The 288,358-nt window shown below is 40.2% G+C and overlaps 1 protein-coding gene across 1 annotated transcript; it reads right to left on the bottom strand.

The window, feature by feature from the left end:
• Nucleotides 1-164,490: 164,490 nt before the first annotated feature.
• On the bottom strand, nt 164,491-283,652 carry LOC124777270 (RAD50-interacting protein 1). The gene is given in 14 exon segments (XM_047252602.1): nt 164,491-164,847; nt 170,767-170,900; nt 170,992-171,157; nt 186,871-187,064; nt 195,289-195,457; nt 204,020-204,185; nt 210,349-210,574; nt 221,220-221,315; nt 221,317-221,388; nt 221,390-221,483; nt 227,490-227,621; nt 229,444-229,617; nt 243,827-244,068; nt 283,281-283,652. Coding segments are annotated over 14 exon segments (2,223 nt in total). The 5' UTR covers nt 283,428-283,652; the 3' UTR covers nt 164,491-164,636.
• Between the last annotated feature and the right edge of the window lie 4,706 nt (nt 283,653-288,358).

Genomic DNA, 288,358 nt, shown 5'->3' with positions numbered 1-288,358 from the left:
CACCAGGCAACGCCGGTCAACTGCTGTTTGTGTATGAGAAATCGGTTGGAAACTTTCCTCGTGTCAGCACGTTGTAGGTGTCGCCACCGGCGCCAACCTTGTGTGAATGGTCTGAAAAGCTAATCATTTGCATATCACAGCATCTTCTTCCTATCGGTTAAATTTCGCGTCTGTAGCACGTCATCTTCGTGGTGTAGCAATTTTAATGGCCACTAGTGTACTAAACACAATAGCATGTAATTATATTTCAGTGGACATAGAACGTACGTTTAGCTATCGAAAGTAGAACACAGATCACACTGTGCTGTGAGTCTTGCTTCTGTTTGTGACGGTCAGATCGATGCCAATGTGTCTGCAGACGACCCTGCGGAGGGTCACAGGAAACTGCGATACTCGAGATACATACGTCTCCAACTGCTGGAACCCTGATGTAAGCAGCTGTTGAATATGACAATACGACTGATCTGATAATTGTTGAAGAGAAGGTGATTTTGCTCTCCTCTATAGGACAAGAATGCTAAACCCTGTTGTTGTATTCTTCATGCCCGGGTACTAAATGGCATATTCCGACAGGATAATGCCAGACCCCATACGGCAGTTCACATCGCAGACACTTTGAGGTGTGTCAGTATCTTTGTCTAGCCTAACGGTCCCCTGATTTCTCTCCCACAGAGGATGGCAGCGATGTGATGAGAAGACTTGTACTTTCAGACAGCTTATAGCCAGCGATCTGCATGAACTGACAGAGCTCGTGTTTCTAGCATGGCATGAAATTCTTGCACGCCACAACTAATACAAGACTCATTAGTGCCCCTGGGGTCACACGTCATACCATTCCAGGTCTGTGGTGAAGTTGTGTTTGGGCGCAGTCAGTGATCAGTGGAAAGGCCCATATCTGCTCCATCTCCACTTAGCTGCAGCATTGAACATTGTGTTTCTGACAGACGTATGCCTCTCACTGTTGAAAGCTATCCTAGCAGGTGTTCGTGGACGAATATGGTTCCATCATTAGGGAACACCGGCTCATTTTGATCATCTTTCTAACAGACAATTATTCTACCGGGCGAAGGGGACCTACAGCTTAAAGTGCGAACTGAGCCACGTATCATTCGTGGTGAATCTTCATATCATTGAGAAGTATTGGTTAGATTAAAGGAAGACTGAATATTCCACGACCCGACTGCAATTCGATCCCGGGATTTTACAGTTTCCAGGTACGCGCTTTAGCACTCCACCGCCACGTCAACATAAGGGGGATGAACAAAAATATCGAAACATCACAAATACAACACATTATCACGCTTAATATGGTGTAGGAAACCCGCTGGCATTCAAACCACCGAGCGAGGTGGCGCAGTGGTTAGACACTGGACTCGCATTCGGGAGGACGACGGTTCAATCCCGCGTCCGGCCATCCTGATTTAGGTTTTCCGTGATTTCCCTAAATCACTCCAGGCAAATGGTGGGATGGTTCCTTTGAAAGGGCACGGCCGACTTCCTTCCCCATCCTTCCCTAATCCGTTGAGACCGATGACCTCGCTGTCTGGTCTCCTTTCCCAGACAACCCCAACCCCATTCAAACCAGCTTCCAGTCGTCTCGGAATGGAGAAATAAATGTCCTGTATCCTTTTGAAGGGAATTTTCTACCATTCTTCTTCTTCTTTTGCTTGTGCCTTTGTCCCACAGGTTCGGCAGCGTTACAATCGGATTTGGCATGGTTAATTTGAACTTTCTACCATTCTTCCTGCAAACTGGTGGTAACTTCAGTTGACGATGATAGAAGTGGATAGCGATCGCGCGACCTTCTTTCCGAAGTGGACCACAAAGGCTCGGTAATGTTGAGATCTTCTGACTTTGGTGCCCAGGAGAGATATAAAAATTTGCCCTTGTGCTCACAAAACCAGACCTGAACGGTGCGATCTGTGCGAAGTGAGCCCCTGGCGTCTTGGAACACAGCATCATTGCTCATGAACAGACTTTGTCCCATGTGAAGGACCTGATTAGACAAAAGGGTCACATAATTCTGGGGTCCATGGAATACCACGACATGGCTGCCCAAATCACCACCGAACCCCCGCCATGTTTCACTCCTGGGACGTAAACTCGTCCAGAAGCTGGAATAAGTGTGGAACAATACTTATCCGACCAAATGACTTTCTTCCGTTGCTCCTTCGTCCAGGTTGTATGGCTTCGGCAGCACGTTATCCTGTTAAGGGGATTTGCGTCACTGATGATTGATTCTGGAATTCCAGCTCGCTCTACTTTTCCCTGTTTATGAAGTTCCCTTCGTATTGTTTGGCTGCTGACAGGGTTCGCGAGTGCGACATCAAGTTCTGTAGTGACTGTATCAGTTATCGTACTCTTATTTTTCGTCACAATCCCATTCAGTTACCGTCTGTCCGTTCGCGTTGTCGCTTAGCGGATGATGTTTTCCCTCTTTCCCTGCAGACTATGCCGTAAAAATCTTCACTACTGTGTCTCTTGAAACACCAGACACTTTGCCCACCTTAGTTATATAAACACCCAAAGCACCAACAATTATCCGACGTTCGTATTCACTTAGCTCCGACATCGCGCACTAACGACCACACAGAACACTGTCCAGACCACAACAGACACAACGTACTGAGGACATTTCATAGGCCCGTGGTCAAACAAAACAGCGCAACCTGCAGGCTTGTCTCGCATGTGCATTTATGTTCAAGCATGCAACTGTCGCGGTGTTTCCATTTTTTTTCTTTTTTTCCAGTCGCTGTAGATACAGTGTGAAAAGCACGCAGTTAATATAGGAAATTCGTTAATCTATTTCTTTCGCTTTTTAATTTTTTAGAACTTGTTCTCATTCCTCATTTCACATAATCACTTCCATAGGCTGTCACCTACCCCGGGCCGTGGATTTCTTTAAAAATACTTTTCAGTCCATTATGTGATTGTCCTTTGATTGTTACGCCTACATCTTCCTTTTGTTGAGGTGAAAATTGTACGTTATTTTTCCGGAAGTATATTCCAGGGTTACAATTTAACACTTATACGAATGCCGCATAGAACTACCGTGATTTTTTTTTTTGCTTCGTTCTTTTTTTAAATTCAAAGTAAGTAAATATCTAAATTACTTACATAAAAAAAGTAAAAAATATGCTTAAGAGTGGAGACCGATTACAAATCTTAGCCAAGGGCTATAAAAACATCCTTGAAATAAATAAAATAATAAATTAATTCTATACGAAAATGTTACAGCTGCGAGTACATTCATACACCATCGACGGTGGGCAGCGTCAACCGGCCTACGAAAACAGATTTAATTTTTAAATTTTATTTTAAAATGTGTCCTGAATAATATTGTTCAGACAATTTTGATCTAAATGTCATTAATCTCACATGATTTTTGTATAAATAATCAGGAAAAATGAAGCTATAATTCGTTTTTAACATTAAAAAATGGCTCAGAAGGGATGTATTTCCAACTTTGTGGGTCACTGTTTCATTCGCTAGTAGTTTTTTCAACGAGTTGCCAGAATTTCTGCTCGAACTCGTTGTGCTGTTGTTCATGTAATCAGTAGCAGCGTGATTAGCTTCTGATTTTCCTAGCTGTCGGCAGTTCTCCATTAAATGCGAGGAAGCGCCGTATCTCCACAGAAGATCACTTTCGGACACTGAGCAAAAGGAAAGGACCCTTGTCCACAACGGCAGCGTATCCGTTTCCACTTCTCGAACGGTTGTACAGGGGACCCACATGTTTTGTGTGTCCGACTGTGACAGCTGAACAGTCGCAGGTAGGAGTTGGTACACAACGTTTCAGACTCGATCGAAATCACGCTAAGTTGTTCCAGCAGTCGTTCGGGCTTCAGTGTTGATGTCTGGCTATCCGTTTTTATTTCCTAAGACTTATGTGCAGTAGCTTTTAAATGTGTCGCTTCCAGCTTGGTTTGAACAGGACGGTTTCTTACTGTTGGTCCCAATGATCCAGGAGAGAACATGGTGCTTAATGTGAACGACGAGGTCTTCCACATACTAGCATTACCGCGCGTGATATCTACGCCAAAGTCCCTAAAATAAAAAACAACAGAAAAACAAAAACAAATAAACTCTAAAACAAATCAAGGCTGGCAATCTGACTGCGACAAATTTACACTTTAGATAATTATAAAAAATTTCATCATCAAATTTCAGGCACCATTTTTTTCGGAGCTTTCTCATACCGCAGAGAATTCTGGATATGAATTTTAGATCTCTTCTCTACATCGCTAAGGAATTTCTAATTTGATTAACTACTGAAAAAGAAATTCTGTACGTTTAAGTACAAAATAATGTATTACGGTAACGATATATATGGAATGGATACGTTACGAAAAAATGAAAAAAAGCAGCGTCGCTAAAACACACACACAAATATATATTTGCAACCAACTCATAAAATTTTCCAATAACGTGAAATTGTTCTAAGTTTCATCTCCTGGGAATTTTTATGTTTTAAAAGTATCATCAATATTTGAGGAGAACACGAGACAGATCAAGTAATTTTAAACTTCCTACAGTTAATGAGATTTTGATACATCGCTATGTAAGTAATTACATTATTTTTTTCGAGCAGCAGGGCACTTTGAGCTACGTTCAGCATTTTGTAAAAAAGCGAAAGTGCACAAAAATCATTTTTAGATAGAAAATGTATGCTAACTGTACAGCACGTGAATACATATTCATATGCAAGACATTTTCGCAAGCAGTTAAGTCAAGAGTAAAATGGCCCCAGAAAGGAAGAGATACGGTATTTAAAGAAACGTCACATTGTTACAGAAACAACTGAATCAAGCTGAACTTCGTAAAACTATTTCTTTTACTGACTATTTAGCGAATAATTTAAATAGTTCTGTCCAGATTATAGACATTTAGATCATAGCTTTTTGGCGTAATTGGTAGCATAATTACTCAAATAATCTCGTATTCTACGTAATACAACTCTATATACTTCAAATCGAAAATGAGAATTGTTGGGAAATTGTAGTGTTTCGTACCGACTTGAGATTGGAATGCTCATGAAAAACCCTTGGTTATACACTCTGAAAAACTAAATTTCCTAAAGCTGTACGAACCCTCTTTCATTGCTTAAGAAGCCTTATTCATGTTAAATAAGCACGTAGGTCGTTGTGATGAAATTTCAGCGAGATGTCGGATGTCAGATAGGCTCGTCTAGCTCGTTTTGCAGAGAAATTACGCGTAATCATCCAACATTGGTAACGGAATTGTCTTTCCTCACGCACTTTCTGGATAATCACCTAAAATATACTGTGGGATATAAAAATAAAAAAAAACATTTACCGATGACAGTGGACACAAGTTTTATTTTCTGAACGTTCTTTTTATATTTCTTTTTCAGAACGTCATCTCGGAAGTTGTCAACTGCTTCAGTCGCGACAAAACTTTGGTGAAGCTGAGATAGTTTTTTATTTTGTTGTAAATTAATGTGACGTTAATCGGAACCTTTTCTTTTTTGCAACAAGCACACGAATAAAAACTATAATCAGCTTCGAATAGCTGGCGAGCCAACTTTTCTCATTGGAGGTGCTGGACCCACCTGTTCACTATATACGTCAAGAGCACATGCCACATATAGGGCCCTCGTTTGACAGAACGGGAACTTTAGATGCCACAAAATACATTCAGATGGTCAAAACAACAACAAGCACGATTAAGAAATCAAACTAGATTGATTGGCATGTTGTGCTTCACATAACATACAAAATACGCTTAAAGCAAAAAAGATATTTTACGATGACAGGGCAGTTACTCACGTGGGTATGGAATAGTCTACGTAAACCAAATAAAGCGAAGCAACGTCTACTAGAACGTAAAAAACTTCTATGAAAATTTAAAATTGCGTGTACAGGTTATACTCGCGCAGCACAATATTACAGCCAGTGACACTCGGTGCAACGCATTCTAAGAGGAGGAAAGGACTTTTTCCGTACTCACCCCTGCGGCGCCACGCTCACATATGAGTGACCTGGCTGGAAAGGGGCAGGTGAATCATCGACAACGCGTCCTCCGACGACAGAATCTGTCCTCCATGCTTGCAAGATGGCGCCCCGGCGTTCTGGAGAGTGAATGGCGCAATCGATGCGCACATGTTTCCCACGCAGCCCGGCGGGGTGCACGCATGCGCACTGCTATCGACCGCACAGGTGCATGAACAATGGAAATGAGGGAGAGAATAATAAAGTAACACCTCGGCGCCCCGCTCTGACCGCCGGCCGCTGCGGCACACTTTGTCGGGCAGGCTGGCGGGCGCTCCCCTGGGGCACATAACGGCCACGTCTAATGGCGCCGCGCGACGCCGGCAAAAAGGGTTCGTTTTCGTCCAATCGAACTCGGACTGCGTCCCACCGAACAATGCGTATTACTGGAGGGCATACGTAATTTCCACCGCTACCGAGAACTGCTTATTTGGTCAGTGACACGAAGGCACGAATGTTTTTCATGGCACGCAGACCGTAGACGAATATACAGGGTGTTTCACTACTTCTATTACAGGTTTCAAGGATTTGTAGAGGTAACTTAGGAGGAAAAGGATCCACGTCCGGAAGCGTAACATTTGGGTATAACATAATGACACGGATAGTGTTTCGAGCACTCGTGGTCGGGTTCTCTTACTCGTGACGAAGAACGTCCTCTTCAAAGTCGAGAGCTCGGTGGGTCCGTGTACCACCACAGTTAGTGCTCCTAGCTCGATAACTGAAGCGAGTTAATTGGTTGACACTTGGACGACAGCGATACGACACCGACACTTATTACAGCAGTACAAAGGAGAAAAGATGAGAGTAGTGGAAGAACAAAACTGAGATGTTGGACGATGAGATTGATATAAGGAGTTGCATGGATTTCTCGCGAATCAAATGTTAACTGAGCTAAGTATCGAATGTGACGATGATAGTCCGTTTCCAAATCAACACTCGTTCCCCACATTAATTCCTCCTTTGCTTCCCCTCCTCTGTGTTTCCCCGAATGACGTGTAACTACTTCCATTTGTTCTGGAAACGCAGAACTTGCGAGGGGCCTAGTTGTGTTCTGCCATTTCAAGGTAAAACACTGAGATTCTGTATTACTTCACTAACGTGGTATCCACTATAGATGTTGTCCCAGCGCAGATGTAGTGCTCAGGTACGAGTTTGTTGTTCTTGAAGTGAGACTGTAACTGTTGAGATGACTAAGGTTCTCGATTCTATTAAATGGTCTGATGAGTTCAAAATTAGGAATGCCAATTGCTTTTTATTCACAACACGCGAAGTAGATAAAGCTATAGACTGCTAGTAAGACGTTATGGCAATGTGCATCTACAAATTCGTACTATTCGCAGTTCTTATTAGAATTAATCGTAATAAGCCTTGACAGTCTCTCATTAAGTCTTGTATAAAACATATTCACAAAAATGACACACTCAGTTACTCTGTTCTTCTCTGCTTTGCACGCTGAGTCACGATATTTCAATACAATTTTTAGATGGCGCACGTCCGATATCTTGATCGTGCGGCGTATGGCGCGAACCATACCGTTCATCCCCTCGCTGCAGATTAAACAAATGTTAGAAAAATGAGGTCGGAAAAAAGTGGATTAAAGTTTGAACTGAGAACGTCTTCAATATGATGGACAGTTAAGTGTGAATTACACATTATCAAATATTAATAAAGGACTCTAAGAAATATGGGGTTCTGGCTCCTGTGTCATCAACCAACCAGATCATCCTCTTACTAAAGTGACACAATGTCTCATAGTATAGGTGCTCACTGTACCATCTGCCCTGTCGGCCTCTCACCCCCATATTCTTTTGCGCCTTGCGTCAGTTGCTGCCATCCCAACAACCACAGAGTGAATGTTAGGGCGGAATCTTACGGCTCGAAAGCCAGAAATACCACTCAGTATTTGTGTCGTATCGCCCGGCGCAATGTGGGGTGCTGGTCTCTCCGTGCAGCCTGTGTCATACGACACGCAGCGAGATAGATTTCAATTCGTTCGATATGCCTAAAAAGAATGTTTTAAGAGTTCAAGATGTAAGAGACAGGCGAAATACCCTCAGATTTCAAGAAGAATGTAGTAATTACAATTCCAAAGAAAACAGCTGGCTGACAGGTGTGAATATTACGGAACCGTCAATTTAATAAGTCAGGGTTGCAAAATACTAACACCAATTCTTTATACAAGAATTGAATAACTGGTAGAAGCCAACCTCGGGGAAGATCATCTTAGATTCCGGAGAAATGTAGGAACACCCGAGGCAATACTGACCCTACGACGTATCTTAGAAGATAAGTTAAGGAGAAACAAACTTACATTTATAGCATTTTTAGACTTTGAGAAAGCTTTCGAAAATGTTGACTGAAATACTCTCTTTCAAATTCTGAAGGTAACAGGGGTAAAATACAGGGAGTGAAATGCTGTTTACAATTTGTACAGAAACCAGATGGCAGTTATAGGAGTCGAGGGACATGAAAGGGAAGCAGTGGTTGGGAAGGGAGTGAGACAGGGTTGTAGCCTCTCCCCGATGTTATTCAATCTGCATATTGAGCAAGCTGTAAAGAGAACAAAAGAAAAATTCGGAGTAGGGATTAAAATCCATGGAGAAGAAACAAAAACTTTGAGGTTCGCCGATGACATTGTAATTCTGTCAGAGACAGCAAAGGACTTGGAAGAGCAGTTGAACGGAATGGGTAGTGTCTTGAAAGGAGGATATAAGATGAACATCAACAAAAGCAAAACAAGGATAATGGAATGTAGTCGAATTAAGTCGGGTGATGCTGAGGGAATTAGATTAGGAAATGAGACACTTAAAGTAGTAAAGGAGTTTTGCTATTTGGGCAGCAAAATAACTGATGAGAGCCGAAGAAGAGAAGATATAAAACGTAGACTGCCAATGGCAAGAAAAGGATTTCTGAAGAAGGTAAATTTGTTAACATTGAATATAGATTTAAGTGTTATTAAGCATTTTCTGAAGGTATTTGTCTGGATTGTAGCTACATATGGAAGTTAAACATCGACGATAAACAGTTTAGACAAAAAGAGAATAGAAGCTTGCGAAATGTAGTGCTACAGAATAATGCTGAAGATTAGATGGGTCGACCACTTAACTAATGAGGAAGTACTGAAAAGAATTGGGGAGACTAGGAATTTGAGGCACAACTTGACCAAAAGAAGAGATCGGTTGACAGGACACATTCTTAGACATCAAGGGATCACCAATTTAGTACTGGAGGAAAGTGTGGACGGTAAAGCAGATTCAGAAAGCTGTAGCTTGCAATAGTTATTCGGAGATGAAGAGGTTCGCAGAGGATAGAGTTGCTTGGAGAGCTGCTGCTGAAGACCATAGCAACGACAACAGTAACAACAGATGAAGCAAAGCTACATCCGCCTCTGTAGTTGGTTTCTGAGCAAAACTTTCAATTTTCGCGTAAAAAATTGAAAAAAACACTGATTCGTGCGTGTTCTTCGCTGTACAGCTTTTCTCACTCGAGTTTTGGGAAACTATTCGACAAAAAAAAAAAAAAAAAGAAGATTTTTTCTTATCTTGCAGTCAGACATCACAACTTGGTAAAGAACTAGTTTTCTTTTCGTTATTGGTCATAGGTACTGTGATATTTCGCAAGTAAGCAGACCCCCGGCATATTCTGAAAAGTTTGCAGTGAAGAATGTAGTTGCTGGCCAGTTTACGTTTGGTGGGTTGTAGGTCACAGATTGCTGCATACATATTGAAATTGTTTTTGACAGTAGGAGAAGAGTGATACCTCTCTCGACTCTCGAGAAAATATGTGAGGTACATTGGAGGTCGTCCGCGACGGGGTTGGCAGTTAACGTTCCAAATGCGACGCTGCTGCCGCCTGCTGAGCGGAGCTGCCTCGTGTTTCTCTTTTTCGTATGCTGCCGATACAAGCCGAAGCTGGAATTGAAAAACTTACTGAAATAAAAAGAAACCAGCAGTCATCAGCTGATGATACTAATTAGACTCTTTTTCAGTGTGCACTCTCTGATTTCAGAAACTATGTGACTAGCAAATTCTTGTTACCTCTGAATGAGCAGCAGGACGAAGCCGACAAGGCCCCGTCGGGATATTCCATATTTCCATGAGTTTCCTCCATTTCTTCAAATATGTTTTCTGTTCTTACTCACAAGGGAACCTCCCCATCGCACCCCCCTCAGATTTAGTTATAAGTTGGCACAGTGGACAGGCCTTGAAAAACTGAACCTAGATCAATCGAGCAAATAGGAAGAAGTTGTGTGGAACTATGAAAAAAATAAGCAAAGTATACAAACTGAGTAGTCCATGTGCAAGATAGGCAACATCAAGGATAATGTGCGCTCAGGATCGCCGTGGTCCCGTGGATAGCGTAAGCATCTGTGGAACGAGAGATCCTTCGTTCAAGTCTTTCCTCGAGTGAAAAGTTTAATTTTTTATTTTCAGACAATTATTATCTGTCCGTCCGTCCGTCCGGATAGAATATATCAGACGCGTTTTCCTGTGGAGGAATCGGTTGACCTATGACCTTGCGATGAAATGTTTTCGGTTCCCATTGGAGACGCACGTCCTTTCGTCTACTAATCGCACGGTTTTGCGGTGCGGTCGCAAAGCACAGACACTAAACTTATTACAGTGAACAGAGTCGTCAATGAACGAACGGACAGATCATAACTTTGCGAAAATAAAGAAAGTAAACTTTTCACTTTTTTTTTCTTTTCATTTTGTTCGTTGTAGATCGTTGTGTTTGGTCGTTGCAGACGTCACAATGACATCCGTTCAAGTTCCTTTGTGGATCATTCCACTCAGTTTTTTTTTATGACAAAGGCCAACCGTCTCTCTGACCGAACACGCTGAGCTACCGTGCCGGCATTCACTCGAGAGAAGACTTGAACCAAAGACCTCTCGTTCCGCAGCTGCTCACGCTAACCACGGGAACACGGCGCTCCTAAGCCCATATTATCCTTGACGTTGCCTATCTTGCGCATGGACTACTCAGTTTGTATATTTTGCTTATTTTTTTCATAATTCCACACAACTTCTTCCTGTTTTCTCGATTGATTTGTGTTCAGTTTTTCAAGGCCTATCCACTCTGCCAACTTATAACTAAAGCTGAGGGGGGTGCGATGGGGATGTTCCCTTGTCAGAGCTCACCACACACTGCTACATAATCGATGGCGACTCGATCTCACTTCGAATCCAGCAACGTTTCTTCTGAATGCTCCACAAGAAAAATCATATACTATTTTTTGAACTGAACAGTTATGGCAATATTATCCTATATTTATTAATTTATACACAAGGTGCCCATTAATAAAATCCACAAACCGCAGGGACGGATTCGTGATTGGAAATGGAGGAAAAAAGGTATTATGAACATGTATCCGGAAATGCATCGTTGCCACGGTAGATGGCGCTGACGAATGACAGTCCCTCTGACCACGTGCCGTGTGTTCCTTGTGTGTTGCAGGCTGTCTGATTGACGCAGCGTACTGTAGGCACCAGAATGGTCCGGATTTCACGTCGGGAATAGCCCAAAATGGTGTATGTGTACGGCCAAGCAGATGGAAACGGTCGAGAGGCAGCATTACTACACCAAATCAAGTACCCTCACAGACGCTAACCGTATCATACAACCTTTCAGGCCCGTTTTGGGCGTTCGTGTGATCATGGGTCATTTCAGACAGACGAACGTGCAAGGAGGTGACGGACTGTGCTTGTACCAGGTTTCCATCCGCTTGGCCGTACACAAACACCATCTCGGCTTGTTCCCAGCATGAATAACGGACCATTCTGCTGGGACCGTTCTGCTGCTTACAGTACACTGCTTCAAGCACACAGCCTGCAACATACAAGGAACACCACGGCACGTGGTCAGAGTATATGTAGCACATTGAATAAATTACCATACTAGGTGGTCTTACAAAAAAATAAAAATAAAAATAAAAAAACTTAATAAACTTTCATTAGTGGAATTTTTAGCGTCATTCGCGCACTTTCACTAACTTGCCATATTGTAATAAATAGCTCCTCAGCAGAAGCAGTAGCAGGTTAAAGCACCATTCGAGCGTAGGAACCTCTCTTACTCTCAGGAATAAGAACTGCCGGGCCTGCTCTCAGGGTTTACATTCCGATAGGGAATAGTTTCCAATTTTTTTCGTCTTCGTCGTCCCCTTCTCTGCCAGGTCTCGCTACCTGTCATCGCCTTCGTCGACAACGCTCGTTACCTGTCATCGCTTTCACTGCATCTTCGCATCGACATCTCGCCCTCGCCACTGATCATCGACAGCGCACATCTTCACTGCCAGTCTTCGTCTCCATGAGCGTCATCGCCGTTTTATCGCCTTTTTGTCATTGTCGCCGCCTCCATCTGTTGATCGCCGGCACCGCATTACGCCTGACATAGCTACTTCCATCCCTGTCACATCAGAGACATTCTCATTGTTGCACAACTTCATCAGAGCTCGTCGCCGTTGTCCCAGCGCCTCTTCGGCGGCCGATCGCCACAATCAATGCCATTCATCACTCTCCTCCACCATAGACCAATCTACTAAGTTCATCATCTACACTTATGCATCTCTTGCTCCCTCTGTCACCACATAGAGCACGTCCTCTAACTCATCCCCCTTCATCTATACCCCTTACCTGTCCTGCTGCAGCAGTTACACATGCCGCTATCTCTGTTCGCAGCTCCCCCTATCTTTTCTCTTTCATCCACGACTCACCTCCACCACTGCCGCACGTGTCACCGCCCGTCGAGTTACAGTTGCAACAGTTGACATCACCAGTATCACCTCAGGGAGCCTCCCTACGTCGACCAACGTAATCCATGCTGATGGACCTGCACAACTCCCAGGTAATCATCAACAACCTCATATCCCGCCACCCTACATCCCACAATCACTTTCCTTCCAACAGCCATTAAGGAATGTATGAAACGTCAAACCAGTCAATCTCTCCCACTCCCACACCTAAAAAACCACTCACGCTCGAAATAAAAAATACCTAAGAAGCCTCCATATTCAACAAAAGACTCTGCACAACTAAAGTCTCTAAACCTCAACTTCCATGCTGTCCTCCTCTCCAAGATTTCTCGTATTACCTCTGTTCCCAGAGCTTCCTTAACACTTCTCACCACCACACCCAGATCCAAACAACCTCAACCTCCCCATCGTCCTCCTAACCATACTGCAGTGATCACAAAGGTCGATCTTGAGATCAAGGATGAGGAAGTAGCACCTGAACTGAACAACCATCTGGATTTAGAAGACCAACAAGCCCTTCAGATCAATAATGACCTCAGCTTCACTCGCCTCACTTTAGCATTAAAGAGGAAGCCCCGATCTACCACCACCACCACAATTCCAAACCTTTAAAACCTCATCATCAGTCCTACCACTGCCAAAAATGTCTGTGTTACAAAGACCATCTTACTGCAGATTGTAAAAATCCAAATACCAGCCCACACTTAAAGCCTCCCATTTTCTTAAACATAATCAAGCATCTCCTCCTACCTGCAACACCAACAATGACCCCCCTGCAACTACACTGAGAAATGCGAAGCTAAGCCACAATATACCAAACCTGAGCCCACTGTCCCAATCTGTCCCATAGATACCCCCTCTCACCCCAACAATTCCCTCCATCCAACGCCCTCTGCAGAAGATATTATTAAATTCTTTAAAATCGTCCTCCAAAACATCCATCCATTCTGTCGTCCACACACCCTCCAACAAATCCGCCTTCCTGCTGGATCCATCTTTCATCTCAACACCCAAGCTACCTACTCACACAACCAGGTCCACTTTATCTTTACCCACTTCAACATCCATGTCTGAACCTCCTCAGACCTCGTCCATACAAACTAATGTTATTCCTTACAATGGCGTGACAGCACTACAAACTCCTGAACCACAACATCCTCTCCCTCCTCACTGATAAACGTCTTTTAATGCATACCATATCCCAGCACAAAGTCCGCACTTTTATCCTTAATGAAACATTCTTCCAACCCTATCACATCATCCAAACCTCTCCCTACGTCCTCCACCACACAGATAACCCCCTTCCCCTGGTCAGAGATGGCGTTGCAGTTGGCCTCAAGCAGAACATCCCTTTTCGGCCACAACCCTTATATGACACTCACACTGTACACCTTATCCTTAACCTCTTTTTCCAAACCCATTAGCTATGTGCTATCTACATGTGATCTAATCACCCCGCTCCCTACTACTTCCTCACCCACAAAGAATGTGTTTTTTCGCCTATATTGTTGCCATAGACCATCCACAGTAGGTCCCCCGCAAGATGACATTGTTCCTACCCCACACTTCATCCATCCTGAAAGCAACACCTACCCCGATGTCGTCCTAGCATCGCCCAAACTCCTTAGATGTGTCACTGCAGAAATCCTCAGTCTGATTCGAAGTGACTATCTACCTGGACTCCTCACCATCCCCTACACCCAACCTCATCCCCATACACCCCATCCCAATCTCTATCCAAGATTTATCCAAGACTACTCGTGCGCCAACTGGAATGCCTACTGCGAATCTATAGACACCCAGATTGGAAGCCACCATTGTCAACACAGCGACCTGATGATATCCCTCACGCCACAGGCTTCCCGCAGCAGACTTTGTCTGTCGCTATATCCAAGACTATATATCCTTATCCCCACACTCTCCCCCCACAAGCCTTGTTCCTCCTCTTCTTCTTACAGACTCGTAATCGGGATGCACTCACATGCCACTGGCAAATACAGAGACATATGAGGAATTTATTGACTGCAAAAAAACGCTGGGTCTGGCGCCAGACATGCAACAAATTCAATGCGTCAATCCCCATTGACTCTTCCAAGTACTAGAAAGCATTCTATTGACTCACTGTCAATAACCTCACATCTTACTGCCCGCTTCGCCATGACAACCACCCCTTACCTGAAAACTTGAGTCTAATTAACCATTTTGCATCCTATCTGTCTGACACCTTCTCCATCCCTGTTGATCCACATTTTGATTATTCACTTTTCCCTACCATCCACGAACGTACAAATACCGCTGTCCCCACTGGCTCCCAGCTTCCAGTACTTGGCTAACATACTACAAACAGAATGAAATACACTAATTACAGCAAGCGTCATAAAACAAGTACTCCACAAAAACGCAACACTTTCTCCAGTCGCCAGCCGGAGTGGCCGTGCGGTTCTAGGCGCTACAGTCTGGAACCAAGCAACCGCTACGGTCGCAGGTTCGAGTCCTGACTCGGGCATGGATGTGTGTGATGTCCTTAGGTTAGTTAGGTTTATTTAGTTCTAAGTTCTAGGCGACTGATGACCTCAGAAGTTAAGTCGCATAGTGCTCAGAGCCATTTTTTTTCTCCAGTCACGTCTGCATTACTTATCAACATCTCAAAGAATGCCCCCTCTCGTTTCTCATTACCCTTGCAACTCTCTGCACCAGTATCCTCTCCACAGGTTACTATCCCCAACAATGGAAAACTTCCGAAATCCTATTTTTCCTCAAGCCCCACAAACCTCCTACTGATACTTCCTCCTACTGCCCCATCTATTTAGCAAGGACTTCAAATCCATCCTCTCCCGACGTATCCACCTTAACTTGAATCAACACTACCTCCTTTCCATTAACCATTGTGGCTTCCATCCCAAATTCTCCTATGATGATCAACTCGTACACCTCTCCCACCTCCTATTCCATCAACTAAACTCCCACAGATTCCCTATTTTTGTCTCCCTCGATCTAGAAAAGGCCTACGACCATGTATGGCATTCCAGTTTCCTTTTCAAGCTCCAGACATGCAGACTTCCAATTAACTATGTCTGCCTTCTTGCATCCTTCCTATCTAATCGCCTCTCCTTTGTCACTATTAACAATACCAATTCCCAAACCTCCCATCCCACTGCAGGAGTGCCCCAAGGCTCTGTCCTCTCTCATCTCCTTTGCCTCCAAACCACTCCCACCACTCCATCTCCTTCAGTATGCTGATGGCACAGTTTTCCCGCCCTATAATCTGCAGAAATCCCAACGATCGCTCCAAATCCAATCAGTTTACCTCCTGGTGTAACCATTGGCTCCTCAAGATCAACTCCTCCGAAACCTAAACAATAATTATAGAATGAACCACCTTCAACTTCCATCTCCGTGACTTCTACTTACCATTTACAACTGTATAATCCAGCTAACTAACATACTAAAATATCTTGGGCTAAAACCTCGACTGGCGACTAACATGGAAACCTCACCTACTAATCATCCAACAGAAAATCCACAACAGACTAAAACCACTAACAGGTCAAACTTGATGATTACACCACTCCACCTGTGGTGTCACAGCCAGACACCACACTTGCTAGGTGGTAGCTTAAATCGGCCGCGGTCCATTTAGTACATGTCGGACCCGCGTGTCGCCACTGTGTAATCGCAGACCTAGCGCCACCACCAAGGCAGGTCTCGTGATACGAGAGAGCACTCGCCCCAGTTGTACGAGAACCTAGCTACCGCCCAGTTGTACGAGAACCTAGCTACCGACCAGATGTACGAAGCCTTTCTCTCTCATTAGCCGAGAGACAGAATAGCCATCAGCTAAGTTAATGGCTACGAACTAGCAAGGCGCCATTAGCCATACAGTGATTGAACTTAAAGTCTACTGTGTATCGTCAAGATCGATGTACTACCATGATATTAAAGATAAGTACTAATCCTGCTCCGTACTTTTCTTCCTAACATTAATTACGTATCCTGTTCCAGTACTTCACGCCCGTCTGCGTTAGTCTAGCGTGCATTTTCAGCCATCTCCACTTCACGGTGTCGGCCCAGATACCCGACACAACACCACCATTCTCAACACCTACAAAACCCTGATACAGCCCATCCTATGCTATGCAAATCTTGCATTGATTTTCGCCCCACCAAAATTCTGCAAGTCTCTCCAAATCCTTGAACGCCATGCACTCCGTCTTGCTTTCTGCATCCGTTTACCTTTTCCCACACAGATCCTCTACCATATCATCAGATTCGCACCCCCCCGCCCCCCCCCCCTCACTCACATCGAACATCACCACATCTCCTATACTGTCCACAAATTAGATTCCAATCATCCCATAGCCTCCCGTCTGATCACCAACCCTGATGTACTGCTGTGCATTCACAACACATTCCTCCAACCCGACACCTCCACACACTCCATATCCTATCCAACGCAACTTCAATCAACTCCCTGTCCTGACAATGAGATCTGCCCTTATATTTATCCCTCTTACCAACTTTAACCCTTCCCTGCCTATCCCACTCCATATCAGGACTCATGTTTCTTTCCCTCTCCATCCATCCTCATCGCTTTCCTCTTGCAACCACATTCTTACCCACATGACACACTACCCCTCATCCTCTGTCTTTCTCACAGACAGTGCTTCCCACTATCCTCCTCAGCTCTTGCCTTTCCTCTCCATAGTTTTTCATATCTACAGACCCCTACCTTTCTACCCACTTTTTCCTCCAACAGTACCTCTCGCCCTTCTGCAGGTCCTTCAGTTTCAAAGTAAAACTGCAGTGCTTTGGTGTTTTTATCAGAATTTCACCTTCCTGCCTGCAATGTGTTTTTAAAATGTATATATTTCCGTTTTCTAACTGTCCGTCTCTAATTTTTAATTTAAAATGAAAAAAAAACCAAGTTTTGTTTATATTTTCTCACTGAAAAATTTTTTAATTCGCTTGGTTGAAGAGGGGAATACTGTATTGCCCAACCCCTGACCCTATAGGGCAAGGGGGATTAAATAACAATTAAGAAAACAAAGAGAACACAGAAATGGCAAGTCGAAAATTTGTGTTCTGCCTTGTGAGAGAAGTTGACAATAGTTGCTCCACTAAGTTGAAACTGTCTGGACTGATTCTGTAAAATTCGCCGAATTTTTCTTTTTAGAGACCTCACGAGAAAACACAGCCGAACTATGTTTGACGTTTATAGGGTGCGCCCAGTACTTCCTTTTCGATTTCAGTTTTTGAGGTTTAAATGATGATAAGCCACAGAAACGTCTTCTTCAGACGACGTCATGATTGCAACTGAAACTGAAAGAGAAACGGGATTCGTGCTGCCTTGTTGCTTGTGGTATGGCGATTCGCACCGATGAGCCTCGTGTCGCGTGACCTTTATTGCAACGTGTCGTATCGGATATTGTGTCGTCTCCATGTGAACCACACCATGTGTGATGTCATGATTATGGCATGGACACAACGATGGCGCACTCTTTTCAGTTTTGTGTGCATAGCGTGAAGCGGGAGATTTGAAAGTGATCCTATCTTCAAAGTTACTTTATATCCAAATGGCACATTTTCAGAAATGGATTCCTATCAAAACTTTATCTGCAAAGTCAAATTACAACCCCCGGAACCATATAATAGGAATTGTGAAACACTACAGAACAATATGTCACTGACCATCATATCACTTTCATAATTACTGAAACAATACGAGACTGGAATAGAAGGGAGAACCGATAGAGGTACTCAAGGTACCCTTCGCCACACACTGTCAGGTAGCCGGCCGGAGTGGCCGAGCGGTTCTAGGCGCTACAGTCTGGAACCGCGCGACCGCTACGGTCGCAGGTTCGAATCCTACCTCGGGAATGGGTGTGTGTGATGTCCTTAGGTTAGTTAGGTTTAATTAGTTCTAAGTTCTAGGGGACTGATGACCTCAGAAGTTAAGTCCCATAGTGCTCAGAGCCATTTTTGAACACTGTCAGGTGGCTTGCTGAGTATGGATGTAGATGTAGATGAACGGGCTGACAAATCGACACCGAGTGACCACGGAAAGCGGAAGACGCAGTTTCTAGGCGCGACTCGGACATCTGTCTGTATTTTTAAAGTAACGTTACAAAACGTGTCCTTCACAGAAAAAATACCGACAGAAAAGGTCACACAAGCTCGAATCTAGGTTCGCTTCGGAGAGGGAGTGAGGCAGGGGAGATGTACAATTTGTTATTGCCTCTCACCCCCATATACAACGCACCCACAAATAACTTGTCGTCACTTTCACCACAAATGCCTCCCAGTATAAGAATAAGAACAATAAAATATGTATCATATCCTAATATAATAATAATAATAACAATAATAGTGATTTGTTTTGTAAGATGGCAAGAACTATGCCCCTTACATGAAGTCATTAAAGATTACCTAACTCACGTTGAGCAAACAGTAGAGCTGAACAAAATGACTGACAAGGCACAATGCATCTTGTAGAGGGTACAGTATGGACGTAGTGGAATAATTAATGTCGGGTGATGGTTTTAAAGTAATTCACATGGCATGAAAACTTTGTGGAAACGAGTCGCTTTACTGGACGCTAGTTTACCCCAGGGAAGTATTTGACCATGGCCAGCCGGGGGAGTGGCTAAGGGAAGCGCCAATAGGCAGCTTAGGGCGGCTCAAGCTCTGAGAAAGAGGTAATGGTGAGCGGCCTCCAGCCGCCTTAAGATGAGTGACAGTGAGTGGGTTGTTGACCCCAACTCCATGCTGGTGTACCGGGAAACAGATGGAGAACTCGTACGCCTGTTGATAAATGTCCGTCGTCCCGTTTTCTGTGAAACATGCAACAAAGTCGCGCAAGCTACGGTGGAGCGATGAACAGAGGTCAAAATATGCGTGTTCGTGACTATAGCAACTTCACGCTGAATTCACAGTCCGCAGAGACTGAAGTAAATCAGGTGAAGAGTGACAGCATGAAATACGCCGGCCTCCGATGGGAACGTAGGACCAAGGAATTTGAAGTACTCTCCTGAGAGTCAGTATTTCGGAAAACTTGGTGTTTGTGCAGACGATAACCCTGATGAGTGGCCAGGGGGGAGCTAAATAGAAGAAGTTGAGAGGAAGGGAAATTTTGTGGGAATTTGTTCACTTCCTAGAGCAGGCATTGGTCAGCGCTGGGAAGCGATGCATAATTAACGCGACTTGCGCTACATTTGGCGTAAGTGATTTTGCTGGAGGGGAAACCGAGGCGAAGAGCGGACTGGCAGAAGTCTCAGTAGAGGTCTTCCGTTCCCAGCTTGCCTAGAGTGTGGACGTGGCGTTCTTGACTCAGCTTGCCTGAGAAAGAGTGAGCATCTCTGCAGTTTAGGACTTAGCAAAGGGAACGATTGAGCTTGGAGATAGGAAGTTTTGGTTCAGCTATGTACTGAGCAAGATAGCTAGGAGTGAATAGACGAGCGCAGCCCTGCAGCACCACGAGGTCAGCCGACGTCCACACAACGACGCCGCTCCGCCACGCTGAATTCAGTGATATTGCGCCCGCTCCGGCCACTGAACAATTTGTTGGATCAGGTCGGCAAAGTTTCCATGAGGGTTTCATGGGCCGTGTATTGTAGAATTCTTCTCGCACTTCGCATTACGCCTGGGTCAGTCAAAAGGAATTACTTTTGATTTATCGCGCTTTACTCCTCGCAAACGCAATTTATTGCCACTGCCTGTTAGGAGAGTAATGTATTGTGATGATTGAAGGTCGTGAGTTAAAATAAATCTGTGCTAATCGACTGCATCTGTTTTCAATCAAGTAGTTGAAACCCCTAGTCACTTTCTTAATTAATTTTATGTTCAACAGTTGCATCTGGTGTTCAATAGCTGAATATAACATCAATGTGCACCCCTTTTTAATTAAATGGGATCAATTCTGAATCAATTAATGTCCACACTGCCACTGCAGTTCAATCAGGAGTCACAGGGACTTATTACTTTTTTGCGTTATCCGATATTGCAGCAGTTTTGCACTCTCTGTTGATCTGTTAGTCAATTACCCGCGGTGAACACACACCAAAACCAGATAAGTGACGGGTGGGGTATTACAATTTATATTAGCGCCAGCCGGAGTGGCCGTGCGGTTCTAGGCGCTACAGTCTGGAGCCGAGCGACCGCTATGGTCGCAGGTTCGAATCCTGCCTCGGGCATGGATGTGTGTGATGTCCTTAGGTTAGTTAGGTTTAAGTTGTTCTAAGTTCTATGTGACTGATGACCTCAGAAGTTAAGTAGCATTGTGCTCAGAGCCATTTGAACAATTTACATCAGCACTTGGTACATCACTTAAGCATGATGTCCAAGAAATTGCAATCTGAGAAACCTAGAATTTGAAATGTAGTCTTCCTGAACTTAGTGAAGTTCACTTGTCATCCAGTTCATATAGCAGCTAGACACTGAGGTGGCAAAAGTCATGGGATAGCGATGTTCATATATACAGATGGCGGTAGTAATGCGTACAAAAATTAAAAAAGGGCAGCGCGTTGGGGGCTGTCACTTGTGCTCAGGTGATTCATATGAAAATTTTCCCCACGTGATTTTGGACGCACGACGGGAATTAACAGACTTTGAACATGAAATGCCGCGCGGGATTAACCGTGCGGTCTAGGGTGCTGCGGTCATGGACTGTGCGGCTAGTCCCGGCGGAGGTTCGAGTCCTCCTTCGGGCATGGGTGTGTGTGTTTGTCCTTAGTTTAATTTAGGTTAAGTAGTGTGTAAGCTTAGGGACTGATGACCTTAGCAGTTAAGTCCCATAAGATTTCACACACATTTGAACATCTTTGAACATGGAATGGTAGATGGAGCCAGACGCATGGGACATTTCATTTCGGAAATCGTGACTGAATTCAGAATTCCACGATCTACAGTGTCAAGAGTGTGCCAAGAATACAAAATTTCAGGCATTACCCCTCACCACCGACAACGCAGTGGCTGATGGGCTGCACTTAACGACCGAGAGCAGCGCTGTTCACTTAAGGTGGTCAGTGCTAATACACAAGCAACACTGCGTGGAATAATCGCAGAAATCAATTTAGGATGTACGCCGATATTGATAACGATACGTTAGGACAGTGCGGCGAAATGTGGCGTTAATAGGCTGTTGCAATAGACGACCGACGCTAACAGCACATCGCCTGCGACGCCTTTGCTGGCCTCGTGACCATATCAGTTGGACCCTAGACTACTGGAAAAGCGTGGCCTGGTCAGATGAGTCCCAGTTTCAGTTGGTAAGAGTTGATGGTAGGTTTCGAGTGTTTCGCAGACCACACAGTGCCATGGATCCAAGTTGAAAACAAAGCACTGTGCAAGTTGGTGGTTCCTTAGTAATGGTGTGGGCTGTGTCTACATAGAGTACACCCAGTCGTCTGGTCCAACGGCACCGATCATTGACTGGAAATGTTAGTGTTCGGGTAGACAATTGCAGCCATTCATGGATTTCAATGTTCTGGAACAACGATGAAGTTTTTGTGGATAGTAATGAGCCACATTACTGGGCTACTAATGTCCCCTATTGGTTTGAAGAACATTGTGGTATGGGGTATAATAGGGGTCAGTTCGTGCACAACGTCCTGCACCGGCAACACTTTCTCAATTATGGACGGCTGTAGAGGCAGCACTGCCCAATATTTGTGCAGGGGACTTCCAGCGACTTGTTGAGTCCATTCCACGTCAAGTTGATACACTTTTTTTTGAGTTATCAATTTGATGGTTGATGCGGTTCGACACGAATTCCTCCTTCTGCCAGCCTGTTCGTCTCAGAGTAGCACTTGCAACCTACGTGCTCAGTTATTTGTTGAATGTACTCCAATCTCTGTCTTTCTCTACAGTTTTTGCACTCTACAGCTCTCTCTGTACCCATGGAACTCATTCCCTGATGTCTTAACAGATGTCCTATCATCCTGTCCCTTCTTCTTGTCTGTGTTTCCCACATATCCTTCCCCCCCCCCCCCCCAACCTGTTTCTGCGAAGAACCTCGTCATGCCTTACCGTAACAGTCCACCTAATTTTCAACATTCGTCTGCAGCACCACATTTCAATTCCTTCGATTCTCTTCTGTTCCGGTTTTCCCATAGTCAGTGTTTCACTTCCATACAATGCTATGCTCCAAACGTACATTCACAGAAATTTCTTCCCCCAATTTAAGGCCCAAGATTGATACTAGTAGACTTCACTTGGCCAGGAATGCTCTTTTTCCAGTGATAGTCTGCTTTTGAGGTCCTCCTTGGTCCTCCGCCAGTCACAGGTTATTTTGTTGCCTGAGTAGTAGAATTCCTTAACTTCGTCTGTTTCGTGACTATCAGTCATGATGTTAAGTTTCTCGTTGTTCTCATTTATGCTACTTCTCATTACTTTCATCTTTCTTCGATTTACTCTCAGTCCATACTCTGTACTCATTAGACTGTTGGTCCATTCAGGAGATCCTGTAATTTCTTTTCACTTTCACTCATTATAGCAATGTCATCACCGAATCGTACCATTGATATCCTTTGACCTTGAATTTTAATTCCACTCCTCAACCTTTCTTTTATTTCCCTCATTGCTTCTTTAATGCAAAAATTAAACAGTGGGGGCGAAGGACTACATCCTTGTCTTACACCCTTTTTAATTGGAGCGCTTCGTTCTTGGTCGTCCACTCTTATAATTACCTCTTGGCTCTTACACATATTATATATTTCCCGTCTCTCCCTATAGCTTACACCTACTTTTCTCAGGATTTCGAATATCTTGCACCATTTTACCTTGTCGAACGTTTCTTCCAGGTCAACAAATCCTATGAACATGTCTGGATTTTTCGTAAGTCTTGCTTTCATTGTCAATCGCAGCGTCAGAATTGCCTGTGTGGTGCCTTTACCTTTCCCGAAGCCAAACTGATTGTCATCCAATATATCATCGATTTTCTTTTCCATCCTTCTATATATTATGCTTCATGCACTAAGCTGGACAAAAGAAGGCCCTACACGATGTCTTTTGTCACCTCAGTTTAATTGCAACAAACTCTCACAACTTTCACATTGCTTGCGCCTTTGTATCGAGATCGGTCGTTCTGTTATTTTTGTATTTCGTTTTTGTCTACACTTACTCGACTTCCTGCGGCTTGTTGTTGACTGCAGTTGCATGTGAATGTGCAATTCATGGTATGCAGTTCATGGCATGTTACCAGTGGATACTCACGCAAACGAGTGAATAGTATCCCGTGTTAACCCTCACCCACGGTCGCTATTTTGATTGTCGTTACTTTTTGCCCCTAAAGACAAAAACCATCTGAAACTTACTTATTCTTTGTTTCTCTAAACCGGAATGCATTCTGCACACGTACTTTTGACATTTAGAACATATTTTGGTTGTTTTTGTGTCTTTAAGACGTGGACATATGTGCCATCGTGACAGCTTCGACTATATTTGGCTGACTCGATCGCGCTTAGACTTGCACTGTAGATTCGTCGACCTTGCTATCATTTTCAAAATTTTTGTAAATAACTTCGTTCATTTCAGTAAGAAAGCCCTTAGAAAATTTTCTGGAATTCATTTTCCTCTCTTTGATATTAGGTTTGATCACTGCCATGTTGAGTTGTTTTGCAAAATCTCGATGCACCATCTTGCTATTCTTATTTGTAACGGTTTTTTCCATAAAAATAGCCAGATTGTCTTACTGTTTCTTAGTTTTCATCGCGACTATTCTCCTCTTTTCATCGTCGTCGATTTCACTGTCAGTTTCACGATTAGATATTTCTGTTTCATTGTCACTAAACTCCGCTGCATCTTCAAGAGAATCTGGTGTATCCAATAAGTCAGCAGTCTCTATTAACTAACAATAACTCCAAAATTTTTTCACCACACAAACATTGCTGCATTATGTCTAAAAAAATTAAAAACATTTCGTGATGACAGATAAGAAAAGTGACGTTTATAACATCGCGGGGTAGATTTCGAAACCAACTGTAGCATACCTACGGAAATAATGGTAATTGGCTAACACGCGTCTTGGAATGCTACCTGTTTTCATTTTTTATTAATATTTTTGGGATCGGTATTACATCTCCTGTGTGGGAGATTTAAACCTCTTCTACTTGACATCAGTAGCTTTATTTCATAAGATTTCCTTTGATCGCCTTTTCTTGGTGTTTGCTGAGGTGGACGTGCTAGTCAGTTCCATCCCAATCGTGCTCCTGGAATCTTCACAGAACTTTGTCTCTTTGTGCGTGGGTGGATGCTGAAAGCAAGCGTTAATTGACCTCCAAGCTACTTTAATGACGTAAACAACTGAAACTTTCCGTATTCTCACTTTCTTTTACAGCAACACAATTTCGTATACTAAGCGGGTAGACACATCGTCTTAAACGTGTGTACGAGGGTAATCCCAAAAGTAAGGTATCCTATTTTTTTATATGTACGTAGACCTGTTTATTTCTACAATGGTTTACATCAGTTTACAGCTTGAACATTTAGCTACTTTTCGACATAACCACCATTTCTGTCGATGCAGTTTTGTAGACGCTGTGGCTCTGAATTGCCCGTTTGAGTTTTTTCAGAGTCTCACAGTACCTGTCAGCGATAATTGTGGTCCCAGCTATTCAGCTCCGACGACGAGGTGAAAGAAGAGGTTCATAACTTTCTAAACAGCATGGCGGCAAGCTGATATGACATGGGCGTACAAAAACTGCCACTGCGTCTATAAAAATGCATCTACAGAAACGGTGATAATGTCGAAAAATAGCTAAGTGTTCAAGCTGTAAGCTGATATAAACCATTGTAGAAATAAACAGGTCTATGTACTTATAAAAAAAAGGAGACCTTACTTTTGGGACAACCCTCGTAGTTTGTGCAAAAGCAAGACAAGACGCGTATCTTAACATAAGCCAATCCGGCTGTCACTTGTCACGGCGCTCATTGTAGCCATGACCTTTTCTCTTGTTCTCCTTCTCTTCTAAATACTTCCAAATCATGACGCAAAGAAATAAGCGACCCCATACAGCTCACTAACCGTCTCTCGTAGAAGTGATGGTTTCAAGTCGTTCTCCCATTTGCACATATCGTAACGACATCTCCCACAGTGGGATGTTCTGACACTTACTCATTACTTACTAAAAATGTCAAGTCACAATTCAACCTGCACAATGCAAAAGCACAGCCGCTACAAAGAGTAAACAAAAGCGGAGTGGCAACGATGCAATAGGAACGGAATTTTAAAAAAAAGAGTCACGCGTGGGGTAATAAATTACCCCGTGAATGTACACTGACGAAAAAAAATCCCAACACCAATAAATAATTAATGTAGAGTACTGATATTTTGGGGATACATTTGTCTGGTAGCGTATTTAAATGCTGTTCGTGAATGGCAACCTGGTAAGTCGAATCATCAGACTGACAGTTAGGGTGCATGGGATAACTAGGACAGTGCTCCGGCTGCGATACGAAATCGCACCGCCGTCCATAACTGTAGGTGTAGGTCCGGTGTGTCTAAGGTGCTGGCAGGTTGGTTGCAGGCCCTCCACTGGCCTCCTTCTAACCAACACACAGAAATCACTAGCTCCGACATAGAAACAGCTTTCACCAGAAAACACAACAGACCTTCATCTGCCCTCCAATGAGTTCTTGCCTGAAACCAATGAAGTTGCAAACGACGGTGTTTTGGTGTCAGTGGAATGTACGCTCGAGGGCGTCTGGCCCTGAGCCTATAACATTACCGGCTTCTATTGAAATAATAATATGCTGATAATGATACCCATATGAAAATATTTTTATTTTGTAACCATGACGGTGTGTAGTGGTAAGGTATCGGACTCATTTTGTTTCCCTAAAGGTTTCTATTGAAAGAAAGCAGTAGCAAGGTGAACGAGAATCGAAACAAGGTTCTATTAGTAAACTAGTCAACTATAATTATGTGAAAAGAAACGCTCGCCAGGCCAATTACGCAAAGTTGTACCCGGTACTTCCATGACTCTTAAAGAAAGTTAATTACTTTGGTTTGACTTAAACTTCTGTTTTGGTGATAAGATACAAGACAGTAGCACACTTTAACAAGTAATGCACCAGTGAGTTGACTAGAACTACACAGGAAGAATATTAATGCGTTTAGGCAACAAGTGGATCTCAATAATCGTTACTATTTGTATATTACAGCAGCAAGATAATGATAGGTAAATGATCACTAATGGTGGAGCACTACTGACATGGACAAGAAGTTCTTTTGTCAGTTTAATTATAGGGAATTACTACTATTGAAATAGTTATGAAGTAATTGTATCTTTTGTACTGATTATTTTTGCATTGTCAAGGAGCATTCACTTCATTATATTATTTCTCTCAAGTTGAACATATGATACATAGATCTAGTGTAGTTTGAGTATTTGTAGCTCGTTGTTTATTGTTGATTACTGTTACTGTAATATGACATTTAAATGTGGCTCAACTATTAGCATAGGGACCCAGAAACTAAGCTAAGCTATCGATAGACTCAGGTCGAGGCAAAATGGGAAACACTGCCAACGATATAACAAATGAAATTGTAAACACTATTATTTTAATAAAGATATCTTTGAACTAAATGCTTCAAATCTTCTCTTAGTAATTGCACTTTGATGAAACTTTAACTGTTTATTAATGCAAACTACGTGGAGTATTTCGACACTTATGCTCACTAAATAATTATGTACTTCGCAACTCCACAAAGTTTATTAGCTTTTGTTAAAGAAGATAATTACGTTTCTGTTCAGTAAAAGAGGGTACCCGGATTTATTGTAACATCTCCTGATTCAAAGTACATGGCATGCGTGAACTGTCTTACACTGCCGAGTGAGCAATATGTCTATGCCCTCGGGCGTTAGACGTAAAGGTCACAAATGGCGTTGAGTATGGCCCTTCTGAACCCAATCGATTTCACACTCGTATGACGGTCGTGGCATACCGGCCAGCGCGAACAGCTATATCAGAGACTGATAGTCGCGTCTGGATAGGTTACGATCCTGTCACTGTCAATTTTCGACTAGTGCGGTAGACATTTCTTCTCCTTACATGAGGCATGACATGATCTTCTCGCAAACAACATTCAAACGCTACTTCTGAACGAGAATCCCACTGCACAATCCGTTTTATGTTGTGGTCTTCATCCGAAGAATGGTCTGATGCAGCTCTCCACGCTATGCAAGCCTCTTCTTCTCTGAATATCTACTGCAACCCACATCCAACTGACTCTGCTTACTGTATTCAAACCTTTCTCTCTCTATATATATATTTTTACCCACACACTTGCCTCCATTACCAAACATAGAAATCTTTGACGCCTCAGGATGTGTTCTACCAACCGGTCCCTTCTTTTAGTCAAGTTGTACCATAAATTTCTTTCCTCCCCAATTAAATTCAACAGCGTCTCATTAGTAACGCTATCTACCCATTCAGCATTTTTCTGTAGCTTCTGTTCTCTTCTTGTCTGTGCTGCTTTTCATTCACATTCTACTTCCACACAAGGCTACAGTCTAGGCAAATATCTTATGAAAACCAAATGAAACTGTGTGGTTACAGAGACCTTTTCAAGTCTCAAACATTTATGATGTACACATCATGCTGACTGAAGCGACGAATGAAAATTTGTAGCAATGCCATGATTCGAACCCGGGACGCATACTGCGGTACATAGCCACTGTGCTAGGGTGGCGTAGTGGTTACCGCATCTGCCTGATGAGCAGGCGCTTCAGTCTGCATATTTACAATTTATGAAAAGATTTTCTAACGCTTAAATTTATGTTAGGTATTAACAAATATTTCCTAACCCTTAAATTTATGTTAGATATGAACAAACATTTCCTAACACTTAAGTTTATATTAGATTATTAACAAATCCCCCCCCCCCCCCCTCCTCGCCAAGAACCATGGACCTTGACATTGGTGGGGCGGCATTCGTGACTCAGCGATACAGATCGTCGTCGTCGTACCGTACGTGCAACAACAGCTGGGGGGTATCAGTTAAGAGGCCAAACAAACGCGTGATTCCTGAAAAGGGGCTGCAGCCTTTTCAGTAGGGCAACAGTCTGGATGATTGACTGAACTGGAGTTGCAACATCACCCAAAACAGCACTGCTGTGCTGGTGCTGCGAATAGCTGAAAGTAAGGGGAAACTACAGCTGTAATTTTTCCTGAGGGCATGCAGCTTCACTCTATGGTTAAATGATGATGGTGTCCTCTTTGGTAAAATATTCCGGAGGTAAAATAGTCCCCCATTCGGATCTCCGAGAGGGGACTATTCAAGATGACGTCGTTATCAAGAGAAAGAAAACTGGCGTTCTACGGATCGGAACGTGGAATGTCAGATACCTTAATCGGGCAGGTAGGTTAGAAAATTTAAAAAGGGAACTGGATAGGTTGAAGTTAGATGTAGTGGCAATTAGCGAAGTTCGGTGGCAGGAGGAACAAGACTTATGGTCAGGTGAATACAGGGTTATAAATACAAAATCAAGTATGGATAATGCAGGAATATGTTTAATAACGAATAAAAAACAGGAACACGGATAAGCTACTACGAACAGCATAGTGAACGCGTTATTGTAACCAAGACAAATACGAAGCCCTCGCCTGCCACAGTAGTACTGGTTTATATGCCAACTAGCTCCGCAGATAATGGAGAGGTTGAAGAAATGTATGATGCGATAAAAGAAATTATTCAGATAATTATGGGAAACGAAAATTTAAGAGTCTTGGGGGACTGGAATTCGATAGTAGAAAAATGAAGGGAAGAAGAAGTATTAGGTGAATATGGACTGGCGTAAGGAATGAAAGAGGGAGCCGCCTGGAAGAATTTTACGCAGAGCTAACTTAATCATAGCTAATACTTGGTTTAGTGATCATGAAAGAAGGCTGTATACGTGGAAGAGGCCTGGAGACACCGGAAGATTTCAGATAGATTATAGAATGGTAAGACAGAGATTTAGAAACCAGGTCTTGAATTATAAGACATTTTTAGGGGCAGATGTGGACTCTGATCACAATCAGGTGGAAATTTAAAGAGATGGGATGTGGATAAATTGGAAGAACCAGGGGTTATAGAGAGTTTCAGAGGGAGCATTAGGAAACGATTGACAAGAATATGGAAAAGGAATACAGTCGAAGAAGAGTGGGTAGCTTTGAGAGACGAAATAGTGAAGGCAGCAGACGATCAAGTAGGTAAAAAAACGAGGGCTACTAAGATAATACAAAAGATTTTGAATTTAACTGATGAAAGGAGAAAATATACAAATGCAGTAAATGAAGCAGACGAAAAGGAATACAAACGACTCGAAAGTGAGATCGGGAGGAAGAGCAAAATGGCAAGTAGGAATGGCTAAAGAACAAATGTAAGGATGTAGAAGTATATATCACTAGGGGTAAGATAAATGCTGGCTACAGGAAAATTAAAGAGACCTTTGGAGAAAAGGGAACTACTGTATGAATATCATGACATCAGATAGAAAACCAGTCCTAAGCAAAGAAGGGAAAGCGGAAAGGTGGAAGGAGTATGTAGAGGGTCTATACAAGGGCGATGTACTTGAGAGCAATTTTATGGAAACGGAAGAGCACATACATGAATATGAGATGGGAGATATGATACTGCGTGAATAATTCGACAGAGCACTGAAAGACCGAAGTCGAAACAAGGTCGCGGGAGCGAAAACTTTCCGCTAGAACTACTGATAGCCTTGGAAGAGCCAGCCGTGACAGAGCTCTTACATGTGGTGAGCAAGATGTATGAAACTGGCGAAATGCCCTCAGACTTCAAGAAGAACATAATAATTTAAATCCCGAAGATAGTAGGCGTTTACAGGTGTGAAAGTTACCAAACTATCAGTTTGGTAAGTCACGGTTGCAAAATACTAACACAAATTCTTTACAGACGAATGGAAAAACTGGTAGAAGCCGACCTCGGGGTAGCTCAGTTTGGATTCCGTAAAAATGTAGGAACACGTGAGGCAATACTGACGCTATGAGATATCTTAGAAAATAGGTTAAGGAATGGCAAGTCTACGTTTATAACATCGGTAGACTTTGAGAAAGCGTGTGACAATGCTAACTGGAATACTCTCTTTCAAATTCTGAAGGTGGCAAGGGTAAAATACAGGAGTGAAAGGCTATTTACAATTTGTACAGAAATCAGATGGCAGTTATAAGAGTCGAGGGACATGAAAGGGAAGCAGTGGTTGAGAAGGGAGTGAGACAGGGATGTAGCCTATCCCCGATGTTATTCAATTCGTATATTGAACAAGCAGTAGAGGAAAAAAAAGAAAAAGTGGGAGTAGAAACTAAAATCAGGGAGAAGAAATAAAAACCTTGAGGTTTTCTGATGGCTTTGTAATTCTGTCAGAGACATCAAAGGACTTGGAAGAGCAGTTGAACGGAATGGACAGTGTCTTGAAAGTAGGTAATTAGATGAACATCAACTAAAGCAAAACGATAATAATGGAACGTAGTCGAATTAAATCAGATGATGCTGAGGGGGTTTGATTAGGAAATGAGACACTTAAAGCAGTAGATGAGTTTTGTTATTTCGGCAGCAAATTAACTGATGAGGGTCGAAGTAGAGAGCATATAAAATGTAGACTAGCAACGGCAAGGTAAGCGTTTCTGAAGAAGAGAAATTTGTTAACATCGAGTATCCAATTAAGGGTCAGGAAGTCTTTTCTGAAAGTATTTGTATTTAGTGTAGCCATGTATGAAAGTGAAATATGGACCATAAACATTTTGTAACAACAACAACAACTGTACATATAATAATTTTTTCTTCTGTCTTTCGATAAATTAGTGTAATCAATGTTCTGATTTCATTTCTTTTTCTTTTCATGTCATTATGTTAAAGAAACTGTAAACAATTTTCGACGTGAATATTAATGTTTATGTCAAATTGCAAGCAATATTATAACAAAATGGAAATGTAAGAAATGTTGAAACTGTTGTAAGATGTTAAAGTTGTAATTGTGCGCCTGGTCCATACGTAGGCAATGTATTAAGATATGTAGAATGCAAAACCTTTGGTGAATACCCTGTCTGTTGGGAGCGGTAAAAGGTGGATGGCAGGCGAGCGCGGGAAAATGCACACGGGCGCTGCACGGCATAACGGGCTCAGCAGTAGTAGTCGGAGTTGGGCTTTGATCTGAGCAACACGTTCTGGATCGGGGAGGCTCTCCTGGAAAACGTGATTTCATTGAGCCTCGGATGTGCCGTTTCCGACGACTATACAGCATGGCTATATTCCATAGACACTAAATGGAAAAGTATTGCGACGCTAAGAAGAAGCAAAGTGCCGATACATCAAGAGCCAACCGCCGCATCGACACGAACAGGTTGAAACTTTTAGTACTGTATTCGTGTGGACCAGTGTTACTTTTGTTCCTGACTGTTCAATAACAACTTAACTTTTACCAGAACTGTCCTATCATTTAATTATCCTCATCACTAACCTAGACAGGGTCCTGTCCACATGTTGTGCAATCCGAGTGTCCCGAAATGAAGATTTAAAGTTTATGTTAATAATACTTACCTGCAGACCTATCTATGTTAGAATGATGTTTAAAGAACTTTGTTGTTAATGAATATATAGGTCTGGCAAAGTTGGAAGATAATGTTGAAATTGGTTTAGTAATGAAGGCTAATTAATTTGAGATAAAAATAATGGTAGTTAAATGAGCAGGAAATAAGATAAAAAGAGTAGTAACTCACCTATTGGAAATCTTGAGTGCTTAATGAATCCTTTAATCAATATTTTCAATACAGTGATCATAACAGTTTCAGGGTCTCCCACCCCCCCCCCCCCCCCTTTTTTCTTTTCTATTCATTTGAATTCTGAAGTGAACTGAACTGATTTGACCAGCAAAGTTAAAGTCAATATAAAACCAAAATTTATTAGTGTTTTACCTTTTTCAAAATTGACATTGTATGTGTGTTTCGAAAGTGTTATTGCTAGGGTAACCTATGCCCGAATTTAATCAGATCAATAGACAGTACGAAGTGTGTAGTAAACATTATAGTGTATTGTTGTGTATTTATGGCCCGTCCATATTAGTACAGAAAGTGAAATTATTAGTTCAGTAGATTTTCTGGTTCTAAAATCTACCATATTATGCAGTGTTATTACGTGTTGTTTTGTATGAAAGTACAGCAACTTGTACAGGGAAGAAACTCAGTTAATGCCTAATTAGGCTGGCGACCGTATTATTAACAATTTGGTAGCATCTGCTGTGTTGTTTCTTGTCCGTCCTAACGTGTGGTTGCACTCCGGAATTGCTTGACGTATCATTGTTATTACTGAGTGGGTGTAAGTCTGATTTGCCTCCATTCAGGTACACGCGGTCAAAATCTATACAAAAATCCTTTCTCTTAAGGTGAAGCCCGTCAACGTACCATAGTACAGGCTTTAATAAGTATCGTGCGCAGTAGCGTAGTGTTACAAGTTTAGACAAACAGTGAATACTTTCTTATGTAGTACTGCAGTACAATTCTGAAAATTAGATGTGTAGACCACGTAACTAATGAGGAAGTACTGAGTAGAATTGGGGTGAAGAGAATTTTTTTGCACAACTTGACTAGAAGAAGGGATCGGTTGGTAGGAGACGTTCTCAGGCATCAAGGGATCACCAATTTAGTATTGGAGCAAAGCGTGGAGGGTAAAAATTGTAGAGGGAGACCAAGAGATGACTACATTAAGCAGTTTCAGAAGGATGTAGGTTGCAGTAGTTACTTGGAGTTGAAGAGGCTTGCACAGGGTAAGTCTTTGGACTGAAGACTACAACAATAACATTAACAAATTCGTGTTTTTGAGAAATGCTTTTCGTGCTATAGCCAGTCTGCATTTTATACCCTCTCAGCTTCAGTCATCATCAGTTATTTTGCTGCTCAGATATTAAAACTGATCTACTATTTATAGCGCCAAAATTTCGTAATCTAAATCCTTCAGCATCGCTTATTTCGACTACATTCCGTTATCGTTGTTTTTGTTGACGAACAACTTGTAACCTCTTTTAGAGACAGTATTTTCTGTTCAGCTTCGCTTCCTAGTTTTGCTGTTTCTAACACAGTTACAATGTTTTCGGCAAACCCCAAAGTTTTTATTACTTTCTTTGACCTTTAACCTCTTTTCTAAATTTTTCTTTGGTTTCGTTTACTGATCGCTCAGTGTATTTTATCCCTGTACAAAATTTCAAAATATTTGTTCCACTCAACATTGTTTAAAAGTTTTCTCTTAATTCTACAATTGCTGTAAACATAGGTTTGCCTCTCGTTAACCTATCTTCTAAGATAAGAGATAAGGTCAGCATTGCCCCAGGTGTTCCTAAATTTCCCTGGAACCTAAATTGATCTTTCCCATGGTCAGTTCCTACGTTTTTCCATTCTTCGGTAAATAATTCGTGTTATTATTTTGGGACCATGGCTTATTAAGCTATTAGTTAAGTAATATTCACACCAGCCTGTCCCTACATTCTTTGGAATGAGAATTATTATGTTATGTTTTGAAGTATGAGGGTATTTCACCTGCTTGATATATCTTGCACTTCAAGTGGTATAGTTTTTTCATGGTAGGCTCTCCAAAGGGGATCTCAGTAATTTTGAAGGAACATCGTCTGCCCCATGGGCTTTGATCCTTCGCAGCTCTGTCAGTTCGTTCTCGCAGTATTATATCTCGTATTTCATATTCATTTTCCTCTTCTCTTTCAATAGCATTCTCTTCAAGTTCATTTCGCATGTATAGCCCCTGTTATACACTCCTTCCACCTTTCAGCTTTCCCTTCTTTGCTTAGTACTAGCTTGCCAACTGAGCTCTTGATACCATATAGCTGTTTCTCTTTTCCTCGAAAGGTACCAATATTTCTCCTAATTATGCAAAGTCCAGTCATATTAATGTGATCACCGCCTACGTTCGACGTCAAAATGCAATAACTACTCACAGACACCAAGTGGAATGCAGAAGCGGAGCGATTTATTTGACGCTAAGGGTGGAAGCATTTCCGAAACAGCTAAGTTTGTAACATGTTCGCGTATCACCATGGTTAAAGCATACCGTGCAACTGAAAATGGCACTATTTAAAATCGGCGCCGAGGCAACTGTGGTGCGACACGGACCACAGGTGATAGGAGTGAGCAACGTCTGTGGTTATGTGTAGGAGCGAATAGATGCCCAATTGTGGAGCAACTGACCGCCCAGATGAACTAAGAGGCTATTAACAGTGTCTCTTCAACGACAGTAAGCGATCGTTGGTGCGTATGGCCCTCCATCGGAGAGATGGTCGTTGGCGTGTACGTCGTGAAACGTCTGAATGCAGACAATGCACCTATCCTTGGGCACCATGTCCACCCTATATGCAGTTTGCTTTCCTCGGCACGATAGCATCTACCGGTAGGACACTGCAACGTGTCACACAGCTCGCATTGTAGTGAGTGGTTCGAAGAACACCAGGATGAGTTTACCGTACTCCCCTCGCCACCAAACTCCCAGCGTTTAATCCCAGTCGAGAAACTGTGGGACCAACCGAGAAACGTATCGCGGCTGTCTCGGCACTGGAGTTTGCTTGGTCCACATCCCTGTTGATACTTTCCATAATCTCATTGACTCTCTTCCCGCACATCCCGCAACGGCCCGCGGTGTGAAAGGTGATTTTTCAGGCTTTGGACAGGTGGTCACATCACTGTGACTGGACAATATAAATGTTTCTATAGGTTTGCATTTGTCCTCTAACCATTCCTGCTTACAGATTTGCACATTCTGCTAACATTATTTGTTATTCGTCTGTATTTCTTTCTGGTTGTTTCATTTGCTACATTTTTATATTTCCTCCTTTCTTTAATTAAATTCAACATCTCTTCTTTCGTCGAAGAAATTTTACTAGACGTTCTATTTTTAGTTATTTGATCTTATGCGTTCACTGTTTCATCTTGCAGAGCTATTCGTTCCTTTTGTACTATAATCCCTTGTCCTGTTTCAGTCAAATATTGACTAATGCTCTCTCTGAACTCTCAGTAATCTTTCGTTCTTATCCTTTTCCAGGTCCCATCTCCTTCCCGTTTGCAGTTTCTTAAGTTTTAAGGTTCACTACATAACCAATAATCTGCCCCTGGAAACGTCTTACAGTTTAAAATCCAGTTTCGAAATCTCTGTTTTAACATTCCGTAAACAATCAGAAAACGTCCAGTGTTTCCAGGTCTCTTCCGTGTGTACATCCTTCTTACACGATTCTTAAATCAAGTGTTAGTAATAATAACATTATGCTCAGTGCAAAACTCTACCGAGAGCGTTCCTCTTTCATTCCTATTCCGCAGTCCATTTCTCCTACTATTTTTCCTTCTCTTCCTTTTCCTACTGTCAAATTCCACTCCCCCCATCAAAATTACATTTTCCTCTTTCATTACATCAAGTATTCTTTCAATTTCTTCATCATCTGCGGAGCTAGTTAGCATTCTCGTACACGTTTACGCCATTGTCGTGGGTGTTCGCTTCGTGTCTGTCTTGGCTACGGTAATACGTTTGCTATGCTGTTCATAGTAGCTTATTCCAACTCCTGTTTTCTAAGTGATCATTAGATCTATAGATTCGTTAATGGTGTGTCTCACACAGTCACGTTGATTAAACATCTAGGCATAATGTCCAAAGTGATATGAAACGGAACGCGCACGTAAGGATGGCAGTAGAGAAGGCCAATGGTCGACTTCGATTTATTGGGAGGATTTTAGGAAACTGTAAATCATCTATAAAGAAGACCACGTATAGAACACTTGCGTGACACATTCTTCAGTGTTATTCGAGTGTTAGGGTTCCCAAAAGGATCAGATTAAAGGAAGACATCGAATCAATTTAGAGGCGTGCTGCTATAATTGTTAGTGGTAGGTTCAATCAGCCACCGAGTTTTACAGAGATGGCTCGTGAAGTCAAATGAAAATCCCTGGAGGGAAGATGACGTTGTTTTCGCGAAAAACTTGAGAAAATTGGAGAACCGGTATTACGGTTGACTGCAAAATGATTCCACTGCCGTCAACGTACGTTGCGTGCAAAGACGAGATAGAGAAATTAGGGCTTGTACGGAGGTATATAAACAGTCATTTTTCCCCTCGCTCCATTTGCGAGTGAAACACGAAAGGAACAGGAAAGGTAGCTTGCGGAGTATGTATGTTGATGTAAAGCACTCCTTTTTGATTTTGTATTTATAATCCTGTACTGACCTGTCTTGTTCCTCCTGCCACCGAAATTCACTAATTCCTAGTATATCTAACATCGATCTATGCATTTTCTTTTTTTTTTAATTTTTTAACCTACCTACCCAACTAAGGGATCTAACGTTCCACGCTCCGACACAAAACACCAGTTTCGTTTCTCCTGATGACGACATCCTTCTGTGTAGTCCTCGGCCAGAGATCCGAATAGGGGACTATTTTACCGCCGGAATATTTTATCCGAGAGGATGCCATCATCGTTTAACCATACAACAAAGCTGCATACTCTCGGGAAAAAATTATGGCTGTAGTTTCCCTTTGCTTTCATTCGTTTGCACTACCAGCACAACAATGTCGTTTTGGTTGATGTTACAAGGCCAGATCAGTCAATTATCCAAACAGCTGCTTGTGCAACTACTGAAATGGTTGCTGCCTCTGTTTGGAAACCAAATGTTTGTCTGGCCTCTCAACAGACATCACTCCGCTGTGGTTGCACATATGGAGCAGCTATCTACACTGACGTGACAAAAGTTATGGGGTACCTCCTAATATCGTATCGGGCCTTATTTTGCTCGGCGTAGTGCAGCAACTCGACCTGGCACGGGATCAACTAGTCACTGAAAGTCCCCTGCACAAATATTGAGCCATGCTGCCTTTACAGCCGTCCCAAATTGTGAAAATGCTGCCGGTGCAGGATTTTGTGCACGAAATAAGCTCTCGGTTATGCCCCATAAACGTTCGATGGGATTCATGTAGGGCGATCTGAGTGGTCGAATCACTTGCTCGCATTGTGTAGAATGTTCTTCAAACGAATTGCGAATAACTGTGGCACACTTGCATCCATAAAATTTCCATCGTTGTTTGGAAACATGAAGTCCATCAATGGCTGCAATTGTTCTCCAATCAGCCGAAAATAACCATTTCCCGTGAATGATTGTTTCAATTGGACCAGAGTACCCAGTCCATTCCATGTAAACGCAGCCCACACCATTATAAAGCCACCATCAGCTTGCACAGTGCCTTGTTGACAACTTGGGTCCATGGCTTCGTGGGGTCTGCGCCACACACGAACCCTACCGTCAGCTCTGACCAATTGAAATCGGGGCTCATCTGACCAGGCCACGGTATTCTAGTCGTCTAGGGTCCAATCGACGTAGTTACGGACCAAGGAGAGGCGCAGCGGACGATGTTGTGCTGAAACCATTTCAGATGAATCACCTCAGTAAAAATGACAGCTCCGCCAGTGAACTGCAATTTATACCTTGTGCACGCGATACTGCCACCATCTGCATACGTACATATCGCTATCCCATAACTTCTGTCGCCTCCATGTATATCACTGAGGCACTCAGACCACCTCACCTCGGCAAGGTCCATGGTTAATGGGGATGACTACTTTGTGTAGGTGCTCTAAAATGTTGACAGTTTGCTTATCCAAGCATGTACAACACTTTACGCTAATTTAGTATTTTTTGTATCAAGCCTTCATGGGGCTGCATTTTTAATGGCCAGCGGTGTAGCACTGTACTCTATTTCTTGAGCTGTCGGATGTGATTACAAGTGAGTATCGTTAGTTTCAAAGAGTACAGACTTCCTTTAATACCTCAGTAGATAAACTAAGCTACAAGTGCTACACACCATGCCGGCCGGAGTGGCCGTGCGGTTCTAGGCGCTACAGTCTGGAACCGCGCCACCGCTATGGTCGCAGGTTCGAATCCTGCCTCGGGCATGGATGTGTGTGATGTCCTTAGGTTCGTTAGGTTTAAGTAGTTACAAGTTGGAGGGACTGATGACCAAAGAAGTAAAAAAATAAATAAAATAAATAAATAAATAAAAATAAAAAAAATCCGGCCATCCAGATTTCGGTTTTCCGTATTTCTGTAAATCGCTCCAAGTAAATGCCGGGATGGTTCCTTTGAAGGGACACGGCCGGTTTCCTTCGCCGTCCTTGGAACAATCCGAGCGTGCTCCGTCTCTAACGACGTCGTTGTCGGCGGGATGTTGACCCCTAATCTATCTTCCTTGTTTTAGAGAGAAGGCGCTATCTGTGCAGACCAACTCAACTGATCGCTGCTGTATCTTGGGTGTCCAGTGGGTAGGATCCTCTTGAGGTCCTGCAGGCACCTGAACTTTCCATTTGTCACAATATCGAGGGGAGCGTGGTGAATGCACGTTCATCGATACGGTAAAAACATCCACCGCCAATGTGTTGATTGCAGGCGTCGCCGTCATCTATCACTGATTGTAATAACAAACCAGTTGACGGGTCATTATCCAGTTAATCAGTCGTCAGGTCAGTTCTGGACGCCATTAAATTGTGAGTGGCTATACGATATGGAACCACTGCCTCATTACCTATGCATCATGTATTCCTATCTATCTTCTATATCCATACATACACTGAGGTGACAAAAGTCATGGGATAGCGATATGCACATGTACAGATGGCGGTAGTATGCCATACATATGGCATGAAAGGGCAGTGCGTTGAAGGAGTTGTCATTTGTACTCTGGTGATTTATGTGTAAAGTTTCCGACATGATTCTGGTCGCATGACTGGAGTTAATAGAATCTGAATGCAGAAATGTAGTTGGAGGTAGACGCATGGGACAATTCATTTAGGACGTCGTTACAGATTTCAGTATTCCGAGATCCACAACGTCAAGACTGTGCCGAGAATACCAAGTTTCAGGCATTACCTCTCAGCACGGACAACGCAGTGGCCGACAGCCTTCACTTAATCACCGAGAGCAGCGGCAAAATTTGGCATTAATCGGCTATGGCCTCAGACGAAGAGAACGATGCGAGTGCCTTTGCTAACAGCACGACATCTCCTGCAGCGCCTCTCCTGGGCTCGTGACCATATCGTTTGGACCCTAGATGACTGGAAAACCGTAGTATGGTCATATGAGTCGAGATTTCAGTTGATAAGAGCTGACAGTGGTAAGAGCTGAGGGTGAGATTAGAGTGTGGCGCAGATCAAAATGGTTCAAATGGCTCTGAGCACTATGGGACTTAACTGCTGTGGTCATCAGTCCCCTAGAACTTAGAACTACTTAAACCTAACTAACCTAAGGACATCACACACATCCATGCCCGAGGCAGGATTCGAACCTGCGACCGTAGCAGTCGTGCGGTTCCGGACTGAGCGCCTAGAACCGCTAGATCTGCGCAGATCCAACGAAGCCATGTACCCATGTTGTCAACAAGGCAATATGTAACCTGGTTGTGGCTCAATAATGGTGTGGGCTATGTTTACATGGAAATGGACTGCGTCCTCTGGTTCTATTGGAGAGATAATTGACTGAAATGGTTATATTCAGATACTTGAAGACCGTTTGCAGCCATTCGTGGACTTCATGTTCCGTAACAACGGTGGAATTTTTTGTGGATGACAATGCGCGCTGTCTCGGTGCCACAATCGTTCGCTATTGGTTTTGGAGAACATCCTGGACAATTCAAGCTAATGATTTGGCCACCAAGATCGCCCGATATGAATCCCTTTGAACATTTGTGGCACCTAATCGAGAGGTCAGTTCGTGCACAAAATCCTGCACTGGCAACACATTCGCAGTTATGGGCGACTTAGAGGGAACAAGGCTCACTATTTCTGCACGGGACTTCCGATTTGTTGAGTCCATGCTACGTTGAGCTGCTGCACTATGCCGGGGAAAAGAAGATTCGACACGATATTAGGAGCGATCTCTTGACTCTTGTACCTCATTTTATTACAAATATGTATGTATGTATTGTTTTTAAATGAACACACCGCCATTTGACGGTATTGTTGTTTATTTCATTACGACCCTGGTTTCGGATTTTATGCCATTTTCGAGCAATTGAGTTTTTGTCATTAACATATATTACAGGACACCAAGCTCAAAATTGGCCATAAATTAAGAAAAATATTGGCTCCCTGCGAAATGCCAGATGTAAAATACCTAATATAAGTTATAGCCAATTTTGAGCTTGATACCCTGCAATATATGTTAATGACATACATTCAGTCATATGTAAAACATTCTCGGTTTTCTTGCCTCGTCAATTCGGGATAAAATCTCAAGCTTTCGACGATATCTTCCATCGTCATCGTGCCGTCGCAAAAGACTTCGTTCTCATAAATTCAGTCACTCGAAAATGGCCTAAAAGACCGAAACCTGGGTCGTAATTAAATAAACAACAATACAGTCAAACGGTGGTGTGTTCATTTACAGATTATTGTATGACTGTCACTCAGCAACATCAAAAACTGTATATATGTATGTTTGTATGCATATTCCACATTTCCCACTAAACCATTGGAGTGATTTCAACCAAACGTAATAAGTATTCGCTGTGTGCATAAGAACCACTTGCCCATCCAATGTGAGGACGTGAGGGTGAAAAAGACGCGCGAGAACCCAGACTTAAGCCATTCAGGCTTTGAGAATCAGAGCCCTTAACAACTTGCAACAAACTTTAAATTACACTTAATTTCAGACCTTCAATTTTCACTGTTCATGCAGTAAAACTGCAGCATTAGGCATGATGTTTAGATATATTACTTCATTACTACTAACTTTATTAGCGATATACTTAGCAAGCCATTAGTCACATATACCACTGAATGCACCGGCTAAGTTATATCATTATACGACAAGTCGTTCAGGAGATATGCCGTAATAAACACAGAGACGCAAGAAAAATTACCGCATAATGCACGGCGTTTAATTTTTTCTTTGCTGCTAATTCTACTCGTAACACATTCAGCAAACAGTATCAACATATGCCGCTGAATGTACCTACAAAATTATGTCATTGTACGACACATGGTTCAGGAGATATGAAGTCATAAACACTGAACTGCGTGAAAATGAAACTGCAGGGTGAGTTTCGCTAGAAATACCAGTAAAATATCGTACAAAAATGTGTGAAATATGGTAAATATACACTCCTGGAAATTGAAATAAGAACACCGTGAATTCATTGTCCCAGGAAGGGGAAACTTTATTGACACATTCCTGGGGTCAGATACATCACATGATCACACTGACAGAACCACAGGCACATAGACACAGGCAACAGAGCATGCACAATGTCGGCACTAGTACAGTGTATATCCACCTTTCGCAGCAATGCAGGCTGCTATTCTCCCATGGAGACGATCGTAGAGATGCTGGATGTAGTCCTGTGGAACGGCTTGCCATGCAATTTCCACCTGGCGCCTCAGTTGGACCAGCGTTCGTGCTGGACGTGCAGACCGCGTGAGACGACGCTTCATCTAGTCCCAAACATGCTCAATGGGGGACAGATCCGGAGATCTTGCTGGCCAGGGTAGTTGACTTACACCTTCTAGAGCACGTTGGGTGGCACGGGATACATGCGGACGTGCATTGTCCTGTTGGAACAGCAAGTTCCCTTGCCGGTCTAGAAATGGTAGAACGATGGGTTCGATGACGGTTTGGATGTACCGTGCACTATTCAGTGTCCCCTCGACGATCACCAGTGGTGTACGGCCAGTGTAGGAGATCGCTCCCCACACCATGATGCCGGGTGTTGGCCCTGTGTGCCTCGGTCGTATGCAGTCCTGATTGTGGCGCTCACCTGCACGGCGCCAAACACGCATACGACCAACATTGGCACCAAGGCAGAAGCGACTCTCATCGCTGAAGACGACACGTCTCCATTCGTCCCTCCATTCACGCCTGTCGCGACACCACTGGAGGCGGGCTGCACGATGTTGGGGCGTGAGCGGAAGACGGCCTAACGGTGTGCGGGACCGTAGCCCAGCTTCATGGAGACGGTTGCGAATGGTCCTCGCCGATACCCCGGGAGCAACAGTGTCCCTAATTTGCTGGGAAGTGGCGGTGCGGTCCCCTACGGCACTGCGTAGGATCCTACGGTCTTGGCGTGCATCCGTGCGTCGCTGCGGTCCGGTCCCAGGTCGACGGGCACGTGCACCTTCCGCCGACCACTGGCGACAACATCGATGTACTGTGGAGACCTCAGGCCCCACGTGTTGAGCAATTCGGCGGTACGTCCACCCGGCCTCCCGCATGCCCACTATACGCCCTCGCTCAAAGTCCGTCAACTGCACATACGGTTCACGTCCACGCTGTCGCGGCATGCTACCAGTGTTAGAGACTGCGATGGAGCTCCGTATGCCACGGCAAACTGGCTGACACTGACGGCGGCGGTGCACAAATGCTGCGCAGCTAGCGCCATTCGACGGCCAACACCGCGGTTCCTGGTGTGTCCGCTGTGCCGTGCGTGTGATCATTGCTTGTACAGCCCTCTCGCAGTGTCCGGAGCAAGTATGGTGGGTCTGACACACCGGTGTCAATGTGTTCTTTTTTCCATTTCCAGGAGTGTATGTGACATGTGACTATACAGCAAAGCCGCCGTTAATAAATTCCTCCTAAACCCCTGGATCGATTTTACTCAAACTTGGTACACATATTACTTATTATCTGGAAAAAATAGTGTGGAGGTAAGAACAAACAGTCTCCTGTTGGTGTGAAGGCGAAGACGTCGAGTGAGAACGCGGGGAGAAAGAAATGGGCCGACAGAGAGAGTGAGGAGGATATAAACACAGGTAGGGTGGAGGAGGAGATTGACAGGGTGGTGATGAGGGGGGGGGGGAAGGACAGAGAAAGGGGATATGGACGGGGAGCGAGAGGAGGAGGGGGAAATGGACTCAGAGGGACAGGAGGAAATGGATTGAGAGAGGGGGAAGAGGAGACAGACAGAAGAGGAAGGAGCAAGTGGACAGACGGGGGCATCATTGGCCTGTGAGTATTGGGAATGTTGTGGTAAATTCCATCAACTTCCCATGCAAGTTTTTCGACATCAGAGAACAACCATCACTCAGGATAATCCCTGGTGTATGATTTGAATTTTTTATGGCTGGATTCATACAAGCGTACAATCTAATACACTGCCGCATACAGTACACTCCATTCCGAGAACGTAGTATGAATGGCAGTGGGATCGCCTTCGCAATGCGTTACAACAGTTAGGAGGCACTGAAAATCTGCGCATATGCCTGTGGCAAAGGACAGCTCATTTGTGTCAAGTCTAGTGACCAAGCTGTCCATGGACCACCACGTCCAGTCTATTGTTGTCCAAAGTGTGTGTCAACGTGGTTCGAAAATCGAGTGCAAAGACTCCTGGAGCCCTGTCTTGTTGAGACTACTTGGGTTTAAAATTCCCACCAGCACATCTTCTAGGCGGTATGGGAAGACATGTTGAAGACACGGTTTGCACACTACTCCTTTCAGTTTTTTGGGAAGTATGTAAGGTCTAATCGTGTACCAATTGACAATACAACCCTTTAACGCCCCTTCCATTAAAAAGCGTTTATACAGTTTCAGACTCTTAAAATGTGAAAGCATTATGTTCCTTATCTCAGTGACTTCACTTTATTAAACTGATAATGAACTTTTAAATGATTATTTGTGTGACAAGTTTTACTTCGAGCACTGACGTTCCCGAGTCTCTCTTGGAAGAATAACTCTGTCAGAAAAGCATAAAATCTAGTCTGGGTTATATTTAAGATGATGGTAAGCCCAGCTTGAGTGTGTCATTCTTTCCTTGAAGTAATTTCGTACGTGGGTGATTAAACGAAATAACAGACCTTCAATTCTCTCTTCCGATTTATTACTTATTATTTCCAATTTGTTGTTTTTGGCACAAACTGTTAACATAAACCCTTACAATTGATTACACCACATTATTTCGATCTGTTCGTACTGTGTAAGAATCAAACCTGTTCGACAATTTTCCTAGTCAGCTGTAACTCATATATCTTATACTCTCATTATTCTGTGCAAAACTGCTCATTGTCTGTATATTTCTACAGCGCTCCCATATTATTCGCTTTCTCTCCCATGTTCGCCACTCTTGACGTTCCAAAACGCTCTTTGTTATGTTACGACGCATCCAACGCCGCTGCGCCGTCTCTTCCGCTGCGATTTATCTCCCGTACGTCGCACCTTCAGCTGTCTGTCGACCGAACCACGTAGCTTCATAATTCAGAAATTAATAAAATGTGACATGACATCGAGGTTTCCAAAGATAGTCGCCTTGTAACCCCATAAATTCAAAGTGAAATTTTGTTGATAGGGAAGTGCATGAGGTTTTTCGTCATTTCGTACATGGCTAGTCCTACCGTTGAAAATGGCTTCCATTGTAGACGTGACCTCGTCTGTAAAAAAGAATGGATACAGGACGATTGTGCCTTACTGCACATTGCTGTAGAAACCAGTTTGCGAACTCCACTTAACAGGAGAAGTTCTGTGACTGCAAAGATTGCATCTTCTGTGCATGCATGTCCGAAGGAACATTGCATCGTACGTATGAACAACATAAGCACTGCAGTACCATAATTATCCTCCGACACTGCGCAAGCGACTTTCAATTAAAATGTCTCCCCTGTATAGGAACATACATAATCAAAGTACGAGTGCAAGTTGTAGATACATAGTTGACGGTCATATGGAAGTTTGCATCTGGCCGTGAGTCGTGCTCGGATAGCCTAATGGTAAGGTGATCACTCGCCATAAGCGAGAAATCCGAGTTCAAATCCCGGTCCGACACAGACTTGCATTACTGTCATCCCATTATACTGCTGATGGCTGACAGTATTCGCAACTGCTTGGCTGTAGTCCATCGATGTTTGGAAGCATGAAATCCATGAATGGCTGCAAATGACCTCCAGGTAGCCGGACGTAGCTATTTACAGTCAACGAACGGTTCAGTTGGACCAGAGTACCCAGTCCATTCCCATTATAGAATCAACATCAGCTTGCACAATGCCTTGTCGACAACCTGGGTCCATGGCTTCGTGGAGTGTGCGCCACACACGAACCTTACCATGAGCTCTTACCAACAGAAATCGCGACTCATTTGACCAGGCCACGGTATTCCACTCGTCTAGGGTCAACCGATACGGTAACGGGCCCAGGAGAGACGCTGCAGAGGATGTTGTGCTATTAGCAAAAGCACTCGAGTTGGTCCTCTGCTGCCATAGCCCATTAACGCCAAGTTTAGCCGCACTGCGCTAACGGATACGTTCGTCGTACATCCCACATAGGTCTCCGCGGTTATTTCACGCAGTGTTACTTGTCTCATAGTACTGACAACTCTACACAGACGCCGCTGCTCGCAGTCGTTATGTGAAGTTCTTCGGCCACTGCGTTCAAGTGATGAGATGTAACACCTGAAATTTGGTGTTCTCGACACGTTCTTGACACTGTGGATCGCGGAATATTGAATTCCCTAACGATTTCCGAAACGGAAAATCCCATGCGTCTAGCTACAACTACGGTTCCGCGTTCAGAGATTGTTAATTCGCGTCGTGTGGCTGTAATTACGCCGTAAATATTTTCTCATGAATCAACTGAGTACAAATGACAGCTCCGCCAGTGAAGTGCTCGTTTATATCTCCTCCTCTCCTCTCGCCGTCTGTCATCTCCTCTCTCCTGCTCTTCCCTTTCTGTGCATTTTCCCAACGCCCTATCTCCGCTCATTTCCTCCTACCCAATATCTGTGGCCAGGCCGGCCGAAGTGGCCGTGCGGTTAAAGGCGCTGTAGTCTGGAACCGCAAGACCGCTACGGTCGCAGGTTCGAATCCTGCCTCGGGCATGGATGTTTGTGATGTCCTTAGATTAGTTAGGTTTAACTAGTTCTAGGGGACTAATGACCTCAGCAGTTGAGTCCCATAGTGCTCAGAGCCATTTTAGCCATCTGTGGCCACCTCCTTCCCTCTCCCTGTTTGCCTATCTCCTCCACCATCTCTTCCTCTCTATTCTCTCTCCACATTATCATCCCCACCTCAATAGCAGGTTGCTGGTTCTCACCCCCACAGTGTTTCTGTCCAGAAATAAGCAATATGTATACAAAGGTTGGCTGAAATAGGTCCAGAAGTTTAGGAAGAGCTTTTTATCATGGCTTTGCTGGAGTATGCACATTTCACATATATTTAAGATATCTCACACATATTTTTATACGTATTTCATCTGCATTTCTAGTGAACTTCGCCCTGCAGTTTCGTTTTCGCACTACTCAATGTTTGTGCTGTAAAATGATATAATTGTGCAAGTACATCCAGTGATATATGTGGATTCTGTCTGCGAAATGCGTTCGAATAGATATAACAGCAAAGAAGTAATGAATTAAAAAGTCATATCTCATTGGCAGTTACAGTGCAAGACCAGCGAAAATTTACTAAGCTTAAAACCTTTTTACCTTTCATCAGTGCGCTGGGGCGGGATGGAGGGGGGGGCGGGGGGGGGGGGGGGAGGTTGTCCAGCTAGAATAAAGTGTCAGCGAGAGTAACTCTCGTAAAGGTTTGAAGGTTGCAAGTAAATGCTCTCATTCTCGAACACTCCTTCTCCTTCCGACCTTTCTGTACATAAACTGAAGTCCTCTGCCACGGGTCTGTCACGTTCGGGCTAATCACAGGAACTATTACAGGGATTTTGATACAGCTTTCAATAATAGATAGACTGTTTTATGAGGAAGGTTTCTGGACGTGATTTATAAATATTTCGTGCAAGCTGTCTTGACCGTAATGAATTAAAGCCACATACCAGTGTGTAAACGATGCCATTGCGATCTAGTGGTGTGTGGCGGAACTCTTTGCGAATGTGGTAGGTCGTACGGTCTAAGGATGCAGTCGGGAGTCAGGGGCAGCTGAGTGGCAGAGGGTGCTTCGTACAGATGTTGCATGGCAGAGGTTGCTGTATGCCAATGATACGTAGCAGAGGGTGCTTCGTACTAATGTTGCGTGGTAGAGGGTGCATCCTACTGATGTTGTGTTGCAGAGGGTGCTTTGTAGTGTCAGAAAACTTGGGGAAAGACCTCACAGAAAATGCAGCTGGCGCTGGACTGGTGATGGAGTCGGGCCGCTGGCAAGTGGCCGTAGTTTCTGACGAACTCTGCTTCGGTTGGGCAGATCATGCTGCAGTCAGGGGGCCAAAAGTGCCCATCGTTTGCGCCGAAATAACACTGCCGTCGGGCGGACTGGGACTTGCGGTAGCTCGCAGCTCCCATTATTGGCACGAGTTGTCACTCAAAATGCCAATTAAATATGGAGCAGACAATGTTCGTACCTTCTGATATCTTTCTTTGTGTGTGCTGCTTAAATTGTTTCACTTACATGACAGTGACGATATTGAGTTATGTAATATTGTTTATCTGAATTTTAATCGTAACACTATGCAGTGGCCTGTAAACAAAGTTAACACTATGTCATACACGTCGTCTGCCCGCTAGTTAATGTATGAAACGTCCTGGCTGATTAGAGCTGTGTGCGAGGCCAGGGCTGGAATTCGGAAACTTGCCTTACTGGCAGATGTAGAGCTGTGAGGGCAGATCACAAGTCGTGCCTGGATAGCTCAGTCGTTAACAGCATTGCCCGCGGAAGCTAAGGTTCTGGTTCGAAAAGTCGATGGTACGTTGCTATACAGCCGCTTTTTATGGTCTTTGAATTGTTTGCGAGAGGCAGCAAGGCGTGCGGTTGAAGCCGCGTCATGTGCAACATTGTGGACGGTAGTGCATATAGCCGGCCGGGGTGGCCGAGCGGTTCTAGGCGCTACAGTCTGGAACCGCGCGACCGCTACGGTCGCAGGTTCGAATCGTGTCTCGGGCATCGATGTGTGTGATGTCCTTAGGTTAGTTAGGTTTAAGTAGTTGTAAGTTCTAGGGGCCTGATGACCTCAGAAGTTAAGTCCCGTAGTGCTCAGAGTCATTTGGTAGTGCATATAGGACCTCTATAAATAGAGTAAAATAGATGAAAAATGGAAACTCTGATTGCTCGTATAGTATTCTCTCAGTCTTCTTCATCTTACATCTTATACCTACATATACACTTCGCAAGCTATAATACGGTGTGTTGTGGAAGGTTATATGTGTACCATTATCACTTCCCCCTTTTCCTGTTCCAGTCGCGAATAGTTCGCGGGAAGAACGATTGTTGGAAGCCTCCGTTTGACCTTGAATCTCCCTCAGTTTACGCTCAGGGTCTTCTGACAAGAAATACGTAGGAGGGAATAATACATATGTTGACTCTTAGACGTACGCACGTTCTATGAATTTTAACAACAAACTTCACTGTGATATAGAACACATCTGTTGCAGTGTCTGCCACTAGAGTTGGCTGAGCATCTCCGTCACGCTTTCGTGCTTACTAGATGAACCTGTAACGAAAGTGCTGCTCTTCTCTGTTTCCTCTAGCAAACCTTTCTGGTACGTATCCCAGACTGACCTGCAGTATTCAATTCTTGGCGAATTGATACTTGTCTAAGCTACTCCCTTTGCGGGACGGCTACAGGTCCAGAAGAGACGGGCTTGGTGGTCTATCGATAAAGCGCGTGCCTGCAAAACCGAGACGTCACGGAATCGAATGCGGATCTAACCTCGGAAATATTCAGTCCGCCTTTAATCTAGCTTTCACCTCACAACGATGTGGGTAGTCATCAGGAACAACACACTGTTCGGATTCCCCTTTCCCCGTTCGGATAACTGGTGTAGATTAGGGACACCATCAAAAAGTAGAAAACAGGCACAAGAAGTGAGGTTTCTAAGAAGAGTGGAAGGATGTACAACCGAAGATCATAAAAGAAATGACCACATAAGGAAAAATTTAGGAATGTACACCCTAAAAGAAAACAGCAGAAAATTAAGGGAACCTGTTGACCATATAGGTGGAGAAAGACCCACGGCATAGGCTCTCAGTCATAAATCCACTGTACAAAGAAATGAAGTATTGTAACAGGCAATTTGCCTTGTACATGAAGTTAAGAAGAAGATTAGGGACATAGAAATCATCGAAGTGACGTCGAACTGAAGGACTTGCACCCTGCCTTTGAGCCATACGAATTTTATATTATTTCCAGAGGATTCTACCAACGAATCTTAGTCTGGCATTATCCTTACCTGCGATTAGTTTTATGTAGTTGGTCCATATTAAATCGCTCTGTACACATACTCCTAGATCCTTTATGGATGTGACTGCTTCCAGTGATTGTTCTGCGCTCGTGTACTCGTAAAATAATGGCTCTTACTGCCAATTCGCGCGTAATACGTTACATCTGTTTACGTTGAGGGTCAATTGCAAATGTCTACTCTTAGCATCGATCCTCTGCTGGTCTTTCCGCATTTGGCTACAGTTTCCTCGCGTTGTGACCTCTCTGTATACAACAGCATCACCTGCGAAAAGCCTCATGGAACTTCCGATATTATCCACTAGGTTAGTCTCATGTAATTAATGGTCCTGCAACACTCCCTTGGGATACGCTTAAAGTTATTGTTACGTCTGAAGATTTCTTTGTGTTGAGAATGACATGCCATTTTCTTGTTACATAAATTGAATGAGGAGGTGGGGGGGGGGGGGGATAGAAAGGAAAGGAATGGGAAGGAACTAATGATATATGCTGCATCGGGGCATCGGGACTTTGTGCGGAATCAGCGGCAACGAGTGAAAATGTGTGCCGGTCCGGGACTCAAACCCAGGATCTCCTGCTTACTAGGCACTTCGCCACCCGGACATAGTGTTTGTCGCCTTTACGCGGACTACCTGAACATGCTGCCCGGCTGACCGACATTCCTACCTAGTGCCATTTGCCCGGAGTCCCCATCCATATTCTCCATGCTCGCTAATTTTAGATTCCCGCCGGAGGTCGAACATAACTGTGCATCCATGCTGAAGGTTGTGGATTCATTGCCTATCAAGGCATATCAATCATATGAACACATAGTGTCTGTTCTTTCTGACAGGTACTCTTCAGTACAACCACACAGCTGGTCTGATATTACGTACACTTGTATTATGTTCATTAGGTGGCGGTGTGAAATAGCATCGAAGCCTTGCAGAGGTCCAAAAACCCAGGCATCATTGTAGGCAAAACCACCCCCTCCTTCCACCTCCTTGATTTTTATGTCACCATCTATGGCCGTCCTATTCACCTCACCCCCACCCTCAATTACCTTGTTGTCATCCTTGACCGTGCCTTTCCTGGAACCCCCATCTCTGGACGATCCAAGCCAAGGCATGTTCCCGACTCCGCCTCCTCAAACTCCTTTCTGGCTGCACATGGGGTCTGGACACCTCCACCATCCTCCACACTTATAAATCCCTCATTCGCCCCATCCTCTGCTATGCCCATCCTGCCTCAATCTCCGCCCCTCCCACCTACTATAAGTCCCTCCAAATCCTTGAAACCCACGAGCTCCGCTTCACCTATCGCATGCATCTCCCATCCCCCATGCGGATCCTATATGACTTGATGCCCTTTCCGCACCTTCTCCTTTTCCTCAAACGGATATGGATCTTTTACACCTCCCATAAGCTTGATCCCCCACACCTGCTTGTCTCTCCCATCCCCACCCACTGCTGCACCTGTATTCTTGCATCCCACCTGCTCTCCATCTTCACACCCTCCATACCCTTTCCCAAGGTGGCTTCCGCCAACTCCCCCTCTCTGGTGATGTCCTTGTCCCGCCCTTCTACCCCTCTACCAGCTCTGACTCTCCCCTCCTGTTCCCCCCTTTTTCCCCCAGGGCTCCCTCTCTCCCTCCTCACCTTCCTTTTCCCCCTTCCTCTCTCCACATCTCCCACTTCCACCCCTCTCCCTGGGCTTCCAACCCCCCTTCTGTCTCCTCCCCCTTTCTCTCCATTCTTTCTCCCACTGACTCCACCCCCCTCCTTCCCACCCTCCTACCTCTCCCTTTGACCTGGAGGCAGCCCCCCCCCCCCTTTGTCAGTGAGAGTGCTTCGCTGATGGTCGTCGCCAGTGTTTCTATGCATCAGTGTCTCTCCCCTTTGTGTACAGTGTCTTCGTCAGTGTTTTCTACTACATCCGTGTCTCCACCTGGACGTCTTCATCTGTTTTCAACTGGTGCCACCCTTCATTACAGTGGCTTCCGTCGAACGACTACTGATTTCTTGTGCAGTGTTCATCATGTGTTTACCATGTTTTTATGTTTTCTATGCCTTCCATGTATTTACGTTGTGTCTTTTGGCCGAAGAGCGGCGTATGTAGGCCGCTGCCGGCCTGCCTCAGGAGAGGCATGAAATCACAATAAAGGAAAAAAAAAGAAAAAAATTGCAGAGGTCAAGGTGGCAGTACTAACCAGGGCGCCGCTCTCTACTGCTTTTTGCGTCTCGTGAACGAAAGCAGCGAGCTGCGTTTTACACAATCTTTGTTTTCGGAACCCATGTTGATTCCTATAAAGCCGATTTCCCGTCTCTAGAAATCCCAATACGCAAACACGGATGTTCAAAAATTCTGCAACAGACACCGACAGAGATTTAGGCCTAGAGTTTTGAGCCTATGTTCGACGATCGTTCTTGAAAATGGGAATGAACTGCGCGTTTTAGGGTTCCATGCCTCAGTCTGTAAAGACGGAAGCCCTATATGATGTCTGTGTTGTCCGTCCGTCCGTCTGTCTCTCTGTACGACTGTTAAGAATCCTTTTTCTAAGAAACTAGTAGACGTATTAAGTTCAAATTTATGTGACATATTAAGGTCTATAGTTCCTAGGCCATGTAAAGATTTTAAGTCAATTCAGTCAGAAGATACCGCCATTTGTTATTTTGATGCTCGAAAACTCATTCATCAAAAACTATCGAGTACTTCCTGTAGACCTAGAATTATGAATCTTGGCAAAAATCAAGATTTCACAGTACTTGTAGAGGAAAAAACGCGAAAACTGTTAATTTGTAATTACATAACACGAAAAAATATTTTTTGTCAGTTTTTTATCCCCCTCTTTGTTTGTCTGTCCGTCTGTTAAGACCCTTTTTCTCTGGAACAAGTTGGCATATCTAGTTCAAATGTGTCACGTAGTAAGGTCTATGGTCCCTTGTGGTGTAAAATTTTTAAGCCTCTAATTCAATCAAAAGATACGACGACTTATGCCAAATATTTTGATAATCAAAAACTCACTCATTAAAACCTAGAGAGTACTTCCTGTTGACACTGAATCATGAAATTTTGGAAGAAGCAAGGTGTGACAGTACAAGCAAAGGGAAAAATCAGAAAATGTTAATTTCTAATTTTAAAACACCAAAAATATTTCTTTTGTCATTTGTAATCCGAATTCAAACTTGAAAGTAAAACATACTCGAAAGTCTTGGAACCCCTGGAACCGATAAGTTGCCAGTACCAGTATCGACAACAGGTAAAAATCGTCGAGATTCTCGATTCCTGGGATGGATGAACTGTTTATATACGTGATTAAGTTTTTACAGAACCTTCAGTGCAGCTGGTCAATTTTTCCAAACGCTAGGGACGCTTCGCTCCTTCAGCGACCTACGGGCATGCTGCTGCTAGAAGAGGAGCATATTCTACGTCTAACCATATTGGTATCCCTTCAAGTCCAGTGGGCTTTCCTCTGTCGAGAGATTTCAGCTGTTTTTTTTATCCCAGGGTTATTTATCCCGTATTCCGTCATCAGTCATTTTGACGTTCGTCTGACGATTTAAAGGAAGAAACTATTTTATAGAAGAGCTTTGTCTTTCTCACGCTCCAATTACTTTTATTAAGCTCCATCTCTTCCTGTTACCTAAGTCTAACCCTTCAGCAGTTAAATGCTATTGTAACTGCGTTTTCATTCATGTAAGTTTGACCAAACGCTGTTCTGTCATTTTTGGCTGATATGTTTCTTGCATCGTATCACAAAGCTACGACCTCTTTGTTCCAGTAAAACTACTCACATATTCGTCAAATATCATCATTATTTTATTCTAGACCCTGACTGAATACATAAAAACGGAGCACTAATCTTGCATTTTGTAATCCTGGGACGCTCTAGATCAAAGAATAAATACACTCCCGGAAATGGAAAAAAGAACACATTGACACCGGTGTGTCAAACCCACCATACTTGCTCCGGACACTGCGAGAGGGCTGTACAAGCAATGATCACACGCACGGCACAGCAGACACACCAGGAACCGCGGTGTTGGCCGTCGAATGGCGCTAGCTGCGCAGCATTTGTACACCGCCGCCGTCAGTGTCAGCCAGTTTGCCGTGGCATACGGAGCTCCATCGCAGTCTTTAACACTGGTAGCATGCCGCGACAGCGTGGACGTGAACCGTATGTGCAGTTGACGCACTTTGAGCGAGGGCGTATGGTGGGCATGCGGGAGGCCGGGTGGACGTACCGCCGAATTGCTCAACACGTGGGGCGTGAGGTCTCCACAGTACATCGATGTTGTCGCCAGTGGTCGGCGGAAGGTGCACGTGCCCGTCGACCTGGGACCGGACCGCAGCGACGCACGGATGCACGCCAAGACTGTAGGATCCTACGCAGTGCCGTAGGGGACCGCACCGCCACTTCCCAGCAAATTAGGGACACTGTTGCTTCTGGGGTATCGGCGAGGACCATTCGCAACCGTCTTCATGAAGCTGGGCTACGGTCCCGCACACCGTTAGGCCGTCTTCCGCTCACGCCCCAACATCGTGCAGCCCGCCTCCAGTGGTGTCGCGACAGGCGTGAATGGAGGGACGAATGGAGATGTGTCGTCTTTAGCGATGAGAGTCGCTTCTGCCTTGGTGCCAATGATGGTCGTATGCGTGTTTGGCGCCGTGCAGGTGAGCGCCACAATCAGGACTGCATACGACCGAGGCACACAGGGCCAACACCCGGCATCATGGTGTGGGGAGCGACCTCCTACACTGGCCGTACACCACTGGTGATCGTCGAGGGGACACTGAATAGTGCACGGTACATCCAAACCGTCATCGAACCCATCGTTCTACCATTCCTAGACCGGCAAGGGAACTTGCTGTTCCAACAGGACAATGCACGTCCGCATGTATCCCGTGCCACCCAACGTGCTCTAGAAGGTGTAAGTCAACTACCCTGGCCAGCAAGATCTCCGGATCTGTCCCCCATTGAGCATGTTTGGGACTGGATGAAGCGTCGTCTCACGCGGTCTGCACGTCCAGCACGAACGCTGGTCCAACTGAGGCGCCAGGTGGAAATGGCATGGCAAGCCGTTCCACAGGACTACATCCAGCATCTCTACGATCGTCTCCATGGGAGAATAGCAGCCTGCATTGCTGCGAAAGGTGGATATACACTGTACTAGTGCCGACATTGTGCATGCTCTGTTGCATGTGTCTATGTGCCTGTGGTTCTGTCAGTGTGATCATGTGATGTATCTGACCCCAGGAATGTGTCAATAAAGTTTCCCCTTCCTGGGACAATGAATTCACGGTGTTCTTATTTCAATTTCCAGGAGTGTATTTAATAAAGAATAAAAATTTCTATAGCTTGGGCCTCATCTAAAACGTGATTGAAACCTTACTCGTGATGAAAAAAGTGCGATTAAAGTAGTCTGGATGGGATGGCCGGACCTCACTCGTTCTGCGTAAGAAATAAAAGCTGATATTTCTAATGCCGAGATAAATGGTTCAAATGGCTTTGAGCACTATGGGACTTAACTTCTGAGGTCATCAGTCCCTTATAACTTAGAACTACTTAAACCTAACTAACCTAGGGGCATCACACACATCCATGCCCGAGGCAGGATTCGAACCTGCGACCGTAGTGGTCGCGCGGTTCCAGACTGTAGCGCCTAGAACCGCTCGGCCACCCCGGCCGGCAATGCCGAGATATACAGGTCGGTTATTCTCCTTGTAGCGCCATATAACACCTAGTGCTGGTCCATAAAAGTGACCAGTGAAAGGTATTTCAGTGGTAAGGAAATGCATAAGATCTGACGATACTACCTGGCAGAAATTTGCATATCTCCTTTAACAAGGAAAACAAGGAGAGACAAGCTTCTGTGAGTTCGTGTTGAGAGGAACGTCTTCTACACTTGCCAGGAATTCAGATAACTACCGAACCAATAGCAGGCAATCATGTGGACCACGTAAGCAGAGATGCCCCGGTGCCACAGAAAACCGCATGAAATTCGTTGATTTCCGCCGAGAAAACGCAAGAGCTTGAGAAAAATACAGGGTATTTATGAAATCCATGTACCATTTTAAAAAAATGTCGAGCCTGGTCGAGGCCGGTTTTGTAACTGCTACCGTGACGGGTGAGAGGTACGCCGATATGTTACAGAATCGCATCATTCCCAGCCTGGCTGATAAACACCTGCTGGAATGTACGATGTTTATGCAGGATGGCGCTCCACCCCATATTGCTAGACGCGTGAAAGATCTCTTGTGCGCGTCATTTGGTGATGATCGTGTGCTCAGCCGCCACTTTCGTCATGCTTGGCCTCCCAGGTTCCCAGACCCCAGTCCATGCGATTATTGGCTTTGGGGTTACGTGAAGTCGCAAGTGTATCATGATCGACCGACATCTCTAGGGATGCTGAAAGACAACATCCGACACCAATGCCTCACCATAACTCCGGACATGCTTTACAGTGCTGTTCACAACATTATTCCTTGACTACAGCTATTGTTGAGGGATGATGGTGGACATATTGAACATTTCCAGTAAAGAACATCATCTTTGCTTTCTGTTACTTTTTTATGCTAATTATTGCTATTCTGATCAGATGAAGCGCCATCTGTCGGACATTTTTTGAACTGTTGAATTTTTTTGGTTCTAATAAAACCCCATGTCATTCCAAGCATGTGTGTCAATTTGTACCTCTCTATCTACATTATTCCGTGATTTATTCGGTTTTCAAATTTATACTGACTTTTTGATCAACCGGTACTTTCTGTTCCGAAACTATTTGAACAAGTTGTAAACAGTTTTTCTGCTCTTAGCGTCTATTCTGTGCACTTACGATAAATTTCATGTATTTCTATGGCCATTTTTAGCAATCTGTAACAAAACATGATGTTACACATGGTTCAGTTTATGCTATGATAGTCGCCTTCACAGTCACTGTTCACTTCGTTTCACAGGCAGCAGAAAAGTTCGAGTAAGCTTAGTGTGTTGCGACGCTTTGTGCCACTTCTCTCCATCCATATGCACGCATTTTTTTTTTTACGCACGTTACCAGATGTCCTCGTTTATGGCGCGTGGACAACTCCTGGGAACAGCATCAGTTTCATTTCGAATCGTCTAGTATCTTATGACATAGCCAGACTGATAGATATAACCTGTCACGGCCTGTGGGCTTGGATTCTTATTTTTGTTTTGAATACCATGACTTACGTTTCTATTCCTCGACTTTTTAGTAAAACTGTCGTATTCTTTTTTGTACTCTGGTGGAAATCGACTTGGCAAAGATAGATTAGGAACTATTTCACACAGAGCACTATGACTTTGTTTCAGTTTATGAATAAATCAGAGTACTTGCCAAGTCAGTGTCGAATACTTTTTATCTTCTTCGTCTATCTTGCTATGTTCGTTTGCACCATAGAATTTTTCTGACTCTTTGTACAGTACTTTTACTAAATTGAATCGTAAATGCAGTGTTCATAGTATGTTCTACAGTTCCTGCGCTTACTTCATCCAGTTTTTTACAATATGGATTATAAATACAGGAAATAATGTTGTTTCTTTTCCGTACCTTGTCGTTTGTCTTTTGTTATCAATAGATTTATCCTGTACGTGTAAGCCTACTGACTGTCCCGCTTCTGCCTCATAGGTATCTAATCCACAAACGACACTAAGCAAACAGTTTCACGTCCAGAAGGAAACGCGTCAGTATCATTTGAGGGGACTGTGTGTTTTCTAATCTTTGACAGACAATGTAGCCATCAATAGCTGGCTCACCTGCCAGGCATATACTCGATAAAGCAGTCGTACGTCATTTCCCACATTTTCCTACACGTCACGTAATTCAAAAGCTGTTGCACTTTTTGAGTACGCAAACGTGAAGTCTTCACTGTCGTTTCTAGTTAAAATTTTCTGTAAATATCTTTTCAGCTTGATTACAGCCATAAATCAGTTGCACAAAAACGGAAAGAAAATTACGACACGTTTAAGAGACGATAATCTAAATTTCATAGCACACGATTATGTCAGCTGATCACGTGTAAACTTGAGCCACACCCCTTTTTCACAGTACTTATGTCGGTCTCTGTCAGTCGGCGCGACTCAGTGTAACCATGAGCGCCTCTAAGATATCCATTGGAGCTCTGGACGAAACATTAGCAACGGAAAAGTTTCGTGGACCGCGACCGTATAACCCAGAAGAGTGGTCTGGTTCGGTAATAGTCCCTTGATGTAGGCTAAGCCAGATGTCGCTTTTAAGTCTTTCTACTAGTCCAATCGCACACTCTTCTGATATTCTTTGCGCTCTCATTACGTTCACAAGGAGGCAGTGCGGAACTGTATCAAACCTCCTCCGGACGTCAGGGCCACGGAATCAACCCGGGTAGCGATGTCTACGGCTTTGTGGGCCTCGTCGACGAACGGAGAGAGCTCGGTTATACACGATCAGTGTTTTCGGACCCATATTGATTTCTACAGAGGAGTTCTTCGGTGTCCAGGCGCTTCTCGAGAACGGGATTGACCTGCGCTTTTTGCCAATCACTCGGAACGCCTCGTTCCTCCAGTGACCTACCGTAACTGCTGCTAGATTCTTTCTTGTACTCTGTACTCTATACTGGTTTCCCATAATGTCCAATTACCTTTCCTCTGTTCAGTGATCTGACAAGGAACCCATTGAGTGCGAAGTCGCAAAAGGCCAGTGATGTTTATGTCATTGGAGGTCCCGTATATTGTCTGTCATGCAACCACAGTACTGGCTACTAACGGCAATAGGGGACGGCACTGGAGGTATCCAATGGTGATCACAACGTCTGGCTACGGAGTACAGACGAATTGCTCAGTCGGCGAGTAAATCACAACAATGTTATAGTGCTAGTGGTGTTGATACAAAGCAGACCAATGGCAACGATAAACAAAACAAACGTTGCATTATGTCTATAACAACGTCTGCCGAAGTTGACATTTCATCAGAAAGGAATTTCGCAGAGTGAGAGAAAGTGGCAGATGAAATATTGGCATTTCTGCAAGGTGAGTCAGTGGGATGTGTGGTGTCACATACGCTCGCTTGAGGAGAACAACGATGACGATAGGTGCTTAACAAGTGAAAGTGATGTTGAAAAGGTGTCAAGCCATGTAGTTCATCATCCTTGTGGAACAGGGAGCCATAAATCCCGTCGCCAGTGAGACGTAGTAAAGAACAATCGTTGTCCAAGGAGCGAGTACAAAACGTAATTACGTACATAGAAGGTCATCCGCAGCATAGAAAAAAAAAGAATTATGAATGATTTCGAATAAGTCTGCAGCAACATAGCCGTGTAGCGCTGCAACATAACTGTATAATGCATAAGAAAACTACTGATATTCACGGGAAGACAAGGCGCACTTGTTAGAAAGACGTGTTTGCGCCTTTCAGGGATTATCGATACAACTTACAGGATGTGCATGACCGCGTTGTGCACATTAAATTTTTAGCGACATAGATAACAGTGATTTCCAGGGAAGCAGTGGATGGTTGCATAATTTCAAACAGTGCTGGAGAATTGTAAGACATAATATAACGAAACTTCAAACAAAGCGTTAACTTGACGACAATCAGTGGAGGAGATAAAGAGACTTATCCCAAGCTAATTTGTGGATGAGACATTCAGAAGAATTTCAAATGATTCCCTGTGCCTATTACCCGTCTTAGTCATCTGAGTCTCCAAATTAATATCTGACAAGATGAAATCTCCATCTAATATTGGGAGGTCGCCTCGAGGCGTGGCAGGCGGCGAAAGACTTCCCAGGAGGCCTCACGTAAGGCCTCCCTGGTTAGTCCGACAAACAGGTTCCATAGGCTGCCTGTGGCTGACACTGTCCCTCAGCCAGATGCAGTTGCTCGTCCCGTTTCAGAGGAAACCTCTCAGCCTGCAAGATCCGGGCAATCAGAGGGTGGGATTACTGATAGTTGGGAGCTCCGGTGTTAGGCGCGTTATGGGGCCCCTTAGGGATACGGCTGCCAAGGAGGGGAAGAAAGTCAATCTGCTCTCCGTGTGCGTACTGGGTGGAATGATCCCAGACGTGGAACGGGTCCCTCCGGATGCCAAGAAGAGCACAGGGTGCAGCCAAATGCAGATGGTGGCTCATGTTGATACCAATGATGTGATTATTTTCAGCCATAATGGCTATGTTTGTGGACCGTGACTGTGTGGCATGAAATTGCTGTAATATACATAGTCAACAACAAAGAAGAAAACCAGCAGAAGACATCACTGATTTCGATTTCTAGATATACACTGCCCCCCTCCTTCCCCCCAAATGCCACACCAGCAGCTACATTACAAAATTAAAAAACAATGGACAAAGTGTTCTAGTTTAAGACTGTTTATTTTTAAGTAACATTTCTCTATGTATGTATTAACGCTTGAAAATGAACAGAACATGTTCGAAACGCGTTGCATTATGTTAGCTTAAGCATAAAATAAAATAAAAGTGACTGGTAGCAGAAACCTGAAATAAATAATAACCAATGATCAGAAGAGATTATCTCTGGTTTCGAGCAGCTAACAGTCGTGACTCGACTAACGCTGAATAGGTCAGCAGTTCACTACACGCAGTAGGCGGCTACACGGGTAGCTGGGGTTGTGTGACGTGGACTGGGTGGTTTTTTAGGTTAGAGTGTCTCGAGGAAACAAAAAAGGCCTTCAGTCTCAAAGGGTGTAAGTCGAACACACAAAGAACGTAGATACAGGAATCATCAGTATAACAGTTGTAAATTATCGTAGCTGTGTTGGGAAAGTAACAGAGCTCCAAGCGCTAATAGAAAGCACTGATGCTCAAATCGTTTAGGCACTGAAAGCTGGCTAAAGCTGGAGATAAGTTCAGCCGTAATTTTTACGAAGCACCTAGCGGTGTTCCGAAAGGATAGGCTAAACACAGTTTGCGGTGGCGTGTTGGTTGCTGTTAGAAGTAGTTTCATCTTGTAGCGAAATTGAAGCAAATAGTTCCTGTGAGTTAGTATGAGCAAAGGTCGTTCTTGGCAACTGGAATAAAATAATAGTTGGATCCTTTTACCGGCCTTCCAACTCAGATGATACAATTACTGAAAGATTTAAAGATACCTTGAATTTAATTTCAAACACGTACTCGATTCATACAATTATAGTCGGTGGTGACTTTAATTAACCCTAGATATGTCGGCGAAAACACATGTTTAAATTTGGAGGTACGCAATAAACATCATCCGAAACTGTGCTAAACGCATTCTCTGAAAATTATTTCGAGCAGTTAGTTCATTTGACTGGAATATCTCTTTCAAATTCTGAAGGTGGCGGAGGTAAAATACAGGGAGCGAAAGGCTATTTACAATTTGTACAGAAACCAGATGGCAGTTATAAGAGTCGAGGTGCATGAAAGAGAAGCAGTGGTTGGGAAGGGAGTGAGACAGGGTTGTAGCCTCTCCCAGATGTTATTCAATCTGTATATTGATCAAGCAGTGAAGGAAACAAAAGAAAAATTCGGAGTGGGTATTAAAATCCATGAAGAAGAAATAAAAACTTTGAGGTTCGCCGATGACATTGTAATTCTGTCAGAGGCAGCAAAGGACTTGGAAGAGCAGTTGAACGGAGTGGACAGTGTCATGAAAGGAGGGTATAAGATGAACATCAACAAAAGCAAAACGAGGATAATGGAATGTAGTCGAATTAAGTCGGGTGATGCTGAGGGAATTAGATTAGGAAATGAGACACTTAAAGTAGTAAAGGAGTTTTGCTATTTGGGAAGCAAAATAACTGACGATGGTCGAAGTAGAGAGGATATCAAATGTACACTGGCAATGGCAAGGAAAGCGTTTCTGAAGAAGAGAAATTTGTTAACATCGAGTATAGATTTAAGTGTCAGGATGTCGTTTTTGAAAGTATTTGTATGGAGCGTAGCCATGTATGGAAGTGAAACATGGACGATAACTAGTTTGGACAAGAAGAGAATAGAAGCTTTCGAAATGTGGTGCTACAGAAAAATGCTGAAGATTAGATGGGTAGATCACATAACTAATGAGGAGGTATTGAATAGGATTGGGGAGAAGAGAAGTTTGTGGCACAACTTGACTAGAAGAAGGGATCAGTTGGTAGGGCATGTTCTGAGGCATCAAGGGATCACCAATCTAGTATTGGAGGGCAGCGTGGAGGGTAAAAATCGTAGAGGGAGACCAAGAGATGAATACACATAGGCAGATTCACAAGGATGTAGGTTGCAGTAGGTACTGGGAGATGAAGAAGCTTGCACAGGATAGAGTAGCATGGAGAGCTGCATCAAACCAGTCTCAGGACTGAAGACCACAACAACAATTATTGCAAGTCATCTTTTTGCATGGTTCCCGCAACGCAAAAGAAATTCAGAATGTATTCCATGTACCCAAACTTTCTGGTCTGTGTTGGAGGAATAATATCAGATATATACCTTATAAATTAAACAAGAGAGGAGCAAGGACCGATCCTTGTGGTAAGCCATTATGTAATATTTAACCTGCAGTTACAGTAAATATCCTTCCAGGTAAAATTTTGTTAATAAATTTTGTAGTCCGTCTGCATGGAAAAAGTTGTAACAATTTATAAAGCAACTCATACTTCCAAACCATATCATATACTGCACTGATATCAACGAAAGCAATTGATGTTTTCTCTTTCATTTGGTACTGTGCTTTAACACATATTGTTAATGACGTGAAAGTCTCTTCGGATTTGCTGCTGGATCTTAAAATCTACTTCACTCGATATTTCGCTGATCCAACTGGTCGCCATCTTCAGGAAAATGCTGCTTCTGCTGATGAGTCCCGCTGAGAGCTGACGCCAGGTTGCAAATCGACGTCCTATATAGGCCACCGTTCAGTACACGGCGCATGCGCCGCCGATCACGGTTTCTGCCTTCCAAAACAGGGAGGTAGCGCCGCCCTTAGTGAAACACTGCTGGCAACGATATATCGCAATCAAGGCCGCACCGAAGAACGTTCAGTTTTGATGCAAGATAATACAGGATTCCACGTTTTGCTAAGAGGAAACCCATTGTCTCTGTTGATTGAATTATCAGCCAACCTAATTTCAATCGCCTCTTTATAGACACTGTTCCAAAAACCGGAAATGTTGGCAACCACAACAGTTTCCTCAAATTTCATTTTGTGTCCCTCATTTAGGCAGTGTTCTGCTACCGCCGATTTTTCCAGCTGTTGTAGCCTCGTATGACGGCGATGTTCCACACACCTGTCATGCACTGTGCGAATAGAACGACCAACGTAAGCTTTCCCTCATTGACACGGAATTTTATACATCCCGGATTTCCTAAGCCCCAAATCATCCTTCACAGAGCCGAGCAGAGCCCTAATCTTAGAAGGTGGACGGAACACACTCTTAATGTTAAAATTCTTTAAAATTCGTCCAATCGTAAACGATAAGCCTTCAGCATAAGGAAGAAAGGCCACAGATCTATGTTCCTCTTCGTACACCTCCGGAGATGGTCCAAACTCCATAGCCCGACGAATCTGCTTCTCGGTGTATCCATTTTCCTTAACAACAGTCATCAAATGCTCAAGTTCTTGGGTTAAGCTGTCTGCGTCGGAAATGGCATATGCTCTCCGTACCAAAGTCCTAAGATCGCCACTACGTTGGTGTGGTGGATGACAACTCTTAGGATGCAGTTGTTGGCAAATCTGTGTGTGTCGGCTTTCGGTGAACACTGTGTCCCAAAGTTCCATCTGGTTTTTTATAAACCATTACGTCTAAAAAAGGAAGCATCCCATCATTTTCAACCTCTATAGTAAATTTGATACGGGGATGAAGATGGAACTTTGGGACACAGTGTTCACCGAAAGCCAACACACACAGATTGGTATCTGCATCCTAAGAGTTGTCATCCACCACACCAACGTAGTGGCGTTCTTAGGACTTTGGTACGGAGAGCATATGCCATTTCCGATGCAGACAGCTTAACCCAAGAACTTGAGCATTTGATGACTGTTTTTAAGGAAAATGGATACACCGAGAAGCAGATTCGTCGGGCTATGGAGTTTGGACCATCTCTGGAGACGTACGAAGAGGAACATAGACCTGTGGCCTTTCTTCCTTATGCTGGAAGCTTATCGTTTAAGATTGGACGAATTTTAAAGAATTTTAACATTAAGAGTGTGTTCCGTCCACCTTCTAAGATTAGGGCTCTGCTCGGCACTGTGAAGGATGATTTGGGGCTTCGGAAACCTGGGGCGTATAAAATTCCGTGTCAATGTGAGAAAGTTTACGTTGGCCGTTCTGTTCGCACAGTGCATGACAGGTGTGTGGAACATCGCCGTCATACGAGGCTACAACAGCTGGAAAAATCGGCGGTAGCAGAACACTGCCTAAATGAGGGACACAAAATGAAATTTGAGGAAACTGTTGTGGTTGCCAACATTCCCGGTTTTTGGAACAGTGTCTATAAATAGGCGATTGAAATTAGGTTGGCTGATAATTTAATCAACAGAGACAATGGGTTTCCTCTTAGCAAAACGTGGAATCCTGTATTATCTTGCATCAAAACTGAACGTTCTTCGGTGCGGCCTTGATTGCGATATATCGTTGCCAGCAGTGTTTCACTAAGGGCGGCGCCACCTCCCTGTGTTGGAAGGCAGAAACCGTGATCGGCGGCGCATGCGCCGTGTACTGAACGGTGGCCTATATAGGGCGTCGATTTGCAACCTGGCGTCAGTTCTCAGTTGGACTCATCAGCAGAAACAGCATTTTACTGAAGATGGCGACCAGTTGGATCGGCGAAATATCGAGTCAAGTTGATTTTAGGATCCGGCAGCAAACCCGAAGAGACTTTCATGAGTTATTACGCCGGGAAAGCCTACGTAATCACATTGTTAATGACGACTTGCCTAGTGCAGCTCTGTCCTTGTGAGAATCCAGCTGTCTCAATAGGAAGGTTCTGAAAGATTATTGGACTAATTCTATAGTACAAAATTCTTTCAAGGAACTTATAAATTGTCCTTATTAGTGTTATTTAGCGATAGTTCTTCGGCTGGTCTGATGATTTGCCAGGTTTAAGTATTGCTATGGTTTATTATTACTTCATTTTTTTCTGTGGGATTGAACCATATATCATAACGTCAGTTCCCAAGATGTAAAAAAAAAATTCAGAATGGATTCGATCACTTCCCAGTGCATTTCCAGGTTATTCTCAGCAACTGCAGTTAGCCTAAGAGGCCACACTGTTCTAGTCATATTATATTATACCGTTATTACTAGTAGACGCGCAATGAGAGAACTAGATAATCTTTAAGAAACCTTTGGTGTCATACTACAGCTTTGACTGTCGTATTGAAGATCACTCTCGGCATTTGGTACAGTCAATCAAGGCTGGGGTTGGAAGGGGTGGGGGGAGGTCAATATGAATCGAGCTCCCTCCCGTCCCTCATTTTGTTCTCATCCAATAGGAATAATTTGAGTTCTGTAATGTCGTGAAAGAATCCACTGATACGGTTGTAACATCGCTCGTAAAAACATCGATGTTGAGACATGTATGTTTACACAGAAAAGCATCGATGTTAAAAGAACATCGTCCTTAAAAACTGTGTGGCATTGCAACTAGTGCGTGATCGCCCATTTGTCTATTAAAAGCTTTACTTCAGAATGTATGTGGGCTGCAATGTAAGCCAGTAGAGTATTATACGGTCAGTAACGGACAAGTTGTCTTGCAGACTGACGTTATGAGCATCTGCTGCAGCTGCGCGTGTGAAAGCAGTGGAGTAGCGCTGCCAGGCCACTTACATTATACGAAACTAAAAATATTAATAACTAATAAAGGAATGGCCTGAGGAACATCATATTTGATGTACATCCTTCTGTTGTGAAAACAAACAATATGTCAAAGTCTTAGATCAAAAATAGTTGTATTTTGGAAGTTGGTAAAATTCCAAAAAAAAACTTAATTTTCCGACAGTCAAGAATTTAAATAAATACAGTGATGTAATAGTTCACCCTCAGTGACTATGTACGATGATCTGATAACACTTTCAGTGTTCATACATAAATTTGGAAAGTTTTTAGTTCCAGTAAACGTCTGTAACTTTTCTATAATAATAATTTCAAGAATTCCAAGTAAATATGTGTATTGTGGGTTAGGGTGCGTGTGAATGAGAATGCGTGCGTGAGACTATGTGGGACGTTCGGCATTATTAAAAAACATTCATGTAATTCTCTACAGGAACTGGCAAGTGTTCCAACTCTGTAACGTGGGAACGAATCCACCAGTGGTTCCCCTACTAGTGAATGTCGGCTGTCCAAGTATGTATGCTTACGTATAAGACAGCCAGAACATTCGTGACTACATAATAAATTTCCAGATGTAGAGTAAAGCTTATAATTCATTTTGTTTTGTTTATTTAACTAGAGAGTTTTGTGTTACTTAATTTGATGACGTCAATGAGCCTAGAGAAGTGGTTGGTGCTTGCTAGATTTTGGCGCGAGCCGCGCCCTAGAAGTGAGATCTCATTGGTCGTAAGTGCTGACAGCCAATGAGAAGTGAGACGGTTGGCCACCTAGCGAGGAGATTTAGTTTTGAGTGTGGGAGAGTGAGAGGGGAGTCGCGAGCTAGCTTTGATTGGAGGCGGTTATGCTGGATGTGACTTTTCACATGAGCTTAAAACCTGCGAAGATCCCGACACATAGTCCCCGCCCACCCCACTTAAGTTCCACCCTGATCAGCAAGATGCTCCGCCCAACCAGAGCAAAACGATACACATCGTCGCAGATATGTTACTCCTAGAACGAGAACTAGAAAATGAACAATTTCCAAGGTATAATGCAAAGACTTTAAGTTTCAGGTATTGATGTAAACGTTTACAGACACGACTACGATTATAACTGTGTGTTATTGATGAAGTAGAAGTGTCTATAACTTAAAATGGATTTCCATTACCTAATGGTATTTACAACAAGCGGAGCAAAAAATCACGAATGATTTAAAGTAATAAATGAAAGCGAAGTACAAACGTGCTGTCTGTTAATTATAATGTGAGCCAATTATCATCAAATTAATCGCTTAATATAACGTGATCTTTCGGGAAAACTACACTTCGCAAATAATGTGGTTGGAAATGTTACGTATGTCGGTAATAAAAGCTTACGATGTCGCAGATGGCAACAGAGTTTATTTCTTGTATTCGTCCAAAAAAATCTTTCCAGATTATAAGACACAGAACAAACACAAACCAAAACAGCACAGTAAAAATACTATATTATGTCAGTAGAGACGTAAATGTAAGCTTTATCCACCAAACAGCTTGCACTATTTGCATTAGCTTCACTATCTTGTTTCTAGTCTCTGTATCTCAAACATCCAAAATTTTCTGCTACAGAATAGAAGCAATAATCTAATAAGAATAGACAGGCCTACTTGTTTACAATGTCCTCACTTGACTCAATATTTTTATGTTTATAAAATGTAGCTTGACTCATTAGACCTAAAGAAATGAAGAATATAAAAATCATACTGATAACAAAAACGTTATGAAGACAGTCGTATTTTCCATACATGACACACGAGGTATTTCATTAATATAATATTTGCGTCTGTATGTAAAGTTAGAAGTAGGTATATTGCAACCTATGAATTATTGTTATAATTACCAAATACTCCAATGGAACGACTAATTCGTTTCAAAATTGCGTACTATTTATTGATCTACTTTCAGTTTATCTGTAGTGACTTAAATGTTGTGTGGGTGCAGGAGTGCCTTAAGAAGTAGGAGCTCTTATTTTGTATACTTGCTGTAGTGTCCGTTCTTGTTACGAAAATGAATATTTAGCGTTTTCAGTAATACTTTTTCTTAAAAGCAATTCGTTTAATAGAAATCCCAATACTTACGACGTAGGCCGAAATTTTGTGTTACATAAACATTAAAATATCTGCTTAAGTTTTCTTAATAATTTAAATTTCGATAAAACAAGGCAGCAGTTAGTTCCAGTAGTGTCTATTCTGTGTGTTCTTACCAGAAAAGAGTAATTAAACGTTTTAATTCATTTTTTCAACACAGTTCGTATTTGTTACTGGCAATTTCTGAGTTGCTAACTTTTAGAAACATATCTAAACATTCTTTATAACGTGATTCTCCAAAACCAAAGCAATTAGTAATTAATTCTTCTGCCACTGTACCTCTAAAACAGAACGTAAACAGCGGCAACAACACAAAACAATTTATCATCGTGTGTGTGTGTGTGTGTGTGTGTGTGTGTGTGTGTGTGTGTGTGTGTGTGTACACTTACAGCCAATCTCACGTCCTTGACAAATTTGAACTTAATTCTTCTATGGAATTCAATCATGAGTGAGAAATACAGGAGCTGTTATAGAATAGTGAGTAGGGTGATTTGTTGCCAGTCTTGTAGAAAATATTCTCACTTTGGTTGGGGGGGGGAGATGCTGTGGGTAGAACACTGGGAAAACAAAAGAGGCTCACTCCTTGAAATGCAGAGTATGCAGTAGGAACATTTTGTCTGAAGAACAGAAACGGAAGCAAGTAGGAATTGATCAGGATCAAGAGAGATAAAGGGGAGAACAGTGGTTAAGAACTGGCAGTGGGCAGGAAGAAAGAGAATGTGATTTGATAGCTTTATTATCAACGCCAAAAACAGGTATTTACTTCTGCCAGAGTTCAGTGGAGAAGAACCTCAGGTAGGACTAGCAACAGGAAATGTACAATACATTTCAACCAATGTCAGGAAACCTAGGAGTATACAACGAGTTGGGAAGAAAAAATGTGGTGCTGCTAGGTAGTAGTCATGGGCAAGATGTAGGCCTCAGTTACAGAAAAAATTAGGGTAGCATACAAGGTCACGAGTATATTCAAAGTAAATTCAGGGCTTTGTCAAATGATGGAGGACTTAAGGTCTTTAGTTACGGATTTCACAAAAGATGACCATGTGGTGATGGTGGGTAGGGGTCGGAAACAGTTTGGACAGGAATGGGGCATAAGACATAGGTGGTGACCTGGAGAGGACAGTTTCCCTGACACATGGCACAATTGCACACTTTGATGAGTTGCCCCAGTGTCATGATCAGCCACACCTATATGGAACTTTGAGGCAGATTTATTGTGGGGTTACAGAAGGCAGTGATGGCAGCCAGGTTCACACATGTTGCTGTCATGCCAGTCAATACCATCATGGTGTCTCACTAGACATGGCCTAGTCCTAAGCAAGAAGAGGAAGAGAAGATTGGTACAGTAGATTCACCATAGTATATGGGGTGTACCTCGGGCCAAGAATGATGAAATATTTGCTGTCATACACAGGAGAAGCAGATCCTTTTATAATAAATCCAGATTACAGATTTCCCCAGCTAAAGAGTATCTGCAGCAGATAAAAAAAATCTGATACAATAGTTTACAATATGGATATTTTTACATGTCATAAGAAAACAAGAACCCATTGGAAGAAGTATCATGGGACATTCCAGAGACTTAACAACTCTTCATCAAATCATATAATCAATAAAACATAAAATACAACAGTCTGAAGGTGAGAACCAGTCCTTGTACTGCACAGTAGTTTCTGTCACTGAGCACTGGTGTAAAGACACAGAAATCAAACATGTATTATTAGCATTGTATGTAAGGACAGACCCTTACCGCAGGGCTACTTCGAAAGGGTTGAGGATTGTGAATTTATACAAGAAAAGAAATGTGGCTCAAATCAAGGTGTGTCCTTACTACAATAAGTGAAGACAAACACTTTGAAATATCAGCTACTGAATTAACAGGGCTTGATACAACCAGAAAATTAATCATATTGTGTGTGTATCAAATTCCTAGTAGCAGGGTGGGAACTTTTTTCAATAAATTAACAGAAGTTCTAAAATCCTCAGACACTAAAGTAAACAAACCTCTCCGTGGACACATAAACACAAATATCAAAACAAAAAAAGTAGAACCCTCATCAATATTCTTCAGAGTTTTCGCATGTCCCTGTTGGTAAATGGTGTAATAAATATTACTGCAGTGACTTCATTGGTGATTGACACTGTGGCCACAAACATGGACAGGGAGAAGTGTGATGTAGCTGAAAAATATCTTTGGCTGTCAGACCATTTCTGGCAAATAACAACAGTAAAATCTGGCATCGGAAAATCCCTGAAACTGCAAGTTTGTGAAAGACATCTATCAGAAATAAAAATAGACGATATTTCAAAATAACAAGCAAACCAAAGTTGAGATGAATTATATGGAGAAACTGATGTAAATGTGAAAATCTCTAAATTCTCAACATTTTTAAATTGAATTTTGGAAAGACATTTCCAGAGGTACCTACATCATATCAATGTCTCACAAAACAAGTGGATAACGGCAGATATTAAAAAGTCCTCGTGAGCCATTAAATACCTCAGTTCCATGAAAAACAGTTATAATGATTCAGAGTTCTTAAATGATTATTTGAAAGCTATGATAAAACTATCAGGGCTCCAGTATCTAGGGATATGGTTTTGATGATGGGAGAAGGGAGGGATCTTCTGAGAAGGTTTCCCCAACTCCCCTATTTTGGCTGAGCTGCTGTAGGTGGCAGTCATGTGTGCATGAGATGTGCTTGCTTGTGTGAATGAATGATGTGTTTCTCTTTATCTGATGAAGGCTGTGGCCTAAAGCTTGTGTTTAAGTGTGTTTTAATTGTGTCTGTCTGCAACTTAACATATAAACTTTATGGTAAGCAGCAATTTCTTTTTCTACACTGTTGATATCCTTCCCTGGAGTTTCTGTTGTTTGAATTTTGACAATATACTTTAATAACGGGCCTGTTTAATGGCATACTACTTATAGAAAAGGAAACAGTGAGGATTGCTTCTATGCTCCAAATAGTAGAAATGATAATATGTAGAGACCTCATGGACATGATTTTAAAATATGAAGCAGCTTATCAATGGATCATGGATGCAGCACAAGTCACTAGTAGGAACAATAAAGACCTGGAAAAACTGTTACATTTATTATGATTTAGCATTCCTACTTACCACACTATGTAAACACAGGTAGTAATGTGTGCAGTAGTTAGGGCATTATTCATCATCAGCACCATGTGATGTTTTAAATTTCACTAGTTGGGTCTTATGGTAATGACCTACAAGGGTAAGACATCTTACAGCAAATATGTTGAGGCACACATGAAGCAGGCAGCATGTACCTCATTGGTGCACATTGACTACTTCAGATACCTCTCAGATTTGAGAAGTGATTACCCTATTTTCCAAGCAGAGAAAGATTGTAATAAGTAAAAATAATGAAAGGAATCACATTCAGTGGACTCTGAGATTAATTGTAGGTCACCAAATCACAGCAGTTCTGGCCTATGCTGTTACAGTGGTAAGACAGTGTGGGGATGTCAAACCGCTAGCTCTAACCCCCAATAATATTGCTGCCCTATACGGCAGCAAGAAGAACTGTCTCTTTGCCAGATCAATTCTCTTTAGCTCTCTGCTACATCCATTGTGTATATGTTGCAAGAATAAAAGTATTTGTAGCAAGTGCTGAGTGATTATTTATCATCATAATTACCAGCTCCTCACTGCCTGCAACATCAACAGAAACATATGCGTGAGCCAACTCACAAAAAACAATCAAAATCCTCCACCTTCAGGTGATCTTCTCATAAGGAAATAAGAGTAGTGGTCATGGCAACTGGAAGATTATGGAAGAAAATGTTTCAATGTCAAACTCTAGTGGTAGGCTTGCTACCCAAAAGCCAAATGCTCCCCAACCCACACAACACCGATGCTTCCACATTCGCGTTTGTAAGTCCTGCTTTTCCTACCCCACAGATCAGCTGCCCACTGTCAAAATAAAAAAAGGTTCAAATGTGTGTGAAATTAATGTCACAGTTTCTTCCACCACATAATCCTTGACAGTGAGACCCTCTAAGAGGTTATTGCTCAGTTATCACTGATAATTCTCCTGCATACAGTGTAGTATGAGGGGAGTGGCACCTGGTTGAGGGTTTGAGAAACTGAGGGTCTCACACAGACTGAAGATATCATTCTATGCTATGCAATGCATGCTACCTGCTTCAGCACTGCTACAGGGTCACCTACTACCATAGATCTATTCTCACCCTGCTTGCACATCTTGACAGAAACTGCACATTGGGACGTGGCTGTCAACCTTTGTATATGTGACTTCTTCCCCATCTGAACCCACACACCAGATAAAGTAGACCTGACAGAGGGAGTGTCCAAAATGGCTAACTGGGCAGTAGCCAGCCAGTTGGCTGTCTTTAAGCATTATGAAAGCATTTCATTACTTCCATGTTCCACCAAGCTACTCACACATTCATCCTCACGAACTTTGCTTAGCTGACTTGAAGGAAAATAATTAGAGATTAAGTAGAATTTTTGAGTTCCTTCAACAGGTCAACTTTTGCAAATATTTGTTACTAAATTTTGATTGTTATTTGAAAATGATTAACAGAATTGTTTTTCTAAAGATGATGGATAATTCACATCAGTCTGGTGATTACTCAGTGACACTACTCTTGTTTGTTTCTGGTTATCTCATTAAGTTTATCTCAAAGACGCTCTGTCGTTTTGTTTTTCATGGGAGATTTTAGTGTGTTCAGAGGGTGGCTGGGGTTGGCCAAATATGTTCCACACTTACTAAGCAGCAAAATTATTCTGTTATATTTTTAATTATTTTCCCCTTCTTGACAAGAGTTTATCTAATGACTCAATGTTGTTGTTTAAATTTTGTTTCTCTGAACTTTTTTTTTAATCCAAATCCCCCAACCACATATTGGGGTGGGTGAAAACTAACCATACATAAGTATTACATATTACTGTTTTATTTTGTATAATAGTATTATTGTACCATCTCTATTATACATACATACATAAATACTTGTTCCATAGATTATGAATACGATATTTCGTAATGATGTGGAACATGTCACTTTAACGTAAGTTTCCTTTATACATAATTATTTTTTATTGAGTATTATTTTGAAAACCCTCACTCTAAAGTTAAAATGTCTGATTTCATTTCTGATTTATATTACTACTCATAATATAGTTGTACATCAGATACAACACACACTGAAAACATAACAATGCATAACACTGTAAATCAGAATGTTATTTATATCAGTTCATAATATATATAGCTGCAGTATATTTGTGTAAGTGTTATGCATCCTACATTTCATCAAACATCATTTCACAACAAAATCCTACAAAGACAACTACCAACTCAGATCATAATAAGATTAGGCCGACATAGAAATTCTGGAGGTAGTTAAAGTGATTATATAATTGAATTTGCTGTGAAATTGACATTTGTCACAGTAATGCAAATTTCCTCCTTTGAAAAAAATTCATCAGTCTCATTATAACACTAGATCCAGTATATTTCATGACTCTTGACAATTAATTTCTCAGTAGTTAGCTTACATTTCTTTCTTGAGATCATTCTTGGTATGAAGTTACTGATCACAACTGAAAATGTAGCTATTCTATTATCCTCTGAAAAGTTTTGTATATCACCACAAGACTTCAAATATTATCAATTATCTATAGTGTGAGACCTAATATTTTTATTTTAAAAGTGTTCTGCACAGAAGCACAAGTTTCATTAATTGCATCTTTATGCAGTCACCATCTTGGCTATTGGATGCATAACAAGAAGCCCAGAGATTATGTGTAAACACACAGAACATGGAAAAGATTCTTCCACAGGTGATATACCCTGGCGAGAAAAAAGGGACCAGACTCCATTCTGGCTCAATGTCCCGTGTTATTAAAATATCCTGACTAATTGTTCAATACATCATGTTTATTGTCATGATATAGGTGTTACCAGTTCTCAACTCAAGCAAGCGTCAGTACTGTGGCGCATGGTGGCAGCACTTGGATTTCATTAAAACAAAAAAAAAAAAAAAAAAAAAAAACAAAAAAAACAAGGAACTGGTCAGAAATATTTTTCAAGGAACTGCAAGATAATGAGATTAATTGTGACTTGATTCCTTCATTTGTTTGTCACATCCCAGTTTTTCCACTATTAGACATGAACAATAACCTAGCTTCATGGGAAGTGATGTACCAATTAGAACCATTTGTGATGTATACACCGCAAAAATGAAATCTTTTACAGTGCAGTGGAGTTTACCGTTTTTGAAAGATTAATGAAACATGAAATTTGTGATCCAGCCTGAATCTGAATCCAGATACCACACTGGTTTTTGTAGAGTAGCTCTTGCCAATTGAGCCAGTCATCAAACTTTGATAATCTACTACCTCTTTCCATATCTTTCCAAACAAACCAGTAGCTCCCTCCAAGACCTTCCAGGAAGACCTTTATTGGCTGAAATGATAGAGAAGAATTCTTACTCCCAGCCTAGGGGCTGATTTTCTGTTAAATGTAGAAAGATATGGAGGGAGGTGCTGGGGATAAAATCATGAACCACCTATGAGATTTGCTTCAGAGCCTCAATTTGTTTATGCCTTCAGTACATTCATGTTACATAACACATTTAGGATGACTGTTTTCTTGACACCACAGCACAGAGAATGGCATGTAATTATGTGGGACAGGCAATGCAATAATGAAAATTCTTCAGTGATATAATTTTATTGAATCATTAACTTTCTATAAATTACTAACACAACAGAGTAAACCAAATGTGGGGAACAAGGTGCATTTAGCCTGGGACTCAATATCTGATGTTCCAAGAGGATACCATTATCTTTGGGAGTGTAGTAACAGTTGATCATTAAAAAAATCGCAAAGGTCACAAATGAAATCCTTTCACTTTGCAAACTACAGTCTCAATCATAGATGGTTAAATTCTCTCACTGGTCATACAAATGATTTAGCAAACTATATTTGATTATTCAGATAACTATATTTGAAAACACAATGTGTGTTACACTACATGCCACAATTTCAATTGTTTCTTAGGATAGTACACCACATTAACATTTAAAAGTTGTACAATTTAGAACATTACGAAATAATTCCATACATACAGTACCAACAGTACAATGAAATTACATGATACATACATTGACCCTTGTACAAAATAAAAGTTTACTGAGTACTCTGACAATATACAACCAATCATTTAATTGCAGATACATTAGTACAAAAAGAAGTGTCATGAATAATAAAGTATTACAGTAACAGATTACAAGTAGACATACAAAAAACAATTTCATTGGGCACTTAAGGAGAAATACTGCTTGTACCATGATGACAGTGAACAATCAATCTTACATTACTATAAATGACAGACATAAATCTTAAGAGTTGAAAGTACCTATTTGTCTTTACCTCCAGCAATTTTGATGTTTTCAAACCTATAAAAACATGCTTGTGTAGATCACAAGTGCAGTAGTAAGGACATGGAAAACATCACGAGTATCACCAGTGTCCAATTGGGACATTCTTATGTTTATGCCAATCGTCATGCATTAGAACACAACTTCTGCAGTAATATGGGAAATACCCAACTGTTTCAAAAAGCTAAAATTAATAACATTTCCAGCTGTGTTATATTACATCATAATGTTTCAGAGGACACATACATTGTGTGAATTATGCTACAAGAAATCTTGTGCAATTATGATGTATCTATCATTTGTATTAAAATTGTCAGAAAGACAGACACAAATTCCCGTCTGTTCATCTCAGAGTAGCACTTACACCCATGTCTTCAAAAATGTTTCAAATGGCTCTGAGCATTATGGGACTTAACATCTGAGATCATCAGTCCCCTAGAACGTAGAACTACTTAAACCTAACTAACCTAAGGACATCACACACATCCATGCCCGAGGCAGGATTCGAATCTGCGACCATAGCTGTCGCACAGTTCCAGACTGAAGCACCTACAACCGCTGGGGCACTCTGGCCAGCCCCCATGTCTTCAAATTTGCTCCATGTATTTGAATTAAACCAGCAATTAATGGTAGTAAGTCAAATGAGCGCTTTTAAATGCGAAGTGTGTGGGCAAGTGTATAATTACAGAAAGAATCTCAGTCAGCATGTTTGCAAAAATCAACAAGAGCTGCCTGTTGCCACTAAAACTACTGTAGCTTCTTATCAGTGCTATGTGTGTGACAAAATTTTTTCTCTTAAAAATAATTTGTACCGCCACCAACGAAATATTCATGGTTTGCAGGAAAGGGGGTTGATCTTCAAGTGTTCATTGTGCCCATTTCAAAGTAGTTCAAAACGGGGTTGGATAGATCATTTACAAACTGCTCATCAAATTCAACTTAATTCCGAAGATCTGCAGTTCTCAAATGGAGACGAGTTTTTACAGTGGAAAGAAGACACTGAACGCACGACACATTCAAAGTTTATTAAAACGCATGGGTCTACTAGTTCTACACATTATTATGGCTGCCATCGGTCAGGTAACTTTATCTCCAAAGGTAAAGGCACAAGACATCTTAAGTTGACAGGCAGCAACAAAATGAATGGAAAGTGCCCTGCAGAGATGAAAGTAACTGTACACGAAGGTGGAACATACCAAGTACATTTTGTGTCGACCCACATTGGTCACAAACAAGATTTAACGCACCTGCCCCTGAGTCAAAAAGACCGGGAAACCATAGCAACAGATATTGCAATGGGACTTCCGTATGACAAAGTTCTAGATAACGTACGGACAAGTTTGCAGGATTCGGACTTGCAGAGAATCCATTTGCCTACCAAGCAAGACTTATGCAACACTGCAGCAAGCTATAACCTCTCCTCCAAGTCGGTCAGACATAAAAATGATGCAATCAATGTCGAAGCTTAGGTAAAAGAAATGAACGAAAGTGAGAATCCGTCTGTGTTATTCTATAAACCACAAGACTCGACTAGTGAACATCAAGAACTGAGGAGTGAGGATTTTGTATTAGTGATAATGAACAGAGCACAGCGCGAAATGTTATCAAAATATGGAGAAGACTGTATGTGTATTGATGGAACCCATGGGCTTAACGGGTATGATTTCGAAGTGACCACTCTCTTAGTACTGGATGATCTCAGGCAAGAATTCCCATGTGCTTTTCTAATTTCGAACAGGAAGGATGCCGATGTTTGAAGTATATTTTTGCAGTACGTAAAATCACAGGTTGGACCAATTTGTCCCAATGTATTCATGTCTGATTTGGCAAAGTCATACAGTATTGCATGGAACAGGACAATGGGTGCTCCTAAGATGAGACTCTATTGTACCTGGCATGTGGACAGAGCATGGAAAACTAATATCAAGCGGAAAATTTCAGATCTGGATAAAAGAAATGAGGTGTATCGGCTCATTAAATCAGTGTCAATGCTGAGAAATGTAAGTATGTTTCAGGAATCACTGCAAAAAGCACTGCAGAAGCTCAGTAGTGACCCTGACACTTTTGCTTCATACTTCAAGACACACTATGAGGGAAATGTGGAGTGTTGGGCCTACTGTCACAGAATGTATGCCGGTCTCAATACCTACATGCATGTGGAGAGTATGCATAGGACGTTAAAGGAAATACATGGTAATGCAAGACAGATAAAATGACTGGACAAAGGCATATCTACACTAATGTCCCTAGTTACAGCCAAGATGTTTGACTGGCTTATAGCAAATATAAAAGGGAAGGTTACAAGCAAAGTTCAAGACATTCGTAATAAACACAAAACTAGTTTGTTAATGGACAAGGACCTCATCACTGAGGTAGATGGTGGTTGGGAAGTGCCATCCACATCATCTTCAGAGGTGTACATTGTTAAAGATAATAGTCAACTGTGAGCGCAAATTAAAATGTAGTGATTGCAATGTGTGCATACATAGGTATTACTCTACATGTATGGATTACAATATTAGATTCAATATGTGTAAGCACGTTCACACTGTTTTCCGAGATGACAGTGTCGGTGAAAATCCCCTGCAAAGTCCAGAGGTACTGGGTACTGATGTTGATGCCACCAGTGAGAAAGCAGCAATATTAGCTGAAGTAAGCACAAAATATATTTCAAAAACACCAAAATCATTGTTAGAAGGGAGACAGAAGCTTATTTCAGTGTTTTCCAATATTGTCAGTGGAATGACAGACTGAACTGCAGTTGGCCAAAAGAACTGTGTTATCCTTAAAGGCAAATGTAGGAGCTGTTTGAGCCCGAAACAGTTATTTCAAACAAACAGATAAGGGCCAGAAAAGAAAGCTAATGACACAGAGGAGGCTGTTTTCTACCAAGAAGAAAACAGCACGTAATATTTCTCTGGCTGTTCCAAATGCTGAAGAAAGATGTGAAGTAGTAAAATCACTTCTGAATGAGGGTATGTATCAGTTTTCAAGTTATTGAGTAGATACGTTTATGTGTTGAACCTTGGCAGAGTAAAATGTAATTCATGGTTAATATACGAATTTGTGTTCAGTACCTGTCAACTTTGTGTGAATTATAATTTGAAATTTATATGCAGAGCTCGACATGAATCATGATGTTCCTGCGGAGCATAGTCGTGCCGTGCCAGATGTACAGCACAGCAAAACAGGTAAAACTTGATGGGATCCGTCATTCCAAATATGTGTGGTACTACTATAATGTCCTCACACCAAATAAACATGTCACATTAAGTAAAATTTAGAATTTCCCGTTCGTGAGCGAGGTATGGGGGTGGGGTGAGGACCCATCGTGGGCGAGCTGAGTGCGGGGTGAGTGTCGCAGGCAGGTAGAGTGGGGGGGATCCTCGCTGGGATCTTCGCAGGTTTTAACGTTTGCTTGACTTTTCGCATTATGTGTAAGATGAAGTCTTGGGATGACTTCCGCGTTATGGCCCAGTTTTAATGGTATCTCGTAGTGACCAGAAACTGTTTATGAAAACTTTAGAGTGTTGTGATAATTCGTTCGGACGAGAACCGCGAGTGAACTTTGAATTGTATAGCGTGGCGGTACTGAGTATATTCTTACTGAGTATTTTATGGCGAGCATAAACTTTAACTAAAGACAACCACTGAATATCGTGTGCAGAAGTAATTGGCCGATCATTGACTGTGTTACAAGTAATTGGTTTCGGAATTTGGGAAGGTAAAAGTTCTGGCTGTTTTAGGTATGGTGATAACTGTGAGCAGAAACTTTAGTAATTTTCATAAATGTGGGCTGATGATCTTGCTTAACTGCAATAAAGATCTATTGAAGGTTTAAATTTGAACTTCAAATGCATCTTGCAACGAAAATTCCTTTTTATATTTAAAACAATTTATTTCTTCGAATTTCATAATTTAACACAGAATTTAGGAAATAAACTTGGCTAATACAGGGTGTCCCACTCAAACCTCCCTGATTTCAAAGACCCAGGGGAAAAAAAGCCACAGTAGATACGACAATGAAAAATGCACCACATTGTAGAGTATCTCAAAAAATTTATTTATCATCAATACACTTCTACATGTGAACCGCTTGTAGCACAAAGAATATGGAGTTTATATTCAATTTATTGCCAAGTTCTTTATAACATTTCCTCTGTTATTGTTGCAATCGCATTAGTGATACGACGTCGCAACGTAGGAATATCGTCCATTTTGATCGCATACACGCGGTCCTTCACGAATCCCCATATGAAGAAATCAAGCGGCGTAATGTCGGATGAACGTTGCGGCCGGGCAATTGGGTCCTCTGCATCCGTTCCAACGATTGGGAAGTTTCCTATCCAGGAACTTGCGTACTGCCATTGACCAATGCGGTGGAGCTCCATCTTGTTGAAATATGATGTTGGGTTGCAAGTCTTGTATCTGCGGGTACATAAACTACTCCAACATGCTCAGATACACTGACCCATTCACTGTTTGTTTCGCAAAGAAGAACGGTCCAACAACCTTGTCGTGCGTAGCCCGTCCCAGACATTTAGTTTAGGGCTATCACGAACATGTTCAATGACAATGTGCGGATTTTGCGAACCCCAAGTCCGAACATTATGTCTATTAACCCTTCCTGATAGATGAAAGGTTTCCTCATCTTCCCAGGAGGCTGCATCCATATCAATACGCTGCAGCATATCCGCAGCAAATTGCTGTCGACATGGTTTGTCGTTTGACGTCAGATGTTGCAGAATTTGCACTTTTTAAGCACATATACGAAGGTGCTGTTGAATTACATGATGCAATGTTTATCGAGGTACATAAAGTTGCCTAGATGCTTGACGAATTGACTTATGTAGGCTTCATTGTCATATCTACTATGGTTTTTCTCTCCTGGGTCCTTGAAATCAGGGAAGTTTGAGGACACCCTGTATGGTTCCTAGAAATCTGTTTCTCTCCTGGGTGATGGTTGCCCCAGCCTCCAAGAACAGGAACTTGCTTGGCACACACTTGGCGATGTCGGAATATACACCTTTCCAATTTTTGTAAACTTTGGGAAAAGTGACTTCTTGCCCTCCAAGATTTCAATGTGGTCTCTTTTTATTGTTGTAACAGTAAGCGACATGTGCATCTGATTCTAATGTACAGTAATGTTTCCAACAGGTGTTGATTGCTTATTTGTCATTTTCTTGTATGCAACTGCTTGTGGTATTTCCAGATGTTGGACTCTTCTTTATCTAACACATCGGATGTGCCGTTCTTGATTGTAGGTACATTAAATTCCTGTACTCATTTATCTAAGTAACTAATTACGTTTGATTTAGTGACAGCATCTTTAAAGTGGATGAACTTGAATCTTGGTTCAAGAATTGTTGAAATTGCCAGAATGGTGAAATGTTCTAATTCGTCGAACTTTCTTGGCAGTTGTTTATTTATTTGGTTTTTAAATTTTGTTTATGGGTATCATATTTCCGACTTGTGCTGAACACAACTGGCTAGCGCAATCACCTGAAATATCCCCTGAAGTTTCATTTGTTAATGTCTCAAATAGTCGTATTAATTCCGCCATTTCTTTGTTACAGACTAACTCGCTGCTAGAAGCCATTGGGGGAGCCTCAGGTCTAATTAAAAGATTTGCTCCGCAACGGACACTGACTCTAGGAATCGTTCTAGCATATAAAAGACCAAATTCCATCATGTGCGTACTTCAAGTATATATATATATATATATATATATATATATTAATTTGGCGTTCTCTATGTGTCTTTTCCGTAACTCGTCACTGTAATTGACGCTCCCTTTAATATATATGACATTATCTCGGACATAAGTTATGAGTTCAGTGAAGTGTTTTGCATAACTAATGAGTTTAGTTGCAAGGTACTTTAATCTTTTTTTCGCCGAACATGTCCCACCGACCTTCATAACAGTGCTGACATTATCTGTAATGGTAGCTGAAACCTTTTCTACTGAAACATTCCAGTCGGAGAAAATATCTGTCAGTTCATCAGTGATTTCCAGCGATGTGTGGTATTCTGTTAGCTAGGAAGCATCTAATGATCCGCTGAGGAGTTGACTGGTATCTAGAAAGTGAATAGCAATGCCCACAAATGATTCATTTTGCATTGTTTCCAAATATCATAGGTAATGCAATAATTTTCAGTATTCTTTATGTATATTTTAAGAATATCACTCATTACCTCATATTTATCGTCGGTCCTGGCTTTTATTGTTTCTCGATTTGGCACCTTGTACAATGGACACTAGGACAATTAGAAGCATTTATACACAGTGATCACAGCACATAATTCAATTGAGCCTATTGGAAGTAAATGATAATCTTGTGAACTTTATATTTACTTAACTATTAGTTCAAAATTAAACGTAGCACTGCACGAATTACGAGACCCAACGGGTCGAAGGATGAGCATCCATGAACGGAATGAATAATCCATTGTTCAACAATGTCGACGTTTTTGGACTTTTTTCGTCGATGCATCATCATTCAAAACACCGATGCTTCCCTCGATATTTATGGACGAAACCTGGAGGTCACTGAGAATGCAAATCGAACGGGGAACTGCAGATTAGATTAGATCAGATTAATACTTGTTCCATAGATCATGAATACGACACTTCGTAATGATGTGGAACGTGTCACGTTAATAAAAGATGTCTGTACAAGATATGACATTACACAAAATATTGCATGACACTACTGTTTAAGTTCTTTTTCCCCTTAATTTATATCTAAAAATTCAGCCAATGAGTAGAAGCAGTTGTCATCTAGAAATTCTTTTAATTTATTTTTAAATGTTAGTTGGCTATCTGTCAGGCTTTTGATGCTGTTTGGTAGGTGACCAAAGACTTTTGTGGCAGCATAATTTACCCCTTTCTGTACCGAAGTCTGATTTAACCGTGCATAGTGAAGATCATCCTTTATCCTGGTGTTATAGCTAAGCACACTGCTATTACTTTTGAACTGGGTTGGATTATTAACAACAAATTTCATAAGTGAATATATATACTGTGAGGTTACTGTGAGGATCCCTAGATCCTTAAATAGATGTCTGCAGGATGACCATGGGTGGGCTCCAGCAATTATTCTGGTTACACGTTTTTAAGCAATGAATACTTTTCTACTCAATGATGAATTACCACAGAATATGATCCCATACGAAAGCAGTGAATGAAAGTAGGCATAGTAAGCTAATTTACTGAGATTCTTATCACCAAAATTTGCAATAACCCTAATAGCATACGTAGCTGAACTCAGACGTTTCAGGAGACCATCAATGTGTTGCTTCCAGTTTAACCTCTCATCAATGGACACACCTAAAAATTTTGAAAATTCTACCTTAGCTACAGACTTCTGTTCAAAGTCTATTATTTATTACTGGAGTTGTGCCATTTACTGTACAGAACTGTATATACTGTGTTTTATCAAAATTTAAAGAGAGTCCATTTGCTGAGAACCACTTAATAATTTTGTGAAAAACATCATTTACAATTACATCACTTAGTTCTTGGTTTTTGGATGTTATTACTATACTTGTATCATCAGCAAAAAGAACTAACTTTGCATCTTCATCAGTGTGGAATGGTAAGTCATGAATGTATATCAAGAACAGTAAAGGACCTAAGACCGAACCCTGTGGGACCCCATACTTGATAGCCCCCCAGTTTGAGGAATCAGCTGTAGTTTTAACATTACATGAACCACTTATTTCAACTTTCTGCATTCTTCCAGTTAAGAATGAATTAAACCATTTGTGCACTGCCCCACTCAAACCATAATGATTTAGCTTATCTAAAACAATTCCATGCAGTCCTTCGAAATCAAATGGTATATCGATGGGAATGCGTGGAATGACACATCTTCTCCATTCAATTTCCATTAAGAATTGTTGCCTCGGTGACATTCGGCATCTGTTTCTTCAAAGCGGGTCTTATTGCATTACGCAATCGGGGTGGAATAATGTTCCGCAAGAGAAATATTAGCAACCGACTCTGAGCGACAATTTGTGCTGTGACACATCGGGAACATGGAATGATTTTAAAAACTCTATTGGATAATTAACAACTTCGTCCGCATTCATTACGCTGTCGATCGATTTTTGGATAACAGAATCGCCCGCAGTTTGTTCTTGAATTGCATGGTTGACTGCACTGACGACGGTGTTTTTTTGCAATCAAAATAGTATGTTCGCAAGTCCATTTATGATTTTTATAACTGGTGACAATTTGCAGAAAAAAGTTCTGAATGAGTTATTCGATGAGTGGCGCAATAACGCAAAAGAACAATGGAAATGAAATACATTTTGTGTTAGCACCAACTGGTACTTTTCCTTCGCCAATCTTCAATACATGTTTGGAAAAATGTGGCTGCCGACACATAGCGCTGCAAATGGACTCCCATATTGGTCTTTAATGTGAGTTTTCGCACATGTCTCCAAGATGCGATGCTTTGAGGCAAGCACTGAGCTCATTAGCTGGTGTTGATGCAGGTATCACAGGAAGAGTGTGTCTAATGTCTTCAGATAATAAAATGAGAGCGCCACGGAATGGTTGTGCATTTCGTCTAAACGTTTAAGAGCTCAATCAAGTGCTTCAAGCGATTTCTTATGAGACGTTGTGCGTCACCGCGGACAGTGACCTTGCAAAGTTCCATAACTTTAGCCGTGCCAGATTCTTTTGAAATGTTATATGTTTGAGTTTCGAGAAATGCATAGCCAATGCCAATTTGAGAGCCGAATGCACTGTTCGTCCACCATCTAATAATGTAGCCACAATATCTGATGAAGCAAGAACAAAAACAATTCTATTTAGAGCAAAAGTTGTTCGTTTGCTTCAACAAATGCATGAAAATCATTAGAACTGTGCTGTTGTTTCATAGTTGTGCCAAGATGAAAGTGTTCTTTGTTGTTGATAGATAAGCATATGTCCTCGATTTTGATCAGAGGTTAATTGAAAATACTGTCCGAAAAATCGATGGAATTGTCATTGCAAACGGTACGAACGTGTAGCAAAATGTCTTCACTCAAATTTTCTCTGAATTTTTCCCACAAATCTTTCGGGTTGGATGGTGAAAGTTTGTTCAAAATGACGGCGAATAATGTTCGAACATGTCGCGGATGACACTGGCACATGCGTCCGTCAATGTTTTTCCCAATGTTGGCCATTTTCGAGCAAATGATTTCGGCAAGCTTCTCTGTACGTCTGGCACTCTACGTCATCAACCGTTCTTAGATTGCAAATGAAGTAGGACCTGGACATTAACAGTATTCTCAAATAGCCACACTCATCATTATTTGGATGTACTGTGTAAATACGGGACAATGCGTCGGACAAATATAAATTTTGATAGCCTCCAACACGCATGCTTTGCTTACGTCGTTCCAATTTCTTGGATGTAGCATTCTATTTATAGTACTGTGGAACTTCTGCGTACAGTGATGTCTTGGAAAATACATCTTCTTCTCACAATGCAAAAACGCTGTAAGTGTTGTGTGCGCTATTTCAGCAACATTTCGTGCAGTGTCTGCCGTGAAATAGACTTTTTTTCCACTTTCAAGATGAGCACTAAGGTGAACAACATTGGGATGGCGACTCAGAATTGGGAAATTCAAAATACGCCAAACAGCCTCGTTTCTGCTGACACATCGACTTGCTTCAAATTGACTCACTTCATGGTTGCATGCATCAGGTCTGTCAATTCTGACTACTGCCATATTGCTGCTTTTGTTGATTTATTTGCATATATATTTGATCGATTTAACGGAATGACGATATTCAGAGTTGATATGAGTTTTAAATATTTTCGATAACTAAGCAGAATATGACAGAATCCGTATGTTGTCAATTTCTCCATCGACATTTCTCATTCTGATTGTAGTCATACGATCTCTGTCTACTGTTTTTCGTGTCTGTATTGTACATATACGTCGCCAACAGTGTGTGTTCCACGAAATAAGTCTCTAGCATATTTTTCCATGCATTTGTTGTCTATCATGCAAGCAGATTGTGGATTCATTGCTCCGCATGGTCCATGCACCATGTTTTTCGTCATAATATCGAACGGCAGCGGATCTTCTTTAAGATTAGCAATTACTGTAAAAATGACGTCATCTGTCTGAATTACGTGTATTTTCGTTTTGAGCCTTATGAGAATATGAGCATGTGGAAGTCCTCTTTTCTGCCATTCAATCGCATACACCCAGAAGCGAATTTCATCATAAATGTGATGCATCACAGCCAAGTCCATCAGTTTAGTGAGTTTTTGCTTAAATACGTGTGCACTCAAATCGCGTCGATCAGATACACCCTGATCAGGTAATCTCTTTTATCTCGTCCCATTCTAGCTTGCAAGTAAATGTGATGATGAAATAGTCGGGGCGACCATATGAACGCACATATGTCATGGCATTTTGTGCAGATTCATACATACTGTATGCTGTGGGCTGCCATTGAACGTTGCTGTAACTATGACCATTTTGCCAATGACGGAGACATTTCCATTGCTTGTAACTGCATCTGGTAAATGAATGTATTTTTCTGAAATCACAATGATTTAAGTGAATGGATAACAAAGGTTCGGATTCAGCTTTGGCATAAATGTCTACCACGTATAGATGAAATAGTTAATGGCGTTGCAGAACATGATTTGTTCCCATACATATGAGTTGTTCACCTATAAGAATAAAGAAATGGAAAGACATAGAAAATGTAACTTATACTTACGAATGTTTGAAAGTTATAAAGAAAATAATATTTTCATTTGATAGAATGAAGTAAAGATATCTATATTTACTTGGATTAGTTTGCATAATATAGAAGTGATATTCGTCCTGCCCCTCCCAAAAATTATGAGATACTGCAGCACATCGTATGGTCGATGTGTTCCTGCAACACGCTGAACTGTATTACTCCGTTGCTAAAGTACATCACATGTATCACGTTGTTCACCAGCTACGACAATCGCAAACTCATAAATGGCAGGATCACTGTAGTTTCCGGGATGCGTCCGAGTGATATTCTGTCTGCTCATATTTGGATTGCATGATTATCTACCAATAAGTTGTCAATTGAATTTTTAATAGTATTATCAACGCATTGTGATGGTGGAAAAATGTTTGCAAATAGGATATAATGCGGCATTTGCATCACAGCATTGATCAGCTCGTGCATCATCAAATGGCTCTGAGCACTGTGGGACTTAACTTCTGAGGTCATCAGTCTGTGCATCATCATGAGCAGTAAAGTAGATTTGTAGAAATTTATGTTTAGTGTCGAAAACAGGTAAAAATGAACCAACAAGCTGATATATCTGACTCTGAATTTTGAAAGTAGGCATGTACTGATCTTGGAAATCTTTGTCAGCTCCAAAAATGTCATTTGAAAGCTGAACTATATTTGCCAATGCTCTGCAAAAAGTGTTTGGAATCAAGTAAGTCGCCTAAAAATAATTACAACAGTGGTTCACGTAGTGGATGCAATATCGGCAATTTAACGTTGCCATTCGCGCTGATGGCCTCGCGCCTCGCAAAAAAAGTTGTTGAAGCTGTTAAAATTTTAGTTACTTAGCTGTCGTCTCTATTTCCGTACGAATGTAGTAGCATTTATCTAGGGTCGTCTGGTAACATTATGACAGTGAAGCCCCATTACAGGAGGTACCTAAGGTGTAGAGCTATGCGGCAGCGCGCCAAGCGCACAATTTCTGGACTGCAGACTGGTTCTGGTAGGCCTATTACATTACGCTATTCGTGCGGGATATACTGTCGTGAATCAGTGCATGCGCACTAGATGGCAGTAAAGCACAGAACCCGAAAAAGACTTTTGTTGTAAAGTCGTTCATACAGACTAAAAAATTTTGTAAAATAAATTAATATATTATGTAGTTAGAGTGGAAGCTGGCCGCCATATTAAAGAAAGATGCATTTTAAACGGGAAATACACTTACTTTTCTTCATACCGAATTCACAGCCCGCCTGGCAAGCACAGTTTTTCCGAACTGACACTTCGATCCAACAACAAGCAAATGCAACAATGCTCTGCGGAAGAGACAATACGGGCAGGAGCATTGTCATATCCAGTAATGCCAGCTCTTTGAAACCAATCCTACCAAGTGACACTTCATAAAGTTATTGAACTGGTACAAGTGAACAAGTCTTTTATTTGTGAAGCTGTGGTTGTACCAGTTTCACACAGGCATACTAAAGGAACCCCATCCTGTGGTAAATAATTATACAAATACATTTTTGGCGTATTTATTTGGCTGCTATCATACATAGCACAATTAAAAAAAAATTCTCACATGTATGATAATCGCACAGCCTATTCGCTCTATACCATGACACTGAGTACTTTAAGTACCCTACTGTGCTTTATCAACGTACTTAGCACAAAATGTTTTTTAGATAGTCATGTCTGGAGGACCCTCAAGAGACAGAGACATAGAGAGAAAGTGGGAATCTGGTGCACCAAAAAGAGAAAGAAAGGCTGAGGCGATTATATCTAACTAAGCTGCGAGTTCGAGTATGATGAAATTTCTTAAGAAAATCTGAGGTGTAACTGCTTCAAATGTCTTTAGTTTCTGAAACAGAACCAGCTTCAGGGTCAAATGAATCTGTTACCCTTTCTGATACAGCATCAGAGTTGGGTGAAACTGCTGTGATCCGAGAGCGTGAGTCGAATAAAGACTTCAAAAGTGATAATCAAGAGCAAACCATTCATGTAAGAGAGTCATTTATTGAATTAGATCCAGGAAAGTGGGTATTTCCGGTAACAGATTCGCAGCATCGTGATTTAATTCAAACCTAGAGAAATCTGATGAAAGTAACCCAAAGATGCAAATAAAAGACGTTTCACTAAATTTCATTTTACTAGAAAATTGGGTAACGGCGAAAAGCAACATCGCAGATGGTTAGCTTACTCCACATCTCAAGACAAAGTTTATTGCTTTTCATGTCGACTTTTTCCACATTTGCAGACACAGATGGTAAAAGAAGGATGTTATGACTGGAAAGATCTGAGTAGGATATCGCAAAGGCATGAACAAAGCCAAGGACACGTGGAGTGCATGATTAGATTGATGGAATTCTGTAAAGGAAACAAATTCGGAAAAACAATAGATAAGAAAACGAGAGATTGATTAGGAAATCACAAAAGTATTGGTATAACTTGTTTGAAAGATTGGTCGATATTATAAAATACTCAGCTTCACACAATCTGGCGTTTAGGGGGCACCGAAAATCCCTTCACCTGAACGATAGCAGAAACAATGGAAATTTTATAGACCTATTTAAATTGTTATCCAAATATGATTTAACACTAAAACAGCACTTTTAAAGTATTAACGTAAAGCAGCTTTGTCAGCATTATCTGAGTCTCGACATACAAAATGAATTAATTACATTAATGTCAAAATCTGTTGTCAACGAATTTATAAACAGAGTCAAAGAAGCAAAATATTATACCTTAATGTTTGAATGTATCAGGGATTCGAGCCGTGTGTAGCAAATGCCAATATTATTAAGATTTTGTAATCCTTAAAAGGAGAGATAGAGGAACATTTCTTTGGGTTTGTTGCTGTCGCAGAAACAATGGGAGATTATTTTATAAATGCCATTTTAAAGGAACTAGAAAATATTGGCCTAGACATCCAAAACTATCGAGTACAGAGATATGATAATGGCGCCAATATGGTTGGCATTAATAAAGGTGGTAGAACAAGAATACTCAATATTATTCCACGAGCTTTGTTCACGCCGTGTGGATGCCATTGTTGGAATTTGCTTTTGCTAGTTGCCGCTAATACTTCTACAACAGCTAAAACGTTTTTTGGCTTCATCAATAAAGTTTATGTGCTTTTTACAAAATCAAGCAAGCGTTGGGATATTATGAAAACTGAATTGAAATTGACATTGAAACCTCTGTCGAAACACGATGGGAAAGTAGAATCGGAGCTGTAAAAGCGATATTTTTTGCAATTTGATGATGTCCTCGAAAGTGTGAGTGATCTGAAAAACAGAACTGATGATTCCGACTCTTAGCGACCGTGAAGCAATCTTGAAGGAAACGTTAGCTTTTGAGTTTATTGTTGCGGTAAGAGATTTTACAACGTGTGAACAATATAAGTAAACTATGGCAATCAGTTAAAGTGAACTTGACAGTCGTAACTGATAATTTACGTTCATTTCGTACCTGGATTCAAGAATTCCGTAACAGGATTTGAATCCAGCGCTGCAGAAGTTCGATTGTTTGTAGAAAAAAAACAGTTACGAAATTGAGTCTCAGTTTTAAAAAAAGAATAGCACAGGAAAAACGTACGTTCGATTACAATAAATTGATGAACCTATACAATCTGCTGAATGCAGTACAGAGTTAGCTTTTTTAACACAATGATAAGACGCTATAATAGTCGACACTGAATGTCGATTCAAAGCGCTCAACGAATGTTTTGAACGATACGAATTATTCGAAATCGTTATCTAAGGACGACCTTCGCAAACGTTGTAATGATTTAGGTACAATACTTCGAGAAGGCGAAAATAGCGACATACAGCCTTTCGAACTTACGAGGAACTCCAAATCCAGCCTACAGGGCTTATTCAGTACATATTAGAAAATAAGTTGGAAGAAGTATATCCAAATCTTTACAACAATCAGAATAATGCTCTCAGTTGCGATCAGTACAGCTTCTGCCGAGAGACGTTTCTCAAATTTACATTTGATTAAGACATACTTTAAGAAGTACGATGTGCCAAGAAAGACTACCTGCGTTGTTAGTACTATCAATAGAAGCGGAAACAGCGGGCGGCTGGTATTAACTACGACGTAATCTTTAAAAAAATTCAGTGAGGCGAAAAGCCGCAAGTTTCGTTTATTTTAATGTGTGCTTGTTTAATGTGTGCTTGTTTAATGTAATTTTTGTCATTGTAATAATCCTTTTATATTCTAATTATAAAATTTGTATATAATCATTATTAGTGTGTAATGTAACTCATTTAATTTAACATTTCTTTCTGACTGGGAAGTGAAAGGGGTCTCGTAAAGCTGATTCGTCGCCGACGTTAAGTTTTCGTCCAGTGCCGTCATTGTCGCTGCATGTTGGTCTTCCGATTCTGATGCGCGCGATTAGGTGGCAAGTAAACGTTTTCTTTCGATTCTTGTCGCATGTTGATCTTGAGATTCTGGTTGTCGTGAATGTGCAATTCGTAAACGATCTCCTTCATTGATCGCTTGTCGCTCCTCTTTGCTCTGACAAGCTTGAATTCGCTTATTTCTACGTGCTGCGCTGGTAGATCTACTAACGTAAGTGACGGACGTTTGGGAAACATATTAGCTGTTAACACGATATACGTTTGTATAACCAAAATATCTTTCGTCGATTCAGTATTTCCTCAGGAAGCTTTAATGCACTTTCAAATCTTTAAGCTCACTACCTTTTATGTAATGTGGTATTCTCACGATGTATGGCTGCCACTACATCGGCCCTCATGTAATTTTCTCTTATTCTAAAACCTTGGCTCCCTGAGAATGTATATTAACTGGATTGTTGACCAGGTTTCGTAATTTATGTCTTAAGAGCCATTACTGATTATTCTTAAAGTTTTGATTTATATACAATCCATGTGCTTCACTAATATGATAATATAACTTTTATATTCTGGCTGTATATGCCACTGCATGTAACTTATGGCGTAAGCGCCACCTGCCTTTTTGATGTATGTATCTATGTTATTGTTCCTAAGGCTCCCACAATGTCATAACGGGAGTGTTAAATGCTTTCCTTTTATTTATTGTCACTCTATCTAAGGACACAATTAATATGGATATTTTACATGTTGCTTCAGTACGCCAATTGGCACATAGTTCACGACCTGAGCGCCACCTGCCCTGGCTGCAGTGCTACTACGCTGGCCGATTTTACCCAGTCGCTTATGCGCTCTCCAACTTCCATGTACTTATTTTTATTTGTCTGACAAACCCTATTCTCAGGGCTATATTTTATTTGGACTAATGCAGATGTTTGTAAAAACGACAATGACATATCACTCCATGTTAATGTAATACTGTAAGTACCAGCAATCCTTCTCATATTTTGTAATACAAGATTCTCCTAATATATATTAAACTCTATTCTTTACTTATGTTTCATACCTTTTAATATAAATTACGATGTTCATTGTCCTCAGGCCGCCTTCTGAAGAAGATAGATTTAAATCTATCGAAACCTAGGTAAAGATTACTTTATCCTTTGCAACTGGTCGGCTGTTTTTAATCCTATTTCGTCGATTCACTGAAAAAATAGAAAAATTACTGTTTGCACTGGAAAATTTCGATTAGATATAACTCACGTTTATCGGCATCGGAACGAGTAAGGCACAATAAAACGCTGATATTATTTTCTGTCACATTCAGCGTCTCAGTACTTCAATATTCTTTCAGTTTACCAGTACGACACGCGCGCAACCTACTGTAAGTTAATTGTACTACGTCTATAACCTTCGCGCAGGAGCAGGCAATAAGTCGACAGAGTTTTATCGCAGTAGCATGTACAGTATGGAAGCGCATAAAATACGAAAAAACAAATATTAACTTTAATATATTAGATTATCCGATCAGAGGAAGGGAGGCATTGCACCGGCAAGATGCCAGCGCCGACGTGGATATCGACGCCGTACTTGAACTTGCCGCTGCTGGCGCGCGAGTTTGCTGCTGTTTCTGTGGGGTCGCACATGAATTAAACTCGTACATATTTTTAATTACATTGCCAGGAACCTATCTGCATTATTAGCCAGTCCAACCATTCCCTGAGGTAGAACTCGCGTAGTTTGTATATATGTATATTAGAACCTACTCCAGTTTCCTGATATCCACAACTGACAAGTGAGATGTATTGTGAATGACAGCCCTGGCACGAGATGGTGACAGGATCACAGCGCCTAAGTGAGGAGGAACGAAATTATAGTTGTGGTAAAACCGTAATTTCCGACTAAAATATATGTTATTAACAGATATCGATAAATCACCCACCCAGTCACGTGAGTACTTCATGCCATCGCAAATGATGCTGTTTACAACTTAAACAAGAACACCTGTGAACGCAGTGCGCGTCTCACCCAGTGATTGTATTCGAAAATCTACGATACAGAGACGTTTAAGTAATATTTTCCCTCGATGAATGGTATCGTCTACGTGCTGTCTCAAAGGACATTGCTGCTTTATTCCATGGAAACTCTCTCTCCCCCTCCTGATGCTAAGCCATGCTCACCTTGCCAGACTCACTTTGACTGTGTGGATGTGGTTTGACTGTACCAAATGATAAACAATCTGAATATCATCCCTATCAAGTCTGATGCTCATATGGTGAAATTGGTCATCCGTCTACACTAGATCAAGTCTCGAAAGTGTAATTATAACCACTTTATAGGCCCACTATTTACCATTATCAGCAGAAGAAGACTGAAAGTAAGGATCTGTATTATAGGATTATTCTGCGATTTACTGCCATCACCCAATCATCAGATCCTACTAGACTACCCGAAAACATTTAAGATATATAGCTATTGGAATACTAAGAAGTCCACTAACATCCACAAAACAAAACCTAGTGTGTGTGTGTGTGTGTGTGTGTGTGTGTGTGTGTGTATATCACCACTACCTGCGGTAGAACTCTATTGAAGTAAAGTAATTATATTCCCATAACAGAGCAGTTATCAGGTCACTGAAGCCATAATCGTCATCAGTATTTATTTTACAACAAAGGGAAAAAAAATCAGAAAGTATCCGCAGCTCGTGGTCGTGCGGTAGCGTTCTCGCTTCCCGCGCCCGAGTTCCCGGGTTCGATTCCCGGCGGGGTCAGGGATTTTCTCTGCCTCGTGACGACTGGGTGTTGTGTGATGTCCTTAGGTTAGTTAGGTTTAAGTAGTTCTAGGGGACTGATGACCACAGATGTTAAGTCCCATAGTGCTCAGAGCCATTTGAACCATTTGAGATCAGAAATTCGTGTGAGATCAAATAGCATTGCAATCACTATCACTGTACCACTTTTGCATAGACAACCCAGGAGGAACTATAAACTCAATGTCGATAGTAGATATGTTGCATTACCACACACGCACTGTACTAATCGAGAGTTACGAGTCGTATCACAATAATAATTTTCTAATTTAGTTTTCATGTACATAAACAAATTATTTGTCGTGGAGTATGATTCTAAAGGTACTTTCAAGTCGCAGAGTATCCTCTAAGTAGGTTTGGAGAGAGGTGATTGGTTGCCAATAGCAGCTGGGATGGGCATGCGGAGGACGGGACTACGTGTACCTGTTTAAACCCACCAGCTCACCTAGTCATTAGTTCGATGCTACTGTTCACGAGAACATTTTATTTTACTGACTGTGGCTCGCAGCACGTCAATGTCGGCATCTAACCTGACATTGAGTTGTGGCGGACTGCAAATTGGGGGTTAATTAAATGACAAGTTCAGACCAGATAGCATTGAAATCAACATTGTTATGTTCACCAATAGTGTTTTTAGCGTCACACCGCTTATCTAATAGGATCGTGTGACGATGTACACCGTATTATCAAAACGACAATGTTGCCAGTATGCGATGCAATATGTCTTGCTGCCGACCAGATATCTACATCCATTTAATGGTGATGTGTAGGACATGTTCAGTGGCATTGTGGGAGGTGTTCTACAACATCGTCTGAACATAAGCATCAAGTTGGAATATTTTATAGCATCCCGTGGGCGGGGTTACTTACATGATGAATATGTTGTTGTTGTTGTGGTCTTCAGTCCAGAGACTGGTCTGATGCAGCTCTCCATGCTACTCTATCCTGTACAAGCTTCTTCATCTCCCAGTACCGACTGCAACCTACATCCTTCTGAATCTGCTTAGTGTATTCATCTCTTGGTTTCCCTCTACGATTTTTAACCTCCACGCTGCCCTTCAATACTAAACTGGTGATCCCTTGATGCCTCAGAACATGTCCTACCAACCGATGCCTTCTTCTAGTCAAGCTGTGCCACAAATTACTCTTCTCCCCAATTCTATTCAGTACCTCTTCATTAGTTACGTGATCTACGCATCTAATCTTCAGCATTCTTCTGTAGCACCACGTTTCGAAAGCTTCTATTCTCTTCTTGTCTAAACTGTTTATCACCCATGTTTCACTTCCATACATGGCTACATTCCATACAAATACTTTCAGAAAAGACTTCCTGACACTTAAATCTATACTAGATGTTAACAAACTCCTCTTCTTCAGAAACGCTTTCCTTGCCATCGCCAGTATACATTTTATATCCTCGCTACTTCGACCATCATCAGTTATTTTGCTCCCCAAATAGCAAAATTCATCTACTACTTTAAGTGTCTCATTCCCTAATATGATTCCCTCAGCATTACCCGATTTAATTTGACCACATTCCATTATCCTCATTTTAACTTTGTTGATGTTCATCTTACATCCTTCTTTCAAGACACTGTCCATTCCATTCAACTGCTCTTCCAGGTTCTTTGCTGTCTTTGACAGAATTACAATAGATGGCGCTGTAATCGTCGTAATGTAAATGGGGTCGGCTACAAATGACGGATGAACTGCAAAACGATGCCCGTGGTTTGAGTTGGAGATTGCACTCTCTGAACTGTGCAGTGTGTATGGCTACACAAGTTTGACAGTCAACAGTTATGGCAGTCTTAGTGTGGTAAGCCCAACCAGCCACGGCAAGGTCGTACCATATGAGATGAGGAACATCGGTTTTTAGTTGCCCTGAGGCTAAAAGCCGCATACAAAGCAACGTGACATCGGTTTTAAATTGCCCTTGTACCATAAACAGCATAAAAAAAAGACACTGCTTTTTATTTGTTGTGAGAAATGCCCAGTATGCAGTCCACCGTTTCCTGCCATAAGTTGAAATCGAGAAACAGCAAGGTCCACAACATATCGGAGTATCTCGGGAGTCATATTTAAAATGTGTTGTTGCAATGCGTGTCTTCAATTCAACAACGTTCGTAATTGGAGCATTGAGTACAATATTTTCCATATAATTCCACAGCTAGAAGGCACGTGGATTAAAATCAGGTGATCTGGACGACCAGGCCGTAGGGAAATTACGGCTGATCAGTGGCGGATTTAAAAATTTTGCGCCCCTAGGCACAGCATACTATATGCGCCCCCCCCAAAAAACAAACATGTTTTAAATAATAACTAAATAATAAATGTTTCGACTCTAAATTTTTCCCTTCCAGTCAGAAAAACTTCTTCACAGTCCGCTTTTTCGTCATCATGAAGTTTGCGTTTTTGCGTTCTTTTATAGGTGCATTTATAGTTTATATCAGTCACAATCTCCATGGATTTATTTTCATAATAGTCGAACATGTCACCAATAGATTCAATAAATACTACAAGTCTTTCATATAATTCATGCACTATTTTAGTATCAATATTTACACTTTGCAATTTCAGATTTACACTATTAAATCTCTGAAGTATGTCCTTCCAAACTTCATCATGAATACTGTTTCTAGTCTGCTGAGTCGATTCAATAAAGCTGAAGCCTCATTTTGCACAAGTGGTTTTTCAAATGTATTGTTGGTAATATGTGTGAGAGCATTGATAACGCCCTCCCAGTTAAGTATAGACTTACACAAGCTTCCTCTCTTGCCGACCAACGTGTTTTTGATAAACTTTTTACCGTTTTGCTTCCTGTTTTCAAGAAAGAAAGAAGTTTATCCCAGCGCTGTGTAGAAGCAGAGAAAAAATTATGAAGGTTTTGCACTACTTTGAAAAATAAATATGTTTCCCGGCAACAGCTTGCGGCACTAGAGTCGACTAAATTCAAAGAATGTGCTCCACAAAGCACATAATGTGCTTTCGGATTCGTTTGTTAATGCGTGCCTGCATACCAGTGTAGATTCCTGACATATTGGTTGCGTTGTCATATGACTGGCCTCTACAGTCAGTAATATCAATGGAATTTGTGGGCAGTACTTTTAGTACGGCCCCAGCCAAGTTTTCGGACTTGTGTCCTGGGTTTGGTAAAAACAGAAGGAAACGTTCAACAGGTTCACCATTCTCGTTCACATGTCTTAATATATATCAATAATTGATCAATATGTGAAATGTCTGCAGTAGAATCTACTATTATAGAGAAATATTTGGCCTGTTTTATTTCACTTATGATAGTTCTTTTTATTCGTTGAAGAAAGATAACTTGTATGTCCCTGCCCTAGATTTCCATATCGTTCAGTGTGCTATGCGAGAAAAGGATCAAACTCAGCTGTGAGTTCAAGAGACATCATAAATTGGCCATTATGCAATGAATGGAATCTTTGAACGTGTCCACGTAGGGGAAGTACACGACCTGTTAGCTTCTTCACTACTGCAAACACCCTGCAAACACACTGCGCCAGTACATTTTTTCTGTCTCACTATACGACTCGTAATAGTTATCTATTGTTCCAAGTGATTTTTTTCTTGTTAAGAGGGATAACTCAGATTTTTGTGTTCAAGTCAAATCTCATGATGAGATAAAATATAGATATATTTTTTCCAATCTGCAATACCATTAGTAGCATTCGCGACCTTATCTCCGAACAATTTACATAGTGCACAAAAAACAGCACCAGTACTACAGGACTATACTAGAAAGTCACGCAAAGTTGAGTCATCATTTAAAAGTTTACGGTAAAATACATTTTTGTTCAAATATCTGGTTTTATCGCCTATTGATCTTCTCGAATTAGAAAAATCACCGTTACAATTTTGGTTAATGCCACATTGTAAGAGAATGTCGATTGTTGATTAATTGACACACCATTCTGCAGGGTCATCACTAACGAGGTTATTTCTTTTTGTAATGACTGACTACACACTTAGTTTTTCGTGAAACTCCAAATCAGGAACAATTTGCTTTTCTTCATTTTTAACTTTTGTTTCGTCTGTATTTACTTATTTTATAACAGCTGCAGTGTTAGAAATATCATCCGTACTACTTGAACTCGAAGTCGAACAAGCAACATTTTTTGCGAAAAATTTATCTACTCTGCCAAGCGTTTTTAGAACATTGGCTTCTCGTTCTCCACTTAATTTTGCACATTTGCTTTTTTCATTGTTATTCATGTAAGGCACTTACAAAATTGTCAACAAAAGTCAAAACAAAACAAAAAAATTGTAAAAGGAAAGAAAGAAAGACTGTATCCAGTTCCAATCGTACTACACCGCACATGAGCACAAAGCTTTTTACTTTAAACACGGCACACGAGCACAAACTTTTTCCTTTAAACCCGGAGCGATGAACTGACCAACTCGGATTCATCGACGTTAACTGTGCTATGAAAGAACGACAATGCAGAATAATTTAATTTCGTTGTCGCCTGTTTCTTTGTTGATAGTGAACAGTAGAAACACGCTTGCCAGCTGGAATTCGTCTCGTAAAGAAAACGGTACAGTCCCTTTTTGGCTTCTGTGTTCGGTGTCGCCGAAGTTTTAGCAGGGAAGCAAATATGTTCTCAATATTCTTGACACTGTCTTTCTAATTTGAAAAGCAAATAACGTTTGCGATTTCTTGCAGTGAGGTGTGCTGGATCGACTCTTATTCCACTTATTCTTATAACATTTTAGCGGTTTCTATGGGCAGAGGAGACCGACTACAAAGTTTAAGTGGTCTTGTTGGCAGTTGGTGTGGTGTGTTGTCATTTGTGTGAAAACTGCTGTTATGTCTACACGCAAATGCACCTTTTGTTCCAACATAAAATAAAAATAACCTTTCCTCGAAGAAAAAAGCTTAGTTAAGAAGTTTAATGTAAAATTTGCAATGCCACGTATTATTCAATTGCACTGAGTGGGAGCTTTGATATCGAGCAAGCTGCAGCACAATAAATGAGACAAACGAAAGTTGGTTTCTTCTTCTTTTTTTTCCCAAAAAAGTGACTAAATAAATAAATAAATAAAATTTTTAAAATGTTGTGAAGTGTATTTCACACATTATTAGATATTCTGCTTATGTTCTCTTCATATAAACATGTATTTAAAATTGTAAAACATTCCCAGTATCAACATGTTCTTTTAAACGAGTGTCTTTGAATCAAAGCACAGACATTGAAGACCACAGAGCTTTCACACTAATTATAATAATGGAGTGTTGATACTTCCCCATAATTTCTACAAGAAATTTAAGTAGAGTCGGGTTTTACATACTGAGGCCCACACATGTTACGGTATTTAAGAAACTGCTGACTAGTTGATCACAGCTTTTCGGGGGTACAGGTATTTTCATGGGGAAAATATGGTAGGGTTAAGTAGAAGACGACCACATTCTTGGAATAATAACGTTTCAAACATTGTATTGTATATCGCCGTCTTGGCAGCTTACTTCAAAATATTTTGAACAGTCATGAAGATGATACCAGACAGAAACCCAAAGTTTAAATTTCCATTCAGTCACCAAGTAAACTATGTATTCGTTCTTAAGGCTTAGTTAAACTAGCAAGTTGTTTAACAATATTAAAAATTTTTGTCGTTTGTAAGCGCAGTTATTTGAAAACGTAAAAGGTTAAAATGAGTATAGAGGAAAAAATGCAGGCCCCCTTAAGGTGCCGCCCCTAGGCTCGTGCCTTTTGGGCCTATGTGTAAATACGAATTGCTGATAATTCTAGTATTTCCGAAACGCCCCTGCAGCAGCCACTTCACTGGCTGTGCAACATGCGGAGGAGCGCCATCTTGCATAACAATGATTCTAGCCGCACATTCACGCTGTTGAAGGGTTGGTTTGTAAAAAACGTAAAGCGTTTAAGGTGACGGTGCAGGTAACAGAACCTGCAGGATTCATTTTCTCGAAAAATGCGGCCCTATGATAACTGGTGCCGTCAACCTGCACCACACATTCACCTTTGCAAAATGAAACGGTTTTGGTTGGTGCACATGCGAATTTTCCGTTGCCCATATTCCACATATGCCCTTGGTATAAACGTCTTCATCTGTCCAAAAAATGTTGCATGACCATTCATTGTCCACTTGAGAATAACAATGCAGGTTGTTTCATAGGATTTTATACACTGTGCTCGCAGGCATGTTCAGTGTTCAGGCAATTCCCCATGTACTGCATGTTTGCACACCACCACTTGAACCCTGCTGCAATGCTGTGGCCACATCTTTGACACCGAGCGAGGTGGTGCAGTGGTTAGCACACTGGACTTGCATTCGGGAGGACGACGGTTCAATCCCGCGTCCGGCCATCCTGATTTAGGTTTTCCGTGATTTCCCTAAAATCGCTCCAGGCAATGTCGGGATGGTTCCTTTGAAAGGGTATGGCCGACTTCCTTTCCCGTCCTTTCCTAATCCAATGAGACCGATGACCTTGCTGTTTGGTCTCGTCCCCCAAACAACCCAACCCCAACCAACATCTTTCACAGACGTCGGATCAACAGCATTCCTCGTTCTGCCACAATGCACTTCAAAGAATCTGTTTTCTCGAATTTTGTATTCATTTTCTCCATAACCTTGAGTGTCCGAAACTTCTTCAGGGTTACTGGCACATAGTTAGTGTTCTTGTAAAACAGCTTTACCAATAGCACGCAATCCTTGAATGGAGACAGTCATGTTGGGCATCTTCGACGCAAACTAAGGAACAGCCGTCTGCCGAGCAAATGTTGCTGTGCATATTCTGAGACTAACAGCGCCATCTATAGGTCAAATTTACGTTCCTCTTTCTTGCTTTTTCTTTGTTCTGTATTTATATTAACGCATTTAAAAAATCTCTTTACATGTTGTAGGATATGGATATGGTACTAGTTACTTCTGAGACACTCATTCAGATGGACAAACTAAATAAAAATTAATTCATCTTGGTCCTAGCCACACTAAATAAATATCGTAAATAAAACTCATCCATCTTCTTGTATGTGTGAATACATGTGGAAAAAGGTAAAAAACATTAGGAGACTTTGTTCTATAGCCGTGACATGATTTGAAAGTCCTCGGCTATGTGGTATACAAATACAGTAATTTGCAATTTTATGAAGAATTTAGGGTGAGAAGTTACGAATCGCTTGCGAAAAGCATATATACTCTACTCCGTATCCTCTTTCTTGTCAATTTCCATTAATAGAACATTCACGTCAATCTCAACATGCTCTGTTTCCGTATATTTTAGGGGAGGGTGTCAAATCCACCCTCCTCAGCTACCTCCATTATCTCATCCATATGTATATCCACAAATTTGAACACACCATTGGCTCAAATGCTAGTAGTTATACATCAGTCCCCCCACCCCCAATATACACATATGTCTTCTAGCATTTTTTATTGTTTGAGTAAGAGAAGTAGGTAGTGCAGAAGGCTATAGAACAAAAAAGGAGTAAGCTGTAGGGTATACAATGGGAGAATGCAAAAGGTTAGACGAGTAGATCTAGTAACAAATGAGGGAGTACTGAATCAAATTGGAGAGAGAGGAAGGGGGAAGGATTTGTGGAATAGATGAATAAAGAGATCACCAGTTTAGCATTGGATGGTAAAAAATTGTGGACTCAAAGTGGTAAGTGGTTTCCAAATGGAGACCTGCATAGGATGGATTAGCGAGGAGAGCGTCTTCAGAATGAAGACCAGAAAAATATTGTTGTATTTTAGGAACGCCTACTGAGATTTCTTCACTATTACTTGACATTGAATTCTAAACAAAGTATATGAATTATAAAGTAAAGCTGTTGTTAGGAGGACTGCCCATGCATACCAAGCAATAAATGATTTTTGTCTTCGAATCTTCATAACATGTGAAGGATATCAATGATAAAATTCACTGATGCATATGGATTGAAAGTAAATCAGAAGCATAGAGGAACTTCTATGAATGCACATTTTGAGCACTGCATTGCATGATGAAACAATTGAACTGCTCTCCAGCATTGATTGCCAGAGGCTCGTCATCTGATATGATGATGCAATCTAGTCCATAACTTGGTGCCATCTGTGAATGAAGTGACTGCACTTCCTTACTGTCATTGTTGGAAGTCGTCTGACATGTACTCACCATCTCGGTGCCGATAAGACATCCGACGGTGATTGTCATACTTCAAAGAGCACCAACTGCCTTCTTAAGTGAGAAGCACAGCATCAGGTGATATGAACACCAAGTGTGAACGTTCTTATCAAGAAACAGAGAAATATTCTAGCTATATATGAGGTTGTAACTGGAAAATGAAAATCAACATTTATATAAAATGCAACATGCTGAAGGAAACATCCAAATCTGGTGAAACTTGCAGCATGCATTTGTGACAATGAGAGATGCACATGATTAGGATTTCAGTGCAGACACACATCATGGCCGTCAGTAGCAGCACCTGCAAGCACTGTATAAAAGGGGACCAGGTGGCTGTATGGATGTAACAGAATTGTCCTTTCGTGCAGTTGTTTTACATAAGCAGCTTCAGTATGCCTCGTAGAAGACAGCAAGCATCTTTCAAGCATGTTTCAGAGTTCGATTAGAGGAGAATAGTTGCCTATAAGGATTACAGATTATCCTTCAGAGAAATCATTGACTATGTCAGACAGAACCAAGCAACTGTGATGCACTCTGTTGTCGCTAATGCAGGAGGGAATGACAGATTGATAGCATCAATTGCACCCAACTCCTTGCACCACTATGCTTGATGACAGACATATTGTGCGCATGGCAGTGATGGATTGCTCTGCCCCATCACGAACCAGATCACAACAAATTTGGTCTGTTGCACAACAAGCAATGTCCACACATACCATTTGGGATCATTTGCAGCAGAATGGACTGTATGCAAGTCTTACATTGCTGTGTTTGCCACTGACTCAACACCACAAGCGTTTGTGCCATCAATGGTGCAATGAACACTGGACATAGACAACTGAATAGAATGACATGGTTTTTACCGATGAATCCTGATTCTGCCTGCACCACCACAACGGTTGGATTAGTTTTGGGGACACCATGGTGAGAGACTGTTGAACTGTTGCCTTATCCATCACCATACTGGTCCTTCATCCGGTATTATGGTTTAGGGTGGTACTGGAGTCCACTCCTGCACTCCCCCAACAGTACACTAACCAGCTAGTGTTACATCTCTGAAGTGTTGGAGCCCGTTGTCCTCCCATACCTTCAGAACTTGCTCACAGCCACATCACAGCAGAATAATGCACGACCACACAAAATACACAATGTTCAAGACTGCTTCATCACCCTTCAGACAGTATTGCTGCCTTGGCATGCCTGTTCTCCTGATCTCTTACCTATCTAAAATGTTGATGCCTGTGGAATAACTGGCCCTGGATACACCATTCTCTGCTAAGCCAGATCAACTCTGGCAGTATGTGGAAGAAACATAGACTGCTATACCCCAACAATACATCCAGACCCTCTTTGATTCAATGCCTAGGCATGTAGCACCAGTTATAGCCAGCAATCACAGCAAAACTCAATACTGACTTCATCATCTTCTTCACTTCACATAGGGCTGTATTTTCAATCATGTGACATTTGTACAATGTGGTATCTCTCAAATCAGTTTGCCTGCGATACCTCTGGTCCTTCTTTATGTTGCATTTTGGATGACCAGCAACATATACACATCAGTATGACATGCAGTGATAATGCGAGAACTCATAGCCAAGAATTAACTTGTAAGTATTTTTTTCCTCAATGCAGAATCTAGCCTGTTGGAATGGGTTCTTACCTTCCCCTTTTTACAGTTGATTTGTATATGGATAATGACGAATTCTGTCAACTAGCTTTTGCAGAAGCATTTGCAAATGGGCTACCAATGCAGTTGTGGGACTCATTTACAATACAATAGATTTACAATAGATGGCAATAGGCCTCTGCCCGCCCACCCCCCTCCCCTCCCCACCCCCACCCCCACCCACTGCCCTTCAATCTAGAATGTGATCTTTTTAATTATTTAGGAATCTAATTTCTTTTTTTTTTTCAGTGTTACACTTATAACCATTGAAGATGACAATGATGATGTCCCCGCCCACCATCCGTAGCACCCAAGAAGGTGAGTGTCATTGATGCATTTCTCTCCCTCCAACCAACTCATATGCACATCATTTAATGCATTATTTCATACAGGTTACGGGTGAAATGCCAGATTGGGATGGTGGCATATCACAGCAACATGAAGCTAGTTAAGACGATAACAGCCTTCATTCATCCATGCTAGATACTGAAGAGTGTGAGTGTCATTGATTCATGTATAGAGTACCGATGCAGTGCGACCAGTCACTGATGTAATGACCTGTTCCCCCTTACTGATAAACTGTTATTTCCTATATGTATATCACATAGATTAGCACTTGCAAATCATATCAAGGCTGTGGAATACTGTGTCTTAATGTTCTTTTATCATTTTCCTTTTTTCTAGATACATTCACCATACAAGAGGATGGATGAGTTTTTTTTTACAAATCTTGTTTTTTTAATGTAGCTCCAACGAAGATGAATCAAACAGCTTTTTGTTTCTTCATATCAATGAATGTTTGTTATTTTTACACTTCCAGTTCAGGAGTAATTTTTTTTCAGTGTAATCTTTCTGACTGATTCCTCAAAGAGAAAAAAATTTAATGGATTTCCTAAAATCTTACAACCTAGTACAAGCAATAGACATTTTGACTAATGCAGCACCATAGTAATAGGTAATATCTCTTTGCGTATGGATTGTACTCTAGCTGGTAGGTAGCATCTGTGAAAATTCTTTATTGGTTCATTATATTACTGAAAATGAATTAAGTTGCACTCATGTACTGAAGGACAGACATGGTAGGAAGTCCAAATAATACAGCCCAACCAACCTTTACCACTTTCTTTGATAGATCAAACAAACTAAATACACGTAGGTACTTTTATAGTACTAATAATCACCTAGCGCAATGCAACTGGATTACATCTACAAGAAACATATGATTTGATGATCATGTGACTAGTTGTGTCATCATCCTGGATCTTTAAAGTGTGTAATGGAAATGAGTGTTTGGCATCGTTGGTCGGGAGGCCCCTTACAGGGCAGGTCCAGCCCTCATGGTGCAGGTCTTATTACATTTGACACCACATTTGGCGACCTGTGTGCCGGATGGGGATGAAATGATGATGAAGACAACATAACACCCAGTCCCTGAGTGGAGAAAAATCTCCAACCCAGCTGGGAATCGAACCCAGGCCCCTTAGGATGGCAGTCTATCACACTGACCATTCAGCTATCGGGGCGGACAAACTGTGTAATAATGTAGCAGAGTTCAACATGTGCTGTGCAGCAGATATCAGTTTTTGTTTTGCAAGAATTACTGTTAGTTTATTATACATATTGCAGAGGAAAAGATACACTAGTTCCCAGGGAAACATGATAATATTTATAATGGAGTCAAACACATATTATGGATTGTGTAGAAAAAATTAATTTATTGCAGCTACATCTCATACATACATATATTCATCACATACTCATTTTCCCTCCATCAAAACCACATGCCACACAGCAGTATTACCAGATAATTTTTTATGCACTCTAAATTCATCAGGTATGTAACCTCACCCATGGGATGTTATAAAATCACTCAACTCGATGCCTATACACACAAGATGTTGTAGGACACCTTGCACACTGTCACTGAACACATTCTTCACACTTAATGGAAGTATCTAGTTGGCAGAAATATGTACTGTGTCGCAACGCACTCAGATGTTGGAAACATTAATAATACTGTGTCTGTCATCACCCTAGCAACCATGTCATTGTGGCTTCTACATCAGTAAAAGTTGCAAAAAAACCAAAGCAACAACATAGAGTTTTCTTGTTTGAGAAAGCAAAGAAAAGTGTCATTAATAAATATCTTCATAGTCAGCTCCAGGCATTCACTGTGGGACACAAAGATATTGAGCATCTTTGGTCAGAATTTAAAGGTATTGTCCACCACGTGCTAGAGAAATATGTGCCTAGCAAAAATATAGAGGAGGGAAAGGATCCACCTTGGTTCAGCAAACATATTAGGAAGTTGCTGAGAAAGCAGAGAATTTTGCACAGTCGTTTTAAACATAGTCACTGCCCCACTGACAAACAGAAACTATGAAAAATGAAAGCAGCTGTCAAAAGGTCAATGAGAGATTCTTTTAACGAATTTGAAAGCAATATTTTATTTGCAGATTCTAAAAATAACCCCAAAAAATGTTGTTCATAAGTAAAATCTGTGAACACTACAAATAATTCAATACCTTTTCCTGCTGACAGTATAGATAATGTAACAGATGATGATAAACAGAAGGCCAAAATTCTAAACCTAGCTCTCAAAAACTCATTTACGGAAGAGGACTGCAGCACCATTCCCCTTTCAATTATCGAACAAATGCATAGATGTCCGATATAGTATTTAGTGTATCTGGGATTGTAAAACAATTAAGATCCTTCGATGCCAGGAAGACATCTGGCCCAGACGGTATCCTCGTACGATTTTATGTTGACTATGCTACAAATACAGCACCATTCTTATCCATCATCTATCAGAGATCATTGGAACAGCTGAAAGTTCCATGGGACTGGAAGAAGGCCTAATTTGTAGCAATCTACACTCCTGGAAATTGAAATAAGAACACCGTGAATTCATTGTCCCAGGAAGGGGAAACTTTATTGACACATTCCTGGGGTCAGATACATCACATGATCACACTGACAGAACCACAGGCACATTGACACAGGCAACAGAGCATGCACAATGTCGGCACTAGTACAGTGTATATCCACCTTTCGCAGCAATGCAGGCTGCTATTCTCCCATGGAGACGATCGTAGAGATGCTGGATGTAGTCCTGTGGAACGGCTTGCCATGCCATTTCCACCTGGCGCCTCAGTAGGACCAGCGTTCGTGCTGGACGTGCAGACCGCGTGAGACGACGCTTCATCCAGTCCCAAACATGCTCAATGGGGGACAGATCCGGAGATCTTGCTGGCCAGGGTAGTTGACTTACACCTTCTAGAGCACGTTGGGTGGCACGGGATACATGCGGACGTGCATTGTCCTGTTGGAACAGCAAGTTCCCTTGCCGGTCTAGGAATGGTAGAACGATGGGTTCGATGACGGTTTGGATGTACCGTGCACTATTCAGTGTCCCCTCGACGATCACCAGTGGTGTACGGCCAGTGTAGGAGGTCGCTCCCCACACCATGATGCCGGGTGTTGGCCCTGTGTGCCTCGGTCGTATGCAGTCCTGATTGTGGCGCTCACCTGCACGGCCCCAAACACGCATACGACCATCATTGGCACCAAGGCAGAAGCGACTCTCATCGCTGAAGACGACACATCTCCATTCGTCCCTCCATTCACGCCTGTCGCGACAGCACTGGAGGCGGGCTGCACGATGCTGGGGCGTGAGCGGAAGACGGCCTAACGGTGTGCGGGACCGTAACCCAGCTTCATGGAGACGGTTGCGAATGGTCCTCGCTGATACCCCAGGAGCAACAGTGTCCCTAATTTGCTGGGAAGTGGCGGTGCGGTCCCCTACGGCACTGCGTATGATCCTCCCGCATGCCCACTATATGCCCTCGCTCAAAGTCCGTCAACTGCACATACGGTTCACGTCCACGCTGTCGCGGCATGCTACCAGTGTTAAAGACTGCGATGGAGCTCCGTATGCCACGGCAAACTGGCTGACACTGACGGCGGCGGTGCACAAATGCTGCGCAGGTAGCGCCATTCGACGGCCAACACCGCAGTTCCTGGTGTGTCCGCTGTGCCGTGCGTGTGATCATTGCTTGTATAGCCCTCTCGCAGTGTCCGGAGCAAGTATGGTGGGTCTGACACACCGGTGTCAATGTGTTCTTTTTTCCATTTCCAGGAGTGTATAAAAAGGGTAGAAAATTGGATGCACATAATCACTGGCCAATTTCACTGACATCGATTTGTTGTAGAATCATGGAACATATTTTGTGTTCTGACATAATGGCCTTTTGAACTTTCTAGACTTTGAGAATCTCATCTGCAGAAACCAGCATGGTTTTAGGAAACAGCGGTCATATGAGACACAGCTGGCCCTTTTTGTGCATGATATACAACAGGCTCTAGATACCGGCTCCCATATTGATGCCATATTCTTTGAGTTTTGAAAGGTGTTCGACTCAGTTCTGCGCTGTTGCTTGCTCCAAAAAGACTTACTGTCTATCCAATGACATATGCAGTTGGATAGAAAATTTTCTAACAGACAGAGAGCAGTATGTCGTCCTGAATGGGGAGACTTCAACAGAAACAGGCATAACGTCAAGTGTGCCCCAGGGCAGCGTAATAGATATGCTGCTTTTAATGATTTACATAAATGGTCTGGTTGATGGTGTTGACAGTGACATTAGACTGTTTGCCAATAATGCTGTAGTCTGCAGGAAAGTAGTATCACATGAAAGTTGTGAACAGATCAATGAGGATTTGCAGAAAATAAATGTGTGGTGTAATGACTGGCAGTTATCTCTCAATATTAGTAAATGTAACCTACTGTGTATAATAAAGCAAAAATCCTCATTAATGTACAAGTACAAAATAAATGCCCAGTCTTTGGAAGCAGTAACATCCGTCAAGTATCTGGGTGTGACTATTCGAAATGAATCAAATGTAATGATCAGATTACACAAGTAACGGGTAAGGCAAACTGTAGGTTGCGGTTTACTGGTAGAATCCTGAAGCGATGCAGTTCTTCAACAAAGGAAATTGCTTACAATAGTTTAGTTTGTCCAGACTTAGAGTATTGTTCGTCTGTATGGGACACTTACCATTTGGGTCTGTCCAAAGAAGAGCGGCAAGCCACCGTGAGAGCGTGACAAATCTCATAGACAGTTTGAAGTGGACACATGTGCAGACAGACGACATGCTAAACAGAAGGAGCTGCTCACTAAATTCCAAAATCCGATCTTCGCTGAGGATGTAGAGCATATATTATTACCACCAACTTTCATATCCCGGAATGATCACCATTCAAAGATAAGAGAAATTAGAGCTCATATTGAGGCATTCAGACAGTCGTTTTCCCTCAAGTGATCCGCGAGTGAACGGGGGGTACGACTTTGGCGCGAATAGTGCCCTCTGCCACACACTGTTTGGTGGCTAGTGGAGTATTTATGTAGATGTAGACATGCAATCCAATACTTTCAGTGCTACACTGCTAAAAACATTTACTATCAAGGTGTTTTAGTACAGCTACATCTCATATATACACACATGGTGGCCATAAATAAAGTTCCAGTTCTAAAACACTGTAGAAAGGGAACCAATGCTCAGAATGACATAAAATTTGAACAGCATATAATTGATGCAGGGTGAAACGTCACTGAACAAGAAAAGAAAGAGAGAGCAATGTAAATTTGACCAATAGACAGCACTGTTGGCCTCAGAATATTCACACCAAAGGACACACAGTAGATGGCTGTTCCTCAGTTTGTGTCTAAGAAGCCCTAAATGTCTGTCTCAATGAAGGATCTTGCACTGCTGGTAAAGCTCTTTTACAAGCATGGTGACTGTATAATTGATATCTGCACAAAATGAGCGATGTTCAAGAGTTGCTTCCTGCTGACTTTCCAGCAAGACAAACATTAGTTTTGGAATTTCCTGCTCACATTGAAGTGGACTATGATTGACCACAGAACATTCTGTGGTGAGACAAAACTCATTTCCATACCAAGAAAAGCGTATTGAACATATCTCACAATAAATAAAAATGGATGTCATTTTGCTTTTTATGTGGATTTGGCCCCAGGACAATTATAAACTGATGTCATTTTGCTCTTTGTGTGTTTTTTTTAGCCTTAGGCAATTAAAAACCAATTTTCCCATATGATGTGGTACAACGTTGCTGTGGTGGATGGGCTTACCTAACTAAGAGTGCCATAACTTTTGACTGTCAAACTTGTGCAGTCATGCACACTGAAGAGTGTGGGTGGTGTAATGTGCAACTCAAACCATTGGCATTTATTGCAATTACCATTTACTGGTAAAATTGTCACCGATCCTTTTTTTCATAACGTTTCCCGTAACACAGTATATATTGTTATACAAACCAATAGGTTCAGTGCTGTACCACTAGAAACATTTGCTACTGAGGCATTAAGATGCTCATTGTTGGTGAACATAATGTTATTGATTTCAATGTTCTCTGGTCTGGACTTGTCAGTTAATTAACCCCCAATGTGCAGTCTGTATATCTCAATATCAGGTGAGTTACTCACATTGACATACTGCAGGTACAGTCAGTATAATAAAACATTCTCATGAACAATAGCATTGAACTAATGACTAGGTGACCTGCTGGGTTTAGAAGTATACACGTAGTTCCTTCCTTCTCATCTCCATTCCAGCTGCTGTTGACTATCAATCACCTCTCTCCACACTTACTTAACAGATACTTTGCCATATGAAAACAGTCCTAGGATCATACTCTACAACAAATAATTTGTTTATGCATATGGAAACTAGATAAAAAAATTAGTGTTGTAATACAAGTCATAACTCACAATTAGTACAGTGTGTGTGTGGCAGTGCACTCCACCAACTTTGGGTTCATAGGTCCTCAATTGCCTGTGCAAAGGAAGTATAGTGGCTTATGAGGTTTATATTTTTATTTTTTATTTTAGAAACAATGACTGCAGTGATCTTCTCCCTCATACAAACTTTCTAATTTATTCTTCCCTTTGTTACAAAAAAAAAGTATTGATTGGTGAGCATGGTTTCAGTGACTAAAAAACTGCTCTATTATGGGAATATAATTACTTTACTTCAATTCAGTGCTACCTCGGGTAGCACTGCTACACACACTCTCTCTCTCTCTCTCTCTCTCTCTCTCTCTCTCTCTCTCTCTCACACACACACACACACACACACACACACACACACACACACACACACACAGCCTGTTGTCTATTTTTGACACAGTCTTTTTGCTGTGCCTATCTGTGACCCAGCATCTCCATTATTTGGTGAGTAGCAACTGTCATTTTCATAACAGGTAAGCAGTGTGAGCCATCCAGGCTTTTCTCCTATTAATACTCCTTCAGAGATTGTACCCTTTTGGTGCTCATGTTGTGGAGGTGGGGTGGCGTGCTTGAGAGAGGATTGGCCAATTGAATGTGCAGAGTGAGAATGGGTTAGTACCGACATGTAGTTGATAGTGGACACAAGAGGCAACCTTGGCAGCAAATACTGTCAATATGAAAATATCCAATTGGGTATGTCCTGCCTATATTGAGTGCATTTTGGGTAGCTAAGTTATCTGGTGGTCATTAGCCGAATATATGTTATTGCAGATCCTGACTCATAACCTACCTTTACAATGTCGTTGGGCATGGACTTCAACTGACATAATAAGGTGATATCATTGTATTTATGCCATTTGTTGAAGACACATTTTCTGCACTCGGTGTTGGAAGTGTGAGGAACCTGAGACAGATTACTGATTGATTCACAGTCACAAAACTCTGTGCATAATTTATATTGTCACTTGCCCCTACGAACCTTGTTGTGCCATTCTGACTGTAGTAAATTCGTGTTGGCATCTGATTGCATTGATATTCCATTTTAACATTTAAAACTTTATGTGTATTATATTTCTTAATCTTAGTGTTTAGTCTGTTTCAGAAAGCACTGTGTATCATTGAAGAGATCGATGCACCAATGTATGATCATTCAGCAAGACCTTTCTGCAGAATCATGAATGTTTGGGCCCACCAGTGACATGTAATTATAGTAAGGCTAATTTATCATTTTATGCCTTTCCTTGAGTTAATCTTATGTTAGCGTGATTTGAATTGCTTGTTTAAAATATCTCAGGTTTGAGTGTGATTTGGTTACTGCTTGGAGGCAGTGACAATTTGTTTGATGTGTTTGGTACTCGAGTAAGACTTGAAGCAACTGCAATTAACTGAGAAACAGATTGGAGTGGTGGACCATTTCATTAATTGGGTCAAAAAGTGGCTGTGACTATTTTCATGTTAGATCAGAATGAGAGAAACATTGAAGTACTGGTCAAAGCTGTTAGTTAACACATGGTGTCAGTTCTATAGCGGGAAAGGGAAAGAGTTGCAAGCTAGTTGAACACATTGCCAGATTTCCTAACCCCATTGCTCATTTATTGCAAGGAATTACAGTGCTTTCTATTGAAAACATTGCTCAAGTTGAAATTTTCCTATGGTCCACAGTTCATTTTCAACATCATCCTGACGCCTTACGTGTTTCACAACAGGTTATTATTCATTTATTGTAGCCTTTAACTCAGGGATGATTCAGTAGAATTTTTCTGAAATGTTACAAAACCATGGTTCTCAGTAGGATCCGAGGAACCAAGTGATCCAGCTTAAATTGCCACCACATATTAAAAGTGAGCTAGAACAGAAGCACTTTGCCATGTGTGATCATCCCAGGAAAATTTACTGATTACACTGAAAGAGTCAGTGAAGCAGTCAGTACCTTGGAACTTCAGGTTACTGAAAATTATATCATGCAGAATATCGAAGAGGGTACAAAACCAGAGGACTGTTCTCAGGTGATGTTTTCTAGTAGACCCACATTCTTTGTGAAAGTAGATGATTTGGTGGCTGCTATTGAGGGGTTGCAGTTCGTGGACGAAAGTCAGAGTAAACTTGATGAGCGGGGCTCTTGTGCTAGTGTAGGCTCCAAGGGATGTGGTAACCTTTAGTACATTCAGTTCAAAACCAGATCACGTTACCAATGCAGTGATGGTGGGCATTTAGTGTTGGACCACCCAGTTAAGTAGGGGCCTCGTCCAGATGGCTGACACAAGGCGAAGCTGGTGGTAGCCAGCCAGCCAAGACCGCGTAAGCATTGTGGCCATATTAGGTCAGTTATAGAACAGACACTACCTTTTGTTTGTGTGCAACTTAATCAGGATGCTTGTATGTGCCTTGCTCAACTCTGGAAATGGTGTTTTGTTATTAGACTATCAATGGTACCTTGAATTTAGAGCAATTTGTCAAATGCCTCTTTTGTATGCATCATCTCAGAGATGTTGTTGTTGTGGACATAAGTCCAGAGACTGGTTTGATGCAGCTCTCCATGCTACTCTATCCTGTGCAAGCTTCTTCATCTCCAAGTACCTACTGCAACCTACATCCTTCTGAATCTACTTAGTGTATTCATTGCTTGGTCTCCCTCTATGATTTTTACCCTCCACACTGCCCTCCAATGCTAAATTGGTGATCCCTTGATATCTCAGAACATGTCCTACCAACCGATCACTTCTCCTAGTCAAGTTGTGCCACCAATTCTTCTTCTCCCTAATTCTGTTTAGTACCTCCTAATTAGTTACGTGATCTACCCATCTAACCTTCAGCATTCTTCTTTAGCACCACATTTTGAAAGCTTCTATTCTCTTCTTGTCTAAACTATTTATCATTCATATTTCACTTCCAAACATGGATACACTCCATACAAATCTATACCCAATGGTAACAAACTTCTCTTCTTCAGAAACGCTTTCCTTGCCATTGCCAGTCTACGTTTTATATCCTCTCTACTTTGACCATCATCAGTTATTTTGCTCCCCAAATAGTAAAATTCATCTACTACTTTAAGTGTCTCATTTGCCAATCTAATTCCCCCGGCATCACCTGATTTAATTTGACTACATTCCATTATCCTCATTTTAATTTTGTTGACGTTCACCTTATATCCTGCTTTCAAGACACTGTCTATTCCGTTCAACTGCTCTTCCAGGTCCTTTGCTGTCTTTGACAGAATTAATATGTCACTGGCAAACCTCAAAGTTTTTATTTCTTCTCCATGGATTTTAATTCCTACTCCAAATTTTTCTTTTGTTTCCTTTACTGCTTGCTCAATATATAGACTGAATAACATTGGGGCCCTCAACTCTTATAACTGCCATCTGGTTTCTGTACAAATTGTAACCTGAAAGAGAGTATTCCAGTGAATATTGTCAAAAGCTTTCTAAAAGTCTATAAATGCTAGAAACATAGGTTTGCATTTCTTTAATCTATCTTCTAAGATAAGTTGTAGATTCAGTATTGCCTTGCACGTTCCAACATTTCTACGGAATCAAAACTGATCTTACCGAGGTCATCTTCACCAGTTTCTCCATTCATCTGTAAAGAATTCGTGTTAGTACTTTGCAGCCATGAGTTATTAAACTGATAGTTTTGTAATTTTCACACCTGTCAACACCTGATTTCTTTGGGATTTGAATTATTATATTCTTCTTTAAGTCTGAGAGTATCTTGCCTGTCTCTACATCTTGCTCACCAGTTGGTAGAGTTTTGTCAGGACTGGCTCTCCCGAGGCTGTCAGTAGTACTGATGGAATGTTGTCTACTCCCGGGGCCTTGTTTCGACTTAGGTCTTTCAGTGCTCTATCAAACTCTGCATGCAGTATCATATCTCCCATTTCATCTTCATCTACATCCTCTTCCATTTCCATAATACTGTCCTCAAGTACATCGCCCTTGTATAGGCCCTCTATATAGTCCTTCCACCTTTCTGCTTTCCCTTCTTTGCTTAGTATTGGTTTTCCATCTTAGCTCTCGATATTCATACAAGTGGTTCTCTTTTCTCCAAAGGTCTCTTTAATTTTCCTGTAGGCTGTACCTTTCTTGCCCCCCTAGTGATATATGCCTCTACTGCTTAGCAATTTTGCACTTCCTGTCAGTCTCATTTTTGAGAGGTTTATATTACTTTTTGACTGCTTCATTTGCTGCATTTTTATATTTGCTCTTTTCATCAATTAAATTCAATAACTCTTCTGTTTCCCAAGGATTTCTACTAGCCCTCATCTTTTTACCTACTTGATATTCTGCTGCCTTCACTATTTCATCTCTCAAAGCTACCCATTCTTCTTCTATCGTATTTCTTTCCCCCATTCCTGCCAGTCATTCACTAATGCTCTCTCTTGAACGCAGTTTATCCATGTCCCATCTCCCTAAACTCCCGCCTTTTTGCAGTTTCTTCAGTATTAATCTACAGTTCATAACCAACAGATTGTGGTCAGATTCCACATATGCACGTGGAAATGTCTTACAATTTAAAACCTAGTTCCTAAATCTCTTTCTTACAATTATATAATCTATCTGAAAATTTTCAGTGTCTCCAGGCTTCTTCCACATGTACAACATTCTTTCATGATTCTTAAACCAAGTGTTAGCTATCATTAAGTTATGCTCTGTGCAAAATTCTACCAGTCGGCTTCCTCTTTCATTCCTTACCTCTGTTCCAAATTCACCTACTACTTTTCCTTCTCTTCCTTTTCCTACTATCAAATTCCAGTCCCCCATGACTATTAAATTTTCATCTCCCTTCACTATCTGAATAATTTCTTTTATGTCATCACACATTTCTTCAATCTCTTCATCAGCTGCAGAGCTAGTTGGCATATATATGTGGACTACTGTGGTAGGCATTGGCTTCGTGCCTGTCTTGGCTAAAATAATGCGTTCACTATGCTGTTCATAGTAGCTTACTCATGCTCCTATTTTTTTTATTCATCATTAAATCTACTCCTGCATTATTGTTATTTGATTTTGTATTTATAACCCTGTATTCACCTGACAAGAAGTCTTGTTCCTCCTACCACCGAAATTCACTAATTGCCACTATATTTAGCTTTAACCTATCCATTTCCCTTTTTAAATTTTCTAACCTACCTACCCGATTAAGGGATCTGACACTCCACTCTCCGATCCGCAGAACGCCAGTTTTGTTTCTCCTGATGATGATGTCCTCCTTGAGTAGTCCCCACCTGGAGATCCAAATGTGGAACTATTTTACCTCCAGAATGTTTTACCAAGATTCAGCTGTTCACAGTACCAGCTCAGCAGGGCCGTTTTGGTTAATGTTACAAGGCCAGATCAGTCACTCATCCAGACTATTGCCTCTGCGACTACTGAAGAGGCCGCTACCCTTCTTCAGGAACCACACTTTTGTCTGGCCTCTCAACAGATACCCCTCCGTAGTAGTCGCACCTACGGTATATCTGTCTGTATCGTTAATGCACGCAAGCCTCCCTACCAATGACAAGGTGCATGGTTCATGGGTGGGAGGATACTGGGCTGTTAATGGACAGAAGTGAAATACAGGGGAAATTATGCATTCTGGGGTTCTTGTGGCCCATTAATCTTTTGGTGGTTAGGAATCTATTGGTTAATTTATTGTTAGGTTGTGATTTCATACTAAAAACAGGGCTTGTTTTGGCTTACACTGGTAACATTGTTTTCTTTGAGGTTAGTCCTAGTGTCAGGACAGCTTTATGTTCTTGCCAAAGGTTTACCAGAGTTAATGTCATGCAGACCCAAGCACCAGATTGTGAGATCCATCATCTATGGATAACAGAGTGCAGAAAATTGTTGGGTCTTCTTGAGTGTTTTCCTGATGTCTTAACTAGTAAAATGGGTGACACCAACAAAATAAAGTATAAAATCTGTTTGGTAGGTGATGTACCTGTAAGACCATCACCGTATAGGCTCTCGCCTCCCAAAATGTAAATCTTAAGGGGGTTGGGCCATCTACATTTCTGCCCTTCAGTTTACAGCTAAGTACATCAGGAGTATGGAGAATCAAATTGTCAACACCCTAAGTCACAGGTTTGAAGAGGATGGTTGTGATCTCTCAGCTGTTTTGAAACTCAGCCTGTAGGTTGCATTGGGACCATTCTGAATTAGGTACTCTATGTCTGTATGCGTCTCCTGTTTTCCTGATTCCTGAGAAGCAAGGGGAGATTACCGTCCTGTTGCTGATTATAGAGTATTGAAAGTGAAGGTTATTTTACAGTCCGTCCCTTTGAGAGACCTTCACAATTTTTTTACCTGATTTTCCAGTGCTCGTTTCATTACAGTTTTGGACTTAAATCAAGCATATTACCAGATCCCCTTATCTGAAGATTCCAAGCATGTCACAGGTTTCTGTACTGACTGCTATTTATACAAATTTAATAGAGTCCCTTTCGAGGTTTCGACCGGAGCCGCTGTGTTATCTCACGATGTGAGAAATGTTGTGGGTGACCTCAAGTTCTAATGTGTTTATAATTATTTGGACGATGTGGTTGTTTATAATGCGACCTTTGATGAACACTTGGAACACTTTCAACAAGTCTTGTGTCATATGCTGGAAGCTATGCTCACAGCAAAGCCATCCAAAATTGGTTTAGCCCATTCTCAGATTTTCTTCTTGGGGCATTTACTTTCCTCTCAGGGTGTCAGGATTGGTCAAAAGCATACAAGTGATTTGCATTGGTTTCCTCCTCCCAGGAACAAAAAAGGGGTAGCCCATTTCATCAGCACAGCTGATTTCTTTCCGGAGTTTGTACCAAATTTCGCTCAATTGGTGGCCCCTCTTAATAACTTATGAATAAAGGGAGAAGCTTTTGTCTGGGGTGAAAATGAACAAGCCACATTTGAAGCGACTAAAGAAGCCTTGAGTAATCCACCCATCCTACCTATTCCTAACTTTTAGTTGCCCTTTATTGTGCAGACATAAACCTGTAATTCTGGCGCTGCGACTGTACTTTTACAAGAATTTGAGGGGCAGCGATGCCTGATAGTCTGCCTCTAAAAGATTATAGCTGGTTGAACTCAAATAATCTCTTTATAGGTCAGAGGTTCTTGCAGTTCTTTTCGCCTAGGAGAAATTTGAATTTTAACTTGAGCATAGAGAGTTTCAACTTGAGATGAACAACCAGGCCTTGAGCTGGGTTTTGAGGTGTACCTGCAAGACAGGGAGGACCGCTTATTGGGTCATCCGCATTTATGCCTTTCGGTTTACAGTTAAGCACATCAGGGGTATGGGGAATCAAATTTCCAACACCAAAGTCACAGGTTTGAAGAGGATGGTTGTGATCACAGCCGTTTTGAAACTCAGCCTGTAGGTTGCATTGGGACCATCTGAATGATGTACTGCCTCTAATTGCAGATCTGAAGCAGAAACAAGAGGGTGATCCTGTTATTAATCTGATAAAATGCAAACTGCTTGTATGAGAGCAGGTTGAGGGATATGCACTGCAAAATGGACTGGTGTACCTTTAGGAAAACAGAGGTAAAAGTGTTGAGATTTGTTTATCAAAGGAGCTGACACCTGCTGTCTTTTACTATTTTCATGATTCCGTGATAGGAGGGCATTTAGGTGTGTATAAAACCATTGCCCAGATTAACCAACATGTCCCATGTCCCTCCATGTTCAGGGGTGTTAGGCATTTGGTGGGAGAGTGCCGACAATGTAAGATGGCAAAACTCAATCCGAATTTGCAAGAAGGGCTCTTGCATTCCACCCATGTGGAGCATCCTATGTGTAAGTTGCACATTGATTGTATCAGCCTCCTGCCTTCGACCAAAAATGGGAATCGTTATATTCTGGTGGAAATCGATACCTTCTCACATTTTCCCTGGTTGGTTCTAACTTTTCCATTAAAATCTGAATGGGATAAATTTCGATATTTGGACCTCCTCAGTCCTTGGTGAATGACAAAACCCCGGCATTTAGTTCCAGAGAATTTAAGAAGTTTCGCTTTGAAAATGTGATGCACCAAATAACCACCACTCAATGTTATCCCCAGCCCTCTGTTGGTGAAAGAGTTATCCAGAATCTCAAGTCCACCTTGATTATCTATCATGTGAAAGACCAGAAAAGGTGGGATACTTCAGTTGCCTAGGTAAATTTTGCCTTTAACTCCATTCAGCAAGAAGCCATCAAGATGACACCAGCATCTTTAATGTTTGCATATCCCCACAACTCACCATTGGCTAACTTGTGGTCATTGGACGAAATTCTGCCCAAGGAGATCAGTCCTGAAATTATGGAAAAGGGCTAAGTACAAAATCAAGTTAGTGCATAGGAGGCAGATTCATCCGTATAATCAGGGCAGGCACCCTTTTTTAACAGTAAAGTTGAGAATTGCGGAGTTTTGGTATTGGATCAAAGGGAGAGGACAGACCATCTGGGAAACTGAGTCCCTATTTTCTGGGGCTCTGTCAGGACACAGGTTCTTGAGCCCTGTTAGTCTTCTGGTTCACAATGTGGCCATGGGGGAAACCTCCAGGGTTCATATCAGCCAGGTTAAGGAAAATGGTAAAGCTTTGCTTTCCTGTCTCGGAGGTGTGGGCTACATGCTTAGTTGGGGGAGGATGAGCATTGCTGGCTTTTGTCCTATGAGTTCTCCTCCAGAGATCATACACTTTTGGTGTACATGTTGTGGTCACGAGGTGGCATGCATAAGAGAGGATCAGCCAAGTGAACGTGCAAAGTGAGAAGGGGTTAGTAACGGCTTGTGGTTGGGAGTGGACATGAGAGGCAACCTTGGCAGCAAATACTGTCACTATGAAAACAGCCAATCAGGTCAGCACTGGCTGTATTGGGCACATTTTGGGATGGATTGCATAGCAAATAAGTTTGGTGGTTGTTAGCCAATTATATGTTGTTACAGGTCCTGACTCGTGACCTATCTTTCTGATGCTGTTGGACACGGGCTTCAACTGACATAATAAGGTGTATTGTTATATTTACATCATTCATTGGAGACACATTTTCTGCCCTCCATGTTGCAAGTGCAATGAGCCTGAGACACATTACTGGTTGATTCTCAACCACAAAACTCTGTGCACAATTTATCTTGTGGTTCACACCTACGAAACTTGTTGTGCCATTCTGACTAGTAGATTTGTGGTGGCATCTCATGCGTCAATGTTCTGGTTTACCTTTTAAAACTTGGAGTTTTCTGTGTATTATTTCTTAAACTTGGTGTTTAGCCTGTTTCAGAAAGCACTGTGTATCACCGAAGAGATCAATGCAACCACACATCCATGCCCGAGGCAGGATTCGAACCTGCAACCGTAGCGGTCGCGCGGTTCCAGACTATAGCGCCTGGAACCGCTCGGCCACTCCGGCTGGCGCCGAGCAAGAGAACTGGTCATTGTCAACACTGCCTGTTGTGTATGGCGTTTGTGTCTGTACCTGGTTGGTTGCCTGGTGCTCAGATATATTTATGAGATATGTGTTGTTGACTGGACCAAGATACACAAACTTAAAAAATATATCTGTATATGAAATTATGGCCTGTTCTTTTTAGGTGGTAGCTAAGTTGTGTTTCAGATGAAAGACTTGCATATTTAAAGTTGTTTATTCTAATTATTCTGTTACAAATGCATTTGCAAAGTGTGTCATTTATTGTCTGTTAGTCAATTTTGTCACTATTCTGTTTGTCTTCAGTCTAGTCCTCGAGATACTTTATATCAAAAGCATTTTATTGTAATCACATTATTATACATCATGACGTTATTAATATGTTTACAACCAATGTAAATATTGTACACAAATCATTGGTATATATGTATGTGTGTGATTTGGTATACATTGAAGGCTGACTGACATGGCACAAATAAAAAAGAAACCAGAAAAAAAACATGCATAATCAAATATTTAGCTGATGTTACAGCACTCCTCTTGTGAAGCTTAGTATGCACTATGTCTCCCATCACAGCCTTATGAAGAAGTGGCTTTACTAATCATGTTTATTATGATACCTCAGAGTTGAGTAACTCACTGCCCAGTATTCAAAGAATTTACAGTAAATTATGAGCATGAATGTGACTGGTAATCTGAGGGAATCGGAAACTGGCAGTCTGAAACTGTCGTCATATTTTGAACTGCGCCCCTCAACTACCTGTAGAAGTATTTTGAAATCTTAGGTATTCATCCCATAGAAATTTATGAATTCTATTAACGAAGATCACGCCCATGTCTCTATGATGTTTAAAAGGTCTAAATGTCTTTCCCACTAGTGGAGATTCATCTACCAGTCGTCTGTATAATTTGAAAGTGTCTAAACAGATAATATTTTTTGCACTACCAGACAGAGATTCTGTTTGCATCTACACTAACAGGAAGAAAAATTGCAACACCATGCAAAATCTGTGAGATGTAAACAAAAGTTCGCAGGCATATTTAAGCACCTGAAAGAAGTTGCCAATTCCAATTTCATGCCAGTCGTGTAAGAGTGGCGATAGTAGTGCTACTGGGAGAATGCAAATCAGGTTTTCTTTAAATACACACTATAATGGTCATGAGCATTAGCTACCTTTGAGCTTGGATGTGGTGAATTGATGATAGAAAAGATTGTCTATAAGGTGACAAAGGCACAATAATCAGCACCTCACTAAGTTTTGATGATAATGTGTAATTGGGCTATGAGACACTGGAAATTCTTTCTGTGATATCACAGAGAGACTTGGCAGGAACACAACCACTGTACATGATTACTGGTAACAGTAGTCACAAGAATGTACAATCGCAAGAAGACTAGGTTCCAGATGGCCACGTGGCACTATGAAGAGGGAAGACCATCTTGTTTGGCATATGACTCTGGTGCATCATGCATCTGCAGCAGCAATGTAAGCAGCAGTTGGTACCACAGTGACACATCAAATGATAAGCCTTATCTGTTTTGATGACAGAGAAATTCATCAGCACTATAGTAATTTTTACCTAACAATAATTTGTTTAACTCTTTTTTCAATTTATGTACGTTTTGGAGTTTTTTGATTTCCTTAGGCAAGGAACTGAACATTATTTTTGGAAGATGTGTCACATTATTTTGTTACGGGGCTTTTGAACGAATGTCTCTGTGAAATAATGCCTGTTTCTGGTTTCATAGTTATGTACTTCATTGTTTAGAGTAGAGAATTCTGGGTTTGACTAAACAAAATATACATATTTATAAATGAATAAACCAGGTAGAGTCAAAATTTTTAATTCCTTTAAGAATTCTCTACATGGCTGCCTGTGGGGAAGACTCCTGAGAATTCGATGGCTCTCTTTTGGTGCTTAAAACAGTTTTCTGTAAATGCTGTATTCTCCCAGAATATAATACCATACCTTATAAGGCTATGTATATAAGAGCAGTAGGCACACAATTCTGTTTCAAAATTGCAGTATTCTTTAAATTTTTTAATATATAGCAGCATTTACTAAGCTTTTTATTCAATAATGCAACATGTTTTTCTCATCTTAAACTGCCATCCGACCATACACCAAAAACTTTGTGGAAGATGTTTGTTCTATTATACAGTTCTCTTTCTCTGCTCATATTTATTTTTTACTTTATTCCTTATATTCCTAAAATTAATCCATGTGTTTTTTTTATTATTTATAACCAAACAGTTTTTCCTGAACCATTCTGCTGCCTCACTTGCTGTTGCAATTATTTTTTCTTGTATGTCAGCTTCGCTCTGTTCTTTGATAAAAAGGATTGTATCATCTGCATTGAATACTGGTTCAGGTCTTGTTAGATGGTTTGGAAAGTCATTAAAAAAAAAGAAAAAAAAAAAAAAAAAAACAAGAAGAAAAGGGGGCCTAAAACAGAACCTTGGAGTACACCACAGTTAACTTTCTTGTACTTTGAATGAAATTTTCTGCCATTATTTCAAAACTTGGTACCTTTCACACAGATATAATTTAAACTAACTGTATGCTTTTCCATGACACCATCGCAGTACACATTCTCTATCAATATGTTATGGTTAATGAGGTCAAATGCATTGGACAGACCTAAAAATATTCCACAGTTTAATTCATCATTATCTACTGCAATTAAAACCTGTTATAGGAAGTGAAAAATGGCTGTATTAGTAGACCTGATTTTGCTGAAACCATTCTGTGCATTGGTAAGAATTTTACATTTTTTCAGGAAACTCAACAGTCTCTCATACGTTATCCTCTCTGTAAATTTAGCAAAACCTGATAGTTGTGACAACTATCAAGTAATTATCAAACAATGGAAAATCCATATAGCGGAGATGCTGAGTCGCAGATAGGTACAATAAAAAGACTGTCACAAATATTGCTTTCGGCCAGTAAGGCCTTTGTCAAAATTAGATGACAGACACACACATACGCACTCACGCAAATGCAACTCACAACTGAGGCCTCAGTTGTTTGAGACTGCAGTCATGTGTGTGTAAGTTGCATTTATGTTAGTGTATATGTGTGTGTCTGTTGTCTAATTTTAATGAAGGCCTTACTGGCCAAAAATATATTTGTGACAGTCTTTTTATTGTGCCTATCTGTGACTCATCATCTCCGCTACATGGTGAGTAGCAACTTTTCTTTTCGTAATATTGTGTGTGTCTAATTTTGTTTGTTATATGTACAGCCTTTTTTTATAAAGTGACTTTATTACTGATTTTTTAAAGTGCAGAACGGAATTCACCAGTTTTAAAGGATATATTAATAATATCAGTTAGTTCAGTTATTTTTTTATATGAACTATGATTTGTGACCCTATTGGGAACGCTATCATGTCCACAAAACATTTTATTTTTCAACTTATTAATTGCATTTCTTACTTCTGAACATGTAACTGGGAGCAAAATGGTTGGTCTTTCATTTATGGAAAGTTTTATGTTTGTAACTTTCAAATTTCCCAAGTTCTTGGTGAGATTTTGAGTAATGTTAATATAAGAGTCATGAAAAATATTAGCAACATTTTGAGAGTCTTCAGGAACTTTTCCTTCCTTTTTTATAATGGGATATTTGTTTGTCACTTTGGATTTACCCATGTTATAGTTTATGATCTTCCAAATGGATTTGGTTTTATTGCTGCCTTTTCTGATAATTTTATCATTATTCAGATTTTTTGCTGCATGTATAACCTTTCCGTAGACTTTTCTGTAGCACCTAAGATGTGACTTTAGTGCTGCATTATGGATTGTAAGCCTGCTGAGATTTCTTAATTCCTGCAGTTAGTCATGAATTTGAGTTGATTTTTATTTTTCTAAGGGCAAGGCAATGTCAAAGCAGTATTTATATTCTGTGAAAAATCAATCATATTAAGTATTTACAGTTTTGTTTCAGTCTGTGCCCCATTTAACACTTTACAACAGGTTCTGAAAAATCATACAGTTACTTTCTTTAGTACATCTTGTTTTTATGTATTTTACATTGGCACATTTTTTCTAATTATGTTTTTCATTTAAAGCTTAATTGCCATGTGGTCTGAGAAGCCAGTATCTGTTGCTTCAGCATCATAACTATAGGTATGTTTGTTAATAAACACCTGAGCAATAGTTGTCTCACACCCGTCTCCATACCTAGTGATACTGGCTACTGTAGCTTCAAGATTATATGAGGTAAAGAGATTTAGCGCAGTGGAGCAGTTTCAAGTTGATTCACAGAGGAGGATCAATACCCTAACAAAGCAAGACTTCCAGAATACATTTTAAAAGTGGCAGAATTATTGGAATTGATGTTTCCAGGACTACTTTGAAGGTGATGATAAAGAATAAACTCTAGGTAAGATACAATGATTTTAACGAATATACTCAGAAATCATTTGGCTACCCTCACATTCATCAGTCATTTTTGTCAATATGTGTAATTTTGGCATTTGTGCAATGATTTAAGGTGAGAACAGTATTCAGTCTTCCACAGCGAAACAATTTTGGATGATGGTAGTAAGTATTTCAACTATTCCTTTGTCATAGGCAATATATCAAAGTCATACGTGGGACTAACAATGTTTATTATTCTAAGGGCACCACTAAAAATGACTGACAAACACAGCTGATGAGAATTTATGCTGCTCTCAAAAGCAACAGCTGGAAGTGTTAATACTAAAAATTTGTACTCTTCCTTCTATATGCTTATTATATTACATTGTAAGAACATTTGTTCAGTCACATGATCCCATCATATCCACCCCTTCTGGACAAGACTGCCAGTTAACATCTGCCCTTCACCTATCAAGTGGGTTGCTGCTACTGTCTGACAGCCAGTATCACAGAAAGCCAAAAGACATTTTTGTCTTCAATATTGTGATGTGAACAGCATTATCCAAAGGTTAAACATAATCACCACATGAACCATCAAGATTTCTGTCCTAAGTGTGTGTGAATCAAGCATTCATTGTTTGGAATAGGAAAAGATAATTGAAATTATTCCATTAGCTACAAAATGTCTCAATTGTGTTTGAACTAAAGTTGTGCACAGAATGTAGTGTCTTGGTGAAGTTTACTGTGTAGTCACAAGACAGAATTCTCAGAGCAGTCAATCAAATTAGTCACAGATTGCCATAATGACAGAACTATATATTCCACAAAGTTTAATTTTAATGCTTTAGTGACAGTTTTTATAGTCCAGTACAAGGCCTAACAGAAGTAAGTGCCCATGCCATGACTGATGTCTAGCTTTAATTGCATGACAAAACCTAACAATGTCTGCAAAATAGGATTTGCAGCTATGTCAGAAGATATAGTTTTCCAACAAATTGTTTGTTAGAGGCTCTGAGCATTGGTGTGTGCATGAGGTGTGCTTTCTTGTGTGACTGAATGTGTGTGTGTGTGTGTTTCCTTTGCTGACAAAGTCTGTGGCCAAAAGCTAATGTGTAAGTGACTTTTAATTATGCCTGTCTGCAACTTAACATACCATCTTTTATCCCCTACAGTGTGTTCTCCCCTATCTATATACTGCTACATATGGGCTTCCATTATTCAAAGCAATGCTGTAGCTCATCAGCTGGAACAACACAGCAGTTTTTGTTTTTGCTTTTACCTTTTCTACAGACAAACAATGTGTTCCCTTTAAAGTATTCTTCATTTTTTGGGAAAGTTATAAGATACTTGGAGCAAGCTCTGGTAAATATGGAGGATGTTGGAGTGTGATAATGCACTTGCCCACTATAAACTTTGTCACATATAGGGCACTGTGAGTGGATGTGTTGTCCTGGTGGAGCATCCAAACAATTTTGCCATATATACGGTCAAATCTTCCTTATTTTTTCCCTCTGCTTGATGAGAACTTCTTTGTAGTATTTTAGTATTTCTGATTAATAGTTTGAACCATCAATACCCATTCAAGAAAAGACTCTTGGGGATTAGGGGAAGGATGTAATTAGCATTGCCTTCAGTTTTCAATTGCTCATTTGCACTCTTTTCATTCTTGGTGATACGGATGTTTTCCAAGGCATCAATGGATATTTGTTTTCAGTGCCATATTGTATAATCAACTGTGATGACAATTGTTTTTAAGTTTTGTTGATCTGTGAGTGTTTGGTTATGTCAGAGAAAATGTTCTTCCAGTCATCCTTCTGTTGCAAGTGATGATTTTTTTTGGGACCATTTCTTTTGTATCCACCTGGATGGCGGCGCGTGGGTCTGCTCCTGTGATCTGCAAAATAGGCCGAATGAAGGAAGCGAGTAGGAGCAGGTGAGGTAAACCACTTCAGTACTGCATGTAAAGTAAAAGCACATTTAATATAGGCAAAAACAAGTTATTAAGTAGTTACATAACTTTGTGATGATGAGCACGAAGGTGCGAAGCCGTATTCCCATTGTACGTAGTACAAAGTCTCAATAGCGAGCCAACACCCTCTAAAGTTGAAGTGATGTATCCAGGCTGTCTGCTCTTGATGAAATGGGCAGAAAGCAGAGTGGTGCTCATTGATCTCCCCAGCATCAGCTGTCGTTAGCGTAGTTCGGCCAATCTTGTAGTGAGTGTGCACCTACGCTGTGGCATCGGAACTATTGATACCACAATTTCTTCCACAAACTTTTGTCATGTTTAATTCATCATGTAAAACTTGACCTACTGGCTCTTTGGTAGTGTTGATTTTGTGGTTACTATCTGAATTTTCAGACATGAATCTTTTTGTTCAGTTTCACTAATTTTCTGAATGCTTCCTTCAGTACTTGCAGTCAAACTTCAACCAAGATGTTTAGAATCTTTTACCTCTTCCCAAGAATCACAAAGCTGTTTATGCCCTTGAAAAACTTATTCATGTGATACAGCTTTATGATCAACCACCTTCTTTAACATTTAACCCATTCCATTGGCAATATTTTCCGTTTCACAAGGGATTTGAGTTTAATGTGCATCTACACTTTTAAGTCAACCAAGATTGTGGTACTACCATGCAACAATATCCTTCTCAATCAAGACACAAAGGCAAGCTAAAGCAGACAAAAAGATGAAACGAAAGTTGGTAGTTCTGGAAGTACTAAGTGCCATTACATTCCACTACTAACTGGTCCTATTTGGTTGCACAGTAGAAGGTACATAGTCTGCTTATTAAACTGCTACTCTCTATATGTATACAGGTAGAACTTCATAAATGGATATTAAATGGCTGCTGATAATTCTAGCATTTCTGAAACTGTGCTTCAGCATCTGCTTAACTGGATTTACAATATGTGGAGGTCCATCATCTTGTATAAAAATGATCCCATCCACACTGTTGGAGAGCTGGAATGACGTTGTTGCACAAAAGACACTCATAGTACTTACCGGTGATGGTAAGCACCTGTCTATTCGAAAAAATATGGCCCTATGATAAATGATGCCGTAAACATGCACCACACAATGACCTTTTTAGGATGAAATGGAATTGGTTGATTTGCGTGTGGATTTTCCATTGCCCACATTTGACAATTCTGTGTATTGACATATCCTGTCAGATGGCAGCTTCATCTGTCCACAAAAATCTTCCAAGGCCAATAACTGTCCACTTCCATGTGAGCAAGAAATTCTAAAGCAAAGGTTTCTCTTGCTGGCAGGTCAACGGGAAGCAGCTCATGCACATGGGTAATTTTGAATGGTTAGTAAAGAAGGATGTTTCGTAGGATTTTAAGCACCATGCTCACGGGTGTGTCTAATGTTTGGGCAATTCTCTGTGCACTACACATTTACACACCACTACTCATCTCCTCCTGCATTGCTGTGGCCACTGCTTCCACTGACGTCGAATCAATTTGTTTCCTCCCGCTACCACGTTGCACACCAAAAGAAACCGTCTTTTCAAATTTCTGAATCATTTTCTCCAGGCCTACGGCAGTCATCGGATCAACACCTTTTTTCAGACCCTTCAGTGTCTGGAACTTCTACAGAGCAACGTGTGCCCAGTCATCATTCTTGTAATACAGCTTTACAAGCAGAGTGCGATCCTGCATTGAGGCAGTCATGGTGAACAATGCAGACGTGAAAGGAGGAAAAGCCGTGTACCCAGCGTGTTTATAGCGACTTCAATGGGTCATGCACATGACAGGTATTTTTGTTTACATATTCTGAGACGTACAGTGCCATCTATTGATCAATTGTCACTATTTTTTTTTCTTATGCCATGTGCTTCCCCCTTTCTCCGATAATTTTCTGTTGCAATTTTACATCTTTTTGACCAATGGTGTTATTTCTACAGCATTTTGAAAGTTTAACTTTAATTATAACCACCCTGTATATAAAGCTCTTGCTTTATGCTTCCATTTCCTTACCTATCCAGCAAAGTGTATCCTTTCACTTTCTTCTAGGACTTCTTTAGCAGCTCGCATATGTGGCTTTTTCTTTTGGGGGTCCAGTTTGAACTGTACTGGCTCCCTTTCCTTTTACAAATTGTGCACCTCATCTGGATGAGGTCACAGCCACAGTATAGAGTGCACTGTTCATTTAGGGATTGTAGTGGTGGAGCTGGGACCGGTAGTGGTTGGGCAGCGACATCTCCTCTCTCTCCATGTCAAGGGGTGGGGGGGGGGGGGGGTGTCATGTGGATCGAATTTATGGCGAGGCATACTGACTTTGGGTGTTGGTAAGTTTGTATGTTTGTACAACAGCTTTCTGGGGTCAGGCCATTTCCTAGTGTAGAGGTCATTCAAGTCTTCCTGAACTGATTAATTTGCTGTGTGGCAAACTATTTGCGCATGATAGCTGATTCATTGCCACAGAAATCAAATTCCCTCGTTGCTTGTTTGCCTAGTGTGAATTTTGGCTCTGAGAAACCCACTTCTTATTTGAAAGTGTAGATGAAATTTTTGCAAGTGAACGTGATTGTTCTGGCCTTATAAGAGTCTCAGTGCCCCACCTGTCTCATTCCTAGTACCTTTGTAAATTGGAAAGGAGCTAACTTGAGTTGCAAATTTCTATCTGTTTAGGTTTCTTAGTCAATGCTTGGCAGACTTCTGGAATTATGTTTTATTCTACCATCTTGTTTTGTGATATACACAGTGCATATGTACTATAACATGTTTACTCAGCTTTAGCCATCTCGCTGAGCAGTGTAACTATAGCAGTGTTGCGCATGCAGTGATGGTGGCCCAAACTTCGATGTGCCTTTAGTCTGTTCCAGCATCACAGACAGTGTGGTATGCCAGCTTATAGGACTCTTGGATCACAGTGCCTTTGCAGCTGTGCTTCTACACGCCCTGCTAGCCAGCACCATCTTCACCGAGGAGGTTGCCGCTCGCGAAGTTACGTAATTGTAATCTATTAACTGTTTCATGTAACTACTGTTTCTGTCATCCTAAGGGCCTAAGTGGCCAGTTATTCTATGACAGTTTAGTACCCCTTGTTTTAACAGTGTAATATGTTTTTAAACTTGGCCAAGTTTTTTAATTAGTATGGGAAGCCACTCTCACTGTAAACTGCTCATTTTCTTGCTTTAGTAGTTTGTTTAATGTATCAATCCCCCCTCCCCTGCATTTTAATGCTGAGTGCTGTAATAGCACTGGCCATGGGCACCTTGTGCTTGGTTTTGCCACAGTTGACGGTAGTTTGTTGGTACAGTGCCCAGATGCAAACAGATTGTTCTTAGTTATTCCTTATTTTGTCAGGTCATCGCCCTGTTAGGTTCTGTTTGCTGTGTTTGGTGTTAACAATTAAATCTTGTAAGAGGAAAAGCATATAATTTGCATTGCATGCCATAAATCTTTTGCTTAAGGGATTTATGTCTGCCGAACATTCTGGCTGTTGTTGTTGTTCTGGTCTTCAGTCCTGAGACTGGTTTGATGCAGCTCTCCATCCCACTCTATCCTGTGCAAGCTTCATCATCTCCCAGTACCTACTGTAACCTACATCCTTCTGAATTTGCTTAGTGTATTCATCTCTTGGTCTCCCTCTACAATTTTTACCCTCCACACTGCCCTCCAATACTAAAAGGGTGATCCCTTGATGCCTCAGAACATGTCCTACCAACCGATCCCTTCTTCCATTCAAGTCGTGCCACAAACTCCTCCCCAATCCTATTCAATACCTCCTCATTAGTTATGTGATCTACCCATCTAATCTTCAGCATTCTTCTGAAGCACCACATTTCAAAAGCTTCTATTCTCTTCTTGTCCAAACTATTTATCGTCTATGTTTCACTTCCATACATGGCTATGCTCCATACAAATACTTTCAGAAACGACTTCCTGACACTTAAATCTATACCTCTATGTTAACAAATTCCTCTTCTTCAGAAACGCTTTCCTTGCCATTGCCAGTCTACATTTTATATCCTCTCTACTTTGACCATCATCACTTATTTTGCTCCCCAAATAGCAAAACTCCTTTACTACTTTCAGTGTCTCATTTCCTAATCTAATTCCCTCAGCATCACCCGACTTAATTCGACTACATTCCATTATCCTCATTTTGCTTTTGTTGATGTTCATCTTATATCCTCATTTCAGGACACTGTCCATTCTGTTCAACTGCTCTTCCAAGTCCTTTGCTGTCTCTGACAGAATTACAATGTCATCGGTGAACCTCAAAGTTTTTATTTCTTCTCCATGGATTTTAATATCTACACCAAATTTTTCTTTTGTTTCCTTTACTGCTTGCTCAACATACGGATTGAATAACATCGGGGAGAGGCTGAAACCCTGTCTCACTCCCTTGCCAACCACTGCTTCCCTTTCATGTCCCTCAACTCTTATAACTGCCATCTGGTTTCTGTACAAATCGTAAATAGCCCTTTGCTCCCTGTATTTTACCCCTGCCACCTTTAGAATTTGAAAGAGAATATTCCAGTCAACATTGTCCAAAGCTTTCTCTAAGTCTACAAATGCTAGAAACTCCTTAAATTCCCACCTTTTTGCAGTGTCTTCAGTTTTAATCTACAGTTCATAACCACTAGATTGTGGTGAGAGTCCACATCTGCCCCTGGAATGTCTTACAATTTAAAACCTGGTTCCTAAATCTCTGTCTTACCATTATGTAATCTATCTGATACCTTCTAGTATCTCCAGGATTCTTCCATGTACACAAACTTCTTTCATGATTCTTGAACCACGTGTTAGCTATGATTAAGTTATGCTCTGTGCAAAATTCTATCAGACGGCTTCCTCTTTCATTTCTTACGCCCAATCCATATTCACCTACTATGTTTCCTTCTCTCCCTTTTCCTACTCTCGAATTCCAGTCACCCATGACTATTATATTTTCGTCTCCCTTCCCTACCTGAATAATTTCTTTTATCTCATCATACATTTCATCAATTTCTTCGTCATCTGCAGAGCTAGTTGGCATATAAACTTGTACTACTGTAGTAGGTGTGGGCTTCGTATCTATCTTGGCCACAATAATGCGTTCACTATGCTGTTTGTAGTAGCTTACCCGTACACCTATTTTTTCTTATTCATTATTAAACCTACTCCTGCATTACCCCTATTTGATTTTGTATTTATAACCCTGTACTCACCTGACCAGAAGTCCTGTTCCTCCTGCCACGGAACTTCACTAATTCCCACTATATCTAACTTTAACCTATGCATTTCCCTTTTTAAATTTTCTAACCTACCTGCCCAATTAAGGGATCTGACATTCCACGCTCTGATCCGTAGAACGCCAGTTTTCTTTCTCCTGATAACAACATCCTCCTGAGTTGTCCCCGCCCGGAGATCCAAATGGGAGACTATTTTACCTCCAGAATATTTTACCCAAGAGGATGCCATCATAATTTAACCATACAGTAAAGCTGCATGCCCTCAGGAAAAATTACGGCTGGAGTTTCCCCTGGCTTTCGGCCATTGGCAGTACCAGCACAGCAAGGCCGTTTTGGTTAGTGTTACAAGGCCAGATCAGTCAATCATCCAGACTGTTGCCCCTGCAACTACTGAAAAAGCTGCTGCCCCTCTTCAGGAACCATACGTTTGTCTGCCCACTCAACAGATACCCCTCCGTTGTGGTTGCACCTATGGTCCGGCCATCTGTATCACTGAGGCACGCAAGCCTCCCCAACGGCAAGGTCCGTGGTTCATGGGGGGGGGGGGGGGGGAGGACATTCTGGCCATGCATTGTTAATTGTTACTAGTCTTGTATGGGGTAGAATTCCTTGATACTGAACTTTATTGATTCTAAAATTCAGGCCATTCTGCCTTAGTTTTATGATTGTTTAAATGTTGAGTCTCACTGCCCCACTTGTCTTGTTCCTGGTACCTTCATAAATTGGAGAACAGCCCAGTTGAGTTGCAAATTTCTGCCTGTTCGGGTTTCTTAGTCCATGCTTGGGAGTACTTCTGGAATTTTTTTTCTGTTCTACCACCTTGCTTTGTGATACCTGCATGTGTACAATAACACATTTACTCAGCTTCAGCCATCTTGCTTAGCAGTGTAACTGCAGCATTGTTGAACATGCTGTAAAGGTCTTGTCTTGGCACACCTTTAATCTGGGTCTGCACCATCTTCACCAAAGAAGTCACTGCTCACTAAGTTATGTAATTTTAATATAGTAACTGTTTCATGTAACTGCTGTTTTCCTCATTCTAAAGGCCTAAGTGGTCAGTGGAGGTCGCCATTTGCTAACCTACATAATTGTAATCTAGTAACTCTTTCACTTAACTGCTGTTTATCTCATTTTAAAGGCCTAAGTCACCAGTTATTCTACACCAGTTTGGTATGTTTTTAAACTTGGGCCTTTTTTTTTTTTTTTTTTTTAAAAATTAGCACGGGAAGCTACTCTTGTTGTAAACCACTCATTGCTTGGGTGTAGTAGTTTATTTAATGTGGCAGTTCCCTCTTTTCTTTTAAGGTCGGGGGCTGTAATGGCATTGGCTTTGGGCTCTTCATGCTTGGTTCAGCCACAGTTGACTGTATTTCATAGGTGCCTGGATGCAAACAGGTTGTCTTTAGTTATTCCTTATTTTGTCAGGTCATTGCCCTGTTGGGTTCTATTTATTGTGTTTGATGTTACCCGTCAAATCTTGTAAGAGGAAAAGCATATAATCTGCATCACATGGCCTGAACTTGTGCTTCAGGGATTTACCTGTGCCGAACATTCTGGCCACACATTGTCAGCTGTGACCAGTCTTTTGTGTGGGGCAGAATTCCTTGATAATTGAACTTCTTTGATTCTAAAATTCAGACCATTATGCATTTGTTTCATGGTTATTTAAACGTTGAGTCAGTCTTGTGGGGCAAGTTTGTAACATTATTGTCAAAAGTTATGGAAAACTGTATTTGACTTACTCACATTCATTACTGTTCTCTCATGCTGTGCCATTTGTTAAACTAGATAAAGTCTGTGGTTTAAATGATAATAACATTTGGTTGTAATTTTACATTGGAGATTTCATTTTATGGACTTGTCTATAAAGAGTTATAATTTGATAAAAGGCTCTGTTTCTGTTGCTGTTGCTGGTATTCAAACTGATGTTTCCTCCCTTATTTTTACTTGCTGCTTAATGTATTTGTTGCTGATCTCAGAAATTGTTTCTCTTAGTACATATAGTGTTTTTTTTAATGCTTATAAAGTTTGTCAAATGGAAATTGAGGGTAGATTGAAGTTTCCACCAATTATAACAGTATGAGTGAGGTACTTATTTGTAATGAGATTCAAGTTTTCTTTGAACCATTCAGCTATTATATCATCTGAGTCAGGGGTTGGTAGAAGGAGCCAATTATTATTTTGGTACGGCTGTTGAGTACAACCTCTATCCACAGTAATTTGCAGGAACTATCTATTTCAACTTCACTACAAGATAAACTACTACCAGCAGATACAAACACACCACCACCTACTTTATTTAATCTATCCTACTTTATTTAATGCACCTCTGTAGAAATTTTGGCAGAATTTATCTCCGGCTTTAGCCAGCTTTCTGTTCCTATAACTATTTCAGCTTCAGTGCTTTCTATCAGCGGTTGAAGCTCTGGTACTTTTCCAACACAGCTACGACAATTTAAAATTACGATACTGACTGTTGCTTGGTCGATTCTTGTCGTTTCTTTGCCCTGTACCCTTTGAGACTGGAGCCCTATTTGATCTTTCCCGAGATTGTCTAACCTAAAAAACTGCCCCGTCCATGCCACACAGCCCCTGCTACCCATGTAGCAGCCTCCTGTGTGTAGTGGACACCTGACCTATTTAGCAGAACCCAAAACACCACCACCCTATGGCGCAAGTCAAGGAATCTGCAGCCTACACGGTTGCAGAACCATCTGAGCCTCTGATTCAGACCCACCACTCTGTACCAAAGGTCCACAATCGGTCCTGTTAACGATGCTGCAGATGGTGAGCTCTGCCTTCAGCTTGCTAGCAACACTGGCAGTCTTCACCAACTCAGATAGCCGCCAGAAACCAGAGAGAATCTCCTCCGATCCATAGGGACACATGTCATTAGTGCCAACATGAGCCACCGCCTGCAGTTGGCTGTGCACTGTACCCTCCATGGCATCCGGAAGGACCCTTTCCACATCTTGGATGACTCCCCCCAGTTTGCACATGGAGTGCACATTGGCTTTCTTCCCGTCCTTAGCTTCAATATCCCTCAGGGGCTCCATTACCATCCTAACATTAGAGCTCCCAATGACAAGCAATCCCACCCTTTGCGCTCTCTGGACCTCTCAGGAAGAGTGGCCACTTCCGCAACAGGCAAGGCCGCCCTTGCTGTCTCAGACGTTCTTTCAACAGTGGGCAGTACCACAAACCTGTTACGGAGGCATAAGCCTTGCGGGCAGCACCAACTTTCGCCTTCCACCCAGGGATTTGCGTACCCGCCACAGTTCGCCAATCACCGTCAAGCAAGTTTTGACCAGCAGGGATGTCGGAATCCGAGGGTGCAGTGGCATCAGAGATCCCAGGCAATGCTACAGGTTCCAGAGGCACAAAAGCACTCGCCTCAGGTGTGCCAATGTCACTGCGGTCCCGGGCAACAGCCTGGAGCCTATTGACCACTGCCAACACAGCTTCCAGCTGTTTACGGATGGTGGCCAATTCCCCTGAATCCATACACAACAGGCGCAGTCCCTGTCTGTCCCTAACAATTTTTTTTCTCTCTTCTTATCTCACATGCCGTTCAAAACAAACGGATGACTGATGACTATGCGAATTTACACTATATGCGTAGTAAAATGTGATGCTATGACTCTCAAATACTATAATACGCACAAAATTTGTGAATTAAACTATTCAAGTACCCAAAAACACGCAAAGAAATTAAGAATTACATATATTAGTGTTGGTACTGTAAACCTTAGTCAAAGTTGTGGGTAAGGGGAGCACATATTTTATTTCTAATGGTGCCAGTTTGAGTTTTTTATAAGTATGTGAATGCTTTTCAGTTGCAGTTTTATCTCTGCACTTACCAACACAACAAATGCCTATTATTCCACAAGAGAAATGCCATACATCATCTTCTGTTATGGCGAGGCAAATGGGAGCAACTGTCAGGCCCGTGTCCTGTATGCTGGAAAGCTTAGGACCTCTGCTGTCTCATATTTACAAAATAATGTGTTCTTTTCTGTTTACTGCATTCTGTAGTCTATTTGTAATAGCAAAGAGCTTGCAGTAGAAGAGATGTTTTTCACATTAGTGAAGATGAACAAGTGCTCTTAGCTCTTAGGATATAAATTTTTAGAGCCCATTTTTAATGGACCTTTTTTGTTGCTTTTTGTCCATACTACGACCTCTCAAAACATGGAATACTTTTCTTAACATCATGTACATCATTACCATCTGCCATTGTACATCCATTGCAGTACAACAGGCTTTCAGATATGGTTGTGTGTGTGGATGGCAGTTCTCTGCCAAAAATGGATGCTGAAGCAGCAGGAGAAGGTAGTTCATAGTAGGTACAAGTACATCTTTATTACTGTTTCTTTACAATCACTGAACTATGAAGTCACTAGTGTTGATGATGAGGGAGGCTAATACATGCCACAACTTCATCAACCCTGTGTCAGTGTCAAGGGAAGGATCAGATTTCCTGGGCATGATGTACTGGCTCAGTGTAACTGCTCCACTGCCAATAAGTCTGGTCTACTGTGCCCAGGGTTGCAGGGCATTGAAGTCCTCAGTTGATATCTTGGGAAGGGTGGGGATGGCTGGAACCTTGTGTCATAGTTCTGTGAAGGTGGCGAATTGCTGAGCTGTCCGTTCACCTTGATGCTCTGACATCGGACAGAGGTTTGAAACTGGTGATGGCAGAGATTGCCACATCATCGATACAGCTTTGAACAACATGGGCTAGACATCACATAGCTGCCCAGCTGTTTGATGATGACTTTGTGGAAGTATCTGCATTTGTACGTTATGTGTAAATGTTCTGGAACAGAGACAAAAGACTGAGATGGCTGTCATCACATGGAATTCGGTCAAGCTGGAGTGGCTTACATGATGCTAGCCCCAGGAAACCTGTCATGTGGAAGTCTGACAACATGGGACTGGTAACTTCTGCTGGGATACCTTGGTGAATAGATGTCTTCAATGTCTGTTTCCTGGTGTGCTGTTCTTGGCTTCAAACTCTACTACAGTCCATTGTGTTACAAATCCTGTCTCCAGATTCCCACTGAAAAACAACTGTAACATAAGCACTGATTTATTTACCAGTATTTACACTTTATGTTCTCTAATTCAATATTACACTTCTTTTCCGACCTCACAAGCAACTAGTTCACATATGGAGTTTTTGTTGACAACTGAGCCTATACTTTGCCAACTATTTCTTGTTGGTGCTGTTACTATTACTTTCAATCAAGGGGTTGAAGATAAGCAGGGATGGATTTTGGGAAATTTTCAACTTGAACTGGTAGTAACAATGCAACTTGAACTGGTAGTAAGCAATGACTGCTGTGGGCAAAATTATGCAGGCAGCACTGGTTGAGGTGCCTAGAATTATGAGCTGACACTGATGTTTGGAACGATATGTTTTTATGTGGTCTAAAAGGTGCTCAACTGATATGTGGCCATTTTGCACAATTAACATCTGATCTTGGGAGGTGAGCAGGATCAGGTCTAGTGTGTTGTTAAAGTAAGCCATGTTTTCAGCAGGTAGGACTTCTATGGGCAAGTCAGCCAGACTAACATGTGGGTGGTATTTAGGGTGGTAATTCCTATGACGATGATGGGAAATCAAGAAGTTGGTTTGGAAAAATCACATTGGGTGACACTGATTAATAATGCATGAGCCACTGAGTTTGCCACAGAGTACAACCAATGCAGACCTACTCTTCGGAAGAAATCTCTTTTGTTTTTTTATGTGTGATTATCTCTTTAGGAAACTCCATTGCAGATTTCTGGGAATGGAACATGGTGAACTCACATGACCTGAGGATCGTGTGTACCCATTGCGTAGGGTAGATGGTGACTGGTCCAGCTCGGCAGTGCAGTAATCCCTACCTGGAGAACAGTGCATGTGACTGTCTGTTCAGGGTCACTGGCAGTATTTCATGTACAGTCTTAGACAATAAAACTGACTGCCGGCCGGCCGCCACAGAGACTAAGTCCGAGTCATTCACTTAAGGTGGCCAATAAAACTGACCGCCCCTGACAACTCTAAGTCCGGCCATATGCACAATCAGGCAACACTGTAAGATGTGGAAGTGTTAGGAGGAAGTGTTGTCTACTTCCGAGACGTTGTCGGACTGCGTGAGCCCGTGGTCTAGTGGCAAGCGTCGTGCGTTCTAAGCTTATAGTCGCATGTTCACGTCCAACTGTAATTTTTTTTTTTTTTTTTTTTTTTTACCACAGTCGGTCTAAAGTTATGAGTCTGACTGAACATCGAAGATAATTCGCTTAACATTCTACCCACCAGCAATAACAAGTATTCCAGAAACAATTCCGCAGGACAGCTCGTGGCTGCGTCGCAACAGCTTACGCTCGAGCGTTTCCTCACGCTGAAGCGGCTACCGGCCACCGGCCAGACGCCACCCGCCGCCTGAAATCCGGCGCCGCCCAGGTGAACGCGGCACGACGCTGTCAGTGTGTGTATCAACTGTCATTTTCGAATTTGAAGTTCTAGTTATCATCTTGCAGTTAAGCATTGGATTTTGCATACTTGAAAATCATGAACTACAGTTAAGCATTGTAAAATTGAGTCGCAAGTGGAAATAGGTGTAACATCTGCAACACAACGTTTACTTTTGGTATAACAGAGGGGTGAATGCAGAGGAGGCAGCTAGGAAGATTTGAATTGTGTATGGAGCGAGTGCTTTTGGGAAAAATACGCCAGAAAAAGATATTCTTGTTTCAACAAAGATTGTTCTGGCATGAATGATTTTCCACATTAAGGAAGTCTCGACTACTGATATATGTGATAGATTACCATTTTACCATCATGCGACATTTGCATTCAACAGGCAAAGTTCAGAAGTCTGGTGTAGGAGTACTGCATGCTCTAATTCGAAACAACAAAAATCAACGGAGTGACTATTATTGAACGTCATCAGGTCGCTCATTGAGCATTCGTATGCAGTACTGTTACTGGTAACGTGTTATGATGCCTTTATCGTTAACTTCCTAAGAAGAAATGAAAGTCTGAGCCCCTCCAAAAGACATAAACTCGAGTAAAGAGTAGTGTGAACATAATATTTTATCAGGAGGACGACGGTTCAATCCCGTCTCCAACCATCCTGATTTAGGTTTTCCGTGGTTTCCCTAAATCGTTTCAGGCAAATGCCGGGATGGTTCCTTCGAAAGAGCTACGAATTCTGCCCCAAGGGCAGTATGCAACACAGCTGGAAATTGTTGCCATCAACTGAGACACCTTTCGGTCTCAGCGTAAGAAAATCGAGCAACACAACTACATCACATGTGCTACTGCATGATAACGCACTTCTTGATTTGAGAAACAAAACTATCCAGGAGATTGTAATTAAAGTAGTCTCTCAGGCACTTGTAATGATAGAGAAGTCCTCTCTCAAGCACTTGTCCCTCTCGTCATATATTCGTAAAGATTTACCTTTCCCGCTCTTGATCGATCATTTCTAGACGAAAATACTCTTAAAACTACTCTGGTATAATGATATCGTTGGAACCAGTAGGTGTCTACTGGCGTAGAATTTGTAAACAACTTTAGCATTGTCAGATCGTTTAAGATATCGTGAAAGAAAATTCTTTTGCTGATTAATTTCTCTTTGATGATTACTGTTGCGTTTAGTAAACTAATGGAAAATTCAATTAAAATATTCACTGTACTAATACAAATTAAATTCAGCTTACTACAGAAACATCACGATGGCAGACTATCTTAATAAAGCATTAAGTATCTGTAAGACGATTGAGACTATTTTAATACGAATTAGTAGGACATTACCGACTTTTGACTTCGAAAAGATCCGTATTTACTTCATTTCCTGTATCATCCGCAATTATTATGAAAAGTGGCATTTCATAGACATAATCATGTATTCACAACAACAAAAAATATGTCGTCATTATGAATTTGGCAGTACCGTAAGGTTTTCGCTCTGACACTAAGGGTTACTGAAAGTAGCAAGGCGCGTTGTCTTACGATTCCCTTATTGCGTTTGTATCTGCCTGCTTGTAGCTCTGCTACAAAAGAAATAAAAATCTGGCTTTCAGCGAGTCTCGAAAGGCGAACGAAAGCAGCTTGCTCCTGGTAGCCAACCATGTTTCTTGGGAACAGGCTACTTCCTAAAGTGTGAAGACATTCTTTTGTGGTTGAATTGTTGGCAAATGTCAGTCAGACGTGTGCCGTTGGTCTAAGCGTTTCGGTGTGTTGAATTTGTACCACTACCAATGATTTTTCTACAGGTTTTTTCTGTCCCAAATAGAGAGTTGAAGTCTCCCATTAGTATTTTCACGTCATCTCGGTGAATTTTGCTCATAGTATTTTCGAGTGTGTTCCACAATTTTTCGACATTTTCGGTGCTTTCCTTGTTTTCGATGTTGGTGGGGGCATGTGCATTTATGAGTGTAAATTTTTTATAGGGGCTCTGAATGAGCATAGTCATTACTCGATTGTTGATGGGTGTGATTTCTTCGACAGAGTTGTTGATAGATCTGTGTTCGAGAAATGCAATGCCGAAGATTGGTGCGAGTTTCGCTACCTTTTGTTGTATTTTGAAGATGCCGTGGTTTCCGTAATGAAAGTTTTAATTGCCAATTAATCGTGGTTCTTGAAGAGCAAGGATGAGAATTTTTTGGCGGACGATTTCTTTTGTGAGATTATTTAGGTTTCTTGTTTGGATCAATGTATCGATGTTTAGTTTTCAAATGAATGTTTTCTGCTTGTAGGGAAATTTGCCAGAGATCTTCGATATTCTCTGCCGTGCTAACCTGGACTGCCCAGAGTGCGAAAATCCAACTGCCACCTATCGGTGGCCAAGTTGTGTACCACCTGGGGTAAAGTTAGCTTTGCTTGCATAGTTCATGTTTTCTTGTGTTTCATTGGTTTGGCCTGGGTGATACCAGGACCGGACAGGACCAGAGGGTGTTGAAGCCTTTGGAAGCAAATATTTTCAGCCAAGCTCATTGAGCTAACAGACGGTGACCAGAGTAGCGGTGATTTTCACTCAGATGTGTCTGGATTTTGGATTCAACGGACTGAGTAGCCGTTCAGGACTGTGTTAGTATTTGGTTCACCACAAGTATTTGATTTCCTCAGTACCACCCATATGGGGGAGGGTTTCCCCTATCGGCCGTACGGGATTTTTATTATTATTATTATTATTATTATTATTATTGTCATTATGTCATCAGCAAATCCGATATGGTGTATCTTCCCTCCACTGAAACAGATGTGTATTGTTCGATTCAGTATTTCCATCACATAAATATGGGTTATAATCACGTTACATTGCTGCTAGTAGACATATTTCTCACTTTTTCTTAGACAGTTGCTAGCTGTTACTCCCTCATAGGAATTTATGTGCGTGGCATTGTTGCAATACAGGCGTTCAAATTATCCGATTTCTGTAATTTCATTTCGACACAAGATCGTCCTAATCGGATTCAGCCAGTCAGTCTTAATGTGGCTATCCGACTACGACTCTCATCATATGATAGACTGGGTGAAGCACATTCTTAATCGGACTGTTGAATCCAGATCACTTATCTATGACAGGGAATGAATTCTTAAACACTGTGGAAAATAATAATCCAATGTGCTTATTACAAATACGTTATTTAAATATAAATATATGAACTAACGACATAAAAATGTATTTACAGGAGCGGAGACCCATCCATCATAGTAGAGCAGTGCGAGATTGGTTTCAGGGCCAAGAGAGGCTAAAGCTGTTTCCGTTTGTTCCACGATCACCGAACATCAACCAGATAGAGAATATGTGGGCAGAGGTAACAAGGTCATTGCCATGTGTCCCTACAAATGCAAACGACCTTTGGACGAATATAGAAAACGTATGGTGGGAAGTAAACCATCACGCTACACTGTCGACGACTTAATGAAATCAATTCCCCTACGCCCTCGAGAAATCTTACGTAATAATCGTGGGTGGGTTGGTTACTGAAAGTATACTCGTCCACAAAGCCCCTGTGGACAATTATCTGATAATCGGTCAAGCTTTGCTTTGTCGCAGCTCTTTAGCATACATCAAGTCCATTTACTTTCAGTCCCCTCCTTACAATTCTTGCAGTGCAAGGTAATTGAAAAATCTCATCCACTCGACGCCAACTGAAGAACTGACTGGTGCATGTGTTGTTCAACACACAGTAGTTGTCACCCTCACTGGAATCAATGACTGACTGTGTGTGAGTGTGTGTGTTTTCGTGTTAACGCACGATGTGAATCAATACTATTAACATTAGAGAGACAACCAACAATAAATATTGCATCAAATATGACTGTAAAGCATTTTAATGCGATGGGAAGCTACAAACTGAATTTTTACCCATCCCACGTCCTGCGTATTACGTTAAGTAAGATGTATTAACTCCATAGTATCGTTAGCAGAGACAGTGCGCTCTTGTTGTCGAGGCTCGCGACAAGTGCAGCGATTAGCAGTGCCCAATGCCGCCGCGATTTGTTTATGTTGGCTGAGCGTGGACACTGCAGCAGACGCTTCGCCCTAAACAGAAAGAAATCACCTTGGCTCTGACTGCAGTGAGCGGATATCACTGCCTGCGTGTTCATATAGTAACCAACGTGAGACTCTACTCATAGGTGCCATGGAGCAATTGCAACGGGTATCATGTCATTAGTCATCAGAATATTAACCAGTGATGAAACGTCTACTCTATTTGAATCCCAAGACAATAGGAACCTTCTCACAAAGGAATGTGAGGTGATATCAAAATTTATCCAACATACAAAAATTAACTGCAGGGCTTTCATGTATGCAGTAATAGCATACAAGGAAATATTATGTCTTGGAAGCGTATAATTCATTTCCTCTTCTCATATTAACGCCCTTGTTTTAATATGAAGTGAGAAAATAAACACGAAAAACTTAAGTTCCTGAGAAGCATATAAGTCATTTCCTCTTCTCATATCACAACTTTTGTTTTAGTATGAAGTAAAAAAATAAACAGTTTAGAGTTCTGAAGCATAATATGACACCAGATTCTTATCGTAGGCGCTATCGGAAACGCCAAAAGCAGGGAGCTGTCCATTCTTTTGTCCAACAGTCTGTTTCCTTTCATGTATTTATTACTCCCGCTAGGAGATTCTTATTTGAGGACTTGTGGGCATCAAGTTCTTCAGCAGAACAAGCCTTATGTTATTGTGCTAATTACGGTATGGAAAAAATGCAACAAAGACGAGTTCCGCTAGAGCAGTGAGGATATTTGCTCATGTGTGTATTCAGCAATGACTGCCAGCTGCCACAACACTTCACAGAATCCTTGCGGCAGGCAACACAACTGTGCGTGCACTTCAGACTTCATTCAGTGAGACGTCAGGAGATGGATGAAAACGTCAAATTAACGTCGCTTTCCGAGTCGTCTGCAATCCAGAATGAGGTGTTATTAAGGTAGTTGAGCGTTCTAGCAATTCCACTTTTATGATTCCCATATGAGTATTTCGATAGCCAAAAGAACCCGTTAGTGTGAAACTATCGGGAACTGCATTATATCAAACTGCAAGAACTTGAGACAATACGTGGACTCTTCTCTTCGCTGGGTGACCTATTACTGTTATTTAGCATTCTCTCCGTCCTAGTCGTAATGCAAATGGAACTTCAGAGGCGCTTTCCGCTATTCTTGACAAACATCAGTAACCTGTAATCACTGAGAGTCACAACTGCGTGATGATAATGGTTCAGGTTGTCAGTAGTTGTGGTGGTGTTATGCTGTCAAACTGCTTACAGTAACGTTAATGGTGGCGCACATAATTTAGCGCTGACTACCTACTTATGTAAAGATAGTGTTGTGGCGTCATCGCTTGTCTTTATTTGGCCTCAGCTTGAGTAATCCGATTCAACGAACATAGTACTCCAATCGCATGCTTCTAATACAGTATGACTGCAGAGATTATCGTGCGGGTATTACATTAATTCTGCAATGAAATGCTTAACAAATCTTACCCTCAGCTATGCAACTGGAATGACTCATACACAGGTACTCCATGTTGCGCTGGTTAAGTGATCAGTTCGCTGCAATCCTGCTTGTACTGTGCGTAAATACTTGTATACTTCAGAAATGGTTCAAATGGCTCTGAGCGCTATGGGACTTAACTTCTGAGGTTATCAGTCCGCTAGAACTTAGAACTTCTTAAACCTAACTAACCTAAGGACACCAGACACATCCATGCCCGAGACAGGATTCAAACCTGCGACCGTAGCCGTCCCGCGGTTCCAGACTGTAGCGCCTGGAACCGCTCGGTCACCCCGGCCTGCATACTTGTATACTGATCATTCGTTATTTGACTAAATATGAACTACAATCTAATTCGCATGTATATGTCATGGGTTAACGCCGGCACATAGGTATGACTAAGGGTTGGATGCCGTTGAAGTCCTGTTAAATTAATGGCAAGACAATTGCCTCAAAAAACAATTGCATCTTAAATATCGAAGGACCGACGACCACACTGTCACAGCGCGTTGAAATACAGCAACGACGGCAGATGAAAATTTGTGATCGACTGGGCTTCGAACCCAGACCTCCTGCTTTCTAGACAGACGTTCTGATCACTGGACTATTTTTTTTTTAATGTTTGAGAAGACTTTCAGCACCAGGTAGGCGAAGGCAAAGAGGGCAGGGGTCGAAGATCCGGTCCTGTCATGGCCCTTCAACAAGGTTCGTATGACATTCCGCTCCCAGTTGTTAGTGGCCATGCGCTTGGGATTCGCCCTTAACCTCAGTCGGAGTTGGAGACTCTCTTCAGTTACATCTAACTAGTGCGCATCTATTGCACTATTGTAAGAACCGAGATGCAGTATTTTGGTATTAAAATTTTGTAAATTTGTGGTAAGAACCTATGAGACCAAGCTGCTTAAGTCATCGGTCCCTAAGCTTACACATTACTTAATCTAACTTAAACTAACTTACGCTATAGACAACACACACACCCATGCCGGAGGGAGGATTCGAACCTCCGACGGTGGACACTATGATGAGACAGCAGTCAACGTCTCTGCAGCACCTATCTACACACGCTCCTCGTCAGACGCGAATTTCTGTTTTTGTCGCATACCACATTCGCGGTAACCCCCGGTCATTGTTCCACTAGCTTGCGTCCACACTGTATCCCCGCGAAGGTCGGACGATGTCGTATGTCTAGCACTGAAAACTTTCGATGACCCGTGGAGACCCAAATAATTATACGGGATGTTGCAAGAGGAATAGTAAATATTCTAGGAGACGGTAGTGTAGACAAATTGTTGAAATAATGACATATAACATGCGTCCAATTTTTATTGAACATACAGATAGCTGGGTTCAATGCATTTTCGTTTCGTATGTTGGCCCTTACAGGACCCAGTTGTCTACACTTCCTTGAAAATGAGCTTCCAGCGTCACTGGAAGAGGTTCATTTGGCTACAAGAATGCGTATGTTCCTCCAGCATGATGGGGCTCCTGCACATTCCAGTCATCAGGTGACACATTATCCAAACCTAACATTTCCTGCAAGATGGATCAGTAGATATGGGCACTTTTCTTGGCCTTCATGGTCCCCAGACCTTCTCTCTTTCGATTTTTGCCTGCGGGGATGGTTAAAGGCGAAGTATACAAAGACAAAGTAAACCCAAGAACCAATCTGATCGTTCGGATTATGAATAGTGCAGCCCTGATAAAAGAACGCAAAGACGACCTACACGTGGTGTTATCAAGAGAAGTCAAATGTGCATTGAAGTTGGTGAGGGAATTTTTGAAAATCAACTTTGAATGTCCTCGTTGCCTTTGCTTTGAGTTTGTTAGGGTTACGTACTAACAGCTGTATCTCTGTACACAATAAAAAGTGGATGCATTTATATGGAATTTTTTTATGCAATTCGTCTGTACTCCCACCTGCTAAAATATCTAATATTCCTCCTGAAACACTCTGTATATGGATATATGTGTGGTGTCTGTTCTTTCGGCCATGTCCGAAAGAAAATGCTTCATGGCATTCTGCAATGACCTTCGGCCGCAGGGGCTGATAGATTTCGGAGCTGCTTGGCTGTCTGAATAAAAGTAGATGCTACGATTTTTGTAGGGTCTACTCTAATTCTCCTCCGTGCACATGCTGATAAAAGATGTCATGTAATACTGTGGCCATCTTCCCTAAAGAGATTCTAGGTAGTACACCAGACCCGGTACTTTCATCTGTTTTCGACCTGTCAGTAAACCACTATATTATGTCTCCTGAACGGTGTAGTGTTTCGTTCTTTCACTGCTCCCTGCTTCCAACTGTTACATGGCAAGGTTTATTGAAACAGCTAGAGGTTATTGTATAGTTAGTCGGCATTTCCCCAGCCATCGCCATACTGATTTGGGATTCTGTATATTCTAACTATATCCAGTTATTTACAATTTTTAGCCTTTATGTCCCTGCTGCGGCCTCTATTTTAAGCCGCAGGTGTAAGGCGGGCATGTCTAGCCTAATATCCATCCCAAGAGTGGATGTCCTGATAATTCCGTCTGTTTGTGAAAGCAGGCCAGTCTCTGCACTTTGCCAGACTTCCTAGCAGCCACCTTCTGTTCGACTTGGTTCATATTATATGACAATAAATTATCATTGGGATTTTTGCAGAGGTGTATATCCAGTACGTACTGGGTTTAGACCCCAGTTTACCCTACAGCAGCTTCTAGTGCTTATAAGATTATCTTTCGCAGTGGAATATATTCTTTATGTGAGGTGTTCATAATAGTTTTCCATCCAGTGCTACCTCTAGATACACTACAGCCATCTCTAAAGTTTCATCGAGAAACATAATTTTTCAGTATATGTGCTGGACATGCTTCCCCATAAATAATACTACACCAGTTTTCGTGCGGCTTGTCTTTAAATACTTTTTCACAATGTTCAGTGCACATAGGTTTAACAATACTATCAAATTTTCTAAGTCTTACTGTGAATAAATTGTCTACTTATTCTTTTCAAGAGTAGTCTCTCGCATTCAGCTCATCTATGAGTTCATTCACCACTAGGTTCTTCATCTCTAACCATTTACTCGAAGGTCGTATTACTAGAACCCCCTCTACATCCAAGAAGATACAGACAGCATCCAGAAAGGGTATTGCTTTTTCCACCTTCCCAAGTTGGTGAAGTGTTACCTCACATGATTTGCTTCGTAAGGGGCAGTTCATAGATAAAATTACATATTCACAACAACAAAAAGTAAGTCGGCAGAAAATAAAAGTGGCATTATGGATTTGGCAGTACCGTAAGGTTTTTCGCTTTGACCCTAAGGGTTACTAAAAGTAGCAAGACGAATTTTGCTAGAGCATTGTCTTACCATTCCCTCATTGAATTTGTATCTGCCTGCTTGTAGTTCTGCTACAAAAGAATTAAAAATCTTGCATTCAGCGAGTCTCGAAAGGCGAACAAAGGCAGCGTGCACCTGACAGGCAAGCACGTTACCTACGAGCTAGCGAACAGGTGGGGGTTCTTTGACGTACTTACTGGCTCAGAAGACGCTATGGCAAATAAATCGCAACATAAGAGACGAGAGTAGTTGTATTTCCCGTGAGGAACCACTTTCGTTGACTCAAAAGCATTAACTGATATCCTTATGTCACGTCTCAAGAGAAAATCACTTACGGTATTCAATTGAAATGACATGATAATATCATGTGAATTTAGCAGGATAGTTCTGTGCCATCAAGGTAGTAACTCGTCGGTCACAGAGTTGCCAAACATATTCTGCGCTGTTGCCAAGTTTCAATTATAGTGCCAGGAAGGATACCAGCTGATATGTTCTGTGAGTGACTTCGGAAGTGATTATAGCTTCATCTCAAAGTTGCGGGTGGCAAGGGCCCCAAGATCCTCATTATATACCCATGAGTCTTATTCGCATTTCTGTAACCAGGTTTAGAGGCTAGAGTGCAATTACTTGTAATACATCGGTACAATGAATGCAAACTAAATGTCATATATTAATAACTGCGACAATTATTTGTGTTTTACTGTCTTAATTGGATCGAAACCTCGAAAGCATATTCACCAGACGTGATTCACACTAGGACAGAGAGAATGCTAAATAACAGTAATAGGTCACCCAGCGAAGAGAAGAGTCCACGTATTGTCTCAAGTTCTTGCAGTTTGATATAATGCAGTTCCCGATAGTTTCACACTAACGGGTTCTTTTGGCTATCAAAATAATCATATGGGAATCATAAAAGTGGAATTGCTAGAACGCTCAACTACCTTAATAACACCTCATTCTGGATTGAATACGACTCGGAAAGCGACGTTAATTTGACGTTTTCATCCATCTCCTGACGTCTCACTGAATGAAGTCTGAAGTGCACGCACAGTTGTGTTGCCTGCCGCAAGGATTCTGTGAAGTGTTGTGGCAGCTGGCAGTCATTGCTGAATACACACATGAGCAAATATCCTCACTGCTCTAGCGGAACTCGTCTTTGTTGCATTTTTTCCATACCGTAATTAGCACAATAACATAAGGCTTGTTCTGCTGAAGAACTTGATGCCCACAAGTCCTTAAATAAGAATCTCCTAGCGGGAGTAATAAATACATGAAAGGAAACAGACTGTTGGACAAAAGAATGGACAGCTCCCTGCTTTTGGCGTTTCCGATAGTGCCTACGATAAGAATCTGGTGTCATATTATGCTTCAGAACTCTAAACTGTTTATTTTTTTACTTCATACTAAAACAAAAGTTGTGATATGAGAAGAGGAAATGACTTATATGCTTCTCAGGAACTTTAGTTTTTCGTGTTTATTTTCTCACTTCATATTAAAACAAGGGCGTTAATATGAGAAGAGGAAATGAATTATATGCTTCCAAGACATAATATTTCCTTGTGTGCTATTACTGCATACATGAAAGCCCTGCAGTTAATTTTTGTATGTTGGATAAACTTTGATATCACCTCACATTCCTTTGTGAGAAGGTTCCTATTGTCTTGGGATTCAAATAGAGTAGACATTTCATCACTGGTTAATATTCTGATGACTAATGACATGATACCCGTTGCAATTGCTCCATGGCACCTGTGAGTAGAGTCTCATGTTGGTTACTATATGAACACGCAGGCAGTGATATCCGCTCACTGCAGTCAGAGCCAAGGTGATTTCTTTCTGTTTAGGGCGAAGCGTCTGCTGCAGTGTCCACGCTCAGCCAACATAAACAAATCGCGGCGGCATTGGGCACTGCTAATCGCTGCACTTGTCACGAGCCTCGACAACAAGAGCGCACTGTCTCTGCTAACGATACTACGGAGTTAATACATCTTACTTAACGTAATACGCAGGACGTGGGATGGGTAAAAATTCAGTTTGTAGCTTCCCATCGCATTAAAATACTTTACAGTCATATTTGATGCAATATTTATTGTTGGTTGTCTCTCTAATGTTAATAGTATTGATTCACATCGTGCGTTAACACGAAAACACACACACTCACACACAAACAGTCATTGATTCCAGTGAGGGTGACAACTACTGTGTGTTGAACAACACATGCACCAGTCAGTTCTTCAGTTGGTGTCGAGTGGATGAGATTTTTCAATTACCTTGCACTGCAAGAATTGTAAGGAGGGGACTGAAAGTAAATGGACTTGATGTATGCTAAAGAGCTGCGACAAAGCAAAGCTTGACCGATTATCAGATAATTGTCCACAGGGGCTTTGTGGACGAGTATACTTTCAGTAACCAACCCACCCACGATTATTACGTAAGATTTCTCGAGGGCGTAGGGGAATTGATTTCATTAAGTCGTCGACAGTGTAGCGTGATGGTTTACTTCCCACCATACGTTTTCTATATTCGTCCAAAGGTCGTTTGCATTTGTAGGGACACATGGCAATGACCTTGTTACCTCTGCCCACATATTCTCTATCTGGTTGATGTTCGGTGATCGTGGAACAAACGGAAACAGCTTTAGCCTCTCTTGGCCCTGAAACCAATCTCGCACTGCTCTACTATGATGGATGGGTCTCCGCTCCTGTAAATACATTTTTATGTCGTTAGTTCATATATTTATATTTAAATAACGTATTTGTAATAAGCACATTGGATTATTATTTTCCACAGTGTTTAAGAATTCATTCCCTGTCATAGATAAGTGATCTGGATTCAACAGTCCGATTAAGAATGTGCTTCACCCAGTCTATCATATGATGAGAGTCGTAGTCGGATAGCCACATTAAGACTGACTGGCTGAATCCGATTAGGACGATCTTGTGTCGAAATGAAATTACAGAAATCGGATAATTTGAACGCCTGTATTGCAACAATGCCACGCACATAAATTCCTATGAGGGAGTAACAGCTAGCAACTGTCTAAGAAAAAGTGAGAAATATGTCTACTAGCAGCAATGTAACGTGATTATAACCCATATTTATGTGATGGAAATACTGAATCGAACAATACACATCTGTTTCAGTGGAGGGAAGATACACCATATCGGATTTGCTGATGACATAATGACAATAATAATAATAATAATAATAATAATAATAAAAATCCCGTACAGCCAATAGGGGAAACCCTCCCCCATATGGGTGGTACTGAGGAAATCAAATACTTGTGGTGAACCAAATACTAACACAGTCCTGAACGGCTACTCAGTCCGTTGAATCCAAAATCCAGACACATCTGAGTGAAAATCACCGCTACTCTGGTCACCGTCTGTTAGCTCAATGAGCTTGGCTGAAAATATTTGCTTCCAAAGGCTTCAACACCCTCTGGTCCTGTCCGGTCCTGGTATCACCCAGGCCAAACCAATGAAACACAAGAAAACATGAACTATGCAAGCAAAGCTAACTTTACCCCAGGTGGTACACAACTTGGCCACCGATAGGCGGCAGTTGGATTTTCGCACTCTGGGCAGTCCAGGTTAGCACGGCAGAGAATATCGAAGATCTCTGGCAAATTTCCCTACAAGCAGAAAACATTCATTTGAAAACTAAACATCGATACATTGATCCAAACAAGAAACCTAAATAATCTCACAAAAGAAATCGTCCGCCAAAAAATTCTCATCCTTGCTCTTCAAGAACCACGATTAATTGGCAATTAAAACTTTCATTACGGAAACCACGGCATCTTCAAAATACAACAAAAGGTAGCGAAACTCACACCAATCTTCGGCATTGCATTTCTCGAACACAGATCTATCAACAACTCTGTCGAAGAAATCACACCCATCAACAGTCGAGTAATGACTATGCTCATTCAGAGCCCCTATAAAAAATATACACTCATAAATGCACATGCCCCCACCAACATCGAAAATAAGGAAAGCACCGAAAATGTCGAAAAATTGTGGAACACACTCGAAAATACTATGAGCAAAATTCACCGAGATGACGTGAAAATACTAATGGGAGACTTCAACTCTCTATTTGGGACAGAAAAAAACCTGTAGAAAAATCATTGGTAGAAATTCAACACACCGAAACGCTTAGACCAACGGCACACGTCTGACTGACGTTTGCCAACAATTCAACCACAAAAGAATGTCTTCACACTTTAGGAAGTAGCCTGTTCCCAAGAAACATGGTTGGCTACCAGGAGCAAGCTGCTTTCGTTCGCCTTTCGAGACTCACTGAAAGCCAGATTTTTATTTCTTTTGTAGCAGAGCTACAAGCAGGCAGATACAAACGCAATAAGGGAATCGTAAGACAACGCGCCTTGCTACTTTCAGTAACCCTTAGTGTCAGAGCGAAAACCTTACGGTACTGCCAAATTCATAATGACGACATATTTTTTGTTGTTGTGAATACATAATTATATCTATGAAATGCCACTTTTCATAATAATTGCGGATGATACAGGAAATGAAGTAAATACGGATCTTTTTGAAGTCAAAAGTCGGTAATGTCCTACTAATTCGTATTAAAATAGTCTCAGTCGTCTTACAGATACTTAATGCTTTATTAAGATAGTCTGCCATCGTGATGTTTCTGTAGTAAGCTGAATTTAATTTGTATTAGTACAGTGAATATTTTAATTGAATTTTCCATTAGTTTACTAAACGCAACAGTAATCATCAAAGAGAAATTAATCAGCAAAAGAATTTTCTTTCACGATATCTAAAACGATCTGACAATGCTAAAGTTGTTTACAAATTCTACGCCAGTAGACACCTACTGGTTCCAACGATATCATTATACCAGAGTAGTTTTAAGAGTATTTTCGTCTAGAAATGATCGATCAAGAGCGGGAAAGGTAAATCTTTACGAATATATGACGAGAGGGACAAGTGCTTGAGAGAGGACTTCTCTATCATTACAAGTGCCTGAGAGACGACTGTAATTACAATCTCCTGGATAGTTTTGTTTCTCAAATCAAGAAGTGCGTTATCATGCAGTAGCACATGTGATGTAGTTGTGTTGCTCGATTTTCTTACGCTGAGACCGAAAGGTGTCTCAGTTGATGGCAACAATTTCCAGCTGTGTTGCATACTGCCCTTGGGGCAGAATTTGTAGCTCAAAACACACTTTTTGAGCTATCAGATGTAAAATATTATGGTGGTGGTTAATGTTTAACGTCCCGTCGACAACGAGGCCATTAGAGACGGAGCGCAAGCCCGGGTTACGGAAGGATTGGGAAGGAAAGAGGCCGTGCCCTTTCGAAGGAACCATCCCGGCATTTGCCTGAAACGATTTAGGGAAACCACGGAAAACCTAAATCAGGATGGTTGGAGACGGGATTGAACCGTCGTCCTCCTGATAAAATATTATGTTCACACTACTCTTTGCTCGAGTTTATGTCTTTTGGAGGGGCTCAGACTTTCATTTCTTCTTAGGAAGTTAACGATAAAGGCATCATAACACGTTACCAGTAACAGTACTGCATACGAATGCTCAATGAGCGACCTGATGACGTTCAATAATAGTCACTCCGTTGATTTTTGTTGTTTCGAATTAGAGCATGCAGTACTCCTACACCAGACTTCTGAACTTTGCCTGCTGAATGCAAATGTCGCATGATGGTAAAATGGTAATCTATCACATATATCAGTAGTCGAGACTTCCTTAATGTGGAAAATCATTCATGCCAGAACAATCTTTGTTGAAACAAGAATATCTTTTTCTGGCGTATTTTTCCCAAAAGCACTCGCTCCATACACAATTCAAATCTTCCTAGCTGCCTCCTCTGCACTCACCCCTCTGTTATACCAAAAGTAAACGTTGTGTTGCAGATGTTACACCTATTTCCACTTGCGACTCAATTTTACAATGCTTAACTGTAGTTCATGATTTTCAAGTATGCAAAATCCAATGCTTAACTGCAAGATGATAACTAGAACTTCAAATTCGAAAATGACAGTTGATACACACACTGACAGCGTCGTGCCGCGTTCACCTGGGCGGCGCCGGATTTCAGGCGGCGGGTGGCGTCTAGCCGGTGGCCGGTAGCTGCTTCAGCGTGAGGAAACGCTCGAGCGTAAGCTGTTGCGACGCAGCCACGAGCTGTCCTGCGGAATTGTTTCTGGAATACTTGTTATTGCTGGTGGGTAGAATGTTAAGCGAATTATCTTCGATGTTCAGTCAGACTCATAACTTTAGACCGACTGTGGTAAAAAAAAAAAAAAAAAAAAAAAAAAATTACAGTTGGACGTGAACATGCGACTATAAGCTTAGAACGCACGACGCTTGCCACTAGACCACGGGCTCACGTAGTCCGACAACGTCTCGGAAGTAGACAACACTTCCTCCTAACACTTCCACATCTTACAGTGTTGCCTGATTGTGCATATGGCCGGACTTAGAGTTGTCAGGGGCGGTCAGTTTTATTGGCCACCTTAAGTGAATGACTCGGACTTAGTCTCTGTGGCGGTCGGCCGGCGGTCAGTTTTATTGCCTAAGACTGTACTTCTAGATGCACAAACTTTTGTAAACTTCCCCAGGCAACTGGGTAAGTATGATGCATGTAACACTCAAATCTGCAGTATCTGCAAGTTAATGATATTCATATATGAATTTTCACCTGCATACCCATGACAGTAAACTTGAGGTGGTACACCAATAAAAATTATTCCCACACTGCTGTTAGTAACTCAAATGATGCAGGTAATTATGATTGAATGTTATGTAACCCTTCCAGGAATTGGTCCGGAGGTAGGAGTATCAGTGTTAAACCAATGCAAACAGTGTGTAATAGAGCTTCCTGTAGATTGATGGTTTCAACATATGGGTTCAGTAATACTATCAGCAAGAGTGTGGAATAGCTTTGCAATTATTACTTAGGTATCTACATTACCCAAACATTCCCTAAGTATGTCCAAGCCACAATTACTGGTGCCTGCTGATGCCCAAATGTGGGACATTAGCATTGCAGCCGAGGAGTGTAGCTGTCCATTATTGTTTACTATGTCCTTTTCTAGACTGGTGAGTTGCATAATGTCTAGCTACACTGTTCCCTAATAGTCTTCTACATCTGCCTGTACTTGTTGTAAGGCCTTACTGATCTTTTCTAGGTCCATGGCATTGACAGTACCAAAACCAATTTTCAGGATTCAACTGCCCCAGTGTAGCCACCTCCTTGTATGTCGGACTTGCAGAACTAACTCTGTAGTTTGGGATAGTTGCCTCTTTAATCATGTAATAGCAGTCTATAACAAATTATATTCTCCCTGTGTATTGTTGAATCCTGTCTGCTTTTCTGTCATAAGTTGTAATATGCTGAAAGTGTCCTGTACCGTTCGTAACCTCAAGTTCCATTGATGATGTGACATTGTTACGGCCAGTTGTTGGGTAAACAATATGCTACTTGTTAGAGGATGTACCTGGAGTGTTTTGGTCACCCTGCTTCAGCATAGTACACCTATTACAGCAAGTCCTTGCGATTTCTTTTTCCAGTGCCTGGTACTGGAACTGCCCTCTTCTGTCCTGAAGAAGAATCACATAGTGCAAATCACATAGTGCCCTAAAGGTACAGGAAACCCTGTTGTTGGTTTATTATTGCTGTTCATGGCCTAACTGCATATTGATGCGTCAGAATAACTGCAGATAATCCTGCTTTTCTAGCCTAAATTTATTCTTTCCATCTTTCCCAGGCACTAGCATGTTTCACACCCAGGAGGATTCCCTCTTTTATGAAATGAATAATTAATCTAATCTACCCTCCTTCCATATGAAGGTGCTGCCAGAAGTAGAGGCAGCTCCTCTGGGCTTCCTTTAAAAGGGTGGACATGACTTACATGAACTATTTTGGTGTGAGTTGGAAGTTGTCACTTAACAATAAGAACTAATGTCATTTATGCTACTTGATAGCATCCTTGCTAATGTGTAACAAATCATCTAGTCTTTTCCTTTGGTGTACAGGTGTTGATTAGCATCACTCACTGTCCAGCACGGTGCTTTGGTGCTACTGCTTTTTATTATGAGTACTTTCCTGTTATTCCAAGACCTTTGTGTTCATCTTTTTAACCTGGCACCAAATATATTTTAATCTTTTTGAGAAATTTTTTACTGATAAAATATCTTTTCCTGGAGGAGTCCTGTATAGTTCAAAAGGAGATGGCATCCTCTGACAGAAAACAACCTCACAGGAGGATAACCCCATATTCACATTGATTTTTGAATTGTGTGACTGTGACTACATATGGGAGTGAGGTGTCCCAATCATAGTGACAACTGTTAATGTGTTAATTCAACATTTTCTCTGCCATATGATGTACCCTCTCAATACATTCGTTTGCCTGGGGGTGAAATGCACTAGTTCTAAATTTCTTAATGTGTAATAACTGGCACAATTGCTTCATTAAACTGGACATAAATTTGTTCCTTGGACCGTTACCACTAGAGCTCCAATTTTAATGATGTCATATTTTTTTTCTGACCTTTAGGGTGAATTTTACAAACAATTTACGCACAAATCCAAGTATTGTAGGTTAGAAAAATCAATTTTTATTCTGCATATAAAGTGATATTTATGTAATTTTTAGTAAAATTCCATATTTCAGCCAATTTATGTCAATAATACAAATAATTGTCATTATCTTTAAGGACAAAAGAAAAAAAAAACATGAAAAAATTTCGCATACTACGATGTTTCAAGGTATATTGTCAAAAATAAACACAATTCCGACAAAGATTTATTTATCACAACTATAGTAAACAAGCAATGTAACACACTAATCGGTTCACTGATGTAAGACATTGTCACACAGTGTTGATAAAGTGCTCTCAAAGACAACAATGGCAGCTTCTGACATAATAAAGTTCACACACTAGACACACTATTCCGTTTGAATACAAACTCAGTTTGGTTCAACATGCCAAAAGTAAAGTGCTCCAACAGCATGAAGTTGCATGTTTTATTTGCAGTTCTGGAGATAAATTCATCAGCACTGATGGGGAAATATTACTTTGCAATGTTTGTAATGTGGAGTTTAGGTTAGTGCTGAAATTCATTTTAATGTTCAACAACACTGTAATACTGCCAAACACAGTAACTGTGTGAAGAGAAGTGTTGAAAATGACAGGAGACAAATGCTGTTATTTGAGCAGGCAGGTCTCTCTTCAACTGTGCAATCATTCTTCAAGGACTTGTACGAGATCATGATGTCTTGCAAAATCCGATTGGTGAAACTGAAGAATCCATGCTTCAGACAGTTTTTAGGGGAGAATGCAACATGTTTAGTTCAAGATGAATCTGCACTGTAAAAGAACTAATTATCCATTTGCTATGAGGAGGGGCTCAACAAAATGTGAGTTAGTATCACTAACCAAAATGTCTGGGTGTCCATAGATGAAACCACGGATGTGGGTAGGCATTATTTTCCAAATGTTATTGTTAGTGTTCAAAGAGTTTACAGGCCTGGAGAAATGTTCCTCGTGTGGGTAGTCATTATGTTGCAAATGTTATTGTTAGCATTCTAAGAGGTGACAGGGCGGGAGAAATGTTCCTCCTAACATGTGAAGCTCTTGAAAGAGAAAACAACTTGACAACTGTCATTTTATTTGACAACTCTATGAAGCTATTGTGGCTAGATGGTGTGAACAAAGACAATGCTTTGATGCTAATAATAGATGGCACTTCATACATGGCTAAAGCAGCAAAAGGGCTTCAGATTCTCTACCCCAGTATTGTATATGTCACTTGCTGTGCACATGTGTTACAGAGTTGCAGAAGAGGTGTTACTCCCAGATGAGGACAAATGTAATTTCCTGTGACAAGAAAATGTGAAAGCTCCACTACAGGTATAGAAATTCGAGGAACACACCTTCACTGCTCCTTCACCCTCAGCCTGTTCTTATGCAATGGGGTTCTTGGCTTAATGCTGGCGCATATTACTCACTAACCACACCACAATGAAGATAATCTTTAGTCAGCTCGATAGTGATAAATCGAGTGCTGTCAAAACTGTAAAAGAGGTCTTTGTGGATGCCTTGTCTGGAAACTTTGCACACAATCAATGCCAACTTTTCAGTGGTAACCAAAGGCATCACACGACTGGAAGCTGCTGGTACTTAACTGTATGACACCCTGGATATTGTACAAGATGATCATAGTGTGTTGGATCAAGGTCATGATCATGTGGCTGACAAAGTGAACAACAGACTGCAAAGTGTTATCCAGCAGAGTCTTGGATAGTCTCCAGTGTGCAAAATTAGTGACAGTCTTGCTGAGAATGCCACAACATACAAAGACAATGAACCAAAGCTGGCCCACAGTGACCTCACCAACTTCAGATATGCTCCTGCGGAATCCTATGATGCGGAGAGGAGCTTTTATAGGTACAAAACTATCCTCAGCAACAATAGCAGATTTTTGAAAATTGAAAACCTGAAAATGCACACTCTGCTGAAACTGACAGGATGTGTTAACTAATTTGGAATACTTTAAATGAGTTGTGTGCAGTAGTAAAACATTGTTATATTGTTTGGATCAGTGTTATTGTTTGCACTGTACTTCATGTTTTTTCCGACACATGCAGACATTTCAAAAATAAGTGTTAGTTAGATTCAAGCACTGCAAAATGTAAGTATCACACTCACAGTTTGTTCAGAAGTGAATTTTATATTACATGGTATACAACAAATCAACAAGAATGTTTTTAAAAAAACTTATACTAAGTCATATTTTATTTTTTTGTCATAAATTTTTGCATACTTTGCTGTTTTTTTAGGTCATTACCATTGTCTCAGGTGTTTCAAATTTCAGTATCCATTAGTTAAGCATTGTTTGTGGCACTATTTCTGCCTAGTGGCTAGATACTGCTATCATGGACAGGAAATGTGAAAAATGATTAATTAGCATTAGCACATAATGGTTTCCTGCTTGTGTTTGAGCAAATGATCTGAGTATATCCATGCAAATTTAATGAAATAGTTTATCATGACTGAGTTCTGCCCTTTATAGGTCAAGGGACAAAATATTTCATGTAACGACCAACATCTCCCCCCCCCCTCCCCCCCGATCTCTCTCTCTCTCTCTCTCTCTCTCTCTCTCTCTCTCTCTCTCTGTGTGTGTGTGTGTGTGTGTGTGTGTGTGTGTGTGTGTGTGTGTGTGTAATCCACCAGTAATCAGTAATTTTGCCCAGTTCTGCATTCTGTGGCTCTATGACCACTGTGTCTGTATGGAATTGAATCATGAGTCAGCCTCAACACCTCGTTTCAAAATTTTTCTGGTACCACAATGTGTAACACACATTTTGTCTTCCTTTACAGCACTCCACCTTCTATGTTGAACTGGGGCTGCCTAGCAAGCTGCTGACAGTCCGGGTCAGTGCTTTGTGTTTTTCTCCATTCTTCCATGTCTACCCTGATACATTCCGAGGTACACTGTCGGCTTTCTGTGTGATTTGCGTGGTTGATGTACTACTGCAAAATCGAATGCACTCAGTTGTAACGCCCATCTAGTTAAAGAACTCATTGAATATTTAAGTCGTAATAACCATTTCAATGTCACATGATCAGTTATTACTTTGAAGTGTTGCCCACACAAATAAGTTATTCCATATATTGGTGCTAGCAGTTCTTTCTCAGTAGTCAAATAATTTGTTTCTGCTTTACTACGTTGTCTTGATGCACATGCTATTGAATGTTCTTGTCTGTCTACTTGCTGGCTTAAAATGCACCCAAAGGCAACGCTGCTAGCATCACATGACAGTATAAATTGCTTCTGTTGACAACTGGACTAGAGATCAATAAATCTTTTAGTTTTACAAATGCTGTTTTGAATTCTTGAAACAATTGGAACTTTATCCTTTTTCCAGTAATTGAGTGAGGGTTCTTGCTATTTCAGCAAATTTTGGAATGCTTTTTCTATAAAAATTAGCTAGGTTTATATGACTGCAATTCCTTTTCTATTGTGGGTGTTGGAAAATTTTTGATGGCATCACAAGTCACAAGTCAGTGCATACACTGTTCTGGCTGATAATACGGCCTAATTAACAGACTTCTTGCAAAATGAAATGACATTTTTCCAGCTGAGTGTTAGCCGTGTTGCACATAAATGGACAAGACTTCACATAAGTGCATTATATGTTCCTACATATCCTTGGAGAACACAATAACATGCATAGGCCATAAATTGTTTTGGTTTTAATCATGCCAATACGCAATCAAACAGGCATTTGCAAGCTTCTGGCAGATTTTTGAGTCCAAAAGGCACATGATGATATTGATATTGACCACACAGAGGTGAGAATGCTGTTTTCGGACAATCTTTAGGTGCAGTCTCTAACTGATGGTACCCCCTTCATAGATACACAGTAATAACAGTTCTAGCCTAGATTATCTAATGCCTCTGTTAATAGGTAGAGGGCAAGCATCTGTGATAGATTTCTGGTTTAAATAATGATAGAACAAAAACTAAATGTTTTACTGCCATCTGATGATGTCTTTCATACAATGACAATGACTGCAGACCAGAGATATTACTCTTTTCTTGAAGTTGTTGATCTATAAACTCACCAGGAGGATCAAATAACTCAGCATCATCTTCTAATAGTCTCTCCATGTTCTTCTTATCCTGTACCTTTAGATGTGATACTTTCCTCCTCAGTGCAGTTAAACTTACAGACTGCCTGGGCATTGCGGAGATGGGCATGAAATGCCTATGTAATTCATCTTCATCCAGTAGTTCTAAGCTGGCTACCACAGTACCTTATGATAGCTTCACCTCTTCAGAACTAAAGTTATCAGTGCTGACAGGCAAAACCCAGCTACCATCAATTTCCCATACTTAGGACAAACTACACTGTATAAAACATTGTGCTTTATCTAATTCTCCATTCCCAAGTAAAAGCTACTTAATTCTCCATTCCCAAGCAAAAGCTCAACCATACACAAAGAGTTAACTGGCAGATCAGCTCCTGCATCAACTCAGATTAATTTTCCAGTACAATACCCTCAAGTTGACTTTAAGGGAACTTGGACGCAGTTTAGGTGGCAAGCAGTGGCCAAGGGTCGATCCTTGTAACATTAATGGTTTTCTGATTGTAAAACAGTTCTACTATATGCTTTTCCAAGTCACCTGTTGCATAATGTGCAAACAGGAAATCTAAAGGGTATATGACATTTTAGCCACTGCCAACTATAGGGAGAACTTTTCCATTATCTCAGAAGTTACTTTAACCCATTCGGAATTGTATCAGCAACAGTTTCTTTAATGACGATACTTGTTGGCCATATGCTTACAATGCAGCCAAATTGCCTTCTTCTGACATCAATTTTCTACAGAAAATATTCATGGGACAAAATTTGTTACAGATATTTTGTAATGTTAAAGTGTAGGGAATTGTGCTGCGGTGTCTAAGTGCATGAATTCTGGTTAATCACAGGCACTGTCAGATGCTTTGGAACACCTCTTTCTTTCATTACACACCATAACTTTTTGCTATCCATTGAGTCAAAAGCCTTTCAGACTAAATAAAAGCTAAACAAGTCTCCAAGTTGAGCTCCCTCTGTCTTTTTAGAGTATGTTTCAGTTTAATGTTTTCTGCAAAGGATCGCCAATTTGAACAACCATTATTTTGTCTGATAAAATTATGTAAGCTATTAACTTAAGTTTCTTATCAACATTCTTGACGTAAAATTTACACACTTCATTAATTAGGTTTGTTCCTCTTCGCTTTTCACACTAACTTTGATCTTCCTTTTTGAGCAAATATATTGCTTAGACAGTTTCTCATTCTTCTGGGGTTATGTCTTTAGTAACATTCATTATAGAGTTGCAGAAGTCACAAGTGGTAGCTTTTCTGCACTTCAGATGGTTTAAAATTTGTGACAGTTCTTCCATAATTATTGAACATACACATTTAAATCAATGGCACATTGTAATAAACAATATATCAAATAGATCCACAAATAATACCAGCTATAATCATATCACTACAAATGTTTTTCCACTTACCTTCTACAATTATTTTCTCAACTTTATCACTGTGGCATACAAGCAGAAAAGTTGATTTCCTGGACTGATAGCTAGCAACCACAGTGAATAAACTGAAATTGCTGTTTCCAGTGTAGAAAAAATCATGAAATACACTTTTCTCCACATGCATTGTTTTCCTGTGTGGGGTTGATGGTCTCCCATCAGGCACCTCCCCAAGTGGCAGAGGGGGAACGTTATCCAGTATGGGGGGTCCAGGGAAATAAAATACCTGGGACAGACCAAAACCAGCAAGTATGAGAGCCAATGGCATGGGAGAAAGGCAGAGGAGCCCCCATCCATCAACTGCTGCCTTGCAGTCAGTAGAGGGCTCTACAGAGGCTAAGGATGTTCCCCTGAAAATGGAGCCAGCTACCTGGCAAGTTGTAAGGGGCAACCCTTCAAATGGTTGAGCAGAAGATTAACAATCTGCCCCTGTAAAAATCACTTGTTGTAACAAAGGAATAAGCTCAACAGATATTTTGATGATGATCCCAGCAAACAAAAAACAGATAAAAGGTATGTACATAGAAACATGGAATGTGCGGAGCCTATACCAAGCTGGAGCCCTACGCCAGCTGCTAATGCAAGTAAACAGCTATGGTATTGGCTCTTGGCTCTCCAGGAAATTACATGGAAGGGAAGTGATATAGTGGACTAAGGAAATTTCACTATCTTCTATAGTGGCAGGAGGGCAAATACATTCGGTAAAGGTTTTGTGGTCGCTAAAGGACTGAAACATGCTATGATGCGCTTCGAACCAATCAATGAACGGATGTCCACATTAAAATTCAGAGGAAAAATTTTCAACCAAACAATTATAAATGTACATGCACTCACAGAGTAGGCAGATGAACAACAGAAGGATGAGTTTTATAGCAAGGTAGAGCAGTTGTATGAACAAGCTCCCAAACATGACATTAAGATCTTAACAGGAGACTTGAATCCAAAAATATGAAAAGAGGAGGCTTATCAGTCAACAATAGGAAAACACAGTCTCCATGAAACATCAAATCATCTGACATGTTCTACATCCTGGAGGACCTCCTCACTATGGATCAATTGGAATGAAAGTAAATCTAATCTAAACAAATGACAGTGAAATTTTGCTATAAGTAAAAACGTGACTGTCGACAGTACACGTTTTCCAAGCAAAAAGGATACACACAGAAACATGGCTGTCATCAGATGGGCAAACTAGAAATCAGATAAACCATTTATTGATTGATCGGAGGCATGGATTGGATATAATGGATGTTAGGAGCCAACGTAGAGCTGACTGCAATTCAGACCATCATCTAGTGAGCATTAAGGACAGGCAAAGGATCTCACTATTGAGTAAACAAAAAGGCCACAAACAGAAGAATTTTGACATTAAGAAAATTAAGTTAGAAGAAGTACGGAGAGAATATGAGATGAAAATAGAAGAAGGGATTAAGAACGATACTGAAATATCAAATGAACATATAGAAATAATATGGAAACAATGCAAAATTGCAATACTCAAGGCAGCTGCAGAGGTTTTGGGACATGTATGGGCTCAAAGGAAGGCAGATTGGTTTCATGAAGAATGTATGAGAAGAACTGAGAAGTGTAACATAGCATGAATGAAATTATTTCAGAGAACAACTAGAGCAAATCTGAATGAATATAATGAGAAGCACCGTGTAGCTAAGAGGGTTTGCAGACAGAAGAAGAGAGCACTAGAAAAGGAAAAAATGTAAGAAATTGAACAGCTAGGAGAAGAGAAGCAAGTAAGTGAAATGTCCCAAAAGATTAAAGAAGGAAAAGGCCGGGTTTCAGGCCAGAACAAATATATGTAAAAGTAAACAAGGGGATTTGATGGTGTTGAGTAATAAAATACATGACAGATGGGCAGAATACTTCCAGGTTTTACTGAAACCTGAAGTAGAAGGATTAGAATTAGAAGAACTGGTGGAAATAGCTTGTTATGGACCAGAGGTCTTAACACCACAACCCACACTGGAGGAAGTGATACAAGCCATTAAGACTTTAAGAAATAATAAGGCACCTGGAGAAGTTCAGGTTCAGGCAGAACTTCTCAAAAGTGGTGGAGAAGCACTATGGACTGCAATACATAATGTAATACTGACCATCTGGCTGGAGGAGAGCATGCCAAGGGAGTGGAAACTAGCTATTATGTGCTCCATACATAAAAAAGGAGATAACTTAAACTGCCAGAATTACTTAGGAATCTACCTGCTAAATACTACATATAAAGTGTTCCCCAAGATCCTAACTATGAGGCTTACAGATGTGGAAGAGAGATTTGGACGCTATCAGAGTGGCTTTAGAAGAAATAGGTCAACAACTGACCAAATATTCACATTACACATACTACTTGAAAAATGTTGTGAACATCAAATAAACATATTGATTTTAAACAAGCCTATGATAGCATCTCAAGAGTGGGATTGCGGAATGTGATGGAAGAGGCTGTAATACCTAAGAAGCTTGTTAAACTTACTATGAAGACCATTAGTGAAACCAACTGTAAAGTAAAAATACAGGGTGAAATCTCCAGAGAAGTGGAAGTGAAGAAAGGACTGAGACAGAGTGACAATATCCCCTCACTGCTATTCAACCTCTGTCTAGAAAAAGTCATAAGTCAGATAGAGGAGGAACCATTTTTAATTGTTCACTGCAGTAGCTGGGCTATGCAGACAATGTGGCATTACTTGCATGAAACACTGCTGTGCTGTCTGATGCCCATCAATAACTGGAGAGAGGTACAAGGCAACTTGGCCTGGTAGTCAATGTCAAACAGATCAAGTATATGGCAATGACTAACCACTGAAACCATCAAATCTCAGGATAGCCAACAAGGAGTTTGAAAGGGTGAGAGACTTCAAGTACATCAGATCAACTATCACAGAGACATCAGCAGCGAGGTGAAAGCTAGAATAGCAGCAGGCAATGGATGCTACTTAGCCACAATACCCACGCTTAGGAGCACACCTCTGTTACAAAAATCTAAAATCCTCATTTACAAAACAATTATAAGAGCAGTTATTATGTGTGGTGCCAAGACATGGACCATGAGTGTAAATGAGGAAAGGATCCTTAGCATTTGGGAGAGAGAGGTTTTGCGTAAGACGTACAGCCCAATATAAGATCAAGAAGGTTGGCGCATCTGTGCGAATGCAGAATTATAACAACTTTTTGAAGTATCTGACATTGTCTTTACCATTAAAATAGAAGACTGCAGTGGGCAGGACATGTAGTCAGAATGGAGGAAGATAAAACATGTATGAAGAATTTTGATGGCAAGGCTGGAGGCAGACGACGGAAGGGACATCCCACAAAGAGATGGGTGGACGGAAATGAAAAAGACATGACAAAGCATTGAAGAAGACATAACAAAGCTGGGTGTCAGAGGATGGAGACAGAAAGCTATGGACCAGATAGAATGGCAAGATATTGTGATACGCAGGCCAAGGCTCCTCAAGGGCTGTAGAGCCGAGGAATAAGTAAATAAGTAAAATTCATTATAAAGGTGCAGAAGTCACATGTGGTAAATTTTCTGCACTTTATATGCTTTAAAACTTGTGACAGTTCTTCCATAATTATTGAATATACACTTTGTAATAGACAATATATCAAATAGATCCACATACAATACCAGTTATAATCATAACACTACGAATGTTTTTCACTTGCTTTCCATAATTATTTTCTCAACTTTCTCCCTGTGGCATACAATTAGAAAAGTCAGTTTCCTGGGCTGATAGGAACCACAGTGACTAAACGGTAATTGCTCTTTCCAGTGTAGAATGGAATGAAATGAAATGAAACAAGTGTATGGCATCATTGTCCGGGAGGCCTCATCCGAGGAAGTTCAGCCGCAAAGTGCAAGTCTTATTTCAGTTGACGCCACATTGGGCAACATGCATACTGGTGATGAGGATGAAATGATGATGAAGACAACACAACACCCAGTCCCTGAGCAGAGACAATCTCCAACTTGGCTAGGAATCGAACATGGACCCTCTTGCATGGGAGGTGAGCACGTTACCACCCAGCTAAGTAGGCGGTCAGTGTAGAAAAATATCATGAAATACACTTTTCTCCATATGCATTTTTTCTTCTCATGCATAATCATTTTTAAAAAATTTATTACTGATATCCGAGAAACTGTTGATCATGTACAACACTTTATATGGTATCTGCTTGTGACAGAAAAAAAACCTTTTTTCAGTTTCAATTTGTGGTGTTCACTCTAAAAGTTTGGTTGTAAAGCTGATGATGTCAAATTCAAAAATTATTGCCTAGTCACTAAAAGAGACTCTACTCTTAAGTTTGTAGATATAAGTAAGGACAATAAATGACAAAGGGATAGAAATGGAGGAATCGAGGCAGGGGGGAGGGGGTGGGGGGAAGAGAGAGGGATACCAAACTGTTCTTCGCAGATAATGACAAGATAATATTATGATTTTTCTTTCCTTTTTTTCAGCAAAACTATTAGCAGACATTATAAATACATGGTACCACTGTTATTGTCTTAAGACTACAAGTGGCAGAAGGGTACCATTTTCATCTTTGTTTAAAGTGAGAGTCTCACATTAAGGCAGTTGGCGGACATCAATGCGTAAACTCAAAACCTGTAAAGCTCTTTCAGGTGTTAAGTGCTGGATACCAGCCTCCAGCAGTGATTGTGATCGTCCACCTACAAAGTCTTCATGATCAACATCCTCACACACCTTTGCCAATACGCTATGGAGTTGATGTGCAGATGCTCTGGGTAGATTCAGCAGAAGGCACGCTTCCTTTACTCTATAACAATAGTAATTATGTTAAAGTTGAATTACTGATGAAGAGATACAATACATTCTAACATAATTTCATTTTAAAGAACAACTATTCAGAATGCATATACATCAATCCACAGATCTTCAGTCAATATGAGACACTGTAAGATTCTAATGAAAAGAGGGACTCCTTAAATTTAGCTTTTGACAATAACACAGGATGAAGTTGAAAAAAATGAGAAGGACATGATATTATAATTTTTGTTAAAAACTAGATTTTCTCAAATGCTTTTACTTAATTCACAATTTATCTCTAAAAACTTAAATTCTCAATAAAAGCAATAAGTCAAATCTTGTTTTTATGTGGTAATGAAATGAAAATTCTCTCTTTCACATAAATCCAAAGTGAAAAGTACCTATAAAGGGTGAGCCAAGTTAATTAGTGCTAACATGCTACTCTGTACTGCCACCATGCTTCATTTAGTCATTCTGTAACTCTTTTGTGCACTCACTTTTTGAAAGTGAGAGAATACATATTTGCACAAGTTAATTTTTGGCACTTATTCCAAATAGATGTTACCATACAATACAGTAATAATGGAAGTAAACTGTTTCTAAAATGATTATTTCTGAGCTCTGTATTCTTTTACAACATGTATCTCCTACTTTTTTAATTTGATATAAATTTTGTGTAGGAAAAGTTATATAACACATCAAGGCTCCGTTTTGGGCCCACTGCTTTTCCTCATCTTTATTAATGATCTTCCTCTTTGTTCTGAGACAAACAGCAAATTTACCCTGTTTGCTGATGATACCACAATTCAATTGACGATTTGATAGATCGTGATCTTGAACAAACTACAAGTACTGTTTTTAATGACATCTTAAATTGGTTCTCCTCAAATGGTCTCTCACTCAATGCAGATAAAACTCATTATACGACGTTCCATACACCACAAAGTAATCTCGATGAAATTAACATAAAATGTAGAGATCAACCAATACAGAAAGTTGAAGATACAAAATTCCTGGGTGCTTACATAGACACCAAATGTAATTGGTCAGTTCACCTTCTTCATCTATGTAAAAAACTTAGCTCGGCAACATTTGCATTACGGGTAATTTCTTCAGTGGCTGAAGTTGACACCATTAAGGTTGCCTACTTTGACTACTTCCACTCATTGATGTCATATGCTATCATATTCTGGGGGAATCAACCACTTGCAAAAAAAGTTTTCACCATCCAAAAAAAAAGCAATCAGAATAATGTGTGGGATCCATCAAAGACATTCTTGCAGGCACTTGTTTCGGATGATAGGTATCCTAACAACTGCCTCACAGTATATTTTTCCCTTGCTGACCTTTGTGTGCAAAAATTATTCTATCTACCAAGACAACAGTAAATTCCATGGCTGTAACACCAGAAACAAAAACAATCTACATTTCGAAATGAAACGTCTCACTCTGGTACAAAAAGGAGTTTACTACTCCAGCATTAAGCTGTTCAATGCTCTACCACTACATATCAAAGGTGTTCATACAGAACTGCCAAAATTTAAGCAAGTTCTCAAAGATTACCTGACAGAGAAATCTTTTTATACTGTGGATGAATATCTGAAAGAAAATGTATACCATCACTAAACTTATTGTGTCTAGAAGTAGTTCAATTGATTTTATTGTGCATTTGAGCATTAGCATACTTTTTGTAACAGCAAATTGGCTGTACCTGTATTTACTCTTGTAGGCCTAATATCTGATTTAACTTTGTGCTCTTATCTTTAACCTTTATTTGTTTTCTGTTAAATGGTTGTTATGTTATCTAGCTGACATTGTATCTACTACTGTATTTATGGTATGTCTTATGTAAACTATGTACAATTTGACATTGAATTGCCCTTGTATTTACTGTAAGTTTAAATTGAAACCAGTACAATTTGACACGTTCCATATCCTTGTGATTGACTCACTAACTGGATCTACGGAACATGAAATAAATAAATAAATAAAATAAATAGATGGATCCTGGACTGGATTTCCCAAATTAAGTCTTCTCCTTGTGAATGCCATCAACTAATTGTCTTTGACTACATTATTTCTATATAACATCAATGGAAATTTCTGGAAGGGAAAATATGTAAAATAAGGGAAAGGAAACAAATCATCTGTAGCGGACTGATGCATGGTGCACAGAAACATGTGATAGAAAAGTGAACACATACTAGCTTTCGAGCTTTTGCTCTTTTTCTAGTAGAAGTACACACATTAACGCACACAATCGCACAGACAACAAATATACACTCCTGTGGGATGGCGAGATTGATTATTTAAAGCACTTGCATGGGAGGATGGAGATGGGGAGGGGTATGGAAGGAGGCACGACACAATGAGAAGGTTGTGGGGGTAATGGTAGGCAGGTCTTTTGACAGATGACTCAGCTGCTATATAATATGAAAGGAGTTCACAGTGTAGAGCATATGAGAGAGACGAGGAGGGGAGGGGAGAAAGGAGACGAATGTGGTGATACTGAAGGAGACAGGGAGGGAAGAGAGAAAGGGAGAGGAGTGGAAAAATAGGAAGGGAGGAGGAAAAATAGGAAGGGAGGAGGAAAAATAGGAAGGGAGGAGGAAAAAGAGAGAGAGAGGAGGGAAAAGAGGGACAGAGCAGGAAAAAGGGGGGAGGGAGGGGGAAGGGGGAGAGAAAGGAAGGAAAGGGAGAGAGAGGGGGAGGATGCCCACATGAGGACCAAGGAGGGAGGAAGATTGATGGGAGAAGGCTGCACAGGACCTGAATGCAGGAGTGGTATAGACAGAAGAGAGAAGGAAAAAGATAATGTGAGGCAGTGGGGAACAGGTTAGCAGAGGTTTAGGTCAGGGGAATTGCGAGAGTGCAGCACATTCTCTAGAGACAATTCCCACTTGTGTTGTTCAGAGAAAGTAGTTCTGGAAGGTACACTGAAGAGCCAAAGAAACTGGTACACCTGTCTAATATTGTGTATGGCCCCTGCGAGCATGCGGAAGTGCCGCAACATGACGTGGCATGGACTCGACTAATGTCTGAAGTAGTGCTGGAGGGAACTGACACCATGAATCCTGCAGGTCTGTCCATAAATCCATGAGAGTACAAGGATGTTGATACCTCTTGTGAACAGCATGTTGCAAGGCATCCCAGATATGCTCAATAATGTTCATGTTGGTGGCCAGTGGAAGTGTTTAAACTCAGAAGAGTGTTCCTGGAGCCACTCTGTAGCAATTCTGGACATGTAGGGTGTTGCATTGTCATGCTCGAATGTCCCAAGTCCATTGGAATGTACAATGGACATGAATGGATGCAGGTGATCAGACAGGTTGCTTACTGTCCCCTTTCAGAGTCACATCTAGACGTATCAGGGGTCCCTTATCACTCCAACTGCACATGGCCCACACTATTACAGAGCAACTACCAGCTTGAGCATACCCTGCTGACATGCAGGGTCAGTGGATTCATGAGACTGTCTCCATACCCGTACACATCCATCCGCTTGATACAACATGAAACAAGATTCATCTGACAGGGCAACACAGTTCCAGTCATCAGCAGTTGAATGTCAGTGTTGACGGGCCCAGGCAAGGCATAAAGCTTTGTGTCATGCAGTCATCAAGGGTACACGACTGGGCCTTCAGATCCAAAGTCCCATATCAATGATGTTTCGTTGATTGGTTCACATGCTGACACTCGTTGGTGGCCCTGCATTGAAATCTGCAGCAGTTTGCGGAAGAGTTGCACTTATGTCATGTCGAATGTTTCTCTTCAGTTGTCATTGGTCCTGTTCTTGCAGGATCTTTTTCTGGCTGCAGTGATGCCAGAGTGTCAGAGAGTTGATGTTTTACCAGATTCCTGATATTCATGGTACACTCGTGAAACGGTCATACGAGAAAATCCCCACTTCATCCCTACCTCAGAGGTGCTGTGTCCCATCGCTCATGTGCAGACTATAACAACACATTCGAACTCACTTAAATCCAACAACTGTGCCAGAAGCTTCTTGTCTTATGTAGGCATTACCGACCACAGTGCTGTATTCTGCATGTTTACATGTCTCTGTATTTGCATATGCATGCCTATACCAGTTTCTCTGGCACTTCAGTGTAGTATCTAAATGGCCCATGCACAGAAGCAGCTGTTGAAGTCATTAGTTCAGCAACTGGATGGTCAAGATTGCAGTTTGCCACAGTTTTGCAGTGGCCATTTTATTTACCTGTATGTATGTTATGTGCACTGCTGAGAGAGAAAGTATATGAAGTGTTTGCTCACAATAATCAGGGATAATTTCATTTCTGGTGCTTAACAGTTTTCACTTAACTGTTTAAAGTAATTTCTCAATATTTTACACATTACCTTGTCATCACCTTATTACATGTCCCTTTATTTTGACTAAATACAACATGGCAGAGGATTGTTCACTTTGCTTCAGTGCCATGAGGATGTAACCTCTCTATTGTACTCCATATTTTTGGACACGCTGGAGCTCAGTGTGAAGGCAAAGGGAAAATGAATATTCTTTTCATAATGTAAATACAAGAATATGTGATTAAAAAAATACATAAATTAAAGAAAAATGTTGTGGCCAATGAATCTGAAACAAGTTACTGTTTTTCAATAGCGAATTACATCTATACACTAACTGGTTCATTCATAATTATTTATCTGTACTTCATTTATTGTTTGTTACTAACTCTACTGCATTGCTCTCAATGGGTTCACATGACACTTATTACACTCTTTAAGGGCTACAGGTTTTGTAAATTCACAATCAGTATGAAGAGGCAGTCTGTGTGAGGGTGGGGGGAAGGGATTTTGAGTCTGAGATTATATGCCCTTACCAGAAATGTATAAGTTATGTGAGCTGAAGGATAAAATGTTTCTTGTGTTTTTTTATTCTTTGTGTTTTTGACTGTTTGTGATATTACTGCAGTTATTCTGAAACATTCACTGGGGCATTGTGTACAGCTGGCTGCTGGGAGATAGACAGCCCAGGAAACAAGGAACTAAAATGATGACTACAGTGTTGAGAAACTTTGAGGGAACACACTATATTAGTTCTTAACATGAATTATTTTAATTTTTGTTTGGTTGGGCACAAAAATTAGACGAGTTGGTAATAAGTTCTTTAACTTCACATGTGTGTTTGTAAATGGTTCTGACAACTGAAAGGGCACTGGTCCTAAACAGACAGAAAAATTTGATTTAATATGAAATTAGAGAATACTTAAGGAAGAAAATACAATTTTCTTTGAAATTTTCTGCAGGTTGTTTGGAGTTTCCTAGTTACATGAGATACATTAACTAGAAAAAGAAGACATCCAGCTAAATCATAGAGAAAAGCCACCACAGTTTAAGAAGTACAGGCACAAATCATCATCATAAAGAAAATTGTAACTAACTACATAGTAGTTTGTTAGTTTTATTATGAAACAGTTAGGAATACAAAACTATCAACCTTTACTTAGTACGAGCGACACATCAACCTCTTGAGTACTCATTATTTGTGCCTGGGGCACTAAAACTGCCTGTTCTCACTTCTTACACAATACATTTCATTAATTGTATATGCAATGAAATGAATAAGGTGAGAAATGAGGTAAATCAAACAAAAATTGTTGTTATTTTTTAGTGCTTTCAGTAGGGCCATTCCAATATGCTAATCAAGGTTTGTATGTCTCTTTAGTCTGTGTGTTGTGGGTAACTCTTCTAATTCATTATTTAAACGTATCAATTTTAAGTTAATTTCACATTTCAGCCATGTTTTAAACCATTTATGTTATCATTATTTCTTTTTAAATCCACATGAAAGTGTTTATGGTTCTGCATGAAAAATGCCAAGTACATCTGTTCAGAACAGCTTTTACATTCTTAAACTCCATGCATTCTTTGAAACCAGATACTTTATAGAGACTTAGATACTCACATTGCAAAATGTGCCTCTGGTTTACTAGTATATTGTGCAAACAGTGGGAAAAGGTTTTGAGTCATGTCAAACTGCAACTGGATTGCACCACCCTCATTAAACCTGTTCATCAGAATTACTTCTTCATATATGAACTGCAAAATATAATGCAAAATATAAGCATAAGCAGGACAGAAATAAGTCACTGATAACAATACTAATATACCATTAAGTGAATTGAGGAACCTGATTTAATTCTGAAGCTATAGCCTCCCAGGTCTCGGTGAACAGTGGCACTGACAGTAAGTTCTGCAACTGGTGCAGTCTTGTGGCAAGCACTTGGAACATTGGGCAGGCACTTGGTGTAACAGATGGTGACACAAGTTCTCGTGGTGACGGCATGGCATACCACCTAAATAAATGATGGAATACATAATTACATAGTAAAGATGGTAGGAATCAGGAAAAGTGTGTAAGTTATAAAAATGGGTGTTAACTAATGGAGAAAATAAATCAATAAATGACATTCGAAAATGATTTATAAATTATGTTAGCCAAATGATTAAATGTAGATGTATGTGTTATATACGGTACACATCTGAGTAATGGTAACAGAGAAGTTTATAACTGAATCAAATCTTTGTTTTACGTTATTGCTAACTCACTCGCTCTTCACAGATCAGAATGAAATTGGAAATTTTTTTATAGGAGGTCAAGGAGGGATGTTTAAAATTAGCCAAAGCTAGAACACACAACCAGAATACCAAGAAGGAAAGGGAAAGTTCTCCTTCTGCATGACTATTCTGCAGTTCACTACTAAGTGCCTGGCAGAGGGTTCATCAAACCATCTTCAAGCTATTTTGCTACTGTTCTCTTCTCAAACAGCTGTGGGAAAAACAAACATTTAAATCTTTCTGTGCAAGCTTTGATTTCTCTAGTTTTCTTACAGTGATCATTTCTTCCTTTGTAAGTGGACAGCAACAAAGTATTTTGGCATTTGGAGGACAAAGTTGGTAATTGAAATTTCATGAGAAGATCCTGCCCCCAACAAAAAAAAGGCCTTTGTTTGAAAGATTGAGATTGCCACTCCAATTCACATATAATATCTGTGGTTCTCTCTCACCTTTTACAAGATAATACAAAAGAAGCTGCCCTTCTTTGAACTTTTCTGATGTCCTCTGTCAATCCTATTTGATGTGGATCCCACACTGTGCAGCAATACTACAGAAGAGGACAGACAAGTGTAGTGTTGCTGCTCTCTTTAGTACACTTGTTACATCTTCTGAGTGCTCTGCCAGTAAATCACAGTCTTCGGTTCACTTTTTCCACAACAATATCTGTGTGACTTTTCCAATCTACAATGAAGAACCAAAGAAATTTGTAGACCTGTCCCTGTGAGTACACAGAAGGGCAGAAACACGACATGGCATGGACTTGACTAATGTCTGAAGTAGTGCTGGAGGGAATTGACACCGTGAGTCCTGCAGGGCTGTCCATAAATACATAAGAGTATGAGTGGGTGGAGATCTCTTGTGAACAGCACATTGCAAGGCATCCCAGATATGCTCAATAATGTCCATGTCTGGGTAATTTGGTGGCCAGTGGAAGTGTTTAAGTACAGAAGAGTGTTCCTGGAGCAACTCTGTAGGAATTATGGATATGTGCAGTGTCACATTGCCCTAATGGAATTTCCCAAGACCGCTGGAATGCACAATGGACATGAATGGATGCAGGTGATCAAACAGGATGCTTATGTATGTGTCACCTGTTCAAATCATATCTAGACATATCAGGAGTCTAGTATCACTCCAACTGCACATGCTCCACATCATTACAAAGACTCCACCAGCTTGAACAGTCCCCTGCTGACATGCAGGATCATGGATTCATGATGTTATCTCCATACCCGTACACATCCATCACTTGATACAATCTGAAATGGGACTTATCCAATCAGGCAACATGTTTCCAGTCATCAACAGTCCAATGTCAGTGTCAACGGGCCCAGGCAAGGCATAAAGCTTTGTGTTGTGCACTCATCAGTGGTACATGAATGGGCCTTTGGCTCGAAAAGCCCATATCAATGATGCTTCATTGAATGGTCTACATGCTGACACTTGTTGATGGCTCAGCAATGAAATTTGCGGCAACTTACAGAAGGGTTGAATTATGTCATGTTGAATGATTCTGTTCTGTCACCATAGGTCCCATTCATTCAGAATATTTATCTGGCCATAGGCAATGTTGAGATCTGACGTTTTACCTGATTCCTGATATTCACAATACACTCGTGAAATGGTCGTATGGGAAAATCCCCAATTCATCGCTACCTCAAAGATGCTGTGTCCCATCACTCGTGTGCCAGCTATAACACCACATTCAGACTCACTCAAATCTTGATAACCTGCCATTGTAGCAGCAGCAGTAACTAACAACTGCGCCAGACACTTGTCGTCTTATATATGGGCTGCCGACTGCAGTGCCATATTCTGCCTCTTAACATATCTCTGTATTTGAATATGCATACCGATACCAGTTTCTTTGTCACTTGAGTGTAATTATTTGTAATTGTAGTCCCTAAACATTTAGTTAAATCCACAGTCTTTAGATTTGTGTGATTTATCATGTAAGCAAAATTTAGCAGACTCTTTTTAGTGTGCATGTGGATGACTTCACGCTTTTCATTATTTGGATTGTCTGCCCCAATAGCTGAGTGGTCAGTGTGACGGACTGCCATCCTACGGGCCCAGGTTCAATTCCTGGCTGGGTCGGAGATTTTCTCCGCTCAGGGACTGGGTGTTGTGTTGTCTTCATCATCATTTCATCCCCCATCTGGCACACAGGTCGCTCAGACCTGCACCAAGGCGGCCAGACCTGCCCCGCAAGGGGCCTCCCAGCCAATGACGCCAAATGCTCATTTCCATTTTCCATTATTTGGATTCAGTTGTCACTTTTTACACCACGCTGATATCTTGTAAAAATCATTTTTCAACTAGTTTTGATCATCTAATTACCTTAGAAAATGGTAAATGACAGCTTACCTTAGAAAATGGTAAATGGGAGCATCATCTGTAAACAATCTTAGAGGGGTGCTCACACTGTCTCCTAAATTGTTTTTATACATCACGAATAGAAAAGGGCCTATAACACTTCTTTGGGGAATGTCAGATACCACTTCTGCTTTACTTTATGATTTGATGTCAGTTACTATGAACTGTGACCTTTCTGACAGGAAATCATGAGTCCAGTCACACAACTGAGCCAATACTCCATAGCTTCACAATTTGATTAGAAATAGTTTGTGAGGAATGGTGTCAGAAGCCTTCTGGAAATCTAAAACTGAAATCCATTTGACATACATTGTTAATAGCACTCACTACTTTGCGTGAATAAAGAGCTAGTTGTGTTTGACAGGAATGACATTTTCTGAATCTGTGTTGACTATTTGTTAATAAATCTTTATCTTCAAGATAATTCATAATGTTTCAACACAGTATATGATCCAAAATCCTACTGCAAATCAATGTTAGTGGTGTGGGACTGTAATTGAGTGGATTACTCCTGTTTCCTTTCTTTAGTATTGGTGTGTCCTCTACAACATTCCAGTCTTTAAGTATGGATCTTTTGACAAGCAAATGGTTGTGTATGATTGGTAAGTATGGAGCTATTGCTTCAGCATACTCTGAAAGGAACCTAACTGGTATATAATCTGGACTGCAGGCCTTGCCTTTATTAAGTGATTTAAGCTGTTTCACTACTCTAAGGCTACCTCATGTAAGTTATTAAGTATGGGTGTTGGCAGTTGTTCTTATTAAAACTCTGGAATATTAACTTCGTCTTCTTTGGTGAAGGAAATTGGGGAAACCATGTTTAGTAATTCTGCTTTAGTGGCACTGTCATCAGAAACATTACCATTGCTACAGTGCAGTGGCAATATTGATTGTGTCTTGCCACTGGTGTACTTTCCATATGACCAGAACTTCTTTTGATTTTCTGCTAGATTTTGAGACAGAGTTTTATTGTGGAAACCATTAAAAGCATCTCACACTGAATCCATGCTAAGTTTTGAGCTTCAGTAAAACATCACCAATCTTGGAGATTCTGCATTCTTTTAATTTTGCATGTTTTTTTCATCACTTCCACAACAGTTGTGACTTGTTTTGTGTACCATGGGAGATCAGAACAATTTCTTGTTAATTTATTTGGTGTATACCTCTCAATTGCTGTCAATACTGTGTCTTTTAATTTAAACATAATCTGGTCTACACTTACATAGTCAGAATGGAACAAGTTGAAATCCTCTTTTAGGGAGGCATCATGTGAATTTTTTTTCTTTCAAATGGACACACTTTGCATTTATTTTTGGTGGCTTTGGATGTTATGGCAATCACACACACTACAATGATCCTATGATCACTAATCCCTCTATCCATCATAATGCTCCATATTCGCTCAGGATTATTTGTTGCTAAGAGGTCAAGTATGTTTTCACAATCATCTGCACTATGAGTGGGCTCCTGCACTAAGTGCTCTAGCAATTTTTTGGAAAAAGCATACAGTATGATTTTGGACAATGCTTTATGCCTACCATCGACTTTACACATGTATTTTTTCCAACATATCAAGGGTATTCTAGAATGAACTTTCACTCTACAGCAGAGTATGTGCTGATATGAAACTTCCTGGCAGATTAAAACTGTGTGCTGGACAGAGACTCGAACTCGGGACCTTTGCCTTTCGTGGGCAAGTGCTCTACCAACTGAGCTACCCAAGCACGACTCATGCCCCATCCTCACAGCTTTAATTCCGCCTGTACCTCGTCTCCTACCTTCCGAACTTCACAGAAGCTCTCCTGCGAACCTTGCAGAACTAGCATTCCTGGAAGAAAGGATATTGCGGAGACATGGCTTAGCCACAGCCTGGGGGATGTTTCTAGAATGAAATTTCCACTCTACAGCAGAGTGTGCGCTGATAGAGCTTCTTTGAAGTTTGGAAGGTAGGAGACGAGGTACTGGCAGAATTAAAGCTGTGAGGATGGGGCATGAGTCGTGCTTGGGTAGCTCAGTTGGTAGAGCACTTGCCCGCGAAAGGCAAAGGTCTCGAGTTCGAGTCTCAGTCCGGCACACAGTTTTAATCTGCCAGGAAGTTTCATATCAAGGGTAGACTGAAGTCACCACCAACTGTAATTGTATGAGTCTTTACCTATTCGAAATGAGACTCAAGTTTTCTTTGAACTGTTCAGCAAGTATATCATCTGAGTCAGGGAGGGAGGGAGGGAGGGAGGGAGGGGGGTAGTCAATAAAAGGAATCAATTATTAATTTACTCTGGTTGTTAAGTATAATCTGTACCCATACTAAAATATTTAATTACATTGTACCACTCCAACACAGCTAAATACAAGAATAACATATGAAGTGCTTGGTCTCAGATAGCAAGCTCATATATATAAGATTATGAAGCAGATGAAGTTTTTTTTCCTTTCTCAATATTAATATAGAGGGGGAGGAAATTAGAAAAGAGGGGGAAGACATGAGAAAATAAACGATTTGTGACAACAGTTATAACGACAGTAATTAAGCAATCATAAAAATAAAGATTGATGAGGGAGATCACATCCAGCCAAGCCTGTGTTGTATGTTGCAGTCTCCCTCACTTATTAACTAAATAACAGCCATGGAGCTCAGAAAGATTCAGCATGTATAAATTAACAATCACAAAAATACTGTCATTTACGCAGACCAGAAAATGGTTAAAAATAAAGAAAGAAATAAATAAATAGCAACTAAACAAGTGCACATAGGATTCACACTCTGAGGGAACTGTGCAAACTTAATTACGTCATTGTCATGTTCGTTTCTCCTTTATCTCCAGCATCAGGCCAAATTGAGCAATTTATGGTACTTCTCCACTTTCCCCTGTCTTTGAGCATTCTTCTTCTATAACTGTTTTGTTCCAGTCCTGATTCTGTGTTCTTAAACTTGTATTTATTGAATAAATCCATACTGCTCTAGATATCCCTCTTGTCCTCAAACTTGGCCTCCATCATTCATTTTAGCATTCTTCCATTCTCTTCACATGTCCAAACCATTTTAATCTGTTATTCTCAATTCTGTCATTCAGATTTTCTGCTCTAATTTCATTCCTAACATCTTCATTTCTCATTCTCTCTCTCTCTCTCTTTAATCAAGACAGTCAGTGGTTTTGAAAGCAGAAAAGAATACAAAAGTCTCAATAGTAGAAAAAGTGGAGGAACTTTAATATTATATAACCTGTAGTGTATGTATTCCACAGGAGCAGCAACAAAAGGCATCTTTTCTCTGCATTAGCTGTGGCTTAAGCCTATGCTGGTGGTAGCTCTAAAATGTCTTTGGGAGTCTCATCACAATAATAGCCTGTATATGGAATGGTAATTAAAAACCAGCTTCGGATAAAGTTGGGGCATAGCTTGCAAGCAGCATACAGTTCTTTGGGTGGTGGGGAAACTGTGAGAAGTGGACAACTAGTCACAGACTCATTGAATGTGGGCATCATTAATGTGATGACCCTGACTGGGAAGGCAGAAGAGCTGATAAACTTCATGGAGACAGAAAATGTAGAAATGCTGGAGGTTACTGAAGCTAGGTGGAAGGAAAGAGGAAGGAGGAAAATGAGGAAAGGATATGCACTTTACTGGAGCAACAGACACAGAGCCAAAAATGGAGTGGGTATAATAGTAAAACCAACCCTACAAGAATAGGTGGAAGCAGTAGAATACACAAGTGACGGGATGATGAAGTTTTGGCCGAGGACAAATAATGGAGTGAAGGATTTTATTCAAGCATATGCACCACAGACAGGAGATATAAAGAGGAGAACATTGATGAATACCAAGAAAAATATGGGAATGAAATTACAAATATGGAAGTGATAGTGATGAGTGACGTGAGTGCACGTGTGGGAGGGAAAGGCTAGGGATGGAAGGATTAATTGGTCCATATAGATATGAGGACAAAATGAGGAAGGAGAGAAACTGATTGATTTTTGCACAAGAAATGGTTGATTGTGGGCAACATGTGGTGCAAGGAGAAAAAAAGCCAAAAAATAAATCCCAGGAGAAGCTTAAGATGGAGACCATCGAAGAGTTGTGACAAAGATGAGGATGGGTAATATGGACAGAATAAAGGCAGATAGGGAGAAGAAAATAGAAGTGGGGAAACTAAAAGATAGGAAGGTACAAGAAAAGCTTAGGGAGTTACTTAAGCTTAATATCCCAAGCACTGATTGTGGACATGTGGAAGAGGAACTGGGTTAAGTTCAAAGATGTGTTTGTAAGCTCCGCAGAAAACACCTATGGCAGAATGCCTGGAAGTGCAAAGGATAAGGAGACACCATGGTGGAATCAGAAGGTGAAGGAAGCAGTAAAAAGAAAGAAGAAAGCATGCACAAATAGAACACAGGTAAAAAAGGAAGAAAGTAAAAAGCAAATACCAGAAGAGTAAAAAGAATTGTAAGACTGTGATAGCAGAAGACAAGAGGAAAAGCTGGAAGGAATTCACACACAAGTTGGAAAATGATGTTACTGAGGGTTAAATGATGTTGCATGAAATTACAAGGAGTAATAGGAAGAAAAACAGTTATACAAAGCCGGTGAAAGGGGAAAATGGAGAGTTAATAACAAAACTAGAGGAAATACGGAAATATGGAGGGAGTACTCTGACAATCTACTAAATGTGACAAACAGTTCTGAAATGGGTACAGAAGTATGGCATGGGGACCTGAGCCTGGAAGAAGAGAAAGACATTACAATGTTAGAAGCAGAACTAGCACTGAAAAGAATTAAAACAGGAAAGTCACTGGGGATAGATGAAATGGTGGTGGTGGTGATAAAGGCAGCTGTACCTATTGGGATGCATAGGTTTTATAGATTGCTAAGATGCACATGGACTCAGAAATGTGTGCCTAAAGAATAGGAAAACAGAATACTAATTCTAGTGTTCAATACTAGAGACAGAAAAGTATGTGATAGCACCAAGGGATCACTCTGATATTACAAGCAGCAAAAATAATGGAGAAGATACTGGCAAGAAGATTGTGAGAAAAAGAGGAATGTCAGTTAGGAGAGCAGCAGTATGGGTTTCAGTATGGTAGCTCAACAGTGGATCCAGTCTTTAGTATGAGACAGTTGATGGGAAGGTGTTGAGAGTACTAGAAAGATCTGGCGATGACATCTCTTGACTTAGTAAATGCTCATATATATGGAAAACAAACAATTGAAAATTTTCAAGCAATATATGACAAAAGCTTCAGCTGTGCCCAGGCGCAAATTGGAAGAATTGATTGGTTCAGCAATGCTACATTGTTGAACAATGAAGTGTGGTGTCACTATTATTATTTATACTGGTGATGTTTGAAATTGTGAAAGAGTCAAAAGAAGCTCATAGAGAAAGAAACATGGAGTTATTGCTGTTGGTTGAAGATATTTTGATGTGGGAGAACCAACAGTTAAGGAGGTACTCTTATGAGAACAAATAGAGATATTAAAAAACTGAGAGATATGGAATGAAACGCACTAATGCACCATGAAGGAAAGCAAGACTATTATGGTGCACTTAATTATGTATGTGGATAATAATAATAATAATAATAATAATAATAATAATTCTGTGTGGCTAAAATATGTTATGTATAGCCTTATCTTTTGATTCCATTGACAAAGTAGTTTAAATTATTTACACTTCCGAGTAACTGTAGACCTTAGTATTTGACATACATTTTAACTTGATGCCTGTGTCAAGTGTCATTTCCTGAGAAAAAGGAACCTTTATAGAAAACGTATCTTTTGATTGCACTGACTTAGAAGTTTCAATATCTTACACCACCAAGGGACTGTAGACTGTGGTATTTGGCACAAATTTCAACTAGATACTTTTATCTGTTCCTGAGAAAAAGGGATCTTAATAGATGGACAGAAAGACAAAAAATGGCAAAGTATTTTCTTACATGATAAAATTACAAATTAATTTTTTTTTTTTTTTTTTTTTGCTTTACTTGTACTGTGAAACCTTGTTTCTTGTCATGTTTCATGATTATAGGTCAACGGGAAGTACCCTATAGGTTTTGATGAGTGAGTTTATGAGCACAAAAGCATATGACATAAATGGCAATTTCTTCTGATTGCACTGAATGCGAAGCTCAAACTTTTCACGTGGCCAAAGGATCATAGACTTTAGTATGTGACTTAAATTTTACCTTCAATCCTCCACCTGTTCCTGAGAAAAAGGGGTCTTAACAGTCGGACAGACAGATGGATGGACAATAAAGTGATTCCGTAAGGCTTCTATTTTTACTGATTGCGATACAGTATCCTAAAAGGTAAACAATCACAAAGAATATGCCAGAGGAAGAAGCTCATTGTGTTTTCTCCCCTTCACTTATAATTGTTTTTCTTTTTTCTTAAAATTTCCTTCACTTACATTTAGTCTTTTTTCCAAGGGGCAACTCACTTCAGAAAAAACAGCATGTGCAGTACTAACAAGTTTAAAATTAGTTAGAAGTTATACTGATAAATTACTTTACTACTTCCCAACCTGACACTCTGGGCAGAAGGGTTCCAGTTAAGGTGTGGCTTGTAATCATTAGATTTTGCCAAAAGCCACAGAAGGTGGTCATGTGCAGTTCACGAGTAATGTGCTCTACTCTGAAATGGGTATCCTGCTTAAACACTGAGTTACAGCTGAAGACATCGTGTCACTTGAGTGTGGGGCTTAAAGGCCTTCCTGTTACAAACAAAGAGACCTGGTGTTAAGCCTTCACAGACCTTTCTCAAGAAAATCTGGTGCGCACACCATGAGGGAAAACTTACTGTGGTGAGTGACAGGCACTGAGACTTGAGACATTCTAAACAGACCTGTCGAGAAAGATGGTAATTTGAAGGGAGACTTTGTCAGGAGATTTTCATGCAAGGTCATTTAACCTTCAAGTGGGCGCACTGCATTTCATAACATGAGTGGGCACGCGGTATACTTTATACACACGTAAAGGATAGTTGACTTTATGTTACCAAGGAAAACATGTATGAGCAAAATCACAGTTAGATTAGTTTAATTAAACAGTGATATAATAAACTTATATTATATGAACTAAATCACAGTTTAATTGAACAATAATAAAATAAACTTTCATTGTATCAGTCTGATACCACATTCAAGTGTTACTGCTCAGTAATGACCCACTCAGAGCATTAAACAGCACAGTTGCATCAAATCCCTATCAAACACTTATTACCTCATAGGCAACTGCCTCATTAGGGGGTTGTGCTCCTAACTTGGAATATGAGTCATTTTCTTGCATGGATCGTAATTTTTGTTCTCACCTGGCTTGCTGCTTATATTATGTTTCTGCTGCTCACTTGGGCATACAACAACACAGATTATCACTCTGTTAGCTGAAGCAATAATGAAGGAATAGATGTGGGCTCACATCTGTAAAACAACAATGGAACAGTACAAAACAATGTTATTTGTGGTTACCACAATTTATACATAGGCAAACCCCCTTGAGGGTTAAATGATTCACATGATGTTTCATATAAAGGGTTCTGACTTTGCAGTTTAGAGGCATGCCAGCCAGTTTTCCACTTAGTTTTCAGAGTGTGAACCTGATTTCTGCATTCACACTGATGATTACTGTCATCCTGTGACACCTCTGCTTTCACTTCATGTTGTGTTGTATTTCTTTTGGTCTGATGTTTGATGTAGTCACTTTGAGAAAATAACTTTACTGGTCCTCCAGATTCAAGTTCGGGCCCTGGCTAACAATTTGTCCCATCAAAAGGAACTTGTTATGAAACATCAAGAATGTGGTGTGGATGAAAATGGAAACAAGAAATATCAAAAACAGTTTATGAACAAGGACTTACAATGTGGAGTATAGAACTTTAGAACTTTGCATCACTTGAGGTACTCCATATTCTGTCAGAAGAAATTGGTAGATATGAAATGGATTTAACACTGCTACAAGAAATTAGATGCCCAGAAAAAGGGAAGCTGGAAACATACCAACACATTTATACTACAGAGGATCCCGGGAGATGGAAATTTAAACAACGATGTAGGCTTCACATTCGGTAAAAGAATAGCAGTGGCAGTAATTGATTTTCACCCAGTTAATAACAGAATAGTTGTTAGGAAACTAAGTAGTAGATTCACAAATATAATAACACTTATGCTACAAGCTCCAACTGAGGTAGCAAAGGATGAAAAGAAAGAATGTTTCTATGAAAAACATGAAGAGGGAATTAATAAGACAACAGGATATGATATGAAGCTCACTGTTGGAGACGCCAGTGCTAAAGTCATAAGGGAGATCATTTGGAAAGGAACAGCAGGGATAGAAAGCTTACAAACTGGAGGTAATAATGTAACCCATGGATAAATGGCATTAAAGACATAAAAAATTAAAATACAGTTTCAGAAAGAGCAACAGATATGGAAATTGTGATGGAATATTTTGAGAACTTTTTAAATGTTGAATATGGACGTATAGAAATGGAGGTACAACACAAATATCAGAATGAAGATAACTCAGCTGCACCACCAACACTGACAGGGACAGTAGTCACAATCAAAAACAAACAAAAACACCAACAACAAAGCTGCAGGGAGAGAGAGAGAATAGAAGCCGAACTACTTAAAAAGAGAGAAGATACAACTGTGAAACAAATACACTGACGCATGGCCAACATTTGGAATGAAGAAAGAGTGCCAGCTGATTAGGCAGATGTGATCATAGAACTGACCCATAAAAAGCACTTTACAGAGACAAAAAGGGTGGTCAGAAATTACCTTAAGGTGGCAAATTTCTGATGCCACTCAAAGTCACTTTTAAAAGTGCAGACAACTATTCCTGGAATTAGAAAGTGCTAGTTTCTTCCTCAAGGAGGAAGGAGGGACAGTGTAGGGAATATTACAAAGATGGAGCAAGACGAGGAGCACTCACTTGTTGTGAAGGGGGAGGGAGGGAGAGAGAGAGAGGGGGGGGGGGGAGGGAGAGAGAGAGAGAGAGAGAGAGAGAGAGAGAGAGAGAGAGAGAGGGGGGGGGGTCAAAGACAGTTCAGTGTAAATATAAAATAAATAATGTATCAGAGTAGCACAAGAGAATTTCTTGGAGTACATTTATTGAAACTGATAAAAAATAAGACTCCTGATTAATTCATGTACTATAGTTGTTAGTGTGGCCAGGTGACTTAGAGGGTAAGTGCCAGAGTACAAAGCTAAATGTCAGGGTCTAATCTCCAATCGATTCTAAGATTTTTCCTGACACTTTTTGCTTCTTTCATAGACTGACAGTTACCTGTTAGCGTGAAAAATGCCAGGATTCACCTTGATTTGGAGTCCATATTAAACTGTAGTTTCTCTGTGGGCAGCTGGGTAAGTCAGAGGAATGCTTCCTCACACTAGCAGGCAGGCAATGATGAAATGAAATCGTCAATTCCCTTTTGTCAGTACACTGTATGTGATTGCATACTATCAGACAATGACTCTTCCTGTGGCAATGGAGGTATGGATTTCACATATTTTTAAAACTAAACAATTGTACCACTGTGGTAGAGTAGATTATCAATCTTTACAATTCACTGTCTAAGAAATAGTGAGAACATTTATTTTCTGGGCCAAGAACCGTGTATCAGAAAATATTTTATGAATGCCTGAGTTTGCAGAGATAAAATTGCCTCAAGCTTCTAGCCGTGTCAAGTGGTTTAAAATTCATAAGCTTTCAGCTCAGTACTCTTCATCCATTGTCAAGTGGTGGCTATTTTTTGGTTGCTGATATTGTCCTTATACAGCTATGCTGTCTTTTGTGACATTACACTGCTTGCTCCAAAGGTAATGTTTCCATTGTGTGCCCATTTCGACCTTCTGATAGAGATCCCAAGTCGTGCTTAGCTGCAGGCCACTGTCTTTATTTGGGGGTGTTGTCACAAATTTTTATCTCAATCACTTCTTTTATGATGGTATCCCAGCATCTGTTAGTCCCTGTAATAACAAGTGTCTTGTATAATGCAATACAATATCTGTTTTCTAGATCATGCTCAGGGTACTGAAGATGAAAACAACTACTGTGTTCTACACATCGCTGTTCAATAGTACACAAAGTCTGTCCGACATAAAACTGTACACATCCACAAGGCATTTTACATACTCATGGCATTCTGAGGCATATCTTGTCTTTCACAGGCCTCATGAGTTGTCAGATCTTTTCTGGAGCCCTGATGACTGAATCAATTTTATGCCTCTTTAGGAGTTAGCTAATCTTTAGTGTTACTGTGCCACACAACAGCAAAACTGCAAGCTTCCTCAGGGTCCTTCAGTTTATGTGTTTTCAGAAAGATGGCTTGCGAAATCTGGCAGTAGGTGTAGCTGTTTTCCTTGAATACATTCTGTGGTGCAGCTGAAAACATTTAGAGAAGCTGTGTCTTATGGAGGCTAATTTATTAAGCTCTCTAGCCTTCCTCTGCCGTGCCATGAAGAGAAGACAATTCTACTTTTGCTTTTGTAAGCCACCATGTCAACACTGCTGTGGCCAATAGAACATTTTCTCTTGCCATTTTTGCTCTGCTGCAAGACCACTAAACAGTTGGAGCTAATGACTATCTACCTGTGGCTGACAGAGTCACTCTCAGCTTTGGATTGGGAATTGATTGATGCAGCCACAGTAGTATGACAAATGTCATCAGGGAGGACAACAATGGAAATGCAGAAAGGGAAATTGAGCAGGCTTTCACAGCAATGGCATGGGGCAGGATGGACAACAATAGAATGCACTGTAAACAATATGATGATGACGAGAAACATTGACGCAAGTGCCAAGTTGACTGTTAAGAAGGGACTTAGTTTTGCATCATCACCTTTCGCTGACATATTGTGGAACAAGTTGTTCGCAAGATGCCCAGTGAAACTGTAGAAGAAATTCATCGACAAATGGGCTGCATTCTCTCAAAATCCAAGCTGCCAACCTCAAACATCACAAAAGCATACAGCACTCAGGAAAAATCCTCTCGTCGTAGTCCTGCCACATGAGAAGGTTCGGTTGATGCTGCAGGAGGAGACATGTCAAAAATTATCAAGAGATGTATCATCTGGAATAACGACGAAGACATCGGAGCTTGTCAAGAGGTTTTCACCGGAAGAGAAAGTCATTAAAAATCTCCTCCCTTGGGCACCACAACCACCTACAAATTGTATAGCCTACTGAAGGTTCACTAGAAGAATGTGCCTCTATGTCCCACTGTGAGCACCATGGGATCACTGACTTACAGACTGCCAGCCGGGGTGGCCGAGCAGTTTCTAGGTGCTACAGTCTGGAACCATGTGGCCGCTACGGTCGCAGGTTCGAATCCTGCCTCGGGCATGGATGTGTGTGATGTCCTTAGGTTATTTAGGTTTAAGTAGTTCTAAGTTTTAGGGGACTGATGACCTCAGAATTTAAGTCCCATAGTGCTCAGAGCCATTTGACTTACAGACTCATGAAACATTTGGCCTGCCTCCTTACTCTGCACATTGGTCACTTTGTGCACCACATCAAGAATAAGACCAACTTCATGAATCAAATTAAATGCTTGTGTCTTAGAGACAGAGATGTTATGATAAGCTTTGATGTGGTGTCATTTTTCACATGTGTTCCAAATTATTTGATGATGCCATAGAGGACTTATTTAAGAACACTCTAATCTCATTGTATTTTTGGTATGCTGGAGAATATTTTAACGAGGTTGCCTGTTCTGATGAACATGAAAAGTTGGGAGAATTTTTGGGCCACATCAACAATGTCCATGACAACATCAACTTCATGATGGTGGAAGAGAATGCTGCCTTGCTGTTCCTTGACATCCTTCTCCATTGTAAAGCAAATGTGTTTATCAGCCACAGTGTTGACTGAAAACCCAACCACACAGATCAATATCTGCACACTAGCAATTATCACCATCTGATGCAGAATCGTTGTTCTAAGGACCTGGTGGGTAACGCAAAAGCTGTCTCAGATGCTAAAAACCCGCTGAGGGAACTGAGCCACTTACAGAAAGTATTCAAGGAAAATCACTGCAATACCTGCTACATTTCACAAGCCATCTTCCTGAAAATATTTAAGCGAGAGAACATGAGGAAGTTTGCATTTTTATCATTCCGTGGTTCAGTAACAGGGAAGATTAGCAGCTCCTTAAAGAGGCATAAAATCAATTTGGTCTTTGAGGCTCAAACGAAAATTTGATAACTCAAGAAGTCTGTGAAAGAAAATGTACACCTCACAACGCTAGGAGTATATGAAATATTGTATGTGTGGACAGTCACACAGACTGTGTGTTCTGCTGAACAGTGCTGTGTGGAACACTAGAGGCGTTTTTGTCTTTGGCATCCTGAGGAATCAGCAGTGGAAGAACTTGCTCTAGAACATGGACATCATATTGAATTTGATGAGACATTTATTATTACATGGACTAATAGTTTCTGGGATAACATCATAAAAGAAGTGACTGAAATAAAAATTTGTGACAACACAGTCAATAAAAATGGCGGTCTACAACTGAGCACTGCCTGGGACCTAGCCATCAGAAGGCTAAAGCACGAAGCATAATGAAAATAGCATCTTATACAATGTTGGAACGAGCACCAGTGACATCACAGAAGGCAGCATGGCTATGTACGGGTGATACCAGCAACCAAAAGACAGTCTCCACTTGACAATGGCAAAGCAGTACTCAGCCAGAAGCTTGTGGATTTTAAACTGTTTGAGAGAATTTTATCAAGAAAATATTTTACCTGAAATTCAGCCACTCATCTGCAACTGCCAATTTTCTACATGCTTAAATAGCCATTTCTGGACAATTTTGAAAACTTTCCCGGGTTGGCGCCTGTTTCTGACGCAGAAATTTATCAGCAATTGTTTTTCTGACTTTTCACTTAACTATTTAAGATACTATTATACTTACAAGAAACCCTTCTTATGAAATCATTTATGGGAGAAGTACTGTACCAATACATTGCGTTTTTGCTAATCGATGTATACTATTATCCAACATTACTCCAACTTTAGTACATATAAGACAAATATTCACAAGTTGTGTATTTACATTGCTAAATCAAACTGACCTGTCTTTACGATACTCTCGGCTTCGAGCTTTGATATCCATTATTACAGCATAACACAAGGCAGTCACAAGTTCTGTCTTTGTACGCAGTAGCAGTTCTACAGGTTCATCAAACACAGTGCCTTCTAAGCTTTCTATACTGTTCTCATTACTGCCTTGAAGTTGAGATTTATAAAAATATAACTGTAAAAAATGCTGAAATACACAAAAAAAACCACTTTAAGTTTGCAACAAATAAATATGGACACACATATACAATAGGGGATCCAAAATGGTTTCTCACACAGCTAGCTGCCTCTAAAGGTGATAACTTGAAATGCAGTATTCCATGATAAATTACAAACCACTAGCAATTGAGCAAACCAAAGTTCCCACTCAGACAAACACTGTCATGACATGTTAGCATACAACACTGCAATATGGGGACTGCACATTTATTCAACACTGGTTTGAACCCTGCAGCTCCTTACAACTTGAAGCAAGTTTACATGACATAGTATGTGGCAGTATGCAATAAGTAATGGAAAAGGTAAGGATCATAGTAAACATCTTTGGGCATCCACAGAAATTTAACCAGGAAAGGGTATGATGCTAAAAGCCATTTTTTATACAAATGCTTAAGTGCTAAAGAAACTGGTATAGGCATGCATATTCAAATACAGAGATATGTAAACAGGCAAAATACAGCACTGTAGTCGGCAGCACCTTTGTACGACAACAACTGTCTCGTGCAGTTGTATATTGGTTACTGCTGCTACAATGGCAGGTTATCAAGATTTAAGTGAGTTTGAATGTGGTGCTACAGGCAGAGTACGAGCAATGAGATACGGAATCTCCGAGGTAGGGATGAAGTGGGGCTTTTCCCTTATGATCATTTCATGAGTGTACCGTGAATATCAGGAATCCAGTAAAACATCAAATCTCCAACCTTGCTGCAGCCAGAAAAAGATCCTGCAAGAACAAGACCAATGACAGCTGACGAGAATTGTTCAACATGACTGAAGTGCAACACTTCCATACACTGCTGCAGATTCCAATACTGGGCCATCAACAGGTGTCAGCTGCGAACCATTCAATGAAACATTATCAACAAGGGCTTTCGGAGCCAAAGGCCCACTCGTATAACCTTGATGACTGCATGACACAAAGCTTTATGCCTTGCCTGGGACCATCAACAAAGACATTGAACTGTTGATGACTGGAAACATGTTGCCTAGTCGGAAGAGTCTCATTTCAAATCACATTGAGTGGATGGACGTGTATGGGTATGGAGACAACCTCATGAATCCATGGACCCTGCATGTCATCAGGGGACTGTTCAAGCTGGCTCTGTAATGGTGTGGGGCATGTGCAGTTGGAGTGATACATCTAGATACGGCTCTAACAGGTGACACATACGTAAGCGTCCTATCTGATCACCTGCATCAATTCATGTCCATTGTGCATTGCGGCAGACTTGGGCAATTCCAGCAGGACAAAGTGACACCTCACACATCCAGAACTGCTACAGAGTGGCTCCAGGAACACTTTTCTGAGTTTAAACACTTCCGCTGGCCACCTAATTTCCCATACATTATTGAGCACATCTGGGATGCCTTGCAATGAGCTGCTGAGAAGAGACCTCCACCCCTTTGTCCTCTTACAGACTTATGGACAGCTCTGGAGGATTCATGGTGTCAATTCCCTCCAGCGCCACTCCAAATATTAGTTGAGTCCATGCCATGTCATGTTGTGGCACTTCTGTGTGCTCGTGTGGGACCTACACAATATTAGGCAGGTGTACCAGTTGCTTTGGCTCTGCAGTGTAAGTTGGTCAGTTTTGAGATGTGTCATGCCACAAGACCTAAACATTATAGGAAACACAAAAAATTTATTACAGTATGTTAAATACTTATTATATTAATTCATAGTTATCCAAGATGTATGATATTTCTGTAACGGATAAAATTTCTGTACCCCAGATTTCAGGAGGGGTGGGGGAGGGTGAATTTAGGAGGGGGGGAGGAAGCAAGTATTCCCTCCTTGTAATTGCCTATGGTAAGCACTCATCCTTAATATTAACACAGAAACAACATTTATTAGGTGGGAAGTAAAAGGCAGTTGCCTGAAAGTTAGGCAACCCACAGTATACTCACATATTTCAAGTGAACCAATATCCTAAGGCAAACCATACCATCATTGAGCTGAATACAACCTGGTTCAGTTTTGGTCCAAATAGCTCATAGTGAAAACATGATCTGACACTGCCAGTTTGTTACAGTACCTGTTCAATTTCCACCTAAACACATGATTACTGTATTAATGCTGATAATTACTGATTACTAAGACTATGTCCTTCTTTATTTCTGTCTCTCAAACTCTCATAGTACACTGTGTTAACTTGCTTCCAGTCTAGTTCTACAAAGCTCCAAGCAATTTCAGTGTTGTACTCCTGTTCAATGCATGAAGGGATGCATTCTCTGCAAAGCCATGATGTGTGGTAACTGTCAAGCCAAAGTCTGCATATATATTCCACAGCAAGTAGTTTCCAGTTTATGCTAATGAAACTACAAGTGCTGCCAATGACAGAGCTGTTTTAATCCACAAGGGCAAAACTCCATCTGCAGCAGCAGTAGGGAAGAAATTTTGAGTAAAACACAGAATCCTGTTCAGATGTCAAATGGCTCCAATGAGTCCTCCTTAAATGTAACAAGACCTGATGTAAATATGGCAGCCTATCAAGACAAATCAAATTTCACAAGCCTGGGAAACAACCAGAACACATCTTTTAAACAGTTTAGAAAGTCGCCTAAATGATTGTAGAAAACCAAATAGTGTCTTTTAAAAACAAAACCTCATTTGGGTGGGATGAAATACCCACTTCTATAATCAAGACTGCATGTAATATAATTTCACTACCACTGCGAGTTATTATAAACCAATTTTTTGAGCAGGAATGCACTGAAATGTGCTGAGATAAAATCATTATTCAAAAATGGATCAGTGGATACATGGGGGAATTAATGACCTATCTCTCTTCTGCTGGTTTTCTCTAGTGTTTAAAAAGATTGCAGCAAAACAAAATCAAAAATTTCTTACTATAGATAACATAATTTTTAAAACCAATTGCAGTACCAACAGGGATAAAGGACTGTAAATGCCATCAATGAGTTTACTCAAAAAATATGCTCAATGTAAGCTAAGGGTAAAAACGTCACAGGAATATTTTGTGATCTGACAAAAGCATTTGATTCAGTGTACCACTCCTTACTTCTCCACAAACTACAGATATAAGGAAATAGGGACACTGCTTTACAATGGTTCAACTCTTACTTAAAAGACAGGAAACAAAGAGTAATTGTAACTTCAAATTCATGTAATTACTTCTCCAACTGGAAAAAAATTTCCCAAGGAGTCCCAAAAGGTTGGATATTGAGTCCCTAGCTGTTCCTTTTCTATATAAACAGCCTACCGCTTGCTATTGATATTCATTCAGTTTTGTTGTATCCTGCTACTAGTGCATGTGAGTGTGTCGAGTATGGGTTGCCGTGTGTGCGCACTCAAATCACCCCCCAACTGTATCAGCACAGGCCGGCCACTGGAGGTATCCAGTAGGAAGTGTGCACATGGCACGGCCTCTGCTGTGCCATCCACCAGTAGCCCATGCTCAAATATGGACAATGCAGTGCTGACTGAGTCTCTTGTGTGGCCTTCCAGAGTACTGTTTACATCAGTGTACTGTATCTTGTTATGTGGGGATCCATGAGAGTCTATTTTCCGTTATTCTTCAGTGCTTCATGAATACAGCCATATTTGTGTTACTTGGACTGGTCTCATGTATTACTTGGTTACTACAGTTTTATTTGCTGATGATACATCAGTTATAATTGAAAATGAGATGCCTGAAAGAATTCTAGAAAGTGTCAGAAATACCTTAGAAAAACTTGAATCTTTGTTCCATTCACTTGGACCACTCTCCCATGAGCAGTTCCCAAATTAACAGTTAATTTGAACTTGCAAATCATGTTCTTCAATTCTTGTGCAGATAGATGACCTCTCTGTGTTCCTTTAATGCATTGATACTCCCAAAGAGCAGCAGCACTATTGCTGTTGTTTAGCTACAACAGCTTTATGAGTAAAGCCCTGCTCACTTTGTGCACACCCCATGTTGACAGTCTGCAAACTGTAATGCACACTGATGTTTGTGTTTCATCCCTACAAAGCCTTATCAGTACTGGATCCTAATGGATGTCAAGTTATGACACCAACACTACTAAAAATGCAAATCCTACATTGCACAGTCTGAACCCACAGGATAAATAGTTTTCTGTCTACACTGACTAAAGTACAGAAAATTTAATTATAACCACCCAGTACATGAGGTGGTATTATTCTTACATAAAAATCAGCATATACTAACCTCTTTCTGGTTTAGTCATAACTGCAAAGTTTTTAATTCCCGACACACCATTTAAGGCTCTATGCCCAAACACCAGGGCATATGGGGTTAAATATTTACTATAAAATAAGTGGCAATAATATATTTAGCATGGAGCTTGTTTCACTGAAAAGATTACTCTTTACTCTTCTGATGGAAATGTATTATTATTCTATTGAAGAATTCATTGAGGACAGCTTCACAGTTTGAACAAGGTAGTTATACACCTTATTTCCATATACTGGAAAGTGTAGTATGTGTTTTTGGAGCAATAAAATAATATAAATAACTGCATTTCACTTAATTTTTTTTGACATGTCTCCTAGACATCAAATCAAACTAACTGAAAATTCTATGTTACAAGATGAATAAACCACATTTCAAATTCCACTGATCAGTATACCTCAAGTTGCCAATTTTAGATGTGGTTAGGTCCCTCAACAATTGTTTTACACCCCACAATGTAGATGTGTTTCCTATTTACTCATTCTCAGAAATCTGTTCATGGCAAGTTGGCATATAATAAAGAAACATTCATTAGAACGACAACATAACAGCAATGATGGGAGCTATGTATGAGAATAAGGGTCTCAGTAACTGAATATAGTATTTTGGACACTTAATGAATTTCAGATATGACATTCCACCATGTCGTTCTATGGCTTCCCACTGTCCCACTTAATTCAACCTGAAGTTTAATTCAGCTGTCGCAGAGATGTGTACTGAGTTTTCTTTATTCTTGCAACAAACTCGCTGAACAGGCCGGCACCGATGCTTTTAACTCTCGCTCTAACCATAAGAGCGGTGGTGGTAGTCTAGTGGGTAGAGTATTAGATTCGAGTCCTGAAGGTCCTAGGTTCAATCCCAGTGTCGGTATTTTTCCTCGTTTCAGTCTGTCCAGGATGGACACATGTCTACTCAGCCTATCACAAAAGAGAATACCGGGCATCTTTCATGTGGGTAAAAGGCAGCCGGGACAATGTGCTTACCACCCTTCCTATCCTAGTGTCATGATGAATGAAAGACTGCAGCAAGCCTGGAAACCCATTCCTGAGTTGAGTGACATAGACTGTACTTGACTTTTACTAACCATAAGTTGAGATGGTTCATTGCTCAGGGGTATTTTCAAGCAACTGAAATTGAGTCTGCAACAAAAGCTTACACTGACATTTATATAAACTTACTCTGTTAGTAAACTTCCATTAATTTATTTCATGTAAAACACTAAAAATACACTATGTGATCAAAAATATCGAGACCCCCCCCCCCAAAAAACATACGTTTTTCATGTTAGGTGCATTGTGCTGCCACCTACTGCCAGGTACTCCATATCAGCAACCTCATTAGTCATCAGACATTGTGAGAGAGCAAAACGGTGTGCTCCGTGGAACTCATGAACTTCAAACGTCGTCAGGTAATTGGGTGTCACTTGTGTCATACGTCTGTTCGCGAGATTTCCACACTCCTAAACATCCCTAGGTCCAATTTTTTTCGATGTGATATTGAAATGGAAATGTGAAGGGACACGTACAGCACAAAAGCAGACAGGCTGACCTTGTCTGTTGACTGACAGAGACCCCCGACAGTTGAAGAGGGTCGCAATGTGTAATAGGCAGACATCTATCCAGGCCATCAGAAAAGAACTCCAAACTGCATCAGGATCCCCTGCAAGTACTATGACAGTTAGGCGGCAAGTGAGAAAACTTGGATTTCATGGTCGAGCAACTGCTCATAAGCCACACATCACATCGGTAAATGACACAGGACGCCTCGCTTGGTGTAAGGAGCATAAACATTGGACGATTGAACAGTGGAAAAACATGGTGTGGAGTGACGAATCACAGTACGCAATGTGTCAATCTGAGCAGGGTGTGGGTATGGCAAATACCTGGTGAATGTCACCTGCCAGCGTGTGTAGTGCCAACAGTAAAATTCGGAGGCGTTGGTGTTATGGTGTGGTCATGTTTTTCATCAAGGAGGGCTTGCACCCCTTATTATTTTGCATGGAACTATCACAGCATGGGCTTACACTGATATTGTTCCTTCCCACTGTTGAAGAGCAATGGGCTGGCCTGATTGCTGTAGAACACCTTTGAGATGTTTTGGAACGCTGTCTTCATGCCAGGCCTCACTGACTGACTTTGATACCTCTCCTCAGTGCAGCACTCTGTGAAGAATGGGCTGCCATTCCCCAAGAAACCTTCCAGCACCTGATTGAACATAAGCCTGCGTGAGTGGAAGCTGTCATCAAGGCTAAGGGTGGGACAACACCCTATCGAATTCCAGTATTACCAATGGAGGGCGCCATGAACTTGTACGTCATTTTCAGCGAGGTGTCCGGATACTTTTGATCACATAGTGTACTTGCTGAAACATTTTTACTATTTTCACTGCTATTTGTTGGCTGTTCGATACACACCACAAAGATGATTATTTCTGTGTAATGTTCGATCTTCCTCCAGAATGGATATATTATTCTGTGGCAAACCATAAAACTGGTTGACACAGTAAAATTGGGTGTATCAAAAAGGGACCTGACCCTGTTAAAGACTCACAGACTGTGGCTAAGGTGTTTCCCGTGTTATCCTCACTTCTTGGGGCCCTACCTTGACAAGATAGGCTGGAGAGCTTCTGAGAAGTCTGGAAAGTAGGAGTCAAACTGAATGACATCAAAACTGGCCACCTTGAGGAATTGTACTGATTCCTTCAGCACATTCAGCACATTCATAGCCATTTTTCTTTATCTTATTGCTTTTATATTTTTTTCAGCTGAACAAAAACAGCAGTTTTGGTTGACTGTGTGATTTAAATTTAAATTATTTATTAAAAGCAGTTTTTAATTATGGGCATGAGCTGTTTCACTCCTTGCATGAAGTGTATGTGACTGATATGACATAAAATCAGTGTCGTAAAAGTGTACCAGCTTCTCAAGATCTTGATAATAATCACACCAGAAGTAACTAAATCAAAAAAATCTTATACTTCCCTAAAAATGCTGAATGCGAGTTTCTGTGATGTAAAATACAGTTTTCATTTAGTTACATAACTTATACTGAAGTTGATTTTTTTAATGCCTAAAGTAACTTTTATTAATGAAATGGAAGAAAGACAAGACACAAAGGAGCGAGCCTTATTTTAAATATTGAAAACTGTTGGTAGTTGCAGTAAGGATCATTCCCATTTTACAGCTGTGTGGGAATTAGTTAATTAATTTTCACAACATTAATTTAAGTCTCCATTTGTACTTACAACATGAAAGTAATATCAAAAAGGAAAATTGCATAACGCATCAATTAACTTTCCAGCTGTGGGGGACAAGCACATGGGTGTTCAGCTCTTTTCTTATGATTCCATGGGGCACACTCTTATCTCATCGGATGTATTTTCTGGTGTATTTGTATTGAGAATCACATCTTATTTGTTCTCAAGTCTTGCCCACACATTTACACATACTTTCTCATGCCATTCTGTAATCATTGTCAGAGGTTCTGGTTCAAGCCTCTGTTGAGCTCACAACTTCTGGTTCAAGCCTCTGTTGAGCTCACAACTTCAACCATTACGAAGTCCTATAACACTGCACACTCCACCACAGAGTGATACACTCATTCTAAAAGTTAACTATTTACTCCATATACTGCTCTAGATGAATTGTACTATGCAGAATAAGTACATACTTCAGTAAAATAACCCCATAACATCAGCAGAGAGAGTGAAACCTCTACTGCAATGCAAAAATGCTAGTGACAGGCTAATTTATGGCAGTCCACCTATCTTTTTAATGTTGTGCTGTATGCTGACCAATCTAATCAATAAACAACGAATCTTTTAAATATTTTCAATGAGGATGTTGTAAGAAAAGGTACTCCACACAGAGTGGAATTCAAACTTTCTAAGAAGAGAGTTTGTGGGAATCCCTGAAACCATAAAGTCACACAGCATTATTACAAAAATACTATTCTCAGTATATTTAGTATCATGTCTAGCATAATAATATATACAAACTGTTAGCTGAGACCATTCCTGAAGTACAGAACAAATGTAGGCAATAGTATTCAGAATAGTAGGTAAACGAGAGGTGAGTGGATCTTCAAGTCGTTCTTCATTAAGTAACTGAAGCAATCTGACACGGAAGTCATCCAGCAACTCCAACTGCAGCTCCAGAAATTGTAACCTGAAATGTGTGAACAAAACATAATTCATAAAATGTACCCTTTCATTTAGCCTTCACCAATATTAATAATTATAAAGGGTGACAATACAATAACATTATTTCTACAACATACTAACATTTTTTAGTTTGGCATAGCTGAAGAGGTAGGTACAATTATTTCAGTGTATTGGACAGTGTGCTGTCTATGAAATTACTAGTGAACTTAATCTAGCCCAACCGACTGGATTGTCCTAATTCCACTGGAGTAATTTGTTTGCACTTTAGCAGCTGCAGCTACAGAAAATACTTTTGCTATCTACGAGGTATGTCCACAAAGTAAGTTCCATTTGGTTATATAAAACAAACATGTACAGATACAGAAAAAATATTTATTGTACAAAAATCTACAACTGTTAAACTACTTTTCTACATAGCTTCCGGAATTTTGTAGGCACTTGTCATAAGTTTTTGTATGCCTTCTTCATAGAAGGTTGCCACCTGTGTATTCAATCATGTGGTAACATGTTCTTTCAGCTCATCATCATTGTAGCATATGAATTAAAACTTTACAACACACATAGTTACATATGTACAGTACACTGTACGCATGTACAACACTTTAAAATTAACATGATAATGGTGGGTTCACTACAGTATGGATGTTAGTACACAACCAACTACAGTACATAATAGTTTTACCTGTATTGTACATAGAAAATCAAAAGAATGTTCAAAATGTAACACATTCAAAAGTATGTAAAATGGCCATGCAGAAAATGCATGAAAACAGGTTTTCACTCTAGATTACTTAAAACCAGCTCAAATTACATGCCCGAAATGCAGGGGCTCGAATTACCAGGGCTGTACTATATTGCATTTTGGATACATTGTTACTTGTTAAAAAGTATAAAACAGAAAAATACATGACAAAGGGTCAAGCGGACTATATGAGTCACAATCATGACAAACAGAGGGAGAAGAAAACTGGAAGTCAGTGAAAGAAGTTGCCAATGTCGTGCCTACACAATATGCCATCCCAGGCCTTCCACCTATAGATGTGTGAGCACAGCAAACTGCTGGAGCCTGTTGCAGCTACAGACTTCACCATTACCCAGCAAAAAACTGCTTTTGCACTCATATTTCATACTGATCATACTTCCCGTAATTTCTCGATAGTTGAGTGTCTAGGACTGAGAGCCAGAACTGCATGCAGATGCACTCCACCTTAGGCTATAATTCCCGTGATTTTATTTTTTCATGGAATTATCTGAATCCACATGGCAGTGAATCAATAAGATTCATTCTCTTCTTTTTACCAGCGGTGGCATGACCTCTCATTTCAGTAATCTTTGTACCAGACTTGACTGCCTGCAACTCATTGTGATGATCTCTGTTAGGCTGATACAGAGCCACAACCGAACAGATAATGAAAAAAACATGGATAATACACATTTTCTACCTCAAACTGCTATTTATTGTGTTTACAAAACAAGCTTCATGTCACATTTAACAGCCCAAGCGTTACTTACAATTTACTTGCCAGAACTTACCATTTATTTACAAAAGTACATTAGAAACACTCTGTACTTTGCATTACTTGCTTTCAGTTCACTTTTGGGAAATAACCACCTGACTTCCCCCTTCTGTTTTCCATTAACTTTTTTTTCTGATCCAGTTCTCATTTGAAAGACAGACAAAACACCAGTACAGTCAAACAAAATTTGTGACACATTTTGTTCACTATATCTGCATAATTTAGTTGTTCAAATCCCAGTTCATTAGCATCACTATTTAAATATTTGCAGATATTTTGGTCAGCTATGTCTTCACAACAAAAAATGGGTATTCTAAATGTAAATATTCCTTCTAACTATAAAATAATATTTGAGGCTTCATTTTTTAAATTTGTTTTTCAAAAACTGCTGAACTATGCACAAATAATCCCCAAGTGGGTAACCTGCACCCTAATAGTAAGAAGGTTACTGTATCTACAAGGTGATTATAGTTCCAATTAGAAACACTCTAAAATGAACCACTGCATAAAGACATCAAATTTGGATGGAATTTTATCAGAGGATGGGGGTACATTATGGAACCAAAAAAACTTAACAAAAATTTTACCACTAGATGGTGCTGTGAGTGGCCGAATATGCAAAATAGAAGATTGAGTACACAGCTGTTCTTCAGTTTGCATGTGACACACTCGGCATGACTGCCTCAATGCAGGCTCGTGTACTGCTGTTAACACTCTTTCACATGAATGGTGACTGTGAACCAGTAGCTCTGCAGAAGTTCCAGACAATCAAGCATCTGAAAAAGGGTGTAGGTCCAACATCTGCCAAGGGCCTGGAGAAAGAGTTATCAAATCAAAAAGGCTGGTTCTTTTGAAGTGCAGCATGGCAGAGGGAGGAAAACAACTGATCCTATGCCAGTGGAAGAACCACAACATTGTAGGAGGAGCAAGCGATGGCGTGCAAACATGCACTGCAATGATGGCATGCAAACATGCACTGCACTGGGAATTGACCAAACTTTGGGCACACCTGTATGCACAGTGCATAAACTTCTATGAAACATCCTGCATTGATATCTGTACAAAATTACCTGTGTTCAGGAGTTGCTTCATGCTCGCTGGCCAGTAAAACAAACATTTCCTCTAGAATTTCCTGCTTGCACAGAAGTGGACAGGAATGACCATGGAACATTTTCTGGTGAGGTGAATGCTTTTTCTATTTCCAAGGGCATGTCAATATACAGAATTGGAGGGCCAGTCTCATATCAACTGGTGTCACTTCATTCTGCAGTCTGCCCTTATAGCAGAGTGGTTAGTGTGACGGACTGCCGTCCTATGGGCCCGGGTTCGATTCCCGGCTGGGTCGGGGATTTTCTCCATTCAGGGATTGGGTGTTGTGCTGTCTTCATCATCATTTCATCCCAACCCGTGGTGCAGGTCACCCAATGTGGCGTTGAATGTAATAAGACCTGCACCGAGGTGGCTAGACCTACCCCCAGATGCCAAATGCTCATTTCCATTTTAGCTTCGTTCTGCAAAGGTAACTGTGTGATGTGGATTGCCAGCATCACTTATTGCAGGGCCATATTTTTTCGAGGAGATGAGTCCTGTGGGGTCTGTTACCTGTACTGTCACTGGTAAACACTGTTAGTCTCACTTACACAGCAACCAACATCATTCCAACCCTTCAGCAGTGTGGATGTGTGGGTAGGATCACTTTTATGCAAGATGGCAGTCCTCTTCACAATGCACAGCCAGTGAAGAACTGCTGCAGAGGCATTTTGGAAATGCTAGAATTATCGGTGGTCATTTCCCTACATCCTGGTCATCCAGACAACCTGATCTTAATCCCTGTGGCCTCCAGCTGTGCATTTACCTGAGAGATGCTGTGTCCAGTGCTCCGATTATAAACATAGCTGGACTGAAGGCATGCATTGCACAATGCATTCGGAATGTGACCCCCCAGACACTCCGATATTTTGTGGGTTATGCTGTTTCTTGATTCAACTTGTGGCAGAAAATGGTGGGCAGCATATTGAAAGGCTTGCACCAGTGTCATGACAATTAAAAACTAACTTCACTGTTGTTTTTTATGTGGTTTTTTGGACTCTGGACAGTTAAAAACCGATTTTTTCCACCTGGTGTGATACGACCTAGCCATAGTGGATGGGCTTACCTAACTAACAGTGCCACAAATGTTGAATGCCAGACTTGTGCAGTAATGCAAATTGCACAATATGGTCGGTTTAATATGTAACTCATGCCATAGCTGTCACATTTTGATTCATCTGTCATTTGTAGCTGAATCCATCTAGCAGGAAAACTTTCTTTAAATTTTTTTATTTCAATAACATTTTCCACCTCCTTTGATAATATTCCATTCAAATTTGATGTTGTTCTGAGTAGCAGTTCTACTTTTACAGCATTTTGAAACTCAAACTTTAATTATAGTCACCCTGTACTTTGGCTAATTTTAAGTACTAGGACATGCAACCACAGCTACTATATTCTTCTGGTGCATGGTAAGTCCAGAACAGTAAGACAGGAGCAGTGTCAATAGGCAGTAAAATGTAACACTGCATTTCTTCCAGCTACTGATAATAGAACCAGCCTTACAACCAGGGTTGGTAACCAGTAAAATACTTTCTTCCTTGTTTTGTGGTTTATCATTCAGTAGTAACTTTGGTGTTCTAATTTCTTGCATTATTGTTATAGATGCTTTCTGGTAGATCCTGTACTTCACTACAACTCCAATTAGATTAAATATGTTTAATTCTGTCTTGAAATCTTTATTTCTCTACCTCTTAGATAACTGTGACTATCTACTGCATTCAGAGATCTCATCTCTACACTTTATACCCTTCTGATGTGGTGTTTAGTAAGTGTCCAACTTTCACATCCATGTAACAATGTTGGTACTGATATGACTTTGTACAGTTACAATGCATCTCTTTTGCTACTTTTAATATACCATCCGATTGTTCCACATACATACTGTACTGTCTGTAGTTTTCTACTCACTTTATCATTTGATAGATAAGTAATATCACATTCAAGATAAACTATTTTGTAAACCTGCTCTATTGCTTTATTATTAATGACTATTTTAGTCCTAACTGGTTTATATTCCCTAATCAGTACTTACTCAGTATACAGTTGTACAGTATACTTTTCTATCTACAGCACATTGTATGAACCATATTGTATACTCTATTTTTATCCTTTTCTGAATAGCGGACACTTCTTAAAAGTGAACATTTTTATTTTCCCCAGGGATATCTGTTATTTCGATGTTTTACTGTATTTGCCAAATGTTATATAAGTCTTCTTTTCTCAAGTATTCACAGTCTTTATTATTGATTTTGAACAGTGATGGATTATTTGCATTAAATTTCACAAGAAACAGGTGCATTGTGAACAAGTAGCAAAAATATCTAATTCTTTCAAGAGGTGCTGACAATATGATTATAAACAAACACCACGTATTATACAGGGTGAATCACCTAAAACTTAACACTGCAAATATTGCAAAAATGAAAAGTGCTATTGATGTGCGGTTTTCACAGACTGGATTGGTAGTCAAGAGCTCATATTGTTAGACAATAAACAGATTGTAATAATAGTTAGAAAGTGTATCTTTCATGCAGACATACACTTATTCAAGTGGAGAATGCCTATTGACATTAACAAATTAAAAGTAGGGTAAATTAGAATGTAGTGGTGTTTGTTTCAGGTATATAGTGTGAGGCATTTACGAGATATCATATTTTGAAAATTTCCCATTTCGACACTAGTGCGATACCTGGAGACTGCAGGAAGAATGCAGTTCATTCACGTATGGTGTATGCGTCACGATATTCCAATAGATGTCAACCATCTCAGCAGTAATTTATTAACCTGTTCAACTAGTTACATGAAAGCAGTAGCGTAACACCTTGACAACGTAACAGAAGGAAACAAGAGATGACAGAATAGGATGAAATTAATATTTTTGCTATTGTTGAAGTTGATCCGTAGCTTAGCTTCCACGAGAAAGGGGCATGAGTCAGGTAAAATACTGAACATGCACAAGTATCCAGCCTCCTGACATGCCATCTTCTATGGATGCTGTAAGATGTAACTCTGCAGACCAGGGGGAACTCGTGGTACCAACATGATGGCTGTCCAGTCTATAGTGCACAAAATACTACAGCATGTCTCCACAAATTGTTGGACTGGGCACAAAGAACCTGTACCTTGGCCAGCTTGTTCCCTGGATTTGATGCTTTCAGACTTTTTCTGTGGGGAAAGCCAGAAAGCTGAAAGACGCTGTCTACCAGGACATACAAACTATGCCTGATGAACATATCGACTTTTTTTGCACTGGTAAATTCCATCGTCCACTCAAGATCTAATGCTTGAACCGTCACACACTAACTGACTAGCAAGTCGCAATGCACTTAAGGAACATGTAAGCACACTGTAAGCAAACATAACAACATCATACCTAGCAATTACACAAACAAGTGTTGGTGTGGAAAGTTTTCAAAATACAATATCCCATAAACAACTCAGACTAGAATCCTGCAACAAACACTACTGACATTCTAATTTATCTTACTTTTAGTTTGTTAATGCCAATAGCCATTGTTCCATTTAAAAAAAGTGTATGTTTGCACAAAAAACACACTTTCTAAGTATTATTACAATCCATTTATTGGCAAACAATATGAGTCCTTGACCACTGATCCAGTCTGCAAAAACGGCATATCAATAGCACTTTCCATTTCTGCAATACCTGTGGTGCGAGTTTTTGGTATACCTGTTGGCTTATATTTTATGGTTTATACCCTGTTGAAACACTTAAACTGTATCAAAATCAAAGGCAAACTCTTTTCAAGGAACACCATCTGTATCCTGATGAGCTGGACATCAGGTGCCAACCCAGAACTACTGTCAATGTTAGACATGACATTGCTTGTAACTGTTTACAACTACTTTGCTCTAGATAGCAGTGCTGCTACATTTGGAAAGAAGGCTGAAACTAGAGAAATGTGTCACTGTGTGTTGTGATGAGGTGCTTGGAGCTACCTCCAGTGCAGAACTTCTAAGCTCTCTGTGGCACTGTATTATCTCACTAGAGACACAGCATTGTGTCAGACATGGAGAGGATGAAGATGGAGCGCTGCACAAAATACATGGAATATGGTTTGCAGGAAAATGTCTACGATCTAGGAAAAGTTTCTTGCAAAGGACACAGTTGCTAGTGGATGCCCTCCAGAGGCATTGCCTGAAGAGATGGAAGAGAAAAATGGAATCTGCCAAAAATAAGAGCTTGTTTTTGGTAGTGACTCCCCCTGTGGTATGTGATGCATACTAAAGAGGGAAACAGGGACTGAGCACGGTAGCACAGAGGTTAACATACTGGACTTGCATTCAGGAGAACGACAGTTCAAACCCGGATCGAACTATCCTGATTTAGGTTTTCCGTGATTTCCCTAAATCACTTCAAGCAAATGCTGGGATGGTTCCTTTGAAAGGAACTTCCTTCCCTAATCTGATGACCTTGCTGTTTGGTCCCCTCCCCCAAATCAATCAACCAACTGAACAGGGTGCGAGTGTCAGTGCAGCTCTGAAAGGTCAATATGCTGAAGTGTGATCTTCCCCTGACCACAATGCATATTATCTACATCTGCAGCCAACTGCAAGACCCTGGTCATATGCTGCAAGGCTGGTGGATGAAATTTATGTTCAAGCTCATCTTTCTACAGTTAACAACATGCCACTTCAGCTTCAAACTTTTGGAAAGAGCTTGTTTGTATGTACAGGGAAAATAAATAAAGACTAAATATTATTTATAAATAGCAGCCGACAGTCCTATGGATATTTGGTACATAGTCTACTACACCAAAATAAATATGATTCACTTAAAACTTCCGGGCCGTGGTCGATGTATAAAACTCTCCCCTGATGTTTCGTCTCCAAGTGCTGGAGACATCCTCCGAGGTAAAGCGGCGAATATTACCCCACATAACATTAGTAAACGAAAACAGTCAAAATATGCTAATTTATTGATAAGTTTGTCTTTGACTTCTTCTAATGATTCAGAATGTAAATACTGCTGAATCTGAAAGTGTAGAAAGTGTTGCATCTGGTTAAGATGATTCTCCCCTCCCACTTCCTACCTCATGACTGTATATTGCTTTTTTTTTTTTTTTTTCAAAGGTAAGAAAGAGACTATTTGCAGAAAAGGACTTAATAATTACTTGAAAGGCATTGGTTGTAATTTACTGTTTTGTTAATCATCATGCAAACCAATTATTTGCCAAATCATTAATTCAATTAAAACTATCCAAGCATGAGTCACCCACCCTCTCCTCCTCCTACAGCCATTCGGCTAATGCTAAGCCATTCCCTGTCACAGCCTTTTTCTCAGGAGTTTTAATCCAGTAATGACTGCGGGGAAGTCTCTGTGGAGTCTGGAGGGCAGAAGAGAAACAGTGGAAGACTGAAGTTCCAAGCCAATACACAACCCACACCAGATTAGCTCAATCAATAAAGTGCATTCACTGTCTGCTAATAACAAGAGTTCATGTTTGACTCCTGGTCCACCACACAGATTTAAAATTTCATTATGGTATACACTCCACTGTCGAGTCAAGGTTTTCCCCCCCTGAAAACAATACTTAAGAGAATGTACACACAAAAGTACAGTATTCACATATCACATTATGCTCTTCCTCTTCTTCTTCTTCTTCTTCTTCTTCTTCTTCTACTACTACTACTACTACAGTGGTTAGCACTGGAGATTGATGCCAATTACTTAGTTGGTTCAAAATGTAATAAATACTGGAATCACTCAAAGTTATTCTTATGCGTATAGCACAGAAGCATTACCTCCTCAAACATGAGTCATTGTCTAAAATATTATCTCCCCAGTGCTCTCCATAAATCCTATGAGACTACGAGGAATTCAGAAACATGCTGACATTTATTTCTACACTCAACATAAAAGACAGGTGACTGCTTTAAAAAAAAACAGAGAGAATTATGCAGTACAGAAAAATTAGTATACAGTTTATGCAACATACCTGTGTCCAGGCTGGGGAAGACAGCTATATCGTTCTGTAATGGTGAGTAGCAGTGTCAAGAAGCTTTCACCAACTTCAGTAATACGCAATTCATCAACATCTGCTGTTGTTAACGGCTGCCAAGCAGTTTCTGAGCTCAGCATAGCATCCATCTTTTCTACTGCATCTGTTAAATTTTTCATAATATCTGTGTTATTAAAACAAACAACTCTTCACAGAGCCAAAGTAAACTGTAAAATACAAGCATGGCTATCAAAATGAAACGCATAATTTAATGCTCAAGGCATAATGCAGTAGTTCACAATCTCAATAAATTTTTTAAAAAAAGAAACTGATTCTATCTATAGATCATAAATTTCTTGGGACTGAAAACTGAATAAGATTGGACAAAAACTGCTGAAATTGAAAGTTAGAATATGCCACAATAGCACCATACGCCCCCCCCCCCCCCCCCCCCATGAACCACGGATCTTGCCGTTGGTGGGGAGGCTTGCGTGCCTCAGCAATACAGATAGCCATACCGTAGGTGCAACCACAACGGAGGGGTATCTGTTGAGAGGCCAGACAAACGTGTGGTTCCTGAAGAGGGGCAGCAGCCTTTTCAGTAGTTGCAAGGGCAACAGTCTGGATGATTGACTGATCTGGCCTTGTAACATTAACCAAAACGGCCTTGCTGTGCTGGTACTGCGAACGGCTGAAAGCAGGGGGAAACTATGGCCGTAATTTTTCCCAAGGGCATGCAGCTTTACTGTATGGTTAAATGATGATGGTGTCCTCTCGGGTAAAATATTCCGGAGGTAAAATAGTCCCCCATTCGGATCTCCGGGCGGGGACTACTCAAGAGAATGTCATTATCAGGAGAAAGAAAACTGGCCTTCTACAGATCGGAGCGTGGAATGTCAGATCCCTTAATTGGGCAGGTAGGTTAGAAAATTTAAAAAGGGAAATGCATAGGTTAAAGTTAGATATAGTGGGAATTAGTGAAGTTCGGTGGAAGGAGGAACAAGACTTTTGGTCAGGTGACTACAGGGTTATAAACACAAAATCAAATAGGGGTAATGCAGGAGTAGGTTTAATAATGAATAAAAAAAATAGGAGTGCGGGTAAGCTTCTACAAACAGCATAGTGAATGCATTATTGTGGCCAAGATAGACACGAAGCCCATGCCTACTACAGTAAAAGTTTATATGCCAACTAGCTCTGCAGATGATGATGAAATTGATGAAATGTATGATGAGATAAAAGAAATTATTCAGGTAGGGAAGGGAGACGAAAATTTAATAGTCATGGGTGACTGGAATTCGAGAGTAGGAAAAGGGAGAGAAGGAAACATAGTAGGTGAATATGGATTGGGTGTAAGAAATAAAAGAGGAAGCCGTCTGGTAGAATTTTGCACAGAGCATAACTTAATCATAGCTAACACTTGGTTCAAGAATTATGAAAGAGGGTTGTAGACATGGAAGAATCCTGGAGATACTAGAAGGTTTCAGATATATTATATAATGGTAAGACAGATATTTAGGAACCAGGTTTTAAATTGTAAGACATTTCCAGGGGCAGATGTGGACTCTGACCACACTCTATTAGTTATGACCTGTAGATTAAAACTGAAGAAACTGCAAAAAGGTGGGAATTTAAGGAGATGGGACCTGGATAAACTGACTAAACCAGAGGTTATACAGAGTTTCAGGGAGAGCATAAGGGAACAATTGACAGTAATGGGGGAAAGAAATACAGTAGAAGAAGAATGGGTAGCTTTGAGGGATGAAGTAGTGAAGGCAGTTGAGGATCAAGTAGGTAAAAAGATGAGGGCTAGTAGAAATCTTTGGGTGACAGAAGAAATACTGAATTTAATTGATGAAAGGAGAAAATATAAAAATGCTGTAAATGAAGCAGGCAAAAAGGAATACAAATGTCTCAAAAATGAGATCGACAGGAAGTGCAAAATGGCTAAGCAGGGATGGCTAGAGGACAAATGTAAGGATGCAGAGGCTTATTTCACTAGGGGTAAGATAGATACAGCCTACAGGAAAATTAAAGAGACCTTCAGAGAAAAGAGAACCACTTGTATGAATATCAAAAGCTCAGACGGAAATCCAGTTCTAAGCAAAGAAGGGAAAGCAGAAAGGTGGAAGGAGTATATAGAGGGTCTATACAAGGGTGATGTACTTGAGGACAATATTATGGAAATGGAAGAGGATGTTGATGAAGATGAAATGGGAGACATAATACTGCGTGAAGAGTTTGACAGAGTACTGAAAGACATGAGTCGAAACAAGGCCCCAGGAGTAGACAACATTCCATTAGAACTACAGACAGCCTTGGGAAACCAGTCCTGACGAAACTCTACCATCTGGTGAGCAAGATGTATGAAACAGGCGAAATACCCTCAGACTTCAAGAAGAATATAATAATTCCAATCCCAAAGAAAGCAGGTGTTGACAAATGTGAAAATTACCGAACTATGAGTTTAATAAGTCACGGCGGCAAAATACTAATGCGGATTCTTTACAGACGAATGGAAAAACCAGTAGAAGCCGACCACGGGGAAGATCAGTTCGGATTCCGTAGAAATGTTGGAACACGCAAGGCAATACTGACCCTACGACTTATCTTAGAAGCTAGATTAAGGAAAGGCAAACCTACGTTTCTAGCATTTGTAGACTTAGAGAAAGCTTTTGACAATGTTGACTGGAATACGCTCTTTCAAATTCTGAAGGTGGCAGGGGTAAAGTACAGGGAGCGAAAGGCTATTTACAATTTGTACAGAAACCAGATGGCAGTTATAAGAGTTGAGGGACATGAAAGGGAAGCAGTGGTTGGCAAGGGAGTGAGACAGGGTTGTAGCCTCTTCCCGATGTTATTCAATCTGTATATTGAGCAAGCAGTGAAGGAAACAAAAGAAAAATTCGGAGTAGGTATTAAAATCCATGGCGAAGAAATAAAAACTTTGAGGTTCGCTGCTGACATTGTCATTTTGTCAGAGACAGCAAATGACTTGGAAGAGCAGTTGAATAGAATGGATAGTGTCTTGAAAGGAGGGTATAAGATGAACATCAACAAAAGCAAAACGAAGATAATGGAATGTAGTCTAATTAAGTCGGGTGATGCTGAGGGAATTACATTAGGAAATGAAACACTTAAAGTAGTAAAGGAGTTTTGCTATTTGGGGAGCAAAATAACTGATGATGGTCGAAGTAGAGAGGATATAAAATGTGGACTGGCAATGGCAAGGAAACCGTTTCTGAAGAAGAGAAATTTGTTGACATCGAGCATAGATTTAAGTGTCAGGAAGTCATTTCTGAAAGTATTTGTATGGAGTGTAGCCACGTATCAAAGTGAAACATGGACGACAAATAATTTGGACAAGAAGAGAATAGAAGCTTTTGAGATGTGGTGTTACAGAAGAATGCTGAAGATTCGATGGGTAGATCACATAACTAATGAGGAAGTATTGAATAGTATTGGGGAGAAGAGAAGTTTGTGGCACAACTTGACTAGAAGAAGGGATCGGTTGGTAGGACATGTGTTGAGGCATCAAGGGATCACAAATTTAGTACTGGAGGGCAGCGTGGAGGTTAAAAATCGTAGAGGGAGACCAAGAGATGAATACACTAAGCAGATTCAGAAGGATGTAGGTTGCAGTAGGTACTGGGAGATGAGGAAGCTTGCACAGGATAGAGTAGCATGGAGAGCAGCATCAAACCAGTCTCAGGACTGAAGACCACAACAACAACAACAACAACAACAGCACCATACGGATATTGCATCATAAATAAAAAGGAGATTTTTTTTTATTACAACAGGGCTTCACTTATATGTACTTTTTGTCACTATAGCTACCAATTATACAGTACTCAAAAAAACTAAACATATCCTGTATGTTGGCTAAGATAAACTGAAGACTGTCTATAAAGAAACAAAAATTTTATGAGTGTTGCTTTTGGGTATTTGCTTTTGATGATAACTCTGGTAGGAGATTCTGTTAAACTAGGGACAAACTAATAGTATGTTGCTACACCCATGATTACCCTATAAGCTCCACAAGATCTGTTGGTGTACAAAGTCAAATCACAGATATTTTCTAGTCTTGACACATTCTTGGCTATATATTTGATTGCATTATTTTATTATTTCATATGTAGTGTACTGTTTGCCTGACTAATACCAGTAAAGTTTTATTCTGAGGAAAAGGTTAGGAGCCATGGTGGCACTTGAAAAAGAAAAGAAAGGTGACAAAATATTTGAAAAAGGTGATTAAAAAGTGACAAATTACTTCAATAAACAGAAATGTCACTAAGTTTTCATGTTTGATAATTCCCAACCAAAAAGACTGGCTAAGACCATATTAAATTTCTCTGTTACTATTCTGGATAGGGTATGGCCATTTTTTCCTTCATACAGATTTATTAATACAGGGTGTACCATAATTAACGGCATAAATGCACACAGTTGAAAGTACATGACAATAGAAGCAAAAATTTAAGCAAACATGGGCTCTAAAATGCATGCCTGAAGAGCTATGGGGACTACTACATCATTGATCTCTTCTACTGCAAGCTCTTTTATTCCATATTTTGCAAGGTAGTAGTATGGATCAAAACAAGAACAGATAGTGTAGTAAAAGTGGGCTTTAAAATGTCTATCTTACGAGCTATGCACACTTATTCAGTAGGAGAGATGTGTTTCACAATCGAAGATTTACATTATCTGATCAAAAGTATCTGGACACCTATTAGTGGATATCAATACGGAGTGTATCCACCTTTCAGCTTCATGATGGTTTGAACTCTGCTGGGTACATTTCCAGTGAAGTCTCCGAATGTCTGTGGAGGAATAGCGGAAACAAGAGAGAGCAGTGATTGTTGGATGCTGGGGTCAGGAGTGAAGTCGATATTCTAACTCGTCTTAAACATGTTCCACTGGGTTCAGGTCAAGAGATCAATCCATTTCAAGAATGTTATTGCCCATAAACCATTGCCTCACATATGCTGCTTTATGACAGGGTGAATTCTCTTGCTGATATAAATAATCACAAACTCCAAACTGTTCCTGAACTGTGTGCAGTACATGATACTGTAAAATGTGCTCATCTAATGTATTTGTTTAGCAACAAATTTTTTAACACTTTTGAAAATACTGAAGAAGAATCAAAATTAAGTTACATAGCTGATGAAATGTTGGTTGGCACCACAGTTTGGCTAATGAACTTAAGTTGTCTGAAGGCACTGTCTTGTTATTTTAATTGGGAATCAAGTGTAAGTTTAAAGGCTCTAATTATCTTATCTGATGAGAAGAAAAGTTTGCTACTGGAGCTACATCAGTTGTCAAGTTACTGAAAGTCAGAAGTCTGCTGGTCTTAATCAAGCACACAAGTCAAAGGTTAGCAGAAGAGAGATTTATCTGAACATACACAGTAGTTGCTATCTCACAGCCTCGTCATTTCCTCATATTTTTAATACATTTCCATTAGCTGTTTGCTACCTCTTCTAATCGTTAATAGTGATCTAATCTCAAACTACATTACCACATAGTTACATTATCTGAAACAAAAAATGTGGAAGATTTTCCTATGCAAAAATACACAAAACTACTATCCAATAAATATACTTGACACCATTTTTTGGAAAATCTTAGAACATATTCCAAGCTCAAAACATTGTAAGATTCTCAAACAGAATGACATCCTCCATGCTAATCAGCATGGATTCCTAAAACATAGTATCGTATGACTATAGTATCAACAAGTTACAGTTGGAATTAGTTAACTCACAAATACTTGGGTGTGATGCTTTCAAGGGATATGAAATGGAACAATAGCATAGGTTCAGTCATAATGTAAAGCGTGGAGCAGATTTCGGTTTATTGGCAGGACACTAGGGAAATGTAATCAGTCTGCAAAGGAGATTGCTTACTTATCACTTGTATAACCTATCATAGAATACTGTTCAAGTGCGTGGGACCCATACCAAATAGGACTAGGGATACAGAATGTATACAGAGAAGGGCAGCATAAGAGGTCACAGGTTTGTCTGGCCTATGTGAGAGTGCCACAGAGATGTTGAAGAAACTGAACTAGTGGACGCTTGAAGATAGATACAAACTATGCCAAGAAATATTACTTGCAAAGTTTCAAGAACTGGCTTCAAATCATTGCTAGCAATATACAACACCCTACCTATCACTCCTGTTGGGATCACGAGGACAAGATTAGATTAAAGTTTTAAAACATTAATTAGCTATAAATGTAGGCATAGTGTACAAAAGAAAACTGATATTTTCCTGAAAATTACTTATTTAAATAGTAGATATGTGAGACAATGTCTTACATTTCTTTTCCATGTTAATCCAATTAACAAACACTTGGGCTTGTGTCAGAACACGTATGACACCAGGCTGCTTTGGTGGGTAATTGAAACTATCCCGTAGTTCTCGATCAAAACCTAGTGCTTCATCTACCAAGTGAGAGAAAAGAGCATCATCCTGTTGGAGAGAAGGCAGCTCATTGTGCAGTTTCTCAACAGCCAGCTGTACTAGACCCCGAATCAGTTCAGTCTGAAATTTAAACAGGCCTAAAAAGAATGTTTTTGCATGAATTTCTAGGAAATAAATACATAAATTACTTATAGAGTAGGAACCACTGTGCATCCCTAAAGCTCTCTCTCTCTCTCTCTCTCTCTCACACACACACACACACACACACACACACACACACGCACACACACACACAGATTAAGTGTTGATAATTTCACCAGGTGTATTTGATGCTTTGTATAGAATTTAAAGATACTCCTATTTGTACTACTGTAAATTTGTGTATAACACACAAGACCAAACATTAAAGAACTATCTTTGGTACATGTCACGCATTGCATAAACACAGTATTCACATATTTATAAGCTCAACCATAACAAAAATTGACAGAAGCATAGCTTATGACAAAGTGAAGGTGATGACAATATGATGCTGGAAGTAGACAGAGGTTACTATAGCTATGGTGGAATCGAATACATTAGTTAGTTTCATCAGATTAAAAGTGCTGGAAGTACGAGGGTAAGTCAATTATAATCTGCAATTTAGTTATATTTTTGTTTATTTTGGTAGTACTGTTGTTCAACGTTGATGACGCATGCTTTGTTTATTTGTTATTATATCTTTGCAATTTTCAAGTTGCTAGGTTAGTTTCGTTATCGCTGCCATGCTGTTAATCATGGCTGCTCCACTGTCTATTTGCACCAAAAAAGAGCAACGTTCAGTGATCCATTTTTTGCGGGCGGAAAGTGTATAAGGGTCCGAAATTCATCGAAGACTTTCGGTACAGTACGGGAACAGTGTTTTTCCACAACAGAGTGTCTATGAATGTATTGAAAAATTCCGAAATGGTTCCACAAGTGTTATGCATGGTGAAGGAGCCGGACGACCGTTTGCCGCCACAAATGAAGAAACCATTGACCGTTCACATGAAATGATTCTCTTAGCCAGACCATTAACTATTGACGAAGTGGCACATTGTCTGCAAATTAGTCATGGTTCTGCCTACGAAATCATCCGCAACAGACTTGGTTTCATAAAGTTTGTGCAAGATGGGTCCTAAAACAACTCACACAGCTGCATAAACAAATGCACTTGGACATCTGCAAAAAACATTTGAATCACTATAGTAATGAAGGGGACAACTTCTTAGACAGGATCATTATTGGTGATGAAACATGGATCCATCATTACGATCCGGAGAGTAAACGACAGAGTATGAAATAGAAACATCCAAATTCACCATGCAAGAAAAAGTTCAAGACCCAGCTGTCTGCAGCAAAACTGATGCTTACAGTTTTTTGGGACGCACAAGGTCCAGTACTGGAACATTATGGGTAAAGGGGCACAACAATAAACAGTCATGTTACAGTGAGATGCTTTCTGCTAGGCTAAAGCCTGCAATTTGAAGCGAATGCTAAGGATTGCTGTCAAAAGGTGTGTTGTTGCACGACAATGCCTGTCCGCATACTGCTGCCCAAACTGCTGAAACACTTCACTTATTTGGTCCACTCAAACGGGCATTAAGGTGCTGCTGATTTGCCTCAAATGAAGCAGTGAAAGAAGTGGTGCATTTCTGGCTCACAGCTCAACCAAGAATCTTCTTTTATGAAGGCATCAGGAAACTTGTACAATGATGGACCAAGTGCGGTGAAACGCAAGGAGACTATGTTGAAAAAGTATGTTCTTGTAAGTTTCCTATTTGATAACAATAACATTTTATAACTACTTTGCAGATAATAATTGACTTACCCTCACACATTTAGACAAGCATCACTTTGTATGTTGTAAAAAGCATAACACTTCTTTGTAAACATTGTTCTTTCCAATTTTAGTGGGTGGCATCAAAATAGCAAGACTGTGTGATGAGGATATACAAATCTACTCCGGTGAATGTGAATGTTCATTTGATTGTGAAGTACACTTTGAAACGAAACTATGGTCCATTGAAATTAAATGGGAGATCACTGGAGATCAACAGAATTTGCAGCAGCACGAACACTGTTCACCCTTGAGCAGATCCTGTTAAAATAGTAGTCTGGACTATACTGCAATGTAAAACTAGAACTCGCTCCCAAGTGCCATTACAGGGTGTTGATGGGTTTAATGTTCTCATTTTTCATCAACATCACAGTAGTGCCCACCCAAAGTATTAGCTTCAAATTATGATCCTATGATGTGAGAAGCCCAGTGGCTTTGGTGTTGTGACATCTTCTAAAGACACTTTTAAGTTCCAGCATGGATCACGATGCAATGTGCATAGCAAATGACACTCTAAAATCCTAATTGGATAGGTGATGTCCCACATTTGTGCATTTAGAGAAAAATTCTTAATTGGTGCTTACACTATATCTGGAAAGTACACCGTAAATTTCGTGTTTCTAGGGCCAATGGTTTAGCCTGGACATGTCTATATCAAAAAGTCCTTTTGTTTATATACATTTTTGGAAATATTTTAGGACAGTTTATTTATTATCAATCTTCATTCTTTGTGTAGTTTCCTTGTACTGATGGTGCCCTTTCACATTGTCACATAAAGTAAACTCTCAAAAGAAGCCTATGCTGATTGAATAAGATGGTGTAGTTATGGGCACTACATTCATAATCATAAAAAGATGGGCTTAAATACCAGTCTGCAACAATGAACTAATATTTCCACAGGTTTTCTGTCTAACACACTAAACTCTTAGATGATTTACATAAGAAAACTACACCCACGTTCTTGCTCCATTTGTTGTCTAAATGAGTTAGTGCTCCTAGTCCAATGACCCTTTTCCCCCCACTGAGGAAATATGAAAGGTTAACCTTTTTTCTATAAATGACAAAAATAATCATTTAAATAAGTAAGAGCACAATAAATTTAAATTGGCTACATTTTAATGGTGATAACTTTGACAAGTTATTTCTCTTTCCTCTATTTCTCTCACACCAGATTCGCTCTAAATGTTGCACAGAACATTATGAAATACAAACACAACTGCTGATTAGTGCTGACTTTAGAAGACAAATAAATGTATGTGTTCTTACACTGAAGGGACATGTTGTACAACTCACTGACAGTTCATTGATTACCTTCTTCCTCCTTTTCCTTCCCGAATTATTTAAAGTACCAATTTTGATTTATTTCCCAGATCAATTTTCATTTCTTCAAGTTACAAGAAGTCATTGTTCATTTTTAGTAAAAGAAATAAACCCACTTCAAATTGCACCCTTGTATACATCATATATCATACTGAGAGAACATAAACAAAAGTCATTTAAGATGGACATCATACTGAATCACTGGTGATTAGAGGCAAGAAAGAGGGGGTTGTGGGAAGGGGGAAGGGGGGGGGGGGCACACAACACGGAAGGAGCCAAATAAAAGAACAGCACTTGGACATCCAATCTTTCCACTCCGAAAGCACAAATGAAAAATTTTGTTTACTTCTGAATTGATAAATAAAAATCAATTATGAATATAGAATCAACTAATAACTTCAATTCATTTGCTCAGTCTGTCAATCCCCAGTGATATTATATTCATATCATAAATTCTGATTGTAAAAGAATGGAAAAAGAGGGATGGGGCTGCTGGGAATAAATTATAATTCAATTATGAGTGGGTGTGATCTAATAAATCCAGAGCTATAATGCTGGCCTATCTTTTCTTGCTCATCACTCTGTGTAGTTGTAGTTAGTAATTCTTACTGTATTATCCCCTGACAAAAATTTTGTTTTTGTTTGTTGGTTTCCATATACCTTCAGCTGGTGCATCTCTATGTCTGCAGTTTTTAGGTAGATGTACATGAAATTTGCAAAGGTTCTGGAGAAACACAAAGAGGTACAAATGGCTACAGAAGTTTTAAAACATCATCATACTACTTGTGGACGTTTCTGATGAAAAAATTGCATTGCAGAATTGCAAGCAGATTTCCTCTGTTCAATTGCACTCAATGAAAGAAATGTGGTTCATTGTTTTCACAAAACTTTTATGAAAAATGATTTCAAGTTGTTTGCAGTTCCTCCTATTGAGCAAGATTCATCAACAGCACTTCTAAATGACATTTCTGCAAGTCCAGTTGTCAGATGGACACCAAATGGGTCCCAATCTATGGAACTGAAAGCTGTCAATGCACAGGCTATTCCCCGTCACAACAGCCAAACAACCTATGCAGAAACTTTTCAACACAAACTCTATTGTTTCAAAGATTGTAATGCTGTGTGCGCTTGTAGGAAACAGAGAATTAAGAATTGCTCATAGTGCTCCATCTGCAAGGTTGCATCAAATATCAACATCCTAATACATGATATTAGTTGAAGAAGGCCTTAATTGAAGTATGACATGATTGTTGATAGAAGAGATGACAAAGAAACTGATGATGGTAGAGAAATGGTGGCATTCTTGTCACAAGGCTCATCATGGAGCAAGCTAGATAACAATGATATGATAATCATTATTCTACTAATGCACGACCTGAATGGTCATGCAGTGCCAGCAGAGAGGGAACCTCCAGTACGCAACAGAACAGACAGTAAAGGCAAACCAAACCACGAAGAACCACTGCTTTGTGCAGGATAGCAACCCCCCTCCTCCCCCCCCCCCCCCCCTTGCAGAAAAGATCAGTACTTCATACTGCAGATACACTTGAAAAACTAGAGAGACAGTCAATCAGATGGATAAATGCTTAATGAAAAAAGGCAGTAGGAAAAGGAAATATGTTTATTAAGAGTTTGGAACCTAAAATCTACAAGGAATTATAATAAACAGAAGAGTTAGAATACGAACCAGAAAAGTACCAATTACACCTGACAGTTATTTCAGAGACAGCCAGAATAAACAGTGCACAGGTGAGATTTTTGCACCCCCTAAACAGTACAGACAAAGTGAAAAGTGAAACTATAAGAAAAGAAAGGCATTAGATGAAAAGTATATGATGTACAGACATACCAATCTGTATGGCATGGTACAAGCTTGTTATCTGGATGCTGCAGAAGACAGAGCCACATAAAGTGTTCCAATGTAAATTCAATGGAAAGAGAAATTTAGCAAGATCATATCACCAATGGACCGATCTGTAGGTGTAGTCACAGAATGAGAGCATACTCCTACTGTTAATAAATGGCAATGAAGATGTTTTATTCAGATCATCCAACCTATCTAGCACAATATAACTTCTAAAACAATCAATTATTGATACAATTATTTAATCGGACAGATAAAAAAATCTACTCACCAAGTGACTGCAGAACATACACATAAAAGAGTGTTATGATTGGCAAGCATTTGGAGTCAGTGGCACCTTCTTCAGGCAGAAGTGTTGATGGAGAAGGAAGAAGGGTGAAGGAAAAGGACTGGAGAGGTCTAGGAAAAAGGGTAGATTTTGGGAAAGTCACCCAGAACCGCGGGTCAAGGGAGACTTACCAAAGGGGATGAGAAGGAAATTCTGATTGTTGGGGACTGCATCAGACAAGATTTGAAAACCTGAGAGCTTAAAGGTGGAAGACAGGGTAATATACAAGACAGAGATTACTACTAAAACATCGCGCACTAGTTAATAAAAGTGAGAAGCTACGTGCATTGTACATAACAGAGGTGTGATGAGGCAGTGAAAACTCGATGGAAAAGACACTGAAAGATGTAGGAAATTAAAACAGAGTGAAGCTAAGAGTAGTTACAGTGACAAAAAGCTGAGACGGAAGAAATTAACGTAAAGTAAGGCCAGGTGGGTGGCGAGAACCAAGGACATGTTGTAGTGCTAGTTCCCACCTGCGGAGTTCTGAGAAACTGGTGTCTGGGAGAGGAATCCAGATGGTGCGTGTAGTGAAACAGGTGCCAAGGTCACGAATGTCATGTTGCAGAGCATGCTCTACAACAGGACATTGTGAGTTGCCAGCATATACCCTGTGCTTCTGCCCATTCATCGTAATTGATAATTACGAACAGCATTTACATAATAGCTTGTATATGATATGTGTCATTTCCTTTGATAGTATATGTTTTGCCAGTTACAGGGCTATTTTAGGTAATGGCAGGAAGGTACATAGGGCAAGTCTTACAGCGGGGACAGTCACAGGGGTAGGAGCTATATGGTTCGTCCACATTAAACCTACCAACAAACAGCAGTACTCACATTTTGACAGTTGTCATCCTTTTCATGTCAAATGTTCCCTCCCATACAGCCTTGGCATCTGAGGCAAACATATTTGTTTGGACGCAGACTCTTTACAGCAATACATCACCATTCTCACCTCAGCCTTCACTGCAGGTAATTACCCCACCAGTCTAGTTCAAAAGCAGATTTCCCAGGCTATCACATGCAATCCTGGTACTGCTGATCCCTCCACAAAACAGCTTTGGAGCACACCATTGGTAACTCAGTATTATCCTGGTCTGGAATGTGTTAATCAGCTACTTCAACAGGGCCATGGTTTCCTAAAATCATGCCCTGAAATGAGATCCATTCTGCCTGAGATTTTGCTCACTACATCTACAATAGCCTTCTGTTGCCCTCCCAATCCGTGCAATATTCTTGTCAGACCCTATGCTCCCTCTGCACCCATCTCCCTACACTATGGCTCCTACTCCTGTGACCATCCCAGCTACAAGACTTGCCCCATGCACCCTCCTACCACCACTTGTAATAGCCCTGTAATTGGCAAAACATATACTGTCAAAGGGAAATGATACATGTCATATACCAGCTATTAAGGAAACACTGGTCAGCCTTCTACATTGGCATGACTATTACCAAATTATCCATTAGGAAGAATTGGCATAGGCAGAGGGTATACACTGGCAACTCACAATATCCTGTTCAGAGCATGCTCTACAACATGACATTCGTGACTTCGGTGCCTGTTTCCCCACATGTGCCATCTGGATTCTTTCACCAGACACCAGTTTTTCAGAACTCTGCAGGGGGAACCAGCACTACAACATGTCCTTGGTTCTCGCCACCCATCTGGCCTTAATTTACATTAATTTCTTCCGTCTCAGCTTTTCTTCATTGTAATTATGCTTTGCCTCACTCTGTTTTAATTTCCTACATCTTTAATTGTCTTTTCCATCTATTTTTCACTGCCCCCTCCCACCTCTGTTACATACAATGCACTTAGCTTCTCACTCTTATTACCTCCTGCACAATGCTTTAGTAGTAATCTCTGTCTTGCATATCACCCTGTCTTCACCTTTAAGTCCTCAGGTTTTCAAATTTTGTCCATTGCAGTCCGCAAAAAACAGTATTTCCTTCTCAAATGGTTCAAATGGCTCTAAGAACTATGGGACTTAACATCTCAGGTCATCAGTCCCCTAGGCTTAGAACTGGCTCCAAAAGCCTGCCAATCACAACAGTCTTTTATGAGTGTGTTCTGCCACTGCTTGGTCAGTAGATTTTTTTATCTATCCAGTTAAATAACAATATAATTTCTGTAGCACCTTCTTCCATTGAGTAAAATATTATTCATGACTGGTTTACACTGACTAAACTCCTATTCCAACTCTGTAAGACTTCAGACTTCATTAACAAGTAGTCATTTTCTGCTCAAAGGAAGAAAAAATGAATGAATAAAAGAAAAAGAGAAACAAAGGCAGAGAGAGGGAGGGAGGGAGGGAGGGAGGGAGGGAGGGGGGGGGGGGGAGAGAGAGAGAGAGAGAGAGAGAGAGAGAGAGAGAGAGAGAGAGAGAGAGAGAGAGAGATTTCATTGACCGTGGAGCTTAACTGTACTCATGACTTCAAAATGAACTGAGTGACCAAAAGTACTTTAACACGTGAAACTCATCTTCTGTGAATTTTCATAATATTTATGAGGTGGTGGTTCCTTCTACATGACATCTACAGGGTGACACAGAATAACGGGAATGTTTGACATGAGTAGTGGCAGCCTTGGGCAGGTGGCAGTGCTGCGGGTTCATGACAGTTAGCGAGTAAACAGTCTGCCATTTCAGCAGGACAACAGCATGTGTTAGCCACAAAAATGTTTTATAAAAACAATGATAGTTTGGTAGCGGTGCAGAGGGAGTTTCGATGCTTTTAGAATTTAGGGACATCATGATGCCATTCTGTCGAAACAAGTGATAAAATGTTGGATTAATACCTTTGAAGAGACTGAATCTGCCCTCAAGAAGAAACCAACAGGACGACCAAGAAGTGTGCGTTCTCCAGTAAACATTGATGATGTACACAAATCTGTCTTACAGAGCCCATGGCATTCACTTCGTAAGCAAGCAGCAGTGGTTGGAATGTCTCGGGAGAGTGTTCACAAAATTTTTCATCTCGTTTTAAAATTTCATCCGTACAAACTACAGATGGTGCAACAATTGAAGGACAACAATTACTGGTTACGATTAGGATTCTGTCAACAAATGATAACAAAAATAAACAATGATGATTAATTTCTAAACCAGTTGTGGATGTCAGATGAGGCACATTTTCATCTCACAGGTTATGAGAATAAACAGAACTACTGTTACTGGGCAAACACAAATACTAATGACATTCATGAGTGCCCTTTGCAAGCTAGTAAAGTGACAGTATGATGTGGTGTTTCATCACATGGGATTATCGGATCATATTTTTTTGCAAATGAACAGGGAAACACAATAATTGTAAATATCAATCGTTACGTGGAGATGTTACGAACTTTTGTTACATCTGCATTGAACAACTTTCCATATGTTCAAGAAGCCTGAGGAACGACATTGCACACTGCATGGCAATCATTGGCATATGTGCGAGAATTGTTTGGCAACCGTGTGATCTCACGATTTGGTAACAGTCCCTGGCCCCCTAGATTGCCAGATTTATCCGTTTGTGATTTTTCCTTGTAGGGCTACATCAAGAACGAAGTCTACATGACTCAACCAAGAAACCTGGATGAGTTAAAAACAGTATCCCAGCTGAAATGCTGCAGTGGTCAATGAGGAATCACAATAGCGGATTTCACGAATGTATTCATACAGGAGGATGCCATCTAAACGACATAATTTGAAAAAAAAAAAAAAAATGATAAATGCCATCAATGTTTCATAAGTGGCAAAGTTGTAACGTTTCAATTACTATGAATGCAATTTCTTTCCTTCATCGCTTCTAGTTTTATTGGACTGTGGAAATGATCCTGTTTTTCTGTGTCACCCTGCATATGTCCAAACCCAACTTTCAAAGGTGATTTTGTTACTGTACTACCGTTTCCAAGTTTTCTCAATTCATTAACAGAACATGGAAGGAAAAGACTGTGTACATTTTTCGAAGTGTGATAATGGCTTATTTTTGTGAACAGTCTGTGGTCAAACATATAGTTTTTGTTTGCATTTAGTAACTGGTTCCTAACTTCTTAAAAGCAGTCATGCACTACATGCATGTTTAGAGCAAGATGACTGTTGGAACATATTTTACAACCACTCAGATGTGGGTACAAATGCATATAATTTATGTTTATGAGAGTTTAGGCTGTGCCATTAAGTTCTATAGTGTCTTTCCTCACATTTGCAGCTTCTTCTGCAAGATTTTTCCCTAAAAAGGCAATGACTGTGTCAAAAAATCCATGAAGTTTGTTGAATATTAAGGATGCAGTGAATAGTTGGAATGCCTGATTCTCATCATCCTGTTTTCATATTCCAAAATATGAATGTTAACACTACTCACAGCTGGCTTTTTCTGCCCATTTTATGCTCATAAACTTGAGGTCTTATAACACTATAGATTATTGTTCCAAAGGAAATCACATTGTACAGCAATGTCAAGCAAATATGAGCACCCACAGATATTGTTATGACTGGATGCTGTCGTCTAATAAATCCTCGGACAGTTCTGTTATTTCTAACTAATCTCATTCTCCATGCTGTTGCTTAACAGGGTGCACCACATGGTAGTAAAAAATAAGACCAATTTCAATGAATATTTTTTGTATCTGCTAATTTGACTTAATAATTAACAAATATTTTGTATAAATAGAAAGAATAAGCAACTAACAATGTAGTCCTGTAATATTAATGAAAAGAACCACAGTTGTCAACACAAATTTATTGTGTAACAACTGGATTTGTTCCTTTAGAACATCATCAGGTTGCGGAGTTGTGCCAATGTCATGATATACAAGGTCTGATTGTCGTAGACAATGTCACAAACAAAATCCAGAAATGATGTTCGCATAAACATTCTGCCAACTGCCTTGCAGAAATATGGTGAGCAATAAGTGCATGTGACTGTCTGGACAGGCTACAGTGCACAGCATGCCATGTAGCATGCACTTACTATTCACCATGCTTCCACCAGACAGTAGGCAGAGTATTTATGTTATCAATGTTTCTGAATTTTGTCTTTTTACATTCAGGTATTGGCGCAACTCAGCAACCTGACACTGTTCTAAAGGAACGAAACCGGTCATGATACAATAAATGTGGGTTAATACAACTGTGGTGGTTTTCAGTAATCATAAATGTAAGTGTCAATCAGCAGTGGAGCTTGGCATGATAGAGATTATTTCAATGTAGTTCATCTTTGTATCTTTTCTCATTATGGACCAGCCAATGAAGCAATGAAATATGGTTTTTCAGTTAAATGTGAAGCACATTGCCAAACGATTGAATCAGTTTCCTCAAAATTAAATGCAGCATGGAACAAATGTTATTAAAAGTGTATGGTTACTGGCGAGTCAAATTTCTAACAGTTGGAAGTTCTCAATACTCACCTTTGCTGAAATGTGAGATAATCCATTACTGTTGTATACTGGTTGTACCCACTGATTTACAAACTTCTCATGGTCTCGAATCCATGTCAATATTTGGGGAGAAAAACCACTCAGGTTTATCAGGTCTATTGGTTTGCCTTGTGCCATAGAAATGAAACATGAATCGTTTTTCTCAGAGGTCGTAACAAAAGGGAGAGAGGGAGTGAGAGAGGTTCAAAGTCAATAGCAACTGAAGATGTGACTTTGTGTGTTTTCATATTTGTTCTGGACAGACATTAAGGAAAAACAAATTATTCAGGCATTATACTAATGCTAGGTGAAACATTGTTTGTTATCCACAATACTAAAGCTGGAGCTGATTATACCACAAGTAATGAAAACTGAATACTGTTTACAGTCCATTGAGAAGTTTTAACTGCCATTAAACATAAATGAGTAGCATCACATAATTTAAATTTAGCTTCAAGTGCAGTAGTATACATAAAAAGAATGTAATGTGCAAATGAGTCAAACTATACTTAAGAAGGGAATGGAAGAAAAGGTATGGGCAAAGGGGAAAATAATAACACTTCACACATGAAGAACAAAAGGAGAGGAAAAAATAATGATTAAATTAAAGCAACTTTGTTTGGTTCTGTTATGAAAAAAAATGCAATCAAATGCAGTAAAATATGCCAAAACTGAAAGTAACAAACAGTTACAGATAAATTCAAAGGAAGGATGTTTGTATACAATGCAAAAGATTCCATAGCTTTAACAAGAAGTGAGTGACCACAAATACTACACATGTATTCACAAGACATCTTTGAAACATATGAGGAAGTAATTAAAACTGTGATATGGGTGCATAAATTGGTGTTATAATGTTGTTGATCATCTACAGAATATTTAAGGGTTTTCTGTCTTCTCTTGGAAGAAGTCTGGACACAAATACAGATCATCCACATTCTTCATGTACCTAAGTGTGTCATCTCCAGGATGTATCACAGGCTCAAGTCAACAGTCAGTCATAACTCATATTGTGTAATACAAGTGTCACAACCCCTCAGAGGGGCCACTGTCCCCCTCTAAAACCATGATGTGATTGTCAATACGTTTTCCCAGCAACTTGCACTGAACACTGCAACAGCATCAATCACCATGATTCAAGGCAAATTGCCTACTGAGAGCTGCAGACAACTAACATACATGTCATGCAACCAAACAGTACACCATGAACCCACACCTTATAACCACTACCCACTGCACAACTGAATACCTGATGACACAGTGAAATGCTGATGTAGGCACAGGTGTTTCAGAGCATAAAGTTCAGCACGCACTATTGAACATGGGATTCCACAGCAGATGATCCCTACATGATCCCACTTTGACCCAACAACACAGTCAGTTGCAACTACAGTGGGCATGGGATCAAAGATATTGGATCCTGGATCAATAGAAATACACTGCTGGAAGAAAAAAAAATTGTACACCTTAAAAGATGAGATTGATTTTGATCCAATGGTGGCATTTGCCACTTGGAGGAAAGTAGAAGTACTGATACTGATTTCAACATCGTCCGACAACAGATAGCATATTGACATAGTTACGGGAGTGCCATTTGTATCTATCCTTTAATAGGGAATGCTCACAGCTAGAAGGCTCAGTGTAGTACAAATGTGTGAAGCAAGCAGGCAACCATGAGCTGGAAATGCACTCTTGCTTCCCCCAGCCAATTCAGCAAGTTTTAAAGGGGTGAAATTGTGGCCTTCCCAGTGGCAGGAAGATCATTTCAGAGAATGGCCACACAAGTTGGGCATACTGCATTAGTTACGCAACAGTCCTGGTATCAGTGGTCACGTGAACATTCTCGCGCAGTAGATGAAGTTCTGGACGTCCATGCAGCACATATGCCCACCATGATTGTTGTATTGTAAGGGTAGCAGTGGCAAGCTGTACAGCTACCACAGCACAGATAAGAGAGCTTCTGAGCCTAGACATGTTGCAAGCCAGTTATTAGCAGTGGGACAGTGCTGTCTCATAGAGGGCATTTGTCCAAGACACACTGACATGCCCCCCATCCCCCCTCCTCCACAGGCCCTGTTATCTGGTGTGCAATAAGCTACAACTCTCGTTCACCTTCACCTTTGATGTTTCTGGAGGAGATGCTAACAAGCATTTTGTACATGCAGAAGGCTATGAGACCCATTTTTTGCTGTTCTTGCAACAGGAAAGAGATGTTTTGTCCTAACAGGGCAATGCTCATCCACACACTGCCTCTGAAACTCAATGTGATTTGCATGATGTGCAGCAACTACCTGGTCAGCACAATCTGTGGACCTGTCTCCAATCGAGCAAGTGTGGGATATGAAGGGACGAGGAGTGACTCTTGTGACTCATCAACCAACAACTCTTATAGAACTATGTGAGCAGTTTGAGTTGGCATATCATAATATATTCCAGTCAGTATTCGCCACCTGTAAGATTGACTGGATGCCGGAGTCAGCGTCTGCATTGCTGCATAGGGACTACACCACATACTAATATGGGTGTTTCAGCACGGTACCTCAGAACTGCCTGTGCTATTCATCTGTAAATGTAATGGTTTCATGTACTCCATATGCACTGTTGCAACAATAAATCTTGAGCAAATGGAAACCTCTAAAAGGGTGAACTATTTTTTTCTGGCAGTTTTTGTTGCCCGGACAAATGAGTCATCTTTCTTGTTACAACAGGTTAGTGGTCAAGTCCAGACGTGCTGCCATCCAGGTGAATGATTACTCAAAACAAGCACTGTGCCATGACCACAGGCCAGTGGAGAGCAGTATTATGCTACTGGTGACATTCATCTGGACTTCCATGGAACCTATGGTAGTAATCGAAGCTACCATGGCAGTTGTGGACTATGTGAACATTATTGCAGACCACCTGCACCCCTTCATGCTTGATTTCTTCCCCAACATGAGTGCATCTTACAGGTGGATAGCTGTTCAACAAACCACCAAACTATAATTTACAGGAATCACGTGATCGTGTTGTGATGTCAAACACAGTACTAAAACAAAATCATGTCGACAGAATGTACATGATCTAAGAGTGAGCTAACATGAGCTAAATGTGCCAAGTGAAAAGCCAGAGGAAATCAAATCAGATGTGCACAGATACCTGGTGCTACATACCTCCAGAAAAAAACTAAGGACTTGTTGAATCCATGCCATGCAGGATGACTGCTGTATTGTTCAAAAGGATGACCCACATACTATTAAGCAGGCAGTCATAATGTGTTGGCTCATCAGTGTATGTAATGAACAATGACATACCTTTTTAAGGTGCCATGAATCACTGATGTAATGCACCCATTTCCAAGCCACAATCAGATTACAGACTGGTCTGAAAGTACACTGGCCACAAGGAACTCACTACATTCTGTACATACTTTTAACTGCTGAAATATAGAAGGTGGTGGTGGTGGAGTAATGGTGTGGGAACATCACTATACAACTTGTGAAGCTGTGAGAGATATCAATATGCAATATTGATGATGGACTCTCCTTGTACGCATAAGCAGTTCTCTCTGAGAGAGGCATTTTACATTAAGCTCTCCGCCCTTACCCTATAGTAATATTCCCTTCCCCCTTTATCTTTTACAGGGTGACCAGTGAAGCAGTCCCTGATTTCAAAATTAAATATCTAGAAAATTAAGATAGACGAGTGCAACAAAAGGTGTATATATTGTGAAAGCTGTAAGAATTTTATACAGAAGTTTCAAAATAGTTTGAAAAGTTGCTAACTGATGGTTTTTTGTGCTGTGCAGCTTGTACAGTATCAACACACATAATTAAACTGACCTCTGCAAGCAGTCTTTGCAATCAAACAATATTTTCAAAATGTCCACCACTTGCAGTACAGATATGTGCAAATGAACAAAGAAACTTGCCATCACGTCCTGTAGTGTCTCAATGGAAATGGATTCAGATACCACCTGGATTGGAACTTCAAGCTCGTCCGGAAAATGGTGGGATGGTTCCGGCAGACAGTGTCTATCAATGTGCCCCACAAAAAGTAGTCATACAGAAGCTAATTGGGTGAATATGGAGGCCAATCCATCCCTGCACCAGTAAATTTGCAATAATTCAACACAATGACTCTATTCCCTCTGTGTTCATAAAAGCAAAACACCTTTTCACTGTGATGAGGTGTGTACCCATCTTGCACAAACTACTCGGTCCCTGGCCGATTGTCCAATGTGTGGTGACAGATTATTCAAAAATTGCAATGAAACAGTCCCTAGTGATTGTTTCTCGCATGATAAAAATAATGATAATGCCTCTGCTGCATATCACAGCCCAAACAGAAACTCTGGGAGTATTCACTGGTTTCACTTCACACAAACAGAGATTTATGGAACACCAAAATAGCTAGTTTTGTTCATTCATGACTCCGTTCAAGTGGAAGTGTACTTCATCTGTGAACCGGATTCAGCCAACATCAAATTCTTCATTATCAATCATTATGAGAGTCTGTTTCGCAAAGTCAGCCCTCTGACATGCAGCTGGTACAGATATAGCTTAATGCCTTTGGATTTTGAATGGAAACAGTTATAGGATCTGTCTGTATTTTCTGGCTCAATTGCTTCAAACCTGTCTCTGCTGCAATTCTTTGGATGGATTTCCTTGGATTTTTCTGAATAATTGCAGAAACTGTGGTGGCATTTTCAGGAGTAACTAGAGTTTAGCTGGAGCCAACATTCCCTGGTAGATCACTAACCATGCTGCCTGTCTGTCGCAATTTTGCAAAGACCTTGTGAATAGTTTTCGCACCAGATCCTTTTTGGAACACTAAATCATGTATGAAAACTGCACCTTGTTGCCACAAGACTTTGTTCTAACGTGTGGTATTCCTGTACCAGAAAAACATGTTGTTGAATTAAATACATGATTTCAATCTCTTCCTTTGGTATGCTAGCCTGATTTCACATTTCGGTGGTGAACTGATCACTCTGGGCAGTGAAGCATTATTTATAAGCCCTACGCATTGCGATTACAATGCCATCTATTAACAACTTTTTGAACTATTTCGAAATTTCTGTGTGGCTTCTTTGATTGTGCCATACTAACATCAGATCAGGGTGATCTTAGGTTGTGTTATTTATTATATTATTATTATTATAATTATTATCATTAATATACTCCATGATGCTATAATAATAATAATAATAATAAATCAATCTTTATTATTATAACATTTTCTGGCACAGTGTCCAGCAGAGAATCAGTATGATAAACTGGAAATCATTCTGCTACCATTTCAGAACATGAAGTGCTGATGTCAAACACAATAGTAAAAAGAAAGCACGTCCACAGAATGTATATGATCTACGAGTGAGATAACATGAACTAAATGTGCCAAGTGAAAAGTCAGAGGGAATCAAATCAGATTTACTCAATTATTACCTTGGCCCTGAATGAGTGACACACACAGTCCTCCCCTCGAACACGTCCTGATGCAAACATAACTGCTGGTACAACAATCATTCCAGGAGTTTCCTAACAAGTCTTGAAATAAACTGTCAACCACCTTATTTAATCTCTTAAATAACTGAAAGTGAGGTGACAACTACACAAAAACTTGAGAGTGCTTCTTCAGTTCCTCTGAAGCTTATGATATGGCTAGTTGAATTCTGATCATTCAATTGCAACCAAATTAGCCTATCAGTTTATATGGATTATTAACTAAGCACCAAATCACAATTTTAGTACAAGCGATGTGCTCTGCATTCATTCCTCAGTCACTCCTTTCAAACGTTAATTTCTATTCATGTTTAGTTTTCAACATTTCTCAGAGAAACGGGCTATACAAACTTAATGCTAATGGGGCACAGCAGATGCCCAAGAAGCTGCTCATTGATGACTATCATCACAGTAACCAAATATGATGATCATTTAGGAATGGTGGGGTTTTCATGCATGTTCCCTGTTTCTGCAATCTATTCCCAGTATTACTGCTATTTATCTATCAGGACAAGCTGCAGAATATTTATCTAATCATATACATACAGGTCCATGGGTAATTAATGTAATTACTAATTTTTTGCAAATAAAAGCTTGTTCCTTTTTTTAAGCCACCAAAGAGCTCCAACAGCAATATGTATTTATTTATTTCAAAAATTTTGAGTATTTAGTGAAAATCATTGAACATCTTCCAATTCCTACTGTTTTCATACTTACATTTTAGTGACAGTTCACATTTAAATTATAGAACTAGCACTGTTGAATTCCTGAAGGATACGGTAACTGCAAATGCAACAGGTACTCAGTCAACTGCTGGAACTTCTGTGTTACTTCTGGAGGTGGAGTTGCAACTAGCAAACTGGTGTTTATAAAGGGCCATTTTAGTGACTGCAACACCTCATCGAATTCACTGAAAAATTACAAGGCATGAGCATGGTACATTTAAAAATATCAGTAACGATGATTACAATAAAATGAATAAAGATATCAAATAAAGGTTAAGTGGACATGGGGCTCAAAAGCTACTGACATGTTGTCTGCCTCACCTACTGTATTTTACTTAGATTCCTCTTTTCTTTTAAGTATATCACTTTCTAAGTATCTGCAATAATATTAATTATAACCCCTCTGACATACTGCTGGCACGGGCATTATCTCAACAATTTTATTCTTGAGCAGTAACTGTTCACTCCTCTTTAATGTTATTTACATACAACAATTTGTTTACATCAGATGAAAAAAGCTATTTTTTTCTGTTCTTGGATTTTTGGACTGTGTGCTCATCATGTTGTGTACAAAGCTGGGCTGGGGCAAAATGAGTGTGTTTATGAGAACTCAATGTGTCAAGATGCTATGTGTAAAACTATTCAACCGGGGGATTTGAATTGGTTTCAGCATCTCTCTGAGAGTCCAGGTAGCAAGAGTTCCAGCTGCATGTACCAAGGGAATACAATGATTTTTTTTTTCAGTTTTCAACATTTTGTTGACAGGGAACCAGCAACTTCATTAAATTTCTTACAGTGTTTGTTAATGATTCTGTCAACAATTCCAGTATTTATATTAGTTTCAAACCTTACAGGTTCATTTTCAACCCCTGTGCACTGAGGCTGCATTGACAGTGCCTGATCTTAATAATAAACATCAAAGTAGTTCTTTACAAATTTTTACAGAAGAGTGTCACAAGCCACATGTGCCTCTTACCATGTCAAAATCTTTTAGCCTGCAGAAACTGGTTTGCATAAAACACTCATATTAACAACCTGAATTACATTTCATATCATTTTTCATCAGAACATTGGAAAGTATTAGGGCATTTTCTCTAACAATTTCTGTTGATCTTGTTGAAAACTAAGTAAATGTTTGACTTCAGTTAGTTAGGCAGCAATGGAACACGGAACACAAACATACTTATTTTTTACACTATTTTGCTACATGAGATACAATATGAGCTTCTGTCCACAGAGATTCCATAGGATTTATGGATTCCATAGGGATAGCTTGCTGCACTCCAAGTCACTGGTTCAATGGTGACAACTGCTGCAGGAGACTTTAATATCGATCACTGAATGTTCATATACCATAAGCATATTCAACTAACAGCACATCTTATACATGGGAAGGCTGAAAAAAGCAAGTACTATGAAGAAACTTTAAAAATCCTGATCAATAAGTTATTGAAGCCTGTAATTCTAGGTACTTGAAGGGCTCTACATTGTTTCTGAGAAGCAACTACTGTTGAGAGTATTATCTACATCTAGTGCCCATGACAGATGACGGTAACTGAAGGCATCTTATATTATTATACATGCCACTAGCCCAGTACTAATTTTCAGATATGTGGAATGGCATCACAGGCTGAACACGAATGTTATGAAGAATGGGGAGGGGCTGGAGAAAACACTGAAGCCTGGTGGAGGGCAGCTCTTTCAGTACAAATCAATTTAAAACATCCCAATTAAGTACACAACGGCATTAATATTTGTAAAAAGTTAGCATTACCATTCATTACTGTGCTGCCTGTCCACCTCTAATGGGGCTACCTGAATTGCTTGTTTTCCTTTCTTTTTTGACAAACTCTCTGCTCATATTAATGACAAAAAAGTTCACCTTCATTTAATTATATGTATTATGACTAGTCATGCAAACAACGTAATTACATTCCTTTGCATTACTTACACTGTACAAAAACCCACAGCATAATTTCTGACATTCACATGTTCAAGTATACTCACACAGACAACTTGTCTTTCAATAAATTGTGCCAAAAGTTGATTGTCTCATGCAGATATGACAGTAGGTGACTGCATTTTGATGAATTAATTTGGTCACTAAGCTCACAGAGTGAACGGAAGAGCTGTATGCTTCTATGGTCATCCTTCTCTGTCACAGAACTTTCTAGATTGCAACTGTAACAAAAATATTTATTACTCGTTATTATACATGTATCATCAAAACTGCATTTTGTACATTGAGAAAACTATGCTGATTGTTAAAGTATCAATACATTTTCAAAAATACAATTTACAAACTTCTGAATGTTATCATTTACGAAATCAGAGGTGGCTGTGAACACTGTTCCAACTAAAATATGCTGCTTTCATGCATAAGAAGTGCTCCACATTACACTGAAAAGAGACTGTTATCAGGTGGCACAGTGCAATCACAACTTAGGACAAGAAAATATTACTCACTGCTGTTGTTAATCATGTAAGGGTGTTGAGCAACCAATATGATCCTTCAAGTATCAAACAATGCCCAGCCAAATGCGTACATATGTTCATTAGGATCTCTGATTTTGCTAAAGCCCCTTGCTTATTGTAACAAACACAAATACATTTTCAAAACTTGGAGTTTTTAGCTTCTAACTCTCCAAAGCAGTTTTACTGTTACCAGTACTGTGAAAGATAACATTGTTTCTTTCCACTCTTCGTTTGGTATTCTGTTTACGAACACCAGTGTCATGTCCATACATATGACACTACTAACACATCTATAAGCTCTTTATTGAAATTTCTGAGGGTAACATAAACTGAACTGGGCACTTTATGAAGAAAGAAAACACGTCACTCACACATCATAACAATTTTCCCTGATTTGTAATGTCATTATGAAATAAATGGGGCATTCTCTTATCCTAACAGTGTTCATATCACACATAGTGATATATTTTTGTGTACAACATTCTCTCTATGTTGTTTCAACATTGATAATGACAGATCCATGGTGATGACAATCCAGCTCCAACAAATATCCTCAGTTGTACATAATTATTCAGTACTATGATGCCTCTGCCAAGAAACCAAATCTTGAAAATACTTCTAATTTTCTTAGAGACAATATCAAACTTCCAATACACATAAGACCTAAAAACTACAAGAAACATACACACATCAAAAAAAGTTTTGCATCACCTTGGTTCTGAGAGTTCCAGAACCTGCACAGAAAATTGGAATAGAGATCAACATAAACATCATTTCTGCCCTTTTTATTGCTAATGAAAACCACACATTGCATGTTGTATGACCATACAGCGAGACCTTCAGAGATGGTGATCCAGATTGCTGTACACACCAGTACCTCTTAATATCCAGTAGCACGTCTTCTTGCAATGATGCATGCCTGTATTCATCGTGGCATCCCATCCAAAAGTTCATCAAGGCACTGTTGGTCCAGATTGTCCCACTCCTCAACGGCGATTCGGCATAGATCCCTCAGAGTGGTTGGTGGGTCAGATCATCCATAGACTGCCCTTTTCAATCTATCCCAGGCATGTGCGAAAGGGTTCATGCCTGGAGAACATGCTGGCCATTATAGTTGAGCGATGCTGTTATCCAGAAGGAAGTCATTCACAAGATGTGCGTGATGGGGAGCGCAAATTGTTGTCCATGAAGACGAATGCCTCGCCAATATGCTGCCAATATGGCTGCACTACCAGTTGGAGGATGGCATTCACGTATCGTACAGTCGTTACGGAGTCTTCCATGATCACCAGTGGTGTACGTCGGCCCCACATAATGCCACCCCAAAACAGCAGGGACTCTCCACCTTGCTGCACTCACTGGACACTGTGTCTAAGGCATTCAACCTGACCGTGTTGCCTCCAAACACATCTCCGACGATTGTCTGGTTGAAGGCATATGCGACACTCATCAGTGAAGAGAACTTGATACCAATCCTGAGCAGTCCATTCAGCATGTTGCTGGGCCCATCTGTACCACACTGCATGGTGTCATGGTTGCAAAGACGACCTTTCCATGGATGTCGGGGGTGAAGTTGTGCATCATGCAGCCTATGCACAGTTTGAGTCGTAACATGACATCCTGTGGCTGCATGAAAAGCATTATTCAACATAGTGGTGTTGCTGTCAGGGTTCCTCCGAGCCATAATCCATAGGTAGCGGTCATCCACTGCAGTAATAGCCCTTGAGCACCCTGAGCAAGGCATGTCATCGACAGTTCCTGTCTCTCTCTGTATCTCCTACACGTCTGAACAACATCGCTTTGGTTCATTCTGAGATGCCTGGACACTTCCCTTGTTGAGAGCCCTTCCTGACACAAAGTAACAATGCGGACGCAATCGAACTGTGGTATTTACCATCTAGGCATGGTTGAAATACAGACAACATGAGCTGTGAACCTCCTTCCTGGTGGAATGACTGGAACTGATCAGCTGCCAGACCCCCTTTGTCTAACAGGCACTGCTCATTCATGGTTGTTTACATCTTTGGGCAGGTTTAGTGACATCTCTGAACAGTCAACGGGACTGTGTCTGTGATACAATATCCACAGTCAACATCTGTCTTCAAGAGTTCTCGGAACCGGGGTGATGCAAAACTTCTTTTTTTATGTGTGTATTTATCCACAAATTTCTACTTGACACAGATCACAAAAGAAATCGTACTCTACACTTTGCAGCAGTAAATTGCGTGTTTAACTCCCTGGTCCATCACACTTGCACAATTAATCAGCACTGCATACACTTCATAAGGGCAGAAAAAAATAATGTCATCTCTGTATAGTGATGGGGATACTGAGAATCCACAGCACCCAATATAATGATTCTCCCAATATTGCTGGTCCTGTAGTGTCATTGAAAAGCCTTTGTTATGTTGTAAAATAATGTTACTAAGCCTGTGGGGAGTTAAAGATTTGAGGTGGACTATGACATGTGCAATTGTTAGTGTATTGCCTCAAAAGCAGGTATCTGAATTCATATCCTGGTACAGCAAGTAACTTTAGATAACTACATATAACCAATGTATTGAAAATTCTACAAATGAGTAAAATAACATCACATCCATAAGGCGGGTCTATGAGATGCTCACACAACGTACAAATATCATACTACCTTGCCACAAGATTAAAAAGGGTAATCTACCATATGATTCAAATTTTTAAATTGGACTGCATTTCTGGCATGATGAATATTACCAGCATAAGTCTGAGCATTGTATTGTATTGTATTTTAACCAAGCTCCTTGTCTACAAAAGCAGCTTATTATGCATAAGACACTGGACAAATCAGTTTGTAAGTGCATAGTTGAAAGTGATTTCTGCACAAATGTGTATGAAATTACACGCAATACACTTCACTTCATACTTTTAAATATTTACCTAATGGACTTCATATATTCAAATATTGTTCAATGGAGTAAAAGCAGTGATGCTGTAAATATGAATATAAAAATTTTCTAAGAATTTTGACCTCAGTATTTGTTTTCATGCTTTTAAAAAGTTTATTATAAAGTTTAACTCCCATGTTGCCACTTTAGCACATGGATATGATGACAGGACTATATGTAAGTTTTTGTTTTGTCCTGTAAAATGATTATGAATATTAAACAATATAATGTCCTTATATATTACATTTATTTGAAAGAATATAAGGGTTTACATATTGTAGATACACAGTAAAGTAGGAATGCCACAGATCTCAAACGGAGCTTTACACGCGTCTCAAGGTTCACATAAAAAATAATTATAATGGCCCTTTTTTAAAAGTTGGAATGTGCTGGCAGCTGTTTTAGAATTTCCTCAAAATGTGATCCTATATTTAAGATGTGAATGAAAGTAGGCATGATGTGCATTCTTTGCTGTTTTCTCTCTACAGCAGGATTTTAGTGAGCGAAGAAGGTAGAATGTCTTGTTCAGTTTTGCATTATGATATTCTATATGCTTATTCCACTTTACATTGATTTGCAGCCATAATTCCAAGAATTTGGTTTCTGTACTGTTACCAACTGGTTCATCATTCATAAAGAAAAATAGGATGTACATATTCTTACTCAGAGCATTGTGAAATTTTTGTATGACAGTAAAAAAATTAATTATTAAAAGTTGATTATTCTGTGCTCCGTTACTAAATAATTTTGTGATGTTGTTTACTGATTGTTGTAATTCTTCCTTACTTTCCCCTTTCAATAGATCTGATCCCATTACTTATCCTTCAGATACACCATATTTAAATAGATTATACTCTGATAAGTGTTCAGAAATAGTATGCAGGTTGACATTAGTGTGCCTGACGCTCACTGTTTTTTTATGATTGCTCAGGAAGAAAATGATCCAATTGTTGGACAGACCTCAAATATCATCCTTTTCAAGATTTGACAGAATAACATGTCTTGACATTTACTGTGGATGAGACATGGCACAATCAGTGACACTATTCTCAAATATTTGTATAAGTTCATTAACAATGTTGGTGTCAATGTGGAACTTTAATCTTTTATACAAACTATCTCATCATGATAACGGTGTACTTTATTAATGTATATAACTTAAAAGTTAACATATAATTTATTGCAGAAAGTGATTTTCTGTTAGTGCTGTTACTTTCATAAAATGTGGATGATGTTAGAAACAGAGCTTTACTGTAAGAACATAACATATAATAGTAGCAAGTAAAATGAGTCTCAAAAAGATCACTCACCATTTTTATTTCTATGGGACTACACCAAATTCAAAAGCCAATTATTATTTACATAAAAAAGGTTAAAACAGGTAAAATGGTAACTAAACAATGTAATATAATATAAAGAACAATAAAAATAATACCCTACACTCCCAAAATATTCAGATAGCTAAATCATGCATAATTCCTGCTAAATTTTATCATGCTCACAGTATGAAACATTTTTAAGAGTCTATGAGTATTCTATAATGAAGAGCATACTCATATGATGCAAAATAACACCATGCAAAATACTGGGTGATCAAAAAGTCAGTACAAATTTGAAAACTGAATAAATCATGGAATAATGTAGATAGAGAGGTACAAATTGACATACATGCTTGGAATGACATGGGGTTTTATTAGAACCAAAAAAATACAAAAGTTCAAAAAATGTCAGACAGATGGCACTTCATCTGATCAGAAGAGGAATAATTAGCATAACAAAGTAAGACAAGGCAAAGATGATGTTCTTTACAGGAAATGCTCAATATGTCCACCATCATTCCTCAACAATTGCTATAGTCGAGGAATAATGTTGTGAAAAGCATTGTAAAGCATGTCTGGAGTTATGGTGAGGCACTGGCGTCGGATGTTGTCTTTCGGCATCCCTAGAGATGTCGGCCGATCACGATACACTTGCGACTTCAGGTAACCCCAAAGCCAATAATCGCACGGACTGAGGTAAACCCCATGTCATTCCAAGTATGTGTGTCAATTCTTACCTCTCTATCTACATTATTCCGTGGTTTATTAAGTTTTCAAATTTATACTGACTTTTTGATCACCCAGTACAACTGTAACCACACATTCTCTGATTATCAAGCACATCAAGTCAATAAACATATATGTGAATGACAACTATACCAAAACAACAATCTTCGGCCATTGTGCATACAAAGAACTTGTCCATAAGACTTCTGATGTCTGTCACACAAAGCCCATAAACCATTCTGAATTTCAGAAGTGTTAACATCAAGTCACATGTAAACCTACATAAGTATGATGTGGTTGTTGTGGTTTTCAGTCCAGAGACTGGTTTGTTGCAGCTCTCCATGCTACTCTATCCTGTATGAGCTTCTTCACTTCTGTGTAACTACTGCAGCCTACTTCCTTCTGTATCTACTTAGTGTATGCATCTCTTGGTCTCCCTCGACGATTTTTACCCTAAGCGCTTCCCTCCATTACAAAATTGGCGATCCCTTGATGCCTCAGAATGTGACCTACTAACCAATCCCTTCTTCTAGTCAAGTTTTGCCACAAATTCCTCTTCTCCCCAATTCTACTCAGTACCTCCTCATTAGTTATGTGATCTACCCATCTAATCTTCAGCATTCTTCTGTAGCACCACATTTCAAAAGCTTCTATTCTCTTCTTGTCTAAAACATTTGACATCCATGTTTCACTCCTGTACAGATACCATCAGAACAGTCTTCATGACAATTAAATCTATACTCGATGTTAAATTTCTCTTTTTCAGAAATGCCTTCCTTGCCATAGCCAGTCTACATTTTATATCCTCTCTTCTTCGACCATCATCAGTTATTTTGTTCCCCAAATAGCGAAACTTATCCACTACTCTAAGTGTCTCATTTCCTAATCTAATTCCCTCAGGATCATCTGAGATTCTGATTTAATTCGACTACATTCCATTATCCTCATTTTAATTTTGTTGACGTTCATCTTACATCCGGCTTTCAAGACACTATCCATTCCATTCAACTGCTCTTCCAAGCCCTTTGCTGTCTTTGATAGAATTACAATGTCATCAGCGAAACTCAAAGTTTTTATTTCTTCTCCGTGGATTTTTATTCCTACTCCAAATTTTTCTTTTGTTTCCTTTACTGCTTGCTCAATATACAGATTGAATAACATTGGAGATAGGCTACAACCCTGTTTCACTCCCTTCCCAACCACTGCTTCCCTTTCATGCCCCTCGAATCTCACAACTGCCATCTGGTTTCTGTACAAATTGTAAATAGCCTTTCACTCACTATATTTTACTGCTCCCACCTTCAGAATTTGAAAGAGAGTATTCCAGTCAACATTGTCAAAAGTTTTCTCTAAATCTACAAATGCTAGAAACGTAGGTTTGCCTTTCCTTAAAAGATAAGCCGTAGGATCAGTATTGCCTCACATGTACCAACATTTCTACAGAATCCAAACTGATCTTCCCCAAGGTCAGCATCTACCAGTTGTTTCATTCATCTGTAAAGAAGTCATGTTAATATTTTGCAGCTGTGACTTATTAAACAGTTAGTTCGGTAATTTTCAGACCTGTCAACACCTGCTTTCTTTGGGATTGGAATTATTATATTCTTCTTGGAGTCTGATGGTATTTTGCCTGTCTCATACATCTTGATCACCAGATGGCAGAGTTTTGTCATGGCTGGTTCTCCCAAGGCTATCAGTAGTTCTAGCGGAATGTTGTCTTCTCCCTGGGTCTTGTTTCGACTTTCAGTGCTCTGTCAAATTCTTCATGCAGTATCATATCTGCCATTTCATCTTCATCTACATCCTCTTCAATTTCCATGATATTGCCCTGAGGTACATTCCCCTTGTATAGACCCTCTATATACTCCTACCAGCTTTTTGCTTTCCCTTCTTTGCTCGGGACTGGTTTTTCATCTGAGCTCTTGATATTCATACAAGTGGTTCTCTTTTCTCCAAAGATCTCTTCAAGTTTCCTACAGGTAGTACCTATCTTACTCCTAGTGATATATGCCTCTACATCCTTGCATTTGTCCTCTAGCCATCCCTGGTTAGCCATTTTGCACTTCCTGTCAATCTCAGTTTTGAGATGTTTGTATTACTTTTCACCTGCTTCATTTACTGCATTTTTATATTTTCTCCTTTCATCAAGTAAATTTAATTTCTCTTCTGTTATCCGAGGATTTCTACTAGCTCTCATCTTTTTACCTACTATTTCATTTTTCAAAGCTGCCCATTCTTCTTCTACTGTATTTCTTTCCCCTGTTGTTGTAATTCGTTACCTAACACTCTCTCTGAAACTCTCTACAACCTCTGGTTCTTTCAATTTATTCAGGTCCCATCTCCTTAAATTGTCATCGGCCTTGCCACAGTGGTAACACCAGTTCCTGTCAGATCACTGAAATTAAGTGCCATCGGGCTGGGCTATCACTTTGATTGGTGACCATCTGGTCTGCCAAACGCTATTGGCAAGCAGGGTGCACTCAGCCCTTGTGAGGCAAACTAAGGAGCTACCTGACTGAGAAGTAGCGGCTCCAGTCTCATAAACTGACATACCGCCGGGAGAGCGGTGTGCTGACCACATGCCCCTCCATATCTGCATCCAGTGATGCCTGTGGGCTGAGGATGACACAGTGGCTGGTCAGTACCACTGGACCTTCCAATGCCAGTTTGGCCGGAGTTAAGCTATCTCCTTAAATTAAAACCTTTTTACAGTATCTTCAGTTTTAATCTACAGTTCATAATCAATAAATTGTGGTCAGAGTCCACATCTGCCCCTGGAAATGTCTTACAATTTAAAACCTGATTCCTAAATCTCTGTCTTACTATTATGTAATCTATCTGAAAACTTCCAGTGTCTCCAGGCCTCTTCCATGTATACAACATTCTTTCACGATTCTTAAACCAAGTGTTAGCTATGGTTAGGTTGTGCTCTGTGCAAAATTCTACCATGCAGCTTCCTCTTTCATTCCTTACCCCTGGTCCATATTCACCTACTACTTACCCTTCTCTTCCTTTTCCTACTATCAAATTCCAGTCCCCCACGACTATCAAATTTTTGTCTCCCTTAACTATCTGAATAATTTCTTTTATCGCATCATACATTTCTTCACTCTCTTCATCATCTGCGGAGCTAGTTGGCATATAAACTTGTACTACTGTGGTAGGCATGGGCTTCATGTCTGTCTTGGTTACAATAATGTGTTCACTATGATGTTCGTAGTAGCTTATCCACGCTCCTATTTTTTTATTCATTATCAAACCAACTTCTGTGTCACCCCTAATTGATTTTTTATTTATAACCCTGTATTCACCTGACCAGAAGTCTTGTTCCTCCTTCCACCGAACTTCACTAATTCCCACTATATCTAACTTTAACCTATCCATTTCCCTTTTTAAATTTTTTAACCTAACTGTCCGATTAAGGGATCTGGCATTCCACACTCTGATCCATAGAATGCCAGTTTTCTTTCTCCTGATAATGACATCCTCCTGAGTAGTCCCCACCCGGAGATCCGAATGGGAGACTATTTTGCCTCTGGAATATTTTACCCAAGAGGATTCAGTCATCATTTAACCTTACAGTAAAGCTGCATACCCTTGGGAAAAATTACGACTCTAGTACGTATGTAAGTATGATATTCAATTTCCCGGCAATGGTAGCAGTAAGACAAATGATATGAAATTCAAATGCTTGGCTAGTAAATTCAATAAATCCTTCCTAACAGTAGCTGAAAACATGGTTCACTAAAAGCAGTTCTGTCAAACTAACTTAAGACTAGAAATGCATACTCCACAACCAGATATAAATTTTGCCAAATAGTCTGGTAGAGACATCACAAAAATCATTAGGTCACTAAAAGCAGTAATTCTCCTGGCTATGATGGAATCTCAATCACAAAAACTAAAATATTGAGCTTTGAAATACCCTTGTAACTAGTGAATGAGTCAAGGTTTATTTCCTGAAACACCAATGTATGTAATAGCAACACCTATTTATAATGGTAGTTATAAGCAAGTGACTTCTAATTACTGACCCAGCTCCCTCTTTCCATTGTTCTCAAAATTTTCTAAGAGGATAGTTTTAAGAGATTATTTTGGATTCCATAAAGGCTTCTCTACTGAGAAAGCAATGTATGATTTCATATGTAGAACTAAGCAATAAAAATTGTGCAGGCTTTTACAGTGATCTTGCCAACAAATCATCTTGTGTAAAACAAAATTCTGCAAGGGAAAATAAACTGGTACAGCATTAGTTGCTTTCCCTTGCATGAATAGTGTCTTGCCAATACAAAACAGAGGGTCACATTAGCAAATGATATGATGGGAAAAAGACTAGATTTAAAGGGCAAAACATTAAATATGGTGTGCCACAAGGTTCAGTGCTTGGCTCACTTGTTTCCATGGCCCACATAAAAGATTTACTTGGGACATCTGAGGATTCTTCTTGCCGATAACAAGTAAACTGACAAAGGGCCCAAACACATCCATTCCAGACACAGCCAACATAACCATAATAAGTAAATTGATAAGGGCCCAAATATATCCATTCCAGACACGGCCAAGAGAAACATGGAACAGGATTACAACTGGTTCACAGCCAACAGCTTAATCCTAAATCTTAAAATACTCATATTATGCATTTCTAAACAAATCAAAGTGACTTACAGGAACCAGAAGTAGAGATCAGTGTGCACACACTTGATGATATTCCATGTGTGAAGTTCCTAAGCATAACTGGGAAGGCACAAAACTGTGGATAAGTTAATCAAAAAGTTCTATTTTGCCTGCTTTGCACTTAGAAATTGCTCTCACTGTGTTGACTTAAAGAGAGGATTGTGAAAATACCTTCACTAAATATTGCCCTATGTCACGGTCTGCCATGTCAATGTAGCTAAGGTGAAAAAAGTATATGTTCTGCAAAAGCCTGCAATAAAAATATTGTGTGAAGCTGATCACCAAACTTCTGGAAGCTTCTTTGGGAATCTAAGTGTTCTTAAATTTACAGGCCAATACTTCTGATGGTACTTCCTGATGGTACCAGTACTTCCTGATGGTTTTTATGGTTAATAACTAAAGTGAATTTAGTACAAACTCCAAAATCCATGACTACAATACTGGTACTAGAAGTAAAAATAATTTTCATGGAGACTATGCCATATTCTCTGCAATTCACAATGGAGTTAAATATTCTGATGCAAAAGTCTATACAAGTGGCCCTCAGATAGGGAACATAAAATTCCAAAACATTCAAAAACAAAGAAAAATAATAACTCACTAGCCAATCCTACAAAGTACCAGAATGTTCCACATAATGGATGAATGAATGTGCAAGACAGGCCATGGACATAAAAAAAAAGGAATTGTGCATTCCTTACATTTAATGAGCCAGCTATAGGTGAAACAAATTGACTCCCAAAGATAAAAGTAAACTCTACTGTCAAAAAAGTAGCAACTTTAGGAGTACAGCACACAGTGTTCCAGCACATATGTATTCTAAATAGTGCTAAATAGTGAATGTGAACGGTGTTACCCTGGAAAGATAGCATGCACTGCAGGACAGAAGAGTATAGATAAAAGAGGTAAGATATGATGATGAACTTTGGTAACACTATGGAGAAGCTGCCATTTTATGTGTGTCCCATGCAAAAGTTACTATTTTGCATATAGCAATGGTCCCCTGCCATGAGAAGTGTTTCAAACACACAAAAAGAAGGAATATTTGTCCCATTGATGACGGCATCATGTGAAATGGCACACAAATAAGGATATGAATAGGGTGAGGAAGAAAATTCACTATGTCCTTTCCAAAGGAATTATCACAGCATTAGTGCTTAAATAACATAGGGAAGCCATGAAAAATCTAAACATGGAAGGCTGGATAGATATTTCATTCTGAATGCAAATTCCATGACTTAATCACAGTGCCACCTCACTCAGTGTTTTAAAAATACAAATACTTATCAAGAATAATGGTCGAAGACATGTATTTACATAAGCAACAAACACAACTGTTATTATTATTGTGAGGATTTTCTCTGTCCCTTTCCTCTTCCCAAAATCCTGCATTTTTCTCTTTATCGTGCATTTGCACTTAATTTTCTGGATGATTCACACAAGTTTCCATTGATGTTATGATGATGCCAACAAGTTTCTATTGGTGCATAGTGTCCATGTTTTTACAGTCTGTTTCAAGATCTATGTGTAACCTGGGATAATACCACCAATATTGCTATTAGAATCAAATCTGTTAACAATACACTTTTGGGTGGAATATATATTAGCAATAAATGGGACATTTCCTTGGTTCCTCTACATATGCTTGTACATCCAGCTGTACTCAGTGCCAAATGATCTAATAATCAGAGAAAGATATCTATACACTCGTGGTGAAAGACGTAATATGGCTTTTACTCGGAGCAAAGACGTGAACTTCTGGGAGCCACGATATAGCAACTGATGCAACAGAAACAAAGCAACCCATCTACCATCTAGAGGGGCTAGATGAAAGTGGGGGGGGGGGGGGCAAAGCAAATATGGAAACAGACTCCTCAACGAAATATGACACCCACTCAAAAACATGTCTCTGAGGTGGCAATGATGACCAAAGGCCACCAGGAAGAAAACTAGATGAAGAAAAAAAAGAGATGAATGATGGATCTGACAGTCATGACAGATGTACACAATAGTTATTATATGATGATAATGGTGAAGGCAGCTTAGGATTCTGTGGAAAAAATTATGGCTACATAATGACTTGATCAAACTACACTCCTGGAAATGGAAAAAAGAACACATTGACACCGGTGTGTCAGACCCACCATACTTGCTCCGGACACTGCGAGAGGGCTGTACAAGCAATGATCACACGCACGGCACAGCGGACACACCAGGAACCGCGGTGTTGGCCGTCGAATGGCGCTAGCTGCGCAGCATTTGTGCACCGCCGCCGTCAGTGTCAGCCAGTTTGCCGTGGCATACGGAGCTCCATCGCAGTCTTTAACACTGGTAGCATGCCGCGACAGCGTGGACGTGAACCGTATGTGCAGTTGACAGACTTTGAGCGAGGGCGTATAGTGGGCATGCGGGAGGCCGGGTGGACATACCGCCGAATTGCTCAACACGTGGGGTGTGAGGTCTCCACAGTACATCGATGTTGTCGCCAGTGGTCGGCGGAAGATGCACGTGCCCGTCGACCTGGGACCGGACCGCAGCGACGCACGGATGCGCGCCAAGACCGTAGGATCCTACGCAGTGCCATAGGGGACCGCACCGCCACTTCCCAGCAAATTAGGGACACTGTTGCTCCTGGGGTATCGGCGAGGACCATTCGCAACCGTCTCCATGAAGCTGGGCTATGGTCCCGCACACCGTTAGGCCGTCTTCCGCTCACGCCCCAACATCGTGCAGCCCGCCTCCAGTGGTGTCGCGACAGGCGTGAATGGAGAGACGAATGGAGACGTGTCGTCTTCAGCGATGAGAGTCGCTTCTGCCTTGGTGCCAATGATGGTCGTATGTGTGTTTGGCGCCGTGCAGGTGAGCGCCACAATCAGGACTGCATACGACCGAGGCACACAGGGTCAACACCCGGCATCATGGTGTGGGGAGCGATCTCCTACACTGGCCGTACACCACTGGTGATCGTCGAGGGGACACTGAATAGGGCACGGTACATCCAAACCGTCATCGAACCCATCGTTCTACCATTCCTAGACCGGCAAGGGAACTTGCTGTTCCAACAGGACAATGCACGTCCGCATGTATCCCGTGCCACCCAACGTGCTCTAGAAGGTGTAAGTCAACTACCCTGGCCAGCAAGATCTCCGGATCTGTCCCCCATTGAGCATGTTTGGGACTGGATGAAGCGTCGTCTCACGCGGTCTGCACGTCCAGCACGAACGCTGGTCCAACTGAGGCGCCAGGTGGAAATGGCATGGCAAGCCGTTCCACAGGACTACATCCAGCATCTCTACGATCGTCTCCATGGGAGAATAGCAGCCTGCATTGCTGTGAAAGGTGGGTATACACTGTACTAGTGCCGACATTGTGCATGCTCTGTTGCCTGTGTCTATGTGCCTGTGGTTCTGTCAGTGTGATCATGTGATGTATCTGACCCCAGGAATGTGTCAATAAAGTTTCCCCTTCCTGGGACAATGAATTCACGGTGTTCTTATTTCAATTTCCAGGAGTGTATTAACCTGAGAAAGTTTCCTCACTGTCACACATCACCCACATTTTATTCTATGAAATGTTATTGGTGGCAAAACAGAGTAGAAAATTCAACAATATTATGAAAAGGAAAGTTGCTATTCATCGTATAGCAGAGATGATCATTCGCAGATAGGCACAACAAACAGATTGTCACAAATAATCTCTCAGCCAATGAAGCCTTTGTCTAAAATAGACGACACATACAGCCACGCAGTCATGCAAATGCAACTCTCACACACACGTATGACTGCAGTCTCTACCAGCTGAAGCCACACACTGGCTTTAGCTGCCAGAGACTGCAGTCATGTGTACGTGAGTTGCATTTGCGTCAGAGTGTGTGTGTGTGTGTGTGTGTGTGTGTGTGTGTGTGTGTGTGTGTGTGAGAGAGAGAGAGAGAGAGAGAGAGAGAGAGAGAGAGAGAGAGAGAGAGAGAGAGAGAGAGCGCATGCGCATGTGTACATGTTGTCTATTTTTGATAAAAGCCTCATTGGCCGAAAGCGTATTCATGACAGTCTTTTTGTTGTGCCTACCTGTGACTCAACATCTCTACTATATGGTGAGTGGCAACTTTCCTTTTCATAATACTGTTATGTTCCATGCTCGATTTTCCAGAGAAGAAAATTCCATGCATATGATCTTTAATGTTATTAATCTTAAAAAATCAGTACATGACTAGTTTTGATAACAATATATATATATATATATATATATATATATATATATACCAAACATATTGTTTACCTAATATTTTCTATCTCTCTTACACATATTAGATATGCTTTGCACCTCTCCAGGTAATCAATTTTTTCGATATATTCCTTCAACTCCTTATTTACTGGTTCACTTTTTGATAACTGAACTGAAACAGTTTTTTTCCAACTTTTGTATTCTGATGTAAGTTCACCGATCTCTCTAGATGCCCCCTCTGCTTCTTTCATAGCAGCACTGACTTTGGTTGGAACTTCACTGCTTGCAAGAGAAAGCTGAGGGCACAGAAAGTAAATTATGTTTAAATACATCTGTATGAAAACTATACAATTTTTCAGATGTAATGACACACATATTATAGTCAAAAACATCGGTCATTATTTTCAAGCCTTATAAGAAATGCAGTCTATAATTTTGCCACATGTTTTAACTTTGTTTTACATTGGAAATGAAATAACAGTGGGACTGGTCACATTGCATAGCAAATTAGGTACACTGAATGAAAATTTGACCACTTTATGTATGTTTTTAGAATAACCATTTGTTCAACTGTTTTTATAAGGATAAATGTATACCTGATTGCATGGAACATATGCCTTACCATCTCACAAAACAACTCTTCAATGTATGTGGTCTCCTTTACAAGTAAAGTAATAGTGGTTGTAATTTCCTCATTAAATGACAATGATTATTCAAATCATACAAGCAGACAGAATGACCATCCTCTACATAAATTTGCTATTCAACATAGTCTTCAGGGAAACTAATCCACTTGCACCACTGTTGAATCCAGCTCTCAAACTCTGTTACATTGAAAATAAATCCATAAATACATAAACAAATGAAAATAAAAACAGTCTATCATTGAATGAAAAAAGTAGAATCAGATTCAGGCAGTATGATAGATAGGGGACCCCGGATTTTGGATTTGTAGGTCTAAAGAGACCAAACTGCAATGTTTCAGCAGTTTTAAAGTGGTGGGAAAAGTACAATTATTAAGGTAGATATATTTATAAATTACAATGAAATGAACACCCTTAGCTGCTTACAGGCATTGACATACGTCAACGGGGACAGATGAAAATGCGTGCTCTGACCGGGACTCGAACCCGGGATCTCCTGCTTACATGGCAGACGCTCTATCCATCTGAGCCACCGAGGACACAGAGGATAGTGTGACTGCAGGGATTTATCTCTGGCACGCCTCCCGCGAAACCCACATTTTCATCTGTCCCCGTTGATGTATGTCAACGCATGTAAGCAGCTAAGGGTGTTCATTTAATTGCAATTTCATTCTAATTAGCTGCATTGGTCACAGATGGTGACCATCTTAGTATATAATATATAGATATATTTATCTTGCAGCAGAAGAAAAAAGAAAGAGGGAGAGGGGAAGATGGAAATGGACCCATATGCAGCCTCTCGCTAGTGGGATGCCCATATTCCACATCAGACCAACAGTTATCTCAGTAACCATAAATCACTTGCAGTATGATCATAACAACTGAATGGACATAAAAGGCGAAAAAACATACAATTATTAAAATCTATGGGAACTATGAAAACACAAAATGTTTGGGAAAAGACAAGTGCCTGTAAAGCTGGTCATGAGGTTGGGGACAACTGTAGGCCATCTGTGGCTGAACACACAACAGGGGACATGGAGGTGGGCATCCCTTCCACCCCCGCCCAGCTGTTGATAAGATAGCAGTAACAACTTCAAATAAGGGTATACAAACCTCTCTCTCTCAAACAAAATGTGAGATCAGATCTGCTGTTTGGGCATCATTAACCAATACCAGCCAGTGTCCACCACAAGGCAGTGAAATTGAGGCACTCTAACAAGATATGGGCCACTGACAGAGATGGGTCCTTTCAGTTGCTGCTGTAGCTGTGGGTCAGCCAAGTGTGACCAACAGAAAGTCAACAAAGGGTGTCAAATGGTCTTCCATAGGTTGTAGACAACTTTATTGTCTGTAGTTTATTGAAACAAGCCTCAGCATGCCATTCCTTGTTCCAAGCCTCCAAAATTGTAAAACAAAGTGTCACCTATACATCTAGTACTGATATCCTCATCTCCAATGTTTCCCTCTTGGTAGTCTCCTTAGTTAAACAAAACCTGGATACAACTATGCATCTGGAGGAACACCCAGGGACATGGAGATCAGAAGAAAGGTCATGGAGACTTGAAACCAACAGCTACAGAGAACAGCACTAGTCTATGGTTCACTCAAAGAATCACTACATAATAAGAAATTCTTATGTGCAGAGGATTTAGATGGTCAATTATGCCATAAACTGCTTGGTAATGAATGTTGTTACTCACACTCAGCATGTGCGAAGACTGATCCGGTTTGATCATCTACTTTAGGACATGAAAAGCCTCATTTATACAGTGTGGCAAAAAAGTGTGAATGCAGTACGTCATGAGCCTTTTTTAAATAAAAAGGGCAGCAAGAATGTACTGATGTCAGGCAGAAGCCATCAGTATAGAGGACACTAGACAAATTAAATGGTACGTTGTAGACTGGTCCCATCAAAAGCCACAATGGGAGTTAGGCAAAGAGTCCTCACTTTGAAAGACCAGTAAAAACAACTATTCACGATTACTCAAGTAACTGATGAAGTGCCTGTATGCTTGCTGAAGGACCATATAGACAATATCAAAGACCCTTTAGTGCACATCATAATAATTCACCACAGGTTTATTCCCAGAGAAACTAAGACATGCGAAGGTCCTGCCTCTATATAAGAAAGGCGATCCCGAATATATAAAAAATTATAGGTGTATCTCTTTTTGTCATCATTTTTAAAATTAATAGAAAACATAATGAGAATTAGACTCATGAGATACCTAACAAAGTACAATCTTCTGTATAAATAGCAGTTTGGTTTCAGGGCTTGTAAAAGCACACAGTCAGCTATAGCTCAATTTACAAATATTGTTCTGGTAGCACTAGACAAAGCAGGTCACATAACAGGCATCTTCCTTCACTTTAACAAAGCCTTTGATACAGTGGACCACACAATTCCATTAAATAAGATGGATGCTCTAGGTATAAGGGGGGTTGCAAATAATTCAGATCATTCATAACTGACAACCAGTGTGCAATGGGTACAGGCCTCTCAACGAACTCCATTAATATCACAAAACTCCTTTCTCACCTAGAGTACATTAATATTGGAGTCCCACAAGTAAGTGTGCTTGGCCCAATACTATTCTTGATGTACATCAAGATTTTCCCTAGAGCGTTGAGCACAGTGAAACAGTACTGTTTGCTGATGACAGTAACATTCCAATCAGTGATGCATCACCAAGTGTACTAAATGACAAAGCTGAAGAAACACATGTGCAGATGAGTAGACAACAACAAATTAACCATATATGTAAAAAACAAAGCCAACAGCATTGGTTTCCACAGAAAAAAAGAAAAAAAATAGTCCTTTATTAGTGAAAGTTGAGCATACAGAATGTATACTGAAAACAAAACTTCTAGGGATGCATGATTACACACAACTACATTGGACTGAATGTATTACTGCATCTACATCTACATCTACATTTATACTCCGCAAGCCACACAACGGTGTGTGGCGGAGGGCACTTTACGTGCCACTGTCATTACCTCCCTTTCCTGTTCCAGTCGCGTATGGTTCGCGGGAAGAACGACTGTCTGAAAGCCTCAGTGCGCGCTCTAATCTCTCTAATTTTACATTCGTGATCTCCTCGGAAGGTATAAGTAGGGGGAAGCAATACATTCGATACCTCATCCAGAAACGCACCCTCTCGAAACCTGGCGAGCAATCTACACCGCGATGCAGAGCGCCTCTCTTGCAGAGTCTGCCACTTGAGTTTATTAAACATCTCCGTAACGGTATCACGGTTACCAAATAACCCTGTGACGAAACGCGCCGCTCTTCTTTGGATCTTCTCTATCTCCTCCGTCAAACCGATCTGGTACGGATCCCACACTGATGAGCAATACTCAAGTATAGGTCGAACGAGTGTTTTGTAAGCCACCTCCTTTGTTGATGGACTACATTTTCTAAGCACTCTCCCAATGAATCTCAACCTGGTACCCGCCTTACCAACAATTAATTTTATATGATCATTCCACTTCAAATCGTTCCGCACGCATACTCCCAGATATTTTACAGAAGTAACTGCTATCAGTGTTTGTTCCGCTATCATATAATCATACAATAAAGGATCCTTCTTTCTATGTATTCGTAATACATTACATTTGTCTATGTTAAGGGACAGTTGCCACTCCCTGCACCAAGTGCCTATCCGCTGCAGATCTTCCTGCATTTCGCTACAGTTTTCTAATGCTGCAACTTCTCTGTATACTACAGCATCATCCGCGAAAAGCCGCATGGAACTTCTGACACTATCTACTAGATCATTTATGTATATTGTGAAAAGCAATGGTCCCATAACACTCCCCTGTGGCACGCCAGAGGTTACTTTAACGTCTGTAGACATCTCTCCATTGATAACAACATGCTGTGTTCTGTTTGCTAAAAACTCTTCAATCCAGCCACACAGCTGGTCTGATATTCCGTAGGCTCTTACTTTGTCCATCAGGCGACAGTGCGGAACTGTATCGAAAGCCTTCTGGAAGTCAAGAAAAATAGCATCTACCTGGGAGCCTGTATCTAATATTTTCTGGGTCTCATGAACAAATAAAGCAAGTTGGGTCTCACACGATCGCTGTTTCCGGAATCCATGTTGATTCCTACATAGTAGATTCTGGGTTTCCAAAAACGACATGATACTCGAGCAAAAAACATGTTCTAAAATTCTACAACAGATCGACCTCAGACATATAGGTCTATAGTTTTGCGCATCTGCTCGACGACCCTTCTTGAAGACTGGGACTACCTGTGCTCTTTACCAATCATTTGGAACCCTCCGTTCCTCTAGAGACTTGCGGTACACGGCTGTTAGAAGGGGGGCAAGTTCTTTCGCGTACTCTGTGTAGAATCGAATTGGTATCCCGTCAGGTCCAGTGGACTTTCCTCTATTGAGTGATTCCAGTTGCTTTTCTATTCCTTGGACACTTATTTCGATGTCAGCCATTTTTTCGTCTGTGCGAGGATTTAGAGAAGGAACTGCAGTGTGGTCTTCCTCTGTGAAACAGCTTTGGAAAAAGGTGTTTAGTATTTCAGCTTTACGCGTGTCATAAAGAAGTAAGACGCAAGAAAGATGCAATAGCAAGGATTGCACAAGGAAAAATAAACTGCCGTTAATATCCAGAAATATAATCTTGAGACAATGGTGAAAAACTGGCTTTGGAGAATAGCAGTGTGTGAGTTTTTAAATGTGGTTAATGAGACAGAAAATAATTAATGAAGAAAGACATTCTTTGGTACCCAATGAACAGCTCTCTACATGAACATGGAACCAGATCCAGCCACAACCTACATCTCAGTAGGAAAAACAAAACAAAAACCCAAAACAGTGTGTTTTATAATGCAACTAAACTGTACAATAAACTTCCACAAGAGATCTTGCCCGTGGCAAGAGAATAGCTTCAGCACACTTTGCACTTAGAATAATAAGTCCTGTGTTTAGCAGGTCAATCACCAGAACAACTGCTTCTAGGGCACAAATACACTGTATAACAAGCAATTTTTAAGCTAGAAAAAGGGCTGTGTGTCTTACAACAAAAAGTCGAAAAAGAACTCCCTGCACTGAGTTGTTTAAATCTATGCGAATCTTGACTGTCCTACATGAATACATTTTGTAAACAGTGATCCACATGAAGAAAGACATTCTTTGGTACCCAATGAACAGCTCTCTACATGAACATGGAACCAGATCCAGCCACAACCTACATCTCAGTAGGAAAAACAAAACAAAAACCCAAAACAGTGTGTTTTATAATGCAACTAAACTGTACAATAAACTTCCACAAGAGATCGAAGACAAAAGTGAAATACATTCCTTCAGGAATACCCTAAAAATTATCTGTTAAAAAAAGTGTTTTTATTCTTTAAAAGATTACATATAATAATATGTAAATTATGTTGACAATTATGCTAATGATTAATTACTGCAATTAAGAGGCATTTTACATGTTCAATAGAATAAGAAAATGTTATGTACAACATGTAAAACAGTAACACAAAAATGTATGTATTTATTTGTGTGTTAAATTGTAAATGTTTATTTATCTTTGAGTCTGTATTGTATATATTTATGTGTTAATAGCATCAACACAATTTGTACTGTCTGTGGGTGAATGTATTAATAAGTAAAACTCACACGGTTTTGTCTGCCTTACATGGATTTTTGTTTTCACAATATGTGCCTGTTGTGCTATCCCAACAGGTGAGCTGGGTATTTACCCTCACACCAGATACAGTTAAATACTGTAAGAATGTGGCATGGGGAGGCCATGGATAAATGCCGTAGCAATTTCCTGCGGACTAGATTGGTTCGCAGTGCCATGCTGCAGTGCACAGCTGCCACTAATGAGTTCCCACTCACTGAAAGGAGCATTATATAGTTCCAGACCATTTGTGGTAAAGGACAGGTTGTAATTCTCCACTGCTGATTGTACAGTCAGAAGATGGGAGCATAACTGTCCAACACAGATTCTAGAATGAAGTGCACCATAAAATGTAATGAGGTTAGGCATTTACAGGCAAAGTTGGAACACCCACCTGCAATCTTTAACAACTGCAGTTATTTCCTGTGTTTGACAGCTAGTCTCAAAAAAAGAGAAGTCACAATTTTGTTGCATCACAGTCATGTCAGGCAGGATGTCAACTTCATTGTTCGGCAGGAATAAATGTTGAGAGTGGCATTGACAATGATTCCGTCACCTCTCTTGAGAACCCATCAGGGTTGATACTCTGTTGGGTATTACAGTGGGAGTGACTCAACAAAGAGAAAGTGATCACGACCACAGAGATCAGCATCTCCCCTACATTGGACTGAAGGGGCTACAAACTAGAGATCAATTGTTGAATATGTTCCCTGCACTACATGATTAAAGTGTGTGGGGATCACCATGATTCAGTAAACATAGATAAAAAAAACTGAGCTCACTTCTCAGGTTGCCTTGTCTGGATGTCTTAATATGGGCCAATTTAGGAGTTATGACTACTGAAATTATCCAGTATGAGTAGCTGCCAGACCAAGGTAACTGTCTCATGGTATTTTGTCTCCCAATCTGGAGGAAAATAGATGTTGCAGAGGCTAAACTCCAAAATCAACCACCGTTCACTGAAGACATCAGCAAGTAACAACAAACAGACTCTCTGGGGTAAATATGATTTTTAAAAGAAGCATAATAATTGCAGAGTGTATGGGGTATGAGTTTCAGGAAAGCAATTTTCCTGAACAACAATAAATACTATTGACTGAGAGCTGGTATTGCAATGCAAATGAGGTACATTCTGTTATACACATGACTGCTGACCAAAGAACAAAAACTATGGCAAAGGTGAGTGCAACAGATTAAGGAAACTGGATGGCTAAATGCTAAACTTGGAGACGAGGCTCTTGAAATGCTGGCTAAGTTTCGTTAAATCAGAAACAGAATAGATAAAGGAGTAAGATGCAAGAAAGACACAGTATCAAGATTTGCACAAGACAAATAAACTGCTGCTAACATCCAAAAATATAACCTTGAGACCATAATGAAAAGCTGCATTTGGAGTCAGTCTGGGACCTTTGATTACTGGGACCTTTGATTACTACATACTTCAAGAGATATTCCTTTTGCCTGTAGGTATGCTGTGGGTCTTCATCAATTCTTCATACTGTTGTGTTTAGTTTGTAACATGGATCATGTTGTTGTTTTGGTCCTCAAACCTTAGGTTAATTTGAAGCAGTTCTCCTTCCTTTACATGAAATAAGGGAAAGACAATCACCCAATCACAGCAAATCATTGCTTTGATCACAGTAATACATACCAGAAAACATGGAAGAATATGTTTGGGTGTCTGTGTTCTTATGTGGGTGAATGTGTGTACCACTGTTGCAAAAATAGCACTGTTCGAAAGCTAGTGTGAATGCTGTAGTGTGTTGCTATGCGCCACACATCGATCCACTACAGGTGTATGGTTGCCCGCCCCTTATCTTACGCATTGCTCCATCTAGGAATTTCCAGTGATTTAGCTTGCTAACTACTATCTTCAATTCAGAGCAGTTGCTGCACTGCAAATTATCAGTGATCCACCTTACACGCTCATACCTACACCTGTCCCTGCAATTCTTTCCTTTTATTATCCTAAAATTTTCAGAAAGTGCCAAACCATTCTGCCTCTTTGACTCATTACATTCTTAATTACAAATTTTTTTCTTGTTCATTTGTTGAGTGAAATTTTTATTCGTATTTAGCCAATAAATCTGATCTCCAACAGTCTCCTGTAACAAGACCTTCAATTAATTATTTTCTGTCTCATTATCCACATTTAAAAACTCACACACTGCTATTCTCCAAAGCCAGTTTTTCACCATTGTCTCAAGATTATATTTCTGGATATTAACAGCAGTTTATTTTTCCTTGTGCAATCCTTGCTATTGCATCTTTCTTGCGTCTTACTTCTTTATCTATTCTATTTCTGAACTAACTAAACTTTGCCAGTTCTTCATGAGCCTCATCTCCAAGTTTAGAATTTAGCCATTCATATGTTTCATCTGCTGTACTCAACTTTGCCATTGTATTTTTTAGTTTGTTTATGTGCTTGTTAAAGTCATAATCATCAAGCACCTGACTCATTTCTTGTTCACTTTCACTGACCCCTGCTACATCACCAGTGAACCGTATCACACTGCTTTTCTGTTTGTTGCTCATAGTCTCTTCTACATCAAAATTAAATATCTGCAGTGAAAATGAGGAACCCTACCTTAAACCCATGGTGATTTTGGACTCTTTTTTTTTTTTTTATTATTCCATCAAGGCTGAATACTCCAATGTATACTGCATACGGACAATGGATTGGCCTACTCCAAATTCACTTTCAATTTCTTTGCCTTTCCTTCCTTGAATAATGCACACTTGTTTGTTTTTCCACTTGTTTCTACACACTCTGTGTAGTAATTTTCACTGATATCCAGTCTTGCTTTCTTACAAAAACTAATGGAACTTCTCCAGTTTCAGAAATTTTATTCTCAAGCTTCTGTAATTTTCCCTCTGCTGTGTCATCTGATGTTCATAAGAGTTCCACTGGTTTTGCAACAATATTCGGCCATTTGTTGCTTCTGGGTTTGAGCAGAGCGGTTTGAAACTGAACTCCCCTATCACCCTGCATTACACTCTCATTTTCAAGTGGTGAAATTTAATCTGAGCAATTATAAAGCTTTGATATGCATTGTTTCAAAATATCATTTTATTTTCTACTTCCACTACCCAATGATGTTTTTCAATTCAAGAACCTATGCTCCCTACCTAAAATGATTGATTATTAGTCTATGTGCAACATCTATGTTACCTTGTTCCAATTTGTTTCCTGTCTTATGACATACAGCCATTCTTCTCTAGCTCTTCTACACTTCCAATTTATTAAAGTGAAGTATATTGTTTAATTGTCAACATTTTTTTCATTTTCATTGTTTATTAATTTCAATATCTCATCTGTTATCCATGACTGCCAGTTTTCTGTCATGATCGAACCGAAATCTTTTACTGCTGCACGAACTACATCATTTTTAAAGGGCATTACATAATTTTTCCGCACCAGTAACAGATTCAGTCAACATCACTGCTTTTGCCATATGGAATTCCAGGGCAGTCTGTGATTCTGGTTTCCACATCATATCTATTAACCATTTCATAATGATTGACCTCTGACTTTCAGCTAATCTTCTGGTCACATCGCAAGACGAATATCGATGTGTATTCCTTTCTGGAATCGTGGAAACGTCTACTTTTATTTGGTGTATGAATATTACATTTTAGTTGAAAAGGGGGCGGCATACGCGGTAATATTTATGAGAGAGCGTGTTTTTGGACAATTTTTGGCGAGTGTCAAATTTGAGGAGTCAAAGAAGAGAGATTAGGAGAAAAATTTCCTTTCCACCGTAGAAAGATACAACCACACTCAACTTACAGACGAACTGCAGTTGCTTTCCAATTAGTCTTGTGTCCTAATAACGGCGGGCATACATTGCTAGAATGGTGATACATAATAACAAGACGAAAAGTGTAAATGCAAGCTCTGTTGTTGCCTTTCACAACTATTATGTTTTTATGCACGTAAATCTATATAAAATGCTAATATCGCATCTTTAATTTATTTGCTTTTGTCCTACGCGCCGAGTGCTCGCGTGTGCATGTTGCCGGACCTCTGAACAGTATTTCCACTTTATCGTTGCAGTGTTTACTTCTCGGCTTCAAGTCAGTTAAGAAACAATAGTGCTCCCATTCGTTGTATATTTGTGTGAGACAGTGCTCGAATCATAATTTGTTGCTTTGTACTTGTGCGAAACCTTGCATCATTTACGCAGTTGTGAAAAGTCTATGGTGATCAGGGCGCCTGCTTAAAGGCTGAAAAAGAACAGGGCGCGAGCAGTTCCATACCACAGCCAGTAAAGAGAACATCTGAATGTCTCTGTATTACTGTAAGTACAGTTAAGCGAATTTCCAGAGAATATAGAGAAACTTCATGTCTTGTATCACCAAATATGAGTTCTGGCAGGCCACAGACGTTTGTATTGGACGATTTCACGCAGGGGTCGTAAGAAGAAAAATCCACTTCTCTGTGCATTTTGCAACAGTGGCAGCCGTTTTAAGTAGCAGGAAAGAGAAACGAGTTCTTGCGGGAAATTAGACACTGACGCAGCACTGTGTGGACTATTTGTTACACTGATGAGAATTGGCGTGGTGCTCCGCTCTGGAAAGTGTTCCCCAAAGTGTGTGGAGGAATCCAGTAAGTCATGTAGGCCTACACAAACTTGAAAACAGTTATGCTCAAAGAGCCCACTGTTTTGACACAGCAATAGAACCGTTACTGATCTAAGTAGACCACTGCAATAGACAGCAAGAAAACAAGGGTAGGTTTTATTTCAGTCATCATTATTTACTGCAAAATTTATTCGAGCTAATCGATTTTTCCATTTTCTGTTTAAATGTGCTACAGTATAGAAATGATCATTTTTTTGTGAGCTGCTTGCACATCGATCACTGTACTGGAACGCCATTACGAAGTTGCTGTTCTTTGCCGATGAACAGGCGCTGATGGCGCATTACAACAGTGGCGTCGAGCTGGTATGACAACCACGCTCTACTACAGCCTCGCTTGTGTTACAGCTACTACACAATTGCTTTAGAAACTCTTTGCTAACAAACACGAAGAGTATTCAATAGTAAAGATATATGATGTAACCACCAAAAGTTCAAGCTTAATAGCAGTGCCTTCTTCGCAGTAGCTACAACGGTCAGCTCAGTCGCAGCGTGTTGCGTTTGACGTTATAGCGATGAAATGAGTGATCAGAAAATAGGGCAATGCAAATGAAGTGGTCCGATAAAAATTGAGTGGGTTGCTTGAACATTCTTAAATATTTTAATTTTTGTAAATGTGATTACCCTATAATTGAGAAGTTCAAAACAATTTTTTTTAATTTGCCTTTCACCGTTACTGAATGGCGGCAATTTTCGTTTGCAAGCGCGCAAAGATGTTTCAGTTTAGAGACGTTAGCAAAAATATGAACATCTCTTCACTGGGTTAAGTTACATCATCTTAGTTGACATGATTGTTTTTAGAAAAGTGCCCTCTACAACATTGTCTATTACACAAAATACCCTAAATTCAAAAATAACCAGGCAAAATAGCCTCCCAAGTTCGGTATCCAATTTTTCAAAAATCCCCTTTTTAGGCCCAAAAATAACAAACAAGGAGTGGTTTATGAGAGTCAATTTTTTCCTTTAGTTAGATATCATACACTACCAACCTCACTTAGAATAGGAACACTTACAAATGATTCCTTAATTTTTTTATGAATTTTTGAAATTTGAAAATTTGCATTTTTGGTAAAGTTTTTGGTGTTAGTTATCCCAGGTGACGCTGAATATAAAAATATGATTTTTGCACAGTTTATACACCTGTATGACAGCAACGTACTGTAAAAATTTCAACATTGATATCTGACTGTGACCAACGATATGAATTTTTGCAAAAGAGGAGATAATTCACATTACTCTAAAACTGATCTTATGGCTGTTGCCTATTCATGTGTGATATTGGCGGGATATAATCAATTATTATTGAAGTAAGGTACTGAATTATAGACAAAAAGTGGAAATATCAGTGAAATTAACATTTATATTATTTTGACATACTGAAAATAAATATTTTCAATTAACATCCTTTGAGATGCAACTGTACCCAAACCTGGTGGTGAATGTTAAGAATACTTGTTTCTTCAGACAGCTTCTGTGATATAGAATAAGACCTCCCAGTTGCTGTGGTGAGTTCAAACACTGAAAGTTTTCTTAAAACATTTTTCATTGGTATCCAAACTTTGTGACTAGTAGATTTCTTGAATGATGTTCTTGGGCCAGCAGGGGGGTAACAATGTACAAAAACATCATTGTTTTCCAAACTTATTCTTTCAACCTCTGCAAGCCCCCACTGTCCATCATACACACATGCCACTAAGTCATTCAACGTTAAAGACAGATGTAATTTTACTGACAATGATCCTCATACATTTCGGTTTCTGATGTTACGTAGCAATGAACTAAGTTTTCTGCAATGCCAAGGAATTTGTGGAAATGCCTTGTTCCTTTTATTGTTATACAGTTTTCAAATCTGGTCTGAAGTGCTGTTTTCATATGCAGGACCACTTCTTCTTTCTTGATCAGAATATAGGTAATGCGTTTAATATTATCATTGCAAAAGACGTATGTGCTGTACTGTGAGAATTGGTCTGTGGTTGGTCTTTGTAGTCTGGCTTTACTTACTTTACGTTTTGTTGTACCTCCTACTCCATCACATGCATTTTTACCATGGCAAGATGCAAAAAAAGTGCCATTCAGTCTCCAACCCAAAGTCTACTTTGTGGCTGCACAGATTTGAAAAATTCTTTTTGGACTTAATACTGACTACCACTTCCATCTGAAAAGTATATAAGCTTCTCAACCTTTGGAAAATTCTCTTTTATGTAATTTATTACATATTTTTGAAACACATGTACAGCCAAAGTGTTGTGCTCCAAGTAGTCGCTTAGATTGCAAATTGAAGAACTGCAGACTTCTTCTTTCTCATTTTTAAAGTAGAGAATAAATGGGTGGACTGTTGCCTGGTCATTGACCCTGTGGTAACCTTGTATTGCATCCTGAATCACAAATGTAAAATTTTCTGCAAAATCAGCTAGCACTATGCATTCAGTTTCATAAAGTTGTGCTTTTTTCCCCTTCAAAAACTTACATGGATTTTAGAAACATAGTGGTGACTTTTGAGTTTTTGTAAGTTATCAATTAAAGATTCCAAGTACTCTTACTGAGATTTAACCATTGTTATCATTTCTGCCCTGTCAGTTGTGACCCACTTTTTGAAGGTAATACTGTCTGGCATTTACTCATCATATTCGTGAAACAATATAAACCATCTAAATAGGCAACAGCCATAAGATCAGTTGTAGAGTAATGTGAATTATTTCCTCATTTTCAAAAATTCATATCTTTGTTCACAGTCAGATTTCAATGTTGAAATTTTTTAGTGCGTTGCTATCATATAGGTGTACAAACTGTGCGAAAATCACATTTTTATATTCAGTCCCACCTGAGATAACTAACACCAATCTTCACAAAAAATGAAAATTTTCAAATTTCAAAAATTCATAAAAAATTAAGGAATTTTTTGTAAGTGTTCTCACTCTATATGAGGCTAGAAGTGTATGATATCCAACTATAGGAAAAAAATATACTCTCATAAATCACTCCTTGTTTGTTATTTTTAGGTCTAAAAAGTTGATTTTTGAAAATTTCGATACCAAACTTTGGAGGTCATTTTGCCTGGTTATTTTTGTATTTAGGGTATTTTGTGTAATAGACAATGTTGCAGAGGACACTTTTCTAAAAACAATCATATCAATTGCAATGTTGTAACTTAACCCAGTGCAGAGATATTCAAATTTTCAATAATGTCTCCAGACTGGAAAATCGTCGCGTGCCTACAAATAAAAATGGCTGCCATCCAGTAAAGATGTAAGATAAATTATTTTAAAAAAACGTCTTGAACTTCTCAAATATAAGGCAATCACATATAAAAGAATTAAAACAGTTAAAAATGGTCAAGCAACCATCACTGGACCACTGCATGTGGATTGACCCAATAACAAAAATCCGCCAGCAAATAGAACAACGTTGAGTCTTTCAACTGTGGAAAAAGAATTTTTCTCCTAGTTACAGTCTGATTTTTAATTTCAACTGATATTTCATTAGTACAAAGTTGCAGTCGCTATCAATTCTTTACTGCAGTTTCTGCTGTCTCCCGCAACAGAAGAACCATTAGGAGTCAGTAGAAATGGTATCAGACCCCATGGTCTAGGGGTAGCATCTCTGATTAGTAATCATAATGTCCTCAGTCCCTGAACGTGCCACCGCTTAGATTTTGAAGAAAAAAAAAAAAATCAGCATTGGCCTAATAAATCAACCTTATTCTACCAATGTCCTTGTCAAAGAGGGCAGAGGTTCAGGGTACTCTCTTGCCCTTGGGCTTGTAAACTGACCCTAAAGACAGAAGAATCAGCAATGATCAACAGCATGAGGATGGGGGGAGGTGACCATGAGAAAAGTAATGAATAACCAATGAAAGGATAATGTTCTGCAAGTCAGAAGTTTGAAGTGGTAGAGAAGCTAAAAAATCTGAAAGGGGAAACGCAAATGCTCAATCTAGGTTTAGTGGGGGTCAGAGGAGTGAAATTGAAAGAAGACAAGGATTTCTGGTCAAATGAGTATAGCGTGATATCAGCAGCAGCAGAAAATGGTATAATGGAAGTGGGACTCATAATGACTACACATTATGAATAGGAAGGTAGAGCAGAGGGTGAGTTACCATGAACTGTTCAGTGAAAGGGTTGTTCTCATCAGAATCGACAGCAAACCAACACTTGACAATGATAGTTCAGGTAAACGTGCAAACATCGCAAATTGAAGATGAAGAGACGAGAAAGTACATGACAATATTGAAATGGTTATTCAGTACGTAAATGGAGATGAAAATATAATTGTCATGGGGGTCTGGAAAGCGGTTGAAGGGGAAGGAGTAGGAGAAAGGATTACGGGACAGTATGGGCTTAGTACTAGGAATGAAAGATGAGAAAGACTAATTGAGTTCTGCAATAAATTTCAACTAGCAATAGTGAATATTCTCCACGAGAATCGCAAGGGGAGGAGGTATACTTCGAAAAGGCTGGGAGATACGCGAAGGTGTCGCTTAGATTACATCATGGTCAGACATAGATTCCAAAATCAGATACTGGATTGTAAGGCATATTCAGGGACAGATTTAGACTCACATCACAATTTAATAGTGATGAAGAGTAGGTTGAAATTTAAGAGATTAGTCAGGAAGAATCAAAACGGAAAGAAGTGGGGTACAGAATGAAGAGATATGCTTGAAGGTCTCTAAGGCTGTAGACACTGCAATAAGCAATAGCTCAGTAGGCAATTCAATTGAAAAAGAATGGACAATTCTAAAATGGGTCAAAGTTGTAAAGCAAAACATAGGTACAAATAAAGTAACTGTGAAGAAACCATGGGTAACACAAGAAATACTTCAGCTGATTGATGAAAAAAGGAAGTACAAAAAGTTTCAGGAATACAGAAATACAAGTTGCTGAGGAATGAAATAAAAGGAAGTTTAGGAAAGTTAAGATGAAGTGGCTGCATGAAACATATGAAGAAGTCAAAAAAGACTGTTGTAAGGACTGATTCAGCATACAGAAAAGTCAAAACAATCTTTGGTGAAATTAAAAGCATAGGCAGTAACATCAGAGTGCAATGGGAATTCCATTGTTAAACCCAGAGGAAATAGCAGGTAGGTGGAAAGAGTACACTGAAGGCCTCCATGAGGGAGAAGATTTGTCTGGTGTGATAGAAGAAGAAACAGGAGTTGATAAAGAAGAGATAGGAGATCCAGTATTAGAATCAGAATTTAAAAGAGCTTCAGCATTCTTCTGCAAGCTTCTATTCTCTTCTTGTTTAAACTATTTATCATCCATGTTTCACTTCCATACATGACTACACTCCATACAAATACTTTCAGAAACAACTTCCTGACACTCAAATCTATACTCGATGTTAACAAATTTCTCTTCTTCAGAAACACTTTCCTTGCCATTGCCAGTCTACATTTTATATCCTCTCTACTTCGACCATCATCAGCTATTTTGCTCCCCAAATAACAAAACTCCTTTACTACTTTAAGTGTCTCATTTCCTAATGTAATTGCCTCGGCATCACCCGATTTAATTCAACTACATTCCATTATCCTCATTTTGCTTTTGTTGATGTTCATCTTATATCTTCCTTTCAAGACACTATCCATTCCATTCAACTGCTCTTCCATGTCCTTGAGAAACAGTGATGGATTGAGGAAGCAGTGATGGAAACAAAAGAAAGGTTCGAGACTGGAGTTAATATTCAAGGTGAAAGGATATCAAGATCTGCTGATGACATTGCTATCCTCAGTAAAGTGAAGAAGAATTACAGGTTCTGTTGAAAGGAACGAACAGTATAATGAGTATGGAATAGGGATTGCGAGTAAATCGAAGAAAGACGAAAGTAATGAGAAGTAGCAGAAATAAGAACAGCGATAAACTTAACACCCTAACTGGGACCACAAAATAGATGAAGCAATTCTGCTATCTAGGCAGCAAAATAACCCATGACAGATGGAGCAGCAGGGCATCAAAAGCAGACTAGTAGTGGCAAAAATGGCAATGCTGGCCAAGAGAAATCTACTAGTGTCAATCATGGACCTTAATTTAAAATTAGGTGGACTGATAAGGAATGAGGAGATTCTCTGGAGAATCATCAAGGCAAGGAATATGTGGAAAACACTGACAAGAAGAAGGGACAGGATGGTAGGACATCTATTAAGACGTCAGGGAATAACTTCTGTGGTACCAGAGAGAGCTGTAGAGGGTAAAAAGGGGGGGGGGGGGGGAGAGGGTGGTGAAACAGGATGAAAGATCTTTTGTGTTGAGCTTAAATTTTGTTTGGACCAGTCCATTGCAACAGTGCATCAAGGCTCCTGAGTGCTCTGAAGACTAAATTCACAGTGAGTCTTCCGCACAAAAACATCAGTATCTGAAACAGGACAAGTTTTGGAGTGAAAACTTGAATCTGGTAAAGGTAGACAGAAGGTATACCTGCTAATGTGGCAGCATCTCCAATTAACAAAGAAATGGGTAATAACTTTTATGAATAAGATATTTCTGAGTTTGCAGCTTTGTCGAGCAGTGGTACATCAGTGAGCTTTCAGCCAAATGCACATTGACCATTGTTAGGTGGTAATTTACTCCAATGTAGTTGCTGGCCACGTTCTAATACAGCCGTGGAACAGGCACTGATGTCGCTGGTGCTAAGTTCATTGCTGTGTAAGGCAATGTTTTTATCCCACTACTGCTGCACCAATTTCACACACTGCTCAATTGCAAGTCATTGTCTTTATCAGCAGTGTTATTAGGTATTTTAGTATCTGCGGCTTCTTTCATTATGCTATCCCGTAAATCATTAGTTCTCACATGATGACATAAATGTCATCTAATGCAATTTTATGCCAGTTTCCCAAAACTTGTGAGGTGTGACTGTTGCTTCAAATGTGGGTTGCTGCCAGATGTGTGCAACAGTAGTTTGGTCATGTACTTCCCACACTGATCTTCTGGACTCCTCACCAGAGCTGTAATCACTACTTATATACTATTTTTTCTACACTACATTTCAGGGATGAACTTTCCACACCAATTGTAAGTTAAAATGCAATATGTTTTCGTATCCTTCAAATACATAACAACTTATACTCCAATGGTATGTTAATGCCACAGATTACTAGACCATATTTTTCCTCAAAAGTTCATCTAGCTTCCTTTACAACATTTCAGTATTCTTAAAATAAAACTTATTCTGTAGTCTGTCCACCTCCTGAGCTGGACAGCGATCTCTTGCTAAGTCACCAGTACCGTCGTCCCATGCTGAAGATGTGTCTCATCCTTCACTAATTCTTTCCATATGTACAATGAAATAAAATCAATACACAATATCTGAATATTTATATTTTATATAATATTTTACGCTATTATTTTCTTACGATATAAATTACTTTTGTTGCATCTATTGTTGGTAAGAAAATGTAGAGATATGCCTCATTATCCTGGAGTGATATGTGTCACTACATGTGTTCAGATATTGCTGATTTTTCTGGGTAGTACATTTGCAGAAACCTCTCATGTTCAATCCAATGACAATCTATCGTGCACCCATTCTGCCTCACAAAATACTGTCTGCATTCACATGGTATTTGGTTAACACTGGAAATTCTAAGGCCTACATTATGTTTCACAGCCCTCATGAGTTGGCATATGTTAGCTAATGACCTGAGGACTAAGTTAATGTTATACCTCTCCAGGAGCTGGTTACCGTATTTACTCGAATCTAAGCCGCACTTTTTTTCCGGCTTTTGTAATCCAAAAAACCGCCTGCGGCTTAGAATCGAGTGCAAAGCAAGCGGGAGTTCTGAAAAATGTTGGTGGGTGCCGCCACAACTAACTTCTGCCGTCGAATATATGTAGCGCCACACAGGCATGCTTTGTAGGCACAAAGATAAATACTGGCACCAAAAACTCTGCGTCAGTAAAAAATTTAAAAAAAGTGGAAGACGAGCCTTTTTCCTCTGCCCAGAGTTTCGACCACTGCGTTTTGGTACATTATTCAACGAAGAAAATACAAATTCTGTATTGTTGATCTTTGAATGTAGCAGCATTTCAATGTACTACGAAAATCCGACTGGCAAGACTGTTTGGGATGTTTGTCAATATGGCCAACTCTACGTTCTGAATTTTTTCCTACCTGTGAGAAGAGATGGTTGCTAATAGGAGCTTTTATGAATTGTGAATCACATGTAGTATTCTCTTCGCCATAAGATTAATACGAATATAAACATTTTGCCATGTATTGTTTCGTGTTTGCTACTATCTCATTTAAATCCTGTCTGCCTAATAAACTACGAAACTAGAGTGAGACAACAGCAAACGCGGAAGAATATACATATCATGTCATGTTTATATTCGTATTATTCTTATGCCTGATAGTGATACAGTCAGAAATGAAGCACGGCAACTGACTAGATTTTTAAATCTAAGATGACTCTAATTTCTGTGCAGAATGTAATGAACTAAAGAGGCGCCTGCAAAGATTTTCAAATGGAGAAAAATTTTCGCTAAAATTTCGTTCAGAACATCATCTATCATACGCAGTCTATTATTTGGTTCTTGTTGATCATTATCAAAGAAAGAAGTAGTGTAAGTAACAACAAATGTTTCGCTAATGAGACGACTCCTCTCTATTTTTTATTTGTAAGCGGCGGTAGCGCGCACAAAAGCAAGCCACGCCGCGAGCGGCGACAGGCCGTAAACACGCACTATCAGAATGCGACAAACAATGCATGACACAGTACAGTAATGCATTTTCAGCGTAGAGTTACGTAAACAGCTATAACAAAGAGAACGGCACTTATCAGATCAAAGAAAAATAAGCAATCAATCCAAACCAGACGAAGCACGTGAAAAAGGAAGGATATCCGTATAAATACGGACGGAGCGCGTGACGCGTAGCAATGGCTACCTGGTAAACCGTAACTGCTAAGCTTACGACTCGAACCAAACTACTGCAGCTGTAACGTCATTCATTCGACCTAAATTGTGTCTCATATTACAACTAGGCGAACTTTGTTTCGATTTGGAGGTGCGACCTAAAACTTCTCTCCCCCCTTGAATTTCGAGTCTCAAATTTCAGGTGCGGCTTAGATTCGGGAAAAATTTTTTCCTTGATTTCGAGTCTCATTTTTCAGGTGCGGCTTAGATTCGAGTAAATACGGTAATCTTCTGTAATTGGACCACATCATGGTAAAAAACGCAACATTTTTACTCTTCTCCTTTGTGGTGGCACGCTTGCAAGTACCACCTGCAGTTGCATGTAATATTTGTTGTAACCAGTTACACTGAAGTCTTTCCAGCATCAGAGACACCTTCTTCTTCATAATCCAAGATCTTAAGAAATGTGCCAATTTGGTCCAGGGTGCAGATACCGTTTCTATATGAGCAAAATTTCCATATGCTGTAGCTCTGACACCCACTGGGTTTTTGGCAAACTACGATGGCAAGGAAGGGCAGGGCACTGAATTACCCTAAACTATGGAGCTGTTTTCAAGAACTCTCCTCATTTTTCATGTCTGTGTGGTCTGACAACAAATTTATCATTGACATAATGGTAAAATTATCATGCTTGATGGTTGGTTAGCGATATTGGGAGCTAAAAAGATTCCTGTCACAACATTGTTCATCTGATCAAAATACTCTCTGCCATAGAATAAATAAGATGACATGGATGTCCTTGAACAGTCTGCCACAGTGCTATCAAAGAATTCCTAAATTTCATGCTTTCAGTAATTGGGGGTGCCTATGAAGGAAAAGTGAACACAGTTAAGTGGGAAAGTCACTCAGAATCCCACATCAAAAAAATTCTAAAGTGATAGTTTGAAGATAGTTGGCAAAGAAATACAGAACATAATATTTTTTTAAAAAATCCTGGTTATTGGGGTCGAGTGACTAGGTGCCAATAAAACTCAGAATTCTGAGTCCAGCCATCTGCATGATCTGGCAATGCGCAAGATGTGGAAGTTTCTAGGAGGGAGGGTTGTCTTTTGCTCAGGCTGTTATGGTACTGTATGTGCTCATGGTCTAGTGGTAAACATTTCACACTTGATGCAGAGTTGTGAATTTGAGTCCTCTCTTTCCTTTATTTTTTTAAAAGTGTATTTTGGGTGTGTGCTAAATTATCAATACATGCAACCTCAAAGATAGTTTGCTACACTTTCTAACCAATTAGTAACAGCAGATCCTTCCAGATACCACCTGACATCTGCACATCTATCCAGTTGATTTAGACATGGCACACCTTGTGCACATTTCTGCACTTGCATTGGCAAGCACGAAATTATTTCTTGTTTCAGTCTGATTTTCTGCACCAAATAATTTTGATAAACCAAGTGAAAAAGTGCCAAAACATAAACATGTAGTTGCTATGAGTGTATTTATTGAGTTCTGATATTTGACTTCTGCATCTATATCTACATCAACACTCTGCAATCCACCTTATGGTTGGTTGGTTGGTTTTTGGGGGAAGAGACCAAACAGCGAGGTCATCGGTCTCATCGGATTAGGGAAGGAAGTCGGCCGTGCCCTTTCCGAGGAACCATACCGGCAAATCCACCTTATGGCATAGAGTACCCCGTACCATTACTAGCCATTTCCTTTCCTGATCCACTTGCAAATAACACAAGAGAAAAACGACTATCTATATGTCTCTGTACGACTCTTGATTTCTCGTATCTTATCTTTATGGCCCTTACATTCATTGTGTGTTGGAGGCAGCAGAATCAATTTGCAGTCAGTTCCCAACGCCAGTTCTCTAAATTTTCTCAATAGTGTTACTCGAAAAGAATGTTGCCTACCCTCCAGCATTTCCCATTTGAGTTCCTGAAGCATCTCTGTAACACTCGTATGTTGTTCAAACCTACTAGTAAGAAATCTTACAACCTGCCTCAGAATTGTTTCAGTGTCTTCTTTTAATCTGACCCGGTACAGATCGTGAACACTCGAGCAGTACTCAAAAATAGGTTGCACTAGTGTCCTATATGCAGCCTCCTTTACAGATGAACCACACTTTCCTAGAATTCCCCCAATAAACTGAAGTGACCATTCGCTTTTCCTACCACAATGTCCACATGCTCATTCCATGTCATACTGCTCTGTAATATTACACCCAGATATTTAAATGATGTGACTGGTTAAGCAGGACATTACTAATGCTGTATCCGGGTATTAAGGGTTTGTTTTTCCTGCTCATCCAGATTAACTTAATTTTTTTCTACATTTAGAGTGAGCTGACATTCTTCACACCAACTAGAAATTTTGTCTAACATATCTTGTATCCTCCTGTAGTCACTTAACTTTGACAGTTTACCGTACACAACAGCACCATCAGCAAACAGCCACAGATTTCTGCCCACACTGTCCGCCAAATCATTTATATATGTAGAGAATAATAGCAATCCTAGTTGTTAGCCGCATTATAGCCCAGATTTAATTTCCACCTGTGAAAGAGATTCTCAACACTGTGTGAACAGCACCAGACTCCTACTGACAATTTCCATTGATTCCACAGCAGACTGCCAAATTGTTGTGGACCCAATAAACAGGTGTTACATTCTCATACATCATCATGCCCTCCCCTCCCCGCGCCCTCCCCTGGTGGAAAGCAGCACATGCTGAAGGCTACTTAGGGATGTGAATTGGGAGGGAGTGACAGGATGGAGGAAGGAGAAACACTCTGAGTGCGGGGACAGTGGGTTAGGTGATATTGAGGCCAAGACAATTGCAGGAGTGGAGGATGTGTTTTAAAGATAACTTCCACCTACGTAGTTTGGAGAAGTTGCTGGTGGAGGGGTGGTTTCAGATGGCTTGGGTTGTGAAACAGCCATTGAAATTGAGCACGTTTTGCTCAGCTGCTTGTTGTGCCACCAGGTAGTCAACTTTGTTCTTGACAACAGTTTGGCAGTGGCTATTCATCCTGGTGGACAGCTGGTCGGTAGTCATACCAACATAAAAGGCTGTGCAGTGTTTGCAGCGAGTTGGTATATGATATGGCTACTTTTACAGGATCCCCGGTATCTAATAGTATTGGAAAAGAGTGTGACAGGACTAAAGTACATGGTGCTGGTTGGGTGGATTTGGCAGGCCTTGCATCTTTGTTGTATGATCTCTGTGGCAAGGGGCTGGTACAGGTATCTTATCCCTGTGGCAGACTAAGGTGCCCAATCCACCCACCCGCCACCTCCTACTCCAGTCCTGATAAAGGTTTATCCTACCCTATCCGAGGCCAGGCCACTTGTGAAAGCAGCCACGTTACACACCAACTCTGCTGAAACCGCTGCACAACCTTTTATTTTGGTATGACTGCCAACCAGCTGTCCAACAGGATGAATGGCGCTGCCAGACTGTTGTCAAGTGCAAAGTTGACTATAAGTTCAATTTCTATGGCTGCTTCACTACCCAAGCCATCTGGATCCTTCCTTCCACCATCAGCTTCTTCAAACTATGAAGATGGGAGTTAACCTTACACTACATCCTCCGCTCTCATAATTGTTCTGGCCTGTCTCAAGTAACCCACTGTCCCTGCAACCTCCACCAAACGGTTTCCCCTTCCTTCGTTTTGTCACCCCCTCCCAATGATGCTTCCCACCAGCCTCTACAATTATACCTGCTGCCCCTCCCTTCCACATTCCTAGCCAGCACACTAACATCCCTCTGAGCCACTAGCCACCCTCTCCATTCCCTCTTCTTACCTCTCCCTCTAATCACCCCACCCAACACTACCCCCACCCCAACCAGCCCACCTGCCACACCACAAAATAGCACTGGCACTATCAGTCTAGCCATCACCCTGGAGGGGCCCCTCTCTCTCTCTCTCTCTCTCTCTCTCTCTCTCTCTCTCTGTCTGTGTGTGTGTGTGTGTGTGTGTGTGTGTGTGTGTGTGTGTGTGTGTGTATACTCTGCTTGAAAGCTCCAAAAGTTAGCAAGTTTTCTTTCTTTTGTGTGTGCCTATCAAAGACTCAATGCTTATGGTTTTCAGTAAGTGGTCTCCTTTAATACTAAAGTAGTTACATTCTACAAGACCTTTTCTGCAACATTTATATGTTTATCTGCATAATTCTGTAATCTACAGCTATATTATATAAAGAAGCATAGTTGATTCAAAAAATCTCAAAAAGTTATTGACCGATTTACTTCAAATTTTTATATGATTCTCTAATAAACATTTGGACAGACTGAGGCTGTATACTTTTTTTGAACATTATATAAATTTTCTGTTAAAACTGTCTGTGAGAAAAAAAAAATACTGTGCTGTCCTATGAAAATGTGTGGTTTTATTTTCTTTCTCAGACTCGGTTTTAATTATGATAGCAAGGCAGTTAACCATTAGACAAATTGTTTCTCCCATATGTATTGTTTATCCATTTATATAATTTATAAAAAATTGTGGACACTACAATGTTTTATTTTGTTTTCTTCCTCACAGTTGGGTTTAACAGAAAATTTGTATATTGTCAAAGTTGTATTTATGGCTTATCAGATGATGATAACATTACCAAGCAATCTGAACCATCCAAAACTTTGTAATGCTGCCCATTTGCAGATTAAAACTGTGAAAAATAATCTAGCAGCTGGAGAGACCCCACTCATACTTAACCAACAGATAGGACATTCAACTACAATGGAATTGATTTACTATCAGTATGTGTTTACCATGGTCAAGTGTATCTGCCCTTTTGCTAACACTTACCATACAATGTACCAGGATCTAAAACTATACTCGATACTAATAGGGAATAGGCTATATATGTTTTAAGCAATAATTATATAAACAAATGTGCTGTTTTGTTTTCTTCCTTAGAGCTGGTTTTAGCTGTGATAGAAGAAGCCAACGGCATTGCGAAGCTCTGTTGGGCTTGGCTAGCACTTGGACGGGTGGCCATCCAGTATGCTGAGTGCTGTTGGCAAGCAGGGTGAACTCAGCCCTTGTGAGGCAAAGTGAGGAGCTACTTGATTGAGAAGTGGCGGCCCCACTGGCCAGGAGAGCGGTGTGCTGAGCACACGCCCCTCCATACCCGCATCCAGTGACGTCTGTAGGCTGTGGATAACATGGCAGTTGGTCAGTACCGTTAGAGTTTTCTGACACCTGTTCAGACAGAGTTCGGCTGAGAAGGCCTTTAAAAAATTAGACAAATTTTTCGCATGGTCAGTTGTACGGTATCCTTTAACAAACTGGTAGTTCAGAAGGTCTGTCCATACCCTTACCATATGGTATCCAAAAAATGAAAAGTTTGTATCTTCTGATGATGTTTCATAATTGTATTGTGTACAAATAATTTAATGAAAAACCTTAAAAACAATAAAAATAAAAATGGAAACAAAGGAGTCTTTTTCATTCATATTCTTTATGCTTTGTTGTAATTTCAAGTTCCATACCTTCAAAGTGGGCAAAGACAATGAGAAGCCAAATTTTGAGCCCTGCCACAATTCCCAGGGTTTCCCAGATTAGAACGTATATCCAATTCCCACACATATTTGTTAATTGTGAGGCATTGCTGGATTCCATAGTGAAGGTGTAATTGTGTCATGAAGTTTGTCGAAGATGGAAGCTCTTATGCAAATGTTTTATAGAAATAAATTTACTGAAAGTGAATTGTCAGCTATATTAGGTACAGATGTTCTTTGTGTTGGTGACACGTGAAAATTTATGCTGGACTGGGACTCGAACCTGGATTTCCAGCTTACTGTGAATGGTTGCCTTACCATTAGGTTGTCTGTGCAGCCTTATTCTCACTAATATGGGAATACTGAGCATTCAGTGATGAAAGTAAGAAACTGTAGCATAGGGATGTAGACCGTGCAATATATGGGGTCTGGGTGAGGGGGAAATCTGGGTTTGAGTCCCAATCCGGCACAAATTTTCACACGTCACCAACAGGCAAGACATCCACACTTAATACAGCTGACAAAAAGTTATTCACATTAAGTGAATTTACTTCAGTTTAATTTTGAACATCTGTCAGTTATAGTCAATGCAAATAAAATTTTTATAAAGAACCATTCAGATACTAATGAGAGTTTAGGCGCTTGTTTAGTAACATCAGACACCGCTGATGGTCAAAATCTCTGCTTTCAGTAGTTGTTATAAGGTTTTGCTAAGAGGCTTTGTGTGAAGAAAAGCTAGTGGTTCACAAGTAAGCCACAGGGCGGAACAAGTCTGCAAAATTGTATTATGCTGTTAGAGTTCATGGAGTGTCAGCTACAATATTTCATATGATAAGTTTAATTACTAGTTGGCTAAGCTTTATAACTTTGCACTGAAGTTTACACAAACAAAGTTTTAATTCTACACCAACCCTCCTGTTATCTTACAATAGCTTGCACCCAATTTTTTTGAATATACATTATCTTGAACTTTTTGTGTCATCTTCCTCAGATTTACTCACACTCGAACATTTTGCATTCTTTTAGCAAAACTGCTGTTTTTACCTAAGGTAGAGATTAGCTTTTAAGAAGTTTTTGTTGACATCAGTGATTCTTAAGCTATTGCTGCGTTCTTTGGACTTTAGCGACTATGAAGTTACCATCATACAATAAATGATTATTTTATTAATCTTCTTATGCATTTTTCCTGTTGTCTCATGTGTTGCTCACGAGACATGCAAACAAACCTAAATCTACATAATGATTGAGAAGTTCAATTTTTATATTGTTTTTGTATTTTGCACTGCATCTCTGAACCATTCACATTTTGTTTTTCTCCTTCGGTCTCCCTTTCGAAAGCCACATTCACGGGTCCCACTGGGTGAATAGATTACTTTTTCAGTGCTTGACTTAGGAGGGGGAGGGGGGGAGTCCCATTAGGGAATTTTAAAAGGTAATCAATTCCTCTGAATAAATATTGTGATTTGGGGAAGTAGTTAGTTGTTACTTCTTAATTTTCACGTTTTATGTCTTCAGGCCATTAACCATTGTTGAATGCCCCATCATAGCTGCGGTTTCCTCAGGTTAATGGCAACAGTTTGCTTAAATCACTACTCATTCTTCTTGTGTCTAGCTAGAAAAGTACTGATGGACTGGTGAGAATTTCTTATACCGAAAGTTATCTGATCACAGGACTCCTATCTACAATGAAATGCTTAAATTATGAAGGGTATGATTCACACCTGAATAAGGCATTTCCAACCCTCAGCAACAAGACACATATTGTGCACTGAGGCTAACAAAGCACAATTAGTATCAATAGAAGAGTGTTCCTTATGAGAAAATGAAACAAAAACAAACTGAGAAGCAACAAATTTAGTGATTGAATCATTCAGTTTCATGAATTTCAAACTCTTCTTATGTAACTGCTGTCACCTCTTCCTTTTCTAAAGTGCACTGAACCAATCTCTCATAAAATCATTAATTGTTATTTTATCACTATAAAGTTATTATGGGCAATAACGATTAATAAGAAAATGAAGCTATGTACCCACAGCACACTATGCAGTTGTAAACATAACCAACTCAAACTGATGTAGCCGAGTGGGGTAGCGTAGTGGCTAGCACATTGGACTTTGGGAGGATGAGGGTATAAATCCATGTCTGGCCATCCTGACTTAGGTTTTCCGTAAGCAAACACCAGGATGGTTCCTTTGAGAGGGAACATCCAATTTCATTCTCCATCCTTCCCTAATACAATGACCACATTGTCGACAGAGCGTTAAACACCAATCTCATCCTCCTCCTCAAATTAACATGAAACTATGTGATGCCCATGGCACATAGGTTGGAAGTCACTTTTGTATCAGCAGAACAGCACTTCCCATTTATTCTGGTAGCCAATATGCAGTTACTGGTGGTGAGTGCTGTACTGCTGGCCACGGGACAGTTTTTTCACCAGTGCAGTCAAACATTTCAAACAAACAGTCTCTTTGGTCTCAGAGTAGAGTCACTTCTTTTAATGAAACATATAGAAAGAGAAATATTTTTCACTTTTGATACTCTTTGACATTCCAAAAATATTGACAGCATATTTTCCCTTTGGCAAATAGTCACCATAGCTTCATAAAATAATAAACAGTGTGTTATTGTAACCCATATTTATTATTCACATATGGGCGTAGTACGGCCACGCAAGGTACAATCAATCAATATCACTTTTGGTGGTTGGCATTCCTTTGTGTCCACATTCATTTCATCCATTCACAATGAAGTCTCTTTCTTTCATCAGGCCACAGTGTTCCAGTCCGTTTTCTAATTTCCCTCTGACCAACTTTCCAATCAAATATCTTTTGTCTGAACATTTTTCCATCTGTAACGTCTGCCTGAGTTATACCAGCTACTTTAAGATCCTCCTTAAGCACAGTGATCCATTTAATTGGCTCAGTTTTGGCCTTACTTCTGTTTTCATGGCATTCGGCTTTTTGTTTTGTCTTGAAACATAATGGGTGTCATTCTTTTAATATGCCCATAAAATGCATGCCTTCGTTTTCTCATGTCACCATGTATGTCTAAGTTGTATTCTTCTATTTCCTTATTATTTCTCAGCTTATAAGTTTCTCCATCAGTAATTTTGGGGCCTAATCTTTTCCCAACATTTTTGTGCCATAAAGACATTCAAGTTTGACTACAGTGCTGTAATGCCTAAGTTCACTGAATTAAGAAAGTGATTTTTATTATAAATATTTTGTGTTAATCTGAATGCAGTTGCCATTTTTTGACAGTGAACTTCATTTGCAGCTTTCTTGTATGATTTCCCCCGAGTATTTAAATTGAGAAAGTTTTTATTTTTCCAATATTATGAGAAGGAAAGTTGGTACTCACGATTCAGCAGAGATGCTGAGTCGCAGATAGGCACAACAAAAAGATTTTCACACTTAAAGCTTTCGGCCAATGGCCTTTTGTCAATAGACACACATATGTCCACACACACACACACACACACACACACACACACACACACTCATGCAAACACAACTCACACACATGACAGCATTCTCAGGCAACTGAAACCACACTGCCTCAGTTGCCTAAGACTGCAGTCGTGTGTGTGTGAGTTGCGTTTGTGTGAGTGTGCGTATGTGTCTATTATTGACAAAAGGCCATTGGCCGAAAGCTTTAAGTGTGAAAATCTTTTTGTTGTGCCTATCTGCGACTCAGTGTCTCCACTATATGGTGAGTAGCAACTTTCCTTCTCATAATATTGTTACATTCCATCCTGGATTTTACATTGTTTGTTTTTCATTTTTCCATATTTCGTGTTCAAAAACTTTGGTGCTTGCTTGTTGCGTGGCATATATTCTGTTTCTTCGAATTATATTTGTAGTCCCACTTTTTCCTCAACTTCTTTAAGGATTTCAATTTGTTTCTGAACTGTGGTAATATCCTTAGATAAAACTGCCAGATCATCTGCAGAGACGAGGCAATCTACTGTAATATTACTTCTACCTAACTTGATTCACTGATCTATATTTTGACTCTACTTTTGTTCTTGCCATTCTGTAATTACCTTTTCCAAAACATAGTTAAACAGTAATGGGGGGGCAAGACTATCTCCCTGTCTACACCAGTCTTTATATCAAATGGTTCAGAAATTTCTCCCATGAATTTAATTTTAGAGCTGGTGTCAGTTAACATTTGTGTAATCAGTGTTAAAAGTTTTATTATCTAGCTCTTTTTCCTTTAAAATTTGGAAAAGAGATTCACGGTCAACTGAGTCATTGGACTTTTTAATGTCCACAAATGTACATACAATATTGTTACTAGAAATCCTTTAGTGCCTAAGGATTAGTTTTAAATTAAGGATTTGTTCCAGACAGGTTCTGTTGGGTCCACCTTATTCATTGTAACCTTATTCACTACTGAGACACAGGAATCAAAATAATTTTCTTCAAATGAAACTATGTGCTTTCTTGTTTAAGTAACAGTATTTCAGGAGGATGTGTTCTGCTGTTTATACATTCTCCATAATTTAGTACATTGTCAGCTATTTCTTTATTGTGACTTTTCACTTTCCCCATGGATCTGTTGCAAATACACTTCTCAGGTTTTCCACCAGAAAATATTGTGAAAATCCCACAATATTACAGTGATACACTGAGAAACAGGAACCTCTAATTCATGACGGGCACAGTGCGAATTACGGGATGCAGTGCATTGCGGAGATTCAATACGGCTTTCGGCAGCACAGCCATTGCCCTCAGCACGCATGCAGAAGGCCTCTGATTGGCTCCTGGCAGGGGCACTATGAGTGCAGCTTTCATCCAACTGTGGGCGCATCCCCACACATACGTATTTTCTGCTCCTGGTTTGATAGATTTTAATGCCACCACATGACTATCATCCATCGTATTTTGCAGCAGTGCCAGCAACTACCATCATCTGATGTACTGAGAAACTGTATGGATGAAATATTGTGGGATTTGCACATTAATATCTGGTGGCAAACCCAAGAAGAATATTTACAATTCCTCATTACTAAAAATCATTGTAGACTTACAAAACATTTGCATATTAATAAAATTACAACACTACATATTGTATGAGCAGCATGAATTAAATGAACTGCGGCATATATCAGAATACGCCTGATCTAAGCAAATTTACTTTTACTTCATTCACGTCTTCAGAAAGGAAATACGCAGTCATTTAAGTTTCTCTCATCTAGGTGAAGCATTTTATTATCCAGATAGGCATGAAATTCCCCACATGAATATCAAGACAACCTAATTTTAAATTCATTTGTACTACATGTCTACAAATATGACCACTTCTCAGTTTGGCTTTCATTAAGGTTTTTACAGACAAAGCAATAAAAGAATTCACAAACAATGTGCTAGCAGAAATAAACAAAATTAATTGTTCTGTTCGTTTATGTTGTAACCTTGCCAAGGCGTCCGATTGTAGGGATCACAAAATCCTACTTGGCAAACTAAAATGTTATGACATTAATTACATTCCTCTTCCATGGACGGAGTCTTACATTCATAGCAGAAAGCAGAAGGGTGTTATTGACTAGTGTGCCATAGAAAGGGGGAATATAACGTGGGGCCCCACCAGGCTTGGTACTGGGCTCATTCTTGTTCTTAACCTACATAAATGATCTTCCAATGACTTAAAGTGTTTTCAAAAATTGTAATGTTGGTTCGGTTCACTACACAAAGACACTAATTGACAGTCTAAACTTAACATTAGGAGAGACAGTTCAGATCATAGGTGACCAGGCCTACAAGTGATTCAGTTCAAGTGTCAATCTCACAAAGACTCATATTATGAGGTTTAAAACAAACAGCACTGACCTGAAGCTACAGAAGTAGATATTAACATTCACACACTAAATGAAACACAGTGTGTAAAATTTTATTCCATGACGCCCAGACAGATAAAAAGTTAAAATGGAATCGACACACAAACTACTTAAGCAGCTCAGTTCAGCAAGTTCTACCCTCAGAAGCCCCTCTCACTGTGTTGATCAATTTTTAGTGGCTTCAGCATAAATAACACTAAGCAATGTAGTCATAGCTTATTGTTGCCCAGATGAAGTTTCTATCATTTCATGGTCTTTTATTAATGTATATCTTGACTCAATGCACATTGAAGATTCTCCTATCTAAAATTTATATTTCTTTTCTGTTTAAAAATGTAATAATATTCTCAGATAAAGCACTTTTGCATGAAGAATCCTTGAATTTGTATGAAGTTCAACATGCCTACTTACCCATAGGACGTATAATGTAGGCCTACGTTAGATTTCGCAGTGTCAAAATCTGTATGCTGTCTTTCATCAAAGAAATGCCTCATCTGTTTCCTCCTGTGCCAGCACTGTAGATAATCCAAGGGAGTGCACTAGACAGAAGCTTTGATTTGCTTGCCCTTTAATTGGATCCAGTAACTAACTATACTTTGGTCAAATTATTGTGCCCTCATTTGTTCCAGCCAGGCTCCAATTGCTTGTTGGATCCTATAGGAATACTGGAGGGGACACGCAGCTAAGAACTCTGAGTGACTTGTTGCTTGACCGGATCAGCTGACCAGTTCTAATAAATAGTACATCAGTATGATTTTCTATTGATATAGCTACATGCAAGACCAGATTTCCCAAATGCTCTTGTCACAATCATTTCATGGACTGTGATACAAATAGTAACGTTTTACTTATTTTGGAGGGTACACTTTTTGAATTTAAGTAATAAGTATTTTATATCACCAGGAATTTTCTCTCTTTTCCATCAATCAAACTTTTTACTAGTCTCACAATGGTATACAACATTCAAAATTGGACTGACTAGAACTCTGTGTAGAACCCCTATGTAGATGAATCACACTTTCTTGGAGTGTTATTAACTTGGTGAACCATATATTAATCTGTATGGTTATCCCTACATATTACACAGTTCATAATGTTTTCAGTGATCGGTTTGTGACTAAATGATATTTGCTTATACTGATAGTAAACTGCCATTTTCTGTAACCTTCTTAGACATACATAGTCATGCATATATTAAGCAGAACTGTGAACTATACTGAAAGCTTTCTAAAAATCAGGAAATATTCCATCAACTTTGAGCCCATTATTTTGTGCTTTTTGAGTCTAATGATGATAAAGAACACACATCATTTCTCATAACAGATGTTTGTAGGATCCATATTGACATTTAAAGAGTAATAGAATGTTTCATGGGATCTACACTGTGCAGGGTTTGAAACAACAACTCAGGCTGAGCATGGTATGCTCAGAGGCATGCACTGCCATGCGGTGACTCATCAAGATGGAAGATGGTTGGCACACAGAAAAGACTTGTCATAGCTGATGTGGACTGCATATATGACGTGGCTGTTTCCACTAGTAACTCTAACGCTGATAGTGTTGGATATTTCAGCAACATGAATGGAAAATGATGTGCTGAGTGATATGTGAGAAGTCTCACCCTTGTGTCTTTCACATGCATATGACCTAAGGGACAAGGCTTTGGAGCAGAAAAGGCACGAAGACAGATCAGGCTGTTTCACAAATAGGGTAGACAGTGGAAAACAACTTTGGGTGAGATAAGGTGGAATTTAGACAGAATATTTGTCATTTCATGGGATGAAAATAGGTACTTGCAGTTCTGCGGACGTTATGTTTCAGCTGTTCTAATCGACAGTGATATTAACAAATAGAGATGTTGACATTTTCTGCTCTAACAGAAAATGGAATGAAAATCCAAGAATATTCATAACAAATTACAATTGATTGCCCAGCAAGGACTCAAACTCAGTGTACAAGACATCTCGGCAGTTTGGATTATCAGGAGTAATTCGTTAATAATTTATTGTCAATCTAACATCATCTTTCACACACTTGGTAGCTGCTGGTGATCTCTGGCACCAATTCCCTTCGCACTGATCATTGTAACTTGTCTACTGTTTGCTTAAATATTTGCATTACTATTTGGATTATTTGCTGTGGTTGTTCCATGCATGCATATATAACTGTACCCTTACAAATACAGATGGTTGGAGAATGGATGCAAGTCCAAAACTAATCACCATCAATAAATCTAGGTGACTTCTTTATGCAACTTACGATGGCACTCCGACAATTTATTTCATTTCTTTCACATTTGAAGCTGTGACCCACATCCAGCATAAGCTCCTTCAGAGCATGGCATCAGCATCGCACCACCACCTCCTGTTTTCTGTTGAATAAATCAATTAAAACATGTCTGTAGGTGGCCAATAGGAGGCTCGAGAAAGGGATGATGTGATTTTGCTGGCCACATCTTGGAAAGCAGAGTGCAGTTGAGTTTCTCTCTTGGTTTCCAGCTTTCACATACAGCAGACAGCTTCCTGCCAGCTGGCTCTGCACTGCATGACCAGCCGCCAGTGAAACTTGATGTGAACCACGTTCACTCCATCGTCCTACTGCTTATCTCACATCTGACATCAATTTATACGTTGTAGTGGATTATGGTCAGGATGATACAGGATGGCTATCAGAAGGCAGTTGTTTCAAAATGAAAGGCCACAAAGATTTATTAACTCGTCAACTATTTATCATCATTTGTTTTATAGTGTGACAATGATGAACAAATGACTGGATGGATGAATTTGAGCTGATAACTTGCTCGACAAAGAAAAAATTAAGAGAACTTTTACGATGAAAAAATACAGAATTAGAGGTACAATTCAGTTACTAATAAAACATTCAGTCATTTAGAAGGAATATCGCACTCTGAAGTGCATTGTGTACAGCTTTGTAGCTTCCTGACAGATTAAAACCATGTGCCATACCTGGCCTTGAATTGGAACTTGTCTTTGGTTGGCAATGGTCCTACTGGCTGACCCATCTGTGCATGATTTGTGACCCTCTCCTTCCTCGCAGCTTCACTTCTGTCAGTACCTCTGTCCTGCTTCCCAAACTTCACAATTGCTTTCTCACATAATTCCCTGAATTAGTACTCCTTTCTTCCAGGAATGCATTTGTGAAGTCTGGAAAGTAGGACAGAGGTACTGACAGAAATGAAGCTGAGAGGACAGATCACAACTCATGCTCTGATAGGGCATACAGTAAGAGTATTAACACCTCCAAAATATAAATTTTGTAGGTCTTAAGTCAAAATGTGTGTACAAGTCATCAGCTGTAAACCTAACAACACAAATAAAACGTCTAACAGGGAACAGAGCTATATTTCAAATTCAAATTAAAGTTATTTCTCCATAACAAATAACCTTATACCACACTGTAATTCATAGTCATAAATTAGAAAGGTTTGTATCACCAGGATACAGTCATAGTCGTATACACGGTCCTCACACTTAGTGTGACCACTGCCTATGTTGGGTGTTAATGTGTAATAACCACTCGCAAAGAGCAGATGGCAGCACTAGCAACGGATGATGTTTAAAGCATGTTGGAGAACGCAGAAAACAGTGCAGTCATTGATTTAATGTGGAAACAGAGTGATTTATCTGACATCCATAGAGGCATGATTATTGGCTTTTGGGCCAAGGGTGGAAGCATTTCCAAAATGGCTAAGTTTGTAAACTGTTCTAATGCCGCCATGATTAAAGTATACCATGCAAGGCAAAATGGTGCAATCCAAAACCGGCACTGAGGCATCTTGAGTCACATATGGCAGAGGTGAACAACAACTGCAAAGATATGTACGGGCGAACAGGAGTTCTACTGTTGAGCAACTGACCACGCAGATGAACCAAGGGGCTACCAGCGGTGTCTCCTCAATGATTGTTTAGTCCCTTTACCCTACACAGCAACCAATGAATTCTCAATGACCATTCACCGAACATTGCTGCATGTGTGCATCTGCAGCAGGCACCTGGTTCATGCCCCCATGCTAAGTGCTGTTCATTGGTGATAAGGCTGGAATTTGCTCGCCTGCTTTTCAACTGGTCATCCACTGAGTGGCGACAGTGGCCTTTTCAGACGAATCAAATTTTATGCTCCATCGGACAGATGGCCGTTGGCATGTAAGACCCTACAACATTGGCGGACAGATCCAGGCTGGAGGAGAGAGCATTATGTTCTGGGAAATGTTTTGTGGCATTCCATGGGTGATCTCATCACTCTGGAAGGCACTGTTCATCAACACAAGTATGCACATCTATCCTTGGGGACGATGTTCACTCCACATACAGTTTGTTTTTTCCTTGACATGATGACATCTACCAACAGGAGATTGCAATCTGTCAGACAGTTCACAGCATACATATGTGGTTCAAAGAACACCAGGATGAGCTTACTGTACTCGCTTCACCACAAATTTCCCCAGATTTAAAAACAATCGAGCCCAAAACAAGAAAAGAAATTCTAGTAAACAAGGGCTCTATATTGCATACCTTAAGAGTTATGAGCACTTGTTTATTATTGCTACAGTAAAACACATCTCTTCTTCCGAAGGTCATTGCATTTCAGAGCCCATGTTTCCTGAAAACTTTTTCTTGTTTTGGACAGCACTCCCTCCTCCAAAAATAAGGAAAGCAAAGAACTTGCAGCAGAAGAGATTTGTTTCACAGTACTGATGAAAAGTGCTCATAGCTGTTGAGGTTTGCAATTTAGAGCCCATGTTTATCAGACTACTTTGCTTTGAATGCTCATTCCTATCACATCTCTCAATCTTCCTTGGACACCTTGCATAAACATGGCAAAGAAATATTTTAGTTAGGTTTTTTTCCTGGTAAATAAGTTAATACAGAAGTTTTGACACTACTTTGCACCTGATAGCAAATTTACAAGTATATATCAACAAGGTAATAGATTTCTTTTGAAGTAATTTTTTATGTCAGACTAACTGGCAATGAGCATACATACCAACAGATTTTAAAAATGAAAACATGAGAGATTAGAAGCATTTTTAATGTGCATTTCTTCATTGTTTATATAGACAATCTGGGAAACAACTTTGTTTCATAAATATTCAACTTATTATGAAAATAAAAAAGGACAGATTCCTAACAAGGAACACAAAACCAGGATGAGAACTTTAAACAGAAGTTTGCTACCTTTTGGGGATCATTTGGATTGGCTGTCAAAACCTTTAAAAAGAAAACCAAGAATCATAAATTCATAAGTAACAGCGGGTAAATGAAGAGGAAGAAAGATAGGGTTTAAGGTCCCATTGACATCAACTGAGCACAAGCTCAGACCATTTCAAGGATGAGGAAGAAATTTGGCAGTGTCCTTTCATAGGAACCATCCCAGCTGTTGTCTGGAGGAATTTAGGGAAATCACAGAAAACTTAAATCTGTATGGCCCGATGCACATTTGAACTGTCATCCTCCTGAATGAGAGTGCAGTTGGTTAAATGAAGAGACTGCACCTTTTTATTAAAATAAATAAATAAATAAATAAAGACTACAGAAGGTGCTTTTCTAAGAAAGGAATTACAAGAATAAGCTTACATTAATGACGTATATTAGTGAATATGAAACAAAAATATTAGAATATTATACTGAAATAGAAACGACTAATCAGGCAGAATAAAATCAGCAAGAAGCTAGGGTCAAAAGCTTGTTACATATCTCAAGGGATAACTAGTGAAGTGTTGCTAAATATACAATTCCAGAAATTGGTTAGTGATTCGAAACCAAAAACAAGTATTGAACTAGAATACATTACAAGGAACTTGCAACATATCAGTATTTACTTGTACAGCTTTCAGGGGCACGTAGCTAACTGTTGCTAGCTAACTGTTGCATTGAAGGTTATATATCCATTGCAATTTTGTAACTGGGTCTTTCAGTAGCACTACATATGTTTTATATTGGAATGGTGGTGCCCATGATTTTATCATTAGCAAAAAGTAACAACTGTATGAAAAAGGAACAACAGAAAGATATGAAACCAAACATAAGAGCAGCCCCAAAGCAGTTCTTCGTGAGAATAGGAGTCACTCAAATACGGTATTTAATCTAGGAGCTAGAATCGCTATGTGTAAGACAAACAGTGAACAAGTTGTTCTAGTCTTACCTGGAAAACAGTATGCAAAACTTAGAGATAATTCACACACAAGATGATGATAAATTTTTATTAGAAGAATTGTCAGGCGAGGACATAAACATAGGAGTTCTTCAGGGTAATATATTGCGTCCAATTCTGTTCTTCATATTAATGACGTCCCAGACATTATGAGACATAAAGGGAAAGTGCTCTTTGCTAATAACTGTGACATCATAGTCACTGACAAACACTAGAGCTATTAAAGACAGCATATGAAACCCTCAGGGATGTTTACGATTAAGCAGTATGTAATAAGAACATAAAGAAAAAGCAAAGTATGCACTTGAGAATAATTAGGAAAAACAACTCTTTCGCATTAAGTGTAGATGATATTCTATAGATTGTCAGTTAACATGGAATGAACACACAAAGATATTTCCAAAAGAATGTCATCAGCATGTCATGCTCTAAGTAGTGTTTAATAATCAATTTGTAGCAACCAAGGTCTTGCGCTGGCATACTATTTCTAGATATACTCAGTTCTTGGCCATGGTATTCTTTTCTAGGGATTGAAAGTGAAACAAGGACACAGTTTTCAAACTGTAGAAGAGAGCCACAAAAATAATAACAAGGGGTGGTAGTTGTGCGCATTGTAAAGAGCTATTTTTTTTAAAAAAACTGGGCACTATTATTGAAACATGTGAGTAGGTACATCAACCAATCTATGGTGCATATCAGGAAATTTTGTGTTTTGTTCATATTCAGCAACTGTATTTAATGGTTTGAAATAATCAGCAACCATTTGCACAAAATAAATTTTATTTCCCTGACTGGTTTCAGGCACCTAGTGCCCTACTGAAGATTATAACTATTACATGATTTTCTTACAGCACTATGAACCACATGACCACAGCAACATGCTGCATGCATCTTATTTTTGACACTCACAGGTAATGTGATTGTTACAACCTTCTAAAGAAGAGCAGCAGATGCCTAAAACCACTTAAGGAAGTAACATTCCTTTTGTGCAACTAGTAGCTAATTATTTCAATAAACAGAATGGAAAACTTTACTATGGATTGCACTGACAGTTCTATCCATAATCAAGGAACATGGACCAGTTTGGACTTACATTTAGCAAGAGAAAACAAATAAAAAACTCAAAACAGTTTTTTCTATTAGAGAATAAAGTTGTATACTGTAACCAAGGGCATGAAAGGCTACTAAAATACCTCTGTTCAAAATAAGGAAGAATTACATGAAGCATAATTGAATGTTAAGCAGGCTGGAGCTGGTTTTCCAAACAGACTGCAGTTAGTGCAAGAGGCACAGAGGTCTCTATAGGGACTTCACTCTAGCAGGACATGATTGAACGACTGCATCAATATACATGATGTATAATCCCAGAACAAAGAACAGTAATGTTCGCTATATCTTTAGTGTTTAAGCAGTCTGCTACTTGACTGTTGTGTACAGAAATGTGTGTGTGTGTCGTTTCATTTAAGAGCAATAAAGTAGTATTCACAGTGTATACCCCATTAGCACTTTATTCTGCACGACTCCTACTACGTATTACCTACAACTCTTTATGGTCCAGAAGTCAGCAGCAGATGTCCAAAGTGTGTGCTGCAAAGAGGAGCAAAACTATATTTTCTGTTATCCGAAGCAAAATGTGCGTAAATCAAAGAGTGTTGTACAGTATGGACAAACCGAATAAGATGGTGTAGCCGTTGTTACACTGACTTAATATTCGGTAGGATGGAGTTCACTCTGTACAGCCACTCTGACTTAGGTTTTCCATGATATTCCTAAATCACTTCAGACAACTTTCCTACCATCATAAACCATACTTAGCTTTTTTGTATGTGTCAATGTTTTAAGCAACAGATTTTCATTATATTACCATGTCAATTCACAAATCATGGTGAGACGATCCTTGAATGTACAAAAATAGGTAACTAAATCTGACATGTTACTAGAGCATAAAATATTCTTATGTACGCAATTCCTGCAAAACGGGCAAACGTTCCAGAATTATGATGGGTATCTCTGCAGTCACATTTTAAACTGGACGCACAGATAAAGGTCACTGGTGGTGTTATATTTCCGCTTTATGGCGAAGCAGTCAACACTTCAAAAATATGATAAATAAACTATTTTGCCGTACAATGCACCGCATATGTTATAATGACTTGCTGAAAGGACTGAATATCAGTATGTTTTAGGCTTACCGAATTCTCTATAGCTTCTTTTTCTTCCATTAATTTATTCCGTAATTCGTGACATTTATAGAGATTATTTGTATCGCTTCCGAATTCAAGATTAAGTTTAGAAATAACTTTTTGACGCAAATCTGTTTCCATTCTTCCAATATACATCCACGTATCGGCACTTCGCTCTTAGAACACAAATCGATCTTCTTGCAAGAAGGTTCGGAAATCGTACATTACCGTTTTGAAGGAGAGGGAGGCTAATTGATTTAAAAACAAAATCACGAGGAATAATTACTTTCCTTATACCATATGCCAGAATGCCACGTTTATTTGTTTTGATACTTCACTAGTAGTATACAATTCGAAACTATACACTTTGAAGATTGACAAGTTGTCCTCAAGTCAGAGAGATCGTTTATTTCCCTTCACTTAAAGGCCAACTCAGACTGACCGGCACTTTTCGTCAAAGCAGAACGGGGGTGAAACATTATAGGGATTTGGGGTAACATGCTCTTTGTTAGCTTCGAGCGCTTCAAGTTTATCAATCCATCGACTCGCATTCTTATTATTTATGGTCTCCCCAGTTTTGTAATAAAAAAAATAGCAGATGTAATAGTGCATCCACTCTGTTCTCTTATGAACCGTATGTTTGTCAGTGGCTGTTTCCCTTCATCCTTAAAAATGGCAGTCGCTACTCCACTGCACAAGAAAGGTGACAAGTCTTGTCCTAATAATTACCGTCCAATCTCCCTTGTAGCCATCATATCAAAAGTAGTGAAATATTGCATACAGCTCCAAATCAGTCAACATCTGTCTGTGAATAATATTCTTAGTGACTCTCAGTATGCCTTCAGGTCCGGCCTGTCAACGGCAAAAGCAGTTGAAGATGTTGTTTCATATATATTGTCATCATTCGAATCAGTTAATGCCACTCTTGTGGACCTCAGCAAGGCATTTGACTCTGTCTGTCACAGGATACTACTAGAAAAACTGCATTGCTATGGTATTAGAGGCTCAGACCTATCTCTGACCAGATCCTATCTGTGCGACAGAAAATAAATTGTGCATTATAACAATATGTGGTCAAATGCCTTGGATATCATGCATGGTGTACCACAAGGCTCTGTGTTTGGACCTTTACTTTTTATAATATATGTAAATGACTTGCCCAGCACCATGCTTTGTAAATCCACACTCTGTGCAAATGATACAACTTTTGTTACAGCAGGGAAAGATTTAGGAAAATTAAACGAGAAAAGTGAGGCTCATCTCAGAGCAGCCATCAAGTGGTTCTAACTCAATGACTGCATATAAATCATGATAAAACTGTAAATATTCTCTTTAGCTTGTGTGTTAAGAGTGATAAGATTGCTTGTGTCTCAGCTGAACTACTTGGGATCCATCTTGACTCAAAATTAACGTGGAAGAGTCATACCGATTGTATTTGTACTAAGTTAGCACGTGTGACATATTTGTTAGGTAAACTATGGTCATGTGTTAGTGGTAAGTTATTACTCAATGCATACTATGCCTTTTTCCACACCCATTTAACATATGCCACTTTGTTGTGGGGAAACTCACCCGGAGCATAACAAGTTTTCATTTGGCAAAAGAAGGTAGTCAGGTGCATCCATGGAGCCAGAAATAACGAGTCTTATAGACCATATTTCAAAAATCTAAAAATACTAACAGTTGCAGCCCTCTTTATATTAAGTTTCTGATACGCACAAAACAAAACCAACACAGTCACAAACTACGACAATCTATCCATCACCATGACACATGTATAAAACAACAAATTGACATCCCAGTTGCTAGACTAAAGAAAACTCAAGATAGTTACAGGTACATGTGAGTAAAACTATTTAACATGTTGCCAATAGAGGCACATAATGTGTCACTGAATGAGTTAAAAAGTGTCACAAAGAAATGGCTTAGAGAAAAAGCTTTTTATGCAATAGAAGAGTTTATAATGTGCACTAAAGGTGATCTTAAGTACCGGTACTAATATAGTTTCACTTAGATTAAACTTATAGATGTAAATATAATGCAAATACCTTGTGGAGCATCAAGGACAAATTTTTGTGTCTTATTAGACAATAATGATCTACAAAATATTACACCATTTCTGTTAGTCATGTAAACTGTGTATGTACACAAATGACGACATCAATTGCATTTTTAATGCCTAAAGATGGATAATAAAAATAAATAAATTATTGCCTGATTTTTAGTCTTCCACATTTGTTTTCATTTCGTAGTTAACACGACTCCAACAGCTTGCGTCACAGTTCGGGAAATCTCGTGTTCTGTTGTATCTTTTGATCAGCCTGCGGTCTATTGACTTTTATTGGGACTAGGGTTTTTAAACCTTTAACAGCTCTGGGCGTGTTAACGCGCGCGCCTTTGTACCTGTCTCTGTGTGCTCTGAACGTGTGTTCAGAGTATAAGGTAGAAGGACTGGTGGGGCGCGTAAACACGTTCAGAGCACACAGGGACAGGTACAAAGGCGCGTGCGTTCATACTTCCAGAGCAGTTAAACGATTAATACATTATGGATTTTAACAGTAAAAATAGCTGTGAAACACGCACTGAAATATCTTCTAGGGTGCAGGTCGTGCGTAACAACGGAAACTAATAAACAAATAAAAGGTTCTAATCATGATTCTGTGTAGTTCCCGAGATCGCGATCGTCCCGGGATGTGGTCAGTTCTGATGGTATTATCTCAAAAACGAGTCATTCCGTTGTCTTTTACTCTCACGACAAAAGTTATAGTACTTTATTGTGACGCAATTCGTTATTTAATTCTTGATTAGTTTCTTGATTCTTTCATCTGAAATTTTCCGTCTTGTTCTCAAACTGATTAAAATCACGTAACGTTTTTATCCGTTTCTCAAATATGTGAACAGGGATTGAATTGCCCATTTGTAACCTACTTTGTAAACCATTTCCTCCTCTCTTAATCAAGCATTATACTGCGTTCAGTCAAAATTTTTTGGAGGACAACATTTTTCGTCTTTGTCTGTTACTTTTACTTAAAAATTAATATAAATGTTTCTTATATCCATACATATATGCATACATATTCTATGAGAACGCGTATTTTAAATTTGTTCAAACGCAGCATCAGTTTGTGCAGCGTAGGATTTTGCACTGCCGTAGCTTATTGTTGTGGCTAGTTCGTAGTTTCGTGCACATCTCTTGCAATCGCGCTGCACGTGATTGTTCGATCATGCTCTATACTGTTTCGAACGCTGCGAAGAATCGGGAAATCTCGACCCGTTCGAACACGAATATCGTTTGCCCAGCTCTAGTTAACAGAATTTGATTTCATCACAGTGTACTGGTGATTACTACTTCCCGTGTGAATTGAACTATTCGAGTATCATTGTAAATATGTTACTCCTATCTTGATTGCATTCTTCTCGCATCCTTAATATTGGGCGGGGTTTCCAAATTTGTTTTTGTTTCACATAAAAACAAGAGCTGCTTGGTAGCCTGCGGATTGTTATTGCATACGAATCTGCTCGATTTAAATCAATTATAAGTATACTGCTAGTATTCTATGTTATTTTTGTTTGCAACCGTTTTCCGTACTTTTTCGCATTTAATGGAAAACTAAATCACTCATTTACATTAACATCACACTCCATAAGGCACCTAATGGTGTGTGGCGGAAGGTGCTTTCGGTACCACTATCTGATCCCTCCAGTCCTGTTCCATTCGCGAATAGTGTGTGGGAAGAATGATTGTCGGTAAGCCCTTGTATTGGCTCTCTAATTTCTCGAATTTTCTCCACGTGGTCAATACGTGAGATGTATTTGAGGGGAAGTAATATATAGTCTGACTCCTGAAAAGTGCTGTTCCAAAATTTCAATAGTAAATCTTTCCGTTATGCATAACGCCTCTCTTGTAACGTCAGCTAGTGGAGTTTGTTTAGCGTCTCCGTAACGCCCTCTCGCCAGCTAAGCGATCCCGTGACGGCACGCCTCTCTTCGTTGGATCTTCTCTATCTCCTCTATCAATCCTACCTGATAGGGATCCCAGATAAGGCCACTTCTTTCGTGGATGAGTTACATTTCTTTAAGATTCTTCCGATGAATCTGAGCGTGGTATCTGCTTTTCCCACTATCTGTTTTATATGGTGATTCCACTTAAGGTAGCTCTGGATAGTTATGCCTATATATGTTATGGCAGATGCTGTCTCCAGCTGTTTATCATCAATAGAGTAACTGTACAGTACTGGATATCTTTTCTCATGTATGCTCAATATGTTACATTTATTTACTTTCAGCGTCAACTGCCAGAGTCTGCACCATTCATCAATTCTCTGCAGGTCGTTCTGCAAATTCTTACTATCTTCTGGCATTGCTACTTTCGTATAAACAACTGCATCATCTTGGAATAGCCTTAAATAGTATCCAACACTTTCTACTATATCATTTATGTATATATTGTAAACAAAAACGGTTCTGTCACACTTCCCTATGCCACTCCGAATATTATCTTTACATTTGTCGATTTTGTTCCGTTAAGAGCGACGTGTTGAGTTCTGTCTGCAAGAAAATCTTGAAGCCAACCGCAGTTCTGCTCCGTATTTTTTTTTCATTAAACGCAAATGCTGGACAGTGTCAAATGCCTTACTGAAATCAAGGAACAGGGCACCAACCTGAGCGCTGGTGTCCACTGTGCTGTGGATCTCATGGAGGAACAGAACGAGTAGAGTTTCGCAGGATCTCAGTTTGCGAAATCCATGTTGATTTTTTTTTTTTTAGAGGAGATTTTCATTTCCCAGAAAGTCGTAATTCTTGTGTATAAAACATGTTCCACAATTCTACAACAGATTGACGGCAACATGTAGGCCTTTCTTGAAAACGGGAATGATTTGCACTTTTTTCCAGTCGTTAGGTACCTTTCGTTGCTCAAGCGATCTACAATAAATTGCTGCTAGAAGGGGAGCAAGCTTTTCTCATAATCTTTACAGAATATTATAGGTATCTCATCTGGTCCTGAAGCCTTTCCACTAATAAGCTAGGGTGTCATGTGATGTCCTTAGGTTAGTTAGGTTTAAGTAGTTCTAAGTTCTAGGGGACTG

This window comes from Schistocerca piceifrons, chromosome 2, assembly GCF_021461385.2.
Source record: "Schistocerca piceifrons isolate TAMUIC-IGC-003096 chromosome 2, iqSchPice1.1, whole genome shotgun sequence".
Taxonomy (NCBI): domain Eukaryota; kingdom Metazoa; phylum Arthropoda; class Insecta; order Orthoptera; family Acrididae; genus Schistocerca; species Schistocerca piceifrons.
Note: the sequence above shows the minus strand (reverse complement) of the source record. Positions and strands in the feature narration are given on the sequence as shown.